Source organism: Meleagris gallopavo, chromosome Z (assembly GCF_905368555.1).
Source record: "Meleagris gallopavo chromosome Z, MGAL_WU_HG_1.1, whole genome shotgun sequence".
Classification (NCBI taxonomy): domain Eukaryota; kingdom Metazoa; phylum Chordata; class Aves; order Galliformes; family Phasianidae; genus Meleagris; species Meleagris gallopavo.
The window spans coordinates 22810410-23098767 of record NC_139435.1 but is presented as its reverse complement, the minus strand read 5'-3'; the positions used below and the strand labels follow the sequence as shown (position 1 = coordinate 23098767).

General features: G+C 38.6%; 3 protein-coding genes and 1 pseudogene across 14 annotated transcripts in view; 1 reads left to right on the top strand and 3 right to left on the bottom strand.

Annotated features, from left to right (window-relative positions):
* Positions 1–66927, bottom strand: part of AP3B1 (adaptor related protein complex 3 subunit beta 1) — a 162327-nt gene extending 95400 nt beyond the window's left edge. The window contains exons 1-7 of one of the 2 annotated variants that reach the window (XM_085212812.1): positions 66698–66927; positions 44469–44544; positions 39745–39819; positions 33191–33286; positions 31468–31628; positions 24731–24797; positions 14586–14768 (exon numbers count right to left, since the gene is read on the bottom strand). In XM_085212812.1, the coding sequence (XP_085068938.1) occupies positions 14586–14768; positions 24731–24797; positions 31468–31628; positions 33191–33286; positions 39745–39819; positions 44469–44544; positions 66698–66828 (789 nt within the window). In that variant the 5' untranslated portion in view covers positions 66829–66927. The remainder of the gene's footprint in view (positions 1–14585; positions 14769–24730; positions 24798–31467; positions 31629–33190; positions 33287–39744; positions 39820–44468; positions 44545–66697) is intronic. The other variant, XM_085212811.1, reaches the window with a different exon arrangement.
* A 30150-nt stretch (positions 66928–97077) lies between these two features.
* On the top strand, positions 97078–137715 carry SCAMP1 (secretory carrier membrane protein 1). 2 transcript variants are annotated; one of them, XM_085214509.1, is made up of 9 exons: positions 97078–97324; positions 111606–111683; positions 118767–118865; positions 119119–119230; positions 122340–122468; positions 127553–127712; positions 129568–129669; positions 133652–133769; positions 135036–137715. In XM_085214509.1, the coding sequence occupies exons 1-9, from the start codon at positions 97268–97270 to the stop codon at positions 135198–135200; spliced, it is 1020 nt and encodes a 339-aa protein (XP_085070635.1). In that variant the 5' UTR covers positions 97078–97267; the 3' UTR covers positions 135201–137715. The 2 variants fall into 2 exon arrangements, with proteins under 2 accessions (XP_085070635.1, XP_085070636.1); XM_085214510.1 differs by lacking the exons at positions 97078–97324; positions 111606–111683 and adding an exon at positions 111707–111725.
* A 1261-nt stretch (positions 137716–138976) lies between these two features.
* LOC104914959 (uncharacterized) lies at positions 138977–143176 on the bottom strand (annotated as a pseudogene).
* Positions 138977–263641, bottom strand: LHFPL2 (LHFPL tetraspan subfamily member 2). Of its 10 annotated transcripts, XM_085214512.1 has the most exons (5): positions 263502–263636; positions 245047–245218; positions 200329–200380; positions 154932–155716; positions 138977–143469 (listed from the first exon to the last, which is right to left on the bottom strand). In XM_085214512.1, the coding sequence occupies exons 4-5, from the start codon at positions 155359–155361 to the stop codon at positions 143213–143215; spliced, it is 687 nt and encodes a 228-aa protein (XP_085070638.1). In that variant the 5' UTR covers positions 155362–155716; positions 200329–200380; positions 245047–245218; positions 263502–263636; the 3' UTR covers positions 138977–143212. The 10 variants fall into 10 exon arrangements, with proteins under 10 accessions (XP_085070638.1, XP_085070637.1, XP_085070640.1 ...); XM_085214511.1 differs by lacking the exon at positions 245047–245218 and having other exon boundaries at positions 263502–263641; XM_085214514.1 differs by lacking the exons at positions 245047–245218; positions 263502–263636 and adding an exon at positions 263065–263358.
* Between the last annotated feature and the right edge of the window lie 24717 nt (positions 263642–288358).

Here is a 288358-nt window from a genome sequence, read left to right as displayed (position 1 = left end):
AAAGAATTTCTTTCTAACTAACCTAAAACTTCTCTCTTTGAGTTAAAAATCATTCTCCCTTGTCTTATCACTATCAGACCATGTAAAAAGATAATCTTGATCTCTCTCCTGCTTATAAGCTCCTTTTAAGTACTGAAAGGTTACAAAGAGGTTTCTTCAGAGCCTTCTCTTTAGGCTGAACAAGCAGAACTACATGAGCCCATATTTGAAAGGAGAGGTGCTCAGCCTTTTGATCACCTTCGTGGCCTTTTGTGGACCTACTCCAACAGCTCTATGTTCTTCTTGTCCTGGGGATCCCAGATCTGGACACAATACTCCAGATGGGGCCTCACAAAGACAGAATACAAGGGGACAATCACCTCCCTTTCTTTGCTGCCCATCCCTCTTTTGATGCAGCCTGGGATACTGTTGGACTTCTGGGCTACAAGTGCACACTTCTGGCTCATGGCAAGCTTTTCAGCCACCAGAGTCCAACTATAATTGTTCTGCCCTGCTTTCTCTCACGTATTTATCAAAGCCTATTTAAAGCATGTGTGTCCAGCCTTTTGGCATGCCCAGGTCGCATTTAGTGAAGAGCAATTGTCTTGGGCCAATGTTTCGGTTGTTACTGAGCTGGGGCTGGTCTGCTAGAAGGGGCAGAGCTGCTCCCACAGTGACATGGGGAAGGGGGTGGGTCCTGGGCCAAATGCAGCCTGTGTGGAGACACCTGTTGCACTATTATCCAACCATACACAGTTATGAAACTCCAGTTGTTTTTTGAGGATTATTTAAGTCACGTATCCAATTGCTCATTTTTAAAAAACCATTACTTTTGAGACAAATCCTTTAAATTCTTGCTGGAGGTAGAAGAGAAATCAAAAGTGAGTAGAGGAATTGCTAGAAATGAAGGTAAAGGCTTACTTATTATCTCTTCAGCAAACTAGGCTAACATAACTTTGAAATTTGTCTTTATGCATTCATCAAGACCATAGGTAGTGAAAAACTCTATAAAAATGAGTGTGGAGAAGAGATAACATAGTTTTCATTTCATTTTATTAAAATTTGAAAGAACACTGAAAATAAATTGTCCTTTACATTTCTTCTCATTTTAATAGGTGATGTCAACAATGCCCTCAATGTTTTGCAGAAGATTTAGCAAGCATTTAGCTGCTAGATTTCTTATGTAAAAGCAACTGAGGTGATTCAGTTCATTTATTTCTCTGGCTATACATCTCTATGATAGACATCTTTCTAAACTAAAAGTTCGAGATGCTTAATCAATAATACTGGTGACTGAATTCCTCCCCTTCTCTACAGGACAAAGCAGTTTCAAAGCAGAATTCCTGATCTCAATGCCTCACACCATACTGAAGAAACCAGGCTTCTTTTAACTGAAGGATAATTCAGTCTTCACTGATTCAGCCATCAGTATCCCTACCTTTCCTGCTAACAGGCACACATATCTGTGCTATTGAACTCAACAGTAATACATAGTTGGAAAGAGTATTTAACTCATTAATCACTGCTGTAAAGAAAGAGCTTGAGCTCTTGCATTTCCAATTTTTGTAAATTATTTGTAAATAATTTTGTAGGTGAGAAAGAGTATTTTTTATGAAAACATTTTTAATTTAAATCCCTTCAGAATGTTTATATCTTATCGCTTTTTTCACATCCTCAGAGGAGTATTAATGTGGTCGTTTCTCATAGTTACTATTTATTGCCACCTCAGAATTCCTATTTTTTCAAATTTGTTGAAATATGAAGTAATTATGTTCCAGACAGAAGATGATGATGCCACATAGGGAAGTAAGTTTAATGAAGTGTAATTCATTAACATAAAGTTGAAGTCTAAATTAGTCAGAATTTGTAATCACACAAGGACCTTATTAAAACAAAGAGAATAATACTGCAAGATTTTCACATTACCATGAAAATGAAAGAAAAGCATTACATAAAGGAGCCATGAGAATGAAAGACAGACACCTGCAGGCTTACTCTGAATACAAACTGCTGTTTCAAATTCTATTAATTATCCCAGACATAGACAGCTCTTACATGCATATATGAAAACATTCAGTCACTAGGAACTCCTTAAGCCTCAATCTGAACTGCTGACTATACTTACTGTCAGAAGGAGAGAATTCATTTTTTTAAAGTCTGCATTTACCTGAATAATAAGATTTTTTAATGTGTTGGTTTTGATCTGACGTGAACAAAGTTTGATTTATAATTTCTGCAGTACCAGACAAACTTCATTTTTTGATAGCACTCCCTACCTGTGTCGTTAAGTAACTTGGGATCTGTATTAAAAAAAACCCTAAAATTGAACTCTACAAAGGAATCCTTCTGGTTTTTATCATTCAAAGGAGAATGATAACAACTAACTGCTCAGCATAAGCACTGGAAGAGTTATAACATAAGGGAAGGGGAACATAATTCAACCAGAATTATAGAATGTCTTGGAAAGGACCTCAAAGATCACCTAATTCCAACCTCCAGCAGGTTCTCGTGGGTCCACTTTGCAAGTTTATCCAGTCTCTCTGAATAGTATGCCTTCCTTCTATCTTACTGACTACACCTCTCGGTGTAATGTCATCAGCAAACTTGCTCAGGGTACATTCAATCTCCAAGTTCAATCAGTGATAAAGATGTTGAAGAATAGTGGTCCCATGAGGGACATCTCTCATGACAGTCTTCCACCTGTGCATAGAACCATGGCAACAACCCTCTGGCTGCAACCATCTGGCCAAATCTTTATCCACTCAACAGTCCAGCTTTCAAATCCATCTCTCTCCAATTCAGAGAAAAAGATATGGTGCAAGTCTATGTCAAAGGCCTTGTACAAGTAGAGGCAGAGTTGCCCTTCCTTGGTCTACCAATGCCATCAACTCCATCATAGAAATCTCCACTTCAGCAATGCTACTGAAATGGTAGGAAAAAATAGTCGGTGGGACTATTCCTCCAATAATACATGTTGTAAGAAGTACACAACAAGAATTGGTGAAGACTGTTATCCCCAGAGGAGCCTTACAGTGCAAGTTCGGAACTTTGCAAAAAAGGAAGAGATGGGACACCTATTTATTTTCATCTGAAGTGGCACAGAGCAAGTAGCTTAATGGTGGAAGTATAACAGAAGCTTCTTTGTACTGCAATATAACAATGAGGAAAAGCCTTGCTCTAAGGCAAAAGCATCCTGCTCAGCATGCTACTGGTGATACTGGTATCTCAGATTACAAAGAGCAATCAGAACAGCATGCCTTTTATACTACATCTGAAGGGTTTTTCCAAGCAGGAAAAAAGGTACCATGGAGAAAACCATTGACAATACTTTAATTGCTGTCAGCACAAAACTGAAAATAAGACTCCTGCCTTTTCAAGATGCTTTAATGAACATCATTCAATCAAAATTGAACTTTTCACAAATAATTTCCTACATTCTTATTTTCCAATCCTCAACATCAATACTGCGCCTGCATTTAGCAGTGGCAAGATGCTTCTTCACACTTCCAAGAAGAAACGCCAGATACTGATAGCACTCAAATTTTACTTCCCCAGAGTTTTCATTTGACCTCAAACTGAAGACCTGCAGTTAGAATTAAATTAATTATATAATTTATTTAAATTTATCTATTATTTTAATTTTAATAATTATTATTTAAAACAGTTGAACTTACTTTAGCAGTCATTTTTAAAGTTTTAATTTATGTAGAGCAGTTCAATCCTCTTCAAAATAGAAGTCAGACATAAAACAGCTTCCTCTTACCACAAAGTCATACTAATTTTAATAGCATGTGGAAGATATGCAATAGTAAGAATACAAATACACATTTGTAAAACAAATGATAGGTATACTCATAGTATACCATATATATTCAGAGTATACTGCCTTAGTTTTCACTGACAATCACTTTTCTCACATCTCTGCAGTTCCTTTATGTGAAGGCAGAGTCTGGATGTATGAAGTTCTTCACCTCATAAGAGAACATCAGATATGCAATCATCTGAGGAATCTGCAAACATACACCTGAGGATCCTGAGGGAACTGTCAGATGCAGCTGTCAAACCACACTCCATCACATTTCAAAACTCATGGAAGTCAAGTGAAGTTCCCAATGGCTAGAGAAAAGAGAAGAGCATTTCCATTTTTTAAGCGGTAATAAGGAGAACCCTAGGTACTACTAAACAGTCAGCCTCTACTAGGAGTCCTGTAAGATTATGGAAGAGATTCTCCTAGAAGTTATGTTGAAGCACATGGGAGACTCAGAGGTGATTACAGACAGACAATGTGGCTTCACATGGGAAGAATCGTGACTGACTTTTCTGGTGGCCTTCCACAATGAAGTGACTGCATTGGAAAGGAAATTGATACCACCCACCTGGAATTCTCTATGGTCTTCGCTATGGTGTCCCACAACATTCTGTCTCAGTATTGGAAAGGTATGAATTTGATAGATGGTAGGCTATTAAAAGAAATGGGAATAGCATAGATGGCAGCAATCAGAGTTACAGTCAATGGATCAATATCCAAATGGAATCCAGTAGTGAGTAGTGATCTTCAAGAAGATTGCTACTGGACCAACACTATTTAGTATCTACGTCAGTGTTGTAGATAGAGGGATTGATTACACCCTCAGTAAGCACAGTCACCAAGTGGTGCAGTTCATATGCCTGTGGGAGTTGCATGCTATCCAGAAGGACCTTGACAAGCTTCAGAATTGGATGCATGAAACTCATGAAGTTCAACAAAGCCAAAAGCAATGTCCTTCAACAGTGGAAAACTAAGGAGAATCTCTAGTTGGATGTGGGGGGAAATACAGTGATGAAGGAGAAAAAAAGGCTGAGGTATTTAATGCCTTCTTTCCCTCAGTCTTTACCAGTAAGATCAATTATTCTCTGGTACCCAGTATACTCCTTGAGCTGGAAGGTAGGGATCGGGAGCAGAAAGAGGCCCTCATAATACGAGAGCAAATGGTTAGCAAACTGCCACAGAACTTAGATGCACACGAGTTTATGGGGCCAGATGGGATACACACAAGGGTACTGACAAAGCCACCTGTCATGCTCACTGCGTCACTTTCCATCGTGTCAGCAGTCCTGGCTATTCTAGAAGATCTCAGCTGATTGGAGGCTAGCAAAATTGACATCCATCCACAAGAAGGGCTGGAGGGAGGACCTGGGAAACTACAGGCCCATCAGTCTGACTTAAAGAGTCTGTTTGTTTCAGTGATATTCACATATCAAAAATTAGTGGCAAATTTATTCTGGTAGTAGAGTCATACTAGAAGAGCAGGTGTTGCTACCATTCAGATTTAGGCCTAACTTACCCCTAGTCTTCTTGTCTCGCATTTTTTTAAACCACAAACTGGAACAAACATATGGATGCACACACAAAAAGCAGAATAATCCAAGATAATTTGAAATTTTGGATAAAGTACTTCTTGTTCCCTATCGTCCTTCAGAGATACGCAATAAACCAAATCAAAAAGCGTGCAGTCTCAGACTCAAGAGACTATAGCATCCTCACTGCAATCACACAGGTCTTCCTCAGAGGAAAAATTAAGCAAAAGCTTGCTTATGTGAAAAGGGAAATAAAAGTTTCTTTTGCAACTTCTCTATATATTTTGAGGAAACCTTGATATAACAATGAAAAGGCCACACAAGGTAGTAGGCAAAGAATTTCCTATGGACAGATGCTCAGAACAAAATTTATTAATATTCTGGAATTCAAGATGGCCCCTAAGTATGTAGACAATATTCATTTCACATTGCTTACACAATTTTACATGATTATTTATCACAGAAATTACCAAAATTAAAGCTAAAAACTTGAATAGATAGCTTGAATAGGACATAGGCTGACAAAGGTTTGGTATATCTGATATTTAAATTGAAAATGATTAGCAGTTAAACATTTAGTTTAATATTTAGTTTTCCATGAAAACATTTCAGTATTTACCACCAATAAGTTAATGATCTAGACAGACATAAGCACAGTTTTAACAACATATTCGCACAAATCACTAGAAAAGACGTATCTTCTCCTATATATAAGTAACAACACACCCTCAATCTGAGTCAAGAAGGTAAGACCACAGCATTGAATGGATTACACAGAAACTCTTTCCAGAGAAAGCCATGAGAAAAGCAGTGGTTACTTTCTTAATATCAGCTGACACAGATGTCCTAAAGAACTTACCTACACAAGTTCTACTCCCTGCTGCAATTTCACAGCGAAATACTTTGGGTAACCACAGCAACACACTTTGCTGCAAAGATAGATGTCATTTTTATCTACAGATTATAATTCTGTGTCAGCAGTAAATGCTTGGTAAAGTAGATCAAATTAGAAAACTCATGTGGTTGAAATCTAACCCTTCCTGTCCCTCCAAGTATTATTCTGACAGATCTATTCCCTTAGAAACACTAGTCCTAACGCAGTAATACAGAGGAAGAAAATGTAAAGAAAGATAATAATGCTTCCTCTATCAGTGAGAGAAGAGACTATTTGCAGTGGTCGTGAAATACAACAACCAGAAAGTTCTGTTTAGAATTCATTTAGAATTCTATTTTCCCATATCTACTTTAAATCATTTTTGGGTTTTGTTATAAATCTATCTCTAAGTTACTCTTCTTTTGTTATGTACTAAAACCGGTATCACAGTCAAATGGCTAACCAGCCCATGTTATATCCCAATTACTTCACCAAGTATCTTTAAATAAATATAAACGGTATCATACATTAACTCCTCTTCATGTAGATCTGTAAGAACCTAGTTAAGGAGTACTCTGATGAAAAGGGAAACAGCTGAATCCAGAATTAGAGATGTACATAGTAAGAATGGAAGAAATAAGCAACATAACATATGCACACCAGCTTCCTGAAATATGCTTCATCTTTCGACTTCATTGGCTAAATCAAGAACAGGTAGATCTGCTAAATCTAGGAGATGGTTTCAATTTGCATCAGGAGAGGACATAGAAGCTGAAAATGAGATTACTACTTTGATTTCCAGGAAGTAAATTCTGTGCTTCAATCTTCTGGTGAAAGGGGAAGAAAAAAATATCAAAAAAGCTACCACCTAATAGAACCACACAGCACAAGCAACTAAGTGAAGTTTCTGTAATGTCTACAAAATACTGAGGTTTGCTTTGTAAGTAATGCTTCCTATTTTATCATAGAATGATCTGAGTTGAAAAGGAGCTCAAAAATAATCCAGTTTCAACCCTCCTGCTAGGGTTGCCAACCACTAGACCAGACTGCCCAGAGCCAATCTAGCCTGGCATTGAATGCCTCCAGGGATGGGGCATCCACAACCTCCTTCTGCAACCTGTTCCAGTGCATCACCACCCTCTGTGTGAAAAACTTCCTCCTAATATCTAACCTAAACCTTCCCTGTCTCAGTTTAAAACCACTCCCCCTTGTCCTATTACTATCCATCCTTGTAAACAGTCATTCACCCTCCTGTTTATTCCTTTCAAATACTAGAAGGCCACAATGAGGTCTTCCCAGAGCCTTCTCTTCTCTAAGCTAAAGAAGCCCAGTTCCCTCAATCTTTCCTCATAGGAGAGGTGCTCCAGCCCTCTGATCATCTTAGTGGCCCTCCTCTGGATCCGCTCCAAGAACTCCTTCCTGTGCTGGGGGCCCCAGGCCTGGACGCAGTACTCCAGACGGGGCCTCACAAGAGCTGAGTAGAGGGGGACAATCACCTCCCTCTCTCCTCTGGCCACCCCTCTTTTAATGCAGCCCAGAACACAGTTGGCCTTCTGGGCTGCAAATGCACACTGCTGGCTCGTGTTCCAGCTTCTCGTCCACCAGGACCCCAAGTCGTTCTCTGCAGGGCTGCTCTCAAGGAGTTCTTCCCCAGCCTGTATAAATATATAGGATTGCTCCAACCCAAGTGCAGTGCCTTGCACTTGGCCTTGTTGAACCTCATTAGTTCCACATGAGCCCACTTCTCCAGCCTGTCCACAACCCTCTGGATTGCTTCCCTTCCCTCCAATGTGTGTTGACCATACCACTCAGCCCGGTGTCATCTGCAAACTTGCTAAGGGTGCACTTGATTCCATCATCTATGTCACTGATAAAGATGCTGAAGAGCACTGGTCCCAAGACCAAGCCTTGGGGGACACCACTTGTGACTGACTTCCACCCAGACATAGAACCATTGATCACAACCCTTTGGCTGCAAACAGTCAACTGTCCATCTTTCAAATCCATACCTCTCCAATTTAGAGAGAAGGATATGGTGAGGGACCACATCAAAAGTTTTACAGAAGTCCAGGTAGATAACATCCGTCACCCTTCCCTTGTCCACCAATGCCAGCACTCCTTCCCTATCAGTGAGAGATGATGTTGAACCACAATGTCAGAGGGAAATGTTGGTAGTGTGGCAGTAGAGGCTGAACCTTCCCACTAGTATTCAGTTACATTTTGTTGCTCTGCCACGAATGGCAATGAGGAGCAGTCTGACAAAATGGTGTCCGACACAGAAGTGCATATGAAGTAAAGACATGTCACCAAAATCCTCCATGTGGAAAAAAATTGCATCAGAGACATTTATCAATGCTTTCTGAGTGTTTATGAAGTCCAGAAAAGTGGATGTTAGCACAGTGATACTGTGGGTGGTGTGTTTTAGCAGGAGCAACAGCAACACAAAAGACAAGCCACATTCTGGATGACCATGTATAGCCATGTACATGCACATGACCATCTACAGAGCTGAATATTGGCTTTAATGCACTGGAAATGGTGGTAGCATAGTTTGCACCAAGTGGGTCACATGGAGCCTACAAAGGAATGGAATGCAACACCATAGCAAGTTTGTCAGGATCTTTTGAGCCAATGCAAAATTGAAGGTGACAATTTCCTGGGCAGCATCATTACTGATAACGAGATGTGGTGTCACCATTAGGAGGCAAAGAGGCAATCCATGGAGAACTGACAAGTGAATTCCCAATAAAAAGTTCAAGACACAGCCCTCAGCTGGTAAGTTGATTTGCATTGCCTTTTGGGATAGGAAAGTGGTGATCCTTCTGGATTTCCAGGAACCTGGACAAACTATTAGTTCTGACTGCAATACTGCAATGCTGCCTATACAGAAGGCTTGAATTTCCAGAGTCATGCCAGAGAAGAAGGCACCTTTCTCTTGCAACACGGTAACACAAGACCCCACACCAGTTTAAAGATAGTGGAGCATGTTACCAATCCTGGTTGGATTGTTCTACCACACCCACTTTACAGTGGGTGCAGATATTTACAAGTGTGGTATGCAGGCTCTTGTTCACTGCATACATAAAAGTGGTTACTGTTGAAAAAGAGTGTTTTGTTGCTAAGAATTTGCTGTACTAAATTGTGTTTCTCCTTGTATCTGTTTCCACAGAAATAAAAAGGAGGCGTTACTTTCAGAGCAACCTACATTTATCTTGATAAATTATTCCTAAACGATTAAATGCTATTCTCAATATTTCTTAAATATGTTTGACCGTCTATGGCTCCTTACTAATCTTCACCTAATAATGATTTACATACAGAATAGTTTTAAAGTACTTTAGCTTGTTTTATTTTTATCATTTTAGCAAGGTAATTCACCTAGCTAAGAGTACATTGTCAACCTGAATATACCTTTCCCTTCTTCTGTTCTCAGCATTACAAGTAGGATTTAGGACTTTTATTATGCTCTCAACAGAACTGATTCAGAATACTCTTTATAGAGTACTACAAAAAGTTAAGGACAGACTGTATTCCTTATATGCTCTGACTGAATCATTATTATTTACACTTACTGTTCCTTAGATGTGCAGCTCAAAATGGAGAATAATAAAAATATTTAGAACAGTGCTAAACACTTAGAGCAGTCTTAATATAGCCATTTCACACTGGATTCCATCATGCATAACGATAACCTTTACAGAATACACTAAGAATTCATAACTGTAATATACTAAGAAAACACTGCAAGAGCAAGAAACATTTTAAAGCATTTAACAAAAAGAGTAGTGGTCACAGAATGTTTGGAAGGAACCTCATCTGGTCCAACACTCTATTGGACAGTCAGCTTGAGAAGATTAGATAGGACTGTAGCTTTTGCATACTGCAAGGGATGTGTTCTGATATTTGATCACTTCCACAATAAAAATGTTTTTTTCTTGTTCAGAGAGATACTATTATACAAGGTAATGATTCACAGTTGAACATATATCATACAATTTTTGTTCTTATACAATATCTGAAAGAATCTGAGAAAGTCAATTCAAGTTAAAAAAACAAAAACAAAAACAAACTAAGTAAATTGAACCATTAGAAAACACTGTCAGCATTCACATTTTGCTTTCAGTGATACCCTCACGTACTCAAGCCTTACGTAAAGTAGAAAACAAAGGAAGTTCTAAAAAAGGGAAGAAAAAGGGAAAGGAGTCTTGACAGGACCTGTTGTCGATACTTTCCCACCATCTCTGTCTTAATCTAAGAAATTCAATATTTGACAACTTCTACCTTAATTACTGTTTGGTGTTTAGTGAAAGTAGTGGAAGTTTGGTGGAAGTTTGGTGTTTAGCTCAGCAAACTACAGAGCAACAGTGAATTTCCCCACTATCACTTGTAATATCCCAAAGCTGCAAAAATCCAATTTTTTAAACCTAGATAACACAAGACAAATAATGCTTATACAGTGCAAGCCAAACAAATTCCACTTAGATGGAAGCTAAATTGTTTCTAAGGTGCACATTTCTGAAAAGTGAAATCCTGGTAGATTCTCACAGAGAAAACAAAGGCACATCTATTTCAAAAAACATTCTCTTACCAAGTAGAGACTTCTGCTCCTAACCATGAAAATTCTACAGTTCTCTCCTTCCCTCAGCAAAGCAATCAGTATTTATGGAAGACTGTGTTCAAACATGTTGGTATCTCAACTGGCATAAACAGCTCTTTGGTCTTTTGAAATTAATATAAAAACTGGAAACAAATATCCAGAATAGGAGAAATTAGTACAAACTGCTAAGGGTAATTAAGTAATAAGATGGCCTTAAACTTAAATTTGTTTGTAGGTGACAAACACTGGTATTTGTCTGTCATACAATAAATGCCGAAATTCTTTAGTTGCACTAGGATATATATTCCCTTTATCTGATGACCATAAAAATTAAATCATATGAAGTTCAATAGGATCGTGGCACAGAAGTCTTGTAACTATAATGCAATCTGCTTCATATATTAAGTGCTATGGAAAACATATTTAATATTGAACATTGTGGAAAGGAAAAATGCAATCTGTTTTTTCCAAGAGTAATCAAAATAGTCTGTACCCCACAAATTAAATGTGAGTTAATTTATTTTAATTTGTTCTCTTATATCAACTCTATTAATCTTCAATGTTGAAAAATTCTCAAAAACCAAAATAATCGAACTTGGGGAAAAGAAGAAGTAAAGCTGAGATTGCATGCTAAGCATACAAATGAATGTTCAAAATAAGCAAAGAGCACAATATTATTCAATATTTTGAATAATCTGAGCTGGAAATCATTTATTTATTTATTTTCTTTCACTCCTTCAGAGCCAGGATATTTTCCATGACTCACAGTTTTGGATATACACATTGAAAGACTTGCTATTTTTCTCCTGGAAGTCTTTATTCTCTAAGGTCATTTTTTTTCAGGCTTCATTCCCATCCCCAACATCCCTATCACTGATGTCAACCTCAGCTTGCGAGTGCTTTGAGTTGAGCAATGCTTTAATAATTCAGTGGATAAATAATCCTAAAATGTAAACTTGAAAACCTGAGACATGATTTTCTTAAGTATTAGTTTATAATTAATTTCATTGATTGAAGATTATGAGTAATCAGAATTCATCTTTCTTTTTTCTTTCAAATCTTAATTGAACATCAGCAAAGCTTACTTCTGAAATCTGCAACTGTCTGAAATAAAACTAACCAGCCCCAAGAGCCCTAAGCTTCAAAGATGATACACTCACTCGGTGGTGGAGAGCTGAAGCAGCCAGTGCCTCCCATCACAATTGCTTCACTACTAAAACAGAGACAGCTGCACAGTTTTAAAATCTCTTCCTGAACTGTCAGACCTCAAGACCATGCATTCATGCAAGCCAACAGCAACTTCATTTTAAGCATCTCCATGTATTACACCCTAAGGCATAATGGTACTATTTACAAACAATTCCAAAAACTTCTGGGAAAAGGGATGGGCAAAAAATTCAAACTGGCATAAAATATATCACTACCCAGAAAATGGCTTAAATCGTCCTCGCTCATCTGTTCTGGGCAGAAACCATCACTCCAGGGTGAGTGACTTGCTCTTTTTACATTTAAGATTTGTTAAAGTTGGAGAACTTTGGAAAAAAATGTTACAGATAAACAATTAACTACTTCAAACCAGCTTTCAAGCATTTCAAGACTTGCAGTAAAGCAGGGACATTCTTCACAGTGTTCATGACCAGAATGAAAATCCTTCAGATAAACAAAAAATATGAATATAAAACTAAGAACTCTTGGTTAATGAGTATTAATGCTATTTAGAGTTTTGCAACAATTTAGAGAATCTAGTTAAAAATAGATTTTTCTCTGTGACTGACAGTTACAAGTATTTTTAGGATAAAGCATAAGAAAACAAAATGTTAAACAATTACTTGCTGAGAATTAGCTCAAATTGAACAAAAGAAGCACAAAAAGGTGAATTTTAGTGAACAAAAATGCAAATATGCATTTTAGCAGTCTTGAATTTATTAATCTGATAGGTTTAATTTCCATTTTCCTGCATCAGCTTTATTTATAAAGTGTCGTGCCCTATAAATGTGCTGTTATTTTCTATAGTCAAGCACCCTCTTAACAAATCTTCTCATTAATATGTAAATTTAAAGTCAATCGGTCTTCTCCCTGACAGCGCCATGAATTCCTAGTGCACTGTATAATCGGCTTTGACTTGGCATCCACTATTTATCATCAAAGATGTCAGTTAGAAAAATTATGTAAAATGTGCTGCAATTGATATGACTGCAATCTACTTTGTCAACACTTAATTGTTCCTCAAATCGTACATTTACATATAAACAGCCTAAATACTGATCCATAATGATGCAAATAAACTAAATTAAAAATCTCTTTTACTGCACAAGATGCCCTGTTATATGATGTGTTCATTTAAGAACTTATTGACAAAGGCATGCTTTCCAGCCAGCCCCAGAAAAAAAATCTGCTAATTTAATTGCTGAGTAGGTAGACAAACTAAATTTTGCACTGAAGCTCATAGAACACGAAACAAAGTATTATTAATAAAACACCAGAGATGAACAATTTTACGTTGACATAGGCGGTATGGTTACATGAACCTTTTAAATTTGTATAATAGAAATCATAGGAGTAACTGTCATCTATCTGGTCTCAATGAAAGAAAGTACATTACAGTCTGAAAGAAGTCTAATACTATCAAAACCTCTAAGCTCAATCAAAGACAAGAGGTCATCTCCTCCTTTTCTTCTTTCATCTCATCAGCAACTAAAATTGGATTAAATTAATCGTGAAACCATACCTGCAGGTAAAGTAAATTACTGATTTTGATTCTTTTAAAAAATTAAAGCTCCAGGGTAAAGAATGCAAGTAGCTTTCTTTCAACAAGCAACAAAGAGAAAGCATTCTGTCTCAAGTACTTTAGGAAAACAAGTTACTCAAGCGTCTCATTATCTAAAAGACTTTCCGTAATTTAAACAATCTTAAGAAAAGATGTGTTCTTATAATTTCATTTTCACCTGAAATGAAATCAAATGATGCAACTTTCTGTAAGTTCCGGACTCACCTTATGTTCACTACAAATAAGTACACCAGACATAATTTTATGTCACTGTACAAAGTTAATCTTCCACTAACGTAAAATATTACACATATCAATGAATATACGCACCTGTAAGTATGAATTAATGTAAAAATTAAATGGTAAAACTTTACAGTGTTAACACTCCAACCATGTACAATAAACACAAGCAGAGTCGTAGAGCAATTTTATACTGCTCTTTGCAGAAGTACTCTTTTTGCATCAATTTCTTGAGCTCTTTTGACGTTGGGAGTGATGGGATTTTTACTTTGAATCTTCCTTTTTCTGAAGATTATATAGGGCATAGTCATATTTATATAATAAAAATGAAAATGTCAGAAAATATTTATCCTATCCACTAAAAAAAAAAAAGCACACAGTCTGAATTTATTATTACATTACTTAAGCTCTGTTTAGTATGCTAAAATATTAAGTATGTATATGCAAAACGAAAGTAGAGTCTGTCCATTTGAGAACAGAATGGCAAACTTTTCTACTGCTGACTCACATAAAATCCACAGCAAAGAACTATCTCACTCAAAACAATGAAAAAACTGGATATACCTGGGGTAAATTACAACAAGTGAGAGCCTACAAAGCAGATTTTCATGGAAGCCTGTGTAGTGAAAGCCTTGAGTCGGTGAAATATCCAAGAGTGAAGGCTTATGCTTTTGATTTCTAATTTTATTAAAATCTCCATTTAAAATGCCTCTTAAAACCTACGTATATGCAAAATTTTAAGAAGTTCAGAATTCAAGCACATAAGATATTTAAAAGATCCACAAACTTACCGTCTTCCATGGGCTTACAAACTGTGTACGTGCATATCGAGTTAGCATGTGGATTATAACAACTTGACCCCATTCTTCTACATCAACCAGCAAGTTACACAGCTTTCGGTAGTTCTTGTGAATCAGATCTATTCTATCTGGACACACTTCCTCAAATGCCATCACAACACTGCCAGCCACCAGCTAGAAAACAAACATAAACCAGAAGGTCAGTATTTCTTTCACAGTTCACCCAGAAGTGAGAATCTGAATTAATACTAGCTATTCTCAGCATTTTAAGATAGGCTGAATTTAGAATTGCTTATTTCAAGGAAAAAAATAACAACCAACAATGACAAAAAAAATTTTAGGCCCACAGAAAGGTATCTTATTTAAAAAAAAAATGGAGTAGTTATATTGGAACAGAGCAAACATTTACCGTTTGTATTACACACATAAATCTTAGCTCTCAGCTCTTTAGACACAGTGCTATGTAAGCATTCTTTTTCTTACAGTTACAGTTTCCAAATAAATTATCAGAAAACTTGCCATTAACTCAAAAATAACAGGACATAACAACAAAGTATACTACAGCAATGTGCTCGACAAGGTCTATTTGGATTCTCTTATCAACACTGGTATGATCAAGCTAAAGATGAGCTGAATAAGTTTTCCATCACTATTGGAATCTACTGGGATCTAAATTTCTCTCTTGATATGACCAAATTAACAGTCATACAAAATTTCTTCTTAGCGTTTCATGACTAAACTGTGTAAAAAAAAAAAAAAAGGCATAAAAATTAGCAATTACAATACAGAGATACATTAACACTCTTCCTCACGGAGTACAAGAATTTCTGCATGTTTTCCATACTTAAAAAAAAAAAAAAACAGTTTTAAAGTTACAGAAATGGATCACTTATTCTATGTTATGACCTTACATATTTCAATCCCATAAGAAATGAATTCTTATATACACACAGAGGTCCAAATAGAAACTATGACTTTAAATACAGCTTATTCAAATATTCTTATAGGATTTTGTTATTTTCTTTTAAAAATAAAGAAAGGAAATCCCTTCTCTGTTTGCTGTTTAATTTTAGGCAGCAGGTTACTTTAACTGCAGGAAAGCCACCAAAGCTGACTAAGCATTATAGAAACATGTCATTGTGTGCACAGAATTATTATTTTTTTTTCTAATGCTTTAATTAAGATTTGTTTTGTGTCAAAGAACATGTTAAGTCAAGTAAGTAAAATGATGAGACTTTATACGAAGCAGCTGATATGTATGCAGTTGGCATGCATGCAGTATAGCCTTCTGGCAGCAAATTAATGTCATATTCTATCTGAGCACTGGGGATCTGCATTTCAACCTCTAAAATTTCCCCAATGACTTAAAGTAAGCAATTAAATAGGAGTGCAGTTTATTGAAATGGTACTTTTTGAGAAATATTAAATACAATGATATTCATATGTTACATTTTTCTCCCTGTATTTGGCTGACATTTGGTTTATTAGTATGTGCCCAACATTACAATTGAAAGAAAACAGCTCAGAATATAGTCTTGCTATTATGCTAAACAAGTTACAGGCTCTGTGGGGATTTTATGAATTACCAATAAGAATAAACGTGAAGTTGCATTTATTGCCTCCAGCTCTACCCACATACTGGTACCTGCTGGTCCCAACACACATACAATTCATTCCAGGGAGTAAAATCTGATTATTTGATAGAGCTAAATAAAAACATTTAACATCTAAAATAGTTTTATAGTTTTGCAGCATCACAGAAAACAGTAAGTTGATGTTGTTTTTCTATTGAGTTCTCTTCTTAGCAACCTGCTGCATTAAGCTCCTTTGTCATTAAAAGACACCAGTTTACATTTAGGTGTGGGACCTGAATGGATATATAGCTCACCAGAACACAGTGGTCAGCTACAGGCAAAAGATAGCGTGATAAAGCACTTTAGTGTGAAAGTGTGATAGCACTTTGAGTCCCCAGAGACTTTTTTTTTGTCACTAATACATAGACTGTTATCATGGATATTCCACACTTTCACACAGTATAGTGTCTCTTGACAGATTTGAAATATAAGAGGGAAAACGAGGGAGGGAAAGAAGGAGACACACACAGATTTATGACTGTAAAAATATTTGCAGCCTAATATTTACACTTCTTAGGTTCACAGGTGAAGGACTGGTGTCTGACTGGAGTTCTAGCACAGTTACCCTGCTCTTTACTGCTTCTAGTGCTGTACTCAAGTCATTCTGTATTTCTCTTCTATTTAAACGTACTTTGAAAGTTGATACAAAATAATTCACTTGTGTTCAGACTTAAAAGATCTAAACAACATGATCACAGGCAGAATAGATACCTAAAGTAGACTCCTAAATCACTTTAAACGGAGCTGTTATACCAAAAGAATAAGCATATATTCATTCCCTCTTTCTTGAATAACAGTGATTGTTCCATTCTCAGTAGTCTACCAAATCTGGAGAACTACAGATCTGTCAGATCCTTTGCAATTCGCAGGCTGGAAGAAAGTTTTAAAATTTATGCTGGGACATAGAGGTGATGCAGAATAATCTGTCTTTTCCTTCTGCAAGAGTGGGAGCAGTGACAGTGAACAGACAACCTGGCGTCATCCCATAAAAACATCACGGTAGTTTAGAAAGCTCCGTTGTTAGAGTAAAGCACAACTGAACACAAAGAAATAGCCAACCACACTGAAATACAGAAATTTAAATTAATTATGTATTTCCATTCATATCAGTAACCCACTCAAGTTTATAGTGAGAATGCTGTCACTTGTGAATGCTTAAAAATGTTAAAAATTTGAATATTCATTATGGGATGCAAGAGGAGCACCAGATGGACAAGAATTTTATTCCTGTAGTGAGCCTCTGGCTTTAGAAGTTAATACAAGAATTGCCATACAACACGTTACTTAACACCCTGCCCCTCTACCCTCATAACTGAATTTTCCTCAATTAAGTTTTTCATTTTAAGTGAAAAAAAAAAAAAAGAAGTGAGAATATAAAATAAATTGAAAATGGATGTTGTAGCTAAAGGATTTATGTGAGAGGATTTCCTAATGCTTTCTTAATATGACACTATTCTAGTTGATACTGTTACCCCAATAGTATGATCCCACTATACATCTAAACACCAGAGGAACAGCTTATAATATCTGTCTATTAAATGCTCAACATTCCATAAAAATATTTAGAATTAAAACAAAATGATCCAATCAGAATATAAAACTGAAAAATATTAGTTTCCAAAAAGCAGTCAGTTAATTTCCATCTCACTGTGTCAATAGCGGCTTTTTGTGTAAGGATAAAATATAAATCACACCAACAAAACCAGCAATGAGCTCATCAAACTCACATGCTGCTTTCCATTTATGTATTTTTTATATTAAAGCAATAAGCGTGCTTCATTTGTCTTCCACTCGTTGCCACATTTTTCTGTGCTGTTGCTATGAACTTCAGCCATTAGCTGTGCTCCAAGGTAAACTACATGAACCATCAACAAAAGTGACACCCAATCTATGGAGTTCATATTTTCTCCAGATTATCTATGCTAGTTGACAAGCTGGTAATGAAAAAAATCACACTAAGCAAATGGTTCCTCTAATAACAATAAATTTTCTATAAAATTATGAAGGGTACAAAATGTTTCCTTGCATCTATTTTGTCATGAATTCTAATTAATGCTGCAAAAACCTGAGAGTGCTGGGTCATCACAAGAAGTACATCCAGGTTTGATTGATAATACAGTGCAAGTTGGCCTATGCTGCCAAGATTCTTCTCTCTTAAATTAATGGCCACCCCACCTGCCCTAATCATACAGCCCAAATGATATTCCCCTTCTTATTTCAATTTTCTGGAGGCACAGAAACTGGAAAAGATCAGTCATTTATCTTCTAATAGTGGGATAATAGATCTATCACAATAAAACATCTGCACAAAGCCAGTAATTTTTTTTCCAAAGGAGCAAAGCTTTTACCAACATTAAATCAATAAGTTAGAAAAACAATGTCTCGGCCACACATTTTGATTTTAAACCAAAACATTAACTTATTAACAGAAGCCTACACTTGAACAGTAGACCTCAGCTTTCTTTTCACCATTATCTCCAACGACATTGCTTTAGTTTAAAAGATCAAGATCCTCATTGCAAAGCCATCACCAATTCCAAGTATCATTTTTTAATGTTAGAGGTTTCACTTGCCAAGAATCTGTGCTTCATCTTGTAACTATGCTGTCTGTAAAAGATATCTCAACAATCACACATATGTTTAAAGACCTTTGATCCCTCAGGCAGAGTAAGAGTACATACTAGGCTGTATGTGTTATATTTAGAAGTAAATTTTCACATGGGAATGGAACAATGAATTTAAAATTTAGAAGTAATTTAATGTGATGAGGATATTCTCATTAAAGGAGAATACAATGTTTAAACTGCATCTGCAAAAAAATATATATATATCCTTTGGGGGGGAAGTGTAAATCTTAACTGGGAATAAATAAATTCCATGCAGTAAATTAATTTACTGTCAGTCTTAACTCAAAACTTTTCTCTAACCTCTGCAGAATTTCTTCACAACAGAAGTTTCTGGAGTACATTACTAGTGCAGGTTTACCAACATATTTTGAAATTTCTCTCCAATATCCTTCATTCTAGAGGAGTTCAAAAATAGTAATGCAGTCAAAACACTAGCCAGTTCCAGAAAAAAAATGCTACAGTAGCAAGAGCTATGATATATAGCATGAAACACGCAGCCACATACTAATCCCATTTGCTGGATGTGGCTGAACAAAATCATTTTTACAATGCAGCACATACATATTTATATTTTTATATAAGTATCATAAGCTTCTCTTGTATCAAAGAGACATTTGTTCAAACCAAAAAAATCAGATCAAAAACAATGGAAAAATTCCAGACATTTTTAAGACACACATCATCCACACAATTACATCCCAGCAGCAGGTCTACACTCTGTCTTCTACTTTAGATGTGCAACTTTGAGATATATTTCTCAGTCCAAACTAAAGTAAACGGCAAGTTTTTTATCTAAAAGTTTTAAACAATGGACATGATTCCCTCTCAATATCAGTATGAGGGTTTAAAATTATTAGGTAGGTTAGGTATCACTCATGCACTTGATTTTGTTTTTTATTACTGCTTACAAAATTCAGTTATAAAATAACCAAGCTACAAACAGAATGTAGTTCTACAACCTTCACAGCATGCCAAAAGCAAACTGAGCAACAAATCCTGCCTCAAACCAGAGCAGGCTTGTTAAGAACCTGAGGAAAAAAATGAGGAAAAATAGAGTGAAATCATATAGAAACCAACGACCTCAGTAAATAAATAAATAAATAAATAAATAAATAAATACATATCCAATTACACATTCACACCTACCCAGCTCTATTAATTTCTGAAAAATTGTCACTTTAGCATAAAAACATATATGGCCTTATCTTCATTTTTACATAAAATCACATCAGCTGCTCAGTTATTCAGCGAAACTAGAAAAATAAAGCAGATATTCATGCTGTTCTACTTGCTTATCAGAATTTGATGTACTTTTTATGTAATGGAAAGGTAAAACAGAAGTTTAAGTTACTGTAATAAGCAGATTTTTAAACATCCGTTTAAAAATTAAATACATTGGTAAACAAAAATCAAAGCTTTGCTGATACAATGTAGTTGTGCTAAACAAGTTACAGGGAATGTGGGGACTTTATCAATTACCAATAAGAATAAACATGAAGTTGTATTTATTGCCTTCAGCTCTACCCACATACTGTTACCTGCTGGTCCCAACATACATACAGTTCATTTCAGAGAGTAAAACCTGATTATTTGATAGAGTTAAATAAAAATATTTAACATCTAAAAACAATACGTTGGTGTTGTTGTTCTACTGAGCTCTCTTCTTAGCAACCTGCTGCATTAAGCTCTTTTGTCATTAAAAAATACTGCCAGTTTACATTTAGGTGTGGAACCTGAATAGATCCAAAGGTCAGCAGAACACAGTGGTCAGCTCCAGGCCAATCACTATCAGCCCAGAGTTGTGCTCAGTAAGCCCAGAAAAGTTGGTGAGGGAGAAGGTAAAAGTAGTGAAGAGTTGTATGTTAGAACTTACTTGTAGCAAAGCAATTTTATCAGAATACAAAACCCTACATAGTGTTTGGCAAAATTCTACACTGTATTTCAGTTAGCACCTTGAGGTTACATTACTGTTGATTTGCACTTGATATTTTTTGCAAGTTAGATTAACAGAGAGTTTGGCTTTTAATTGTATCTTCGTGTTAAGTCATTTAAGGAGTAGTGTGATCTCTCATTTATATCACCAGAAATTTTAATTAAGTGCTGGTCTAAGGTTGGATCTCATGCCATTTTAAGTTTTGCTTACCTCAGCTTATGTAAAAAATTTACTGCTGACTGAGACCTAACAAATGAACACATTTTTTAGAGTCTGATAAAATAGTTCAATTTTACTGTAGTAAAATTCCCATCTAGATAGTGTCTTTCTACTTCAAATGTGAAATGGCTGCAACTAATTTAAATACATTTTGCCTTTTCTATGCAACATAAGCTGCATTAATAATTCACAATAGCATGTTCTCTTTGAAGAAATTTGTTTTACATAAATTTAGAGGCATCTATGTTTAGTAGCTACTCTATCTCATTTTAACATAGACATTATACTGGTAAGTTTTAAAACCACTGTGCAAATTCAAATAGTTAGAGAAAAGAAAATAAATGTGTGTGTTTTTTAATAAGGAGAATTCTCAAGCATCATTCAAACCAAACATTCATCTATTATGCGACATTAAAGTTAAAAATTACAATCCTCTTCCAACTGCATCTAAAACAAATTGAATAACAACAACAAAAATCATATGCATTGATTTATCTCATCTAGACATTAAATGTAGAAGACATGATGCTTATTCTAGGATTATTGGTCCTTAGGTATATAGAAATGCCAAAATTAACCTGACACTTTGATAGAAGCACTGTGACACACTTCCATCAGGGAAAAAAAAAGCCCAAAAATAAACAAACAAAAAATCCACAAAATTCAACAGTTCCCAGTCACTAGGATTCTCCCATCTGGGTAAAAACACTATTTAATGATGTAATATTGTGATCTTGATCTACTAGTATTAGAATAAAACTACCAGGAGATGACAATTAATGTTGATATAAGGAAACAATTTCTGTGCACTTGCATTGCAAGACCCCAAAGATTAGTGTCAAGTAAACTCATGGGCTGAGTTTCACATTACTACTCTCCAAATTTCAGGCAAACTCACTATCAAACAGGCAAGGGAAGCTGCAAAAAAAGCCTGAAAAAAAAAAAGCCATTAATCAGATGAAATTCATATGGCTATAGCAAAATTATCTTTTTCTAAAGCTGTTTCTCAAAGAAGTCTTGTGCAGGCAAATTTAGCAATTTTCTAGGAGCTCTTCTTCTTCTTGCATCGTAAGTATATGAAATCTAGACTCCCTTACAGAACATAAGGAAGACTGTTCAAATTATTTAAGTTTATTTAAGATATTTAAGGCTTTATTAACACTTATAAAGTAACCTACATAAGATTATGTAAGCTACATATATAACTTTAAGAAGCACCACATGGACTGGAATCCATCCACAGCAAGTCTGCTAATAATACTGAACTGGGAAGTGCTGTTGACTCCCTGGAGGGACAGGAGGCTTTTACAAAGGGATCTAGATAGACTGGAGCACTGGTCAATCAGTAGCAGCATGAAATCCAACAAAGGAAAAAGCTGGAGGCTGCACCTGGGACAGAACAATACTGGACACAGGCACAGATGGGAGTATCCAGAGAAGGTATCAAATCTGGTGACAAGGCAGGAAGGCATGTCCTCTAATGAGAAGCTGAGGACACCTGGATTGCCAAGACCAGAGAAGAGGAGGTCAAGAGGACCGCAGCACTCCCTGTAGCTCCCTCAGGAAGACAAGAAGGATGGAAATGGCACAGAGATACCAGGCAAGAATTACACTGAGCATTAGGAAACGTTTCTGTACTGTGAGGGTGGTTGGACACTGAAACAGGCTTTCTAGAGAGGAAGACGATACTCCATGCCCGTTAGTGTTCAAGTGCTTTTTGAAAACAAATTTGGAGTTTTCCTGGGAACATTCAGTGGAACATGACAAGAGATGACTACTTAAATTGGAGCTTTTCTGTGCTAGATTAGTCTTCCGGAAATCAAATCAAGCAGTAAACAGAGATAGACTCCTTTTAAATCAGAACAAACTGTGAAGCAGCTTTGATTTAAAATCCCAGAAGCAGATTTGTTTGGAATTTTTCATACTGCTGCTTGAAAAAAGTAGAACTTCTAAAGCAGAAATGTCAGCCAAAGCTGGATCAGGCCTTGTTAGAGATGAAGTACAATCAGAAGGAGAAAAACACGTCAGCAGTTATGACATTACATCCCCAAAGAAGCTTTCTGAAAAGGCCCAGAAGAACAAAATATAAATTATCGTTCTTAAATTCTGAGGAAAAAATAGCATAGCTGTGACTACTGCTTCAGCTGGTATTCATAAATACAGTGTTTATTTTCAGTGTCACAAAGGCACCAGAATTATGGTATATATTAGGCAGTGATAACCAGCTTCCCCTGTGAACATCTCCAAGAACAGCCACTGAGAAAAAGAGAAAAAAAGTTGGGATTTTCTAACATTTCATTAAAATTCATGTATAAGTGACTACTCGTCAGGTACCTTGTTTCTCACTTTAAGTAATAGTGGCCAGGGAAATCTAAGGATTTTATTTTCTTGCCATCAGCAATAAGAAGAAACAAAGATGGCTTCTCTGTCCCTTATGCCTCCACAGGTACACAAAATCTAATCTCACATTCACAGATTGCATGCACACCAAGAGCATGAACCACAAAAAGAAAATACACTGAGAACCACTGGGGGCAACTCCACAGAAGCACAAACGTCTCTGACAAATGAGTACAGGTCAAGCATGGATGCAGCCAGGAGAACTAACTAACTGATTTACTGCCTGCTGAGCCATTAAGCTCTGACACTCTTCTTCAGCAACCCTTCAGTGGAAGTTGTGAGATGTCTATTAGAGATTGACACCATTTTTGTCCTGGAGATCTGGACTGTGCTAGAACAACATACTGTACATTACATTAGTAATAGGAGACTAACATTACACGCAAACACTAAAAACTGACATCTAAAAACAGAAAAAAAAAAATGACATAGCAATAGTGACTAATAGTACACGAAGAAACTCACTATCTGATACCTAGCAATACTCTCACTTAGTCAAAAAACAATACATTTGCCACAGCAGTTATTTGAAAATGAACAAGAGAAGAGTTTTAATTTACATCCCTGTTTTATATTTGAAGTCTGTCTTTTGACTCCTTGCTCAATTACCTTTCTGACCTAAGACATGTGAAAATTAATTGTAAATTGTGAATTGTCAGAGGACATCAGTTTTACTTACCAAGAAGGAAATAGAAATATTCACAAGGACAAACAAGTGCACAGCAAGTATCATTGTGTAACATTTGCACACACCACAGACTTCAAAAGGTATACTGTGTATTACACAGAAGTTATTCTTATAATATCACAAATTGACATGATCCAGTTAATATCTCATTGAAAAAATACGAAGACACATGTACACTGATTCATATAATTATAAAATTTTCATTTTTTAAGCTAAGGTTTTTTTAAAAAAGCATACACACACACAAAAAAAAAGTAACAATAACCAGTAATAAGAAAATGGATTAAAAATACTTGAAACATAAAAAAGATCACCAGTCTTGTAAAGGGATATTATCATTATCACATTCACAATATAATGCATGGATACACAATGATGCTTCTATTTTGAAGCACATAAAAACATATCAATAAGGCTTCAGGAAAAATCTTCCTCAGGCTGTCATTTAGCTGTATATTTATATGTATGTATGTATGTATGTATGTATGTATGTGATATAACTCTTTAAATATATGCACATACTTATATATATATAGTTAAATATATAAACTTAAATACGTATTTATGCGCATACACACACAAATTCACACACATACAGCATATACATATATATGTAATAGCAATTCATCTCTTACCGTACTTCTATCCTTTAACAGCTTTTCTATCACTTCAATTAACATTTCCTTTTGCTCTGGATCAAGACTAGAAAGAAAAAAAAATTGTTTTACATATTCGGTTAGAAATATCAGAAGTTTAAGAAAGGTTAGATTTGTTGCCATCCAAACGCAGGCTGGGAACCAAAGGTGTTGAAGGATCTGCTTGCAGAAATATCAAATAATTCAAAGAACCAATTTCAAAATACCTTGTCTGTTCAGCATGAAATGTAATCTTCATAATTTTTAGTCCACACTTAAGTAATATAACAAAGATAAAAATCTTATTTTTGCTTATTTTGTCTTGTACTGGTGTCACAAGGAGCTGGCAGAGCACAGAACCAGGACAGTTGACCTTAACTGGCTAAAGAGATATTCCACACTATTAGGTGTGATATAAAAACAATTATAAAAGTGAAGGGAGTTGGTCAGGAGGCAGACACTGCTTAGGGATTGGCTGAGCATTTGGTGGCGGGCTAGTAAATAGTTTTTATCTCAACCTGCATGTTCTGCATTTTTTTTTTTTCTGATTCTCTCCACATCTCAATGGGCAGTGGGGTTGTGAGCAAAACGTTGGGTATGTTAGCTGTCCACTCACTTAAACCACAAGAAATACCAAGAGAAGCCAACATATTAGTTTTGTTGCTCTGTCAAATCCATGTATTTCCAATTTGTAGAGAAAAAGGCTATGGGGTCTGTGTCAAAGACCTTATTGAAGTCCAGAGAGATGACATCAGTGGCTCTTCCCTTGTTCAGTTATGCCAGCATAGAAGGCCGCCAGGTTGGTCAGACAGGAGTCACCCTTGGTAAAGCTATGCTGGCTTGTCCTGTATCACCTCCCTCTCTTCCACATGCTTTGGATGCATGATGACCAACAGGTCAGTAGTTCCCTGGGTTGTCCTTCCTACCCTTCTTAAAAAATGGGATCAACATTGCATTTTTTCCAGTCAATAAGGACTTCACCTCATCACTATGACTTTCCAAATACTATCGAGTGGCTTGGCAACTACATAAGCCAATTCCCTCAGGACTCCAAGATGCATCTCTTTGGGACCCACAGACTTAGGGATGTTTAGGTTCCTCAGGTGGTTGCAAACCTGATCCTCACTTACAGCAGGACGGACACTGCTCTCTCAGTCCCCACCTTCTGATTCATCTGCTCAGTCACCAGTGGTGACAGAAGCAAAAAAGTTGAGTACCTCAGCCTTAACTTTGTCAGTTGCTACCAGCTTGCCTGTACTGCTCGCTAGGGGGCTATGCCTCTAGTTTCCTGACTTCCTACTCCTGGGCAGGGAGAGCTCTTGTGCACTAAAGAAAGTTTCCTTAAAGATCTGCCATCTCTGCTTCATATCCTTGAGGACTGTTTTCCAGGGGATTTTGCTGACCAACTCCCAGAAGATCTGGAATTTGGCTTTCCTAAAATTAAGCATCATAGATTTCCTGCTTTTCTGTCCCATACCCTTCAGGAGCATTTACTGCACCATCCAATGGTCTCTATGGCTGAGACAGCTGAGAGCAGCAATCAGCAATCCTGATTTTACTATTCAGTTCACTTCAGTTGGTGAGCAACAGGTTTGATATTGCATCCTCCTGGTTGGGCTCTCTATTGCTTGGCTCAAGAAGTTATCCTTTATGCATTCCAGGAGGGTCCTGGACTGCTTACAGCTCACTGTGTACTTTTCCAGAATATTCATACCTTTCCTTTGGCATATTCAAAACAACCGTGAAAAATTTGTCAGAGGTACCAATTATTGAAAAACTGACTTCCTTAGCTTTCTTGTGTATCATACTAAAGACACAAGGGGTAGGCAATAACAAAATTTTCATCCCAATTTCCTCTTCATCAGTGACTCACACAGCATGGCACAACTGAAAGCCAAGGCAGAAGAAAATACAAAGAGACTGCAAACTCAAATAGCCATAAAGATGTGGTTTTATAACTTTGAAAACTCATTTTAAAATAGTTAAGTAAAGAAGCATTTGGTCATCATTGTACACTTAAGTTTTAGTAGTGACTTATGAAATGTCCTAAAGCACTGTCCATCCTTTACAAGTACAGATTAAGTATATGTACCCATCTGCATACTACATCACTGAGGTTGTAACAACTAGCAATACTAGGTTAAATGTGTAATAAAACTTTAGAAACCACAATCATTAGCACATGTAAAACAACAGCATTGTTTTAAAAGGAGGGGGGAGGGGGGAGTTTAATGGAATCTCTGCAAAGGACAAAAGTCTTCAGATAAAAGTCCTAAGTCTTTGTAATAGATCATATTTTAAGACTTCTAAGTTAGCATGAGAGAAAGGGAGGAAGAGAAGTAGTTGAGTAACTTAGAATCACAGAATCACAAAATTGCTCAGGTTGGAAAAGACCTAAAGACCTGAAAGATCATCAAGTCCAACCACAACCTAGCCATACTACCCTAACTCTAACAACCCTCTGCTAAATCATGTCCCTGAGCACAAAATCAAACGGTTTTTAAACACATTCAGGGATGGTGACTCAACTACCTGCCTGGGGAGCCTATTCCAGTGCTTAACAACCCTTTCAGTAAAGAAGTGCTTCCTGATATCCAACCTAAACTTACCCTGGGCAACCTGAGGCCATTTGTCCTCATCCTGTCATCTGTCACCAGTGAGAAGAGACCAACCCCGCTCTCGCTCTAAGCATCTTTCAGATATTGGAAGAGAGCAATAAGGTCTCCCCTCAGTCTCCTTTTCCCCAGACTGAACAGCCCCAGCTCCTTCAGTCTCTCCTCCTAGGACATATTCTCCAAGCCCTTCAGCACTCTTGTAGCCCTTCCTTGCTCCTGCTCCAGCACCTCAATGTCCTTTCTGTACTGAGGTGCCCAAAACTGAACACAGTACTCGAGGTGAGGCCTCACCAATGCCGAGCACAGGGGCAGGATGACTTCCCTAGTCCTGCTCACCACACCATTCCTGATACAAGCCAGGATGCCATTGACCTTCTTGGCCACCTGGGCACACTGCTGACTCATATTCAGCCGACTGTCCAACAGTACACCAAGGTCCCTTTCCATCAGGCAGCTTTCCAGCCACTTCTCCCCTGGCCCGTAGGGTTGTCTGGGTTTGTTGTGACCAAATGCAGGACCTGACACTTGGCCCTAATAAAACTTACGCAGCTTACCTTGGCTCATCAATCTAGTCCATCCAGGCCTCTCTATAGTGCCTTTCTACCCTCAGGCAGATCAACACTCCCTCCCAGCTTGGTGTCATCTGCAAACTTACTGAGAGTACATAAACTGTAGACTGATCTTCAAATCAAAGATCCATGGCCTGTGGAATTTTGATTCTCACTGACTACAGAATGATCTCACCAACTCTGAAATGATATGCTTATTAAAAAAATGTCAGAAGACAGTCTTGCTTCCAATGTATGACCTTTTTCACTGCAGAGCTACCAGTTGTGATCCCTGATGACACATCTGCTGAGACACAGACAAGCTAATCTGAAGACAAGCCAACTTTATTGTCTACAGACCAATTAATTAGATGGCCTTCAGTAGTTCTAGGCACTGCTGCTTCTTCATAGAATTCAGAAAGTTGTACTCTCTCCCTTAGCCCTGTGGCAAACCAGTGCTATCAGATACTAAAACTGTAGATTTTGAAAAAGTGACAATAAAAGTTGGCACACTTACTATAAACAGTTTCCAAATCATAGAATCCTCAGAGTTGAAAAGGACCTTTAAAGGTAATCTAATCCAACTCCTCTGCAATAAACAAGGACATTCACAGCTAGATCAGGTTGCTCACAGTCCTGTCCATTCTGGCATTACTTCAGGGATGGGACATCTACAATATCTGTGGGCAACCTGTGCCCAGGTCTCACCACCCTCACTGTAAAGACTTTTTCCTTATATCCAACCTAAATCTACCCTCTTTACATTTGAAACCATTTCCCTTATCCTATTACAACAGACCCTACTAAAGAGTCTGTCCCCTTCTATCCTGTAGCTCTCCTTTACATACTGAAAGACCACTATCAGATTACCTTGGAGCCTTCTCTTTTCCAGGCTGAACAATTTCAGCTCTTTCAGCCTGTACTTGGAGGAGAAATGTTCCATCCCTTGGATCATCTTTATGGCCCTCCTCTGAAAACACTCCAGCAGGTCCATGTCTCCCCTGTACTGAGGACTGCACATCTAGAAGCAGTCACCAGGTGAGGCTTTGCAGAGTAGAGGAGTAGGCTCATATCCCTCGACTTGCTGGTTGCACTTCTGATGCAGCCCAAGATACAGTTGGCTCTCTGGGCTGTGAAGGCACACTGCTAGCTCATGTCTAGCTTCCTATCCACCAGTAACCCCAGGTCTTTTCCAGCAGGCCCAATCATTTAATCCTCCAGCTTGTATTGGTAGAGGAGTTTGCCTCAAACCAGGTGCAAGATGTTGCACTTGGATTTATCGAACCTCACGAGGTTATTCTACGCTCACTGATCAAGCTTGTCCAGGTTCCCCTGGATGGCATCCCATTCCTCAGGCATGTCAACCACGTCCCACAGCTGTCATCTGCAAACTTGTGCACTTGACCCCACTGTCGATGTCACTGATAATAGAATTACAGAATTGCAGGGGTTGGAAGGGATCTCACGAGATCATCGAGTCCAAACCCCCTGCTAACGCAAGTACCCTACAACAGGTCTCACAGGTAGGCATCCAGATGGGTCTTGAACATCTCTATAAAAGAAGACTTTACAACCTGTCTGAGCAATCTGTTCTGGTGCTCTGTCAACCATACCATTAAGCAGTTTTTCCACACGTTAGTATGGAATTTCCTATGTTCAAGTTTTAGGCCATTATCCTTAGCCCTATCACTAAACACTACCTCATCAATTTGCCTCCCAGCTCCCTCTGGATATTTATAAACATTAATCAGAACACCCTTCGGTCTTCTTTTCCCCAGACTGAACAGATCCAGGTTACATCCTCCCAAAGGAGATGCTCCAGGTCTCCAGTCATCTTTGTTGCTCTCAGATGGACTCCTCCTAGGAGATCCCAAGATTTTTTGATCTGGGGATCCCAGAACTGGACACAGTATTCTAAATGTGGCCTCACCGTGGCAGAGAAGAGTGGATAGAACACATCCCTCAACCCACTGGCCACTTTTTTTAAGGCATCCCAGGACATGATTAGCCTTCTTGGCCAGTAGGGCACACTGCTGGCTCATGGCCAATCTGCTATTCACCAGAACCCCAGGTTCTTCTCTGTGGAGCTCTTCTCCATAAGGTCATCCCCTAACCTGTACTCATATATGCATATATTGATGAAAATACTAAAGAGTATCAGCCCCAGCACTGTCCCCTGGGGGACACCACTTATGTCCATTGGCCACGATTCTCTGGATTCAATTCTGCAGCCAGTTCTCCATCCATCTAACAGTTTACTGATCAAATCCATATCTTTCCAATTTGCAGAGAAGGATGTTGTGGGGTACCACCTCAAAGGCTTTACCAGGCACTCAACTGCTAGTTTCTACTCCACAGTAGTAACAGTGAAGCTTATTCTACTGCAGGTAAGGTGGACTGTGCAGCTACCACAGTCTGAAACTTTATAATATACAGGCCCTTTCTGATAACAGAAAGAACATTACTTAAACAGTAGGGACTTAAAAAATCCTTTTGCTACTTTATGTGACAATAGACATGTCTGCACGTTCACAGAGAGGAGGATAAACAGCTGGTGACTGAAACTGGTAACATCCTGACCCAACTACTCCCAAGGCCATCACTGTACTCACTGTAAAAAAGACCCCAGAGAGGGAACCCCTGCCCAGGCTCTTCATAAGGCTGTCATGAAAAAAACCATCAGCCTTATAGCTCAGAAGTTACACTCATCATCTATATTATGAAAGGTATATATATTATTGTCCACAGATGAGTAAGCCATTATCCTCTTCTTTGTAAGAGCTCTTCCTTAAGAAGGATTTCTGAAGAGGAAAGAGGAACATGTGGAAGAAATGGATTTGCATAGATAGAATTTCTATTAGGAAGCATTCTTTTGTCATTTGTATTCCAAACCAAAGTGAATTACTTCAAGATGAAGGATACAGATGCTAAAAACGTATCTTGCATTCTGAGTTCCTACAGTGATTACAGTTTATTAAAAAGCAGAAAATACTGCATCAGCTTCTCTTTTATATATTTTCATATTTATCATGTTACTGTGTCAAGCAAAAAACTATTCAGCATTTTGTCACTACACATACCGTACTTGTATTTGTTATAAATATATCAAAACTCTCTTTAATCAAAACACTTTGAACTTATACAAGAATATACCATAGAAAATAATGGTAAAAAAATATAAAGCTCATCCCCCAGTAAAAAAAAAAAAAAGCATATTAAAATAGAATTTTATTTTCAAATTTTCATGAAGACATTTTAAATACTCAACAGTGATTTAAAAAATTCTCACAGTACTCTGTATCTTTCCAAAGAAGAGCAAACAGTAGATGCACTATTGGTAAATAGTTAAGATTAAGAATATGAAAACCTCTGCTGTAGCAATTAGGGAAAAAAAATTCAAAGGTGTCTAAATTCCAATCAAATCAGCTGAGTGATTGAATCTATGTCTATTTTATACTTCTAAAAAAACAGATCTGATATACATCTGGGACACACACAACATCCAAAAGAGTTTTACTAAATAGAATCCATAATATCTTTAAAATGTTTTTCAGTATTTCTCAGAAGAACTCACCTGTACAGTTTTTGGATTGCATGGGCTGCATTTTTCCTCACATAAGGAGATAAATCAGAAGAGGCTTCTTTAATAGCAAGCATCATAATAGGAACAATAATTGGCACACGGATACTAGATAAAACTCTGAGAGCACTTGCACGGATTAACTGATTAGGATCCTAAAAAACGGGAGAGAAAGGGAAAAATAAGATAAGAAACATACAATTAAATCCTCTGGAGTGTTTACCCTAGTAAGGGCATATTAAGGGGACAAGGAGGAATGGTTTCAAACTAAAAGAAGGGAGATTTAAATTAAATTAAAGGGGGAAATTTTTCACTGAGAGCATGGTGAAGTACTGGAACAGGCTGCCCAGAGAGGCCGTGCACGTCTCACCCCTAGAGGTGTTCAAGGCCAGGGTTGGATGGAGTCCCGGGCAGCCTGATCCAGTGCTTGGGATCATGGTCAGCAACTCTGACTGTAGCATGGCTGGTTGGAAGCAGGTGACCTCTGAGGTCCCTTCCAAAACAAGGTTACAAGATTAAACCGTCCAAATTTATCACACCGTAAGTCAGACCTGCAAATTAAAGCCACACCAACAAGTAAATATGCCAAACTTCATGCAATAAACTTTTAATGAAAAAAAAAATCTGTAGCATCATTTACTTTCCATTACAAAAGACTAGCATTTTATTTAATGATCTGGAATTCGGATATTTTGAAAACAACAGCTCAGTTTTATTACTGAAACATAACTTCTAGGAAATTTAAATATGGTTCATAGCTGTGACATTTCCACTCAAGTTCTTCCTAAGTACTTAGGAAGAGTAACTAAGTTACTCGCTTTTATTCCTAGCTGGGAGATATAACACAAAGCCAGTAAGAAAATTAATATTCTCAAGAATGTGTAAAATCTGAAAGCGAAATGTTTTGAAACCTCCTTCGTTTTCTACCTTTTCTTCTTTCCTTCCAGGATATGTCCTTCTTTATAATGCTAAGGTTAGGTTGGAGACAAAAAAATACTGCAAAGTAGCTGTACTTTGAAGAACAGTTATGAAAACCTACTCCATTAATTATGGGTTTGAATACACAGAATAAATCTAGAATAGCTTTAGTAGAAGAATGCAAGGGAAAAAAACTCAACATCCTCCAATCATAAATTCTGACCAAATTCATTGGTACAGATTTAAGAGACCTTTCTAAACCTCAGAAGTCATACTTTAAGGGCAATTCTGACTTCTGCTCTCTAATCCCATACCATGTTGTGACACAAATCTGATGCAAACCAGTACAAAAAGCTTTTTTCAACATTTTATATTAAAAGAAGCACACGCAACATATTGCATATTGTAATGTAAACACTATCTTATACTTCTCTCTTGTATATACGCATCTTCCACATAAGCTAAAAGAAACAGGGAGCTTCAGTTACAATAAGGTCTTGCTATATACATAAGTTAACTAGGAAAGAAGAAAGACATTCCTCAAGTTGAATGTTGTTTGTGAATATGAGAGCACCAATCAGCTTCCTATCTTTAGAAAAGTAATGGCACTTCATGCAGGTTTAGCTGCTTAACACTTGAAGAAAGTTTGAAGCAGCATAAAAAACCCCTGTCAATGACATATCTGAATCTGATTAAGTATGTTTAAGTTAATTAGAATCAAAGAACCCGATTATACTTAAGATCCTTTTACTTTTGCAGCTCAGAATTCTGCATAAAACACTACTTCGTAGTCACTCACTTTCAAAGCACGCTGAAAAGTACTGATGGACAACAATGCTAAATCTTGCTGTTCTTCTGCATAGCGCATCAGATAAACGTACACAAGCTTTTTTATCTGAAAACAAAAACACAAAGAGCATTATTACAAGGAAGTTTTGGAATTCTACAAAACTAAGCCCTAGATTGCAGTTTCATAAACATTTTATTTTTTGAAGGAAGAGTTAATAGCATCTCTGGAATATCCACATGCTTCTCAGATGTCCTATGACTTAATGTAATCCCTTTAATAGAAATTCCCTGAGATGCTGCAATATTACTTAATTTACAGTAGTCAGATCAGGACTAACAATACAAAGTACTGTTTTATATTACTAACAGGTTTGTAAAGACTTCAATAACATAAGAAGCTACCATATGGCAACTGACCATGTGAGAACTGCTAATACATTCTTAGCGAAAACAGATTGGGTGAAATCATTGGTAACAACAGTTTAAACAGGCACGTTTTACACTAAAATTCAAAATTAATTACTTTACACATTTGAAATAGAATATAACTTCAAGCCGAAAAGTGGTAGTTTACGCAGTTTAACTCTGATTTAAAAAGCACTTCTGACTATGTCTTGGACAAAAGCAAAGGGCATTAGGTCCACCTTTGCATGGCTCAAAACATTCAAAGGATGTGGCCAATATATGTATATTACAAAGACATAACGTTCAAAGAGTAAGAAAACCGCAGTATAACTTTGGGGGAAGCAGATATTCAATTTAATTCACTTTACCCCCTCATAGCCACTGTAAGTCAAGGAAGCAGGGATAATATTTTTTACATTGGACAACTTCAACTGACTCTTGGAGCTTATAATAGAAAACTCCTCAAGACCCTCAACTACAGCTGTGCTATAATTACCATTGCTATCAGAAGATGTATCTTTGCGCCAGTTCTGGCAAAAAACAGAATATTAAATCACAGAAGGTTACACCACACTATATTATTTGCAGTTCTGCTACAGACAAACCGCAATCAACATCGACCACAAGAAGCCTATGCACTGAATGACTGCAGGTGTGCAAAGATAGCCTCCTTTCCCTGAATCCACTCTGTGATTAGAAATGGTAGCCCTTACAGCTTCGTGACTACACTGTTCTTCTATCACTTACCTTCACTCAATGTTAAAACGCTCCTTTCTATGAAACTAATCATAACACGGGTACATTAGCCTTGAGGAATAAAGGCAGATTTGTTTAATTAGTTTATCAATAAAAACACATCAAACTCCATGAGGTATTGACCAAAATTTATTTTTGTTCTATACCACCAATTGCTTATTAGGTCACTTCTTGCATCCTTACAATGCACGCCATGATGCACATAATCAAGTTAAGGTCAGTATGTACTTACAAAAACAAAAATCACAAGGCACTTCTGTAAAACAATAAGATGCCCTTTGCTCCTCTTAAGACAAATGAGTATGTTTTACTACTTCTTCACCTCTACTTTCTTGTACCAGAGCACTCAGCACAGATTTAAAGAAAAATTAAAAAAAAAACAAGCAGCCTTTTCTGGTCAGGAAAAGCGCTCAAGAAAACCTGATATATTTTATGCTACTGCATTGTAGCAATCTGTACAGACAAATTTCTGCCAGGGTTAAACCTGGGGGGAAAAATGAAAAAAATTGTTTCAGAAAACACTGTCAAGATCATAGAATCATTTGAGTTGGACAGGACATTTAAAGGTCATTCAGTCCAACTTCCTTGCAATGAACAGGGACACAGCTATAGCTAGATCAGGTTGCTCAGAGTCCCATTCAATCTGACCAAGCTCATTCCAACTAATTTCTAGGAATTTCAGAGTAAAAACTGAATCACGAAAGGTCATCTGAGACCCTGAAGTGGTTATCTCTGTCTAGTTACAGTGACCTAAATTCGTCAATTTAATTCTTTACAAAGATTAGTCAGATAGCTGTCTTTTCTAAATGCCCTGATCTCTTTTCTGTTTAAGTCTCCTGCCACATAAATGTTTTTCACCAGTAAATAGTGGAACTTTAACCACTGCACAGAGAAAATGTGAATTATATAATTATTTGATTTCAAATATAATAAAATAATCACAAAAACACTAATACAAAAAATGAATAGTAAATAGCATTTATGTGATAAAATGTTATCTTCACACATACAAAGGAGAATAGAGAGGCAGTGCAGTGAGAAGCAGCAGAATAATAACCTGACCTAGATCGGATCCATGACAAGAACCATCAACACTTCCCCAAGCAGCAGAAGAGCATTCAAATTTAGGGCTCCAAAGAAGGGATACCCTCCTCAGCCCCAGGGTCCAGGTGTGAAACTCATCAAGAGTAAACATCTGAGTACCTTTCATTTGGGCTGAATGGTATTGCAGTCTAAGGGTATGGGATACATTATATGAAGAGTATTTTAGGACTTTACAAGACTTACAGGATGTTCTAGGAAAGAACCAAAGGCATGGAAATGAAGGGACTGTAATGTGATTTGGAACAGAGTCAGTAGGTAAAAATAGAGAAATAAGAGGTAAAAAGGACTGGCTGCATGATTGGGCTCAGAGAGAGATGGTGGTGAATGAAGTTGAATCCAGCTGGCAATCTACTTGTGTGCTCCCCAGGGGTCAGTATTGAGGCCAGTTCAGTTTCATATTTTTACTGTGATCTGGATGGGGAATTGAGTGCACTTCCAGTAAGTTTCCACACAACACAAAGTTGAAAGGAAATGTCAATCTGTCTAAGGATAGGAAAGCCCTATGGAGGGATATGGGCAGGCCAAACTGATGGGCAGGCCAGCTGTATGATCTTTAACAAGATAAGTTCCAGGGCCTCCCCTTTGGCCTCAACAACCCCAGGCAACACTACAGACTTGGGACAGAGTGGCTGAAAGAAATGGATCCAGGAGTGTTGGTTGATGTTAAACTGAACACAAGCCAGTAGCATGCCCAGGTGGTCAAAGGCCAACTGCATCCTGGCTTGCATCAGAAATAGTGTTGCCAGCAGGAACAGAGAGGTGACGGTCCCCCTGAGGATGCACTTAGAGTACTACTTTCAATTTTGGGCCCCTCACTACAAGAAAGACATTGAGGCCCTGGAGCATGTTCAGAGAAGGGCAACGAAGCTGTGAAGAGTCTGAAATACAAGACAATAAAAGGAATGGCTGAAGGAACTGGGATTTTACAGTATGAAGAAGAGAAGGCTAAGGAAAGATGTTATGGTTCTCTGCCTCTATAGTAAGCCCCTTTTCCCAGGTAACTGGTGATGAGAGGTAATAGCCCTAAGTCACATGGGATGTTCAGGTAAGATATTAGAAAAAGTTTATTCTGAGAAGGAATGGCAAGGCATTGAAACAGGCTGCCCAGGGAGGTGGTGGAATCACTGTTCCTGGAGGTTTTTAAGAAAAGGCACTGAGAGACGTGATTTAGTGGATATGATAGTGATGGATTGAAGGTTAGACTAGATGATCTTAGTGGTCTTTTTCAACCTCAATGATTTTATGATCTTCTGTGTCCTGCACCTGATCAGCATTCTGTCATATAGTCTTATAAAAGTCCTTTTTAAATTATGTTCTGTGAAGTACATCCAGCTTCATGTTGAATACACAATATATGACAGCAATCAGAACCAGAGCATGGGCCGCTTGATCTTGGGTACCAACAATAAAAAACACGTTGAGTGAGATCTCAGGACACGGGAGCCCCATAGATGACAAGAACAAGTGAGGGCCTGAGTGCCATCACCACAGGTTAGAGGGCCCAGGAGTAACTGGTGAGTGAGTGAAACTAAGTGTCAGCAAGGAGGTGAAGTGCATGGCAAGCAGAGGTAAGAATGCAGGTACAGAAAAGAGACATCCCAGAAAAAGCTGGCAAGAGAGTAGAGAAGAGTTCTATCCAGCTTCCAAAAAAATCAAAGTGGCCTAGAGGTTTTAGGGAGAGAAACATTATTTATGTCTCTCCCTGAAGAGAAAACTATAGGAGACCAGGGCTATCCTGTCCAGGTGCATGTGTTTGTATACACACACACACAGTTGTCCATAGGGCAAAACTACAGGGTGGTAGCTACTGGTGGACATAGGGAGCATGCATGTGCAGAGCATTCTGTAGCAGCCACAGAAGTAGTTCTGCAGACTCAAGGCCCTATGTCTAGCTGCCATTAATTGAAAAGATTGGCACCTATGGGCCAGCAACTGGGGAGACCCAGTTAGATTGATTCACCCCCAAATATGTACAAACCTACTCCCTCAAGAACTTCCTCTTGAACTGCCTCTTGAACTGCCTAGCGGTTGCATTCATACAAGTTCTCAGTCAACTTATGTGGCAGCTGCAGTATGTACCTGTATTGTATATATCTATACACACACACAATATACCTGTATGTGTGTACATATGCACTATTACGAATACACTTTCAGACTCAATACTACTGTACCTTGGAGCCTGAAGCTATGCAGTACTGCCTCTACTGGACTAGCAACTCAAGCTCTAGCCATTAAAAGCACTTTTATCACCTTTGCTAGCATAGACCTCCTTGTCTTCCAGAGCACAGTATTTGGCATTAGCCAAATGTAGGCTTTTGGAAAAAAAGAAAAAAAAGAAAGAAAAAAAGAACTTCTGAAGTAATATTTAAATAACCAAAATTTCTTTAAAAAAAAATTACACTAACTAGAATTTTATTAACCGTCAGTGTAAAATAAGGAAGAAAACAGGTATCTCTGTGACTTGCTATACTGCAGTACTGCGGAGCAACATAGCAGTTTCTGAAGCCATCACAGCAGGAAATCTAGTCAGCAGTGGCACAAGTCATGGAAAAAGCAACTTTTAACTCATAACAGATGTCTGGAATACATATTTCCAGAAAAGAAGGGACGAACTACAGCATGCTTTCTATTAACAGCATTTCAAACCACTTTATTTTCTTAAAATTATTAGATAATTGCTACTACATAGGATGATACCGTTGCATGTTTGCTCCACTTCCCAAAAACAGACCTCACTTGTCACTATGCAGTCTGGAATTGTTAGTTGACACATACAATTTTTATCCAAATTTAATCTGTCAAGTCAACTACAATTTTGGAACCTCTGTACTAGAGCAGACTTGGTATGCATAACACTGGTACTGAGTGTACCTGAATAATATTTTATTTATATAACGCCTGGCAGTACAACTTCTTAGTGCAGATGTTGTTTTAGATCTCCTCAAGCCACATGGAAAGTTTGTGGATATAAACAAGTCTTAGTTGGAGACAAACTCAGTTTTTTAAAATCCTAGATAAAAATTTAAGTGATAATCTTTGTCCAAAATAGGACATTTTCCCTCACATCCTCCCTTCACAGGAAAGCAAGAAAAGACACAAAAGCAAGAAACATTGCGCATTTACCACTTGATTCTGGGGAAAAGTTAGACAGTTAGAGATAAAACTGATAGTAAACAAACAAATCTTTTACTTCTGCTATTGCTTTTATTTATCGAACTCTTGAAAAAGCTATTAAGTCTCCTCATAATTATTTTTTTAATGACATAATTAAGTGTAAGTCAAAGAAATTCATTCCTGTCTCAAGAAATTAACTCCTACCACTGATGACTGTGACCCAATTTCTTCACCAGCTTCTCTTACATGACATTTAATCTTTCTTCAGTCCATCATTTTTCACATAATACCCTTCATAATTATTCATATAAAGCCAATGAATAAAGGCAAGACCTAAAATGCATGTATAGCCTTGCTTTAAAGTCTCCATGTCTGTTAAAGCATACACCAAACAACACAAAGATTTGATGTTAAAATGCACAACAGTAAGTTTCTTCACTCAAGATGGGACCTACTTCCCCCTTTGACAAATTTCCAAGATCTTCTGAGATTTGAAAGCTTCTGTTTTGTAATCTTCTCAGATCACAGACATTCACATAAATAAGAAGAGCATTAAAATAACTCTTCCAAATTAAGTTATCAAAAGACTTTAACAATATTTAAGTGTTGTCGAACAAAATATTATTCTTAACACACTTCATCAGCAACTACTGTCTAATCATAAATTTCTTAAGAGACTTGTGTTAAAGTGATCTTCCTTTGCAATCTTAATGCTTGGATATTTCATTTCTGTAAGTATAGTATAGGACTAGGCTCAGTGAAAGTTTTTTTACTCCACTCTTTCCTCATTGTTAATCTGTATTTGATGTTTTCAAATGCATTGTAACACAAATCACACTACAATTCGAAGAGATTATGTTCTCAGCAGTTAATTGCAACCACATGCTTCCATAAGCTTTCTCTTATCAACCCTTTTGAGTGTTTCATGTGGTTTTGATTATTTTTTATAACGTAAATCATCAATAGTCGTCTCTCTCCTCCCAAAGTCCTCCTTTAATCTATACACAGAACTTTTTCTTTAACGCTATAATTGTAGGGAATTTTTTTTTTAAAATAGCAATTCTAGTAAAAAAAGTGCTAGAAACACTTTACAATTCATGCTGAAGTCTGATACGATTAGATAAAACTTTTGTTTATGCACTGATCTTCTCTAACAATGTTTTTAATAAGCTATAGGAATACCTCAATATTTTTACTGGCAACATTCTTCACAACAGCAGGAAACAGCTCAGAAGCATTTTTTCCCTTCGCAATCATCTGAAAAAAATAATAAAATAATAGCATTATTTATTAGTGTTCTGGTTTTACTTTTTGACCTTTTTTTTTTTTTTTTTTTTTTTAAGGTAAGAGACACTTATTACAGATCTGTAAGGAACATAAAGTCTGAATTAAAACAAACAAACAAAAAAAAACAGCCAACCAACTGGATACTGCAGGATGCCATCCATACAACAGCACCACCACCATGTGCAGGCTGGAATGACAGTAGGGGAGCAAGGGCGCAACCAAGAAGCTGGGCTTTACCCTACTAGGCTGCAAAGCAATTTTAATGTTTTAGAAATTAAAATAAATTCTTCCAAAATTAATGAAATTTTCCTCATCTGAAAAGTGTTACAGAACACCACTTCAGGGGGCTACTATCGAAAAAAGATAAGAGGAAGAAAAAGAAAAAAGATGAATAGAAAGAAGTTCAAAAGAAATTGTAGGACTAAATCCTACTTCATTTCTCAGGAATGACTTTAGTGTACAAGAAGAAAACCAAGAAGAAAAATAAATAAATCGACATTACACTAAAATCAAAGCACAGTTGGTTTCCACAGGAAGTTTAACACAGAAGGCCTTACTAAAGTAAGTACAGAGAACAAAAAAATAACAAAGTAAACACACAGCCTATCAACCTACCAGTATGTGTGGTTGTTTTTAAAGGAAGTGTTTGTATTTGACGTCAGAAAAGTCTAAAACTGGGATGTAGAGTAAACAACGGTTGTTCACTCAGTAAAGAGCACTGCTAACAAAAACCCAGTTCAGTTTCATTCTTCATATATGAATAGCTAAAGGAAAGAGTTCTATTTATCAAAACCAAATACACCAAAAGGAATAAAGTGAAGCACTTCAGCTGGGCAACTCTATCATTGATTAGATCTAATTTCAGCAGCATGTCTGCCAATAATTCATATCCGCACACAAAATTGCAAACCCTGGGACTGCACGATGTGTTACAAATCTTCTAGTTTGGGTATTGCTGCAGACTGACAAGCTCAGAAAAGATCAATTCCAGATACAGGCAAGCTGGGATCCAGTCAGCATACTGGAAAGGATAAGAGTTCAACAAGAAAATCAAGTAAGATTCAGATTGACCAGAGTTGTGCATAACCCAGTAATAATGTGCACTGCAAAGTAACACAAAATAGCATATTAACAATCTTCACATCTTAATGCAGCAGAAGTTATGTTATTCAAAAATGCAGAGAATCCTTAAAGATTTCCCTTATAGGCTGTAACAGTATGACTCTATAAATCACTTCCATTATTTAACTCATCCACTGTAACAGCTCCAGTATACAATGTAAATATGTACTGAAGTTCTTTTAGAAGACTATATTTTGACTCACATAGTCATAATGATTAGCATAAATGGAATATTAAGCTGGAGGAACATGATCATCCTTTCCAAAACTACGGTCTTATCACACCATTTTTGCATCTGTGCACAGATACACAAGTTCCTGCACAGACAGGAACATTCTGAATCAAGAATCTTTACTTTCATCCACAAGTCTGTGCACACTTCTGTCCCTTCAAAATACTGTGCATAATACAGGATGCGCTAAGCTTTTTTTTTCTTTTTTTTTCTTTTTTTTTTTTAAGTGAGGGATGGACATACAGAAATGTCTCTGTGGAAAACCAGACAGATTAATTTGTTTCTGAATTTATTGTCTGTATTGTTCTATTTGTAAAACATTTCCTTCTCCCCAGAAGAGAATTTGCCAACCACTTTAGAAGAGCAATAAGCAGCTAAAAGAGTTGTAAGAAGCGTTCTCCTCGTACTTTTCCGCCACACCTATACAAACACAGGAAGGTCCATCTTGATGAAGTCTACTAAAAGAGTAAGAAAATTACTGGCCTATACAGCCTTTTCTCTTATCTAAAATTAGTGGAAAAAAAACAGTGCTCCCATGAGACCCATTCAACAATGCTCTGACAAATTCCTTTTTCCTCTAGTAATAAGGGCAGAGGATGTCTTTTATCTCTGAAAAACATATCATGCCTGAGAGCTTACTAAATGTAAGCACATAACTCTGAATGCACAAGTGTCTCTTGTGCCCAGCAAGAATATTATTACAGCTACAGGCCTCATACTAATTACACAAGGTCCCAGTCCCGACCTGTAAAGCTCATTGTTCCAACTGGCTACATGAACCAAAGGTTGGTACCAGGTATCAGTCATGAGGCACAGTTTAAACACAAGTTAGCAGTAAATACTTTGAAAGCGTGGAACAGACTGAAAACAGAGAATCTTAACATAAGCAACTCATTGTCAGTCAAGCAATAGCCAACCTTATGAGCTAGAAGACTATTTTTGCTTAAAGAAATGGAGCAGTGGTGAAACAATGAAAAAAAAACAAAAAACAAACATCAAAGACATGAAGGCATCTACTGCCATCCAAGAAAGTAATACTTCTCCAGCACTATGTAGTATATAGAACAAGGACTAAAGCTAAAAATAGGGAACAGTCTAGAAACTTGAGCATCTTACAAGAGGGAATATCCAGAATTCCTCCCTAAGACCATCAAGAACCATAGCTATTGGTTAAATTTCACACTGTCACACTATTATACACTTACTGGTAAAGACAGTGTTTTTAAGAACTGCTTTGAATATGTTGCAGCAGTGAGCACAAATTATCCATCAACAAAGAAAGTAGTGGGAGTGAGTACTGATCTGGTAAATCTTAGTTTTAAAGTTGACCTGATTTAATAGCTTCCAATTGCTTCAAACCCACATGCATTCAGTTGTAAAAGTTTCCAAGTGCAGTTAAACATCTAGCCACCTTTTTGAAAAAGAACATAAAGTAAGCAACTTGCAACTCTCTCCAGCTCTCCTGACCACAGTAATAAACAAAAGAAAGATTTTTACTGAGCAAAGCAGAAGAAATTACATACTGCCCTCCAAAGGGCCATGCTTACTAACACATAATTTATGTCTTTATTAGGACCAGGATCAAGGGTTGCAAAGGGAAAAGCTGAAGACAACCGACTTGAGTAAAATCTCTGTTGTTAGAGGATACCAAAGAAAGGGAGAAGTCACTAGCTCTAGGATCCAAGGAAAGAACAGTAACACAGGATATAGCCAGCAACTACGCACTTCAGTATGTGCTTAGAGAAGATTAAGCCACATAAAAAGTAAGCAAAATGAAAAAAGAGCATCCAAAAGAAATTGAAGGAGCCGTGAGTGAAAGCAACTGCAGAAGTTCCAGAATGAAAGCTAACTGGATACTAGTCAGATTCCCACAGCACATTCTTCTAATACTTTTCAGAAATAAAAAAAATATCTGTTATCAGATTCAAGATGTTTAGCTTACAGAGCTTAAACACACTATGGTGTTAAGCAACATATTATCACCACTGCAGGTATACACAGTTGACTTGAAATACTTGGACAAATAAATAGGTAACAGGCTCAATTAAAAAATATCCTTACATCATCTTAAAGAAATGTAAAAACAAAAGCAAAATATATAGTTTTAAATACACTCCAACAAACCACTGTTACTTCTCACTACTGAATTAAGGCAGTTCCTTCAGAAAAACCTCAATTACCATTTTATATTTTAACATAGGATCATATAATGGTTTGGGTTGGAAGGACCTTTAAGGTCATCTAGTTCCAACCCCCCTGCCATAGGCATGGACACCTCTCTCTAGACCAGGTTGCTCAAAGCCCCATCCAGCCTGGCCATGAATGCTTCCAAGGAGGGAGCATCTGCATCTTTGCTGGGCACCCTCTCAGTAAATAATTTCTGCCTTGTGTCTAGTCTAAATCTATCCTCTTCCAGTTTAAAACCATTTCCCCTCATCCTGTCACTACATGTCCTAATAAGAAGTCCGTCCCCAGCTTTCCTGTAAGCTCCCTTCAGGTACTGGAAGGCTGTTACAAGATCCCTCAAGAGCCTTCTGTTCTCCAGCCTGAAGAGTCCCAGCTCTCTCAGCCTGTTCCCATAAGGGAGGTGCTCTAGCCCTTGGATTATCTTCATGGCTGTCCTCTGGACCCTCTCCAACAACTCCAAGTCTTTCTTGTGGTGGGGGCCAAGAAGTGGACACAGTACTCCAGGTGGGATCTCATGAGAGCAGAGTAGAGGGGCAAATCACCTCCCTCGACTCGCTGGTCACAATTCTCTTTATGTAACCCAGGATACAGTTAGCTTTCTGGGCTGCAAGCACACACTGCCAGCTCATGTTGAATGTTTCATCAACTGACACTCCAAAATCCTTCTCCTCAGGGCTGTTCTCAAGCCATTCTCCATCCAACCTGTATCTGTGCGTGGGATTGCCCTGACCCAGGTGCAGGACCTTGCACTTGACCTTGCTGAACTTCATGAGGTTGGCATAGGCCCTCTCTCAAGCCTGTCCAGGTCCTCCCAGATGCCATCCCTTCCCTCCAGGAAATCAACTGCACCACTCACCTTGCCTCCTCACTGAAAACAATTATTTACAGGAATATTGCCACTGTTGAACACATATTTTAAAATTGCATGACTGTATATATTTTGATAGAAAAGTACAAATTAAAGACTCCACAGCTGCTTTTAAACACTATCCAGAAATTTCAACTTTGTGCAGAATCTGTGAGGTAAAAAGGGTATTCATGTCCAAGAAGAAAAATAAATAAATAAATAATCACATACCCCAACAATCCTTTTCATTGCATCCAGCTTTGCAGAATCTTTACTGCTTTCCAGCATTTGTTTTAGGTCTTCATTTCTAAGACAGAAACACAGAAAAATCTGAATTAGAAATAGTAAAAAAAAAAAAAAAAAAAAAAAAAAAAAGTCAGAATATCAAGTTTATATCCTTGCATCACTTCAGCAGCTTAAGACGAAGTGCTGCTCCCTCCTGCTCGTTTTTAAATTGTATTTGTCGACATTCTGGCCTAGAATAACAAAGTCTTAGTAAAGAATATATCCAACTCCAACAATAAAGCAAGCACACACAACTTTAATGTGCTGTAGCTGAGCCTTGGCAAGGTTGAAGTCTTGAGGCAACAGCGTACTTCATTTTGAACTGACGCTTCTTTCACTCCCCATCAAGCTCCCACACAGCAAAGGCCAGATGCAACAGCCTGAGATTGACTTGTTTATGTTAAAAAACAATATCATCTTAACTCAAATAACTGAGAAACACATTAGCACATTTTAGAATGGCCTAAACTCCAACAAGAATCAAGCACATAACCTTATTTTCATATTTGCCTTTCTGAATTGTGAATTGCCATCCAACCCCTTCAGACAAAAAGCCGCTGACTGGTAGTGTATCTATTCTGCATCCCATAAGATTAAGACAGCCATGTGGTCAGACAATGTCCAAATACTTTTTAGAGCCAAAACAAAATTCCAATGTGAAATTACTAACTTGCAAAGAACATTCTTTCACAGATTCAGCTTCTCATTAGCAATCTCTAATGCAAACCCTAACCCTGGCTTTTTGGATGCAAGGGGATCACAGTTTATTAATGTGGATTAATTGTATTTATAGACTCTGAAAATATATGAAAGATTCTTTGATTGCTTGAGTACTGAAATATATAAACCATGCAGTTGCCCAAGAACAGACACATGCCAAACTTCAAAGAGCTTTGAAAACATTGCAAGCCTACAAACCCTCTATACTGTCCACAGTGAAATGTTTCATGGAAATCCAGAGACAGGACTTCAAAAGTATATATGAAGATTTAAGTATACTCCAGTTTATCAATCATAATTTCAGATAGAGAGAAAATGGAGGTCTAAGTAAGAAAACAGAATTAGATCATAAAATTTTGCCACATTCCTTCATGAAGTGTTCAGTAGGATTTCTCATACTTGCAAGAGACAGTCATTCTAAAGAGATGTTTTTTCTTGTATTCTTGTATCACTGCATCTATTCCCTGCCCACTCATGAGAAATCCATACCACACTCCTGCTTTGGTGCACATAAAAGTTAAAAGTTAAAAAAAATAATAATTATAGTAAACCAAAATAAAAACATAAAAAGCCTCAAGAAATAGATGTATCTACAGGCAACTTTCAAGTGACGTCAGTAACTTTTTTTCAAAAACAAGCATAACTTAAAATACTTAAGCAACTTAACACAAATGGTCTGCTCTAAGTATAGCTTCATTTGACAGGTTAAATATTAAAGCATTCTATTTTCTTGCCCACTTCAGCACAGTTTCCAAAATAACACTTAGAATCCCTCATATTTTATTTGTTGGACACTCTTAGAACAATTTTCTGTTCTCAGTTTTATATATATTACTCAGTTTTCACAGAACTACCGATCAATATTCTATTGCAGCATTTTTATTTTTATTTTTTAATTTGCTTCTCTCCTTTGAATTATACTCCCAAACGGCTTTGTTCTGTAGTTTTCAATACTATTAAAGTCAGCTTATAGTTCCCCTTCTTCATCAGTTCAAACACTAACATATAGTGTGCAATCTCAAATAAATCCATTTGTAAAAATAACACTAAATTTGTGATGTCTCATGTCTTTTTCTAAACCTCTCCTCCGATCTTATCCATATACCTGTAATAAAATAACTTTTCTACTTTTTATCTCTCTCTGCATTACACTTTGGTTTTTGATCTCACTTCATGTGTGTCCATGATCAACTCTGTATCATCACACTTCTAGACACTACGTATGTATGTATGTATGTATGTATGTATGTATGAATGAATACACACACACACATTTTCCCCTCAGATGTGTAGCCCTTTTTTACATAAGAAATCAGTGTTCTTTTAAGGTCACAGAACCACAGAATTGCTCAGGTTGGAAAAGACGTTAAAGATCATCAAGTCCAACCACAACCTAGCCATACTACCCTAACTCTAACAACCCTCCGCTAAATCATGTCCCTGAGCACAAAATCAAACGGTTTTTAAACACATTCAGGGATGGTGACTCAACTACCTGCCTGGGGAGCCTATTCCAGTGCTTAACAACCCTTTCAGTAAAGAAGTGCTTCCTGATATCCAACCTAAACTTACCCTGTGCAACTTAAGGCCATTTGTCCTCATCCTGTCATCTGTCACCAGTGAGAAGAGACCAACCCCGCTCTCGCTCTAAGCACCTTTCAGATATTGGAAGAGAGCAATAAGGTCTCCCCTCAGTCTCCTTTTCCCCAGACTGAACAGCCCCAGCTCCTTCAGTCTCTCCTCCTAGGACATATTCTCCAAGCCCTTCAGCACTCTTGTAGCCCTTCCTTGCTCCTGCTCCAGCACCTCAATGTCCTTTCTGTACTGAGGTGCCCAAAACTGAACACAGTACTCGAGGTGAGGCCTCACCAATGCCAAGCAGGGGCAGGATGACTTCCCTAGTCCTGCTCACCACACCATTCCTGATACAAGCCAGGATGCCATTGACCTTCTTGGCCACCTGGGCACACTGCTGGCTCATACTCAGCCGACTGTCCAACAGTACACCAAGGTCCCTTTCCATCAGGCAGCTTTCCAGCCACTTCTCCCCTGGCCCGTAGGGTTGTCTGGGTTTGTTGTGACCAAATGCAGGACCTGACACTTGGCTCTAATAAAACTTATGCAGTTTACCTTGGCCATCAATCCAGTCTATCCAGGCCCCTCTGTAGTGCCCTACTATCCTCTGACAGAACAACACTCCCTCCCTGTTGATGTCATCTGTGAACTTATTGAAGGTGTATTTAATTCCCTCATCACAATCATTAATAAAGATGTTAAATAGGAGTGGCTGCAGTACCGTGCCATGGGGGACACCACTCGTGACCGGCTACCAACGGGATTTAACTCTACTGACCACAACTCTCTGGGGCCAGCCATCCAGCCAATGTTTCACACAGCACAGTGCATGTCCATGCAAACTGTGGGCAGCCAGTTTCTTAATGATGATGCTGTGGGGGACAGTGTCAAAGGCTTTACTGAAGTCCAGACAGACCACATCAACAGTCTTACCCGCATCCACTAAGCGCGTCACTTTGTCATAGAACAAAGTCAGGTTTGTCAAACAGGATCTAGCATACACAAACCCATGCTGGCTGGGCCTGATCCCCTGGTTGACCTCTAATTAGTCCATGATGGCTCTCGAGATTATCTGTTCCATAACATTCCCTCTCACCAAGGTGAGACTGATAGGTCTGTAGCTACCAGGATCACCTTTCTGGTCCTTTTTGATGATGGTCATCTCATCTGCCAGTCTCCAATCCACCGGGACATCCCTGGTTAGCCCGGACTGCCGAAGAATGATGGACAGTGGCTTGGCAACCTCAACCACCAACTCCCTCAGCACTCTAGGGTGCAATCCATCTGGCCCCATGGACTTGTGAGCATTCAGCTTTTGAAGCATATCCAAAAAAATTTCCTCATGGATTATGTAGGGTCTATTCTGCTTCCCATCCCTATCATCCAGCACAAGAGGGTGTGTGTCCAGGGAACAACTAGTCTTACTACTAAGACTGAGGCAAAGAAGGCAAAGTACCTCAGCTTTATCCTGATCCTTGGTCACTGTGTTCCAACAAGGGATGGAGATTCTCCCTAGCCCTCCTCTTACTATCAATGTATTTATAGAAATACTTACTGATCTCCTTCACCTTAGTGGTCATGTTTAGTTCTAGCTGGGCTTTGGCCTTTCTAATTTTCTCCTTGCACAGCTTCATTGCATATTTGTAATCCTTGTAAGTTATTTCCCCCCTCTTCTAAAGACATAAACTTTCCTTTTGTTCCTGAGTTCCAGCCAAAGGTCTCTGTTCAGCCAGGCTAGTCTCCTTCCCGTCAGCTTGTCTTCCATGACTTGTGCATGGTCAACTCCTGCATCTTCCTTAAAGTACTCCCAGACTTCCCAGGATCCCATGCCCTCCACAACTACGTCCCAGGGGACTCTCTCAACTGTGGTCCAAAAGAGACTCAAGTCAGCCCTCCAGAAGTCCAAGGTGGCAGTTCTGACTCCTCGTCTCGCTTCAATAAGGACTGAAAAAAATCCATCATTTCATGATCACTTTGCCCCGGATGACCTCCAAGCTTTACATCCCCACAAGACCTTCTCTGTTAACAAACAGCAGATCCAGGAGCATGCTTTCTCTTGTCGGTTCCCTCACTATCCGTGTCAAGAAGTTATCTCCAACACATTCTAGGAACCTTTGGGACTAATCACTTTCTGCTCTCTTACATTTCCAGCAGATATCTGCAAAGTTGAAGTCCTCATGAGAACAAGGATTAGAGACCGTGACACCTCACCCATCTGTCTATAAAGTATCTTATCCATCTCTTTACCCAGGTTGGGTGGCCTGCAGCAGACTTCCATGATAATGTCTGTCTTATTGACTACCTTGATTCTAACCTAGAAGCTCCCAACCCTATCATCACCATCATTAATTTTCAGATATTCACGTTTTTTCTTAACACAGAGGGCCATATCACTGCCTTTCCTGCCTTGGTAGCCATTAATCATAGCACTACAGTTGTGAATTATTCCACCACATTTCCATGATGGCAATTACATCAGTTTTCCAAATGCACAAAGGCCTCCAGCTCCTCCTGTTTGTTACCCATGTTGTGTGCATTAGTGTAAATGCACCTCAGCCAGGCCATCTTTAGGGTGGAAGAAGCCCTAATACCCTCTTGACCATCCTCAGGTGTTTCCATAGTAACCAATCTCACACCAACCTGTGCACTTCCCACAAAATGGTGTGTCATCCTTCACCTTCACCAAGATACAAGACTGAGATTTTGCTAGCACATTTCTCTCCCATGAACACAGACATGTTACATTCAGGCTCCTTTCTACTGAACCCAGTTTCATCCCCATTCCCGTTCATACCATAGCTCTGTCAATGAAACCTACCAATTCCCATCATAAAACCCCTTCCTATACCTAAAATATTTTTTTTCTTAAAGTCTCTATAGTATTTGTAATTAACTTTTCAGAAAGTCTAACTTGATTAACTTTTGATAATTCTCTGTATTCCTATTCTTCTTGGCCAGAGATAGCTTTCTCTGCTCCCCTTTCCTGTGCACTTAATTCTCTACCAGTCTAATTGAGAAAATTGCTTCTAGTCCTGCGCTACTGCTTCCAGCTTCCTTCTCCCATCTCAAATGATTGCTCAAAAATTGAGATCAAAATACCAGCAAAGGGTATAATACAGAATAATATAACTAAATTGTGATTTAGTTATAGTGTTTAGTGCTTTTCACATAATTGGGAGGAGGATGTTTCAGTTCTTTGGCATAATCAACAACAACAACAAAAATATTAAGATCTGACCAAATAATCAACAATAACAAAAATATTAAGATCTGACCAAATAATCAAAAAATGTTGAATGAATGAGACTTCAGAGAAAGCATGTAAAATTCAAGCTTAGGTCTATATTTATCTAGCTAAAATATTATCAAAAAAGTTGACCTGAAAAAAAATAGGAATATGTCAACAAAATTTCCAAAGAGAAAGTAGGAAATATGCAGACAAGACTGGACTTTGAAAACCAAGTAGCAGAAATGAAGAAAGTTACTCAGCATAAACAGAAGGTGACAACTCATTGACAGAATTTGGGAATGATAGAAACAGCCAAGTATATAATAATGCTGTTGTGAATAGAGAAGACTAAAAGGTGAAATTCAGAAAACAGGAGAAAAAGTAATTAATGATGAAATGCATTTTTAATTGCTTACAGAAAATATTCTATCGTATTACCAATAAAAACATTTTGAAGAGTTAATAGGAAAGATATATCTCAGAGACATTGAAACAAATATTTGCTTTTCTAAGAGAAAAAGCAGCATAGAGGAAAAAAACTCAAGAAAAATAGAACAATAACTTGTTGGTTAATCCATTTGGAAGTTAATTTCTGGAGTAACTGATGATTTTTTAAAAATCTCTTTAAAAAAAAATTACTTTTCTAGCACAAACAGTAATCCAGGATTAGTAGGCATTAGATACTTACAGAGCAAAATACTGTTCCATGTATTCATAAGGATCTTTAGCAGCAAGCCTTCTTTCCTCAATACTTACATATGGTTTCAGTGTAACTTCAAAGTTTCCCACTTTAAAAGCAGATTTAATAGTGCATGAAACCTCCACTATTTTATCCAGTACTGTAGAATTTTGCTCCATTCTTTAAAGTACAGTATTCAAAAAGAAAAAAAAAAGCCAACTGCACTCAGCTAAACTTGACTGCAGAGACTGAAGACTACTAAAAAAAAAAGTCTTACAGTCTTATTATGTAACAGGATACTCACTCCCTTGCTGTTTTAACTTCTAGAAACAAATATCCTATGTAGATTTCAAAGGTCATTTCCCTCCAAAAACAGCTCTTATCAGAAGCCTCTAACAATGTTTGAAGACAAATGTATTTCAGTCTTTTACAGTATGTTGTATAGAATATCAATATTTCCATCTTCTGAACACTAAGAAGATTTAAGGGAATTTCAATTCTTAAGTAAAATCCCTCAAAAAAACAAGCAAGAAAAAAAATCACAACAAAATAAACATAATCCTCATAATGTTGTTTCTATGCTCATTAGTTACTTTGAGGTGACAGTTCTTCAGTGCACAGCACTAGACAAATAATGTCTTTATCATTTACGTAAACCTGCCAGGAGCTTAGGAAAGTGCAAAGCAACCATTCAACTGCATCACTACTTTTGCCTCTCCCTACTAGAAGTTGGAGGGTGACTGTAGTCTACAGTCACTACACTGCAGGTAACTGAACTTTATTACTTCAGCATCCAAAACTAGATTTAAAGGAGCCAAATGTGATAGTTTATGGATAATACTGAGCTATATTAAGCAGGACAGTATTCATCCCAACAAAAATAGGTACAAAAAAAGAAACTTTCAGAGTAAAGATATGATCTCTAAGTTCATTTTCCTTCCCAACAGTAAGAAGCAGTGAAATGACCTTTCCCTGTCCCCGCAACTTTTTTCTCTTCCTCTCAGGGAGCAGACAAAAACAAGAATCCCTTAAGTCTGACAACCACCATATCCAAGAAAGCACAGAGGTTTCCCTCATCTGTAGTCTGACATCGTAAACTCTATATAATGTCTCCTATTGTCCTAATAAGTTGCATGGTTTGGGGAGCTTCAGTGTGCAACTTTAATCAGAAACATACACATAGAACACATAAACAGGCTATGAAATACAACATTTACAGCATATGAGCAGCCTATGAAATACAACCTTTATAGTACCTAACAAAAAAGGTATAATTTTCTTTTTATTTAGTATCAATATAACAAAGCAGTAATCAACTAGCTTTGTAACAACTCAGTGTATGCCATATTCCTTACTCTTGCTAATGCTCATGTGGTGACAAAAACCACATAAGTTTTTGCCTAAGCTGAAACATGGATTTCAGATTCTGCTGAGCAACATCACCCAACTTTACCATAACAAAAAAAAAAAAAAAAAAAGCAACCCACATCAAAAAGGGTAGACATATCTGTACGTCACTGAGGTATAAACCAGCAATGCCAATGATAAATCTGGACCTCTCCCTCAGCTTTTCTTAAAGGAACCATCAGAAAGTGTTAGGAGCAATAACTACTTAATCTGCAATGAAATGCTAAATCATGATCTCTAGAAAATAATTTGCCTCTTCACCTAATTATCTCCAACAACTGCTGTTAAGAGAACACTTAATCCACACCGTTGACAGATATTTATTATATTTCCTACTCTCATCCAGTAATACCATAACGTAATACCCATAAATCATTATTCACTACATTTCTAACATACCCTGGTACTATAATAAGTAATTCAGTAATTATAAGACTTTCATAATAGAGCAGAAGTTTCATAAATACCAGAACTGCAACTGAAGCCCAAATAGCAATGAAACAATGACTCAACCACTAAGATTTATTTTATCTGCAGCTTAACGAAGTGTTCCAAGATAAAGTTGAAAATCATACGAATGTTACCAGGTTTGAAGCAGAAAATGCATACTGACAGAGCAAGCTATCTCGCCTTGGCACTTCTACAGTAATTAAGTCCTATGGAAGTCTTTGAGGAAGGAAAGGACCTCAGGAGATCATCAAATCCAAATCCCCTGCTAAAGCATAAGCGTCCAGGGGGGGTCTTGGGTATCTCTTTAGAAGTAATCTTCAGAATCCCTCTGGGCAACCTTTTCCAGTGCTCTCAACCTTAACATAAAGAAGTTCTTCTGCATGCTAGTATGAAACCTCCTGCATTTGAGTTTTAGGCCATTCCTCCTTGTTCTACCATTAAACACCATCAAGAAGAGCCTGGCCTCATCCATTTGCCTCCCAGCTCCCTTTGGATATATATAAACATTAATCAGAACACCCTTCAGACTTCTTTTCCCCATGCTGAACAGATCCAGGTTACTCAGCTTTTCCTCCCAAAGGAAATGCTCTAGGTCCCCAGTCATCTTTGTTGCTCTCAGATGGACTCCTCCAGCTTTTTTGAACTGGGGATCCCAGAATTGGACACAGTATTCTAAATGTAGCCTCGCCATGGTGGAGTAAAGGGGATAGATCACCTCGTCGTTGGTGGTGCAGAGTCTGGCTGGAGGCCTGTAACCAGTGGTGTCCCCCAGGGGTCTGTGCTGGGTCCGGTCTTGTTCAACATCTTCATCAATGACCTTGATGAGGGGATAGTGGCCACCCTCAGCAAGTTTGCTGATGATACGAAGTTGGGAGGATTGGCTGACACGCCTGAAGGCTGTGCTGCCATTCAGTGAGACCTGGACAGGCTGGAGAGCTGGGCAGTAAGAAACCAGATGAGGTTCAACAAAAGCAAGTGTAGGGTCTTACACCTAGGGAGGAATAATTGCATGCACCAATACAGGCTGGGGGATGAGCTGCTGGAGAGGAGCTCTGCAGAGAGGGACCTGGCCGTCCTGGTGGACGACAGGTTGGCCATGAGCCAGCAGTGTGCCCTCGTGGCCAAAAAGGCCAATGTCATTCTGGGGTGCATTAAAAAGAACGTGTCCAGCAGGTCGAGGGAGGTGATCCTGCCTCTCTACTCTGCCCTGGTAAGGCCTCATCTGGAGTACTGTGTCCAGTTCTGGGCTCCACAGTACAAAAAAGACAGGGATCTCTTGGAAAGAGTCCAGCGGAGGGCCACAAAGATGGTGAAGGGCCTGGAGCATCTCCCCTATGAAGAAAGGCTAAGTGAACTGGGCTGTTTAGCCTTGAGAAAAGACGACTGAGAGGGGACCTGATCCAGGTTTATAAATATCTGAGGTGTGGCAGCCATAGTGGTGAGGCCAGTCTCTTTTCAGTGGTACGTGGAGACAGGACGAGGGGAAACGGACATCAGCTGCAGCATAGGAAGTTTCGCATGAATGTGCGTAAGAACTTCTTCACGGTGAGGGTGACGGAGCACTGGAACAGGCTGCCCAGGGAGGTTGTGGAGTCTCCTTCTCTGGAGATATTCAAGTCTCGCCTGGACACCTACCTGTGCGACCTGGTGTAGGGAACCTGCTTTGGCAGGGGGGTTGGTCTTGATGATCTCTAGAGGTCCCTTCCAACCCCTACAATTCTGTGATTCTGTGATAACATTATACTGTCATAAGCAGAGGTCTCAACTGAACAACACAACCTCCAACATCCCATCACTATTGAAGATCAACGTCTAAACTACAAGCAATGCTGGAAACCTCAGTGGTGACTACCTCTCCTGCTTTTTACAAAGACTACTTGCTTTTATTTCCTATCTCTTTCCTATTGCCTGTCTTTCCCTCCCCATCTTCCTTAGTGACTAGGATTTCTAATAAACTGGTCTGGCAAACATTTGACCTATTGTGTTTTAATCTTGCTTCCAGGTATACATACATTAAAAAGAACTTTCTCTCCCTCCTATAACTGGATCAAGACAGCACCTCAGGATAGCATTGGCTTTTTGGCCACAAGGGCACACTGCTGGTTCGTGGCCAACCTGTTGTCCACCAGAACACCCAGGTCCTTCCCCACAGTGCTTCTCTCCAGCAGGTCATCCCCTAACCTGAATACTGATGCATGTGGTTATTCCTCTGTAGGTGCAAGGGGGGAGGGGTTGCTGCACACACTGTGTAGCCTCACCTCCAGCACTGGGTAGGGTTTGCGTGCCACAATGTAAGAAGGACATAAAGCTGTTAGAGAGTGTCCAAAGGAGGGCTATAAAGATGGTAAAGAGTCTGGACGGTTAACATGAATGAGGAGCAGCTGATTGTTAAGCCCAGAGCAGAGAAGGCTGAGGAGAGCCTATACTCTCTGGTGACAGTAACAGGACCTGAGGGAATGGCATGGAGCTGCATCAGGGGAGGATCAGGGAGTATTAGGAAATGGTTCTGCTCCAGTCGGTGGTAGACATGGAACAGACTGCCCAAGGCAGTGGGTATTGCCCTGAACTACTGGAGTTCAAGAAATACCTTAACACTCTCTATATCCTTTCCCTTCATAAAAATCAGGGTTCCCCCCCAACCTCCCCGCTTTCAGTCTACAGGCACTGTAAAATCTTTAAAATAAATTTGTTTACTCTAGTCTAGAGTTCATGCAATTGCCTGAATAAGCCTGTATATAACTGACAAGAGAACCACAAATTGATTTCAAAGCCATACAACATGGAAAATAGAAGTGAATACATGCTATGATTTGAGTTTATTCTGCTGTTGATTTAAGTTCTTTTCTCAGTAGGAAATTAAGAAGTCTCTGTTCCACTGTGAGCATTTCATTCTATTGCACAAACTGTTCGAATGACATCTTGTGGTGCTATTCAGTATTGCCACCCTTTCTTATTATAATGTATTTTTAGTTCATAATCCCACCTTAGAATTCAACTATTATTTTAAGGGAGACAAGTCAATTATACTGTGATTTAAAAAGAAATGATGAGAAATCACCTACTTCCTTTTCAGCCTCACCTAACTTTCTTTTCAATCTGAAAAAGAAATACACTCCTCAGAATGTGAATTTTCTGTTTTTAAAATGTACCCTACAGAGATGCAAGGAAAAACAGTATCAGTGTATATCTGAGTGTCACAGAGAAGAACAAGGCAGGCTACAGTTAGATGACCAAGATAATTAACTCATTAAATGACTATTTTGCCAGTAGCTTCTCAAAGCACATGTCATTAGACAGTGTAGGTAGTCTCATCCTTAGTAAGCAAAAATACAGAAAAACATGAAATTAATAAGTTTCCTACTCATTGCTGTCGAGCTACGCTGCTACTTGACCTATGCTTGAGCAAATCAGTGCAGGAACATCCAGAAGATGCTGCTACCACCAACTTCAGTGAACAATCTACACTTCAAAAAAAAAAAAAAAACAACCTACAACATAATAGTTTGAAAGACCTTTTGGAGAGGACTGTGATTTAACTGGAGATCATCTAATGCCTCTGAAGTTGTTGGAGACCCTACCTCCCCACTGGAAAGAAAGGTTACTTCTTGTCATCCCTTCAAACAATCATGCAAGACCACTGCTTATAACTTATTCTGATAGCACCAACACCTTCAAAGCTACAGCAATGTTTCTGCAAGAGAAAAATCTTTTTTGGTGACAGAGACTAGCTTCCTGAAGTCTGAAAATGTGGCACCTGAATTATCACCACCACCTCAGTAACTGTGTCCATTTTTATCCTGCCTTGGAGCAGGCCAGAATTCAGAACTCATAGACACATGTAGATCACTCAGAGACATGAATAGATGTGAAAAGAGTATACGAGAGTGAGAAGCAGTATTTCCAGCATTCCTGAAAACACTAAGGCTTCCTGTAGATACCTGTAAAAAAATTAAAATGGCGTTGTCACTGACAGAATCTACAACAGTGTCAGTATATTCATGGATATATGCCAAATTTCAGAAACACTGCTTAAGAGCATCATAATGTACTGCTCTTCATTTTCTACCAGAACACCAGAAATGTTTAACTAAGGAATTTTAATTTTCTCAAGAAAACTATTATGAAGAAGACTCTAACATAGGCGAGGATAATATTAAGAAAAGCAGAACTTTTTTTTTTGCAAGTGTCAGCCTTGTAACAATGCTACTGAAAAACATTTTTAATGTTATTCACCATGCAGATCATACTGTCTACAGCAAATACGTTACATAAGTTCAGTAAATAGTTAGAAACCACAGTGAAGACCTTAAACTCATGTTTCTGGAAAACAAACAAACAAACAAAAACACCAACAGCAAACAACCTAGGCTTGAAAAAAATAAAAATCAGTCACTACATTACAGAGAATCACAACAAATCAACAGTTCATTGCTTACATTCTCATATGTGCCAAGAGCACAGACATAAGAACATACCCACAGTGTGTCACTTTCCAACAGATCCTACCAATTTCAACTGGGGAAGTGCTCTGCAATACTGTTTCTGTTCATATACTGCATTTTGTTCCTATTGATGTACTGACTATAGGGATCAGATTTTATCTTCTAGAGTTGCCATTTTACCCAAACCATTCCTCTTCACTGGCTTGTGCATCCTGCTGAGGTTGGCATATCACCATATCAGTGGGCACAGTGCCATTATAAAAGATGGGAAAAGAGAGTGGACTTGCCAATGAGCTATTGTATGCATCGATTTCGAGTATTAGGCCTGGACTCTCCTCCAAGAATTTCATAAACAGAAGTCTATACAAGCTTTCCATGACTGGTTGAACAGGATATGCTAAGGTAAAGCTAGACTAGCTGAAGACTCCAAGAACATCTCTGGCACCTGTTGAAAGCAAGTTTTTAGCTTTGATGAATTTGGAGGAGTCTTGTGCACAGGGAATTGGGGAATGAGTACCTTAATGAAATCACCACCTTAGATCAACTCTCTCCAAAACAAGTTTGCAAATCCCAGCATTTAAAAAAAAAAAAAAAAAAAAAAAGTTTACAGCCCTGCTGAGTTTCCATACAAGTAGTTCAACTGAATGCTTAATACAGATCTGCAGGAAAAAAATTCTAACAAATTACACTTGTATTTTGTTTGGCAGGAGTATAGCTTAAAGATACAAATCAGTTAAGTTCAAAATGATTATTACAAATTTTGCCATCTGTTTCAATACTATACTTTTGAGTACCTGCTGATGTTACTCATAAGGTTTACTTGTAATTTTTTACATTGGATTCAGAAAAGCGACAACTAGCTACACTGTTGAATTCACATTGCCTCAAAGAACCTAACATTATTGTATTTTTATATTACAAAGCAATTAATATACATGAAAATCTGCTATGCACCTGGAATTAACAAGGGTAGGCAGTAATAGCATCAACAAAGGTAGGCAGTGTAGCATATGCAACCAATGTGGATTCTGGAAACTAATTCTCTCTCTGTTTTTTTCTTTAAAATCAGTAAGCGGTTGGACTCTTTATCCTTTCACATACAGCAACATTATATACTGTAAGGATAAAAATATCCCGTTAACTGTAGCAATCTGCATCAAACTACACCTGCACGACTGTACAGTACAGTGAATATTGTCTTCCTGGACTTCAGTAAGGCCTTTGATGCTGCCCCCCATAAGATCCTCATAGTAAAACTGTTGAGGTATAGGCTGGGTGAAGAAACAATAAGGTGGATCAGAAATTGGCTGAATGGCTGGACATGGGGGGTAGTGATTAGTTGTATAAAGTATAATTAGTTGTACCTCCAGAGTCAATATTGGGTCCTGATTAACATCTTCATTAACAATCTGAACAATGGGGCAGAGGGCAGTCTCAGTGAATTCAAGGATGACATGAAACTGGAGTGGCAGCTGACGTATATGATGGGTGCCACACAAACAGAAGGAAAGATGCTCTGCAGGTAAGGACCTGGAGGCTTTGGTGGGCACCAAGTTGAATATGAGTCAGCAGCGTGCCCTTGCTGCTAAAAGGGCTAACAGTATTCTTGGCTGTGTTAGGCAAAATATTGCCAGCAGGTCAAGTGAAGCAATCCTTCACACAAGCAAAGAATCACAAAGTAGCTTGGCTTGAAGGAGTTCCAACCCAGTTCCAACAGTATCATGGGCAGGTTACCAACCACCACATCAGACTAGCCAGGGCCTCATCCAACCTGGTCTTGAACACCTTTGCAGATAAGGCACCCACAGCTTCCCTGGGCAGCCCATGCCAGTGTCTCACCACTCTGAGTAAAAAAGTTCCCCCACTTTATATCCCTCTTTCATGAGGAAGGGGAATGGCTTTAAACTATCGCCATCTGCCCATGTAAAAAGTTGGTCCCTGGCCTATTTATAAGCTTCTTTTACATACGAGAAGGCCACAATGAGGTCTTTTGGAGCCTTTTCTTCTCCGAGTTAAACAAGCCCAACTCCTTCAAACTTCCTTCACACGAGAGATGCTTCAGTCCTCTGATCATCTTTGTGGTCTCCTCTGGACTCAACCCAACAAGCTCTATGTCTTTCTTGTGCTGGAGGCCCCAGGCCTGGTGGAGCCACTCAAGGGCAGTTCAGAGGAGGACAGCCACCTTCCTCTCCTTGCTGGCCGCCTCTCTTTGGATGCAGCCCAGAAGATAGCTGGCCTTCCATGTTCCAAACACACACTGCTGGTTCATGTCAAGGTTTTCATCTGCCAAAACCTCTAAATCTGTCTAGATAGGTCTGCTCACAAGGATTTCTCCCAGTCTATACAACTACCTGGGTTGATGTGACCCAACTGCAACACTTGTTGAACTTCATTCGGTTCACATGGGCCCACTTTTCAAGCTTGTCCACGTCCCTCTGAATGGCATCCCTCCCTTCTAGCATATTATCAGATTCATAGCACTGAGCCTTCAGTGGACAATGCTCTCAGTTATGTGGCTGGGTTTCTGTGTGGTCCTATATGGAACCTGGAGTTTGACTCAGTGATCCCTATGGGTCCCTTCCAACACAGGATATTCTATGATTCTAACTGCAGCACTCAGCTTGGTATAGTTTCCAAACTTGCTGAGGATGCAACCTCACCATCTAGGTTATCAATAAATATATTTAAAAGTGTTAGATTCAGAATGGACATCTAAGGGACACCATTCACCTATTTTCTGCGCACACAGAATGCTGTGTTCAGCTCTAGGTCTCCCACTCCAAGAGAGACATGGACATGCTGGAGAGAGTACAAATGGAGGGTCACAAAATGATATAGGGAATAGAACATTTTTCCCATGAGGTCATACAGACAGAGCTGAGGCTGTTCAGCCTGGAGGAAGCTCAGGAAGGATCTCTTCCATGCCTATCAATACCTGAATAGAGGGCACAAAGAAGATGAAGACAGGCTCTTTGAAGTGATGCTCAGTACAGGATGCGAGGCAATGGGCACAAACTACAACGCAGGAGGCTCCCTTTGAATACCAGGCAGCACTTCCGTGCTGTGCAGATGATGGAGCACCTGCAAAGGTCACCTAGAACAGTTGTGGAATCTCCTCAGAAATCTTCAAAAGCTGTCTGGATGTCGTCTTGTGCCCCCTGCCCTGGGAATCTCTGCTTGTAGCAGAAGTTGGATCAGATGATTTCCAAAGGTCCCTTTCAGCTTTTCACAATTCTGTGAAACTATCCATGCTACAGAGATGATTTTGACAGTCTTCTACCTAAACAGTTCTTACTCCATCAACTCCACTAATCTAGACAATAGAGGAAAAGTCTATGGTCCACAAGTCCATATGGTCTATGGTCCACAAGTCCATATGGTCTATGGTCCACAAGTCCATATGGTCTATGGTCCACAAGTCCATATGGTCTATGGTCCACAAGTCCATATGGTCTATGGTCCACAAGTCCATATGGTCTATGGTCCACAAGTCCATATGGTCTATGGTCCACAAGTCCATATGGTCTGTGACTTACTTGATCTCTCAGCTCTTAAAATTTTTCCTGAATACTCCTGTTTAGAGTGTATGTGCCATATCCATTATTCTGGTAATCAACAACCTGATGCATTTTCTTCTTTTTCAGAATTTTGGGGCATATAAATTTCATTTCATGCAGATTAGATTGACTCATCTCAGGTACGGAAAATGTTTTAATTATTCAGTTACTGAGATATTTAAAAGATGAGCACAAAGTCAAAGATGCCATCCTCTGAGTCAGATCTATTTCTTATTTCATAAAATCACAGAATGGCTTGGGTTGGAAGGGATTATAGATTTCCTTGTTTCAACACCAGACACTTAATCAGGCACCAGACCAGGCTGCTAGGGCCCCACACAGCTTGGCCTTGAACACCTCCAATGTTTTATTTGAAATGGACTAATTATCAAAAGTTCAATCTTGTGTTCTTTCAACTTTTTTTTTTTAAGCAATAATTACCTGCCCAATGTCAAGTTATATTTGTCTTTTCAGACAGGATTCGATAGTCTGAATAAAAGCTAGCCCTAACCTCATCTTTGTTGTGAAACTTCTTATTCAAGAACAGTTCCAGTTCAGACAAAACTAGCAAGCAGGAAAACAGTTCCTTATGTATATACTATACTTAATGATAATTATTACAAAAGGGTTTAGAAAATTTCCATCTTTTCTCACTTCCTTTGTCCTAAATATTTACATGGTTACCTGACTGAAGCAGATCTATATTCTATTTTTACAATCTCAGATTTTTTTCATTGCACTGGACATATAGAATGTATTAAATAGCAAGAAATGAGATATTTGCACATTCAATCTGTAGCAACTTCCTTGTGGCATAGTAATCGTCCGTTTCACAGACAGTCCTCATTGATCTCCTCACAATTCCACTTATTACAATGCAAGATTACATGAGAAAAGTTCAAGACCATGAAGGACTTTCAGTACTGAAAACGTCTCATCAAACTACAGTACTGACATGCTGAGAAAATGCCATGCCCATTAAATAAAGATTCTATTTGGAACTGAAAATTTATGAATTAACCATACAATTGATAAAGCTAAAAAAGGAAGCTTTAGCAGGAGAGAAAGAAACATGGGCTCTCAAAACGTTCAGGTAGAAAGTACTTCAGCTGTGTATTTTTACTGAATAAGTTTTAAAAAGTTACTTAGGACAATTAGTTTATATGAGGCTGACCTCAGACATCGGACTTTCAGCAGGCAAGTGTAGATCTCCGGTTCAACAGACAAGGGATGTTCTAGGCCATACATTATATGTCTGTCTCTGTGCTGAGGGTGTATGGGAACTGTTGGATCATGGCCTGAACCTCTGATTGACTACCTGAGGCAAGCACTAAGTCAGCCAGGGGAGCACAGGTGAAGGCAATTCATCTGTGTGATCAGAAGGGGTGGAGCCTGGCTCCACCTCCCCTGGATCCCATTTAAGGGCTGAGTGCCACTGAGGAAGTATCACTTTCTGGAGATTGCTTCTTGTGAGCCTACAACACTGGCGAGTACTTTTCACTTAGCTCTGATTATCTTTTCCAATGTGATAATCTTACTAGCCTAACTTCTCTGTATACTTATTGATCATCCAATACTTTATAACATCTGTATACTTATTGATCTTACACTTGGCAAGCCAGGCATGCCAAATAGACTAGAAAATACATAATCTCTTTTCTTTGGAATATCTATAAACGGGTCAGGGGGAGAACATTACCCCCCCTAGATAAAATGATCCCTGGACAGATTCCAGGATTTCTGGGTTTTCGTTATTATGAGTTGGCAACCATAATTGAAAAATGAGGTCCCCATCATGTTATGGGGAATATTTCCCTGTTCTGTATGGCGGCAGATTTTCAAGGCCTAGATAAAGACATACTAACTCCAAAAGAATGGCAGTTAGCTGCCTCTACAGTGGCATGGTTACTGTTGAATGCTTTAAACCAAGCTGAAATAAGAGCCAATACTTTAGAAAGTGAAAACCAGCTACTGAAAGATTGTACTGAAAAATTAGAACAGCAACTTAGGATACTAAAAGAAAAAAAAACAACTTTGCATCTCCCAATAGGCCAGGTCTATGATATTTCAACAGATAACGACCACATTTCTGAAACAACGGACCTGGTTGAGCAGAGAAATAAAAATCCTAAATCAGATCTAGAGGCTCCCCTTGCAACGGATTCCCTAGAGCTCCATTGTATAATAACCCAAAAAACAAAGAAAATACAAGATAGACCAGTAGGAGTGTCTCTGATCAGTGGCCCTCTGCCCAAACACGTTTACATGTAGCAGCTAGGCCATACACGCCAATGGAATCAATGGACATGGTACAATGATTCCGGCAGAAGTTAAAGGAAAGTCAACTTGGTTACTAAGACTATGGGATTCAGAGGCAGGAGGCGTCATGGTGAATGGGCCGGAAATATCTAAACTGGCCATCATGACGATGCACCCTGCCCTTAGGCAAAGATTATATGGGGCATCCAATATACTAATGAAAACCAATTAGCTAATGGCAGCATGCCATATGGTATGGCCAAACAAGTGCAATATACCATTAAATACATGGAGGACCTTCAAAATCACATTTGTGAACTGGGCATAAGAAAGGCAATATATGAAGACTCATTTGAAAGTCTAGATAAGCTAAGATTTTCAGCAGGTATGAGAGACTTGATCTTACAACAGGCCCCTTACCATCTGTCTGGGACCCTAGCTTCTATACTGAACCCCCAAGTGACCTCAGAATCTGTGGTCTAAAAGGCTGTCGAATCAGTGGCAGACTTGGGGGAGAAATGCACCTGTGGACCAGGCATAATATTCAAGCAGTACAGGAAGCAAAAGTACTCCCAGTAATTAAAACTAAGAAGCCAGTTCTATGATATCCTCAGTTAGGGCCTGTAAGAGTTTCCAGGAAGCAAATGTTTAACGATCTTATCTGGGCTGGGGTCCAATTTGCAATAATTGACCACTAGCCCAATGACGTCCTCCTTCAGCTTTGGAGATAGCAGAAGGATAATAAGAAATTTCAAAATTACCCTAAAAAAAATGAGGGTAAGAGTTATAGATAGAGTACCAACAACAACATGGAACCTAGAGGATTTCATAATCCCTAATTAGAAAAAAGAAACCCCCTAAGGTGTCTTGGGCCATCAGAAACAAAAGATTTGACCATAGCACAGCTCATGGCATGACAAGCAATGTTAGTCCCCATAGGGCCTCCAGAAAGGACCAGAGGCCCTGTGTGGAATTAATGATTTTCTGGTCCTGAAAGAATACCCAAAGAGTTCCAGCACTAGTCGATACAGGGGCAGAAACATCAATAATCCATGGAGATCCAACTAGATTAAATGGTGATAGAGTAATGATTGGAGGTTTTGGGGGACAGACCATTCCAGTCACCCAGACCTGGTGGAAATTGGGGGTTGGGTGTCTCCCACCCTGGGAGTTTAAAGTACCTATTGCCCCAGTCCAAGAATACATCCTGGGCATAGATATTTTTATGGGGTGTGGTGTTCCAGACAAGTATGGAAGAGTTCAGACTCCAACAAAGGTGTATTAGTGTCTGGGTGGTGCAGGCAGTATTGAGAGGCCATGCAAAGCATGAGTCCATTTGAATGCCGAAACCATGTTGGATTACTAATGTAAGACGATATAGATTCCCAGGTGGGCAAGATGAAATATCAAGAACAGTGCAGGAATTAGAAAAAGTATGCATTATGAGACCTGCATATAGCCTGTATAATTCCCCTATATGTCCAGCACAGAAGTCAGATGGAACATGGAGAATGATGGCAGACTATAGAGTTAAATAAGGTCATGCCGCCTGTTCATGCAGCCGTACCCAATATTGCTTCCCTAATGGACATATTGAGTAGAGAGATAAAAACTTACCATTGTTTCCCAGATTTGGCAAATGCATTCTTCAGTATTCCAATTGCTGAAGAATCGCGTGATCAGTTTGTGTTTACATGGGGAGGCAGGCAGTGGACCTTTCAGGTCCTGCCACAGGGGTATGTGCATTTGCCAATGTGCTGTCATAATTTAGTGATTTGGCTAATTGGAGGAAACCTGATAATGTTATTTTGTATCATTATACTGACGATTTCCTGTCGATATCTGACTCATTGGAGGTGGTAGGACAAGCAGCATGTTAACTACCTACCTGCAGGAAGGAGGGTGGGTTATAAATCCTCAAAAGGTAGATGGTCCAGGCTTACCAGTAAAATTCCTGGTGCTAGTTTGGTCAGGAAAGACCAAAGTACTACTTAGTACTGAAATAGATAAGGTTCAAGCATTTCCAGTCCCTACAACACCAAAGCAGCTGCAAGAGTTTTTAGGTATACTGGGTACTGGTGCTCCTTTATACCTTATTTAGCATAGCTGCTGAGGCCATTGTACAGACTTATGAAAAAGGGACATCTATGGGATTGGGGGAGAATGGAACAGGGAACACCCTGGCATTGGGTATATTTGATCCTACACTCTCAGCCGAATTGGACGTTCATCTGAGCTACAAGCATTGTTCTGAGATCTCCATTTCAGCTCCAGATTTTGGATATTTTTTTGCTCTGATTATGGAATATGGGGGATCTGTTTGTTGAATAAACTACTATGTTTTGTTTTGTTTTTTCAAATACTGCACAATGCAGACAACCTGTTTCTCTAACAACAATCTGCACTTGCAGCCCAGTAGTAGAATGTTGGCTTTTTCACACTTTGCAAGTTTCATAATCTCTCTTGAAGTGTTCACTCATCACACCTCCAATGCAGATTAAGAGTTTACCACACAGGCTCAAAATCAAGGATAACTTCTACTTTCAGCTAGAACTTGTTTGTCAGCTACAAAGACAAAAACCTACTTTCTTCCCAAGCCTCTTCTTTAGGGATCTTCTTTCCCATCCTTTAACTACAGAAGCAAGGCTGAAACAATAATTATTAATACACAATACACAAATCACAACCTCCTGAGCTACTCTGACCCTTTCATATTCACAGGAAGCCACACACAGCCTTGAGATGCCAGAGCTGAATCTCCCTAACCACTGGGCAGCTTCTGCTAAAATTACTTTTTTTTTTTTCCCGAACAGAAAAACACTATATTTAACCTGCAAAACAGTGTGAAATCTAGGATGAAGTGAGCTTATACACAGAATTGTGGCCATGAACAATGACCAGGGGTATTATCCTCTGCAGAACAGAGAAATGAGAACAACCATTTAAAAAAAAAATGTACAAGGTGTTTCTACAGAAAGGGACAAAAAGAGAAGGGTGCAAACAATGTAAATCAGACACAGTGTGCAAGTCAGAGGGGCATCCATGGCAGTCCACTTAATGTTTGAACTAGAGTAGAACAAACATTGGGCCAACGAGGAAGACGAGTGCAACAAAGTGATGAGGCCTACCAACGGCAGACCCAAGGAGTGACACATCAGCCACAGGAGCTTTGCCTTGCCATTTACTTAACTGTGGCATAAAAAACACATCAGCCGAGGGTTCTAAGCACAGATGCTCTCTTTGTGCAGAACAATCAAAGTGAAGAACTGATGATTGATTTCCTAATGTGCGCAAGGTTTCAGTTTATGGTCCTTTCTCTTGTTGCTCTAGGAATAGATTTCCAATGTGTTGTAAGGTATCATTCCCACCCGGCAAACCACTTGATTCCTCTGTATGTCCTGTCTGTTCCTCCAACTCACTTCTCCTTCAAGGAGGGAAAGGCTTTCCACCCTTATTTCCTCATTTTGATTTCTGACAGACCTCCTGACTGCTGGTTCCCTCCTACCTTAAGGCAGACCTCTGTGCTTCCAGCTTCCACAAATACTTCCAATGACTTTTTAAAAGAAAAAAAACAACAACCAAAAACACTTTAAGGCAGAACAAAACTTAGCGTGAACACAGTTGGTTATTGAAAACGATGAAGGACTGTACATTTGTCCCTTCCAGACAGCAATCAAACAGAGCCACACACGCACAGCACAGCTTTACAAGGGGTCGGCTGTGGAGACCCGGAAGCGCGGCACGAGGCACCCGGCGCCGCGAAGCGCCGTCCCGCGCCTCCCGCCGCCCCGCCCACGGCCACGCAGACGGTCACGCTTCGCCGCGCTACCCCCGCCTGGCCCGGCCCGGCCCCTTACTTCTTGGTGTCGCTGCTGAAGAGCCCAAAGGCCGCGGGTACTGAAGGGGCCGTGGTGGGCGCCGCCTCCTGCGCCAGCTCGGGCGCCGCCTCCCCGCCCTGCTCGCCGTAGCCGATCCCGTTGCCGGACATGCCGCCGCTCCGACAAACTTACCGGCGCGGCACTTCCACACCCTCCTCCCGGAAGCGGCGGGTGTCGGACCACGTGACGGGGGCGGGGCCGCGCGGCTGGCTCGGTGCTGGCCCTGCCCCCCCCCCGGGGCGCTGCCCAGGCGATGGGAGGAGAGGGCGGTGGCTGAGGCGGGCGGGGCGGAGATCTGTGGCGGGCGGCGGCGCTCGGGGGCAGCCGGGCCGGGGCTGGGCCTGCCGTGCCTCTTGTGCCGTTTAGTGGAAGAAAAGTTAGAAAGTGTAAGAGCAGATCTTGAGCGCCCTGCTTCCCAGCCCGCCGGCGTTCGTCCGGCACCGCCGTTTTCTGCTTATACGTGCAACGTTAGTTCTGTTCCGTTTTGCTTCTGGTAATTCGTACTGCTGAGGAGTCCAGATGTGGAGTCCTCGGTACAGGAGAGAGGTGGGCCCGAAGGATGCGTCCGGAGAAGGGCCACAGAAATGGTCCAACGGACGGAACCCCACTCCTATGGGGACGTGCTGAGAGCTGGGGCTGTTCAGCCCGGAGAAAAGAAGGCTGCGAGAACTGTGAGCAGCCTGTCAGTATCGAAAGGGGGGCTGTCAGAAAGAAGGGGACAGACTCTTTAGCAGGGCCTGTGGTGACAGAAAGAGGGGAAATGGTTTCAAATTAAGGAGGGAGATTAAGGGTGGACATTTGAGAACTTTTATCCAGTGAGGTTGGTGGGCCACTGGAGCAGATTGCCCAGAGGTGATGGATGCCCCATCCCTGAAGACACTCAGGGCCAGGCTGGACAGGCTCTGAGCGGCCCGGTCTAGCTGTACGTGTCCCTGTTCACTGCAGGGGACATGGACTAGACTGCTTTTAAGGGTCCCTTCCAAGTCAAGCTACCCTATGATTCTATTCTCAATTTACCGTTTGCTGGTTCTTGACACTATTGCACGCTGACTTTGCTGCGGGTCTGCACCTAGGTTGCTGAATGTTCAAGAAGTTACTTAAAAGCTGAGTGCAAGACAAAGAGCATGGGAAAAGTGAAAAGGAAACAGCTCAGGATCTGACAGTTCGACAGTGATAGGTGCCATTTCCAGTGTTAACAACACCCACCATGCCCAGAACAGCAATGCAGCTTAGATTCAGCAATTTGCATGCAACTGGCCACAAAATATATATATATATATTTTACAATCCTATTTCCTCCTCCTTTCCCCAGCACTGTTTGAGAAATAATCTGTGCTCATCTGTGCCTTCTGTCTATCTGTCTACTGACATAACTTACATTAGTGGAGTCCAACCTTTTCATCCTGAGAACTGAACTCATTTCCAAAAGGTTACAGTTCACAATCAATACTTTTTATCTTGCAGAGGGAAAAAATAAATGGTTTGTCATAATATTTTCTGAAGCAGATCCTTGAATTTCCTGTCTTTCACCATCTTGTATATACATTTCTGATAGGAAACCAGTCACTGACAGGCACATAAACTTGAGGATATCAGTTATCAATTTACCAATATATTAGTTGCTGTGTTTATTACTTTTGGGGCCTCTGTTGGCTCCCAATCACAAAGCAAATATTTTTTATTGTTACCATCTTAGCTGATGGTTCTTCAAATTTGCCTGTTTTCCTCCTGCCCCTTTCAATCCCTCACAGGAGCTAGTTCTAATTTTCTTTCCTTACAGATAAGAATACCTCATTATAAGTACTGCAAACACTCACAGCACCTATCAACACTCCTCCAGTAACATGACTTGAGAGAGACACCTGTTAGAAAGTCAGGTGAAATCCTAGGTCCTGATTTTCAAAGGATAAAAAAAAAAAAAAAGAGTAGGCTGTGGGAGAATCCTGAGAACATCAGATAAAAATGGACAGTTATTCCTTTCCTAAAAGTTTAAACTACTGCTATGATCTACAGAGAGATCTAAGAACTCATACCAGCAGTCTTTTGAGACCAGGTTTTTCAAATCCTGCATTGATTTCAATATGTAACAATGAGAGCACTTGAACTTCAGTCCTGTAAGTGGTTTTGTATCCGTGTACAAGGGCCCCTGGCTTGCATCTTTTATTTGTGTGTAAGGCATATACAATGTAGGAAGTAGCCAAGTCCATAGTTCCCATGGTAGATCTGTTCTAGTTTATTTTGAGATTGTCTGCCTGTTTTCTGAAGAGAGAATTTTCAAGCTGCTTTGCTTCTTTGTATAAAGCTGTGAAATACACACATTTTTTTCTGGCAATATAAAACACCCTAAGTACAACCAGCTAATTCTTCTCTTATTACAACACATAGCATTTAAAAAGTAATCTTAGAGGAAGGATTAACAGAAAAAAGAAAACAAGAACAGTGGGCGTATAGATTGTTCCAGATAAGTTTGTGGGAATATGAACAAGTGAGAAGGCAAACAAAAGGGCTCCAGACGAGAATGATCATGTAACTATGTTAGGAAATGAAAAACAGACAGTAACAGTTACGCACAGCTCAGCAGGGCCTTGAAACTGACAACAAAAAGCAGATATTGTATGAACATTTATCAAGTACCTTAAAACAGTCGTATCAGGAGGGCTTAGTACAAGTTGTTGCTATCTTCTTTTTGCTTGAAAATACACCACACTCATTCACTGAATAGCCTTTCTCCAGGTTGCATTATCTTCTCAGAATAATTTTGCAGGGTGATGTGTTTGCACACTGAATATATACTCATACAAGATTATTTCAAAATTTCTGGATTACAAAGCACAAAATATCACTGAATCTAAATGCATTTACATTCACTGATTACAGAATTCTGTATTTCAGGTTTTTCCACACCACAAAAAAAAAAAACATCATAGACAATAACCAAAGACTCATTGAATATCCTGATCATAGAATCACAGAATCATGGAACCACAGAATCTTCAGAGTTATAATGGAGCCCAAAAGATCATCTAGTACAACTCAGCTGCAATGAGCAAAGATATTTTACAGTGTATTTTGGAGTGAATTACGTGTCTTCTTTTTTTTTCCAGCTAAGCTGGGTTGCCATATGTTTCCTTGCTGCCCTCTGGTGGATCATATTATGTTACTTGTCATAGTAACAAATTCAGTAGACACATTAGTACAGAAGCTTATTTTAATGGAATTCAAGCTCTCTGTAACAGAAACTTTGCAATGTTAAAAGTTTTTCTCGTATTTTCTATATTGCTGATACACCTAAAATGTGCTGGTGTTGCAGATCCTATACAAATGTGTAACAATTTTGACTTTAAGTTACATTTTAGTAACTTAGTAGTAACTTCAGTAGTAGTGTCAGCTACCAAAGGTAAATTATGATATGATACAAACTTCTGAATATTAAGATTTTTCATTCTGTAATTACTTTGAAATCTGATGTATAATCAGTTAATTTAAAATTGAACAACAGAAACACATCCCCTAACTAGGAATTGCATTGCAATGCACTTTCTGCCTGTGACCCAAACTCATCTGCTAGTATTCCACAGTAGTAGAGAAAAACTCTTACACAAGAGATAAAGCTAGTGGCTCTGAAAAAATTTTTGATTGAATATGGGCTTGAGAATGTAAGAAAAACAAACAACTATACTTTTAGAAGTATTCATTCCTTATGGCTACCATAAAATATATAGGAGCTACTAAAAATGCATTCTTGAAACCAGCAGACCCCAAATTCTCTTTTGTTCCTATTGTTTTTCTATGAACTATAAAATTATACAATATGTGTCATCTGGCTTCATTAATTAATATTCCTTCCAATGCTTACAAAGATTTTGATTAGATGATAAAAAAGCAAAGCAGAAAACAAACAGCACAGATGTTGAGAGTGAAAGCAAACATATTCGAAGGAGAAAATAATTCTTCAAACTTAAGCATAGTTTTTCCAACTTATCTTCTGATTTTCTTAATCTGCAAAAACACAAAAGTCTAGCAAAGTTAGAAGAAAATGTATTTTATTGCTTTAAGTAATGCAGCTCAGATACACCCTAAAAACTTTTACCTGTATAAACAACTTACATGGTAACATATCTGGCTGGATAAGCCTAGGTTGAGGTTAGCTTCAAACTTCATTAGGGTTTTGCCTTTGTTGAAAGATTAAAGCACAGGTTTTTCTTCCTTTTTTTAGTACTTCACAGTTTGTTAGTTAAAATTCTTAAGATAGCAAAATTGTTTGAAGTTTTTTTTAAGCTAGTTTGAAATAAAGTCTTTAAGATACATGCACATAGTTAATGTGTTTATCATAATTTATCTCTCTTTATTGTACTGTCTACTAGCCATAACCTAGAAACGCCACTGAGCTAGGTGCCTTTGTAAATCCATGCTACGAAAGTTGGAAATAGTTAATGAATCCTGACTTTTTAAAAGAAAATCAAGCTGTACTTACTGAGGACTTCATCCTTCACATTCCTGTGTACTTAGACATCCTCTGTGTTTTACTTTCAAACTGTACTAAAATAGCTAACACACATACATGTTTATTTCTGCTTTCCACTATGCTGCAAGTGAATTGTTTGGCAGAAATAAAGTGCCAAATATACATAGAAGAAATGGCAGGAAAATAAAGACTTCTTGGAGTGTGTCTCAATCGTACACTCAACATAGAGAAATATAATCTGCCCTAAACAACTTTTATTCAGGTTGTGAGTTATTTCAGTTTACCACTGAGTGAACAGCAATTACAACACACACAATAACAAAAAGAGAAAAAAATAAAAAAGACACTTGTGAGCCCCTTGCTCACAAGCAAAAGAAGGCTAAATGTAAACATCCTGCGACTTCCCTGTCATGGGGCAAACTATGCATCAGTCCTGGTATAGATTACAGCAGTATAGGAACAGACATTATCTGAGTTGTACAAGCATAGTATACAAATACTTTCAATTTTATGAATAGCTGGAGCACACAGTCCTTTGAACACACTGCCTTCTTACTTCTGCGGCTGTCAGCATGCATACTGTCCCAATGGGGGTGAGTAAAGACAGCCTACAACAAAAGTTTCCTCATCCAAGGAGATATGACTTCTTTTCAAGCATTTTGGTGCAATTTGAGGACACAAACTAATCAGATCCACGATGATGTTATAGAATCTGATTTATAATGTAAATTAAAATATAAATCCTACCCTTAAATAACAGAGAAAAGGCAAAACTTTTTTTTTTTCTTAGTAAGAAGAAGGGGAAAATAAGAAATAAATGCTCAGAAAAATACCATGACTCCCTCAGATGGAAGCAATTATAGAAGACACAATTTTGACACAGGGTGTAATAAAATTTGCGGGAAAAAATGTGGGAGAGTCTTTTACTGGAGGAGTAACAAAGAGGGAAAAGAAAGGCATGGTGCCAAGAAGTGGTTACTCCTCATATTTTCCTAAGGGTGAAACACTTATATTACGGATCCTACTGGATTTTTTTTTTTTTTTTAATATATGATAACTTCTAAATGGTTTCTGGAAGGAACATAATAAGCTAGCTGATAATAAGATCTGTAAGCAATTGCTACACTCAAGTGCACTTGTATATGAAAGCGGTGAAAAGGCCAATAAATTATTTTCCTGGCAGATCAGGAATGAGGAAGTTGAAAGATTTATCTTGGAAATAACGAAATAACACTGGATACACAAAATGTAGTTGCAGACAAGAAAATAAAAGCAGCCTTTTTTTTTTTTTTTTTTTTTTTTTTTTGGTCACAGATTCCCCCTGCAGTTGCAGCGATCGCTCATAACCTTTAACTCCAAAGGCCATGGAAACTTTTCTTCTTGCTGAACAATCTCTCTGGCTTATCTTGGAATGAAATAAAGGTTCACAACTGAAACAGGGATTTTAATAGTTGCCATGGATGCTGCTGGTGCCAACAGTTTTCATTAGTCAAAAACAAGACAAATTCAAAGAAGAGAAGGTTATTACATGTAAAGATAACATCTCTGGCTCAGTAATTTCCTGAGCCAAAGGTTTATTACAGAGAAGCATCATAAAATCTCCTTGTTCTGAACCTCCTCCACAGGATTCTGGCATTAGACAAATTTAAATTTATGTATTTGTGCTAGATTGGAGATTTGCAGGTGCAACTGTTCTTATGAGATACTTTTCAAGTCACCGTTACTATTGCAACTATGTAATTGTGCAGATATCTTGCTCACTTGTAATAACAGTTCAGCAGCTGAAAAAGAGACTTCAAGTGAAGAGCCAACTTTGTAGAAACTGCACAAAAGTACTCTTGTGTGGTGTGGAGCACCAACAGTCCACACACCGTAACTAGGATTTTCAGCACAAGTAATGAAAAGATTTAGCATATACGAAGATTGCTAAATACGAAGTAATGCCTATTTTACAATGTTGGTGCTATAGCAGTAGAAGTTGAACCTTCCCACTAGTATCCCATTACATTTTGTTGCCATGTGACAGATGGCAGCAGAGGGGCATTCTGACAAAATGGCATCTGACATAGAGGGATGAAGCAAACTTGCGTTGAAAGAGTGTTTTGTAGTTGAGAACTGGTTCTACCAAACAGTGTTATTATGCTCTTTGTAACTGTTGTAGTTTAGAAATAGAAATAGTAGTGTAGAAATAGATAGGAGACATTATATGCAGAGCAACCTACATGTATCACGTAATAGTATGATTCACATTTCACTAAAAACTTGAAGTCCAGTAGAACAGAAAATAAACTCACTACATTTCTTCTTCTCAGTTTCTTCTTTTAAGAAACATACCACTCTACCATATCTATAGTTGAAGAATGCTACATATAGGGCAAATCAGGCTACACATCACATGCTCTTCTCAAAATCTGAAGCATGAGAGCAGCTTCGTGCTTTATTTCAGAGAAAAACAGAAACATCCTTTGTTTTCAGTCCTACATATCCCTCTTTGGTCTCATTTGCCACACTGCCTTTGAAGGGAAAGAAAGAGTCTATTCACTCCTAACGGACCACCATGGTAAGTCTTTAAAAATGGTAAATGTTTACAGCTCTACTACCTTCAAAATGTGCTTGAGATGTCATAGCGAAGATGACCTATCTGCTCTGCTCTCAGGAATACCAACTCATATCTTGCTGGTTATATAGTTCTTCAATTGAAACACTTCAGTGATGAAGTACACTACTCCTCAGTACTTCAGCAGAATCGAAACTGCCAATGTGATTTAATAGAAAGTCTTTAGATTAAACTAGAAGATGATTGTGTCGAAGAGGAAAATCCTATTTCACCTTTTTTATCTCTTTGTTCCACAACTGAACTCAAAAGAAAAAAAAAGCTTTAATTACAAAACATAATTGGAAATTATTTACTATATGTGGAGATAAGACTGTTACTCAAAAGAATATCAGCCAAGCAGCTAGCAACTATCAGAGGTCCTAAATACATTTCCTTTCAAAACAAAATAAAGTGTATACAAATTTGACAGTATGTCATGTAAACCTCCTGACACCATTCTCGTCAGAAAATTTTACTTCTGTGTCCTTCGATGTCTGCATTGCTTCCTTCTTTTTATCATTAGTGACTGGTTCATGAAATGCTAGTGAAGGAAGACACTGGATTTTTACTTCATCCTTTTAATGAGTCTTCGTCAGGGAAAGATATCTGTTCATTACTAGTTTGAGTTGCGATCCAGTAATCAAGGCATTTTATGCATATTTTTATAAGAAGAAAATGATGGGATAATCAAAGTCAAATTAATGGCCAGTGTTGAACAAAAGGAACAGCACATAAGGAGTGTTATCTACCCTGAAAAATTTAGAACTGAACATGTGGCGAAGATGAACCTGGCACGATAGTCCGGACACTGGGAGGATGGAAGTGGGATGAGGAATGCAGCTGGGACAACAGGGAATACTACACCTACACAACGCCAGGGTGGTCTACATCTGCTTCTTGTCAGCAAAGCTTTGAGCACTGGGCTTTGCAGAAGATAATATAGAACACTGGACAGCACTACTCCACACACGCACATGTTCACCTCCATGTGCGGGTGGGGAAGCAGGGAAGAAGATGAAAGCACCAAAGATTTCAGCTGCGAAACCAAACAGCATTCTTTCTGCCCTGAAAAAATATTTTGCTGTTTGTTGAACACTGTCCTATTCCTTGAAAACGGAGTCAAGGACCACACAGCAGTTTCCTTCAGCACTATTCACAAGTCCCAGGCCTGGGGCTCTTTAAGGTTGCTTTCTGTAGTCATACATCCTCAGACACCTATTCACCCTTTCTTTTTGTTATGGCTCGTGGCTTTCTTCCTCATACCTGCATTTTACCAGTCTAGTTCCCTAAGTGGTTGACATTCATACAAGATCTACTTATATCTTTTTCAGCAGAAAAGAATTTAAGCAGAATTAGTACCTCTAGAATCTAGAATCAGGCTATTTCCACCCAAGAACTTGCTAATGAATTAAAGTGTCTAAATTCAGGCATGCTCATTTTAAAGGGTAAGCAATTGTAAACACTTGAACAGAGTACATCAGCAAGACACTTTTAAATGGAGGAGAATTTTCAGACTTCCTGAAACAACAAGTTTGAACTGTAAGTTACCTAGGAACTTAATAGTTCAGTTTGCCAGAAGATGTCACTTCTTCATTTCTTCTCTCTTGCTTTAAGCATTCGTAAGTATGGTTCTTAATTTCTCTATACACTTTTACTCAACTTCTCCTATGACAGAGATGAAAAAAAATCATGCTAAACATTAAGAAGGTCTAGAGGAGCTCTCAAATGAATCTGTACTTTTGCCTACTGCTTTCCATTGGAGTCTGGGGACCAGGAGATAACTTTTCATTCTGACCCACTGTGGTTTTGCTTTTGAGACAGCAACACGGAAGTAACATACTAGAATCTCTAGAGCAATACAAGGAAAAGTAGTGTAAAATTTGCATGGAACAGGAAATGGGAAGACAAAAGGGAAATTACCCAGAAAACGTGGCTTTAGAAAGAGTTGAAAGAATACATAACAGAAAAAAAATCAATTATCTGCACAATACATAGGTGAAAGACATTAAATCTGTTCTCTCAAGGATTTGATATTGTTTGTTCTATTCCACCTACATTAAGCAAATTCAAATTCTAAGTCTCCAGATCACAAATAAAACTTTACACTTATCAGATCCTTTTTTTTTTTTCACTCACTTTCAGATTAATGAAGTAAACTTGGTTTCGAAATTGACTTAACATAGCTGCATTAAATAAAAGTAGTTTTAAAACTTCTTTGCGTGAAAAGACTTGTGTCCTGGCCTCGTCTTGCCCACAGTCCCATGGAGGTGTGCAGTACTGGGGCTGGGACTGCCCCAGTGCTCCCGGCTGCTGGGACAGTGGGAGGGCCCTAGCTGACCCCCAGGAGACTTCGCCTTTCCCTCTCTTGCTCTACGCTGGTGTTTATAAATCCATAGGTGGACAAGGACTATTCACAGATAAGTATTTCCTTTGTGGTATAAAGAAAAATATTATTAGCATTTGTCGGTGTTGAAATAACACACACACGTGCACACACACACACACATATATATATATTTATATATTTTATTCTAGAACAGTAAACAAAAATTGGCCTTTTTGGTGGTAGTTCCAGCTGTGGGCACAAGAGGTAGTTGTTTTCACAGGAAACTTTCTGCACGTACTAAATATTATTTAACTTGCTTTTGTGTTCAAGGTAAGCAGTGATGACCAGTTACTTCTTTCTTTTTCTCTGTTATATTTAGAAATATATTTACAAAAAGTTGTAGTAATTGTAAACATATAACATGGAGAAAGCAGACAGCCAAGAGTTAACTTACAATGAACTATAGCAAATAACTTGCCCAGTGCGTCTTAAGGGTTGAGAGGGGATGAAGAGTTCTGAGAATATTGTGTTCTCTAGACAAAAAGATAGATCCTTGTATGCACTTATGAGGCCAGACTACAAACAGCACCATTAATTGTGTTGATGCACATCAATGACATTTATTCAGCCTACACTGAATCTAGTTATTCTCTGTATGAGTTTTCTTAGTTACTTTTTGCACTCTGCAAGTTAAACCATTAGTGATTAGCAGTCCAGAAGATGGACTGTCATGCCCTCAGATCCTGTTAAGTTCTACTTAGCCTATTGTTTACATTACGTGTTCAGCTTTTTTCTTTGTTTTCCAATGAGAAGTCACAGAGAAGAGATACATAAATCTATTACAGTGTTTGGATTATTAACTTCTTAAGAGTTTTTCCATTTGTACACATAATGGAGAAAATGCGAGACATTACCAGTAACTATTTTTCATAGGAGTCCCAGGGTCCTCCCTAACATTCACTGATTAGCAGCTACACAACAGAAAAATTATCAATTGAACACTTTCAAAGGAGAATATGAATGATATTTTTATTAATGCAAATTTGAGGATTATTTTACATGCAAACTTAAGTCAAATTATTATGTTCTGCATCAATTAAAATATTCTCTGTAATTTTCCAACAGTAACGTGAGCATGATTTTTCAAAGGACAGTAGTAAACATCAATATACTGCTTCATAGATGTTATATAGACTCACAATATCCAATGTAAAAAAATGATTTTTTTTATTTCTACAGTCTCAGGAGCAACTGGCAAGGAATCTGAGGTGATAAATACTGAGACCTGGCTTTGCATATATGTTCATTAGTTCACCCATTAACTTTAATATAGTTACTTACATGAGGATTTCTTGCACAAATAAGAATTTTCATAGAAGAAATTATTTTGCCACATGCTATGGACCCAGCTGCCATGGTTTCAATAGCAAGGTTCAGAGCTCAGCTGGCATCCTTGTTGCTGGGTGGTAAGACACTGTGTAGTGTATCACTTGTTTTGTCTATTTCTTTTGTTTTGTTTTGTTTTTGTTAGCTCTAATTCCAACCCATTTTCTATTGAGCTGTCTTTATCCCCATCCATGAGTTTTACTTTTGTTTTTACCTAATTCTCTCCCTGTCCCCATGAGTCGCTGCATGGTACTGAGCTGCCTGCCAGGTTAAACCATAGCAGAAATGTACCAGACAGAAAGGTAAACAAAGCTTGCAGAATCAGTGGAAAATAATAAGATGATGAATTGTGATAACTATTTTAAACTCAACACCTCCTAATGTAGAATAAGGCATATGATATTTAATGCTATGCACTTCCCAGTTTTTTATGTTTTAGAATAGCGACAGGAAAAAAAAGCTAAACACAGGATAACATCTTTGAGGCACCGGTCATCAGTATACCACAGAGCAAAGCTAAGTTTGAAAAATAAAACCAACTTTTAATAAAACAGGAATGTTTTTCAAACTTTCTTTTAAGCTACATTCTTCATATTTTTTTCTGAAATTTAATCCTAAGTGGTGGTTTAAAATTGGACACTTGCAGTGAAAATATAATTTAATAGTGAAGTACCAGTAAGAGTAGTCCTCCAGTGACTATGAAGACAGCTGTGAAAACTTAATAAAACTGTAATTCCTCATATATATTGCTATTTTAGCACCATGTGGACCCAAATGTTTAATTAAAATAATTGCCTGTATGGTTCTGGATCATCTTTTTATTATGAAATGGAGACTTGATATGGCCTTTTACCTACTCCTTACTTTAATTAAGCTGAGCTGTAAATCTTTTTTTTTTTTTTTCCCCCGTTAGTTCAATTTAAGCTCCTCTCTTTCCTCTCCTCCAGAGTAATTATCTCCGGTCAGGGCATCCATTGTTCAACAATCTATGCCTAACTATGCAGAGAGAGCACCGTATATACAATTTAGATTGTTGTACAAGCTAAATCCTGAAAAAAAAAGTGTGTTTTCCAATCTAGCCCTCCCCATAGACCAAATAGAATATGTATAGAATATTGCTATTTCAAATGAAAACTGTTCTGCTACCTTTTACAACACCACATCTTCAAGATACAATGACAAACAACCCCTTGTGTTGACACTTCCTTTATTACTGCTATTAAAATTCAGTGTATTTGAATCTGAATTCATGTCAATTCTACTCACGTCTTGCTCAAGGAGGTTGTGGATGCCCCATCCCGGGAGGCATTCAAGGCCAGGCTGGATGTGGCTCTAGACAGCCTGGTGTGGTGGTTGGTGACCCTGCACACAGCTGGGGGGTTGAAACTAGATGATCATTGTGGTCCTTTTCAACCCAGGCCATACTATGATTCTATGATTCTATGTCTCCTATTTTATGCCAGATTTAGCAATTGTGTATTCCCTGTGCATGTATAACTAAGGATTGGTATAGGATTGCTGTTTGTCAGTTTTTCCAATGTTCTTGAAGAAGTCTGTGTCGACAGCATGGAATAAATGACATAATATCCCTCAAAAATGGATCTGGACATGTAAATCTTTATTTGAATTGTGTATTTTTCTCTGAGATGTTCACAAGTATTGTTATAATAGGATGGTCTACTCCATTAGACACAGAACTGGAAAAATTCTTCATTTTGTTTTATCAGATCCAAGTGGGACGTGCCAAATGCTTTCTATACTGAACCAGTCAGGTTTAATTTCACTGCAGCTTTCACATGAAGAAAGATTATTTTTATGAGGATACTATTACTATATTGATTTTGTCCATTTTGCACAGGTAGGATCAAACTATAGTTAAAATGGGGCTTGTGAAGATTTCAGGACAACAGCTCCAGATGCTAGTGGCATTGAAGTTCTGTGTACTGCTAAGTTTCCAGTAATTTCTTCTAAATTACTGAATACCTCTTTTGGATATTGGTAACTAGATGGAGTTTAGGACGAAGAATCTGAAGTGAAAAGGATCTTCTTTCTCTTTTAACAGTATGAATTAAAAATATCACAAAAAAAAAAAAAGGACTATGAGAGTGTGGAACAAGCTAGCAGAACTACTTTAGCAGCTTTAGCTTGGAGATTAAAACTCATTCAGAAGTTTTGGCTACTAATTTTAAAATTACTCCAAACACGTGACTCAAACAAACACCTGTTCTCTTCACTGTCATAAAGTGTAAAAATCAAATAAATTGTTGTATTTTTCAAGAACTTATATATCCCAAGTGCCACAAAGTTAAATTTGTTTGTCTCTTGCATGCTACCATGTGACTTGCAAACACTGCAATTTCTCAGGTGTGCTGCTTTGAGAGCAAAGTTTAATGTTGCCCTTTTTCAATTCACTGCAGCCAAATTATTTATGCTTGAGTAGAATTTTGTTGCACTTCAAAAATGCAAGTTTAATCCTACAGTCTGAGCGTTCACAATTAATTTCGCAGAATCCCACATAGGTTGCTGTCTAAAAGGACAGTAGGGGAAATTTTCTGCCTTTAAAAATTATGTATTTCTATTTTACAGATTCCATGGCAAATTCTTTCTTTGATTTGCATTTTAATTTAAATTAAAATTACCACAGATACTGTAGAAATTTGCTTTTGTAAATGCATGTAATGACAATGCCTAATCTTTCAGTGAGCAAATAGTAGCTTTGAAAAAACACACTTTTCTATGCACGTTGAAAATCCTGCAAAACAAAAAGTGCTGTATAATTCAGAAATTAAAATCCATGAGTGCCTTTACTGATAATTAAGATAATTTTCATATGTGATTTGAATAGCAAGAAAGCAAAGAAAAGATAGACTTCAATCAACCTGGCTGAGGTTTTGGAAATACGTTATTTAATTTTTTTAATTCCCTCCAGAAAGGTAATCAGTGGACTGAAGTGTGTGCCAAATGATGGCGCTTTTAAGAAAACATTTTCATTAGTTTTGCAGCAAATCAGAGGGACACAAAATAACAAAACATTAAAAAGAAAAGCCATTTCTGAGACAGTAGTAATTTTAGTTTTAGTGGTTATGAAATAGATGTTAGCACCAGTACAAACTGCATAAAACGCTGAAGAGATGGGTCACTCTTAAAATTAAGGCAGATTTTCATATTTCCACTGCTACCACAGAAGATTTCTAGGCTGTTCGACAAAAAGTCTGGCAATCATCATCTATGATTTCTTGTTTGGAAAAATGGCAGAGAAAGCAACAGAATCTATGCACACTAAAATGGAATAAATATGCAAGGAATGAGATTTATTACTTAGACCAAAGAGTTTCATTCTAAAGTAGCTGCTTGCTTAGATATATCATGTCCTAGATCTCGCTATTAACTATAAACATTATCTTAGATGAATAGCTTAAATTGGCAGAATACATTACAGATTTAGTCAAATTAATCCCATCCAAAAAGAAATGTAAAGTTGGACAAAGTTTCAGAGCTGTAAGGCAAATTTCTCCTCATATCTACTCAACCATCTGTCTGAAGGCCTGCCAGAATATGCAAGTCGTTGTGGACTTCATGAATCATGAAAACAAGGGAAGATAAGTAAATTTGTTGGAAAGCATTCTAGTCCCATGAGCAAGTGTTGTGACTTAACCTGTCAGGCAGCTCAGTACCACGCAGCTGTTCACTCACTCCCCAACATTTGGATGTGGGAGAGAGAATCAGGAAAAGTTAAAACTCACAAGCTGAGATGAAGACAGCTTAATAGGGCAGAAAAGGAAGGGAAACAATTAATAACAATGACAACAATAATAATAACAAAAATTGTACATATATATATATATAAAACAAGTGATGCACAATGCAATTGCTCTGATTTTGCCACTGATGATCAGCCAATCACCAAGCAGCAGCTGCCCTCACTTCAGCCAGGCCCTCCAGTTTTATCATTCCACATCACACTGAATGTATGAAATATCCCTGAGTACAATTATAACCATCACCGCCCTTCTCAGCAACACTATCAGCTGCTGTGTGTAATGGATTTAGCCCTGATCCTAGAAAGGAGTTTGCCTGAGTGGGTGACTAATATGTAATAATGAAGATAGCAAAAAAAAATAATTTATTATCTGAGCAATGTGATGGACTATTACTTAATTGCACAAGAAAAAGTTAATTCACTACTAAAGTGTCATTATTTAAATAACGCTTACCTGTTCACCAGGCATCTACTTAAAGTTAAATCACAGCAAGCCTGTAAGACATCTCCATCTAAACAAGACAGACAAGTCAAAATGAGTGATGAGATATTCTGTTTACTAATTTTCAATTTAGCCACTTAGCAGAATTACTATTGGGTGCAGCATCTTTCATTGCTTCACTTATAATTTCATGTTTGGAGCCATCTGATTTGTATTTCTATTGTTTTAAACACATAAGTTATATACAGGAATATTGATTTTTCTTTTCCTTTAAACAGCTACTTAGCTGGAGAAGTTATATGAAAACAAGATGAAATGAAACAACAAAGGTTAGAATTTCATTTGAACTAGAACAACCTTACTGCTGGATGAATATGGGTACATGGGACTCTCACCTTTAAATTCAGTCTGGCATCTTTGCAGCAGCAAACTCTCAAATACAATAAAAGTGTTGCCTGAAAGATAGGAATTTGAAATAGATATTAGAAATGTTCTGTTGCTATTATTGAAATCTCATGGTTTTTAAGGCAAGTTTTTTTTCTAGATCAGAGAAAAGAGCTAGATATTAATAACAGACTGCTGCAATATACCTTTGATTATTAAGAATGTATCAGAGCAATCTCTAATCCATGCAAAGCCCTAAAACCACTAAAGAAATTTAGGGGAAAGACAATTGCACTAGTGCACTCTTCAGATTTCTTCTTGTCTTATTTCTGTAAGGATAATAACGTTTATTTTTTAATAATCTTGAGATTCTTTGTCCACATTCTTCTCTCTTTAGAGCAAGTGCAATGGGATTTTTTTATTATTATTTCAATACATAATAAAATTGTATATAGATTTTATTCTTGGAATTAAATTCAATTTAGACAATTGTTCTTCCATAATCATAGAATGGCCTGGGCTGAAAAGGACCATAATGATCACCTAGTTTCAACCCCTCTGCTATGTGCAAGGTAAATATAAAGTGTTAATTTGTTTTGTTTCTTTGGTTCTCAAGTTACTCTGATGGCATTGTAACTTTAGCTGTATACAGTGTGATGTTTAAACAAGTTGTTATCACTTTTCTTTGTATTCAATATTTTCTTTTAATATTACATTTTGTGAAATAGTTTGAATTGAAGATTCATGCATAACATTACATTGCTTAACATATTTATCCTCTTAAAATATCAGCTCTTCTGGTAATACTATTTTTCAGTTGTATTCAGTAATACTTAGAACATAAGACTACTGACATGGCATGTTTCCTCACTTAATTGCTTTACATTTAGCATTGAAAAAAAAAATGTTTTCTCTACCATAAAGTACAGATAAACAATGTATAATGTTTATTTACCTGTAGGTCACTTCATGGTTTTACATTAGATTTCAGTGTACTTTGTTGCCTATTCTGCCTTTCTTAAACATAGAAAAAATATCTGTGTTGTGGTTTCCCCTTTTCTACCAACCAGATAAAGGTTCAGACTAAGAGCTTGACTTGTTCTGTATTTGTATAAGCACTCTTCCATTATTTCAGTAGTTTTGTCTTGGTGCAGCTTTCATACAAAGGACACGTCAGTTAACCACGCAGAGAGTCCTTCAACTTTAATCACTTATGTTTGGATTATTTTCATTTTCACTTTTCTGGTATCTCTTTATTTTTATTTTGGCTAATTGTAATTTATTTTGGCTAACTGTTGGATCTGAACCTCTGTTTGACCACCTGAGGCAAGCACTGAGTCAGCCACAGCAGAACAGGTGAAGGCAATTCACCTTTGTGACTGGAAGGGGTGGAGCCTGGCTCCACCTCTTCTAGACCCCATTTAAGGGCTGAATGCCACTGAGGAAGGATCTCTCTCTGGTGATTGCTCCTTGTGGAGTTTCTTGTGAGCCTACAACACCAGCGAGCACTTTCTATTTATCTTTGATTATCTTTTCCAATGTTATAATTTTACTAGCCTAAGTTCTCTGTATACTTATTAACCACACAACACTATACAACATCTGTATACTTATTGATCATACACCAATCAATTTCAGAAGTTGTAGCTCTTCTTTTTTTCTGGAGGTCTGTTGCTGAATATATAGCTCACAGTTGCACAGTGGTTGTGCAGTAATAAAGCAGGCTGTTAAAAAGCTAAGCCTAATTACTCCAACTTGCCACTGAAGAAAAAGAGAGTTTTGTTTGCATGGGTTTGACTTCTTAAGCATTCCAAATGTCACAGAATGGCACACAAAAGAATTGAAATTGATGTTTACTCCTCACAGAGGCATGCTCCTGAGAAAAGAGATCCTTTAACCAGTTCCTTTTCCCTTTTTCTCTCATGTTTCCACATGAATTGGCTTTTTTTTTATTATTATATTGAATGCTTTTCTTCTCCCCGGGAAGAATGGAAAAGGCTTTACTACTCTGATAATGAAATAAGTACTCTAGATAATAACTTATGCTTCAAAAATAGTAAGTTAAGTATTAGTTACAACAGTTTAATTTCTCTTCCACAGGACACCACCTGATACAATGGCGAAATTCCTTATCTCTTTGCAGGCTTGGAGCCACCCGTCCGGAAAGCAGCTCTGGAAAAACCTCTGGTGCCCCTGGTGGGCACCAAGTTGAACATCGGTCAACAACATGCCCTCGAGGAAAAGCAGGGTTAACAGTATTCTCAGTTGTATTATGCAAAGTAAGGCCAGGAGGTCAAGGAAAGGACTCCTGCCCCCTCTCTACTCACCACTGATGAGGACAGACCTGAAGTGCTGTGTCCATTTCTGGGTCTCCCACTACGAGAGAGACACAGACAAACTGAATCCAATGGAGGGAGAGTTTTGAAGATGATGAAGAGACTGGAAGTCCTCTCTTGTGAGGAGTGGCTGAGAAAGCTGGAGCTGTTCAAGCTAGAGGGGGCTCAGGAAGGATCTCTTCCACACCTATAAATGTCCAAATGAAGCATGCAAAAAAGATGGAGACATGCTCTTTTCGGTCGTGCTCAGTGCTAGGACAAGAGAAAAAGGGCACAAACTGTGACACAGTGGGCTCCCTCTGAACATCAGGCAGCACTTCTGTGCTGTGCAGATGATGGAGCACTGGCAGAGGTTGCCCAGAGGCTGTGGAGTTTTCTTCAAGGTCCCTACTATTGTGCTCTGGATGTCCCTGCTTGAGTAGGGGTTCAACCAGGTGACCTCATTTCATACCAACATGTAATAGCATACTAATGTGGTTACAATTCTTAAAAACACCTCGTACGCTCTGAAAAACTGAAATTTTACGCATAGCAGTAAATGACTAGAAAAGCGCCCTTCTTTTATATGATGCAAAGTACAGGACTACGTGAAAAGAACCTTGAAGTTGCTATTTTCATCTCTTTATTAACGACTTTCAGGCGAGGGTTTAGTCCAAAACCTTAGAGAAACCTTAGAAGTGAAATTTTGATGTCATCTGCACAACATTTTAGTGAAACTGTTAAGATACTAATTGGTTACGTTCAGAGTAGTTGTAAGTTTATATTAATGGAAATACACTGTACAGAATCATAGAATCAGAGGGGTTGGAAGAGATCTCTGATGATTGCCTAGTCCAACCCCTCTACTAAAGAAGGTTCCCTACAGCAGATTGCACAGAAAAACATCCAGGTGGGTTTTGAATATCTCCAGAGGAGATTCCACAGCCTCTCTTCCAGAGCTCTGTCACTCTCAAGGTGAAGAAGTTTTTTCTCATGTTCATATGGAACTTTCTGGGTTCCAGTTTGTCTCCATCACCTTTTATGTCACCTCTCAGTGCAAAGTCTTTACGCAGGAATTAATATAGTTTAATAGAGTTTGTCAAACGTATTTCTGAAGAGACGACAGGCCTGAAAAGCACATAGCTCGAAGACTGGAAATGTCCATTTAGGTATGAATAAAAGAGGGAGTACAAACAATCCGATCACAAGAAAGAAACAGAAAAATCTCATAATTAAAAGCCACCAATCTGGCTACATCTTTATATACGGCCTTTTAATACAGGTAAAAGTAAATTAGTAAACATACTCACTCTGGTCTCAAAACGAAAAGAAGCTTACTAAGTTTCTTCCATCAAGCAGACATAGCTGACATAGGAATCAGATGAATACTTCTTAGCTACAACAACCTGTAAGCCTTTTTGTTTATGGAACATTTTTTAAGGAAAAAATGTCACCAAAAAATTGTCACTCAGATTTTAAAAAAGATTATAACTGCTGAAGAAAAGGAAAATTGCTTTAGAAACAAGAGAAAGCCTGTTCAAAAATGAACTTTAAATAATGACTTCTTCAATCACTCAGACTAGAAACAATGATATTACATAGGAAAAAAAAAACCTATGGACTTAAGTTCTTCTCATACTTACCACTCATTTTAACTATAAAGCCATTAGGGCAGTTGATAGGTGACAGAAGCTGAGAAATTTATGTGCTTGAAGCAGAAAAGAAGAGTTGATTAAATGCTTATGACTTTATGTTTTTCATAGAATATACATTGTAAAGTTGGAAATCATTATAGGAACTAAAGTTGGCTTTTTTTTTTTTTTCCTTTTTTTTTTTTTTTTTTCCCCCCAGAATTGAGAGTAAAAACTACTTTACTATAAACCACAGATAATTGTAGCTGGAAACAGTAAAAGATGACAAATAATTGCTAAAACATTTAGGTAATAAAATTAGTTGTTTTGGCACTAAGGTTCTGAAGAAGAAAAATAAAATAAAATATGGAATGTCAATTAATTACTATGATGGAAATGGGCGTATATTATTATCATTGAAACAGCCTGAAGATTTTCAGGGCTGTAAGAGAACAGTTGGGTTTCTGTATCTCTATTAACCCACAAAAGAATGCTGAAGAAACCTTTAAAAATAACTGAAAATTCCCTAAATGTTAAATTGCAAACTCAGTGCAAAGTGGAACAGCTGAAACAATCCTGTAGCAGGCGAAATCAGGGCAGTGCTGTCAAATAATTCCTAGAGGAAACACTTCTTCAAAATAAGAAGAGAACTCACTGATCCAGATCCTGCAATGTAAGCGAGCACCAAACCTTTATTCAAAAAATCCTGATCATTATGAAACAATCTCCAGAATGTAAAACATGAAGGGCAGTATGTGGCTCTTTGGGTGGCACGTAATTTGCTTCAATACATTTTATGTGTGTATATATATATATATATATATGAAAAATATAAATATATACGTATGTGTACAGATATGTGCATGCATCTGCGCATACTGTATTTGAATATACAGAAAACAAGGGAGGGGATGAGGGAGATGATTTCACATCAGAATTGGAAAAAAGAAATTGCTTAAGCCTTGAAAGTAGTGTAAGGATTCATTTAAGGCATACAACTCTAGATAATGTATTTATAATAGATTCATTTAAACGATTCATACTACAAATGGTGAGAAGTCCTTGATAAAAAAAGCACTTAAAAAGCAAGCTAGTAAAACTACTTTACAAAATTTCACATGGAAATCTGAAACATGCAGGGCCAGTGGAGATTGTTTTGTAATGTATCACCTCAAGGCTACGGTTTTAAAAATTCCAAGTCAACAAAGTGTGAGTTGTATATGTGATTCAATGGGAAAAGCTTAGATTGAGATCTGCTAATGCAGATCACAAACACCATCTCAAAATTAACCACATAATGCAAGTGCTACCTGTTTCATAGAACATTTTAATCTTTACATGATAGTACTGTTTTCCCAACTATAAAAGAGGAATATAAAATCACACAGGCCACATTTCATATGTGACAGAGAGAGGAGGAGGATTCAAAAACTGATGTACAAACAAATTTTGCAACAGCATTCTGTGAAGGTATGAGTGAGGAAAAACAATCATGGGAATGGATGAGATAGGAAATGACATAGGGAATGATGAAAGCCTTGCTGAGGGTGGACAAGAAAGGGGGCCAGTCCGATTGTCTTGCTAATATACTAACTGCATTTTAGCTTATGTTTCATTGCAAACACTTGGCAAATCCATTGACCAAGCTTATCTTTTCTATGGAACATCCAGGTGAAAATGCATCCCTTTTTAAACATTTCTCAGACTGCTACTAAGTGGATGGAGTACTTATCTCAAATTCCACTTCTCATCTGAATTTAATGCAAGTGTATTTTGCTGATTCCCTTCTCTTAGCGTTTCTACAGTGCTCCAAGAGACATCCTTTCACAAAAACAGGAACAATATTGTTACTTGCTAAGCATTTTTGAATGTTAAGTACATCTAAACAGACAGAACTCAACTTCTTTATTCTGTTGCTACAATTATTGCAAGTTTAAGAAGAGAGATTTTACAGTGTAATCATACTTTTGAATTAAAATCTGTGTTCTTGACTCAAAATTTTTCTTTTTGTGTTCTACATCATGTCTGGGTTCCATATGGTTCAGGTTTTCACTGAATATTCTTCTAATTCATAGCGCATGAAAAAGTAAGGAAATTTCAGTGTTAGTAGTAGTGTTTATCAGGAAATAGAATCTCCCTGGAGCCAAACAATATACTCATCTTACATGTAAAGTTAAAAACAGTAGAATTGCACACTCTCTGAATGCTAGGCTAGCTATATTTGGAAAGCAGAAAAGTGATAACTATGGAACCCTTCAATTACCATTTTCACAAATCCACATTTTATAGCAGGTCTAGACTTTACAATGCCACTATCAAATGTTTAAACATCCTGTGGAATGGCACATTTGTTTGGTGTAATGGAAGAGTATTTCTATAGGAATGGAGCTGCATACCCACTGATGGTGGTGAGAAACTTAATTATTTGCTTTCATTTCTGTGGAGAGAACTAGAAGAAAGAAGAAAAACATACTTACTGAAAAAAAAAAAATGCTAAAGACAAATTTCTAAAGATATGCAGTACTTCACATATTGAAATACTACTTGAACAAAAAATGGAAGTACATCTGATTTCCCCAGAAAATAGAACTACTCCATGTGTGAAGCTGCTTATGAACTAGATCTTTAATTTAAAGTATGCCAGGGCCATCTTCCTCATTCACCGGAAGAAGGCTATTATTTTTGTGAACTCATGTTTATGTAAGGGAGTCTTATTTATACTATCAAATTAATGTTCAACACGCCACCATACTTCTTCCTCGGAGTTGATGTGCCAGGAATTCAGCACTTGCCTCCTTTTTCTTTTGAAGAATATTTCCTCACAGACATTTGACAAACCCCAAATGAGTTTTCTGCTTACATATTTAGGTCTTAATTTCACATTTTTTTTTCCCAGCAGCAGTTTCTGGCTAATGGCTAATGTCTATCAGATCCCTTCCATTTTACAGTGAAAATCAAAAAAAACAAAACAAAACAGGGTCTTTCAGAGAAGAATCAAACAAACAGAACAAAACAAAAGGACATTCTTGTCTAATTTTGCAACTTTATTCAAGGCTGCTTTTGAGCCTAGGGTAAAAACAGTTATGTTTTTTCAAATGAGGGATTTGGGCATGTGACCATAACAAGTAATCTCTTGTCTATGATTTTAAGATTTCTTTGCATGTGATTATATTTACTTGTAATTTGACACTAGGAAATACAAATATTACAAAATACACAATTTTCAGCTTTAAGCCATGTCACGGGGTTATCCTCTGCCCGCCAGGTCCTCCAGGGATGCCGCCCCTCCCTTCCCATCAGGATACTCAAAGTGCCCATAAAAAGGCAGTCAACGGAACCAGAACATTAACTTGTTAACTCCCACTGGTCCACATGACGTTCTGTTCTGATGTGGAATACTGATAACAGAAAAAAATCACAAAACCACAATAAGCCATTAACACTTATACTTGTAAATATAGATACAGACAGGTAATCTTACCAAATCTTTACCAAACTCACTGAGTTCACTCATGTTGCCCTAAGAATTTTACAATTTTTGGAAATGCTGGGATGACAAGGTTATGTTTTAACCTCTCAGCGTCGTAACATTTAAAGCAGGCTTCTGTAAAAAGTGATGTATTTCATTAGCAGGTATTATGATTTTTTGTTAACCATACTACCAACTGAAAACAAAGAAATGCTCCTAAAAAATTAAATTTTGAGCCAATAATGCAATTTTATTTCCCTTTCATTAAATGCTTCGGAAACAAAAAGTTTTTAAAAGACATAGATTTTTTTATATGTTCACAGCATGGCTTTGTTTTTTCATTGATTCATCTATGTTTAGGTAACTGTTCGCATTTTAAAGGTTATAATTACAGCATTTTTTCTATACAACAGAACAAGGTCACAATGAAGTGACAGATCTGGTTGTATTTCTTCCAGGCAGTGCTGCTCTCTTTTCTTTTTTTTTCCCCCAAAATGAATCTGTAAAATGAGTCAGTAGAAAGTGGAATAGATGTTGGAATTGTTTCCCCAGAGATCCATAGTGTTCTAAAGAAAAGATTATTTTCCTCTTGAAACCCTCCACTGAGCTACTGTTACTAGAAATGAGAAAGCAATTACTGTATTTTTTTAAGAGAAAATACCCTTTCTTTCTAATTGATTTTAAATCTGAAGAAATACAAGTTTAGCACATTTATGTTTCTTCTTTTTCAGAGGAAGATTAATCTGCATCCTGAAATCTGTCACTCCCATATCCATAATTTGGCCATTCTGAAAATGATCCTCTCAAAATAACAAGTGGGTTTTTTGTTTGTTTGTTTTAGTTCTGCCAAGATGTTTTTCCTTTTAAGGGTATGATTAATGACCTGCTAAGAATGTCGAAGGGCAAATTCAAAGGAAGGATTTATTTTTTAAAAAGTACTGTTTTTAAATGTGAGTCCTTGTGCAATAGTTATTTCATGCTGTCTTTACCACTGTGTCTGTGAGTAGCCATTGGAAACTTCTAGAGCTCTTTTCTGTGTCAATGCCTTCTGCTTGCTCTTTCCCATTCTCCTTCCCGCATACCTTTCTGTTTCAATGCACGACTAAGAAGCAAAAGATTTTTTAAAAGCCAACCCTTAAAATGATGTGTTTTTGTAAATCCCGAATCCTACATGGTACGCCTAAGAAAACATACTCTTTAGTCTGAAAAGGAGAGAACAACTCTGTATTATATGTGCTGTCAAGGAAAGACTAGCATTTAATTTTTTATTGTTGTATTAGGTTTACAAAAGGAGGGTTGACAGATTTCTGAAAGCTGTTGTTATTATGGATTATTTTTAAAAGCATTGCTATGTAAAAGAGCATATACCAATCTACATGCCTATGACATGATAAGGCTACAGTTCCTTTTTTTTAATCATTGCTCTAGATAAATTCTCAGAAATCAACTTCAATGTGAACCTGAAAACCATTATAAAAAGATACCTGCTCATCTGACTTACAGTTTACTGTCATCTCTGCTTTGAACTTTCTAGCAATCATTCATTCTTCTTCTCTACACAAATCTGACATCAACCAAGAAGAATCACGCTTATCTAAATTAAACCAAAGTATTTCCTGTTTTCTTTCAGTGCTATGTCTTTCTTATTTAACGTTTACATCATACAGATTTAACTCCTTCTGTCAGTTTCACTTCGTGTGTGCTACTGCAGCCCTCAGAGCATCTCCACCACAACATATCTCCCCGTAGCATGCTAATCTGCAAGATTATTCTCACCATCTTGCCTTGGATTTTATCTTGGAATTCTGTTTTTTGTATACCTGAAATGCAGCTTCAGACTGCAGGAGACTGCCTTACATTTCCCTCCAAATTTGTGGTGCCATGTTTGCAGTTGTGTCACATTACTCTGGGGTACAGGCTTGCATCAGTTCAGGCACAAGGGCACTTTTCCAACCACGCTGCTCACTTATCAAGAGCCAACAGTAGAGGTTGTTGGATGGCAAGAAGTTGCACCTGCAGCAGTTCACTACTTGATACTACTTCCCGGCAGGACTGCATATGGATTGGTTTCTGCAGAAGAGCTTATCTTGTGCTTATGCTATCAAAATTTTCCTATGCTGCCAGCCAGAAACAGGTGCCCTTAAAGCACTGCTCCACTGCCAGGACAACATTCAGTACTGCAAAAGCAATATCTCATTTTTGCTTCAGCCTGAATGGCCACTGCAGCAAGAGATGCATGGATCCTTGCCTGATGACAGCTATACACATCCTGATGCAGCTGCATCAAGACTCTCTATGCCAGAAACAAGCTTTCTTCTTCACTGATGGTCCCATACAGGGAGATGGAATGACAGCAGGCTAAACTCCCCCAAGCCCATTCACAACATACACGTAGTTTTGAGCTTTGTGTGAAAATCTGCACTTGCTTGCACCTGCACATAAGGAGAGTCAAACTGTGAGGAATGCCCTGTATGGTATTTTTTTATGCAAATCTTCATATATTTGTTGCTCTTCAAAGCTGCATATAGTTGAACTGAAACCAAAACTTATCATTCCCCACATCTCTTTTTTTCCCCTATTTCTTGCTGAACAGAATTTCTGACATTTGAGGACATTTGAATTTTGAATTACTCACTCCTTGACAACGTATACAGATCACTTTCTAGGTCGTTTTCCAAATCCCAGAACTGCAATTCAATTGCTTTCTAATTGCAGTGTAATTGCTTAATAATTGCAACTTAATAATTGCTCAATGAAGAAAATACAAGGAGTGATTAGAAAGAAATAGAAAACATAATTAAAATGCAGGCAACTATTTATATTCAACAATTTATGTACATTTTCAAATTAGAAGGGATGAGAAACATGCTGAAAAGCTATTAGCATTAATTATTTGGCTGGAAGAGGTCATAGCAGAAGTCCTGCTGCTATTTAGACAATGTCCTCTGAAATCTACTGGTTTAACTCCTAATGAGAACAATCCTACTTTGGGGAAGCATGAGCAATGGGCTACAGTAGACAACCACCAGTGGTATCATACAGCAGAGGTAACACAGCAGCAGTAAGACGCAGGTGAGGCTTAGGTCTGTCCACTGCTGTCCAGGTCTGCTCTCACCTGCCTTGGCTTTCTTACTCCTCATGCACTGGTGCTGGTGCACAAGAGTGCGGCAAAGAGTGCCAGCAACAGTTGGCTTCACTCCACAGCTGCCTAGAGCACTACCAGACAGCATGTGTTTGATTTGCCATATCTTCACTCATGACTGTAGTTTACTATTCATTGTTCCCACACACTGGCTCCTAGTTTTTCAGCCATCCTTTTAAAGGCACCATTTGCTGCAGTGTGTGTCTTCAGCAATGGGCGTCACAACTCTTCACATCGCAATTCTTCACATCACTGATGAATTGCTATTACTTTACCCTCTGCTAGAGACATAAGCATATTTTTCCAGAAGGAGTAACCCTACTCTTGGCCAGTGCCAGTGACTGCTGGACTCTGCAAATGTGCTCATGGCATACAGTCACCCCAGGGCACACACTCACGTCTTCCATGTTGCCTGTGGAAAGCAAGCAGAGAGGTCCCATCTGGGAACAACATTAAGACTTTGTGCTGGGGATAGCTGTGCTGTGCTTGCATATTCCTAAAACACAGGCATGCACTGCCATGGAAGAAGTAAGGGCTCTGCTCCTTGGATGAGGACCAGCAATTTGGTCCATGGGGAAAGAAAATAGGAAAAATTGTTTGCTGCTGACAACAACCCTTTGTACAGTTCCCAAACAGACACAGACGAATCAGACTATGGGGAACAGGAAGAACACACAGACTGATGGCTCCACTGGGAACATCTTTCACATACATGTTGAAGAACATGACATTGAGAAGTGTCATTCCAGGTCAGCAGGAAGGATTCAGTGAGCAAGCCAAGAATGATCCAATCTTGTTATTTTACAGCATGCCCTTGATGCACCCAGACAAAAGTAAAATCAGCCTCTCCAAGTAACTGCTCTTCAGACTATTTTTTTCTTTTAAGTGAAGAAGCTCATGACCTTCAACTGTTATTCTGAAGTACTCATGTGTCATACTTCTCGTTTCTCTTTGTGAAGTTAAAATCCTTTCAACATTTTGTAAGAAAATCTCTGCTGTACAACCTAGAAAAAGAGAAACTTGTGCATTCCCGCAATTTTAAATTCTTCCAAGAGCTGTTAGCAAGTAACTTTCAGTTGAAGTTTTACCTAACAAACTCGATGTCTTCTGTCCAAACTTTCAGCAAGAAGTTAACAGTGGGATCTGCGTATGTTCTAATCACAAGCGGTACCTTGCAGTGAGACTGCAATAGAGTCCTCTTGCTTGTTTCTATACGAGTTCTTTGCAGTCTATCTTACATGCCAGTCATTTTGCCTATACTCTGCAGAAGGTGCTTATGTGGTGTGATAACATTCCTTATACCTGCTTTTTTTCTAACCGTTAAGCTTGCCTACGGTGCTGTACAAACTTCACTGTTCTATGAAGAGAAACACTTTTCTTCAGAGTGGTTATTGGGGCATACTTGTTACAGTTTGGCTTTATATTTCCAAGATCCATCATCTGTAAAAGTGTGATCTACTTCATATGGAGAGAGATATATAATGACAGATTACTTGATTGTCTACTCAGCATGCAGGCATCATAGATTGCAAAAAAAAAAATTGAAAACAAATCTGACTTCAGCATTTCTCCTCACCATCTGAGGTTGACATACAGTGAATCCCACACAAGTGTTAGAAAATTCAGAAAACCAGGAGCTGAAGGAGTACTCTCAGGTCAGATCTTCACAAGATTTCTTAAACACAAGTATACAAGCACAGTATTCACATAAACAGTTCAAGTGTACTCCATGGTGAAATCTGAACTGCTTTTTTTTCCCTGAGAAAAACAGCCAAATCAGATTATGATAATTTTGTTTGCTAAGAAGGAAATTATGTCAGAGTTACTGAAAACTATTGAATGAAACCAATCCCATGAGATTGGGGAATTTTTAGATGTGAGAGAGATTTTTAATCAGAATCATCCATTCCCTACTTTGACTTATTTTTTAATGAATTTACATATGTGTAATCAATGAATATACAAATGTTATAATTAAGAAATATGCAAGAAAGTTAAGCTAAACAGGCTATCACGCTAAAGAAGAATGGATGGAAAGCTTACCCTTGTCCTGGGTTCACCAAGAAGACTCCAAGAGGAACAATCTCGAAAAGACATCCTTCCCCAGTGGTAGTCAGCTCTTAAATGAGCTCTAGGAGAGGTGGTGGAGACAGGCTTCACCCCTCTGATAGCACAGGAAAATTGTCTTTACCTGTGCTCCTAGGGCTGACTCACTGTTCATCCGAGGTGGTCAATCAGAGGTTCAGGCCGTGATTCAGCAGTTCCCATACAACATATCAGTACATTCAAAATCAGACTGATGCATCCATGAATTATACTTATATCAGAATTAAAAAATGTTTATTGCAAGTAAGTAATTCTTACCTAAAACACGCACACTCACAAATTCTACATTTGGAAAACAAGAGTACAGTCATCTTGCAGAACAGGGACATCCTTGTCTAATCATGTATATTTTCTAATTCTGATAGTCCTTCGGAAGACAAAATAATTGAGAAAATCTATTATATAACCCTCTGCACGATATGATAACCATTTATATTGCCCATGTTGTGTATGTGGAGTACTAACTAAGTAATTAGTTGGAAGCAGATATTCATTCACATTTTCTATTAGCTAGCAGTTAGTCGGTATCTCTCTGTCAACACTTCAAGCAGCAAGCAATGATGCACTATCAAAGTTGTATCATTTGACAGATTAAAATAGTTATTATCCTTTCAAAAAATATCCTAGCACAGTTTCATTATTGCCTTGAAAGTCAGATGAAATGACAGATTATTCCCCCTTAAATGTGCACCAACAAATTATTATCAGGGAAACATTGCTATGTCCACAATTTGACACAATTTTCTTTTCAGAAAAGCATTCAGTGATTCATGCATACAAACAATGCATTCATACACATTCAAATGAAAAAAGAACAAATACACTGTTTTCAGTGCATAGAGTTTTTGAATAATCAGCATGTATCATTGAGCTATGATATATTGAGCCGTGGGAAAATATTGGAAAACAACATGATTTAGTTTGCTGTCACAGTAAGTGAGCTATATGGATGACTGTGACTAATACTGTAAAGCAATTTTGTTTGTTGTACAACAGCTGCCTTTGTGTTTTCTGAAGCGTGAACTATTTTACACTTCATAGCACTAAAAAAGTTGAAAGTGCTTTATTCCTCAGAAGCTATGCTTTCATGATTTGTGCCATTTGCATATCATCATACATCTGACAGTCCTTCACAAATAATTGAGAAACTTCTGCATAAATTATAGGAAGCCTTGTGGTAATTATTGCCTTCTTTACTGATGCATGCAAAGTCAATCCTCCTGTACACACAGGACTTTTCTTGACTTGTTGATGAACAACATCATTGCAGCGAATGCCAGTTTCAGGATGGGAGTAACAACAAAAGTAGAGCCACTAAAATATGTAGGTCAATCTAAAAATAATGCCTCCCATTGATTTACAGGGGAAATACAACAGATACAAAGAGCACAACAGCATTGTGTGAGAGAGCACATTCTCTCTACAAAATTTTCTTTTTTAACACAGTCATGACCATTAGGAATGTGTTTTTGGCAGCGATGAACAAGAGGCTGTGTGCTGTGCTGGCAGAAATCTGCAGCAGCAAAGGTGATCTGCTGTCACTGCCACCACTGCTGAAACACACCATCCACTGCTTCACTGCACTCATATTCACTGTTAGGTCTCCATAAATGTTCAGCAAATGTTGATGAATGTCTATGGGTGCCATGTTTTCCTCATGGAAGAATTCAGTGACACAGCTTTGTTTCATACGCACTTCCACGTCAGTTGCCATTTTGTCAGAGTACCCCTCTGCTGCCATCTGTCACACAGCAACAACATGGAATGGGATACTGGTGGGAAAGTTCAGCGTCTACTGCAGTTGCACCAGTGTGTGCCTCTAATGTTGTGGTCCAGCCCTTGTACGTACACGTATAAAGACTGTGTCAGTGGGCATGATGGTGATGGGCTGATGGTTGGACTATCTTTAGTGGTCTCCCCCAACCTTTATGACTCTGTGATTCTATGTGTTAGTGTTCTGAGTCAGCCTTCAACAAACCCTTGATAACAATACCCAAAGTTTGCCTGTGGTTGTTATACGGAGGAAAAAATAACAACTAGCACTGAGAAAGCCAATTTTACTATGCAACAGCCCCTTTCTGACAGACTTCAGGCCTCAGTTTCAAGCCTCTCTTTTTGCATTTTAATGAAAGCTTAAATAATTTCTTTAGAAAGCATGGAGAAGAATTCAGTATTTGTGCCGGTGGACACATCGGAAGAGCTTCTTCGAGGTGCCCTCGGCCGGCCTCCGGCCTCCGACCTCCCCCGCACCGCGCATGGGCTCTCCCAGCCACACAACCTCCCCGTCGCTCCGGGCTGTCCGCTTCCCCCGCTAGCAGCGCCGTCTCGCCCGGCGACGCCATTTCCGGGGCGGCCATCTTGGGAGGCCGGCACTCGGCGGCTGGTAGGTGCGGAGGGGGCGGGCTCGGGCCGGGCCGCAGCAGCAGCTGGTGTCAGGGCGGGGGGCATCCCGCGAGCCGGCGAGTGTGGGGCGTCGCAGGGCGAGAGCCGCCGTCACCGCCACCACCCGCAGATCGCAGCCCCCGCTATGTCGGACTTCGACAGCAACCCCTTCGCCGACCCGGACCTCAACAACCCCTTCAAGGTGAGGCGGGGGGGCGGGGAGGGGAGGGCGGCGTGCTCGGGGCATCCCGCTGCAGGAACCGGCCCCGAGGGCTTCTGCTGGCTCGAGGCCAGCGGCAGTCGGAGACCGCCCCGCGAGCGGGGGGCTCGCCTTCGTGGGGCTGGGCGGCTCGGAGTGTTGTCAGGGAAAGCAGCCGTTCTGGAAGCGCTGGGAACGGGCGTAGCGCTCTCACGAGTTCAGGTTTCTGTGTTTCGTCGTCCATACTGCAGCTGGAATAATGGGAATTGTTTTTTCCAGTTCTCTCCTCCCTCTTAATTTTGTTTTTCACGTAATGTCTGCAGATGCGTTTGTGCGTGTGATACTCTTTCTTTCTGTTCGGCTGACCCACATAATGCCGTGGATTTATCACGTTTTCTCTCCGCCGTCTCCTCCCGGCCCTCATCGGGCTTACCTGCTTTGCTGCATTTTTCTGAAGCGCGCAGAGTGCTGAGGGAGAGGCTGGGTTCTGCCCTGCTTTCTAAAATGCTGCGTTACAGTGTATGCTGAGCTTTCGGTTCTTGCACTCCTGACCTGGCACGCTGCTGGCAATTGTTTCTTTAACCTCTGTTCTGGCTGCGGTGGTCAGGGTGAGCTGACCTCTCCAATGCTTCTCCACCTCATCTACTCTTTATTATTTGAGTCTGGTTGGTCTAATTTTTTTTTTTTTTTTTCCCCTTTTTCCAGCTACTTAGAAAATCTCACCAAACTTCTTCTGTGTCTCATTTTTATATCGTGGGCACTTTATAAAACACGATACTGCATGTTGATGAATTTAAGGTGTCACCTGAAATAATTAAGCCTTTTAGAAACTGATCTGTCACACTTCAACTGTACTCCTGCACATGCAGTTGCTGGAAGTATGTAGTGTTGTCTGGTTCATTCACTGGAGTCTTAGTTCAGTTTTTGTTCTCATAAAATTTAGTATATTTTGTTATTTGGGCTCACCACTATGTTTTTACTTCACTTCGTGCACCATACAATGATGTTTCTAGAGGAGCAGCAGTCCAGGCACAAGGGTTGCTGCCAGCAGTCGTTTGGACTGGCACCAATGGCTGTGAGCTCCGTTCTTTACTTCCTGGCACCAGGAGACAAAAAGATGTTATTGTTCTAGAACACGTCTTCAGCAACAAAAGTAGGTGATTCTTTTCCTGTGCAAAAGCAATATATAGCAAATTTATTGTGTATGGATACCCAAAGCAGAAACAGCTTCCCTTGCATCATTTTATTGGTCCTGTAACTTCATAGAATCACAGAATGGTTTGGGTTGGAAGGGACCTTTATGGTCATCTAGTTCTAACCCTTCTGCTAGGCAAGTACACCTCCCTCTAGACCAGGTTGCTCAAAGTCCCATCCAGCCTGGCATTGAGCACCTGCATCCGCAGCCTCACTGGACAACCTGTTCCAGTGTCTCACCACTCTCACAGCAAATAATTTGTTCTTAATATCTAGTCTAAATCTATCCTCTTCCGATTTAAAGCCATTTTCCCTCATTCTGTTACTGCATACCCTTATAAATAGTACCTCCCCAGTTTTCCTGTAGGCCTCCTAAGGTACTGGAAGGCCACTATAAGGTCTCTCTGGAGCCTTGTCTTTTCCAGGCTGAAGAGAACTTGTCCTATGTAGTGTTTCTGAGACCTCCACTGGGAACCTACCTCAACCATACTCAGTTTGAAGACACTGCTTAAAGTGATGTTTTTTTCTAGTTTCTCTTCATTGTAGTTGTTAGGCAAGATCTGCAGTGTATCACAATAAAAGTACTCCAGAACAACTCTGTAACTTGAAGCTTCTTGTTAAACACAGTTCTCGATTTCTCTCTCTTGCAGAAGTTGTTTTAGGAAAGCTTCATGCTTTTCCGTTCTTGGAGGGCTTTTTTTCCCCGCTTCTTTTAGTTCCTGCTATTTTCTTTCTCATTCAACTGCTGACAGAAAATAATGCTGCTTACCTTTAGTCATATGCTTATTTACTTGAAGGGGTGAAGGCCTCCTCAATATGCCAAACCTTGATTGTCATCTCATTGGCATGACAACTTTGAAGTACATGTGTCTGAATTTCAGTTTACTCTATGTGTTCTATAATATGGGCTATATATTTTATTATATTTTATGCACAGAACCAGAATTTCCAGATAAGCCTTGATGACCTAGATTGTGTTGTCTGAACACTGTATTCAAATTTATTCATACTATTTGTCTATGAGATTACTTACTTCCCTTACGTTGGCAGGCACTTTCTGTGTCTCTGTAAAATCACAAAATAGTGTGACAGAGAAACGAGGGAGGGGCATCACATGAAGAGTCGTTGCCAGGTTTGAAGACAACTCTTGCTTTCTCTGAAGTGTTTAGGTTTTGCTAATTGTCTATGATCTGCTAGTTTCCTGCGACTGCTCTCATGCCTTCTAATGAAAAGATTTCAGTGGAGATTCTTCATTGATACTGAATGGAAAAATGGGAACACAGAAACATCTAGTTTGCTCATGCTCAGCATTTTGGGTAGTTACTTCTTTCAGAAACCTAAAATTTTGTTTCTTATTTAGCATATCCTGGAACTAAATGGATTTAGTCTGAAAATAGAATTTCTCGTATCAAGTATTAGCTTGCTTGGATTGACCATGGCATATTGATATATATATATGTGAACACCTAACATCTCTTTTTAAAAAAGGGTAACACATTAAAAAACAAAAGCCCTCAAACTGAACCAAAGGATATTATGTTTTTGATATCACAGTATTCCTCTACAAGTAGTTGTCCCCTTGATAATACACCAAAATAGGAGATCTTTCATTTAGAAAGACAAGGAGTGATGAAACAAAGATATGAATAATATTCTTGCATTAGAAAGCTTGTGATCACATTAGAATTGTGCAGAAGAAAATGCTGTTGCGTACCATGCAAGTGAAGATATGATAATCTCGCTATAATTTGATATAGCAGCACTGTAAATACATATGCAGTGTAACTTGAAGCATGATAAGTGAAAATGAGCAAATAATGAAAGCTGTACTGTTTCCTTCTCTGTGAAATACTCTTGTCTTGAGTGCATGAACTCAGGTTTGGTAACATTCTCACTGACAAATGGTGGAAGGCCACCTAACCCAGACAGGATGAACAAAGTGGATCCAGTGATAGTACTGTGTTCAGTCTGGAGTCAAGGCCCCGCTGAGACCATGGTAGGAAGTCAAGTTTGGGTCAAGATTAGGTCTCCTAAAAGTAATAGGTCATCTGGTTGGGTCACTTCCCCTGCTGTGCTGTGAGCTCTGAACAGATGCAGGTATTTGATACTAAATTAAGGTAAGACAGAAAAGTAAGATGTATTTGTGTTTAGATATAAGGTAGCCTCCTGGTAAAAACAACTAAGTGATATGGATGGAGATTGAACAGAATACTGCATATCTTGTTCAGTTACAGTCTGGAAGCCTGCAAGCGTAAAAACCTTCAGAATTATATAGTTATGGAAGCAGTTTCTTTGGATTAGGTATCTGTATTGGAACTGTTAGATCACGGCCTGAACCAGTGATTGAGCATCTCGTGAAGGGCTGTAGCCAGCCCTGGGAGCACAGATGGAAGCACTTCACCTGTGTGACTGGAAGGGGTGGAGCCCGGCTCCCTAACCTCGTTTATAACCTCTTGTAGCTGGCAGCTACATGAGAAGCATCTCCACTTGGAGATCCTCTCCTTTGAAGTACGTGATGAACCATGATCCTTGGAAAGGGTTAAGTGATTCTTTATTTACTGCTTGTGATGTTTATTGTTCTTAGGTAATTTAAAGCAGCTATATCTGCTGTTGCCTTTCTCTACATTATCCAAACAATGGTTAACCTCCAGTTATTGCTCCTCGAAGTCTTCCACAGCTCTGTCATGACTACCCTTGTTGTATAGATGTCACAGATTCTCTAAGACATCTAAAAATGGCATTAGATGCCTGAGTTGCTCCCACTGAGGTCACAGGATTAGTTTAGTCACTGAAGCTAAGTATACATTAGAGCTTAACTTCACAACAGAGCTAGTTCCAGTGGTAATTTGGATATTGCAGTTAATCTGACTCATGTGAGCACAAATTAATCTTCTGTCTTGTTTGGAAGGAAGGATGAACTGAAGATCTGATGCTGAAGCACCAGAGAATTGATGACTGGTGCCTTGTGTTGCAGCAGAACTTATCTGTACAGCTTGCACCTTGCTGCTGCTGTCAATGTGAAGCTAAAGTGAAAGAAACTTGCATGAAGAAAAGGAAAACTTAATTGCTTGTGAAGGATCAGGACCCTAATTACATGAAGTGTTGTATGCCTATATGCCTAACTTTGTTTTAATTCTTCTTAGGTAATTAGAAAATGTACCCAATTAACTTGTATTTCTTTAAATTATTAAGGTACATAAACTGCAAATACTTTTCTGATTTGCTTATCTGATGCCTCTCCATATTTTCAAAACCTACAAGTCCCTTCAGTCTCACATAATTCAATGCTGAAAATAGTGTTCAAAGTGCCCTTTAACTGTCCTACATAGTAAGTAGTTTTCAAGAGTGCACTTCCTCAGTGCTGTTAGTGGACCATAAATGAGAACTACTGTGTCTTGTTTAATACTCAATAGTGATTATAGGTGAGTTTTTCCAAATTTTCAGTGTCTGAAAGTATTAGATTTGTATTAATTTCGTGTTATGTAGAGTGACTTCAGTATTACAAAGAGGAATACACTGTACCTTTCATAGCTAAGGAAGGAGTGAGTTTTTAGAACAGTTAAGAGACATGATGCTTGTATTCAGCTTGCATGGGAATGTTTTGATATCAGGAAAGCTGTAGGGATGATCTCTGTGCGCTGCCCCTATAGCACTGCCCCATGTCAGATCAGAGCCAGCTCCAACAGGAACCTGCTGCTGCCAGATCTGAGCCATAAGTCATGCTGGATGTGCTCTGGGAGTGCATGGTTAAACAGCAGCTGAGAGAGCAGGGTGAGGAAACGGGAGAAAAGCAGCCTTGCAGCTACTGCAGTCAGTGCAGGAAGTGCTCCAGGCGTGGAGTAGCAACACTCAGCAGCCCAGGTAAGGCCCATGGAGGAGCAAGCCATTCCCCTGCAGCCCACAGGCACCACGAGGGTTAGATCGAACTGTGCAGCCATGGAGGAGCACATGCTGCAACAATGGATGTGGCCTGGAGGAGGCACAGCTCATGGAGAGTTCATGGAGGGCCAGAGCTGCAGCCCATGGGAAGCAGCCTGCCTTGGGGCAGGAGCAGAGAGACCAGCCATGAAGAAGCAGCAGAGATGAAGCATTATGGGCTGACAACTCCCTTGTTCCTCTTCTCCCGGTGAGAGGAGGAGGTAGAAGAGGATAAATGGGAGGAAGGTGATTTTGTTTGTTTTTAGTTTCTCACTGTTAACAATAGGCAATAAATTACCATCATGAGCAAAACAAAACAGTGTAGGGAGAATGATGTAATTTGGGTGATCTCTCCATCTCAGCCTTTCAACTTTTTTTTTCCCCTCTATATTTTCTCCACTTATTCCTTTGAAAAGCAGTAGTGAGAGAGCAGTGTGGTGGAGTTTAGCTGTCCATCACTGTGAAACCATAACGCTTACTTAGTATTCTCTTGCAAGATGGGGCTGGTGTAGTCTTGAGAACCAATGATATTCTGTCAGGTTTCAGAGATGGAGAATTTGGTTTGCTTAGTAGCTCAGAACCCTTCAGAGATGTGCTTCTATCAGATAACAAGGTCTACAATGGGCACTGCTTGAGAGCCAAGTAAGAGAAAACCAGCTGGATACTTCTGCAGTACTTTGTTTAATAGTGTTTGGTAGTTCTAGGTGAAAATCTTTGAATGTCTGTTGGAGAAGGGGGAGTAAAGAGAGGCACAGGTTACAAGAGAAATGGCTGATCGGTTATGAAGATGATAAAAATTTTGAATGGACTGTTCTGGTGGTTATGCATACTTTCAGTAGGTGCAAAACAAAGGCTATTTCTGCACTTGTCCTTAATTCTTGGTGTTACATTTGGAACCTTTCAGGGCAGTTCTTCCTCACAGTTAGTTGTATTTAATCGTAGATAATGTCTTGCAACAACAACAATATATTTTAAGGATTCCTTTATACTCTTGAACGTAAACAGTTCCTACCATTAATATACAATTAGGACAGTAAAACATACAAATTTTGATTTACTACTTGTGAAATTCCTATAATTCTAATCTGCCTTAAGTTTATAATGACAAAAGGAGAAATAAAGCATGAAGAGCTTCTATTTTTCACTGCATCAAAACATGAATAACTTCTTGAAACTTGTGCACTTGTTGTGGCATGAACAGGAAGAAAGTCTCTATGGAGTTTAGCTGTTTGTTATGCAAAGTTTTTATTGAACAAGTACAAATTAAAATTTCAGAGGCTTGACTGCCAGAATGTGGACAGTATTATGGGACTAAGAAACACATATATATTATTTTCCAAAGGTTGCTTCCCTATTTAAAAGCTCAGAACCAGCAGTTAATGTAGGAGGAGAAAAATGTTGATAGCCACTGCTAGACAAATACACTTTTCTTCCTGTTCTCAAAAAGTAAGCTCTGTCAGTTCTCTCTCCAAGAGTGTTCTTTGGAAGCAAAGTATATCATATAGAGATTTTCATCTGAAAGAGTGATGGCTTTGATTGCTCTAGAGAACTTCTTCCTTCATGAAGAGTGGGGTACATAGTTCTCTTTTTTTATCAAGAAGTCGTAAAACCCTCAGGTCAATGAAGATAGTTACAGGCCTTTTTGTGTGTGTGTGTGTGTGGCATTTTTTGCCTACTTTTCAGAGCTGATCATGTCACCTTAGGAAGTACTTAGCAGAGAGCAGGTGTTGAACAAAACTCAGGAAGCATTCTTAGCAGAATGTATGTAGTCAGTATTATATATGTTTATAATGGATATAGGAAATAATCTGTGATAACCAGTTGAGAGTTTGTATTGAAATAAGTTGATCCTTTTCATGCATTAAAACACAGACTACAAGGTAATCTGGGGGCACAGTCATGAGAGGAAAGACCTAGTAGAGATTGAAAGTTCATATTGAATTACACCCATTGCAATTGATCAGTAGTATACTTAGTCTAAAATGGGGAAGAGTTCTAATTTTTTGGACTGAAATGCTGAAGCTTTCAATGGGTGTGGTAGGTCTAAAAAATCCCAGTTGGCTAGAGTTGATTCAGTAAGACATACTGGTCCTATGATTTCCTCAGAGTGGATTCACCAATCTGGATGTCTGTTCTGGGTCAGGTTTTTTGAAGGCAATATCTTTGCTGAGCACGTTAAGCAGTTTGAATGATAACATTGGGGCTGAATTTCTTTCACTTTCTTCGAACCTCCTTCCAAGTACAAAGGCAAAAGGGAAAATGCGTATCTGGGTGAAAGTAAATATGGGTGAATGCTGAAAAAGTTGCCTCAGTAAAAGATGGATGGTGTCTGTGACTATTAAAGCAGGGAGGAAGAAGTAATTTCTGAGGATCTTGAAGCAAAGGACGAAAACTATATGGTGGTACAAGAAAGGTGAAGCCGCCTTATATCAATCCTATCATTTTTTAGAAATTTTTGTGATGAGAACTGTTTCCTCTGCATGGATTGAAACCAATTTTGTCATTAACAGATCATCCTTTTCCCTTGAACCTTGAAACCCTGAAAATGAAAATCTCTAGAGCTGCACATAGCTGCTTATTATTCCTTAGTTGTATTCAAGTAGCTATGTTACTGATGAATTGTTTTCTTGCCCTGACTTCATCCATGAAAATTAATTAATCCTCTTTAAATGTCCACTTCTGCTTTCCTAGTCCATTGCTTTATCCTTGGTTTTTGTTTTTGTTTTTTTCCAAAGGCTAACCAGGTGTACTTCTGTCAGTTTGCTCAGATATCTTTTTGATATTGTCCTATGAATCTTGTGTATATTGAGGAAGTTAAAAAAGCTGTCACTTCCAAATGCAGCTTCTAGTGTTACCTGTTCTCCCTAACAACATGGTTATTATATTCCTTTGATGTGCTGCTCTCCAGGTAATGTGATCCAAGTCATGAAAGAAATTTAGTTGTCTTATTTACTCCGTCTTGTCAGCTAGTGCTAAAGGTTTACCTTCCTACCCCGTTTTAGAAGTAGTTATCTTTTCCTAATAAATGTGTTTTATGCACTTATGCCTGTTATAGGTTTTTGTAATTCTCTATATGTTACACAATTTTAATTTGAAATTATTGTTTTGAGTTGCCGATGCGTTGTGAAATCTTCATAATCCCTATCCAAGTCAGTGTTTTGAATGTGTTTTTTTGCTCTGTTTCTTGACCTCTGCAATGAGATGTTGTTTTTACTTGCTTGCCTGTCCTTGGAGTCAAAGCGTACTGAACTAAATTAATCATGACATCTGGTGTACTTAACATCACTGTCTCTTATGTTCCATTAAGGGGGGGGGAAAAAGAACAGAAATATACCTTCTCAAATGTATTGTTAGCTTCAATTCTATTTTTCAAACAATTTGAAGTACAGGTGACAGGATGGAAAATTTCTAGTTCTCTACTAAGATGGCCACCTTAAAAGAAATTGAAGTCTCGAATAGCAAAATAAATTTAGCTGGTAACATTTTTCAGAACATTTTCACATTGTGCATTATCCGAGCATCTTAGTCGCAGTAAAACAATGCTGGAGCCTTTCCCAGTGAACAGTAACACAGAGAATCATTACATCTAATATCTAGTTTGAGTCTTTAATTTGTTAATCTGTGGTGTGCTATCAGGGCATCTTAATCATGGTGGAACAATGCTGGAGCCATTCCCAGTGAACAGTAATACAAAGAATCATTACGTCTAGTATCTAGTTTGAGTCTTTTAATTTGTTCATCTGTGATGTATTAATGAAAATTATAGCAGATGACTAGTTTTTGTCTCCTAGGCAACAGAGGTCTCTATTCTCTTCAATTTGATTTTTTAAAAGCTGTAAAAACTTGTGTGGAATGGATTGTTCTACTCCATTTCAGCCACATGCTCTCTTACGGAGCATGGGGGAGGTCAGGCAACCTTCCTTCTCTTTCCCCTTAATTTGTAGATAGGTGGTTTTGTGCACCCTTTTTTAATAAGCCCTTTGTGCTAACTGGACATGTGAGTGTAATTTGTTAAGCTAGCACAAGAGGCATTTTTAACAGTTCTGTAGGTACTCTTGCAAATGTGAACTAAAGATGTATTGTGGTTTTTCCAATTTCCCATTCTTAATGTAAGTATTGGGGTGCTTCTTACCCCTGACTCCTAGTGACACAAATAAAGTAATTCTAATCTTTTCAGGTTGACACTGTGGTTGAGAGACTACAAGAAATAAGTGAAAGTTAAGATGGAAAAGGTTAATTAAGTTGTTTTGGTTTCTTAAAACTCTTGTATTCCAAGCTAATTCAGATCTTGAAAATATCATCTGAAGTGTTTGTATGTGACCAGTGCACAGATCTGAGTGTGGAAAATAACCAGTTCTTAAATTGTTTCTCAGTTGGTGTGGCTGCACTTGGAAGTTTGGGTGAGATAAGGCTTGTGAAAGAAGTGTTAAGTGGAAAGAGGGAACAGTAAGCTGGGTAAGCAAGAAGGGAATTCTTGGCATCTGTTCTGTAAGAAGCAAGGGCTGGGGCTGGCTGGGTGTCTATGGAAAATTGAGTTGTGGCATGGAATCAGCGCAAGGGCAGGGATCATTTTGGGAAGGAGTGCTCCAGGATATGTCCTTCTCAGTCTAAGCATTATGTAGTTGCCCTGTTCAGGGGCTGACGTCTGATATTTAAAAAATATCCCAGACATTTTAAATCTTCTAGGAGTTACCTAGTTTTTAATCACTTAAATTGTGCAGTGTGTTTGAAGTCTCTGGATGCTTGGTGGTTCCAGTCATGCTGTTGCTTTTTGTCTGCGCGTGCATATTATCACTTAGTGGAGCTTATCTTCGGGGCTTTTTTCTGTTCCTCTGTGTTAGCAAGTTATAACAGCTCAAATAATGAATTTAACTTAATTATCCAGGTAGAATACTACATATGGAAAACAAGTTACGTCAGCCTACATTTGCTTGTTTGTTTAGAGTATTATGGTTCTAACCTTTTTAACCAGGAGGATACATGTGCCCTGTACAGATTTGTTAGCTTTCATTTAAATGTCACTTTATTCCAGTGTTGTGTTCGGCAGACATTTGTCATTCATGTTTCTTGTTCATTATTCAAGCCCTGATAAACTGCTAAATTAAATGTTTTCTTACTATGCAGCAGTTGAACATGAGTGTTTCACTTTTTCTCCCCGCATCTAGATGAATAGGCATTCACTCTAGTTTTGAAGTGAGATGTAATGAGTGTAAGGTGAGAAGGTGCATGGTAAGCCTTTGTGTTCTCTGGGTTGTCAGGTCTGATCTTTTCAGAGTATTCTAAGTACTTGAAGTATGAAATGTAGCTCTTGCAGGCATCAATACTTCACTGTACTGTGAATGTTCAGAACAGTCCAGTAGCTGCAGTATCTGGCAGAAGTGCAGCAATTGTTGATTCTAAAAGCAGAATGGGTTTCTGCTAGAAAGACTAGATAGAGTGTTTATGCATACAACTTGTTTCTAGAACTAAGGCGTTTGGTGTAGTGAGCTTGTTTAGTTCAGTGAGCAAGGATTTCCTGTCATTCTTATAAATTAGTGTTAGAATGTCACAATCAGTGTGAAGAGATCTGAGAGTTCTTCCCCCATTCATCTCTGAAATACTTGAAGAAGAAAGGTTTTTTTTTCATCAGACATTCATTGTTTGCATATCTAATTTGTAAATGTAGACAGCCTTTCAAAATTTGATGTGACCACTCCTGGTTTTTTTTGAAATCTGCTTCTGTACAGTGACTGTCTCAAGAGTCTGTGATATTCTAGTTAAAACAGTTATTTGGTTAGTAATGAATGCACTGATGAATCACACGAGTGTTGAAGTGTGCTTTTGAAGCAACTAAATCAAATTGTTGCTTGAGTTTAATAATTTTGTCGTCTTGTTCATGGCTGATGGCCAGCTATCTATAGTTTCATCTGTGTCTACACTTGAGCACTGGAAAAGGCAATGATTTGAGAGCATTTGTTGAAGTAATACTATACTAAAAGCATGAGTGAAAGTCCCGTGGAGAAGGAACTGGGGGTTGTGGTGAATGAGAAGTTTGCTGAGAACCAGCAGTGTACATTTGTAGGTTGGAAGGCCTGCAGTACCCTGGGCTGCATTAAAAAATTGGTGACTGGCAGGGAGATGGAAATGACCGTCCCTTTTGTACTGCGTCCAGGAATGGGGCTTCCAGAACAAGAAGGACATAGAGCTGTTGGAGTGGGTCCAGAAGAGGCCAGGAGGGGCTGGAGCTTGTTTCCTGCAATGGAAGATTGAGGGAGCTATGCTTATTGAGCTTGGAGAAAGAGCGTTGGGGAGACTTCATTGCAGCTTTCTGGTACTTGAAGGGAGCTCATAAATAGGAGAGAGAGAGAGCAACTTTACATGATCTGATAGTGATAGCACAAAGGGAAATAGTTTTAACTAAAAGTAGGGAAATCTACATTTAGGGATATTAAGAGGAGATTTTATTACTCAGGATGGTGAGACACTGGAATGTGTTGTCTAGAGGGACTGTGGATGCCTCATCACAGGAGGTGCTCAAGGCCAGATAGATCTGGTGGTTGGCAGCCCTGCCTGTGACATGGGGGTTGGACCTGGGGTGATCTTTAAGGTCCCTTCCAGACCAAGCCTTTCTGTGATTAGGGCACATTATGCTATTAGGGTTTATACTATTTAAAGGCTAGAATAGTTCTGGTTTCAAGTGAGTTAATTTTTCTCTTAGCAGTCTGTTTGGTGCTGTGTGTTAGATTTGGAACAAAACAGTGCTGGTAACATAGTGGTGTTTCTGATGCTGCTTAACAGCTCTTGCACAGCATCATGGCCTTCTGTTTCTTACTCTTCTCTGCTGAGAGGAGTCTGGGGATGTGGACAAATGGCAGAGAGGGGACACAGCCAGGACAGCTGACTCTGCCTGACAAAAGAGATAGTCCATACCCTGTATTTCATGTTCAGCAATAGCATATGGAAAGGAATCCAAAGTAACCATTACTCAGATACTGGCTAGGTATCCCTCTTGAGGATGAGGATGGCAAGTGATTGCCCTTGCATCATTTGTGTGTTTTTCTTTTTTTTTTCCTCTCCCTGTTCCCTCATTTACTCTCTACCTTGACACTGACAAGTTTCTTTTGCCTGTCTGGTCCCTCCACCATCACAGTGGGGAAGAAGTGAGCAACTGGGTGGGAGCTTAACTGCACGCTTTGGTCAACCCACCTGAGTAAGATAATAGTTTTCAGATGTATAAAACTCTCTACAATCCCATAATTCAAATGTATTGAATTATGATGTTGCCTTATTTGTATTCACTTTAAGCTCTTTCATAAAGATCTTGCACTAGCAAGTAAACTGATGCTCAGGTGTCAAATTTTTCATTTGTCTTTTAATTGAATGTTTCAAATGATTTGTGTTCAAACTTTGACAACAGATGTTCTCTCCTGTATATTCTCACTTGCTTTTGTTGTTCAGCTGCATGGTATTTTGTGCTAGTCCTTTAAAGAAGGGACATGTTACATGAAGTTAGTTACTTTGTTAGTTCATGCAAGACTTCATGAGATTGTACTTGAAACAGTGCATTCATAAGATGAAGACTAAAAATATGGTGAACTTGTTGGGGAGATTGTCACCAGGATTAATTATTAAATTCACTAATTATTGCATAAGTCAAATGCAGGAAAGAGGATTTTAATTGTAACGTAACATTTTTTTAGTCACTTAAAGGTTGACTCATGTTGAGTCACTTTAAAATGTTGCTTTGCAGCTAAATGTATGCTTTAGCCAAAAGTGGTAGCATTCTATATGAACAGAAACAGTAGTTTTTATGTAAATATACACACATTTGATTAAAATATCCAATATAATTTATTTTTGAAGCAATACTTTTCTTGTCTTTTTATAGGTGAAGTTTTAAAATGCCTCTTATTTTAATGTCTGTGACTACATTTAGTGGAAAAAATAGACTGAAGACCATAAAACTAGACTTATTCCTACATTTCAGATAAAGCAGCTACTGTCAACATAAAGTTAGTATTATAGTGGATGCTGCATCTAAGAAGCTAGAATTTATTTTCCAATAGTTCAATAGTTTATATATTTACCTAAGTGTAGAATAAGCCACACTTGAAGTATTTCTTTAGTATTTCATATAAGGGGCTTAAATTTAGTTATCTTAGAAGGAAATATAACTAAAAATGTATAATGTAAAATAGAAAAATATGAGTACTTAATCTTCTTCCCAATCTTAATCAGCTTTAGCTTTTCTGATGTTTAGCTGGACTGAAAATAAGGAAATGTTTATGTGCACATAAAATAAACCAAAGTGCTGTAGATATTTGCTTATACTTGCTATACATATGAAATACTGTAAGTTTATTTTGTGTAAACATAACTGAAACTGATACATAGACTAAGTAGATTTCTTAATTTCAAATTAAAAAACAACCTAGCCCCTTTCATCCACTCTTAGTATCTGAAAATAAAAAAACCTTAGTTTAAACCAGAGAAATTACATATATGGAACAAAGGACCACATGGAGTAAGTACAATTTTTATTTATATGAAAATGAAGTCTGGTTTCTGATAAGTGGGTACTTCTGCAGAACCAAGCCTGCCTATCTCTACTGCAGGAATGTTTAACTCCTGCAGTTAATTTAAAAAGCTAAATATTAAGCTGTGTTCCTCATTGTGCAGTTGTTTGGAGAGGAAAAAAAAAAAAAAGCCCCTTTTTCCTAAACCTACCAGTTCAGGTAGAAGCTGAAGCAAAGGTGCCTTTCTGTTGTGGAGCATTGTTTCCTCAGCATCATTTTTCTTAAGTGCTTTTCCTACTCCTGGAGGTTCTGTAGGGACTTCTAAGTAGGGAAAACCCAAAGTTAAACCAGGCTTTTTCTTCTGTTGTACTCTTTGTTGGTTGTATAGTTGTGGAGACCAACAATCAAAATAGCAGCGTGCAGTTTTGTTCCCTTCTCTGCTGAGAGCATTTTTTCCTTATGAATTAAATGCATGACAGATGGAGTTTGTGTTAATCTAGATTTGGAAGAAGCTCTGAATAGAATGATGTCAGGCTTAGAGGAAGAGGTGGATATTTACAAGTTTTTGTATTTTTTTGTGAAAATAACTTTTTGTTAAACAAAAGCTAAATTTTATGTGATATGATGTGTTTTCTCATTTCTTATATGTGCATTTACAGAATTGTCTTGTGTTCTAGGATCCTTCGGTTACTCAAGTGACAAGAAATGTTCCCCCTGGACTAGATGAGTACAATCCTTTCTCTGATTCGAGAACAGTAAGCATATTTATTTCTTGAGTATGCTGTTGAACATTTTAGGTAAGATTTGTGGGGTATTGCTTTCAGAATTTGAAACAGTTATGTAAAATATGTGAAGAGCTAGCTGGAGATAACGGGAGATCTGTAAGGACATACCGTCTGCAAAGTATTTGAGTTCTAGTTCAGGTAGGATAGAATGGTTTTCTTCAGAATGCCTGATACGATGCCATGTTTTGGTTCTGGGAGAAAAGCAATGTTGATAACATACTAGACACATAATTGTCTGCTAGACAAGGCCATTCTGTCTAGAGCCAAGGCCATTTTCAGCAAAGGGTCCAAGGAGATGGGCGGGAACAGACTTAAGATGACTGACTTAACTGCTATATATGCTAATATATAAATGTCATAATTATTAATCTTTATCTTAGTAAATAGTTTTACCTCAACCCATGAGTTCTACTTCTTTTTTTTTATGGATTCTCTTCCCTTCTCACTGGGGAAGGAGGGAGTGAGCAAAGCAGTGTAGTGCTCAACCAGCTGCTGGGTTAAACTGCAGCAATTTGAAGGGTAGTTGAAGGACACGTTGTGGGCTTGAGTGAGTTTTGATCTCTTGAGGAATGTGGCTTCCTCAAAGGGTCCCAAAACAAAACTTTTTCTTCTGTTCAGTGATGTTTCTGGTAGTCTGTCCTTTGTGCTTTTTTGAATTTTTCAGTTCTTTAAAACATCCGAGTGTGGCATACAAAGAAAGTATCTTTTTCACATAAAACATTGAATTTAACTAATAATCCTCAGACTATGAATAGTTTTACTGTTATAAAAGGAGTAATTTATTCCTGAGAAACACAGCATTGCCTGCAATTTGTGTAGTTTCTACGTTGTCTTCTCTCAATAGATTTGATTCTGTAATGTTTTTAAGTGATTATTTCTGACAGTGAAGATCTTGTGTGAAATCTGTCTAATGTATGGACAATTACTATCTATCAATATAACTTCCAACAATAAAATACTATATTTTTCAAATTCAGGCTTGTATTTCCTGTGGCAGATCTTGGAAGTGCCACTCAGGGATATTGGTATCCCTGTCTTGGCAGCACAGTGGCAAGGTGTCATATAGTATTAGAGTGCTAGACTGAAACCACCTTTTTTTGAGCATGTTTGGTTCATCTCTTAAATGAGATGTAGATACAACATGCAGCAATATTACATAAGCCCAGACTTTTTTTTTCTCCTGACTTGTAGCATCACAGATTTCATCAGTTTTCTTAGCTTGGATATAGCATGCACTTTGAAATATATATATTAAAAATCTGAAAAAATCATTAGAAGAGTGCTCTATTTTTAGAGGCATATATTCAGTAAATTCCTGGATAGCTCCCCCTGTTTTGTCATCCCAGCAGAGAACATAAAACCAGACCAATCAGTTAGTTACAACTGACTTCTTTTGAAAGTTTTTGTCTCACTGATAAATGTAGTACTTCAGGCTTATGGAGAGATGTGCTTAAGGGATGTTCTTTTTAGCATTCATCTCTTGCCAGCCTATTGCCTTCAAGGAAGGTCATATTCATTTGCTTCTTTGCTCATTACAACTTTGACAGTGAAACACTGAAATAAAAATCTATCTAGTAAGTACAGTTTGGGATAGCCATGAAAAGCTTTGGGTTGAATTTCAAGATACAAGTACCTTGTAGTATTTGTCTGTCAAGATGAAAGACTATGGATGGATCTGTGTAGTAAAGTCTCTATAGAAACGGACAACTCAGTTCCCTTGGCCAACTGTTGGTTGTGTAAGATAGGTTATTATCCAGTGATGGCCAGAGGTCAGTGCAGTTCTTGCAATACCAGTCTGAGTAGTTAGTGTTAAGTCCTTACAAAAAGTAATTTCTGGCTATGTTTCTCTCTGCTAACGCCTCCTCAGTCTCATCCACGCTGTCAGTCAGATATTTCTGTTCCGTACCCAAATCCCCGGTAGCACTTGGAAAAACAACCGGTAAACACCATCTCACAGGTTGCAGTGGACCTCTGGAAGTCATTCTTCAACCGTCTAATCAAAATGAGTCAGTATACCACTTTGCTTAGCTTATCTTACCCTGCTGAATTTTGAATGTATCAAAGGATGGAGGTCTTATGTGATACTGCTGTGCAGCGTCTTCCAGTGCTTGACAGTTCTAATAGTGAATAGCTAGCTAGTTACTTGATAACTAGTGTGTGAATCTGGCATTGCTTTCAAAGCTGTCTCAGCGTTTTTAGTACTGGAAATCCTGTGTCTATAAAAGCCAAAATAACACAGGAAAAAAGAATATGCTGTTCTGCTTATTTATTAGTACTGTCCTGTGCACAAAGGAGCAAAATTGGTTCTGACAGATTTTTGGCAATATCAGACATTCACAGGTAGGCCAGTAGTCATATACAGAAGGAAGAGTTGAATGTACGCAACTGGCAAAAGGGCTTTCTGGCTGTGCAGCAGTTGTTCTTCCTCCAGTTGGGAGGAAGATGGTGTCTCATAACACCTCCAGGTGTTATGAGAAGATGGTGTCTCATGAGAATATTTTTACAGTACTTTGCCATTTTACGTAATTTTTCTGTGCAACAACTTGTGAATGCTTTACCACATGAAACTGTGAAGAACTTACTGTAAGCTAATGTTCCAGAAGGGATTTTATTGGGATTGTTTTGGACTTTCAAGATGAAGTTAGCTAAATTCTTAATTGAGCTGATTTTATAAGAGGTGGTAGTTAGAGAAAACCTGTGCTTAATCTGTACCTGGAAAGTAATACAGAATGAGCTTGTGGAATAACCTTCTAATAACTGTGTACAGAACTCTCAGTCTTATTGCTTTGTCTACAAGCTAATCAGCGGTTACTTTGACTTCTCAGAACATTTTGTTTACATGTATGAAGGAACACTCTTGAGTACCCTGTTTACGTTAAGGCTTAATTTCTGTTCTCCCTACTTTTTTGTTTGCCCTGTATGCGCTTTATTGAACTTCTGTTTCTCCACTAATTGCTGAACATTAGAAAAAACATTTGAAGGGAAAATATATTTGTGCTGCTATGAAGTAGATAAGTGATTCCAGGTAATATTGTACTGCAAATAGCAGTTTACCCTTCTCTTCTGTATTGTCTCATTACTGCTGGTGATGGTCCAGTAATGAAAGATCTTCGATGCTAGCAGGACTTCTGTTTCAGGCTATGCAGTCCTCCAGATTAGTAGTATTGTGCTAATGCTTGAGGTCATATTTATGGCTTCTAAGAAACTCTGGAACTTTAAAGCTTTGATTTTTTTCCAGGGCAGCTGGATATTCTGGTTGTTTGATTCTGAGTAGCTGTGGGACTTTTCTTCATTGCTTCTTAGCTTTGATTGGAGGTATAGAAATGAGTTCTTAGTTTAATAGGAAGAGTTAGTGCAACCTGTGTTTTAAATGGTTTCATGTTTACAATACTTTCTCCATTTACCTGCAAAAGATGGGTTTTAATGCCTGTGATGATAACACATAGAGTTAGTCTTTGAAGAATAAACTAGAAAAATACACTAAAGCAATTCTGAGCCTCCTCCATTGCAGGTACATTGGAATAATTAAGTTCATTTCCCTATATGCAAATTATGATAACACGAGTAATTATTATGATACAGTAGTGTACAAAAATGCGCGTGGTTCTTTCTGTTCTTGTTGAAGAAATCCTCTATTAACATAACTAGCTGTAGCTTATGAAGATGTTGGCCAGAATGTGATTTGTGTTGGAATTTTATTCTTAACTTATAGCAGTCTAGAAGATAGAGATATCCAGTGAGAAGTAATTAGTAGAAGCAGATATGTGATTTTTCTTTTTCCTCATCACCTCTGACTCTCTTACAAACTCTTCCTTCATTGTTTTCCTACACTGTGCACTAGCTGCAGCAAGTGATAATAAGTGATGAGTGTTCAATAGCATTACTCTAGCTTGAAGATAAAAGTATAGGAGAGTCAGCATCCATTTAGATGCCACCTGAGAGGAGACAAATCATATTGACTTTTTGCTGATTTTGAATTAAACAGTAAGTGTACAGTAAGTGTGCTCCTGGGGTTAGACAGCATTTGGAAACACAGAGGTTATTTCTAAAGAAAATTTAAAGAGTTTAAACTCTGGCAAGTAAGCATGAAACTCTAAGACAAGCTCTAAGGCAAAATAGTTGCCTTAACTGTTAACAGAATTAATTGAGAAACTTTCTTTCCTAGAAGGAAGAAGCTTCCACCATCTTTAAGGTTATAAGAATACGGATAGAAGTTAATGATGTAGGAAAAAGCTTGATGAATGATTTCTTACAAGTAGGAAATCAAAGGAAGTGTCTTAAACTTGAATACTCAATAAAATAGGCTGCAGAGCAGTAATAAATTGCCAGAATCGAGGTAGTATTTGGCAGAGTATTAAGAAAACTGGAATGGAAAGTTGCTAAAGTGTGAACTGGAATGTACCTCAGTTGGCCTTGCACTAGAGGAAAGAAAAGTGACAGCTGTCATACTTCAGAGAAAGCTTTTCATAGAATTCAAGATGATTCCATTTATTTATTGGCCAGGCAGAGGACAAAAATCTAAGCGTAAGAGGCTTTGGGTTTGTTGTTGTTTTCTTTCTTGCATTCTTATCAGACAGGGACAGTCTGTAAGTACAAACAACTGGGAGAACCCTGTATCTAATGACTGCAGCTTTTAAAAAATTCCCTCTTAACTATTTTTTTGTAACATTTCACTCAGCTGCCTCTATGCTGCAAGGTCTGGGAACCAGCAGCTCAAGAGACTGGAGTGAGTGAACTAGGTGCCAGTAGCTGTGGTTATGCCTCCAGGTAGTGATGTCCGCAGTATTAACTTGCTCTTTCTTCTGAGAGGGGAGGAATGGCACATTGTTGTGCGTATCTGTGTTTTACCATAGTCCTGTCAGTGTTCTGTGGGGATGTTGTTTAAGAAAGTTAGCGCCCTGCGTGGCTAGCTAGTTGGCCATATTAATGTCCTCAGAACGGGTGTGTATTTTTGTGGACCTTGAGTACGTGTTCAGCCTTGCTACAAACCTTTCATCAGCCTAAAACAGAGAGCCCTCAGGATACTGAGGTGGATGCACTGGGCTCTACCAGTAGGAGATTCCCCAGGTGGAGGGAGAGTCTCAGAGGAGTCCACAGTCTGAGACTGTTGGATGTGGTAGCAGTTATCCCTTGTCAGTTTATTTGCACCAAGATTCCAGGCTGCATATCCACAGCTCCAAATTACTATTTCTGTCTCATTTTTTCCATGGAGCACAGGCCTTTACCTCGGTTGCCAACTTTTTTCACAACTGTCCTTATATGCATAGTAAACAGCAAAAAGCTGTATAGGTGATTATAGCTAGCATAGAGTAGAGCCTGTATGTCTTCAGTGAGCATTAAAACCAGTTCCTTTACTTATAAGCATATGTAAGCGCTCCAGTCATTAGCAGCACTGCAGGCTGTTTCGATGATGTATCTTTAAAGGATAAGCATCTTTGAATTCATTGTTCAAATATTTTCTGGTCTACCAATCCAGTTTTAAACAGTATTACAGGTGCCTTTGAAAGGCTGTTGGAATCATTATGGAGACTGTAGGTGGTCCATCGTCTAGCAGACAGCTCCTATCAGTTATGCTTTCAAGGTCTTTAATTACTTCGGCTGCAGAGCTATAATAGTCATACTTCTGGGGGAGGGGGCTTCTTTAGCATTGTGCAGTTGTACAGCACATAATGTATGGAGTTTTTGTTCAGTAGGTTTTTGTGCAGAGTGTTATGTTTAAGTAGAAGATAAAACTCTTGGTAGTTACCTGGTTTTCATAGGATTTCTCGTGCAAAAGACCTTTTTTTGCTGTTGTTGTAGAATGCTCCAACATAAGGAGCAGCGGTATTAACAGTCTTTAACCAAATCTGTTATCCTAAAATGATGAATAATCTTTATAAGGATGAAAAGTTTAAGTCACTGATTATTTCTGAAAGAAAATGAGACCTCTGATATCTCTTTTTGTTAGAAGCTAATGTATAAAGATAGTTGTTTCCAGCATTTCAAAATTATGTTGCAGTATTACATATAGAGGTGGAATTTCCTATCATGCTGATTTCTCTTCAAAGTATTGAAGTGTATTTCAAAAGATGATTAGAAAAAGTGCATACAAAATGTACCAGATTATGATTTCCCACATTAGTGGTACTTAGTTGATTTCTGCTTTTTGTATTTTATTCACACTCCTCACCATATTTTTGTTACTGATTTTAGTCTTACTATTGTCCTGTGTCTTACAAGATCACAGAATAGCAAAGTCTTTTATACTGCAAGCTCTACACAAAGATAGGTGTGAATTGTACTTTTCTCCCCAAGCATATTAAAAAAAAAAAAAATCAACTGAATTTTTTATGAAAATGTAGCTCTACTATGATGTGAACTTGAGGCAATAGTTATTTCCTTGGTTTTGTAGTCATTGGTTAACATGAGAGATGTGAAAGCCAAAGATGTCAAAAAGAAATACAAAGAAAAACAGCTATCTGAGCTTTAATCCTGATCATCCAAAAAAATTTTTGTGAATTTTTTTTTTTAAATGGAAAATGACCAATACTTGAAACACAGGTACCTGAAACTAGGTGCTACACTAAGTGCTACTGGGATAGTTAAACAATGTGTTACGATTCCTGAATTTGAACATTTAATACAGTGGATTGTTTCCAGGTAAGCAGGTAGTTTAGGCCTTTGTTAAGTAGAAAGTTCTGGAAGATGTTACTACAGATGACATAATGTTTGAGCATGAGATCATTGGCAAATCCAACAGCTCTCATAATAACTGTCCTTTCCCATACCCATTTCTGAACAAAATTAGAATTTCATTTACTTTCTAGTAATCACTAAAATTCTTTGTGTTTGTGGAAAGTAGTGCAGTGTAAAAACAACCAAGCAAAACACTGCATCATAGAATATATTTATCTTTTTTGCTAGAGGTAATAAATATTGCAGGCAGCATATCAGATTTTCAGGTTATCAGTAACACTTCCTTTAGAACAATTGTGTTAAATCTTACTGACTTAATAAAAGGATGGTTATTAGAATAGGAGACTGTTTCCCTATAACTGTCTCTTGTATTCTTAGGCTCCTCCAGGAAATGTGAAAATGTCTAATGTACCCAGTACTCAGCCAGCAATAATGAAACCAACAGAAGAACCACCTGCTTACACTCAAATTGCTAAGGTTTGTCTATAAATTTCAGGCACTAGATTTCTTTTAAATATAATTATGTAACATGCTTCTGGAACAGTCTTCTATAAATAAGTATTGTTTTTCTGCTGATTTATGAAAATTAACTGTGCTTTAACATAAACAGTTACTTCATGCAATACGGAGTAACTCATATGCAGAACTGGAAATGCTTAATTATGTGAAGTAGGCTTAGAATATTTATTTTTGTACATAATCAATATCTAATGTTGTCTGTTTTGTTCAGGAGCATGCCTTGGCTCAGGCAGAACTACTAAAGCGTCAAGAAGAATTGGAAAGAAAAGCTGCTGAACTGGATCGCAGAGAAAGGGAAATGCAGAATCTCAACCAGCAGGGGGGTATGCATGAAAATTGTTTTTTAATTGCAGAATTTAATTTTTTCTAAACAACTGTTTTTGCTTTATAGTTACATTGTAAAACAGATCTAAAAAGTTTTTTATAATCTCTTCTGGAAAATTCATCTCCTTTGGAACAGTTCATACAATTCAGTAAAAACTGGCTTGTACAGTGCAAATTTTTACAGCAGTAATATTAAATGTGGCCTTTGTTATATATTAGCCTCAGCTGTCAGTTATTTTTATTCTAATCTCCAAGCAATTCTTTTTAATAGAAGTGGAACGTTTACAGGAGTAACCTCATCTGTAGAATGTCTTTTTTTTCTCCTCTGTATTTATAACTGTAGAACATCTCAGTTTTGTAGCATTTTCTTATCTTCTACTATGTTCTGGGTATAATATTTATGCAAATAGCAGAAAGAATGTATCTAGTATTAATCTTTGATATGAAACTTCAGAATCCATAATCAAGATCTGCATCTCATTTTGCTACAAATTGTAACTGTGCTGCTTAACACTGTCAATTTTCATACGGCAATTTCACAAATGAGAAGATGGATATATTCTCCTAACTGAACATTTAGCTGAGGATGCTATTCCTTTTCAGAAGGAATAAATTTAGACTGAAATTATAAGAATACCCCAAAACACTTTGTGCAAGGATGACTTTTGTGTGGTCTTTTCACTTGCATCTTGATTTCTGTCCATTTTATTTCCACATGATTCTCTGAGGTTTTATTTGTTCCTTTGGAAATAAAATTGTATATCTCTATATGTATAATCACATAGTAATTCAAATTCATTTTCTAGCATGTTGTATACCACTAAGATCATCTTACAAAAAGAGTCACATTCCCTTCATAAAACCATTTTTATTTTCTCTGTACGTACTCTTTTCATTGTCTTCATTAAATCTCTGCCTGTCCTCCAACATAATGATTGTTTGGTTTATTTTTGCATTTCCTTCTCCATATTACCCTTCATATAATTTCAGTAACTTGCATTGTTGGTCTGAATTGATTGCTTTATTCTTTTGTCTTTTGTGACAATGTTATTCTTTTTCATCTCTGTTTCAGGGAATAGAAGTCTAATACCTGATGTGTGTTTCAGAGTATTTTTAAGTAGTATTTATTGTTTTACCTGGTTCAGTTGTTGACGTTGAAGTGCTTAAAGAATGTGTAAGAAACTAGAGGATTACTCATGAAGGCTAAACAGAAATGAGAGCTCCTGAAGCTTTAAGGAGAATGCTGAGTTTTTAGCAAATGCCCAAGTAAAAGATGCTGCAAAGTGTGAATTGTGCATTGTGACTGAGAAAAATACTCTCTTCCTTTTATTTTTCTTTCGTGCTCTGATTCTAACTGCTTTGGAAATGCTGGAGGGGTGTCTTGATTGCAGGATAGAGCATTCTGTAATCATACTGTAGATATATGCAGCCACCATTCTGAATTAAATGCAAATCTCAGACACTCATCCTGTACAGCTGACCTACAGTTCTAAGATCTTAAAGCCTGGTAGGTCTGCTCAACTCCACACCTTTGGTCTTCTCTGTTCACATCTTGTGCAGTACTGCTTGTGAGCTGGCTGAAGTGTGCTGCTTCTTATTCCAGCTTGTTCATTTGGGTATGTCTTAAAAAAATCCATCAGTGTACTTTCATGAAGCTGGTTGGGATATCTTCAGTGACACGCCCACAGTACGAGTGCAGTTATGTTCACAGGTCTTGAGGTGAGGTAGTAATGTTGTATTGAATTAAATAAATCTGAGCTAGATCTTTGCTTATGATTCAGTACTGGAACATGAGTATCTTAAAATAATGATATATAAAATATCAAACCATCTTACTATGCTGTCTTGCCGTCTTAGTTGAAAACTCGTGCTGGGTTGTAAAAGCATATCAAATAGCATTATTAGTAACTTGAATTATTTGATTATATATCTGAGTTTTTCTGTTACTCTTGAAACTGAGAGAAACAATCATATACTGCCAAATAAAGATCGGAATTTTTATCAATATTTTTTATAGAAGAAACTTCATAGTAGTTTTTAAAACAAATGGGCATATTAATTGATTAACTTTTGTATGTTCTCATTATAAATCATCAGCTCTAAAAGCCTAGGTGAATAAACCTCCAATGGAAGAGGCAGACTTTCAGCAGATCCTCACTGTTTAGGAGTTCTGTGGACAGAACTGCCAACTTCATCGTATGTTGAGTGAGGAAAGAATTTATTTCATTGTAGAAGTATGTAAGATTTGCTAGCTTTTCTGCTAGGTGAAACACTAGTGAAGCTGTAGTTGATGAAATTTGCATGCAAAGCATTGTCAGAATTTCAAATAAAGATACATTTAATTTTGTCTTTAACTCCCCTTTTTGAATGTGGTGATTTACATATCTGTTGTATACAGGATTTGAAATGTGGTGAATGTTAGAATTATCTCAGCTGGATCTCTGAATCTGTGTGTGTTTATCCCAATAGATCAGCATGCAGGAATAAAAGGTTGTGTTGTCTTTGAGTCCTGACTGTGTCTGAAAAATTTATATAAAAATGTAATTAGTGCTGTAGGGGCATCTTCTTGTAGTTGAGAGAATTTTAATAGCTGCTTTTCTCAACTTTTATGGGCTTGAAGCAATACTTTGACTATAAACTGTATTGGGAACTAGTTAAAAGTTTTAGAGATAGCCAGATGTTAAAAATGCCAGGATTCTGAGAATTAAGATGGCATTTCTATCTCTGGCCTTTGTATTCAACAAAATGAGTAGGTGAGTATAGCACATCTTGGAGAAACGTGCATTTACAGGATAATAAGCCCTGAAAATTTGTTTTTCTTACCAAAGCTTACAGATTTTTTTTCAGTGTTTCTTTTCTTGGTCCTTTATAGGAACTATCAGGTGCTTGCTTAGGCATTTACATAGATAAAATAGATATAATACAGTCATTTTCTTGATCTGTCTGAATTTCATCGTATCTTATTTCTAAAATTTGTGTTAGGATTGGTAATAAAACTCTTGGGTTTTGGTAACCTTAGCTATCTATAATCTCTTTTTCTAGTATAGAGAGATTGAACTTGTATTATAATGTATTTTTCTGTTTTTTTTTTTTAATTATTATTTGCAGGTAGAAAAAATAACTGGCCACCTCTTCCTGAGAATTTTCCAGTGGGCCCATGTTTCTACCAGGACTTCTCTGTAGACATTCCTGTAGAATTCCAGAAGACTGTAAAAATTATGTACTACTTGTGGATGTGTAAGTATTTTTTTTTTTTTAAAGAAGAAACAAATCGCTAATTCAGACTTGATGATCACGCTTCCTACTTTGGTTTTTGCAACATCTGTGATGATATATTTTTAAAATCCAGAAATCAAATATTTAAATGAAACCTTTTTGTTAATTTTGACTTTAGAAACACTGAATTATTTCATAGAAACTTCCCTGGGGATAAAAGGTTTATCCTAAAGCAGTTTTGCATTATATATTGTATTCTATTTTAAATCTCATTATTATCATAAATCAATATTTGACCATTTGTTACCTTAGAAATAATTTTACTATTTTTAAAATCAATTTGTATATGAAGAAATTGTACATCTCTATATGAATAATACATGGTTCACAATTCATGGTTGGTGTTAGTATACTGTGATTTAAAAAGTGTAATATCCATTTGCTTTAATATGCATACTTACAATTCTGTGTAGTTTTAGTATTTTAGTATAATTTAGTATTATTATTCGTATGTTGCCCTCATTCAGACAGTGTGTTTTGAGGAAATGCTGAATGAACCAAATATATAAATGACATTCTACCCCTTTGCAAGGATCAGGGATCACCAAACACACCAAAGGACACAGTCTCCAAGTAGAGATCCTTCCCTTGTGGTTGCCAGCCCTTAAATGCGGTTAGGGAGGAATGGAGCTATGATTTATGCCTTCCAATCACACAGGTGAATTGCTTCCACCTGTGCTCTCAGGGTTGGCTATGCCCCCCACCAGGTGTGCTCAATCGCTGGTTCAGGCCGTGACCTAACAGTTCCCATACAGCTGTTAGTATGATTGAAGTATGTGTATGAAACTTGTAAAATGAGTAGTGAACATTAAATCAATTCCACCTCATTCAATTCATCAATTCCACACACCTGCTTGCTGTTTTCATTGCTGGGTCATCAATCATTAACATAAGTCCATTGTAGGTAGAACACATGATTAGTCATTCTCAAGAATCAGACAGGCATTTCAGATTTATATCAAAGGAAAGGTTAAGGGCTCAAGAATGTTAAGATGCTAGCTGTGGCCACTTTCAGAATTGGATTTTGAAAGTCCCGTGTTTTTTAAACACAAGTTCAGTTGGTCGGTAAGAATTTGAATATTGTTTTTCTTTTCTCCTTCTTACAATACATAAAGAAAGCAGTAATATAGAATTTCAAAATATATTTGAGTTCTGCACTCATAAGATTACTGATTTTCTTCTTAAGAAACTGTGGTTTTGAATCCTCTTTCTCTTGTCTTTCTTTAGATCTCCTACTCTCTGACTTAAGGATTACTAAGGAGGGAAATGAGCATAGTAAAGAAAGATAGATTATCTATTTGAGTCTAAAAAGAGATCGTTGAATACTTCAGGGCTGACTGCTTTAGGGTTTTAGGGCTGATATCTATGTAGTTTAGCTCATATCTTATTACAATAGCTACATTTCTTGGTGGAGGCAGTCACCACAGCAAACCGACTACTTTCTGCTTGTTACTGTACTTTCTATTCTATCCTCTTTCAGAACTTCCTGGGACTTTTAAGGCCTAGGTATAAATCTGGTACTGACTGCTCTGCACTTTGTAAAGTTGTTTTCCTGTCCTTTTTTTTTTTTTTTTTTTTAGCAGCTGTAAGAACATGTCATTTAGTGTGTTTCTGTGTTGGTTTGGTTAGTGCCAATTTTAATACTTTTTCTTGGCCATTGTGTATCTGAAGAAACTGTTTTTTTCCTGTTTCGGATCTGTGCATACCTTATCTCATGAAAATACAAACCTGCTTGTATCCTTATTCCTGTGAATTCATCCATATTTTCTCTGCTTCTACCAGAAGTCACAGTCATCTGGTTCCTTGATGTGGTTTTTTTCTTTGCACGCATCTTTTTTTTCCTCCTGGAAAGAGCCACCCTTTTTTCTTTTTTCACTGTGTGCTTTTTTTTTTTTTTTTTTTTAATTTTTTTATTTTTTGGACTATAGCGGTTACATGGTAATGGCTTCTGTCAGCTGCTAATGGTGTGTTTCTGTACTCTCTTTTTTGCTACCACTGCTGTTTTGGTGACTTGCAGATGAAATAGCAGTTTTCCTGTCTGTGTGGCAGTGGGCACTAGTTTTTAAATCTGTTTTTAAATGCTGCTAGAAGTGAAATATTTGTCTCTTGATCACTTCCTGACGCCAAACTTTCTTTGGCTCACAAGCCAGTTTTCTAGTTTCACTCCCCACAGCACAATTGCATGTGCAAAAAGAGCAGTGTCAATTTTCAAGGAATTTTTCTTATTTAAAGTTAAAAATTGAAGATCTCTTTAATCTTATGGAAGTCTTCATGGCATTTGGCTTGGTAATTTGTTTGAGCTTTTTCTTCTCCTGTGACAAGATTTTCAAAGCAAATGATTTAAACTACAGATGATGGTGGAAATATACTCTAAGGTGTCAAATTTTATTATATTTTTCTATTTACGGTTCTTTTGTCTCATCCATTCTGCTGTCTGAGGATACAATCAGTAGTGTATTCATCTGCACGGATGTTTTGTTTTGGCATTTCCTGATACCTTCAAGTGTGGGCACTTCATAAGCTCCTTCCAAGTGTGCTCTAGTGTTGCTGTCTTTATCATTAGATGATGTTTCCAAGTATGTAACTTACTTCTCCAGTGCTGATCTTACTTGTGTCATCTACTGTTGTTACAAAAGATGCATGTGTCCCCTTTAGTTACTTATTTATTTTTTTCAAGTGAGCTAGCATAGTTCACTCAACAGTTTTTTGTAGGTCATGTTTTCTAGAGTTCTGATCGTTTTGTTGTTATCTTACATATCTGCTATTTGGTCCACTTCAAATTATTATGGCATTTTTACTACGTAGCATCTAGAATTGGACAGTGTGGATTGGGTCCAGTATTTTAGCTGAAGTCTTAATGTGTTGTGTATAGAAAGAAAAAAAACTTCATACTTCTGATAGTATATGCTCATACTCCTGCACACTATTAACAATTTTTCCTTTTTTTGCAACAGCTTGGTGTTGTCCACTCATGGTTTTGTGGTGGTGGTGGTGTGTGGTGACTGTTTTAGTCATAAGCCCATTCAGGAAGAGCAACACATCCATGAGTTGTGTTGGTTGGCCAGTGGGCTGTGTATTGAGAGACATTCTTTGTTTTCTAAACTTCAGTTTGGGTGAATTTTCAAAATGAAAATTATCTTGTGCTGATCAAAGCCTGTTTTATTCCTATGGCAAATATTTGTCATTTTCAAGGTGCGTGTGCAGATGTCCCCCACTCCTTTCTAGAAAGAGCAGGACAGACAAGGAACAAAAGTCTAAGCTAAATTTTAAGCTGACTTGTGGCTTCAAAATTCTCCGTAGATATCTCATTCCAGTCAAGTCATTCTGTTAAAAGGTGGCAGCCCAGCTGGTTCCTGAGGAAAAAGCGTATTTTTTTGCCATGTAGCCCAGTGAGGACTTTATTGTCACAGTCACCAGATGAGTGCAGAGTTCTGCCAAAGACTGAAGTAATTCCAGCACTCAGAGTTGTCTTTGAAGAGGTAGAATATTTTTAGGACTGTTACACGGAACTTGGAAACACCTGCCTACTCCTGTAGTGTTTGTGTGAAGGCATTAGCTCTCAGAACAAATGCATCTAGTAACAAATGCTTCTAGTAATCAAGGAGATTTTCCTGTTTTCCAGTATTGTCTAGAAAGAAGACGACGACTACCACCTCATAGTTAGTTTTCTCATATTTATGAAAGTATAGTAAGAGTTTGTATCATTTGCTGTGCTTCCTGACGAGTAAACACCAGAATTCTAGCGTGAATTTCTTGGAACAGTGCTAAGATATATAAATGAATTAAGCTCACTTTATTTAAAAGTATGTTTTTCTGGTTTTGGTGACTCTGAAAGAGGGATTTTTCTGAGGAAGTTGTTTTGAGTTCCTTTATTTTTGGAGCAGTGATGTAGGCATTTTGTTTATCCACTTTTTTTTTTCCCAGTAAGTTGATTTAAGGCTTGCTTAAAGTACTAACTGAGAGGGAATGAAGGAAAAAGCCTTGAAGACTTTTTTCAGAATCTTTGCAATCTTACCAGTTCTTCTGTTGAACTTACCTTACAGTAGAATGACTAAAATATTTCTCTGGACTTAAGCAGCTTCTTGCAGCGTTGTTTGCATACGTGTTTACATATGTGTTTGCTGCACGTTTTACAGTGAGCTGGTAGAATCACTCCTGAATCACTGAGTATTGTTGAACAGACACAGAAATTCATTTTTATCTTCTGAGTATCCAGAAAAAAAAATAATTTCCATGCCAGATGCTATGGAAGTGTTTCATAATCAGATACTATGAAAATATTTTCATAATGTAGTATTTCTTACTACTGCTGTGTTTTTTGTTCCAGGAGTAAAGCATTTTTGAAATAACTGTCAGAATGCCAATGCATTTCCTTTAGTTGAAATTTTAATCTGTAACGTGATTTTTGTTTTATGGATCAATGTATTTTCAAACTAGGGTATTTTGCTCTACTACATGTAAGACAGATAGTTTTTGGTAAAAATACATTTGATGTATTTTATATTTAGATTATATGTTGAAAGTTCCTTTTAAATTAGAACATGTCTAATATATATGTCTAATAGAGCATGTTTAATATATTTTGCATCACTTGTAGCATTGTCTTTAAAAATATATGGTAAAACAGTGGACATGTGTTTTAATATTAAGGCTGATACTCTGTATTTATTTACTTGAGTTATTGTAAGAGAAAGTAAACAGCCTAGTAAAAAGTGCATATGTGCATAGTCAATATCTATACTAGAAGAATCACCCATTACTGCTGTAAAAACTTCTTTCTTCATCTTTTTAGTTTTAAGTGTTTTATCTTCACCATATACCTGTTAAGACTTGATTTCTTTCATTCAATGCTTTCACGTGGAAATGTGGGAATGTTAACTTTACCTGAAAGTTACAAAACTATATAAAAATCAGTTGGATTATTGCAGAGAGGATAATGTTTTATTTTCAGCATGTTTAGTTTTTTGTGTGTTACTTTAACAGTTAATCTTTTCATATATAACCATAATTTAATTAAGGCTTTTTTTTTATTTGTGCTTCTGCAGTCCATACAGTGACACTGTTTCTTAATATCTTTGGATGTTTGGCCTGGTTTTATGTTGATGCTACTCGAGGTGTTGATTTTGGATTGAGTATCCTCTGGTTCTTGCTTTTTACACCTTGTTCTTTTGTCTGCTGGTACAGACCACTTTATGGAGCCTTCAGGTAAAAACTTCATCTTGACTCGTAATACATTTCTTAAATATTCTACTTGTAGAAGTGCATTAACATTCCAGAATTTTTGTGATTAGGATGATCCTTTAATCTGACTTGATTAGAAACAAATAGTATGTTTGCCATTAATTTAATTTCTGTATTTGAAATATAAACAGCAGTACTTAGGAATATCATGGAACATCCTTTAAAATATTTACCGTTTCTACCATTGACATAGTAATAACTTCTTTTTATTGGGCTCGTAACAATTTTAAGCAAAATTCTCATTATATTTCTATCCCTTTGTGCCTGAGTAGATTTATAATTAAAGGTTCTTAAATTTTTGGCTTCCTAAATGAAATTAATGAAATTTACACTCCATGTTTTATTGTCTAGTGGCCTGAAATGCCTGAAGTTGTTGTGGACTGAGATTCTTAAGCTTGAGTAAAGCTAGTATTTAATCATCAAGTTCCAATTTTTTTTTTTCCAGCTTTTACTGATCTGCATTTGGTAGGCTTCACAATCTTGAAATGTATCAGTGTTGAAAAACAGAATGGTTGCAAAATTGAACTTTGTTTCAATCAACATGAGAAAATTTGAATTTTCTTGCTCTTAGAATTTTTTTAAAATTGATTTTTATATTGAACTGAATCAGAATGTTGTCAGATTAAATACACTTAAATTTTTAGAGAAAAAATGCAGTTTAGCATAATTTTTGGGCTAAATTACATGTTTCTTTTTGATAACCAGGGAAATGCTGTTGTACCTACGTATCTTTGAAGATTTGTGTAGCTTAAACTACGTTTTCTCCTGTCAACTTGTTTTTTACTAACAAACAGTAATGCCAGAATGCATGATAAATAATAACTGGTTGGGGTTTTTTTTTTTTTTTTTTTGGTTTTGTAGAAACCAGTCTTCTTGAAAGCATTAGAGAAGTGGTAGCTTTAACTAGCTATAGATCTGAGATAGTGTTGATTTATAAATAATTGTTATTCCTGATTTGCTGGAGGAATTCAGTGTCACATTCTCTTCTAGGGTTTTAGATCTAGTAAATCTATAGCATTTCTTAGTTCTTTGGAAGGCAATTACTCGACTTTCATACTTTCATTTTGTGCTGAAGAGCTGAAGGCAGTATTTACTGAACTGAAAGGATTGAATCAATAGTAATGAAAACATTGCCTCCACAAGAAGTGGAGCAAAACCGGATTGCATATTCTGAATTGGTGCCTTAACTAAGTGACTTACTTTATTTGGAACTTCAGGAGCAAGCATGTCGATTTGTCACTAGCTTTGAGATCTTCGTTGAGGCTTTATCTGTTCATTTGGATTTGCATTTTTTTTGGACAGGCTGTTGACACTTTACTCCTTGTCAAGCTGGCATTTTAGAATTTAAACAACAAATATATTTTGTATGTTTTGCTTTTAAACAGCAATTGCTTCAGTACTGTGATCTGCATTATGCTTCCATAATTCCAAATTAGATTTTATTTCCTATTCAAGTAAAAAATTTTTGTACAGCACTGCCAGTACTGTGAATCTCAGAGTTCTGTTCTGCATTCACTGTGGAGGAACTTCTGTGTTTACTTTTAGAGGCCCTGCTTTGTGCTGAACAAAACACAAAGGAATAGCACCTTGCTGTTATTTGCACCTCTTGAAGAGATGCAAGAGGCAAAGATACTGTATTAAAGAGGAAAACTCTTGTAAATAAAAACAAATCACAGAATAACCAGTACTTGAAGTCATCATCGATAATTCAAAATAGTTTTCATCTAGTAAATGCAGGTATTTTTAATAGTATAGTGGTTTGTCAAAAGTCACTTACTTCCTGGCTGCATTACATTCTTTTTTTTTCCCCCTCTTTCAGGAGTGACAGTTCATTCAGGTTCTTTGTGTTCTTCTTTGTGTATATCTGTCAGTTTGCTGTACATGTACTTCAAGCTGCAGGATTTCAAAGATGGGGAAACTGGTGAGTATTCTGTTTTCTGAGTATGACAAACATATTTGATATAGCACTTGCAGTGCTTTGGTTTTTTTTTTTTTTTTAATATATATACATGTTGTTTTCACTAGAATTGTTACAGTTGGCACTCAGAAAACCTTAAGTGAAAGATATCTCAGGAATGTGAGGTACTTCTGTTACTGGGCTGTTCAAAGTTTTGCTGTTTAACATACAGAAATCTGAACTACTTTTATACTTTCTCCTATATTTTAGTGGTATGTGGAGGTGTTACATGATTAGAATAAGGAAAGAAAACACAGAGAAAATTAGGGTAATTTAAAAATAATAGTATGCTGTTTGCTTTTTTTGTTATTGTTGTTAGTTATTTGTTGTTATTTCACGTTTACCACTTGCTAATGAAATTTACTAAAACTTGCAGAACAAGTCATTGTGGTGTTTGGGTGCATATAGTGGTCTATAGAGATTGTGGAGTCTCCTTCTCTGGAGATACTCAAGAGATACTGTAGGATTCACCTACCTGTGCAACTTACTATAGGGTATCTGCTTTCGCAGAGGGTTTGGACTCTTGAGGTCCCTTCCAACCCCTGCAATTCTTTGTGATTCTGTGTGATTTTTGATATTGTTTGAAAAGCTCAAATGTCTAAGACAACTGTGTATTCTGTAGCAGTTAATTTTTCTTTTTGCGGCATGTTAATGCAAGGCTGCTCTGAAATTAATCTCTCCTATTTTGTTATGTTGGCCCACATCAGAGGCTGATGTTGGTGGTACGGCAGTAGAAGTTGAAACTTCCCACCAGTATTCTGTTACATTTTGTTGTTGTGTGACAGATGGCAGCAGAGGGGCAGTCTGGCAAAGTGGCATCTGACACGGAAGTGTGTATGGTGCAAAGGTGTGTCGTTGAATTCCTCTACATGACACTTGCTGAATGTTTATAGAGACCAAATAGTGGATGTGTGCACAGTGAGGAAGTGGCAGTGCATTTCATCAATGGCAACAGTGCCAGCTGGTCACCTCCATTGGGGTGCAGATTTTACAAATGTGGTAAGCAGATCTTGTTCATGACTGGTGAAAGTGCATAGCTAAAGATGGTGACTGTGTTGAAAAATAATGCTTTTTAGCTAAGAATTTGCCCTATCAAATAGTGCTGTACTCCTTGTATCTGCTGTAGTTTCCATGGAAATGAGTAGGAGCTATCACTTTTTGAACCATCTATGTATATAAGCTTTAATTTGAAAGTCCACCGAATCATAGAATCACCAAGGTTGGAAAAGAATTCCAAGGTCATCCAGACCAACCATCCACCTACTATCAATGTTTCTCTACTAAACCATAGTACAACATATAAACTTTTCTTGAACACCTCCAGGGACAATGACTCACCCACTTCCTTGGGCAGCCCATTCTAACTCCTGACCGCCCTTATGGAGAAGTTTTTTCTAACATCCAACCATTCCCTCTAGCCCTATAGCTAGTTAGATGGGAGAAGAGGTCAACCCCTATCTCATCACAATTTCCTTTCTGGTAGTTGTAGAGAGCTATAATGTCTCCCCTGAACCTCCTCTTCTCCAGACTAAACAATCCATGTTCCCTTGGCCGCTCCTTGTAAGACTTGTGTTCCAGATCCCTCACCAGCTTTGTTGCCCTTCTCTGGACATGGTTCAGGACCTTCATTTCTTCCTTGTAGTGAGGGGCCCCATACTAATCACAGTATTCAAGGTGTGGCCTCACCTGTGCTGTGTACAGAGGGATGATAACTTCCTTGCTCCTGCTGGCATCACTGTTTCTGATACAAGCCTGGATGCCATTGGCCTTCTTGGCCACCTGGGCACGCTGCTGGCTCAAGTTCAACCAAGAATCAACCAACATCCCCAGGTTTGTTTCTTCTCCACGGTCTTCTAGCCACTCTGCCCCAGGCCTGTGGCATTGCCTGGGGTTGTTGTGGCCAAAGTGCAGGACTCAGCATTTGTTGAACTTCATCCCATTGGCCTCAGCCTTGAGATCCAGCCTGTCCAGATTCCTTTTCAGGGCTTTCCTATCCCCAAGCAGATTGATACTTCCTCCCAGCTTGGTGTCATCTACAAACTTAACTGAGGGTGCACTCAATGCCCTCATCCAGGTCATCAATAAAGATATTAAACAGGACAGGCCCCAGTACCAACCCCCAGGGGAACATACACTTGTGACCACTTACCAACTGGATTTAATTCCATTCACCACCACTCTCAGAGCCCGACTCTCAAGCTAGCTCTTTACCCAGTGAAGAATGTACTTGTCCAAGCTATGGGCTGCCAGCTTCTCTTGGAGCGTGACTGTGGAGTCAGTGTCTAGGCTTTCTGAAGTCTATGTAGACTATGTCAACAGCCTTTTCCTCACTTTTCCTTATTTATCAGGTGGGTCACTCATAGAAAGAGGTCAGGTTGGTCAAGCAGAACCTGCCTTACATGAACCCATGCTGGCTGCGCCTGATGGCTAGTTTTCCTGTGCCATGCGATCTCACTCAGGATGATCTGTTCCATAACTTTCCTTGTCATTGAGGTCAGGCTGACAGGCCTGTAGTTTCCCAGATACTCCTTATAACCCTTCTTGTAGATGGGCATCACATTGGCAAGCCTTCAGTCCTCTGGAAAACCTCTTTGGTTGACTAAGAATGTTGATAGATGTTGGAAAGCAGCTTGGCAGTAACCACTGCCAGCTCCCTCAGCATCTTCGAGTGTATCCATCTGACCCCATGAACTTCTGATAGTCCAGGTGCACTAGTAGGTCTCTAACTGTTCTTACCTGAATTGTGAGGAGCTCGTAATACTTAAATTTCACATTTAAAAGTTATTGGAAATTGTAGTTACCATACCTGCAAAAAATCCTCAGCAAAACAGAGCTAACTAAAAGCATGATTGCAGTAGCCAGTTGATAGCATGGAATGCTGTGACCGGCAGTGCAGTATCTGGGTAATGACATTTTTCTATATCAGTGATATTTTGCAACTAATCTGCAAAGATTTGTACAGCAGCCAAAACAATATTGCTTTAGAACTGGAGCATAATGAAAAGTCCTGTTTCATTATTTTTTTGCTCTCAAATTTATTGTGTTCCTTTTTCATAGGTACCTTGATTGACATGAGAAAAATAAAGTAATTTTGTAGGGACCACTCTCCTAGTGTGTGGAATATGCTTCTAAGGATCATGCTTTGTAGGATGAGTATAAAAAATAGCCAGATCAGAAGATGCTGTTTACAGTTGAGATTTTGGGGATTTGTGGTAGAGTCCATTTGGGCATAGGGAATCAGAGCAGTATGAAACAGGTAGAGGAAAATTTTAATATTTTGAAGATTTACAGAATTTATGTGCTCTCTTAGTTTCTATCTTGATGTTCTATTTCTCTTAAGGCAGCCTGCTCTTTTGTGGTTTAAAGGTTTGGTATTGTTCTTCACTGTTGATTTTTTTCAGTTAAAAAAAAAAAATAATAATGTTTAAAGTAGAGAATGAGTATTTAATCTGACTTTTCTATTAATTGATTTATTAAAAACATTTCTACTTTAATAAATTATCATATTAACACCAATTGAGAAACTTCACTCTGTGGATATAGCTCAGTAAATCCTCCTACATACAAGATGTATGTATAGCATATTTTTGTGTTGTTTTTAAAGAAATTTTAAGAGTTTTTTAAGGGGGCATTTTCACAAAGTCATGCAGTTTTAAATTAGTCTGAAATGATGGTATGACCAAAGGTAACAAAGATTGATAAGCTACTCTCAGATTTCTTTAATTTCTTGACTTGTACTGAAGTTTTCCTGTTAAAGTAGGAATGCAGCTGTAAAAACTGTCTGTAATACAGAAATGTTCTCATTGGTAATTTTTCTGAATTTCCTTTCAAAAATTTTTGGAGTTGACTAGAACCCGGAGTTTATCTAGCTTCCCTCTGACGTGGATGAATGGTTCCTCTACTGTTCAAGTGAAGTTTAATGTTTTTTTTTTTTTTCTTCCTTCAGTGGATGGATTTCATCTCTTACTGGTCTTAATAAGAGTATTCCTGTTGGCATTATGATGATCATCATAGCTGCACTTTTCACAGCATCAGCTGTTATCTCATTAGTTATGTTTAAAAAGGTAAGTTTTTCTGCTTTCTATGTTTGGCCTGGAATTTGTTTGAGAGTGGCACACTGTCACAGAGTAGGAGTTGATTATGTGATATTCTTGGGAGGTCTGCTTTACATATTAACAACTGTAGTACTAACTACCTTACTCCTATGGTTAATGATTTTCACATACCGAAGCTCTTCTGTCTCTCAGACATTATATCAGAAATTTTAAGCATAGCCTTATGAGATGTCAACCTCTCATTATTTCTTTTCTCCTTAAATACTCAGATACAGGAGAAAGAATCAAGAAAAATGTAGAACAGGGTTGGTTTTTTGTTTGTTTTTTTTTTTTGTCTTTCTGCCACGTGCATCTGCATTCTTTCAGAAAGCCTGCAGACTCAGCATGCTCAGATGTGACATGGTATAGCTTCACAGATGAAAAATTGTCACATTTCTAACCTAGGAAAAAAGTTATAACATCAATTTATCTGCTGTGTGTAGATGGAAATGGCTTTATAATACTATTTAATAACTTTATCAAGTATTTAAAGACTTGAGTGAATAGGAATCTAAAATTGAGATCTGATTTTAATTCAAGTAAATAAAGTTTTCTCAGGATTTTATTTTTGTACTATAAGTAATGCTGTAATGCTGTATTGTTTGAAGAGTTTGTAAGCCATATGGTTATCATCTCTGCTTATTATGCAGACCTTTTAGGCATCATGCTAGCAGATGCATATCTACATTGCTAAGTTATTTTGAACTATACTCAGTAATAGTTTAGCTTAATAGATTCTTATAAGCATGTAAATTAGAGAAACTTTATTCTAAAGATTGATGTAGAAAAAAGCTTTTCAGATTGTTATTGCCACAGTGGCACTACTTCTTTGGCTTTGTTTTCAGCTTCTTCTTTTAACATGTACATTCACTTCCAATGTGTATGCTGAATTGTAGACAAATTGAGACATAAGTTTTTGCAAGCCATGTTCCTGTATAACGCTAAGGGTACAGCCTGTTTTGCATACTTAAATACATTGTTTTAGAAAGTGAGTATTACACAAGCTAGAGACCTTTTGAGAGACCCCTGTGAAAGTGTAAGTAACAGAAATCTGTGTAATCAAACTGTACAGCAGGGCAATCAAAACTTGTAGGACCTTGTGTAGTAGTAGTCTGACTCATTTCCAGATCCTTCTAAACATAAAGTGAGATTTCTCTACTACACAGCTGTCCTTTGCTATTATTCTACCAATGAAATGGAAAGTTCATAACTTTCCCTGCTTTCACACATTCCTAGGTTCATGGTCTCTACCGCACAACTGGTGCTAGTTTTGAGAAAGCACAGCAAGAGTTTGCAACAGGAGTGATGTCCAACAAAACTGTACAAACTGCTGCAGCCAACGCCGCATCGACAGCAGCAACCAGTGCAGCTCAGAATGCATTCAAGGGTAACCGAATGTAGAGGAAATGAAAGAAATTGTTGCGGTTCTCTTTGATTGTGCTTTATTTTCAGGTCATTTATTCTGTTTCCTAAAAGCCTAGAATAAAATTAACACAGCATGTTTGTCTTTTCTTCAGCTGTGCATGGGTAAAATGGGAAATGTTAGTTTTGTTCTATTATAAATTTATTTATTTTGAAACTAAATTCTTTGCCCTTCTTTTAAAAGTTTCTATCTATGATGTAAAGCCCTCTGTATTTTATGGGAGATAAATCATTTCAACAATTGGTCTCATAATGAACAATGGTATATAATGATCAAATAAATATATTAGGAATTTGATAAATTCTTCAAATTTTTTAGGATAAGTCTTTTGATATAAACCTGTGAGTTTGCATGAATGCTGTTGAGTTATCTGATCATACTTAAATTGTGTTTTGGTACAAAATTTACTTGCACCACTTTATAGCATTTGTTTGTGTCTATTTTCATGGAGTATTCTCTTCCTGTGAGAAATGACAATGATGCATAAACATTCTTTGTAACGGAATGTGTAATGCAGTGTACAAGTTAAGAAAATTAGCTGATGGTTACAATCACAGACATAAATGTTATATACTATGTTTTTTATTTCAGTATTTCTTTCTTGAGGTAATAATTTTGCTGGAAAAGAACAGATATTGATGTTTAGAACACTAGTTTCTTGTCTAGCTCTCCTCATTGACCTGCAGTGGTATTTTTGTTTTGGGGATTCTTAGATTTTTTTATTTTTTTTTTAGTGTAGATTTGTGTTTAACAGTGGTACTGAATCTCTAGCCTTGTCAGTCACTCTGTTTACTGCTTGTCCAAAAATATAAATACACAGTATTTAATTTTCTTACAATAATATTGTCTAAGATCAATCTTTTTAAGCAATGGCATTACAGATACTTGAATGCATTTTAACATAACACAGCCATCTCTGTGATTTACGCTTGGAAGTAAGAGCTTCCTGTTTCAGACTGAAAAGTGAAAACTATTCATCTTTCACAAAGTCATTGAGCTGAAGGCCTAAAAGGTTGAACGGTTGCTGTGGAACAGAACAGTCAGTAATAGGCTGTACCATCATAATGTTCTAAAGTTTAATCAGGTCTCTTATTGTAAAGTGATGGATTTGTCCTTTGAAGGTTACTTAGAGTTCCTTGATTTGGCTCATGAGCATAATATTTGAGCATAATAAAGCTTTGTTTTAGAAAATGAAAGCAGAACGTCATCCCATGACCTGTAGTGTAATTTTATTGTGGCTGAAATTTTTTCAGCTCTTAATGTGAATCATTTTTAGCAAGATTGAGCCATAAGTTTCTGAGGCCCCTCCATGCTGACCGATTAAATCTTTCTCATACAGTGTATTTATAACAACATAAAGTTTCTATTTTTTAGTGCTATTAATTTAATTCCTTGATGAGTACTACCATTAGCTATAGTAATTAGTCTTCATTATACTGACTTCTTTAAATCCTTGAATTTGGATAAATGTAGCAGTTTCACCTACACAGAAGTTAAATAATAATAATATACTATCATCTAAATATTCTTTGCATCACAATGTTAAAAGCGATTTAAATGTTCTATCTAATAGGGGCTCTAAAATTTTACAGTAGTGAATAGGTTAGCATTGAACTTAAATTTGTGTAAGATGTTAAAAAAAGCTTTCCAGACAGGTCTTCATTTTCTGCTGAGATCGGGGATTACACTTCTAGCAGCTATACATCAAAGTTGTTCTTCTCAAAATCCTTTAAATTTGACTTGGCATATTATGTTTAGGAGCTGCAATATGGATTATTTTGAATATAAATTTAGGTAGTTATCTTGGATCTCCCTTGGATATGAATCCCAGGGACATAATCATTGCTTTAAGCTGAAGAATGCATAATAAAATTACCTGAATATAATGAGGAAAAGGTATAGATTTAGGTATAAAAACCTGAATTTGGCAGGCATATTTTGCCAAATGTTTAAATGTTCAATGAGAATGTTCAGTGTATGCTGGGTGTCGATTTGTAATGTCCCGGGCTGAATATATAGATCTAAACCTCATAAGCAAAATTTAAGAGGCAGTTACGTGAACTTTTAAACCAGAAATCTGGTTTGCAGTCCAAAAGGAAGGAAGAAGTTTGAGTTTACCTTTGGCAACAGAAGGCTGATGTTGGTTAAAATACTTTTACCCAAAAAAATGAGATTTTAGCCTCTTACTAATTACCAGACTATGGCACCCACTTGTCATTTTGTAGTATTGTGACAAATTGAGTACAGAGTATGAAGTTTAAACACTGGAATGTCAGTAGTCATTGATACGTAATATAGGAGTATTTATCATGGGGATGTTTGTATATTTTGTAAATTACTAACAATGCTCTGTCATCCTGGTGAATGTCATGATTCTCTACAAATACACTCCTTCTGTCCCTCTGTTGCATGTCTGAGCTGTTCAGAAGTTTTGTATATTTATTGTATTAACACGGTGTCACAGAATAAAAAGAAGAAACTTTTTTTCCGGGATTTTTGCTCTGTATAGTTTTGAACAAAATAGTTTTTTCTTTCAGAATTCAGGATGACATACAAGGCGGCTGATCTATGTAAAAATCTCACTTGCTTTTTCTAATTCTGTACATAAATGCTTTAATTATGCTGAAATGGGAAAGTTGCCCACTATTGAAATTATACATTAGGATAATCATAATAGCCAACTCAAATATTATAAGAAACATTCTCAAATACTTGCACAGCCTGCTTCCTTGTGCTATATAATTAGAGAGTTAAAATCTAAATATGTTTTGTCATTACTGAATGAAATTCTGTGGCTATCCAGTGAATCCTGAAACATTATTGAAAGTAAAATGAAGTTGCTGAAAACAGCATTGGTTTGGTACTGCTTGTTTTCCTAATTTCAATTGAGTTGACACGTGTCACTGCTGTGTCTTGGTCTTTTATTCATTGGGCACTGCCGGTCGTTTTTTTCCTATGATGTCACCTGTAACACCAACTCTTTTGTACTGAATGTATTTCTGGGTTTTATTTGAATGGGAAACAAAAAAAAATGAGCATATGTATACCACTGTGATGTCAACAGAGAGAACGGTGCTCAGACATACACCCAGGATTATTTTGGGAGAGGATAGCAGGTAAGAGACTTCGAAGATGCTGGCACATGTGTACATCATTAAGTAGTGAAGGTGTTCATCAGCTTGGCCTGTGTCTTTGTAGCTTAACGATCTCGGATGGCAGTGGCAGCGTTAGAGGAACTGGTTTTGAACTTCACTACACACACCTTACATAAGGGACTGTGTGTAGGCACACACCTACTTTGAAATCCACAGAGGTGTTTAAAGTAGTGATACACTGAGTGCCACCTGTCCCTGGATTTGTTTGGGCTCTAGATTTCCGAAAGTCAAGGAAAATGCTTCAGATCTTTCACCATGAGCTACTTCTTGGAAGCTTAGAAAGTGTCAGAAGCTTAATTAATTAATGTAATCAGACCTCAGCAACGATCAGAGAAAACAGACACCCTGACTCTTCCTTCAACTAGTAAAAGCCTTGCTTCTGGTTCTTCTATAGATTTGCTTAGAGAGCAACATACAACTCTTCATTGTTTGTCAAGTTGCAGGTGAAAAATACACACATTAAAGCAAGTGTAATTTAAAAGTCTGTGACTGAGCAGTTTTTGTTCTAAACTTTGTCTGTACCCCTCCCATTACCCACTTTCTCACGAGAAAGGAGCTGCAGTGCTTTAGTTGCAAAAGAAAAATCATGTCAGACATGCTTTTAATTAGAGAGTCTCTTTAATGCGACTGTACTGTATAATGCATAGGTACAATTTCAAATCACATACTTTTTGATCAGTAATTGTTAGTCAGAAAACTAAAACACTAACAAAATCACTGGGCTGGCTTTTTAAATGCTATTAAAGCTACAATTAAAGAAAACTTGCTCTGGCTAAACATACCTGATATGTTTGAATTAAGATAGTCATACTCCTGTTACAGTTCAGAAACATTTTAATTGAAATTTAGATTCAGAAAAATAACACATTAGGTACATATTTCGTGCTAATAAGTGTACATAGTGGTGACTCAAGAACAGATAAACAGTACCACAAATAAACCATGGCTCAATCTAATCTAGCTGGGTTGCCACAGCTTTTTTTTCTATAGAGTGTGGCTGTGCTGTGTGTGTTGCTGCCAGGCCCTGCTTTTGTTGGGCTCTGTCCTTTCCTTATCATAGGCAACACTGCCCATGGCTTTCAAGGGACACAAGTTTGATACTCTCATGTGGGATAACAATTCAAAACTGAAATGACTGGGCTGAAAAAATCTGAGAATCCAAAGAATTTGGAGTAAAATGGATAAAAAGTGATATAGACAAACAAGAAACAGCTCAGTAGCAATTTTTTTTTTTTTTTGCAATGCCACATTATAAATAAATCACACTGAGAAACCGTGCTGAGCCTTTTCAGCTTTCAGATTGTATACGCTAGAAATAGCTACAGCTTCACATTTCAACTGTCTGTATTATGTAGATTAAATCACCCTAGAAGAGATTTTTGTTAGATCTTTAACTACTGTTAATGATGTATTCATCTTCAGAATCCATAACTGTATTGCATTATTCTATGCTTAGTCTGTCCACACCACCAACACACACCAATTCTTCCCTGGGAAGTCCCTTTTCAAATATCCTGTTCAATAGCAAAAGCAACCAAAAAAAAAAAAACAAAAAAAAACAAAAAAAACAAAAAAAAACAACAAAAAAAAAAAACAAAACCCACCAAAAGACATTCCTGTTATTGCACATCTCACACAAATTTGTGTATATATATATATTTAAATATGCTACAATTAAAAAAAGTCTATGGCACTTTACAGAATATAAGTTTACAAAGTTGATCAAACCACAGATGCTTGAAGAACTCTTCAATACCACAAAAACAAAGTTAAACTGAGCTAACTGGCACACAGGTTTTAAAGAATCCACAGCAAAGTCTTCTAGATCCTATGCAGTGCATGTACATTAAGAAGCAGTTACGCTCTGCAGCCCCCCTCATGAAATTAATTAAATTAGTTTTTATCTGATTTCTTTCTTTTTTTTTCTAAACATCTTTGAAAGCTGCTGTTCAGGTGACAGTCAGGAACAACTTCAAACAGCTGTCAGATTTAATAAAAGCACCCTACATCTGAAAACTTCATCCAGAAAAAAAGCGGCCATACATAACACCTTATCAATTGCCAGAAAAACAGAACCCTGAGAAAGGAAATTCTGATTATTGTTTTTCTGTATTTCTTCCCAGCCCGTCTTCCATCTGTCTGTGTGCTATGTGATGAACGTGGATATTCTTGCAAGTTAGTTGATTATGCCGTTGCAGAGCAGGTTGATAGCATATCAGCAACAAGCAGAAAAGCTGGCTCTTCTTGGTTACAAATGAAAACAAAAGCAAAACATGCCACTGAAAATACTTCCTTAGTATTAAAAACAAAACAAAACAGCCCAATATTAAAAATTTTAAGCATGTTTTAGATCATAGCAGTGTATACTGGGGTTGTTCACTGCTTACTTCTAAGCCTAAGCAGCGTGTGCCCTCCATACCATTTGGAAATACTGACTTTGGTTCTGGCTAATCAGGTGCTCAAGCCAAAGCAGCATTTACTTCAGTAACGTAGTTACAAGAAGTCTTGGCAGTGGCAACATTCACATCGGATTGCTACCCACTTAAGAAAAGTTAAAACTCCAAATCCAACTGATAAAACCTCGGAATTAATTAAATTTTTTAAAATTAATTTTTAGCCAATTTATAGTTAGTCTTCTTCTTACCAGCCCTTCTCTTCCAATTATACTGTTGAGAAAAGCACAGCTGGGCTAATGCCCCAGCCTCCTCTGGTACGCACTCCAGTAGAGGGCTCAAGAGGAACACCAAGGGATCTTTTCTATCACACTGCAGCTGTGCTAAACAAGTAGCATGCATGTTCTTCAGAGTGTGTATGTGTGTATGTGTCCAGGAAAAAATAGGAAACCACAAGTGTGGTCAAGACATGCTGGCTGTGACTTTTTGTCCTCAAATACCACTTTGTTCCGAAAGTTTTTTTTTTAAAATAAATTTTGCTATATGCAGATAATTGGCATAAGTGGTTACACACCGTTTATAAATATTTTAAAGAAAAGTTAACTACCCGTTTTAAAATCTACACTGTGGTGGGCTAGAGAAACAGATGAATGCAAGAAGCTGCTAAATTAAAACAATCCCTTTTTAATATTGGCAGAAGTTGATCCCGGTTTTTGAACAGTGGCTCAGCCATCAGCTCCATATCCGTCCAGCACCTGGCTTGAACACGTGCTGTGTGCTGATGGGCACTGGCAGGGAGCTGAGTCTGCTTCCTCCACAGGTGGGCTGGGCTGAGGCATGGTCTGTGGGCCACAGCAGGCACTGAGGGGTGCTCCAGCACCAGTGCTCAGCCATGCTCAAGGCTAGCCACAGGCTTGTGCTAGTGGCTGCTTTTACAAGTCTTGTGAATCACCCAGAGAGGAGCAGTGTATTGAAATTAGTCTTCTATCTGTACAGTTACGATTGTTAATATCCATAAATAGCTAACAGCACACTTTGATAGACTGACCAGGCTCCAGTGATAGAAAGCAACGTGTGATGTGAAACATGCACCAAGAAATAAGAAGAGGAATTCAATTAAAGTTCATGAGAATTACTTCTCTGATGAATTCTTCCTAGTGCTTCTGTGCCACAGTTGCATCATTCCTTTTTTTTTTTTAAATACCTTTTAAATTTGTTTTTACAAGTAGTTCTAGTAAGTGATGGGACACCACAAGTAATGCAACCGACTGTTTTTAAGAAAGGAATGTCATTTGCGGCAAGGTCTGTTATTTCTGCTGATTTAGTTGGAAAAGGTTCCACGCTACATGTGGTTCAAAAAATTGGAAAAGGTCTTCACAGCCATTAAGAATTTGGCATGACTTCCAGAAAAATGTAAATTTCTTAAGGATGTAGCTGGTTCTGGGACATGAAACCGATCTGCAGACTAGGAATGAAGTTTCACAAAAGGCAAAAGGAAGAATAATACCATTGAAGCCCAGCATTTGATGAACACTTATACAAGAGGCTAAAGCCCAGCTCTAGCTGTTGGCATTCACAAAATAATGCCCAGCTGTGCTCTGGGGAATTATCATCTGCTTGGGATTTGGGGGATTTCAGATAAAGGCAGAGTTGCTGTTTCAACATACAGTAAAATGGTATTTCTAACAGTTGCATCAGATTCAAGTGAAAAACCAGTGTTAACAACAGCATCTCTACTGGGTCAGTGAAAACAAAATAATTAACCTGCTAGACAAGGGTCACACACCTTGTGTTGTAAAGTTTCAAGCAGGAGATGTGGTAGGTATTCAGCCTTAACTGTTGACAGATTTGTGTGAACTGCATCATGTCAGCTTTGATCTCTCCATCGCATACTTACTCTCTGAGAAGGCACTGTACTTTAAGGACGTTCAGTATGAAAAAGCACCTCAAAAATATGGTACCAAGTCAGGTGGTGGTGAAAGATTCACAGGTGAGGGGAGCCCTTGGAAAGAATGCCTAATTAAAATAGGTTGTGTTCTTGGTTGTGTTAAAGAAAAAAAAATGTGCTGGCTTTTATTATTTTAAATCCAATTTTTTTAAAGTGACCAAGGTTGGTAAGGCAATCCAATCAATCAGAATTTGTCAGCTATGTAATAATATCCCCATTATATATATGATTCCTCACATCCCCAATCTGATTAATATACTCCACAGTGTCCTGATAATATAATGAAACTAAAAAATCCCCAAGTGTTTACATTCTCCTTTCTTGGGATCTTTTCTGATCCTCACTGCCCAACAAGGAAGAAAGACCATTTCAGTAGTTCAGGGCTGAAATGCATGGGGCTCAATCACACAAACTGTGGAAACTGGTAAGTGGATCACCTCGAGTCCGTGGATAGCAAATTAATATCCAGGCACTGGTATTTTTTCCCATCGGAATTAAAGGAGGCAGATAAGGTTTTTTCCTTCCTCTATCTCTTCTTGCACTTTGTCACTGGATGTGGCGATTTCAGCTTGCGCCGAGAAGACTGCACAGATGAACGTCAGAATAGTGCCACCAATAGCCGTGTAGAAAGCCCAGCCCAAGGAGCAGTCTCCCAGTTTGTAAGCAGAAGCATAATGTCCACAATAGCTTATTGCTTTCTGGCATCCCCAACCTGCAGGGTAAAGTATCAAGCCTAAGATAAGGAAGAGGCCTGGAAATAAAAAAAGAAAGAAAAGACAGAAGTTTAATAACTCGTAAGTTTCACAGCGAATGAAACACATTCTAACAATTAGAATGGACACTGCTGACTTTGAGTGCCAGAACTGGGAACTGACAGCTCTGTCTCATCCATTCTTCATTTACTATTTGTTCCTTACTGTGTAGAGTTTTATCTCAACCAGGGGCTGTCCTGCAGTTTTTTAATTGTGAAAGGGTTATTTCATATGACCTTGTTCTTAATTTTATTCTCTGTATTCCTCCTGCACTTAACTGCTACATTTACAGAGTTTGCCAAATGTTCAGACATCTCATCTACTGTTTGTACTTAAACTTTTCAAATACTTACAATTGTTTGCATCTACTTAAAATTTGTATTTAGCTAGCCTTTATTCCACTCCGTCATTCATACATATATATTTCTTTTCCCTCTGGATTTTCTGTTTTCTTAACCTGCAAAGAACAGTCTCATATAGAGCACTGCTTATTTGTCCACATTCGGACATAGTAGAAAAATCACTCAGCACATTCAAGAAGCTTCTTTTGCAATGAAGAGATTCTGGAGTCAGCCACAAACAAGCGGATGTAAAAACCCACTACCAGTGCGTAGGTAACACTGGCATCCTCTGAAGAAGGGACGCTGTTACTGATGGCTTTCTCTCTGCTGAGGACCAAAGTTATAGAAGCAGTGAAGAGTTTCACTGAGGAGATGAAAATATCATATTAGAGTCCCTATGCACGTCATGTGCCTTTGTACAAAGGTGAGAGATTTAATCAAAATGCCTATAGTGCTAAAAGCTATAATGCTGTCATATAACCTCTCCTAAAAATCACAATTAGTTAAAAACATAACATCTCCATCCAGCAAGGTGCGTAGATACTTGTCAAGACAGCTCAGAGGCATCTGTATTAGTTTTCTATTATTTTCTTTAAAATTTTACTTAGAAGAGCAGGAGGAGTTATACAAAACAGGTTTTGCTTAAAGGCAACTCATTTATCCAGAAAGTGAACACAGCCTTCCACATCCTGTAAGTTCTACCCAATTTATTTCTCCTGTCCTAAATAAAGCCCTTTATTTAGCCAGGCATGCTGAAGAAGACAGCTGATAACAGTATTATTCTTGAAGCTGGCTGAAAGTTTATTTATGGAACCAGTTCATTCATAAATTTAATTTCAAAATTTTTATTAGGATATCGAATAGAAAAGTCTTATGTTATTCTCTCTACTACATATATTGCCAAGATCGCCTGTTAAGATTTGTTCCCATCTTCAATTCAGTTACAACAGTCTATTCTGCAGTGCACCAGATTTCCTTACCAGCTGTCTGACATCTATAAATGCCAGGTATTTCACAGAAGATTGTCCTTCCTCCAGCATTTTACTAATGGTAACACCACGGGCATGAATGGACTAAATGCCATAATTTAGGGCAGCAAAATCCACTAGTGAAAGATGTCTGTTCTGTCTGAGAGGACTTAGTCACTGTTTACATTTAAGAAGCAATGACAAATTTTGTGCAATGATTCCAGCGCAACTGGCCAAACTACATTAAGCATAAAGTACTGCTTTATCTTGGACAGACCTGGATAAGCTGTGCTTTCATCCTGCTGAGCCCAGCAGCCAGTTTCAGACTAAACACCAGCAGTTCCTCTCCTCTATTCATCACTATCTTCCTGTACAGTATTAACCAGCAGGACTAAACATTGCACTTCTCTAACTGTACATGAGTATGTTCCAGCTGCCATTTTTTTATAACAATCACAAGCCTTTGGTAGTTAAAAATCGTCAGCCCTGAATTAAGAAACTAGGCACGAAATGCCAAAGTAGCTGCTGCTGCCAAGTTAGTTTTTAAAGCCTACCACCCTATCAGTAACAAACCCGGAGGTCTGTGTTTCACTCCAGATGGCTTAGGCACAAGCAGGTCTAAGAAGTCACATCCATCTCTTTTAGCCAAAGCCAGAGTACTAAGCTACTCCTGAAAACTACTGTTGCATGGCATGGACCACCAAGCTGAAAAGCCATTTAGCCACCTCTAAAAGACTGCAGCACCTCTACATATTCATCTCTATTCATTCTCTGCTGAATTAAGACTTTTTTTACCTTTTTTTTTTTTTTCCCCTGAAGAGTAAAGAAAATTCCTGGAGAAATGCTGAATGCAGCCCACAGCTGGATAACTTACAGCTATTTCCTCAACTAAGAAGATGATTTGGAAAAAACTCCAAAACTAAGAGCCATGACCATGGACAGGTTCTCTTTCCCCCCTCTGACCCTTGTACTACCATAATACAAGAAAAAAAATAACGTCTTCACCACTGAGCCTACTTTCTATTCCATCCCAGTGCAGACTCAAGGCTTCTCAGAACATACCTTCTATCTCTATTGCTAATGTTTACCGTCATTCCTAATTTCAGTAGTATCTGGTTCCTACTTGTTAGGAAAGGTTAACAAAGATTGCCTAATTAAGTCAATTCAACACACACACAAGCAGAAATGGCACTCCTTGGGTTTCACGCTAACTAGCTTAACTGGAGAAGCGCACAGTCATCTTGTGCTCAGCCCTAACCTGAGTTAGGGTGATGGAGCTGTGCAGACTTCAGATACGGCTCTTTCCATAGGGATCTCAAGTAAAAAGGTCAAGACTGCCTGCTGCTTCCAAGTCACTACAGAAGAGATGATCACATGCTGCAGTGATTCCTGCTGCTTCAACAAAATGGATGGAAGATCTTCATTATCCAACAGCAGAGAAAACCATGGGCTACAGCAGAAGTCAGCAACCAGCAGCACTTACCTGTCCAACTAGCTCTAACCAGAGGCATCTTCCAGAGACCACAAGAAAAGAACCGCTGTGCTCCTGGGAACACAGATGCAGAGGGAGGGAAGAGAGACCCATGTGGAAAGAACAAGCTCAGATATATCTGATACTAAGGTCAGATGAGGCTGCGATACTCCTTGGAAGGTCTACTTTTAAACAGGTGAAATGGTTAAATGTAATATGAATAGCTCAGCAGTTCTCAGTGTTCTCTCACCTTTAACCTAAGGATTGCTGCTCAACCATTTTAAGAAACGCAAAAAAGCCAGAGGCATGTTTCTGTGGCTAATGCCGTAGCCTTGATCTATGTCTCAAAGACACGCAAGTAGCTGCAGCTGAGCAAAAAACAATTACAGGATAGGATCTGGCCAAACTGGTAGACTTTAAGCACTAAATTTTCATACTAGTGTCCACAGGGCAGAGCCTGGCTGAGCCCCTCGCGTCTCTTTATTTATTTGCCTGTGTCTCCCTTTCTGCAGCTGCTCTCAGTCCCTGGGGTTTCACCTGCCCGCATCTCTCTCATTTTTGTTATTTATTTGCATTACTGCAGCGCTTGGCAGCCCTGCTCATAGTTTCTGTCAATAGCTGGCAAACTCTTCTTACATAACAAATAACACAAAGAACGAGTGAGTTAATCCCGAGCAGCGCACTGGCAATAGTGTTGCATCGTGGTTCTAGTGGGTAGCAACCATGCTCACATCAAGGTGTTGGAACTAGATGATCTTGAAGGTCCATTACAAACCAAGCCATTCTGTGATTCTAGGATTCATAGCCAGACTGCAACAAGACAGGGGACAGAGGAAATGAAGATCAACTGGTTTTCAGTTGCTTATGACAGCACAAAACATGTTTTCGTTTTTTGAAGCATCCAGGGACAGATGGCAGAGGAGGGCACTGGATAGGAGCTCGGCAAGAAGCTTCTCATCAGTGAGCACGGGGCTGTCACAGGAGACATGGGCACACCCTCAGCGTTCATTTATATCCACAGTGCCCAGGGACACGGGAGCAATTCCTAGCACAGTACTCATCTACGTGTAAGAAGCTGTTCTTCTCTGGATTGATTAACTATTAGAGTCTCAGCGTTCTTGAATTTGACTCAGTTACTCTTATGCTTGACACACTAAATATTACCTGTGTATTTAATCTTCATCATGCAGCTTTCTAAGGCATGTAACACTGTAAGTTAAAATTAAAGCACTTAGGCTTCTGTTAGTCATAGAAGTACAAAGCTCACTGTGTGTTGTGTAACTTTATGTCAGCACAATCTAATGAAGCAACAATTATCTCCTGTCGACAGTTTGTCTTAAGATGGATCTGGCAGGAGGACAGTAAATTATAACGATAATGATTTCCTTTTCTTAATAAATCATTTTTTGCTTTTGTCCCAGTGTATTTGAACAGAAGCCAATTGTCAAGAGGAAAATCACAGAACAAAAGTCTGGTGCTTTAGCTGAAGAAAACTGTTCTGCAAATAATCCTCTCAGTTCCTCTCTCCAACGTATAGTAAATGAGTTTTAATTCACAGCCAATCCACCTGTTAATCATGTTGTTTGTTCCCCATGCCAGGAGAGCAAATTAATTTTGAAAGCATGACATGAGACTGTTTTCCACTGTGCTTCTCTACAGCCTTGCAGAGCTCAAGTTTGCTCTGTTGAAGATCTAACCTCCTCCCTCTTTGCACAGCTGCACTGCTATGGATGCACCATTAGTTGCATTTTTCTTCTGTTAGCTGTTGCTTGTAGCATGTTTTTTCTTAGGATTCCTTAAAACAGAGGTCTCAAAGTAGGCTCAGTAATGCAGTCAGATGCTTATGAACAACACAGGAAAACTATTCAAATAACCCTTGGATCCAGACAACTCATTTCATAAAGCTCTGGTATAACTGTCAGCAGAGAACATTTTCACATGTTTCACTGAAGGGAATTTGCTCCCATAACATTTTATCAATCCCAAATTATGTGCTTTCAGAAGAAAGCCTTAAGAAATAAAAAATGTAGACTAAACTTAATTAGGATTATTATCCCGATCCTGATTACAGCTTGCACATCCCATTAAGCACTAGCTCTCAAATGTTTACTCTAAAGCCAAACTTCTCAGAAATATCAGTATGAACATAGCAGATGAGAGGAAAAGTTTCTGAAGACAGCCCAGTAATTACCTTTTTTTAAGAAAACCTTTTTCCACTTGCACCCCCCAGACTTTCCCTTCTGGGGGCTTGGAACTGCTACAAGCAAGTGTTCCCCGTTTTTCATGCTCTATAGCAGTGTTGCTAAGCTAACATCACAGAAAAACAACAGATCAGTCTGCCACTGTGGGCATCTGCATGTCACATCACATGTTGGTCAGCAGGGTCAGAGCTGAGTAAAAGCCTTCTCATTCCATCCTTGGAAAAAACCCTCCAGAAAGGGGCTGTGCAGACGCCTGTTTAGATAAGTGCATGCCATTTAGTTTTGACAGTCTCCTGTGCAGCTGCTGCTGTGCCATATTAAATAACAGCATATACTAACAAAGCCAATTTCCATTGCAAATCTTGAAACTATCTTCTCATTTCCTAGCAAAATAGAAAAATAGCAAAAAAAAAACCAAAAACCAAAAACAAAAACAAAAACAAACAAACAAAAAAAACCCAACATCCCAAAAAAACAAACCAAACCAAATCAACTCTTTTAAAAGGTTGCTGAAGATAAAGGGAATTAAGCAGCTGTGACCCATGAGGTGGCAATGCAATAGGCTCCCGCAGAGCAGCACAACCCAGGAACAGCACTGCAGCAGACAGGAGTGAAAGTGGGAAGATGAGCCTTGCTCCACTCATGCGGTCACCCCCTGGTGGTGAAAAGCAGCAACGTTGCTTTTCTCGCCTTCTGCACAGCCACAGGAAACAAGCGCTCAGGACCAAGGGCGCACAATAGCTTGGCACAACAACCCCGCCTTTGTTACTCACGAGCATATTAGCAAATGTGTCAGTGTGCTAAATGAATACCTGAACAATGTCATGCTTGAAATATGCACACAAATGCATTTCACCAGCTTAAGCTGAGGAAGCTTTTACATACATGTACAACTGTAGCGACAGCCACTGCACACAGTGGCCATGGTGGACAGCCTCCACACTGAACAATCGCAGTTCCCTCAGCCACTCCTCATAAGACTGGCCAGCCCCAGCCAGTCACAGAGTTCCATGTCAGGCAGAGGGGGTGGGAATTCCCCACAGAGGCTGGAACAGAACCACTGCGGTGCAGCAGGCCAGATACCACAGCGTAGCCCAGGCTTGTGGCCTTCCCACATCTTGCCCGCGGCCTTTCACGTTGCATGGCCTCCAACAGCCCTGGCAGCATTCAGTTGAGTGCAGCAGTACATGCACAGCATGCAAAGGGAGAATCTGTGAGCGTAAGAGCCTTGAGGATGGCCCATCTGGAAAGCAAAACAGAAGAATTTGTGATTTCAAGATCTACCTTGATACTGCAGTTGGCATGGGTTCACATACACGAGGGGATCTGGGATCTTGCTCACAGTCCAATTCATTAAACCAATCAAAGATGCATGTTCATAACCAATCAATGTTTCTGACGTCATTATTGATTTTATACATTACTAGGGTGTAAAATAGGGCTAAAAATATCTGGTGGAGGATGTGCATGACGGGAGGTACAGGCGAAAACTATGGATGAGAAGCTATTATCACTATTATATATGTTTTGCTACCCACAGAAAGAGCCAAAAAGAAGCCAGCTTATAAGGCCTCGATGTGGGTTGCTTTGGCAGAATGACAGCATATGGGCGATTCTTGCATGGCGTTTAGGGTTTCTTGGGTTTAGGTTTATTTATTGTGTAATCCTCTGCTCGGTCTTCTCTTTAATGAAGCGTGAGCATACAGACTCCTCTCTTCAGGAGTGGAGGGGGTAGGCTGCATCCCATCAGACTTCACAGAATCACAGAATATCCTGCGCTGTGCCAACCCTACCCATCACACCAATTTGCAGGCCCTGACCACCCTGTAAGGCTACGGCACCTTTCTTTGAAGCAGGCCCTGTTGGTGTTCTCACACACATGCAAGCCCTGCCCAGCTCTGTGCTCAGAGCACCACAGCAGGAGCCAGGCACACTGCTGCGCTTTCTGTGGGGCTGCTGCGTGGCTGCCAGGGTTTGCCTCAAAAGCCAGCGAGGTAGAGGGCGTTTTTAATCTGAGACGGCCTGATGGCAGGCTTGAAGCAGCTAAATGAGTAACCACAATGCAACAGTTGAATTTGGGAGGTTTGTTAGTTTGGAAAGAAAATACCAGATGATGTCAAATTGTCCATCAGCAAAAGAAGCACGGGAAAAGACCCAGCACGTTTCAGTGCTTGCTTTAACTGTTTTCAGTGCTGTCCAATGGGCTGTTGCCAGTGCCCTCCAAAACATGAATCGGTTGTGCAGAATCAGCAGAAAGGGAAAGAAAAACACCTCGTGACCAGGGCTCTGCAAAGGAGCCGAAGCAACAAGCTGCCTTGGCTGAAACAATGAGGTAAAAGGGCCCTGGGACGTTTTCTCATTCCATTACATTTCCTCAGTGCTGATCCTGCAGTGCAAGCCGACCGTCCCCACCCCTCTCTGCCTGCTGAGACTGAGCTGAATTCTTCTTTTTTCTTGTGTTTGAGTAAAAGCACAGACTCTGCACCTAGATATTCTCCTACAGAGTTCGCAGTTCTATGGAAAAGCAGTGTCAGTCTTGGCTCGAAGTCTGAAAGCAAAAATCCATCCTGCAGGAGAGGCAGCCAGTCCTGTTCTGCTGGACAGCAGGGAATGCAGACATCCCCAGCATCTCAGCATCGGTACAAGTACTGCACTGCCACACACACATGCTGCAGGAAAGCATTTCTCAGAGTGCACAAGGTTCTCACACTCAACACCATTTGATGGAAGGTTCATGCTTGCTTGCTAAGAACATCAACTGCTAATTTTTGTTAGTGAGAACCTCAGCACTGACAATCTGCTGAGTGTCTGCTGATCCCTGTGACCATCGTGGTAGCACAGGAGGTAAGCTGACTTCCAAGTCTAACTGAACACTAAAAGCTTCACTTTATTTCTTTAACTGTCCTTTAACTACTTCTTAATACTGTCCCTCAGGCTCAATAGCAGTTCAGCACTGGAACTCATTTTCCTTCCCTGGCATAATTCCTCTTGCTCCAAACCAGCAGTCCCCTTAGCTTGAACTTTCAGCAACCATGTGTGTATTGGATGTCGTGCTGGCAGCTGGCCATATAGGTTACAGGAAGCACTATACCACAGAAGCAGGAGCAGTTCAGACCATCAGGATTTCCATTAGAAATCCCCCCCCACCCCTTTTTCTTTCTCCCCACCCCAAGAATTCAGATTTCTGGCATCAGAAAAGAAAAATTCTAAGATGAATCCAAGAGGAAATATGCTTTTGAAAAATGCATGCTCTGCATTTTAGAAAGACAAACAAGAAGTTCCCTTGCCATTGAAGGCTGAACTGCTCTGGCTTCACTTTCCTCCTGCTCAGGCTCCCAGCCAAGCAGCAGCCTCAGTCACCTGCAGGCAGCAGCATGAGTGTGCGTGGTGCTTCCCCTGAGCGCCAGCTTGGCCTCTTTGACAGAGCAATGCTTCTTAACAACATGCACAAATGCCGAAAGTGCTCCACAGCTACAAGTCATCCTGGCCCTCTTCTAGCCTCTGTACTTCAAATGTTTCATCAACTGTAAAAACAGAATACTTTCCCAAAAAAGATGTTCAAAAAGTCTGCCTGAACTTCTTGCTACTGGGTAGTAATTATCTATTTAATTACATAGCTCCTTTCTTTGCACTGTCTACTGCAGGGAAAATATTCTTTTCCAGATGAAACAATCTGCGAACAATTCTAAAACCAGGACAACTGATTACTACTTCTACAAGTCCAGAGTGAAAGACACTGAAGCCTGACAGCAAGCGGAAAAATGTCATGTCCTATTACAACAAATTATAAGATTTCAAGCAGAAGCTGTATAGTTTTTTATTTCTAATTTTCTGCAATGAAAACAACAGCAAAAGCTCTGTGGACCAGATAACTGCATGGCTCCTACCCAGTATCTAAATGAGGGCTTGTTAAAGGACCATACAAAAAGATGTGGCTTTGTGTCAGTTATTTCATTGCAGGCCTCACCCAGGTCACAATCACTGTTGCTAAACAGAAAAGATATATCCGGTGTCTGTTATTGTCTTTTCATGATGAATTCCAGGAATAAACTAACTTGCTGTATGTTTTTAATTATATCAAATCTCCACAGCAAAGATATAGAGATTTTAAATGAGATTAAGTCTGTGAGATCCTGAGTTCCTGCAGATTACTCTGTGTGGGAGCATCTCATCCTTGAAAATGAATGTTTGACATGCTTAAAAATATTGGGCTGATATATGCCAATAAACAAAATGATTTTGTGCATTCTTTTTCCTAAAAAACAGTAATAGTTCACATTTGAAAGAACGATCTTAAGCTGAAGACAGTCATGCTGATCTGTGTCAAGCTGTTCTCTGGCCAGGGCATTAGTTCACATATCATAATCCTCACACCATTAACCATGCCAACAATTGTCCTGCTAGAAACATGTGTAAGTGTTTTTCAAAATTCAGGAACTGAGAAAGTTGAAATTAACAGCTGTGATAAGTCATATGGAAAATACTTTCAACTAAGTAAGCAGATGCTGTAATGCTACTGGCACAAGAGTAGCAGTGGACCCAAAAAAATTAATCTTGAGAAAATGAGTTGCTAGCCACAAGGCGCCTGGCTGCAAATATCAGCAGTGGTATTTCTCATAGCAACAGCTTCAGCAACGTGACCTTTCAATTACCCAGTTTCATGCTGTCATTTATCTAAACCGTACAAAGGGAAGCGCTTCTTTTCTCAATACAAATTAAAAAAAAAGGACTTAGCTATCTCTTCACATAACAAATGCTTGGTCTACCATATTGTTCAATATCTTCCTTTACCCACACAGCTGGTTTGGTATTAAAACCTAGAACTGTCATATCTGCTCATAAATGGATGTTTTACAGAACAGTTTGCTAAGATACAAGAATCTACTTCCTGCCTACTCTGATGTTAGACTATATCCATCCTGAGATGGCACTGGAACCAGAAGCATGGTTATCTTTTCAACAGACATGAGTCTGATGCGCCAAACATCTACTTACGCTGCCAACCTGTCTTTCACACAAACATAACTTTAAATGTAATCTCTAAAAAAACAGGTTTCGTGGATTATTTCTGAAGTGCAGGGTAAGAAAGCAAGGAGCAACCTTCCACTAGCTCTAATTTGCATTGCAGAGCTGCTTATCTGTCATGCTGGTGCTGATAGTTCTGTGAACCAGGAAGGACAGCTGCAAAACATTTTTTATTTGAAGGATATTCATCTGCTCCCATAATCTGAACAGAAACATCCTGAGCCAATGCAGGGATCTAATTCTGATGCAAACGCACAAGCCTTATTGTGAATGCAACAAAATAACCCATGTGCTTTTATACTGTTTTACAGTGCTTTAATAGCCAGTGTCGACCATGTCCCCAGCTGTGACCTCTGTGATCAGAGGAAGGTGAGCACAGCCCTCATTCAAGTCAGGGAGCACTCAGGACTCCAGTCAAGGCGCAGCCAGCAACAGGGCCACCACTGTCCTGGCAAGGAGCGGTCAAGATGGGCTCCTCCTTCCAGCAAACAAGTCCCAGCTTCTCATTTCTGGTATAACCACATCACTGTATAAATTGAAAACATCTGGTTAAGAGCACCACAGAGATGGAAGGCAGAGGAAGCCTGTGACACTGCCGCCTCCCTCACCAGTCCCTGAGGGCAGCTGGTTGTGGCAGGACCACTCTTCTCCTTTGGACCACCCCATGCACACACTGCAAAGCACAGAACTGGCACACAGAACCAGTCCTAGTGACCGCAGAAAGCCACACGCTGCTCTGCCTAGGGCTTTCCAGCTTCGGTCTGCATTGCAGTTCCTTAATCCCTGCAAACCTACGTTATAAACAGTAACAGGACATATCTAGAGTGGATTCGTCATTTCAGGCAAAGTACAATCAGATCACAAAAAGATAAGCTTGCAGGGCTCTATGACTGCAGCTGGACAACGCAATGGGCTGGCCAAGGAGAGAGTTTACTGTCAGGTATGACTTGTCAAGCACACGCCCTTGAAGAAGGTAGCTTAGCATGAAACCTGGTAAGCAGAGTGTACAGCCGCAGGCCCTGTCCTGGGGTGTTTGCTCTCACTTCTGCCATGGGGCACCTGAACTGCCCTGCGCCTATGGAAAAGTCACCGAAGAAGTGAGAGGGAGATGAACTGCCTTAGCCTGAGGATTGACTTTGCTCTCTGCTGGTAACAAAGGAGATAAGTTTTTGTTACAGAAAGAAATTCACACAGAGAAAAAGCACTGAACAGCAAACAAAAGAAACATTGGTCAGTTCATTTTGGCACACTACATACTGCAATCCTACTGCCAATGTCAATGTATTACATGCTGTGTAGCTATAAATTTCAGCTGTGTTTGAATAAACACCAGCATATAGAATCACTCTGGGTCTGTCTAATGTGATCTCCTTGTAGACACTACAGAATTGCTGTGTTTCTCTAGTTGAACAGCACAAAAGTTAGCATTTTTAGTTGCTCTCAGAGCTCACGTACCTGCAATCCCTTGTAGCAGCCCACAGACATTAAAAATACTTTTCTTCATGATACTCTGCACACACATAGTAAAGACAGACACAAACGCCACAGCGCAGAGGATCAGGATTCCCACAGCTAGGAAAATAGCGGTCGCCTGCCAGAACCCACTGGCAATCTCACTGAAGTTTTCAGCATAAGGGCCACAAAGCGTATCTCGCCTGGAGAGCTGCATGTGAGAGATCCTTGTGCAGCGCCCATAGATGCCCAGGGTCGGGCGGTAGGGTTCCTGCGGCCCTCCCGTTCTGTTGTCCATGTCATCGGTGCTGACCGGTTTGGCTTTGCCAATCAGCCAGTCCGCGCTCATGAAAGCGATGAGCTCCGCAAAAGCCACGACGATGCTCAGGAGAGTCCATAGCATTGACCGACACGTTACAATGACATGACACATATTGGTGTCCACTGCTTGCAAACAGTGCAGCTGGTAGTCTTAAATCCGGGCACGAGGGGGAAAAAAGTTAAGTAACAGCAGAGAAGAAGGACCACGAGTAAATCACTGCTGCAGCTCCGCTTGCTCTTTCAGCTCTCACAGCAGCCAAGTCAAAACTCCTCAGGAGAAAAAGTGAACCGCTACAAGTTTTGCAAGCAGTACAGTCATTCGTCCTCTCCACTCAGTTCCTCCTTTTTTCTCGCGGGGATGCTGAGCTCCAAAGCGCGCTTTTCCCTCTTACTGCTCATACTGGCACATGACGCTCCGAGCCGGCGGGGAAGGCTGTGGGGACTGCCCACTGCTCGACATCGCGCACCTACGGAAGAGAGAAATGACATCAGCAGCAGAAAAAGCCCTCGCGCCTCCGCCTCTGCACAACCCAGCGAGCTGAAACCCTGCCCGCATCCACATCCACACGCCGAAGCTTTCCGTGCGCGCTTGGAAGCCGCTCGCCTCGTCCCGAGGGAGCGACCTGTCCGGCCGCCCGGCGGCACTCACTCATCCGCTGCGTCCGTGCCGCACGGCCGTGCGTCGAGCGCGCTGCCACTGAGGTCTTGGTCGCGGCCCGGTCCCACCCACTCCTCAAGCACGCCCACATCATCTTCCCCTGCTTGAAATCACCACGGCTGCAGGCGGCGGCCCAGCAGAGCGCTTGGACGCTTTGAAGCGGTTTTACAGCCGCCGAGTGGCCGCCTCGCGAGGATCTGGGCAGGGAAGGGTGCACCGGCGGAAGGCAGCGGGCCGTGGGGCTGCCCAGCCGCCGCGGGACACCGACCCGCACTCACAGCCCTCGGCGCTCCCGGGGGCCTCTCCTTCTGCCGCCTGTGAAGGTAGCCGGGGGACATTCCCGGAGCTATACTTCCCTTGGAACGAGAGGCGATCGGAGATTACTACGCTCCTCGCTCATACCCAGAAGCCTTCCTTAAAATAACAGATGCATCAACACACATGCCTCCGCACTTAAACTTAAAATGTATCACTTGGAAAGGGGGGGAGAGCAGGAAATGCACTCATGCTACCCCTCAGCAAACGTAGTGCACCGCTCCCGAGTTCTACTCACAAAAAAGACCAGAAGCAAACAGTGCCTCATCTGCTCACCTTCGCTGAACAGAGATGGGTCAGCAGGTACCAGGAAAAAAAAAAAAAGAAAATCCCACCCTCCTTTGAAGTCTTTTAGCTTTGTCAAGGAGTGATGGAGTTGATGTTTAACTTTTTAGGAGCTTCTGAGCCTAGTGGTTGAATTCCAGTCCCAGTGAATGCAAAAGTAAAAGAAAACAACAAAACACCACAACTTCAAAAACCTCAGAATTCCATACGTCAATTTCTTCTCCTTCCTACTTTAGGATTTATGTCCTATCCACAAGATCTCACCCACATTGCTCTTCTTCCCCACCTCAATCTGAAGGCTCCTTCAGGACTTACAGACGCGTGCACCTAGCCTAGCCTTTTGTGCCCACAACCGAATTTCACCTCCGTCAGTTTGTGGTTACCATGCTGCCTGGCCTGTTTTTCTGAGAGATGCTCTTGCATTCCCTGATTGGTATTGTGCTTAGAACAAAGCCTGCAACTTTCAGCCTCTCTGTTACCACTGGCCAACTAGAGAAAAACATCAGGGAATGACAGCCCAAACCGACAGTGCATGTCTGGCACTCAAACAACTCATTTCATGACTTTACTAAGTAAACTATGAAAATGTACTAAACTAGATGTTAGCAAATGGCAATCCACATTTAGCTGTGCATTTAGCTGTACTGTGACAATCATTCTTTTTCCATTTTTTATTCTGGAAAAGCTGGGGAAAGCATCAAGTTTTCACGCAACCTGACATACCAGTGACTCGAATACACCCTTTGTAATAACAGAGATCTAAAGTGTCAGCCTGCCAAAAAAAAGTTAATTCTCTCAGTATTTCCACTTTAAATAACAACTGGAAAAGCATACATGCTTCTTATGTCAGTGGCATGACTAAAGACAACTTAATAGAAAACACCTTTATTTTTTAAGAGAAGTTCCAAAGAGAATCTGATTTTTTTGTGTAAGCACCACTCCTGTTAAACAACTCATCTTTGTAATTAACTGTATTTTTAACTGTGGTGCAAAGGACCTAACAGTCAAATCACAGCTGGTACACTTCACTCTGTATCTACACAAATTGATAAAATGCAGTTTATTGAACACAGAAGAGAATAAAGTTCACATTTTCTTAGATAGGTGGGAATTCCAAATGAACATTGGAAGCCATAATACATGTCGCTAATAAAAAAAATGGTGAATGCATATTAGAATCATAAGGAAAAGTACACACCACTGAGGTTCTTTTCATTTAAAATGTAACAATACACAGTGGTAACATGTTAAGATACGAGTATCTCCAGGAAAGTCAATGCGTGAGCAGAACTGCCCGGTCAAAAATGATATGAAAATAGTGTCAAATCTTGGGACTTCCCTGGGACATACACTTCCCAGTTTTGCTATATTGTGAAATATCCGTAGCATGTGAAAGTTAATAAACATCTCAGTAATAACAGCTCCTGCTGTCACACTTACCTTTCAAACGAAACCTTCACAACCCAGCTTTTTACATGTAACGACTTTATTCTGGCAGAATAAGCACACAGATAAATTTGTTCCTGTGCTAGTGATAAGCTGAATACGAGTGCTGTTCCCTTCATCTCCTGTTATAGCTCAGAGGACAAAAACACACTAAGGAATATGGTTCAAGGGTCAGAGGAAGGGCAGGAACATTTCTTACTCATTAGATTCAGCAGAGAGAGGTTGCAGATGAAGTACTGGGGATTATTCACAGTTCAGCCATGCTTCTGTAGTTAACATTTTTGTTTCAGCAGATATCACTTTGAATTTCTGAATGAATTTACCCAATTTTCACAAAGCTCCAACAGAACATGTACACTGTACATCAGAGCCTTTCCAGCCACACTGTGCACAATGGAACTCTGCACTTTGTGAAGCTGCCCTCCAGCACACCACTTGCCACAGAAACTCATGCTACAATCTTTCCAGACTGAAAACTAGCTGTTTATTCCACCTCTCAGTTTCCCATCCATTGACAAACTTTTTCCATGACAGAGCTCTATGTTCTTCACAGCATGCCACTCAATATCCACTTCGGAGAGACTGTCAAAATATTTGCCTTGACAGCCTAAATTCAAAATATACATGTTATTATCTCACTCAAACCAACTCTAATTGAGGAGGCAAACTTCCTTCTGCAGGTCCATCTCTTGGCCATTTGCATCTGCTGATTTACTCCTGTGATCATCCATGTGGGTGCTGCAAGAGGTCCCTGGCTGCCCCAGCCCAGCCCAGCCCAGCCCAGCTCCTCAGCCCGGCACTGCAGTTGGACACACTATGGGTTCTTCTGGAGGGGAGAGGAGGTGTTTTAAAATTTAGGTCATTCCAGCCAACAAGTTCCCACTGTGCCTCTCCAAAAATGCTAGGGCAGCAGCAAACCCCGAATATGGCAAAAGGACCCTCAAACATTTTTCACTGCCAAAAACAAAAACAGTAAGAAACCACATCTTCAGCGTCACTTATTGTGTTCCCTTGTAGTCAAATTCTGCACGAAGTGAAGTCTAACGAAGTTAAAAGATATTTGATCCTCACAGCATCCAGAGAGGACAACATGAAAGTGAACTATTATTTTGGTTGCCTTAATCTAACAAAGCAAACTAAGCTTAAAACATCACTAAAATTTTCCTTCTTTTCAGACACAATTTTGACAGCCAGATATTATGCTTCAAGTTACACTTACACATCTCTTGCTAAGAATTTTTAGCCATTGCCTTTTACTACACAGCATTGCTACATTCTAAGTAAATAAGTAACATCTAATTTTCTGAACTAGATGAAGAATCACACTTGTCTCCTTTTTTCTTATGCTGCCAAGACCAAAAGATCAGAAGCTGATCCAAATTATAATATTTAAGTTTTTGATTTTAGAGATGTTGAGCCAGAGAATTTTGCTCTGACATACCACACAGATAGGAAGAAACAGCTGCAAAGTTCAAATTTGAGTCAATCACATACCACTGCTGTTTATTTTAAAAAGTGTCCTACAAGCAAAGCACAAGAGTCCCGCAAGTACCTTCCAGAACTATGTTATGGCCAGGCCTTTATGCTCTCCTTAAGAGTTTGACTGGAGGGGGCTCATACCTAACCCTGCAGCTCAGCTTTCGTCCTTCCCTGGTTCTATCAGCTCAAGAGTGAGAATAAATCATCTTTAGATAAGTGGTTTTTGGCTTGGCTTAAACAAACAGCTGAATGGAAGGCCACACAGACTGCTGAAATGACCCCAGTTTGTAAAATAAATCCAGGCACAATTACAGATTTTATTCTACAGTTTGCCATAGTCCAAAGCACAGCTATGCAGAGGAGCTTCTAAATCTTGTTTACAAAACACAAGCTTGAGCATCTCATAATCAAAAATGTGAAAATCCTAGAAGCTTTGCTTCTGCTTTCTCTGAAGCACTGTTCACTAGAAGTTACAAACACTGTGAGAATGCTTTGAACCACCAGAGTGGAAGTAGCTCCTATTTATGTTGATGCTTGCAAACTCACCATTTAAAACAAATACAACTGAGGCTCACACACCAAGGGTCAGTCACTTCAGACTGAACCTAGCCAGGTCAGTGCAGGCTGCTGCACTAGGCATCTCCTTCCTTTGTGCTCTCATATGCCAGCAGTCAGCTGAAGGCTTGCTCTACCCAGCAAGCAGGGAAAGCTCACAGTGTAAGCATTGCAGATTATTCATTTATGGGTGAGTGATACATGGCAAACAGGTTTGCTACCTCAAGGACTGAAGACAAAGAAGACAATAATCCAGGATTTAGTGGATGAGAGGATAAAGAAAGACAAAGAGGAATAAAGCAGGAGAAAGAACAGTTGTCATGTGAGTCAGCTCCAATGGCACTTGGCCCCTTCGTGGGATGTGTGTTCCTGCAGGAGGAGCTGTCTGGAGGAGCACTTATTTCTCCTATTATATCTCCTATTTCTCAGGAGATACCGCCATGTAAATCAAGTCACTTTGCCAGAGGGCTATCCCCACATACTTACATGTGACCTGCAGGTGTAAGAGGAGATACATTCATCATGTTCTGCTCTCAAAACAGAACATGGATGAGGACTAGTTCTTAAGGAAGAACAAGCTGTCCTAAAAGGTTAGGAGTAAGCTCTCTCTGCAGGCCATGAGGAGATCTGCTGACACTGGTTTGTGCTAAGCAACACACACTCACCACAGGAAACACCTGGGTCATGAAGAGGCAAGGCATTTGGATACTTCAGTTTGTCACTGTTTTGTTTTTTAAATGGAACAGATTTCAGAGTCATTAAAATATTCATTGTCAGATAACAAAATAGGAGCGGGTGGTTTAAAACTGAAATGGTAGCACAAAGTCAGCCATACTTCATACAATGAAGAAAGGATTCCCTCCTCTCTCCATCCACCATTTTATTTTCATCAAATTATTGCCTACAAAAGTAATACTTACGAGGAACAGAACTTTTTGCTTGAAGAAGTGAAAGCAAAGCTTTGATTACTTGTCACTTGTGAATTAAGGAGAGTAGATACTTGCGTATTATAAATATTTAATTATTATAAAACTGCACAGGGCTATTGATGAGTGCATTATTGTGACTGGTTGCTGAAAAATATAACATATTCTGTTCAAAGCCGGATACGTCTATATTGTAAAGGATAGCTGGTGATCAGGGTCTACTACAGGCTACCTGAATAAGAGGAGATTGTTGATGAGGCCCTCCTGCATCAGCTACAAGAAATTTCATGCTCACAGGCTCTCATCCCAATGGAGGATTCCAACTGCCCAGTGAGCTGTAAGTGATCCAGGAGTCTCCTGGAGCCCACTGACAATAACTATCTGGTTCAAGTACTGAATGGAACAACCGGAGGCAAAGCATTGCTGGACCTGGTGCTCATCTGTGCAATCAGAAAAGACTGTTAAAATTATTAAGATTGGAGGCAGCCTGGGCTGCAGAGACCATGCCCTGGTTGAGTTTGTGATCTTGAAGAACATGGGCCTCACAAAGAGTGGAGTCAGGACCCTGAACTTCAAGAGAGCAAACTTCAGATACTTTAAGGAATTGTAGGATGAGATCTCGTGGGAAGAAGTCCTTACAGATAAAGCAGTGGAAGAAAGCTGGCTAGTCTTCAAGGATGCCTTTGTGAGTGCAAGATCTCTCCATCCTTCAGAATAAAACACAAGGCAGGGGAGGAAAGAAACCAGTATGGCTTGGCAAGGATTTGCTGGTCAAAATGAAGGAAGAGGAAGGCAAGTACAGGCAGTGGAAGCAAGGGTGTGTCACCTGGGAAGGGTACAGTAATGCTGTCTCGACTTGCAGAGATAGGATAAGGAAAGACAAGGCACAGTCCAACTAAGTTGCTAAAAACGAGGAGGGATTCTACCTGTACATAGGTCAGAAGAGACAGGACAAAGAGAGCATACTGTCTCTCCTAAACGAGAAAGGAAAACTGGTTACAACAGATATGGATAAGACTGAGTCTTCAAACAGTTCTTTGCCTAAATCTTTAATGGCAGCCAGGATTCTCACATCCCTGAACCTCTAGGTAGAAACAGGGGAGCGAACTTCCCCTTTACTGTGAGGGTGGAGCCAATACCAGCTCATGAGAGTGAATGTGTACAAGTCCATAGGGCTGGATGACATGCATCCCAGGGTCCTATGGGAGCTGGCTGATGTGGCTGCTGAGCAGCTTTTCATCATATTTGAAAAGTCATCATTGTCAGGTGAAGTCACTGGAGACTGGAAGAAGGGAAACATCATTCTCTTTTACAAGAAAGAGAGGAAGGAGGATCTGAGGAACTACAGGTCAGTGAGCCTCATCTCTGTGTATGGGAAGATCATGGAATATATCCTCTCGGATATCATGTTAAGACACATAAGGGACAAGCTAACATGGCTTCACCAAGAGAAGGTCATGCCTAAACAATCTGGTGGCCTTCTATGATGGAGTGACGGCATGGGAGGACAAAGGGAAGACAACTGATACATTTCCCTTTACTTCTACAAGGCCTTTGACATGGTGCCCTATCACATCCTTTTCTCCAAAATGGAAAGAGATGGATTTGAAGGACGGACTGCTTAGAGAATGAGGAATTGGTTGCATGGTTGCAACCAGAGAATTGTGGTTAATGGCTCTATAGCCAGGTGGAAGCCGGTAACAAGCAGTGTCTCCCAGGGTGAGACCAGTACTTGGGACCACTACTCTTTGACATCTTTGACATAAATGATGGGATTGATTAATCAGCAAGTTTGCTGATAACACTAAGTTGAGTAGTGTGATTGATACAGCAGAAGCGAGAGATGCCATCCAGAGGGGCCTTGATGAATTTGAAAGGTAGGCCCTTGTGAACCTAAAGAGGTTCAACACAGCAAAGAACAGGGTTTTGTTTTCAGTCAAGGTAATTCCATATATGTTTGCAAGCTGGGAGAAGGACTCCTTGAAGGTAGCCCTGCTGAGTAGGACTTAGGGCTTCTGGCTGATGAAAAACTTAATATGAGCCAACAGTGTGCACTTGCAGCCCAGCAGGCCAATGGTATCCTGGGGTCCATCAGAAGAGGCGTGGCCATCATGGAGACTGGTGATTATCCCCCTCTCCTCTGCTCTTGTGAGGCCCAATCCAGAGTACTGTGCCCAAGTCTGGGGCCCCCAACACATGAACGATGTGGAGCTTTTAGAGAGGGTCCAGAGGAGGGCCACAGAGATGATCCAAGAGCTGGAGCATCTCTCCTTTGACAATAGGCTGAAGGAACTGGGCCTGTTCAGATGGAAGAGAGAAGGTTGTAGGGAGTCCTCATTGTGGTATTCCAGTATTTTAAGGAAGTTATAAACACACAGAAAATCAACTTTTTACAAGGCTAGAGACAGGACAAGGGGGAATGGTTTTAAACTAAAGGAAGGGAGATTTAGATTAGATGTCAGGGAGACATTTTTTACTGAGAGAGTGGTGAGGCACTGGCACAGGCGCCCAGAGAGGCTGTGGATGCCTCATCCCTGGAAGTGTTTAAGGCCTGGTTGGGGGCCGGGGCAATCTGATATAGCACTTGATCTTGGCAACCCTGCCTGTGGCAGTAGGGCTGGAACTTGATGATCCTTGAGGTCCCTTCCAATCCAAGCCATTCCATGATTATATGTTTCACTGCTAACAGAGAATACAGATTTACAATATTTTGTGTCTTAGTCATGTTGGCATGATGTAATATGCAAAACATAATTAAATTCTTTTGCAAATTAGTTAAAATTCACTGAAGTATCATTATCAATTTCTTATTTCCTTGTATTTCATTTGAATTACGTGCTATTTATTTCAGTTTTCCTGCCAAAGACAGCTAGTAGATGTGAAATCATCTTTAACTGAACTGTTTAATACTCATGTGCCAAAATGTCCAAATTTTATGTATGTCAACAGGTTTAAAAAAAATATATGAAACCCCAACAGTGACTATTGTTTTCCTGATGCAGTGGAAAGTTATTTCATCCCATCTTGCAAACAAGTTCCCTTCTATCATGCTACAGAAAATGTTATCTAATTGCAGGTGAATTTGCATCTTAAATACATCGCTGTAGAAGAAATGAATATGAAAATTATTTCAACTTAAAAAAAAAGCAATTGAAATGCACCATTCTCTTTCTGACCTCATTAAAATCTATGGCAGGACTCCCACTGACTTTTACGGGGCCAATACATCCCTGAAAAATTACTGAAAGAACAAGAACTTCCAAATCTTCAGACCAACTGCAGTGGAGATTTAATCACAGGACTCATTTCCCTCTTTTCTCATCCAGACAAAACTTTGCATGTTGCTCCCACAGTGAGAGGAGATCAAGCTAACTTGGATTTCCAACATCTCTCCTAAACTGCACATTCGCATGCAGGAGATTTGTTCCATTGCTTCATATTTATTTACAAAAGTCTTTAAACCTTTAGCCATTACATTATGTTTTGAAAACTTACTCAAGATCTTCTGTAATTCCAAAATTTATTAAAACTTATGAGGCAAAGAAAAGCTAACGTGTATTATTTCTATTGTTGTATCTCAAGAGAAAATTACACATCACATAAAAAATCATCACTAAGGGAGCAATCTTGGCTACAATCACTGATAGTCTAACTGCTCAGGAATTCACCAACTGGGAGTGGAATCTTGAGTTTCCTTTCTTACTTTCCCACTAGGTCAACGAAGTCTCTATATTGTAAGCATCTCATCTGAAGCAGCCTTTCTTGGTCACCTAAAATATTACATCCATCATGAAGACTCAAACACTGGGGTGTAGGTGTAATCTCTTCTTCTAGCATCTCTTAAGTATAGCTTCTAAAGGACTCTGAGACGAGGATGGAGAAAGAGTGTCTGGGAGGAAAATGAGAAGTCAGAAGGAAAATATCGCTAATATTTGATAGCAAACAAAACCTTGCTATTTTTGTGCTAAGAATTTTTACCTTAAAAGGAAGCCAGGCTTTCACTGTTTAACTAGTTAATAGTTAATAGTTAATAGTACATGAGCTAGAGCATCAGCCCAAAAATACTTGGAATCTGTGCTTGTTGTAAAAAGCAACTCAATCCCACGAGTTCACTGTGACAGATTTGGAAATGCTCTTGAAAATTTATGAATATTTCATTATGATATTTATTATAGAATACAGTGGTTATTGTTTAGTAAGAGACTGGTGAGAAAAACACACAGGAAAGGAAAGAATAACTCTATTATGCCACTTCTCAGAATGCTCTGGAGAACTGCTTACTAAAAAGACAATACTATGACAGGAAAATCCTTGCAAACACAAGAGATCAAAGACACAAAGACTGTTTTAGGAAGGAAAAAACTGAAGGGAAGAGAAGCTGTTTTGGACAAACAAGCTCAAATTAACTCTCAAAAGCATGATGGTGCTGTATTCCCTTCCCTACTGTGGATACTTAGCAAAGTTAGGAATGGTTATGAATCTGCTGCTGGGCAAACACCACGGGATGGGCAACTCTGCTGAGATAAGACCTACAGCTTGAGGATCGCCCAGTAAAACTCGGGTTGTTTCAGTGTGACTCACTGCTTATTCCTGTAAGCAATTATCTGTGTTATTCCCTTCAGAAAACCACCATCACTTTACTTACCAACGAAATCAGGAGCTGGTGCACCTATGATGCACCTGTCACATTTCAAAATGTATGCATTCATTTAATTTTCTCTTCATTCAAACTGAAAACAAAACATCCTCCTAAAAATCAGTATGAACGAGCACCTTAGCAGAGTAAGTTATACAAACTGGAATATGTGCCAGAAACGCCCTTCTTTAGCAAACACTGAATTCTTGTTATGCAGGAGCTGAGAAGAGTCAGTAGTGAAGCAAGGGAACCAAAAGCGTCATGATGAATCAGAGCTGGCATGCAACCATACACACCTTTGTGTGCAGACATCTAAGTATCTGGACATCATATACAATAGTAAGCAACAGTAAACATGAAAAAAGTGTGTAAAGAATGTTTTATCTAGTCTGGGAAAAGGCAAAGTAGTCAGAGAAATACAGATACGATATCTCTGCAAACACCTACTAAAGGTGAGCTATAACTGCTGTTAATAGCTAACTATTTAACCACAGTTGAGAGTGCAGAAAAAAGATGTTTCTAGTATTGTATATATCATAATTAATAATTAAAGGAATGAAATATGCCTTTTAGCTTAAGATGGATTCTCACAGCAAAGGGTTTGGAAAAATCTTGACTAGTAATTCAAATTCTAGACAACCATTTTAAATAAGTAGAAGAATCATCCAATGATTTATTTTAACAAATTGATTCAATTCTAAAGCCAAGATTGGACAAACTTCTGGGAGTTAAGTCATGTACAATTCTAGCTTGCTTCATGCTCTATGAGCAGTTAGACTAGGGAATCATATTAATCTTTTTTCTATCCTCAAAAATGCATACAACTGTAAAGATCAGTAACTAAAAGAAATTTTTTAAAGCTGAAAAAGGCTAGATGTTAAAAAATCTGTATCCTTTTCAACTGTACTTTCTCTGAAAATCATCTCTCTCTGCTGCTGAGGTTTAGATTGGATATCAGGAAAAACTTCTTTACAGAAAGGTTTGTTAAGCACTGGAATAGGCTCCCCAGGGAGGTGGTTGAGTCACCATCCCTGGATGTGTTTAAAAACCATTTGGATGTGGTGCTCAGGGACATGATTTAGTGGAGGGCTGTTAGAGTTAGGGTACTATGGTTAGGTTGTGGTTGGACTTGATGATCTTTAACATCTTTTCCAACCTGAGCAATTCTATGATCCTGTGATTATATGTTCTGAGAACTAAAACTGGAGCTGTGCATGAACATGCACATACATAAGGCAAGACTATGCCTTCTTGTCTTCCAATACATAGAAAAAAAAAATCAAAGGATTGTAGCCAAAGGCATTGTAGCCATTCTTGTTTTCCAGATGACATGTTACTTATTCATATATCCACTGGAAACTGAACCTGAATGTTGATACTGCAAATCCTGAAACTACAGTGGTTTGACATGCTCCTCAATGTAATGGACTGTGCTTTTCTTGTCATCTCTCAAATACAATCCTCAATTATTTGAGGATTCATTTTGAATCTCCTGCCTGGACTTGCTGTATGTGAAGGTACACCTCATTTTCTGCTTATTACGATAAATGATATCAAATGAAAAGATCACGTCTCCAACAGTAACTTTTATTTACCTGATCATTGAGAAATAGCTTTGTAATTACACTGCAGCTTTTCTTCCTACCACATTCACTGCAGAAATAAACAGCTCCCACTGCAACATTACACAGCAGTCTGCTCATCCTGCAGGGAAATACAAATTAATTTGCAAAGAGACACACTTAACTCTACAACTAACCCGAACTTTTCTCTAATTGTACTTGAGCGTAGAATATAACCTCTGTCGTAACACCTATAAAAGATGCTCTGCCCACATGCGTACTTTATAATAAAGAGAATAAGGCTGTCAGATAATAGCAGATATTTGAAAAGGTCTCATAATATATCAGGGAGTGGACTTCAGGACAGACAGCTTTTTTGCACTTTTTTTTTCTTTTTAAAGCTTTTACAGATTAATCCTCTTGAAAGCAAACACAGTTACAAATTAGCATTAACACAGCATCTGATTGTATCACTACCAAAAGGTGTGAAGTCCTAGACTGTGCTTCCCCTTGAGAAATGCAAATAAATTAAAATAAAACCTACATATCTGAAGATCTCCCAACACATGGATAGACATCTGTTTCTTAGATCCCTGCATCTCATCAGCTTTAAGATAATTTGTCTGCTCTGTAAGTTCAAACCCCTTATTGGATTTTTAAGAGATCTTTAAATATATGATCGCTGTTAAATCACCTAGTTACCAGCTCCATATAAACATAGAATTCAGTGCAAAATCAAAAGTTCAAAGTACTTACACAGTACAAGGGGCAGGTCTAGCCACTGTCTACCACATAGCTATCAGTTTCAAAACAATTTGAGTGTATTGCATTTTGTAAACGGATAATGGCAATCAGTTGCTTCTTTAAAACACACAGTTGCAACTGAAATTTTAAATTCCATTTCCTAATAAATACTTGTCCTAGAAAGCCAAGTCACTTCATCAAGGACAAATTTAAGTAGATTTGATAAATCAGCAAGGGCAATTATAAAATGGAGAGAAAATAGGAACACCAAGACATGCTTACTTAAAACGTTTATCAGAATTTTACTCATATCCTTACTTCACTAATTCACAAGGGTCACACAGTAGCAGTATTTTGATACAATCCTCTGTATTTTACTCACAGGTAAGTCAATTCTGCTCTGGAATAAGCTTCCTAGTTTTCCACTTTTGTCTCTTAGAAAACTCATCAAACTTCCCACGTGCACTTTTTAAAACTGATGCTTTGATTTGGATTGTAAAACCACAGTCCTTCAGGTTGATCATTACCTCTACTATTGCTTTCCATTTCTGTCAGACTATGCAGCTCTTCTGTCAGACTTGTCGATTTAGTTATGTCAAGACCTTAGAATTAACTCTTCAGAAAAAGCTAATAAAAAAATCAAAGTCAGCTGGGGTATTAAGTAAATATGATGGGGTTTTTTTGCCGTTGTTGTTTGCTTCTTTTTCAAATGCTTAGTCTATGATCTCTTAGTGCTGAATGATAATGTTACAAGATTGGCCTGAAGTATCAGAGAGGAAAGAAACATGAACTACCTAATTGTGGGGAGGACAAAACCATGCAGGTAGAGAGCCAAAATGTAACACTATCAGCACTGCAGCCAGTTTCCTTCCCCAGCAGGGGTTTGTTTTGCTTTTAATGAAGCATCACTTTATGTACTGCAATGCTTTTCAATGATTACTATCCATTACTGACCTTCAGATCTCCACTAATACAAAAAAAATCTATTTTACAGACTTACCATTTTACATTACATATGTATATATAAAGAGATAGATATATAGATATCTAATCTATATATCTATGCATGCATGTAATGTATGGTATATATTATATACATACCATATATATTACATATATGGTAAATATTATATATTTACATAGTATATATTTATATATTAATATTGTAATATTATGTAATATATGGTATATATATATTATATATACATATACATACACACACACACATATATATATGGCAATATATATAATGGCAATATTCTTCTATAAAATCTTGTATTCTTCCTGCACAAAAGTTGTTTCAGGAGATTTATTTATTTTTCATTTATACAGAGAAAAGAGCAGGAGACACTGACATTCTTGTTTAGCATTAACCAGTAAAAGTGCTTATATAAAAGGCACAGAATTTCCTAGCAGCTGACTTCAACAACCCATCATCTCAAAGCACTAAGAAGAAATACTTGTTATATATTCAGCCATCCATTCAATAAATCAAAATGGAAGCAAAGCAGTTGCATGCACATCAAGTATCCTGCCCATATGCAAGCACTGTTGGATGAATAGTGTCTGCAACACATGCAGTTCATCAAGCTTGGCACCTCTTGCACAGCAGGCTCCTGTGATTCTGAAACTGTAAGTAAGATGTATTAAGCATGTTCAGTGATGTCACCTTTACCAAAGTAAAGGGTTATTTTTGTTTCTTGTTTTTTCTTTTAAATTTTAATTCATTGTCTATAATAAGAGCTGACAGATTCGCTGAGTGTTTTGAATAGGATAAACTCCAGAAATACCCTGGTTGGTTGCATTTAATTTTCAGTTATATTTTCCAGCTACTTTTCTCTCACACTGGGATAGTATTGTCTTTTCCATGTCAAAAGTAAGTAAATAAGCAGGCTGAGCAGAACATTTTGTGTCCTTGCTCCTGGAATCAGGATTTTTTTTTTTGGATATTCTCTGACCTCTCAAGGTGGCAAAGGAGTAAGAGTAGAAGCTGTCCATCTTTTCTGTGAAACAGCACAGCAAGAACAGGACATAAAATCAAACCAGACTGAATTATCATCTGGATAATCATGATCTCATCTGAACTGAAGCTATGAAAATAGCATGACTTTAGATTATATCATCATTGTTGCAAAATCTAGATTCCTCTACAGCTCCCCTAGAAGGAAGATTTTGCTGGAAAGCAGGGATGAGAGACTTTCAGAGCTGGTTCTCCTGTGGATGTGCCCAGGGGCTGACTGGAACATGCACACAGCTGGGTCAGAGCTGCCAAGCAGTGCAGTTGGAGCCTCTGTAGCAAGGTGTCTTCTCCTGAAGTTCTTTGTGCACTGTGTGGGCACTGCATCTGACCTTGTAGGAGAGAGATTCACCTTTGAGTTTCTGCAGCAGTATTTTAAAAGGCTGAGCAGCTCTGTATAGAGCAACTAGAAAACAGAGATTACTTTTTGCCAAAATTTGCAGGCTTATCTTTTCCTATAGATCTTCTGAGAGGCTGAGCAGCAATTGTGCTCCACTGTGTTCAGGTTGCATATCCCTGACTGTAAGCACACTTGAATCTGTTTACTATATGCGTTTTTTCCCCCAAAAAAGGGGGAAAAAAAACCAACTGCAATTCCCTTTTCACTAGAATCAAAATGTTCTATTCTATACCAGTAATGATAAATAAAAAGCAGAAGGAACTTATCTTCACTATTTACTTCAGGGGCAGGTTTTAACTTACAATGATCAGAATAACTGAAAAGCATTTTCAAGAGTTTGAGAAGTCTGTTTATCTATGATGCACCCAACTTGTCTTGTTAACTGCTGGTTAAAATAAGAAGCCACAGGAATTTCTCAGCAAAGCTGTTCTCATCTGCCATACGCTGGAGCCAGATAGCACTTCCAGCACGCGTGCAGCTCCGATTCTCTTTGGTATTCCAGAGGCACTAAATCTTTGAGAGCTTAAAAGCAATGAGGCTGTAATGAAATATGCTGCAAGAACAATAATACCAATATAGCTCCTCTTTCCAAATATGGAAAATATTTTGTGTACTAGGATTTTGTTTTCTTTATGTCATGTCTTGTCGTTTAACAAGGTACTAGGGAAATTACTTTGTTCATAGAAAAAGCAAAAAAAAAAACAACCAGACAGGCTATGTTAAATTAGGCCTGAAATGTAAAACTAACATGCTGGTCACAGTTATACCTGTAAGACAATCCTCTGCCTTGTATTCAAACCAATATTTATGTTTAAGGCTTTTTTTAATTATTATTATTTTTTTACAGGAAACTATAAAGAGAAAACATAAGCAGAAAGTATATAAACTACAAGCAAATGCAAGAAAGAAATAAAGTGAAATACTAAAAATAAATCTGGAGGATTTTAAGTGTTGTCAGGAAGGATAGTAATAGTAAAACATCCAAGTCTTTATGCAAATATGGTTAAAAAAGAAAATAATGCAAAAGGAACCGGTGAGAGGTAAAACACAGTGAGAATGCAATATACTGCAGAGGAAAACTGTGTATCTAAGAGGAGGCCCTACCAGTGTTACTGTAGTCACAGAAAATAAGCGTGGTAAAATAGGAAAGACTGAAATGATAGACATGCAGTTGCATATGAGACTGATACAGGCTAATAGCCTTGCTGCTGAAGGCTGGCTCAAAAAGCCTGTGTTGTTCTCCAAGGAGAGCCCAGCAGAGCAGCTCAACAGCACCCAACACCTCTCAGTAGCACTGGAGGACAATAAGCTCTGCCCGACCTCATGGCAGGTGGCTTGATCCAGGCACCTCTGAGCTCAGGATGCTTCATACCACTTACACTACAAAGTAGAAAAGAATCTGTGGTTTAAAGGTAAAGGTATTAAATAATGACTTAGGAAATGGGATAGGACATCTCACAGGACTCTGCAGAAAAAAAGTAGATAACTAACATATGCAAAGGAACAGTCAGTGACGGTCAAACTTTGAAATTCTTGGAGAATTTGTAAGAAGTGGTTTAATACAGCCAACTGGAATTTATCAACCATTGCCACGACTTTTCAACATGGGCGAATACACTAATGAAACAAACAAAAAAATTACCCCAGCCTCCACTAAGAACAAGGAATAGGGCATCTAAGAACTCTTCTAAGCAATTATCTTCAATTTATAAAGACCATGAGTTTATGGAAATGAGCTTGATTTTTCTATGGTGTGCTAGTTTATAATGACAGGCTAAAATTCAAAGCTTAAGCTATAGGCTTTATTTATTTATTTTTGTAATTGTAGTAAAAGATCAAGAAGAGTCTTGTGACAACCAGGCATAGTTACCCCTTCATGCACCTTAAGTACTTTTGTCTTCTGAAAATACCATTAAGACATGCAGGGAAGAATGCTGCTAAAGACAACTTCACATAAAACTGATACTGACTACAAACCCTTACTAGAGCCCAGACAATTCAGCTTCCTAAGGGGGAGCTACAAATGAAACTGTTATTTATAGGAGAGAGCAGCATTCAAGAGTTCAGCTCTGTTGCTATGACTCCTAGAAGTTTTAAATCACATTGCAGTCATGCCCTTATGAGCAAGTATAACTATTGCTTAGAAGGCAGGATTTGTAAGAAACTTGGTTTTGAAATACTTCAAAAATGATTGTTTATCAGCACAATGATGCATCAAATAAGGATGACTTGTTCATTTTCTCTTCTGCTTTCTGAGACAGAAGAGAAAAAAAGTCAGGCACTACTTTGAATTTTTGCTGGTATTGTACTTAATTACTCATGAACAAGTGATCTATTCATATAACAAATGAGGCATGGAAACAATTAATTAACCAAGAAAACTTCTATTTGCCTTTTTTTCCTCACTCTGTTGGTAGACCTAATTATCTTATTTGCATCCATACTGCATAAACAGGGGATACTGTAACACTTCAACTACTGTGCCTTCCTTAAAGGGACATTTAAAAAGAATTATTTATGTCTACCTTGGGAAAATAAAGTATTAACAAAGAGTACATGCTTAAGTTTGACAACAATATCACATGTACTTTTAATTTAATTCAAAGCCATGGATTGAATTCGACACAATATCTCGAGGAGGCTTTATTCCAGTTCTGATAAATTGTTATGTATGCTGTCAAACAAATGCACTGCAAAAAGAAGACAGAGAGAAAATAGAGAACACCTCCACCCACTTTTTATCCCCAGCCATGAAAGCAAGACACTGAACTCCATTTGACTCCAACAGCAAAACTCAGGCAAGGCTTGCTGGGGTGGAGTGGTGACAGCGAGTGTCCTCTTTGATTTTGAGAAGATTTCCTACAAACATTCTGCAGTAACTTGTAGTAAATAATACTACTTAGCACCCAGTTAAAATAAAACTGTACAGAGACTGTAACACTAATCTTTCAGCTGGTTAAATGTTTTCACATACACTCTGCAATATTAAGATACAAATCTCTTTGGTTAGCGAGACAGAATTAATTTCCCAGAATAAAATAATATGCAACACCAAGGCTGCAGACATATCAGACTTCTCAATTACTGCAATACTTTCCAAACTATAGGTATATTTACATAGATTTTGTTTTCTGAGCAGAAAAATTTCACAGGATATGCTTAGAAATGCTCAGTATCATTTGAGAATTCCAGCTCCATCTCCTACAGTTTATGAGGTCATCATTTCCACTAGGTTCCCCTTGCCATTTGAGCAAAGGAATACAAGCTGCTTTTGAGCATTAACACGAATCTACAAATGTAATCTTAGAAACAAAACAACAAACTGACTCAGTTACTGTGTTTTCACTTAGATTGTCTGGTATTCAGGAAGCTGGGCTGATTAGTAATCATCTGAGAGAGCCCTTGAAATGATGAGTGACCTTTTAAAGTTCAGAAGAATAAACATGTATCATGAAATCATTGGGAAACAGCTTTTCAAAGAAAACAGGTAATGGAGAAACTTAGTTGAGGGTGAGTGTTTCACTTTGTGTCCGTCACATCCTGGCCTTAATGTTTTGAACATGACAAAAAGTTGAGCGTCAGCCCTCTCCAAAAAAGAGGGATGCTTATTTTTATTGTGAAGTGGAAAAGCAGACACTTACAACACAGTGATGCTGCCTGTGTATGCCGTAACACTAGCAGCCTACCTATGTTGAAAAATCCTTGTGCTTTGTTGACATGTTGTCAGCTGAGTTCCCAGTAAGTCCTTTCAGGAAAACTTACTTGGTTGTTTCCATGAAGTTCACTAGCAGCTACCAGAGACCTAATTTCAGTAAGAAAGAGACACAGTAGAAAAGACAATGAAAAAACACATTAAGCTAAAACTTATTGAATAAAAGATAACCCTTACAACATGGCAACGTGATCTTAAATCACGCTGAGAAATTCAAGAGTGTCCTCATAGAAGTCAGTAACTGGACATGTCCATAGGATTATATATGATAAAAGCAAGAGACCTGCTACATATCATGAACTACAAATTAACTGACATCTATAAAATTAAATGAGAAAAAAGAAAAGTGAAGTAATACTATATTGATGAATTTTGGACAGCTTTGTTGTCTCCTCAGCCTGAAATGATACAAGAGAAGGAAACAGTCTTTCACTGTATCTTGAGAATGTCTGTATTTGCTCAAATGTCCGGAAAACAGCAGACGGACAGACAGACATGGAGTACTTCTGGTTAAAGAGAAAAAAGGGGAAGAGATCAGAATGCCCTCTAAGCAGAAAACTGTTCTGTTCTCCTTTTGCAATCAGAATGAGGTGATGAATGGTTTTGTTTTTACTTCTCAGAAGTACTTGAAACATCCAGGAGTCTGGACATAGTGGTAACAGAATACTATTCAGTTACTTTTTGAAAGTACAACATAAAGCAGTATGAAATCAAAAAGAAAACATTCAACAAGGATAAGCTACAGGAAAGATAAATCAAATCTATAAATACAGATGGAAGAATAGCTTGCAAAATTACAGAAGAGAATTCAAGTATAAAATGAGTCATAATTGAGTAGGAGTCAAAAGAATGACAAGATATGGAAGGGGGAAAAAAGGAAACTTAAAACTTCTAATTCAAGGATGTATCAGTACTCACACCATGACACAGAAGGCAACGAGACTGCACTCACATCCAATGCTTATCACTTTATTTCTTTACATGAAAGTTTATTACTTTACATTTCAGCAAAACATGTAAACAATAAAAGAGAGGCCAGAGGACTGCAAAAAAAATGTCCAGAGATTTTTCAGAAGTGAAGTATGAGGGAATATCTCAGGAACATTTCATGTGAAAGAATAGGTACTATTCTTTAATACGGTATTAATTAAAATGTGCAATAGAACCACTGTCCCAGAAATAGTACATAAATATTTGGCAGAGGGATACTTTATCCAACAGACAGTTTTGTTCTCAAATATGAGACTAGCTGATTAGCATACCTGAAACAACAGCACTGCTGAATGAGCTGTAATAAAACAGAAAGAAGAAAAAAAGTCCTGTGTGGGGCTAACTGAAAGATCCCATTCAAAAATATGAATACAGGTTTTCCTCTACCTTTCTGCCAGTTTCAAGTTTCAGCAAGAGCCACAAAAGCAGCTATAGCTGTGGTAAGGTCCCATTGCTGTATGGAACTGCAGTAAGAATTTCAGTGAGCTTTGAAAAGAGCTTTCTTTCACAGTGCAATCAGTCAAACTCGAGATTCATGCCCTTCACACAGCCAGCCTATAAACTACAGGACAATAAATCAGCCAAATCAAAACAGGATGTGCAAGGCAGTTGCTGTGTTTCTTGAACACGTCCTCCGGGATGCAGACGCAAGGCACTCATGGGTATTTGCAATTACTTCCAAACCCAGGTGATGCACATGCTCAGTGCAGTCCACAATTAATTATAAAGTTGAATGCCAAAATACAATCTGCTGCTTTGCTTCCTGATGGCATTAGCAGCATCTGCTTTGTATACCATCACAGCTCAATGACATTCTTCCTAAATTTATAGTTAAGCTAGCACAGAGATTCTCTGTGTTTCACTCAGTAATAGCTGCAAATAACAACCACTTAACTCCCAGAAAAAAAGTTTAACTGACATATTTGGTTGTAGAAAAGTTTCAGTTTGGATATGGGATGAAAGAAAGTTGTTGCATTTCAGTCTAAAAATCCAGCAGAGATTCCCTTTATTCATCAAAATGTAAATTCTGTCTTACTACAGACATTGTTTAATGCCTTTCCCTCTTAAAAGATATTTTCATTTTGGACAATTTTGCCAAAATAGCAGTTTCGGCTGAAACTTTCCATGCCAGATGCCTGCCTGAGGCTGGATCTTCTTACACAAGCTTCAGCCACGCAGTTTGGATGTTTCAGAAAATGAAGCCACATTTTTCAGGATCAGAAGCTTCTGGTGACATTTTCTTCAAGAAGAAAATATATTCCTGTCAAATTTCAAATGCCTGTTAGCTTGATAGAGAAGTAAGATTTGTAGTAGAGTATAAAATCTTTTAATTACATCAGCTGGCATGTGACACTGAGGGGCTCACATCCATCCTGTTTTGGAAGCTGCGAGACTTACCAAAGTTAGTTTAGTAACTTCAGATCTCTACAGACTGCATCACCACTTTGTTCACCGTTCCCTCAAGCCTAAGTCCCGTCCAGAATGCAGAGTCACCATCCCCAGAGGAAAACATGTGGTTTCCATTAGCTGCGCACCACAGCAGACCAGAGCTGGCATGGGAGCTCAAGACAGGGAGCGTTCTCTCCCTTGCCAGCAACTGGGGGATGCTTTGGAAGGAAGCAGTCAAAAAGCCTTATTTTTTAAACACAAAAACAACCCAGCAACAACCCTAACTAAAACAATAACAGACACCACAGCATGGCTGGAGACTGGGTGGGCTGAAGGAATGAAGTGAGCTGGAAGATGATGGGGGACTGGACTCCATTACTAAGAAAAGAGAGGGACTGTCCCAGGGACATACCAACCATCTTACCCAGGGACAGAATCTAGTTGTGTAAATGATAAGAGGTAGAAAAACACTTTAAAGCACGGAGAATTTATTTTGCATGAGTAATCTCAAATCTCACACTTACAGAGTTTTGAAACACTGTATGATAACATTCTTGAAGCTCTTTAGTTTTGCAGCTGCAGCAATACTTAACAATGTCCACATGTACTGTTTTGAATGAAACTGGACACCTTAGCAAGACTGTCTAGCTTGGAGGGCTAAAATTGACCTTTTTCTCCCCAGTTCCTGTCCATTCTACTCTCCTACTTTCCATGACCACTCTGGCCACTGCTAGATTCTTCCATGAGGCAACTGAACCCATCAAAAAGTAACCCAGAAGGAAGAGGAGGAAAGAAAACCCAGGAAAGAGCTGTACATGCATCCTCCAAGTGAGTCACATAGCTTCCAGCGGAGATGAGAACGCCCACAGCTGGAGGCAGGAAGGAGCAGGACCACACAACAGGGAGTGAATAGGGAGGAGAGCAAGACCTCCCCATTCTCTTCAGATAATGGCCTTCAGCGACACAATTTGCAGGATATTTATTACCAGAATTACAGAGTGGCATATCAAAGCTTCAGAAGCAAGGGTAATGGAGTAATTTGGCTTACCTAAAGCCAAGCTATTATCTCTGTTCACAGACAAGCCATTTAAGAAAAATTGCTGAAAGTCCTCCTCTCCCTACAGCTTATGGCCCCTGAAAACAGAAGCTTACTTCTGAAAATCTGACAAAACTACTGATATTTCCATGTTCGCTGTCACAACTCTACTGTGACCCACTAGAATTACTGCTCTTGAGCCGTGCCAAAGTGACTCATAGGCTGGCTGGCATGCAGTATTCTCCTTACAGAGAGCTAATCTCTTCTCTGCTGGTTAAAAACCAGTATCATTTTACTTAGTTTCCCATACATTTCTGCAGTTGTTATACTGTCATCCTGCCCACTTAGAGATTAAAACTGGAAAAATAATCTGTTTTCATTAAAAAAAAAAGTTCTTCCCACTATACCCATGTAGTGGATACTATGAAGTTTTGAACTCTTTTTCCACCATTTTTTTCCTTCTAAACAACAGCGTACCAAGCCCAACCCAACCACAAACTCAGAAAATTCTTGACAAACCATGCAATTAAACGCAAGCCATAAACAGGTCAGCAAACCAGTGCTCAGCTGTAACAGGTATGTTTGGAAGTAACAGTAGTTAGCAGCAGCACCTCTGGTTCTGGATGAAGCAGTTCAGCCTTCGTTTGGCACCCACACGAAGCTGGCATGCAGGTGCACAAGATCTGGTGAACCTCATGTTGGCACATCAAGAGTCTGAGGGTCTCACCAGACTCCAGATAACTGTCAGAACTCCCATGCTGGGCAAGACCTCCCTTGTATTCCAGAGACATCTGAGGAGAAGCATTTCCCTTGCACGAGGGCCTGTTGCAAGAAAGCTAATTATAGACACGAAGTTACTATCTATCTTGGAGCAAACAGACTGACATATACAACAGACTTTTCCTAGTTGTTCCCTACAATTCAGTCCTTACTTCACAGAGGTACGGATCCTGCTGAGGCTTCTCCCCACTCAGGATCCTCTGTCTCTGCATCAGATCTGTTGCATGAAGCCTCTTGGAACAACATAGGGATTGACACAGCATTCTCCAGCTACAGACTAGCACCATTTACCACAGCAGCTAGTAGATCAGAATTCTGTGCTGAGTAGGGAGGAGGGAAATAAACAAAAAATGTATCACACATCAAGCGGTCTGCAGCAAGACAGAAAGAGTCTTGCATCACATTCCTCTTCTCATGCTGCATTCAGGGCCTCTTTGGCCCAAACTCTCTTCCTGACCTCATCTACTATGACTATCCTCCAAGTCCTGACTTAAAGCTCATTTCCTCAAGGGAGATTACCAGTTAGAAATTGTAGCTGCATGAGCACATTTTAGAAAAAAGTAGACTCAGAAATATGCACAAGAGTGTCCAAGCAAGCTTTCAAAGAATGAGCTTCCAGTTGGTTTAGTCATTCAGTTTCAGCAACCCACTTTATTTTAGCCTGTTGTTCTTATCTCCAGGACTCTGATTTTCTTGTAGGGTCCTTTCTGGGGACAGAATATGTTTGAAATCTGAACAACATATACTAAATCCCAACAGGAGATTAATGAGAGGAGGCCTCCATTGGAAGCTCTTCTGGGCTCTTTGAAGGTAAAAAATACTTGTTGCGCATCTCCTTCTAGAACATTAAGTGCTGATTACTTGTTATTATAATTTAAAATATCTTTGTACTTTAAAAAAATTTCCTCTTTCCCTTCAGGAAGAGTTGATACTAACTGAAGTCTTTCAGTTTTCAGATAACAGAAAAGTTATCTGAAAACAGAAAAGTTTTTCTGTCTGAAAAAACAGAAAGTATTTCTCCAAGAAAGATGAAAGAATTTAGATGACACTGGATATACAACTAGAATCCCCACGTTTGCATCACTAGCTGTTCCTGCGGGTGCTGGGGGAAAGATTATGCTTGATTAAATTGCAGATCATGCAAGTTTGTTTATAGACTCGGACATGAAACAGAATAAAAAACTACTGCCCATTAATCTATTGGTTAAATATCTGAAGTCTGCTTCCCAATTATTTTCAACATGAAAACATGGTTTAATATGAACTGAGAAATAAATGAAGTCCAGTGCAAGTATTACAAAGGCAGGTAAAGGCAAAGCAAAATTACTGAAATCTAAAAATCTTAAATGTATATTTCATTGCCTCTTTGTTGTGTTTGTCACATGGTTCCAGTTCACGTAATGATCTATTCAACTTAACTGCCTTTTATTTTCAGCACTAACTACTTTTTAACACATGCATCTTTGTCATGACAAGATTTTGCTAATATAAAAATATTTTTTTTGGATACTTATGAAGTCCTACTGTATTCTAACTCTGACACAGTAGATAGTTCAAAAATGGAAATACTATAAAATAACCCTCAACAGTGTATTCCAAAAAAGAAATTGGAGTTCAGAGAGTGAAGGATATAGAAATCCAGCAAAACACTCCTTAGTCCAGAGCCAATATTTTTTCCCCAAGACTGCATGGCACCTCCAAACAACCAACTGTATTCTAGTCTTCATGGAAATGCAAATGAACTCTACACTGTCAAAACAAGTTTCAGCCCCAAACAAATCAATTCTGAATAGTGACTTAGAAGATATGTAAGAGTTTGCCACTTATTCCATGAAAGGCAGGATTTAACCTGTACAACCCACTTCCCAAAACACTTCCTGCAAGAGACTATCTGAGCTGGATTCAGATTTGATCCTTTTGTTTCAGCATGCCACTGAGATTAAAAAGTCCCTTCTGTTCCTAGAAGAATCCAAACGGTTCAAAACTAAGCACTTCTTTTTAGGAAGCTGTATTCACAGACACTACAAAAGAGGACCAAATTAACTCAAAATGCATCTAAAAGAAAGGCTGCAGCTTTTGTGGCTAACCTGGCCTATAATGAATAACAAAAACACACAAACAATTAAAATTTCAAGCTAGAGCATGAAATATTTCCAGTTATTGGTGTTTTGTATTGTCTCAGTTTCCCTGGCCTTTCAAAATGTCACAAATTGCCTCTGAGCCAGAGATGCTGCCTTTCCTAGCCTCGACTCAGAATGCTTGTTTATGTGAAATACGCTGCTGACTTAGCTTTCACCTCTTGTGTCTCATCAAAAGTTATTCTGCCAGGCAGATTTAGTAAAAGCTTTTACCACTACTTTAGCAGTGGAGATTAAAAAAAAAAAAAAAAAAGAATGCTGAAGTGGGAAAAAAGTGTAACTTCTTTTAACTTCTTTTTTATTCTCATACTTAAAAGCCACATGTGAAGAAGTCCTTTAAAACAAATCCTGTTTCATTCACACCAGTGAAAGACAGAAGTCAGTCCTTCAGGGTCTTTCATAGTGCAATACAGGCTGAGAAACAAACTCACAAGAACAAAATACAGCAAGAAAATGGAAACTACAGAGACTTGTGCAGGGTGAGTTAATTGGCAAGAGTGATCTTGTGTGACAATGCAGGAAGCACTATGAGGTGGAGGAATTAAATTTGATGCAGAATGTCTTGTGTTAATGGGTTAGCATGCTCGAAGAGAGTAAGAGGTATATTTGGGGTATTCTCTCAGTCATTTATCTCATACTCCCTAACAAAGTGCTCAGGCAATAACAGGAGAAGGAGCTTCTCTTTTCAACAGCTTTTCCTGATTTGTTTTTCGTAACATCAACACCATTTCAGGTAACGGTTGGCTGATAAGCCTATGTTTTTGTTTTTTTTTCCTCGCAGCTTACACAATAATCATGTATGTGACTGGTTTTTCTGTCTGTAGCAGTGAACTTGTTTTACAGGATTAAAGACAACGCTGGGCTTCTTAAAAAAAACCAACACAAAACCCGCAATAAGAAAATCTCCAAAAGAATGCTTGTTATGGAGTTTCCCCACAAGTTGAATTTTAATGCCTCCAACATCCACATTCTGAAAAAAGACCATTCACAAAGCTGAAAATGATGCATTATTATTTGACTGCTATCATCAACTAGCACTGACAAATGTTTGAAATGAATTTGAAAAGAAAATTCAATCGAGAGTTACTGCATTGCTTGCATGCTTTCATTAGGACATACTGAGAGAATACATTCTCTCTAACCTCTCAGAGTTAAAAGAAAGTGACTTAGGAAAAGTAATGACTGTAACTTGAATCAGATTTCTGCTCTAGTGTAGTAAGTCCTGGAAAAATTCAGATAACGCACACATTCTTTTTAATACATTTACTATGAAGTGAACACGTCTAAAATGAAATGAAAAAAAAACCCACTTTTTAATGGCCTTTCTAAGCTCAACATTAATTCACTTCTTTGTTAGCAGTAGCCTTAAAAAAAAAAAAACCATTTAGATAAGGGTTTCATCAATTTTTCTGTTCTGCTTAACTGCTATTTTAATCTATACATTTCAATTTTTGTCCTCATCACTTTTTTTTTTTCTTCTTTTTTTCTTTTTCTATTTAGATGGAATATTTGGGAAAGAAAATGAGAGAGACTTCTATTTGCCTCTCCCTTCCTGTCATCCATCTCTCCCCACAAACTGCAGTCTGCAGGCCCTTCATTTACATCTGTCACTGGTACTCTCCTAAAAATAAGGGAAAACCCTAGATTTTCACACTACCTCTTGGCATGTCAAAGGCAATTCCTGACACAAATAGCTGATGCACGAAGCCAGATTTTACTTTTCACTAGGAAGGAAGCAAGATTAATTTAAATGTTCCTTATGGTCTTTTGAAAGTTGTTATAAATTGTATTTAATGCCAAGGATTGAGTTGTGAAGATAGGAAGTATTTTGATATGCTTATCAAAACTTCTAATTGCCTCTCTCAATAGCTTGGTTGAGAACATTGTAATAGATAAACAAAACAGAAGAATGCAGATTCATTTCACAGGTATTTCAAAAACACACTATACAAGTCATCACAAATTGGGGTGTTTTGGGTTTGGTTTACCAGCATTACCATAACATTGACCACTGCACCACAATGGATGCAAGATACACCAACGAGCTAAGCTTTTTTTCCAGTGAATGCTCTTCAATTTATCTACATAGCTCTATATCTTTCTAATATAGCATCAGGAAGAGGCACACTCCCACTGCAAAAACTTCTTTCAAAAAGATCCTATGTTAACCTTCAAAAAACCTGCACTAAACTTTTTCAGTCTTTAGGCAAAATTGTAAATCTTTGTAATTGTGTGCCTTTTCCCCTGAAAGGAAGTTTTATTACTGCTGGCTGATCTGATGTTTTGTAAAACTCATCACATGATTAATCTCAGGCTGAAGTAACAGCAATTTGCTTATCCTACTGGTCACCTTCACAGTTAAGATCCATAACATTTAGCTACGAATAAAAAATGCAAATCTCTCCAGTCGGTCTGGCATTGGAAAAATCAAAGAATGACTGGAGTTGCAAGAGACCTTAAAGATCATCCAGTATCAACCTCCTGCCATGTGCAGGGCTGCCACTCACCAGCTCAGGCTGCCCAGGGACCCATCCATCCTGGCCTTGAGTGCCTCTATGGACACATCCACAACTTCCCTTGGCAGCCTGTGCCAGCACCTCACCATCCTCTGAAAAAAGAGTTTCCTCCCAGTATCTAATGTAAATTTCTCCTCTTTTAGTTTAAAATCAATTTCCCTTGTGATATATCACTATCAGACTGCATAAAAAGTCACTCTGTCTCCTGATCATAAGCTCCCTTTAAGTAGTGGAAGGCTGCAAGGACATCTCCCCCATAGCCTTCTCTTCTCCAAGCTGAACAGGCCTCAGTGGTCCGTCAGCCTTTGTCTTTGTATGTGAGATATTCCAGCCCTCTAAGCATCTTCCTAGCCCTCCTCAGAACAATGGAAAAATTTTCACAAATGAATGATAAGACTAAGAGAAAGTGAGAAAGCATTTTATTTGGAGATGAAAGAAAGCACAGTGAAAATTGGAATTATTCAAATAGATAAAGTAAAGAAACAAAATTTATTAATAACCTGTAAATGACCATGCAGATACGTTGTGTGTACGCGAGACTTAACCTTAAAATACTATTTCTTTTCTTAAAGAGAAGGCTAATCATACTACAGTATCACAAAATAATGCTCTACATAATCATTTTACTTCTACATAAATATTTACATTGTATTAGTGGAAGAGTAACCCATACTCTTCCCTCCCTGGATTTCAGCATCACCACCAAATTACACACGTCATGGCTAACTGGAAACAGCTGCTAAGCCACTTGTATCTCTCTTGCTTTCTAATACCCACTAATAACTCAAAAGGATCATATCTTACATCTGCATCTCTTCTACATCAAAGTTTTAACAGATAGCTTGTAAGTGAAATTGTCATAGAAGCTGGGTCTTGAGGAGAGGTGCAGAAAGCCATTCTGTTGTTACTGCAGATGTTCCCCTCTGTATGTTTACTAATAGCTGCTTGCTGAGTTTTAACATTCCTGAAGCCAAGGTTTCCAGATGTCTCCTCCAAAATGAATACGATTAACTGGAAAGTTTACAGAAGACAACATATAAGTCTCTTTCCTCACATTTTTTCCCCTGCAGCCTCTTATATTCAGAGTGGAATTGTACGTAACATGTATTTGCTGCTGTAATCCAAACATGCACACCAGTATTCTCAAATAAAGACCCCACACCATAAATCACTACTTTCACATACCAGATACAGCCCCTTAAGGTCACTGGAATTGATCAGGCCATGAGGTTGCACTGCCTCCTCCTGATGATTTTGCTTAGTTTGACATAAATGCTCATCACCTCACAGACTTTGTCACCTCAGAGACTATCTATAAGGTTTGATAACACATGATGAGATATAGAGGCTCAATACACTAAAATGTAATGAAAATTCGCCTTCATGTAGGCTTTATCAAGACTTTTTAGCCAGTTTATCCTATGTTGCCTCAAGCAAATGCATCTACTTCATTTTCAAAAGCCTTCTGCATTCAAAAGAAACTAAGATGTATGATTCACACATCCAAGCTTTCAAATAACATACAATGAAACCCTGCCAAGTTTCTTTATCGAATTTATCAAATATTTTCCTCTTTCTCTTCAAGAATGAAAGCAGTCACCCTATTCTTATTAAAATTCAAACAAAACAGATTGTAGTGACAAGGCCAGCCACAGTGACTGCTGTATTTTATTCAAGGGTTCAAACGGCTTCCAGTTAGCAACCCACAACAATGCCTCTGAGTAAGCATACAGGCATTTCTTTTTTCAGAGACGATTTTATGAAGATGTACACAAAACAGGTTCCATGCAGGCAGTGTTTACTGTCTTTCTTGCCTCCTGCCAGAATTTTTTTTCTTCTTTAAACAAAGAACTACTGCTTTTCCTAATGGGATGAACATTTCTAAAGCCGTGGAAATCTAGCTGCAATTAGATAATATAAATCAAAACACAACAATGAAGCACACAGATGACCCATTTTTCTAGCCACCAAAGCAGGAAGCCTTTTGGAAGTATACCTAGTGATTTTTAGCACTAGTATACAATGTTCTTTAATCTATCTGTCAGATAACTATTCTCCTTTCCCACAAAAATAAAATAAAATAAAATAAAAAATAAAAATCCCACAATTCTGCTTTGAAATAAGAAGAGTGAAAAAAAGGCAAAAAACAAAAGGCGATCCTGTTTACAACAACTAAAAGACTCTTTGAAAAAAAAATAATTCCAGCTTTCAACAATAGAGAAGACAAATCATCCGCCATGAGCTAGTATCATGAAAGTTAATCACCTCAAACATGGGTAAGACTTCAAGATCTTGATCTCGCAAGGGCAGGGGCCAGAAATCAGAGCTTTCATCTGAAAGAGAGAGCAGCTTCTTCCCTGCTGGCTGTTTTAGAACAAATGTACATTTTGTTTGCATCTGCAATTACATTCTTGTCACAGTCTCTCACATACACCTATGATAAAACATTGATTTTTGTGAAGTTTCATATTTAAGGATAGTTAATGGAAAATTATTTATCAGCTTGATATCTGCCAGCATCAGCTGGTAAATGACAAGCTGAAACAACTGCAGACTATTCTGGAGAATACTTCAAGCATGTTAGAAAGAGATTTGATGAAAGAACATTTCAAAACAGTTTTTGCACAATATTCTTCTTGAAATAAAGCATCATGGACTTTCTGTTGACCAGCATTCACATTGTTGCTATAGGAATATATCTATCAGCTTTCCACGTCCTCCATGTCAGCACCTCTTTATTTTCCTGCCATTCATGTGCTAAAAATGACCTTAAAATGTGAGCGAGGATAATAGTAAGAGTTATAACATGAGACATAAGACTGTGCAAAGAACTACTATTCTCTTATTACTCACGGGATGGAGAAAGACAACGAATCTCTCTCTCACTTTCAGGAAGAACCTCTCTTAATTTAAAGTTCAAGCTTTACTTGCTTATCTCCATTCCTAGACTGTTAGAGAAAGAAGTTGTTCCTCTTACTACAGTCACAAAAGTTTTTGTTGTTGTTGTTGTTGTTGTTGTTGTTTTTAAATAGGAAAATGAGTTTCTTACTGCTCCTGAGATCCAAAATTGTTAATTGTTTGGGGACTGATTATTATTTGTAGCAAGCATCAGCTTGTAACAGAACAACAAAGAACTGCACGAAGCAACTCTGCACTTCATGAGGTGGCAACTATGAGTAAACAAAACACTGTGCTAGAATATTATTCTGACTACATAATTTATACTTTCTACAACACTGCAAACTCCATGGAGAGAAATGAAGAAAAAAAAAGCCAAAAGAATTTAAACAACAGCGAAAGCTTTTCTCTGAATACCTCTGCAGGAAGGCCTTCCACTCAGCAAAGAAAATGCTGGATCTTACCTTTGATTTAGTACTACTCAGCATGCTACACAGAGCTTCTTAAAATGTCTACGTGATTTAGAATCCCAAGTTATTGTTCTATTTTTATTTTTTTTCTTCAACACCACACTTTTCCCTTAGTCGTTTCTACATTAGAAAAGAAACTGCCAAGGATTGCCAGATTTCACAAGCTCAATTCCTTCTTGGAACAAAGGGGTACAATTCACCTTTTAAAAACAGTGGGCAATTCTGTCCTGCAATAAATATACAGTAGTACTGTATAACATTAATGCTAACATTTGAGAATTAAAATGATGATGACCTCGGTCACTGCACCTTATTTTGCTAAAATTGTAAGGCAGCATGTTAATCAGCACGGCTGCTAATATCCTTATTGTGTAACCATAGGACATCATGTGCAAGTCAGCAAAATGCTCCAGTAGCTGGAAAACTTTCAGTCTAGACCGTTATCAGAAGATGATCAGAATAATAACAATAATATGATCACAAAGACTTGTGCATCCATTTAATTAAAATAATAAGCTCTTTACTAGAATAATTTAATTCATCATACTTGAGCAAACATCAAATCAGCTCTCTTCCATCACTGTTTAAGAATATTTTCCATGGGGGGGGGGAAAAAATCCACAACCCTAATCTACTGTCATAAATTTAGATCGAATGATAAAAGTTTTACTCAACAGCTCTTTTTCTAGACTATACCATGGAGACGTAAGACCATTATGACACAGATTTTAATCTGATTAGCTCTTTTTCTTCTTCCTCAAATAACAGAATTTAAACAAATAAAGTCATGAGCTGTAAAAAACCCAAAACTACTTAAACTAAAAAGCAGGAGAAAAAACAGCAATTCAACAGTCTCTTTCATCTTAGACAGACTTATGTTTGAAACTAAAAAGCTATTGCTTTTGTTCCAAACACAATTAAGGCAAAAACCAGATGTCCAGTTTTTATCTGCTGTTTTCTATCTCTACTCTCTTCTTCTCCAAGCACTTCTAAAACATGAGGCTAAACATTGCTATATTTCTCTGTGCCTATTTTAAGCCTGTGATTTGTACACTCTAGAAGTGAAAAACAAAGCCTCAAATATAATGAGGTGAAAGAAATAAAAATAGTCAATAATGTTCTAGTGAGAGCCTTTTTGCATGCTTTTCCCAATAAAACGTCAAATTCTGTGAAGTTTTAGAATGAAGTTTGTTTCAACACAGACTTCGTTTTTAAGGGTACGGTCACTGCTTGCTGAAACCAATAGGAGTTTTTCACCTACTTTCAGTGAACTCTGGACAAGAGGTGTTCCAGTTTTACTACAGACACAGACATACTCTTCCTTCTTTCTAACTTAATTGTGTGGACACAAACATCATGGGAATAGCTCTTGAAAAAGCTGCAGCTGTTTCTCAACTGAAGCATTAAATCCAGGAGGATCATGTAACAATTCTTTCAGTTGTGCTGAATATTCCAAATCTGAACATAGCCAACTTTTAGAAAATATCTAAACCTGGACGGATTAGGCCACCCTCACTGGAAAATCTGACAAAATACATAACTTCATTTAATTCTAGTTGACTTAGGCACACTGCAAATTGCTGGACTATAACAATAGACAGTGCATCATTGCGCCCTTTGCCAATTGGGAACTGGACAAACATGCACAAAAAGCTAGAATATGTAGTAAGTCTACATATTACTCTCAAGTGGAAAATCACTCATTTCCTCTTCATCTAGGAGTGTTAAGACTCTCTCTTATCTCTCATGGGTAAGAATGGAAATAGTCACAAGAATGCTGAACGCTCAGTTTAATTTATCTATTTTGGAGAGCAAACCTTTTGTTAAATACATGACATTTTATAACATACTACCTTCCAATGAATTAAACTGTAAAGATCTGAGCCACAGTATTTACTGTCTTCTGTTTAATCAATATGAATCAAACTAATATCGTCCCTTAGTGAAGGATGAGATATAATTACTTATATCAATACTTATACTTTCATCACCTGGCACAGAAAACAAAGTTCCATTATCCAAATACCACTGTACAGTTCCTATTGATACAACTTTCCTTTTCATCAACATGTATAATACCACAAAAATATGCTGCTAGGTGAATCTGCAAGCATGATCCTGGATCTGTGCAACAAAAATGTGCAACTATAGCCGATATAAATCAAAACTAAGAAAACTCAAATGATTTCCAGCTCTTGTGATTTTTATCATGAATCATATGCAGTGTTTTGACTGAGTCATACATTTGGGAACCTCAGGGTGGTGCACACAGTTACATCTTACAATTTCATTACTGTTCTGAGAGGCAAAGGAATCTGTCTCTCTGTATGCATGCATCCATACATAGAGCATGCACAGAATACCCGTGGTAACATGCCTGATTACTGTGTATCAAATGCTGTTGCTCAAAAAGTAAGAGATTGTTGCAAAAGTGCTTTTTCTCCGCTAATGATAATTTCATAGTGACCATGAGCTAAGTCCCACATATTTGACTTCCAACACACCTTCTTTGCTATGAGCTTTTAACTAATGAGAAAATTCTCAGATACTCCTTTTAGGAAAAAAAAAAAAAAAAAAAAAAGCAACGAAGGTTTATCTGTTGGAAAGCTTTTGACAGCAACACTATAACATTCCACACAGAAGTGAGCCTGTATAAGTAAAAAACTTAAAGAACATAGATGAAGCTTATTTTTCTGCTTTTTTCCCCTTTATTCATTCAATGACTTTTAGAAATAACAATCAACAATGGACCACTCATGTCTTTCCTGCCCCTGACATCTTCTTCCTGCCATTCTTTTAATTTCCATCTTTCCTTCTCAACATTCTTACTGTTTATGTAAAAATGGTTTGGGTCATAAAATTATGAAAAAAAAATCTCGTAATTTTGTTAAAAGCAGTGGGGAAAAAGCAATGCTCTACCTAGCTAAAATAGCTAAACAAAGTCAACAAACGTTAACAGTAAGAAGACAACACTGACCTGGTCTTTACCATTAAAAACTGTTATTCTGTGCATGATTTCAAGAACTTTGAAATGCTAATCAAGAAGCACATAAGAATCAACATGGCTTAAATTAAAAGCAGGAAGGGGAAGCACACAGGTGCTTTCAATACAAACTTACATTTCAAAATTTTGCGACTCTGAATATCCTCAAAAACTCCAGTAAGTTTTTGAAAAACAACTGCAAACAGAACTGCTTTTCAACATTAACATAAAACTCCATAAATTCTAACCATTGTCTGAAGCAATCACCACAGCTCTTGCAGTGATCAACTAAAAAAACTTATCCTGTCCTCATTTCCAACAGTGAAAGTGTTAAAAGTTATCATTTAACAAGAAATAACAGAAGTCCCCAAAGCAAGCTCTGTCTACAAAGTAGTTTCAAGCAAGCGTGAATTTAAGAACTCCACAAAGCAGAATGCAGTAAGAAAAACACACAACCAACAGTGAGCTCCTAGAGTATGTTGTCATTTGCTAAAATAAGAAAGATTGCATTCTGGCTGCTATTCCTACAAACATCCCCATCTGGCCTCAGCAAACAGGAGAGAAGAGTGATGTAATTCCATGGTACCCGCACCCTCAGAGCCAGACATTCACCACCTAAATGTCAGCAAGCTCTAACACAAGTCTGCTCCAATTACTACTTCACACCAAGGCCTGAAACTGGCTCCCCTTAGCATCTGTTAATCTAATTGATTCCAATGAGCCTGTAACAATTAAATCTTTTGTTGCAGGAAGCAATACAGAAAGGGGATTTTGTATACCCGCAGCTGGGCTGTGAGCTGAACAAACAGACAGCATCCCACTCAGGGTCGATCACTGGAGTCCTGTTGTTAATCCATGAGAATGAGCCCTAAATGAAGCTGATGGCCTCAGCAACTGGGCTGAGCTCAAAGCACTCATCAGCTGCTCTGTCACAACAGTGATCACAGGCAGAAAGTAAAAGCTTCAGAATTTCTCTAGTCAATAAAATTAACAATCCTGGAAGAAAGCTCAAAGATTACAAACATGACAAATACAGGGTGAATCATTCACACCAAAAATAGAATTTTTCTGTGATACATTATGAAAGCTGCAGTTTTAAGTTGGCATGCATTAAGAAAAAACCTGGAATCAAAGTCGTTGTTTAGATTCAAAATATTTTACAAAATGGGAAGTATTGCAACAATTGAGTGAACTCAGCTCTTCCCTCACACAGAATACTTTTGTGTGTTTAAATTAGAAATAATGTTGCTTTTTTCAAAAGAAAAAGTGAAAATACAACAGAGTGATACCCGGCTTGCTACGAGTCTCAGCTCCATAACACTTATGTATGCATCTCTGCACATTCACAGATAACTCTGTTTCAGAAGGAATTCTCACACATGTAAGATACACGCACACGTGTTTGCTGTGAAGGAGCAAAAATACCATCTGTATCATCAGCATCCAGTATAAGGAAACAAACACTTAATTGTAAGTTCTGTTGGTCTCTAAGCCTGAACAACTTACAGACTGAGAAAGCAAGTAAACTCAGCTGTTTTCTTCAAGCGTGTCAGATTCTTCACTCAAGCAGTTGATTTCCTTTCTCAGTCTAGTCTTAGAACAACAACTTCATGAAAGTCTGCAAAATGTTTTGCTCTGTGTATTTTTCTGTGCTTTCTACCTAAGCAGCTAGGGCTAACACTATACTGAGGTGCCACCACAACCCCTAGAGGTTCCTTGGAAACCCCTGTGATAACCTAACAGCTTACATGTCTCACACTTGGATACCCCAGAGTTTATAAGCTCACATCCTAGGGGGTGAGAGGTAGGAGGAAAAACAGATGTTATTTACCTTGTGGGAGTCAGGGAATTAGAACCTTTCAACATTTGTTTCTTTAAGAACTCCCTATCTACTAGATTTTGTTTTGGTTTGGTTTGCTACTCATCTTCTTCATCTGCTCCTCTAATTCCAACCAACCTTTGTAAAATTCCACAGGAATGTTTCTAAGAGTTGGGACTTGGCTATTTTTAAATGAATGAAGAAACTCTTCCCTTTCTAAGGATACAATTGAAGAAGGCCTATATATTTGAAATCTTTCTGCTTTTTCTTTCTTTGTGAACTGTTTCCTCATGGTAGCATATCTCTTCTAGTAGCCATGCAAAAGACCTGCACGTAGAAACAGAATTATGGAGATGACAGGGTGGAACACAGGCAGCCCTTCTCACTGCACCCATAGTAATGACTGGGTTTGCATTCTCACTGTCAGCAGAACCAAGCTGCTCCAGCACAACAAGCTGGGCTGATCTTCTCCCAAGGACTTCCAAGACAAGATGGGGCTTTGAGTAAGGAGCTGGGCTACAGGAGGGAGGGGCACTTCATCTCAAAGAGGATATCTGCATACAGAATACTGAAAACAGTAAGTGTCCTACCTAGTTAGTAGTCTACAGAGTTGGCAAGCCCAAAGAAAATCTGATGGCAGAACTTCAGCAGCACAGTAAAGAAACAGGCTAGATTTCACCTTGAAAAAAACAATCACTGGATGGAGCTTGAGATACAAGCAGTTTTTAAAGGAGAGTGTGTTTTTGACTGTTGGATTCAAGAAACGATGGGTAAACCACTGTGTGTCAGGCCAGAGTGGATTTGCAGAATGGGTATAAAGCTGTTGTGATAGGGGAGCAGGGAAGAGATCATTCTAATATGTCTGTCCTCCTCATATTCAGGTTGTGATGGTGTAACTATTACTGCAGATAGGAAATAAAAACAAAGGGCTTATTAGATGTCATACTCTAATATTAAGGAGATGGAAGAACCAACCATGTTTTACATCACAACCACATTGCTTTTAATAAGCTTTGCAAGTCTCTTATACTACTCCCATTATCTAGTCTAGAAAACATGTACCTCTGAAAGTATTTCAGCAGCTAGTACTATAGCTGAGATGAATACACAGTACACATGCATATGCATCCATACCTAAACTCTAAGTTTCATTTCTGCAGAACTGTCGTTAAGCCCAGATATGATATGGAAGTCAGAGGATAAGAAAACATAACACTGAAAGAGGGCCTGTCTTCTTTTATGTTTAGAGTGATCTGTTTAATCAGCCCTACATGCTACATTAGTATTATAATAAACCAGATATCCAGCGTGCATACCATAGCATTCTACGAAGCACTATAATTACCTATTCAGTAAACTTTATCCAAATTATTCTCATGCCTGCTAGTACTGGACTGAGATAATATTTTTAGATTCCACCTAACTTGAAAATTCTCTGCTGTAAATCTGAATTCTTGTTATACATTACATCAAATCTTAAGGCATTAACACTACACTAAGAGTTCTGACAAGATAAACTGATACAAGCAGACATCAACTTCTAGAGAAAAAAGATTAAAGTATGTTATTAAACAAGAACAAAGTCCAAATTCTGCTCATATCTGTGTCAAACCTGACAATATATAACAATGAAAATAGTTTTGGAATAGAAAAAGCAACATTTCTTAATGCAAAAAGCTTAATGCTGATGTCTCAAGTAGTTCTGTGTCATTTCCTTTCTATACTTCTGCCCCTCCATCCACCCTCCTGTACCTTAACATACAAGGCCTGACATCAGGGAATTAATATTTATCACAAATTCCATTTCACAACTAATCCAAGAAAAAAGTGGCTAAAAAGAAGTTTTGTTAGTTGACTTCCATCCTAAGAGAGAAGTAGTTGATTTCTGAAATTATTTGCTGAAATGCAAATTAAGGCACACGGCTCTCTTGATTCCTTTAATTTGAAGGGAATGTGCAGTGTCTGATGATTTAAAGATGCAAAAATAAATGGGGTCAGGACTTCTCAATTAAGAATCATGGCCTACGGTCAGATCTCTTTTGATTCACTTAGATATCTTATCTATAGATAAGCAGTATCCTCCTCGTATTTTAAAAGCATTATTAAGCTAGCAGTACCTGTAGAGTCCCTTTGGATGCCAGGAGAATGGTCATCAAAATTCAGTAACAAAAAAATTCATTCTGCTAATCAACTATCAGAGGATGGATTGGTGAGAATACCATGGGAGAAAGACTTCAAAAATACTTATTGTTTTAAATAAATACTGTCTCATCATATGTGCACAAAGGAATGTTTTATCATACTCCTAATGGATTTGACAGTTTTAGAAAGGGATATAAAATGTACCCAATTGCCAGAGAAAAATATGCTCCACACAATCTGGAAAACTAGTTGGATTTCAATGGGTGTTTTCAACCTAGCATATAATTTCCTTTTACAGAGAATACTCTGCCTCAAGTTTTCCAATACACGCACACAGAAAGAGAGGGAAGGATTTTTTTCTCATTTAATGAAATCTTGAAATCTTTAGAGACTATAAAGTTTTTCATTTTCCACTGGATTAAATTTTACCCCCAAAGGAGCCCTTATGAAAATATTTATCTTCCTGTATTATTTGTCTAGGACATGGTCTTAAAAGTGATCCAGCTGTGGACAATTGCAAATTTTTACAGCCTTCTACAAGGTAGACAACACTATTATGCTTTTGCATTAAAAAATACGTGATTTTTTTTTAGTTTATATGTGAAAATTACCAAAAACAACAACAACAACAAAACCTATTGGTCTACCTCAAAATTTGATTACAGTAATATCCAAATCAAGACCGTTTATTATGTTCAAAATATTCCATCAGAATACCAGTCTAATACTGTAGAACAGTAAGATAGCAATTTTAAAGACCTCCTTCATGAGCATCTTCAAGTTTTTCAAGAGGTACATGTATCACAAAAAGATATTCACCTTTGGTCTAACAATGCCAGTAGTTAAAGATAGAGAGGCCACAAGGATATGAAAAAACAAGTCCTCTGCAGGACAGAGAAAAAAGTTAAATCAGAGTCAAGATATGAAAAAGAAATTTGGTTCTCCTTAGTCATAAAGCAATTAGCACTATTGATGCAGTCTGCACTGCTCTGCTTTCTACACAAGGTTAAGCCAAATCACATCCATTGTAGAAAATACAGTTCGATGAAAAAAAAAAGTGATTCCTCAAAATTAGTCTTACTCAAGTTACACGGATTTCTTCTAATTCTTTCCCTGACAGTTTAGTCTTATAAGTAACTTCAGAGTTTATGATGGCCTTGCTCCTTAGAAATGATTTGCACATACAGGCTAACACATTTGCTTATCTTCCCAAACATCTATGGAGTGCAACACACAGATCATACGCTTTTGAAATAAGTCAGTGTGTTGTACTACGTCACAGAAAGAAGAGGATGAACAGAAAGGCAAAAAAAAACCAACCAAACAAAAAAAAACAGACCATCTAGTACATCTGAAAATGAGCTACAGATCTTTTTAGTTCTAGCAGCTGCCTGTAATGGAAAAAATGAAAACAGGCTGTTGCCAGAAAAGCAGGCAGTAAGAAATAACAGATGTGAATGTCTCAGCAACATCATTGGTCAGTCCAGCCATACTTGGGAGCTGAGTCTCTGCTGAGCCGCAGTGCTCTCAGGGCTGTACTTGCCTTCCCACCTGCTGACCTGCTCCTCTGCCTTTGCTGAATTCACTCAGTGACCTCAGCTGTGAATGCAATTGTCAGGATATATTCATATTCTTGCCGCTATGTCTGGGCTATGGGTTAAAGCTCCCTGATTAGAGTTAAATGCTACAACTTCCAAAGACATCTGAAGATTTCTCTTCCTCCTTCCCCCCCACCTCTTTTTATTTCACAGAGTTGGTTTAAGCAGCCAGAAAAGACAGGTCCTTCAACACAATATCTTATTACACAAGGTTCACAAAGAAAATAACTTCAAAGAAAGCAATCTTATCTAGTGCATACATTTTTAAGAGAAAGGGCATTGGGTGAAACATGTCCTTCTAAGAGTCAACTTCAATTACAGAAGTCATTTTCAAAGAAGAATGAAGTTGCTTGACAGAGTTTAAAGGGAAAATCATGAGCACAATGTCTCCAGAATACATCACATCGAGAGCAACTTCTGTCAGCTCAATTTGCAAGATTAAGTGGACTCCAATTTAAAAGAAAATTAAGTAAAATAGAAACTATATTTAGGCATCAAAAATACGCCTTGAAAATGCAGTGTGGATCACAAAGATGACTGCTATTTCAGAGAAGCCAATTAAAAGGCAATATTAAAGAAAAAGTACTTCCAATGAAGACTATGTAACATAGCAACTAAATCCAGCAGAAAGTAAGTTGGAGTATCATGTCTTTTATAAGCCATTGTTCTGGAACATTCAAAATCTGATTGTAAAATGCAGCTCGTAACAAGCATACGTTTCCAGGCTATGTCTCATTTGGTGTATTTATTACTTGTTGGTGAAAGAAACAGAATCCCTCTCCCCACCTATGTCCAGCTGCTTATTCCCTTTTTGTCCTTTGTGTTACATCTAGCAGTTTTACAGCCACCGGACAAACCAGCCCAGCACTGTTGTCTGACGTCATTTCCTGCATTTTTTAATTTTTTATTTATTTTTATTTTTACTGTATTTGCTGCTTACCTTAAACTCACCTCGGAGCTGGAGATTGATGCAAGGATAAATGCAAGAGTGGAGAAGGAACAGGCTTAAGTGGTACTGCTCCTCCTGGCATTGGCCATCAGCCTGCAGTTGTCTAAGACCAGACGCAACATTAAACCATGCTCTGAATAGTATTAGTAGCTTAATTCTGACATAATTAATACTCAACTGTCTTCAGGATTCCATGTTTCACATCAAGTCCCTGAGACTTAATATCACAGCACAAGGGAAACTCTGCAAGTGCTGCAATAGCAACTGAAGAAATGGAGAGACATTAAAGCACTGTGAGGCACACTGAGCTGCAGCATCTGGAGCAAGTGCCTTACAGCCTAAAAAGACAAGAAGCATAAGAAACAATTAACTTCCCTAACATCACTTAGCAGGTGGAAATAGAATCCGAGAGTCATGACAGGCATCTCTATCCACTATGCCACACTTTTCCTGCAGCTTTAATTGCTGTTTACTCACTGCATGCTTCATGGTATTTCCTTCCATATCAAGAAGTGCATTAAGTTCCAGAAATAACAAAATTAAAATTGCCACTCTATTTGCTGCTCCAGAAGCAAATTGTCAGTTCAGCCTGCTTTACAGCATCCACAAGTAATCCCAATGCTCTCCCAAAGAAAGAACACCAAACCTTCATATTTTCCTGACTTAGAAACTCATCCTCTCTCCCTTCTGCTGACAAACAAAAGGAAATAAAGTGACAAAGTGTGGTTTGATATTTCTGCTTCTATCACTGGAGGCGGAACACTGTTTTAGGGTTGTATTTTAATATCACCTTAAAGTTCTCAAAAAAGAAGCATACAGAGAAAAATGATATGGAAAAGAAAAAAACAGGCAAACTCACAGAGAAGACGTTGCTTATATAGGAAAAGCAATACAAACTTATAACTTCCTATTTGTTCTGGCTCGTAACAAAACAAAAGTAAAATCAGCAAGACTGGCTACAGCTCCACTTTTGGCTTCTACAGAGAAAACAAAAAAACAAACCCGTTTTTGTATTGTGATGTACATAGCACATAAGTGTATCAATATACATACAAGCTTTAAAACCCCAAAATTCAATTCCTTGTCCCCATCTGTATTCTACTTAGACCTACATAAGATTGACATACAGCGAGCTTCCAATTACATCAAAACTGTTAACAACTTTTCTATTTCAGGCCTAAGATATGACAAGGCTTCATCAGAGACCTAAATACAATTCCTAAAGTTGTGAAAATGCTGTCATGAGGCAGATGAAGGTCAAAACGTACGTGAGATGACAGCTGGAACACTATGAACAAACCATGGCTTTCTTTTCTTTGAGGGCTATCAGCACACAAGGAAAGATCTTCAGAAAGACATTCTACTTGCACACCTTCCTCTTGGTTTCTTCCAGTTGTTTCAAAGGCCAGAAAAAACCCTCATCCTACTAAGCCAACTGTATAGGAGAGTCAAATAAGTAATAGTGCTTTGTGAGTAATCACACTGGCTGGTCAAACTATGTAGTTTTCACAATAATCTTTACATATAACACAATGTCGTTTCCAGGTACAATTTTATTATTTTATTGAAATTGAAGTGAATTTTTTCATAAAAGTAGGTATTTGCTTGTTTTCAGTTGTTCCTCAGACAACTTATAAGAAGCCTTTAAGAAATATTCAGACACTGAAGCCTTTACTCTGCTCAGTAGAACATGTGAAGACACATTATGCATATATTTAGTTACAAAAGTAATAAATGAAAGCAACTTGGCTTTCTTTTTACACACTATATCTGCAGAGACTTAAACTTATTAAAAGTGTGCATAAGCTTCTATACAGACTTCCCATCTAATGATACCAACAGTTGTCCAAGTCTTCAAGATAGCTTCATGTTCTTAATGAATACACCAGTGTTTTTGTTATGCTGCTAAGCACCACAAAGCTTCCTTGTTAACTGGTTCAAGGAACAATGCTATAAAGTCCTATTCATCTGTAAAAGTGTGCAATAAATAATTTTAAATTAATAACAAGTGCCTTTATTTTTAAGACAGAGCTTCTTAAAGAGCATTGAACTTAAAGGATTGAATACCTATATACACTATTACATAAAGCTGTACGAATTGCCTACAGTGCATCGAGGTCATCCACAGTGCCACAGAGTACACAGTCCTCTTCCTCACTGTTCAGTTTTCATCCCCCAGCAACTGCTATGAACAATATCTCACTGATCCATAACATGAGCAAGATTTCTGTCCAACAAAAGTTGGTGCTTCAGCTGTTTCCCCATTCAACAAAATACTTGAAAGTCTCCTTAGTTTCTAAACAAATAGTATTTAAAACATATTCTGATGACTTTTAAGCATATCCTCTGATTCTCTGATGAAGCAGGATCTCATATCAGAGCATCCCACCAAAAAGGCCATGGTATTAATCATAAAGTAGCAAGTATCAGCACTCTGCAGAGGAGGAAATTATTTCAGTTGAAAGTCATGCAATTAAATATGAGTAAAAAAATCAGATTATTTCACATGTGCCATCAAAGTTGTTTACAAGATTACTTTTAATTGCACCTACGTCAACAAGCAGCAGCAGTCACAAGCAAGTTTTAGAGTTACTTCTGAAAGCACTGTGGACATTTTTCTTAAGTCTCCCTTAAACTACAGGCATGCTTAGCTTGACAGAAGGACACTTTTTATTTTGAGAATATCTGGGAGAAGAGGGACTTCTAAACATCGGGTGTATGGTGTTATCAGAAGCCAATTGTGAATAGGCACATATCAGAATTCTCCCCTGTGGGAGAAACTACACTTCCCTGTAGTTTCCGTGTTTTGTGGAATCACACACTACTGGAGTGGTACCTCTTTGGTACCAACTAACTTACACAGAACATGAATAAATACGTCACACAGACAAACGAAGACAAATCCATTTACACCTAGGTATCTCAGTGAGGATGAGAATGTTTGATGAGATTTAATGTAGTTTTAATTTCTTTTTGATTAGTTCTTCATGAACCTGAAGTTTATTGTGGCTTCTAACAAGCCTACACGTACGAGCAAGAACAAGTGCAAAAACTGGTTTTCAATGTGAATGTTCAGGTCTCCCAAGTATTCACGACAAAAAAATCCAAGATAATTGAATACATTTTAAGTAGGCAAGGAGCTGTAATACTTATCTTAACATACTAAATGAACTAATGTAAATATCAGAAAGTGTACCACTTATTTTTGAGGATTCTTGAATGCTCAGGCAAAGACTCTGTAAGTAGGAAAGAACAAATTTCATTCTGACTGAGGAGAAGAAATGAAGCAGATGCAAAGTGCACAGGAACTATCAATTCATTCTATGTGTGCATCAGAGACAACATGAATACAGCTCTTTAGTCCTAAGAGTTATACAGTTAGGACAAGATGGTATGAGAGTAGTCAAAAAGAAAGTATCCCAAATAAACTGACAAACTCAATTACATTGTACTTACTTCTTTCCTTGATTAAATATAGATAAAAAATTAGAAAAGTGATAGTAAATACAGGCTTGCATGAATGATGCTCTGAACTGATAAAATATTTCCAAGTTTGATAGAAACAGCATTTCCAGAAATAAAAAAAAAAAAACACAGCAACTATTCAAACATAACTCTCAGAGGCCATAAAGGCAAAAAGGAAGACAAAGATAAGGCAAGGGTATCTCAACATATTGTATTTTACCTGTTCTAGGACACTAGTAAACAGCATGCACAGCCAAATCTATGGATGCTGCTACCCGCAACTCTGGAATCAAACAAGATTCCATAAAATAGAAGTATTTCGCATATCATGGTTCAGCTATGGAAATCAGAGGAGTAGGAAGATTGCATTATTCCAGACACCTTGGCAAAAAAACACAGTTGCTTTTTGAAAGATCATTTTTTATCATCAAAGAGTAACAGTTGATGTGTTTATCTCTGCATTTATAAGGCTCTCTTTGCCAACCTACCTCTACAGTCAGGGAAGTACAAACAATATATCTACAAGCACATTAATAAAGAAAATTCACTGAAAAAGTACCTGAAATTTTTGAAGTTCTATCTTAGACCCTCTCCATGTTCCTCTCTCAAGTCACCATAGGTACATAGTTGGCGCATAGGATACAACAAATGAACATATCTGTCTTTACAAAAGACACTAGAATTTTCAGAGGGGGAATTAAGAAATACAGACATAAGGCTGAGCATTTAAAGAAAGAAAGAAATCATTCTACAGCAATTTATTAACTCACCTTTAGGCTTCCATGTATTGTAGAATGAAATGTAACTTCATATAGCTTAAGATATGTGCTGCCATCCTTCTGAGAAGGATCAGGCATCACTCATTTAATGCAACAAGTCACAGTGTATGTTACTGCTTTAACATGCATAGGTTAAGCTCCTTTAAATAGTTTGAATAATTCAAGTTCATTGCTTATAATTCAAGTTGGTGGTAGGGAGTAGGTTTCACCTACCCAAAACAGTCATCAACACTATCTTTTGCTCACTTTCTTAAAATTGCTGCTTAAAAAAAATAAAATCAAATACTCTGAATAGAGCTGCTGCATCCTCCAGCCCTCATACAGTAGTCAATCATAGAGTCAGACAGCATGTGGAAATACCAGATAACACCATCTGAATTTCGTTTACTCACCAGTGTCCTATGTTCTTAGCCTTGGTTAACCACTTCAGAAGCCTGGCAATACCTAGGAAAATAATTGATGCAAAATGTAAGAAAGGTACAGAGCCAAAAATATTAAAACAATATTTATTTTTAGTTTCTGGTGGTTGGAATGGCACAACTCTGCTCACAAGAGACTAAAAGCATGCGGGTAACATTTCACTACCAGAACACTTCTGCTTTGCCAGAAATGCAGCATTCTGGTCTTTACTCCAAATCGCCAGGGAACAAAGGAAACAAAAGTTACATGTGAAGAAGTAACACATAAACCACTAAGCATGCTCAACACTGCATCTTTTCTCTTCCTCTATTTTACCAATCTTTGTAGGCCAAGATTTGAAAATAATTTTTAAATTATTTTTATATATAGCAGAATAAAAACCTAAACTATATAGCACATTAAACCCTAGAAATGTATGAAGCACATCTCCAAATCCCTTCCATCAGTCCCTAATTATTTAATGGAACTCAGTAGGTAGTCCTCTAACAAAGGTGGACTAATTCCTTGTACAGAACCTGTGGAATGGCTCTGCTGACATGGAGTTGGGCTAACTATGATCTAGAACTAGCCCTGGGTGGCAGCACAGAAGGTCGGGCATACCTGTGGGCTAAGCCTGAAATATACATCTGAAATACCACATCCAGTTTTGGATACTCAGTATCAAAAAATTTAAAAAGGCAATAAAATAAGGTGACAAAGGTATGGTAAGCTTGATACAGTGGTGCTGAACCAGAGCATTTTCTATAGTGATAACAAATTCTGCATTTTTGTATGTACATCTGAAGAGGCTAAATGAAGATCTCCCTTATCTACAAGAATAAAATGAGCTGGAAGATCAGCAAACTTGTTAAGAGATGCAATTGGCTTTTGAAAAGATGGTTTTACAAGGGAAAAACCCGTGCAGAACTCTTAAAGCTCACTGCTGAGAGCAGAGGAAAGCACCCTGGGAATACTGGAAAGTCAACCAAGACTTAAAATCATGTCAGAATTCCTGGCACATTGAAAAAAAAAGCAGAACTAGGTAGCTGTGATTATTCCAACTTTTCCCTTCCATCACAAAGGCAGCTAACTTATTTATACTGCAGTGTTAGCAGAGGCAAAGAAACAGCATTTCATGAACCAAAGAGGCCAAATTGTTTTCTTTTAGACTCAATTTTAAGTAGTCGAAATCAATAGATTGTTCAGACAACTATAACTGTTTTTTAAGGAAATTTTTTCACATGGAGTCCTGGCTCCCTAAGCAATGCAAGTAGGGGTAAGATCAGATCAGTCTCCATAGAGATGGCTGCAGAGGAGTCTCCTCCACCTTGTCAAAGACACAGCAATGCTTTTCCTCAATAAGATCCAGTAAATACTTCCCTAATCCACACCCTTGTGTCCACCTCCCCCTGAGAAAAAGAAAGAGAAGAAAAAGGAGTAAAGCAAGTACTACATTAGAAATGGAGAAATGCTTCCAGGCAATTCATGGAGAAGGAGTTATCTCTACTGCATACTTTGCAGAGCCACTGATTTAAAGCTTTTTATTTGCAGTCAGTTGTAAAGTGAGAAGCAAATAAGCTGGACATAGTTAAGAGAGCACAGCTATTTTGATAATATCCCTTTGTCACATACCCTGACTTTTCACACAACAGGAACAGGGTATGCTCAGGCTCCCCAGCAAAAATGGAAAAAATAATACAGATATATCCGCTGTATCTTAAAACATCCTTTTCAAGTAGCTTTTTCTTCAGATATACTACTGTGCAATACTTCCATGTATTATACAATAACTAGTATCTCAATCAAAAAAATATTTACTTTCTTGAAGAAAGTTTGTATGGCCAGTTATGACACTATAAATAGAAATAATTCATTCAATGGGTTCTTTGTCTTTTGCTATCAATGCAGAACAGTTTAAAATTAAAAAAAAAACAAAAAAACACTATTTTATAGGCGTCATTAAGGCTAGCTTCAGAAACAACGAAACAAGGAGAAAGAATTTTCTTTAACAATACACTAGTAGCAGGTTAAAAAAACTCTCTAAATTAATTGTGATAATAAACAACAAAGGAAACTAACAACTTAGGGTACACAGCAGCTTTCTGTTTTTTTAACATTCCTTCCCAAGCTAAATATCCTCTTTTTCCACACACAAAAATTTCATTTTCATTCTGCATTTCTCCAGCATACCTACTCCGTTCAATCTAGAAGATCACATACCTACAGACACATAATTCAAAGTAAATTCAAAGCATACTATGGAAAGCAATAAAACTTGTTGGCTATTTCAATGAGGAAAAAAAAAAAAAAAACTCTCTCAATTGTTGTGAACTATGAGAAACATTTCACCCAAATGCACCTGTCCTGAAGTTTACATCTAATAAAACCCAGATGTACTCCTAATACACTGCTGATTCATTTTCTTAATTCCTGTTTTCCCACCACACCACCTTAACCAAGAAAGTAGTACAGTCTAGTTTTACACATCATTAAGATATTTAAACCACATATTACACTTTTATAATCCTATCAATTCCCACAAAACTGAACTGAATAAATACAGCAGTGTTAACAGACCTGCGCCATGAAAGAAAGATTCCTCTTAGCCTGTTACCTAATAGAATAAGCACCTGAGAGATCAGTGAACCAAATTACCCCATTTCTTTAACAAGATGTTCATAACCAATTAAAACAAAGGATACGCAAATTCATTTTTAGCAAAGTTATCCACTAAAGTGAGTTGTTTTTTTGTGTTTATTATGCTTAAGCCTAAAACTTTATTTGAAATAAGTAATATGAAATACCAGCTAAGAGTCTAATTTCACACACACACTGCAATCAATAGGAGCTTAAGCGTTAGCCGCAAGGATAAAACAACATAAATGGTTTACTTTCAAGGTTGTGTTAAAGTACTTAGCAAGTCTACTTTTACAGCATACTTCCTATGTCACATCTCTGTGTCACAGAGAGAGCAAAGGATAAAAGCAAGTCACCCCCACACAGCAGCAGCGTGAGTTACATCACAGCCAACACTTTGGTGTTGCTCCATAAAACCCATCACATCAGAGAGCTCAAGTGTGACCAAATGTCTTCCCTCACAAAGATAGCCAAATACAGTGAGCCGTTTTGCAGCAACCTCTCTAGCAAGAGCCTATTCTCAGAACAAAAAATGTGCTTTGGCCCCATTCTGAAGAAAGCTGTTGTAGGTGGTTTTGGCTCAGCCATCACTGATTGGCTAGACAAGAAGCTACACAGAAAGCTGCAACATCCCACTGCAGTCAGGGTTTCTTTTCTCAGTGCAGTCTACTTCCTCCCTGAGGTTCACATGAAGGAAACTGCTAGAACTGTACAGCCAACAGTTCATTATCCATTGCTGCTCTTACATATCAGTGGTGACAAAGAAAGTACATGTAGAGCCCTGGAATAACTTCTGAAGAAACAACACAGGTGATTTTCTATTCTCTACTTCTTGTAGGGGATAAGGACACTGAAAGAAACATAAGGATCCAATTTATAAACACTTCATGTCTGATGCCACCAGCAAAACTTACGGTTTTCTGATGATGGAATGACCTACACAGCACCAGGCTTGAAGGCATTAGATAAGTTTCACTTCCCTAAAAGGGGGAAGAGAGTCCCTGAGGAAAAACCTGCAAGGTTCACTGGGAGGGTTTTAAATTAAGTTTGAAGGGAGTGGTAATAGCAAGCCTGCCCATGGCAAGGTGTGAGACAGCCTAGCTATGTTAGAAGGACAGGGTACTACTGGGGGGTTCTCAATCTGCTGTCCTGAAACGTTCTGGCAACACTGTAGCACATTTGAAATCTTACGACAATGAGCCAGGAAATACTGAGACAACAGGAGAAAGTAACAGGGAAATTCAAGGGAAATAGTCTGAGGGAATTAAGGAGTTATCCTCCAAGAATGTAATAAGGCTGGTTCCCAGCTGAAGTGCCTATCTACCAACACACGCAGCTTGGGAAATAGCAGGAAGAGTTGGAAGCCACCATCTACTAGAAAAGCATGACATAGTTGCAAACACTGAAATCTGGTGAGATGATTCCCATGACTTGACCTTGGCTATCAATAGCTACCTACTACAGGCCACCTGACCAAGCAAAGCCTGTTGATGAAGCCTTCTTACTCCAGCTACAGGAGGCACGGTAATCACAGGCTCTCATCCTGGGTGGTCTTCAATCACTCTGACATCTGCTGGAAAAATAGCACAGTGAGCTACAGGCAGTCCAGGAGGCTCCTGGAATGCATTGAGGGTAATTTCCTGGGCCAGGTAATAGGCAGCTCCAGCAGGAGGAATGCAGTGCTGGCCCTGTTGCTCACCAATATGAGTGAAGTGACTGGTGATAGAAGGATTGGAAGTTGCCTAGGCTGTAGTGAATATGCAATGTTGGATTTTGTGCTCCTGAGGGATACGGAAAAGATAAAAGGAAAGTCAGGACACCAAATTTTAGAAAAGCCAACTTGCACCTCCTCAGGGAGTGAGTGGACAAAATCCTTTGGGAAAATGTCCAGAAGGGCAAGGAGTAGAACAGAGCAAGCAGAGCTTTAAGAAAGCTTTCCTTAGGGCACAAGAGCTCTCCATCCCCAGGTATGAAGTCAGGAGAGGAAGGCAAGAGACAGGCACGTCCAAACCAAGACCTGTTGGTCAAACTAGAGAGCAAGAAGAAAATGCACAGACAGTGGAAGTAGGGACAGGAACCCTGGAAGGAGTACTGGAATGCTGTTAGCTTGTGCAGGTACAGGACCACAAAGGGCAAGGTCCAACTGGAACTGAACTTGGTAAGGGTTGCAAAGACAAACAAGAAAGGCTGCTAAAGGTACATCCATCAGAAAAGGAAAGTCCAAGAGGATGTACCTACTCCCAGTGAACAATATAGGCAGGCTAGTAATGAGAGGTATTCAACAACTTTTCTGCACTAGCCTTCACTGGTGACTGCTGTACACTCAGCCCTCAAATGGATGGGTCAGAAGGTGGGAACTGCGGGAGGAATGCCTCTCTCACTGTAAGCGAACATCAGGTTTGTGACCATCTGGGAATCTGAACATCCATAAGTCTATGGGTTCCAATGAAGATGCATCCCAGAGTCCTGAAGAAATAGGCCAGAACAGTCACCACGCCACACTCAACGATATCTGAAAAATCATGGCAGTCAGGTGAAATCCTTGGGGACTGGAAAAAAAGGCAATTCCATACCCACTTTTAAGAAGGGTAGAAGGGATGATCCAGGCAACTCCTGACCTCTCAGCCTAATCTCTGTGACAGGGAAGATCATAAAACAGATCCTCCTGGAAGCTATGCTAAGGCACATGGAAGAAGAAGAGGTGACAATGGACAACCAGCATGGCTTCACAAAGGGTAAATCCCACCTGACATACTAAGTGGCTTTCTCTGCCGGCATAACTGCAACAGTGGACAAGGGAAGAGCCATTGATGTCATCTATCTGGACCTCAATCAGGTCTCTGACACAGGCTCTACAACATTTTTTCTCTCTAAATTGGAAAGATATGGATTTGATGAGTAGACTGTTCAGTGGTCAGGGAAGCAGTTGCAAGATCACACTGGTGAATGGCTTATTGTCCAGATGGAGGTCAGGAAAGAATGGTATCTCTCACGAGTCAGTACTGGGACAGATACCCTAATGTCTTCATCAGTTACATAAAGAGTAGGATCAAGTGCACTCAAGCTGTGTAATAAGAGTCAACATGCCCTAGGGATGAGATTGCCATTCAGACAGACATAGATCAGCCTGAGCAATGGGCTCAGGTGAACCTTCTGAGGATCAATAAATCCAAGTGCAAGGTCTCACACCCGGGTCCTGGCAACCCCCACTATGAATACAAGCTGGGGGATGAAAGAGTAGAGCACAGCCCTACCAAAAAAGACTTGGAGGCACTCACAGATGGCAAGCTGGACATGAGCCAGTAATGTGCCCTTGCAGTCCAGAAAGCCAACCAGATCCTGGGCTGCATCAAAAGATGTGTGACCAGTAGGTCACACTGGTATTGCTATACAGGACTGCTATTCTGTACTGGCGAGACCTCACCTGAAGTAGTGTGTCCATATGTGGAATCCTCAGTACAGGAGAGACACTGAACTGCTGCAGTGTGTCCAGAGGAGAGTCACAAAAATGATCCAATCTTTGAAATACATCCCACAAGACAGTCCAGCAGTTACCAGGCACAAGCAGGCACCAGGCCAACCAGTAACAGCTGGGTTAAGAACAAGCAGACCTGCAACACAGCTCTAGCATGGACCATCTGCTGCAGGTGGCTGAAACAGTTTTCTGGGCCCCCAGGCAAAGGTGTGAAAGGGCCTACAGGAGGCTGAGCAGGAATGCTGAGGCCCAGCAGGGCCCTCAGGGGCCCAGGCATTTGTTCACTAATTAAACCTCACACCAGTAGCAAGTTCTTCAGCAATGAACTAAAAAAACTTGGCAGGCTTAGGCTATTCTTCTTACTAAATGTCAACTGGCTTAATAAATAACAACTTCTGATGAGTATTATTAGCATCCAAATTATTGCCTCAGATTACCACACAGTGTGGCCTACAAAATACTAAGTTTACAAATAAAATAGTCTGCTGGCAGAAATGGAACAGAATAACTCCAATCAAGACAGCTCAGCTATCTTCTTGTGGGGGCCTGCCGATAGCAACTGCAAAGTTTCGTTGAAATATCACACCATTTTATTTAATTGGTAGACAGCCTAAGACTGCTGTAGAATGCAGCATAGTTATCCAACAGTGATCCATCTGAACAGAAAGACATTATCTCACATGTGCATATGCACCCTTTAAATCAAAGCTGTGGGGCTTGTTTTCAGTCCAACACCTCTTTCTCATGCCAAAATTATATTCAGAGTATTGTCCTAGTGATGCAAGTTGTGACTATTACAACTAAATGAAAACAACTAGTAAAGTTTCCAAATGGCTTTATAAATTTCCTACATCTTTTGAGTACTCCTGTACCACAATCCAATTAGAAACCTGTTTTATTGCTTCAACTAAAATAACACTTAAGCACTATCTTCCCCTCTCTCCACTCCCACACCCTCCCTCCCCCAAAAAAGCAGGAAAGTTTTAACATTTTACTGCTTGTTCATTTAAGACAAGCAAACATATAACCATGAACTGACTTAGTAAGGCTAGAACAAGATTTCAAGATTTCTGAAAAACAATCTCAAAAAAAAAAAAAAAAAAAACCCTCAATCTCCTTCATGGTGCTAGGAAGACAATACTATTTACCTTAAGCATATATTCCATACTGGACTTGTTTCCATGCTTTCCTCAGTTAACATATTCAATAGTTTATACACATCAAAACAAGTGTATAAAATTAAAGCAACCACAGGTACTACTTATGACAGTCCTTACTAGCCTTCCACCGGAGAAAAGCACTTTTTTAATCATGAAATTCTTCAATGACTAATTTAATGATTTTGCTAAGTAACAAAGAACTTGGACCATTTGGCTTGACCTCAAAGCATAGCTTCTTCTACTGAAATCTGACTGAATGTTACCCAACTAATAAATCTACTATGTACACAGACCTTAAAGCTAATACCACCCTGCTTAGAACACCATCATCTTTATTTTCAACTGTTCTCCAGCTTATATCTCAGACACAATATAAAATGAATAAATAAAGAAGAGATTTGAGCAAGATTCTGTGTGCCTTTGAGTAAAGACTTGTTATGAAAACAAAGATCTTTACTAAAGTTTTGCCTGCCCAGTATTCCAGCTCTGGAGAACATCCTGCCATTTCTGCAGATACCTAAGAACTTCTAAGCCATCTCCATCTAATCTGCTTTTCTAACACAAAGTTAGAAGCCCATGATGAGGTATTTCTTTGATGCTCATCCAAAGAAAGGTAAGTGAGTAACCATTTCTTGGTTAAAAATAAAGTTATTTAAAAAAATAAAAAATAAAGTTAAAAATAATACTCAGTTTGCTGATGGAATAAACAGTCCCAGGTACAGTGGAAAGCGGTTAGAAAGTAAGAAATACAAGAACTTTGTTTTGTTCACCACAAAGAGACCTTTGTCTTTTTAGTTTTTGTCATTTTCGGCTTTCTTTGGACCCAATTTGCTTAAACACTATCTGAAGCTGGTAATATCCCCGTTAAAGGCTGTTAGAACTCACATTTCTTAAGTTCTAATTATTCTTTAAATCCTCAAAAAATATTCAAATTGTTCTTTAAATTCTATTAGTTTTATTTTGTTCTTTAAAATACATTTCTCAATATAATCAAGAACTAACTTCTTGATGAGTTATGAGTTCCTACTGATAAAATGCTATTCATCTAGGTTTCTACCATTTTAACTATCTAAAGAACATAGTCTAAAGTGAAGGATTTTCTCTACCTATATTCATGCACACAAAGAAGACAATAATATAACAGTGTTTAGTCTGTTACCTCATAAAAGATACAGCTGTGAAGCCCATCCCTGTAATCTTAAAATATTCTAAAGGCTTTAAGAATATATTTTTTTAAATTTTCACCGGCCCAATAGACAGTATTAAGTTGCTGAAGATTCTTACAAGATTTTACCTTGAATGCCAGAAGGGCTCTTAGTATCTGTAAGCTAGGGGCATGGGAAAAACCCAAGCTGGATTAGGAACAGACAAGAAAAGTTGTAGTGATAAAGGGAAAGGAGAACTGAGAAGGATGCAATGCAATTTTGCCTTCATTCACCTAAAAAAAAACCAAAAAACAAAAGGTGCTAAAACCAAAACGCAATTATTTCCTACAGTGAGTGACTAAGTGGTAAGAAGAAAGAAGAGGTGAACATTTTTAGCAAGACAAAATAATAACTTGACTATGAATGTCTAAGTTGCATGTTAGCAGATTACTTGATAAGCCCAGATTCTGCAACAGCCTTATAAACAAAAGCGGAGGCAGGAAGCCTAAGAAGTTTTATATCACAGGCTGATGACATGAGGAAAGGAATTTCATACAGTCTGATTGCCTAGAATAGCAAGGGAACTCATAAGACTTCTCATCCAAAAATCTGTACTTTTTTTTTTTTTTTTTTTACAATATTTTAGTATTAATTACCTCTCAGCAACTATGTACTTAATATCTTAAAAACATAACAAAACCCACTGTTAAAAGCAAGACATACATTGCAAATCCATTTAAAATATCCTCAAAGTATTAAACATCAAATATGGAATTTTTAATTTGAACTTTACCAGCTCTGTAAGATTATGGAACTCCGCCTCGTGATTTTAATTCTCAAAGGCAGCTGACAATCGTGTTTACTAAGTCACTGACAAAATTCACAATTTTATTTAAAGAACATGAAATACTTAGTCATTTATATCATTCTAGACCAAGGCTAAAAAACAAAGAATGATGGTATAAAGATGTTTATTTTGAATGTTATTAGCTCTTTTTTCTTCTGTGAGGTGTATAAACAAAGTAATATCCATGAAAAAAAAATATTTTTAAGCAAAACATGGAAAACTTAACGTCAACCAGACCTCTCCAAAAACAAAGAAGAAAAAAAAGAAATTGGTCCCTTCACAGAGCTCAAGCAAAACAGCCTTATAAAATCCATTCAATAGGTTGTTGTTTTTTTTTTAAGGATCTCTCTAGCAGCCAATTTAAGAGACAACACTTTTCTTGAACATTAACAAACATTTCTGAAAGTTTCTTTTCTTAATGTCTCAAAACATTACATTTTGCTATTTTATTAGCAGCTAACATTTTAATTTACACTGGCCATTTCCTCCTTAACAGAAACATAACAATGAATGTGCAAGATGACAAGGATCAGTCAACAAGGCAGTAAGATGGTGGGTTCCCATTTCTACTCCAAGGAAGGCAGAAAAATGCATCACTACTGATCTACGATGGCCTACTCCAGTTTTGGGGGCCAAGAAAATCTACAACTGAATTCACAGCTCTTTCAACCCTTCAACATGATACTACAAGGCTAATTTTAGAATTCCTAAAGGAGTTGAACAACTTTAAATAAATCAGTATCAAATCCTGAAATAAGAGATTTCTTGTCTATTGAATATTGTCTATTCAGTTGAGCTTGTCAAAATCCAAGAAGCAACAAATTTGTTACTACTTCTTTCCCTTTTTATTTGCAGTTTCATGATGGTAAGTTATTTCCAAACTGAAAAAAAAAATCTTCCATGTAAAAAGTTATACATGTTAAGAATAGTTTAAATTCTGTATCAACTGAAAATGAACATTCCTACTTCTAAGTTGCAGTAGGTAGTTTTTTTTCAAGATATGTATGTATGAGTCATAAGATATATCAGACATACACATACATACATACATACACACATACACATACATATACATATATATACAGATGGTCCACAATGTTAGAGGAAGGTGGTATGGCAGTAGAGATTGAACCTTCCTGTCAATATTCCAGTCCATTGTCAATGACCTTTCATACCAACTATAAACACATGAGCAAATTCATCCCAAGAACAAGAATGAGGGAGTTCCTTAAGTCTTACTGGTTGGCCAGTATACTGGTTCAAATCCATAATTCTGTAAAGCTTGAAGCCGTAATTCTGAGTCCCTAAATACTAACTCTCTCTCCCTAGTTACTAGCCTTCCAAAGTATTTCTATGTGCTATGTATCATTTTAAGTGATTTTTCCAGTGCAGAACAAGTTTCAAAACACAACATGAATACATTTTCTTACATAATTGCTTTCTTATGGTATTCCAGCAATTGATTCAAAACCACTTAACAGACAGAACTAGCTGCTTTAAATCATTGCTTTTGAAAGCACACAAATGATATGCAGCTACTTTACTTCCCAATATCCTTTGCTTCATCAAAAGAGTTCTGAAATAAAGGAAGAAAACTATACATATACACACAATATCTCTTTCATATTCAGAAGCATAATATACTCCAGATCAACTCAGGTGGTTCCCAGAGGTTTTGGCTCTTTAGAAAGAACTATATCTAAAGTAGATACTTTTCTTGTTCATTTATTAGCACTCTTTTCAAAGGACTGTTCAGAAACAGAACCCAAAGAAAAATGCAAATTGTCCACTCCATGTTCAACTAACAAAGCACCAATTCAGTTCCCACTTAGCTCCAGTTCATTTTGTGTCCACATGTAAATGATTAAGAGTACATTGTTTGAAACTTAATTCCACATCTGTTCTTCTGTGGGACTTGGAAAACAGATGAATTTTTCTGACAATTGTTTGCAGAGAGGATAATCATAAGCATGTGTAATAGTATCCAAAGCGTAAAGGGAAAACACCAGAATCTAAGAAGATTTTTGCTGAATATTTTTGTTTCTTTACTAAGATTTAAAAAAAAAAGTTCTCAGATGGAAATCATTAATATGCTTGAGAAGCCATTCTCAATTCCCTGTAACTAAAAAAAAGGAAAGAAAAAAGAAGAAAAAAACACAGAACTTTTGTTCCTAATAGTCTTTGTTTCATGTCCCACTAAATTTACCCATGAAGTGATCAGTAAGTTAACTTAAAAAAAACACCCATGTATAAGTGGCAAAAGCTCCAACACAGAAAATAGATGGTTTCTTCATGGAGCTCCCCAGCTGTAAGAGAGAACATTCCAGGCTAACACAGTGTAAGAGTCAGCATCTTGTGAAAAGATCAACGCTTAAGTGAAGGATATGATTTCTTTAGATCTTCATAGAACACTGATAAGCACAGAAGTGTAGATAAGAACTCTTCACTGTATCAGCTAATGGAAGTGCAGACAGCATCAAAGGGCATTGGGGAATTTACATTCAAGGTTCAAGAAAGCACTTCTTCCATGTAAGATGCAGTCAGCTGCTAACTTTCTGATTTGCTTAATAACTGAACAAGTTAATGACAGAAAGGTCTACTAAAAGCTATTAAACACAAATCCTGCCTCCTTTGAATCACTGTACCCTAAAGGAGCAGAGCAGCGGAGACTATGAGAGCTGTCCCCTAGGCCACTGGCTACCGTCATACCTGTACTGGGCTAAACAACCCTTGGCCTACTTTTGTTTAATTAGGGCCTTAGGACATTATCTTGGACCTTGAACAGTATCTATAAGAAGTGCAAAGGTGATGTTAACTGCAGTGATTCAGGAAGAAATACACAGTGAGGGTTGAGCTTGAGGTAACAGCTAGTCGTCTATGAGGCCACGTCAAAGAATGGCTAAAATTTCAGTTCAGTCACAGCAAACTGATGAGTCAGTTAAAGAAACAAATACATCTTCCAACTCCTGCAATTTTATTGTGAACTCCCTGACACTTGGTGATTTTTTAAAACAGCGTATGTCAGAGATACATGATTGGCCCACACTCTGAGAAGTGTTTTCAAACTCTTCTCCACGCTCATTAGGAATAGAAATGGCAATAGAGGCTAAACAAACCAGAAAATCTAAAAAAAAAAACCTACAAAAATTCCCACTGTAAGATTAAGAAAGTATTTATTTTCATTTTTTATATTGTTTTTTTTTTTTCTTTTTTTCTTTGATGATACTGGCAATAGTGGAAACAAAGTTAAAACTCACAGTTCTGACAGGTAGCCATTTCTGAAATACCACATCACCTCAGATGAAACAGATCAAAAACATGTTTGAGAATCAGGTGGGCTTCCTGAAGGAGGAAAGTAAGAAAGGTACAGAAGAAAAAAAAAAGATCAACTAATAGAATGCTTATAATGTGAAAAAGATGCTCTTCAGAGAAGGCAGAAAGTCTGTCTTCTACAGCAAAATAAACTACTCAGTTTTTAAAAAAAACTCTACTAAGCAAAATTATTATCTGACATTAATTAAACAGAACTTTTACTACATATGTGTATGATAACCCACTCCATAAGTCTGAAGATATACAAAGAACATGCTGCAGATGATAATTATGTATTTTCAATTTCATTATGAATCTTAAGAATGCCATAAAGATACAGAGCATGTGACAAAACAGTACCGTGCTTTGAAGGAAATCTTCCTATCAAATCTGTATTAAAGCCATTGAAATACTGAAAGGATAAGCAGTATTGTTTTATCAAGGAATAAAATACTACAAATGCCTTTATTTATACATCAAAATTTGACAGGCTATGCAGGCATGATTATTACACCCATCAATAGCCAATCATGTATCACCCCAACTCTAATACACACAGCTGTAGATATTAGTGACCGAGTCATACTTTTCCATTGGATTTAAGGTTGCAGAAAAAGACAGTGTGAACAAAGAAAACTCCCTCCCACACCTTCAATGCCACCGATGCTGGAACAGCACCAAAGTTTTCCCAACTTTCTTCCCATGCATTATATGCCGTGGAAGACACACGTTTGATTTTTTCAGTTTGAGTATCTTCTGCCAATAGCATTTCCTAAAAACTTCAGCATTCACATGCACTTATATGTACATATTCAAAAAATACTACATCCGCATACTCGTACCCCAAAATTTTGAGCTTATAAATTCACATAGGACTGACTTTTCCTGCGGGGGTGACCAAAACACTAAACAAAATTCAATACACGTAGCAGTCCCACAGGTCCCATCCCTTTGTACCTCTGTAATTGCACCAAAAGCCTGCCTGGAGTCTCTCAAGGCATCTGGAGTTGACACTTCTCCTATTTATCCAGCTAAAGAAAGGTTCCCTCCTTCTCCCCTGCCAATACCATGAAGAATTTAATGCATCAGCAGGGACCTGAAACCTGAAACTCTATGCAGTATTTTCATGAAATGATTCACAGACTTGCACTAACTTTTTTGACTTAAAGCAAAGGGTTTCCATGCAGCAATTTGGAGCTAGATGAATCCACTCATTTCCAGCAGTGGGGGAGGGAGGAAGAACACTATAACATGCCAATTGATTTTAACATAATGAGACAGAAAGGAAATCCCAACTGAGTCTCTTCATGCCTTCTTAAAAAGATCAGAGCACGTATTTAATGCCTTCTATGAAAAAAAAAAAAAGTAGGGAAGAACATAAAGCAACACCAGAAAATTAAGGTGGAAGTAAAACAAAACGAGAACTAAGAAGCATGAAGAGACTGTTTTTCCACTTTAAAAGAAGAAAGCAGCTTGGAACCAAATCTTGCTCTGCATCAACATCTCAACACAGAAAAACAGAAAGAAGTTTCAGCTCAAAGGATTGTCCACGTGCAAAGCTGAACAGATCCCCCTTTTCTAAATAAAAGGTGAAACAGATACTTACGACAAAAGGAAATGCTATCCTATCACATTTGTATGTTTGCATCAGAAAAATGCTCATCTATACTTCTACTTTTATTATCCCACCCAATATAGGTGTCAGCAAAGCAAGTTATTCTGCATTTAGCTATTTGAGAATAGAGTGTTTTGTGACTAATTCTATTGTCTTTTTTAAATTGCATGCTCATGCAAAATGGCATCTTCAGTTTTTTTGAAACTTGAAATGTCATCCATTAACACATCCACCAAATATGGTGAGAGACAGTCATAGGCAGTATAGATACTATATGATCACTGAATGCTCAGGAAGATTTTTCCAGCTTCCTGGAAACAAAGACCAGGCAGCAAAGCACAATTAGTATTGTATATATGGGTACAACATTCCAGTTTCCATGTACGACAAGTCACACAATCACAGAATTGTAGGGTTTGGAAGGGACTCTTAAAATCATCTAGTCCAACACTCCTGCCCTCCACAGGATGTTTTTAACAGTTAAGTCACTATGTATTTAGTAGCTGCCTTCTGAGTTGTTAAAAATACCCCCTCACGCTATCAGCTTTGACAGGGAGAATATACTCATAAATATACTTAGGAAAAATTCCTAATGATTAACTAAAAACCTAACTGCACAAAAAAAAAGAACTGCAGTAATAGATACTCTTAATTTCTGTCATTTCAAGCACTTGTACCACTGCTCTCAGGTGTGAATGTGAACTGGGCAACATGCTCGAGTGTGTCTGCTCAAGTAGGGCTTTGGAGAAGGTGACTTCCAGAGGTTCCTTCTAGACTCAGCCATTCAGGGATGCTGTGAAGTAACCTCTTGTATCAGATTATAAATTACTGTACTTCTATGAAGTGTGTTCTCAAGTTCAACAATACTCCAAAAGCCTCTATTTCTACAACAAGTTATTACTCCTACAGTCTAAACAGTTTGCTTTTACCTAACAAGCTACCATTTTGGAATTTTCAATACAAACAAATCAGTGCTATGAACCATACATGCAATTTGAAGCATTTCCACATTTCAAGAAGCTGTTATAACTTCTTTTTTTCTTCTGTGCATGTTCAGTTTAGCTATCCCATATTAAAATCATGAACTTTGATTTTTATTTTGCATTTATTAACACTGAATACCTCATGAACGCATGGCTACAACAGATCACCTGGCAGAAACAGCCCTCAGGAGCCACATGCCACTGCCACCAGCTTGCTGCAGGGACTACTGAGCTCCTCCACACTCCTCACATAAGCTGGATGGTGACAAACCACCCCTACAGACTGAGAGGCAAGTCACCATTGAAAAAACACATCCTTACCTCATAGAGTCAGATAACATGAAAAGATGAGTCTCTAAGTCACAGTTAGCTGTGCTGCAGAGAATCCACAATCCGTTGGACAGAGTCTACTGTTTTAGCATTTTGACTCTCACTTTGTTTGAAACCAGTTCAGATACTAATCAAGTCAAAGTTTATACACTGTCTTGCTGAGACTTGAATGCAAGACTTCAGTTTCCAAAACCTAACCTGAACAGATGTGTGTTGTAATACTTCAGGTGAAGGAAAGGTCTGAACAACCAAACATTTGAACACCGCATGCTGGTGCATCATCATTCACCAAGGTCACAGCACTGTCAATAAACTGGTTTGAAGTCAGCTTTTCCATTATATTCCTGGAAAACTAATCCATATTTTGATGTATGGTGGAATCTACCTACAATGTTTATTTCATATAAGCTGCCAGAGTCCCATTGTTTCAAACAGATGAGAGACATTTGCCCTTGCTTCACAGGTAGTGACTCAATGCTTCTGAAACCTTCCTTTGAGATAGAATGATAGAACAGCTTGGATTGGAAGGGACCTCAAGGATCATCACGCTCCAACCCCCCTGCCGCCTGCAGGGTCAACACAATATTCACCTGAACTTCTGCAGCCCACCCTTACTGTATCCTGTAACAAAGTGGGTAGCTTTTAACTACTATGTACTAAGATGTGATACAAATAAATTCAGAATCTGCACTCAGAATTAATGTTTTCTTCACCTTTCCCCCCTCATTTTTCAAACATATCCAGATGAAATACAGATTACAAGGCAGCACCATTGCCCTCTTCTTACAGGCACCTGCTCATGGCTGTAGATGTGGACATGGCTGCTTCTCCCACCAAATCAAAGGCAGCCAGTACTGACTAACCGACGCAGCCACCCTGCTGCACAGAAAGATAAATCCTATCTGCAAAAACAGCCTTGTAGAGGACCAATGAAAAACACTTTCTGTGTGGTCTTGGCTAGGACAATGATAGCTGAAAGAGCCTCTGGAAGATGGACGGACTTAGAAATGCACACTCCTCATCTGGGCACTGACTTCTCCAGTAGGGCAGGAGCTGTGTGTGGTTTCTGCAGCATAGATTCCCTTCTTTGGGCTAGAAGCCTGAACTCCCCCAGCAGCAGTTGAGTCCAGACCCTCAGGAAATAAACATCTGGCTCTTGACATCCACACACGAAGGAAAACCTGCTTCTGGGTAGAGAATACACAGATTTGCGATTCTGAACATTCCCAGTCTACATTTGGGTTTTGAGACCTCACATTTAACTCCTGACTAGCTCTTACTCTTTTTTTTTTCTTTTTTCCTTCCCTTCCCTTTCAAGGGGGAATCAAGATTCAGTACTTTTTCCAGGCCTATTTGTAAGGATAAAAGCTCACTAAAATTATCCATTCAGTTTCCAAGTACTTGCTGCCAACCTCAAGACAGATTGTTTAGGATGGCAGCACATACCAAGCTTGGCTCTCAAAGCTTCATGTCTAATGTAACAGCTTCCAGCTAGCAAGAATGAAATTGAGAGGTTGCTGCTGCTATTGAACAAAAGGTTGAATACAAAGAGCATCTTCATCATTAAAATTAGTCTTCATAGTTTTGATGTTCACCATAGTTTTGCAGTAGCAGAACTCTTACTCGTGAATTGATTTTAGTTTCTTTAAAGCTTTAACTTACCTTAGTTAATCTTATTAACTATCTACTACTGAAAAATTAAATGATTAACATTCAAGAACCTTACTACTGTGTGTCTGACTTTTTTAATCACAGGCTTCACCAAAGATTTCATCGCCAGGTTCTCAAAGTTTGAAAAGCAAAGTCTTGCCTACTGAGAACATTTCAAAGTTTTGTTTAAAGATCTACATATTCATACAACTGACTACTAAGACAAAAACAGCTGAAGTGAAAAAATGAACTGCATTGCTTTAAGTGCATGCTCTGTAATCATGGAACATATTCAAACTGAATGCCGCCCTGGGTCTTCACACTCAATGCAGTGGAGACAGGACAAGGAATAAAGCCAAAATGCTTCTCAGCAGCAATCTCGGGGAAACTCGTTAGGCTGCTAGTGATACATTGGACATCATTCTGCCCACATGGAAGAACAACCTTGTTCCAAACTTCTTTTAAACATTAACTTTGGATTGATATTTTTTCCATTTGTAACACAGGTGATCTGAAGTGGAAGTGCTGTGCATTAATACTTAATCAAATTAACAGAAAAGCTAAAGTAGTAAGCAAAAAAAAACAAACAAAACTACAGATAGATGTTACAATTACTCATGAAGATAACAAAGGAGCAGTCATCTTTCTCCAATTCCCAGTTTTGTTAATTTCTATATAAAACAAACAATGCTTTCATCTACATACTAAAACAAAAGCCTTTGTTATAAAACTCAACAGAAAAAGATAATTATCCTTTATAATGTCAGCTGAAAAACAGAAAACCTTTGAGACCTGTGCAGGTAAACTGTGAGGCCAACAATGTGGCCAGAATTCCAATATTTCTACACAAAAGAAACAGAACAAAGGAAACAATAAAATTCCACAGCAACTTTCAATTTCATATTTATGGAGTGATCAAATTTGACTTTAACATCAGCATTAACATAAATATCTGTTGTATTATTATTTAAGGCCTTTGCCCCAATTCAAGAAAGCACAGAATTCCTTCTAGTACTTCAGAATATTGCTGACTACAGCTCTCTTTCCTAATGCAGCTATGCACAGCAAAGAGATTGTCCAATCCCTAGAAGAGGAATGAAAAATAATATATTTTGTCTCTTAGAAATTACATTACTTATTTATAGGCTGTGTAAATTACTAGCTCTTAAAGCAAAACACTAATTCCTAACAGAAAGCATGAAGGACACGCTTCCTTTGCTTAAGTGTTTTGGGTAAGTAATATGTTTACATTGCCCCAAACAGCTTTTAAGTTCAACTATCCTAACTCATTTTACAAAACAAATACATTCCTTTATTGAGTCAAAAGGGCAGCTCTACGTTTTCCTGGTTCCACATGTTAGCTGGATTTCCATTTGATAAATGTACCTTTCTTATTTCTAAGTATTACCAAAAAGCCCCCACTAAATTCACTCATCCAAATGAGTGACAGAAGCTTTATTCACAGACTTGTACATCCAGAAGGCCTATCTGGCTGAACCTTCAGATATGTGCTCATTTCATGGGTTGTGCTGTTTAAACAAACACCAACTATTTTCATTTTCTTCCTTCTTCAACTCATAGATGCACAAGCAATACCACATCCATTGAATCAATCCCAGTCAGCCACTGAAGCAATTTCAAATCTTCTTTCGAAGGACACAAGAAGAGTCTCCAGAGTAGTGATGAGATCTCAATGCTCTTCTCCCTGAACACTGAGATCTTAGTTCCAATGCTGGATCCTATTCCATACTGCACAGAAGGCTGCATACCCTGCAGCATGGTGCCATGACTTCTGGGGGACCATACTGGGTTGCCCTGTGCCAGTGACCTAACAGGCCTGGCACTTCCAGACAGTAGAGATGGGACAATCTTAGCCACCTCTCAGCAAAGACAGAAAAGCACATGGTTGGAGTGCTCGTGCACGAAGAACAACAATTTATCTGTCACGCAGGCAACAAGAGAAATCTCAACACTCCGATAATTCAAGGCTTGGGGTTTGATTGTTTGTTTTTTGGTTGGTTGGTTGTTTTTTTGGTTGTTGTTTTCTTTTGTTTTGCTTTTCTAGCTTCCTTTGGGGAAAGGAAAAAATAAATAAATAAATGAGAGAGTGGCCATTTATCTGCAGGAGATGGCTCCAGTGGGGGCATCCTTACCAACCTGAGGTAAGTAGCTTCTCTGAAGAGGAGTAGGTTTTTTCTCACCCTTAGAGCTTACAGTTTACTCCTCAGGGACATGCTGCTGCTGAAACACACAAGCACAGCCTCATCCAGCATTTTACAACTTTGCTCTCAGCTTTTGGTCTTCTCTCCCCATGCTGGCGGGTACCCATATCTCCCTACTTTCAAAGGACTGTGCCAAGGTCTCTTATCTTTGTTCCCTTTCCCGTGGAAATTAAGATTTCTTGAAATTTTTCCCTTCCACAGAGCAGCTGAGGAAAACTGGCTTTTATTATCTTCTTCCTCAGCTCTGCCTTTGGGAGCTGCAGGATCCAGCAGCCCATCCATTCCGACAGATGGGTTGGATCAGCCACCCCAGCCCCCTCGCAGCATCCTCATGTGGGAATGCAGTTACAGGAGTATGGAGAGCTTACAAACAGCCCAAGTTTACTTAGAGAATCCATAAATTGCACACAGACAAATTCTCCAAATCATTTCAGGCATACTGCATGTATAAGCATTATCGACCAATTTAAAATCTTTTCTAAAATATATTGTTTCAAGATTACAATGAAATTGTAATTGTAAATTACTTTCATCAGGATCCTCTCTTCAAATGGATGTTCAGAAAACAAAGAGTCTGGCTAAAGCCTACAGTTTCTAGAGAATTATTTTTAGCTTTCTTATGCTGAAGGAATTCACTACAGGCTCTCCACCGCATGGATCAACGTTCCCACCAGTCTCTCTGTTACAAATTAATGAAAAGCTGGCTGCTCACTCTCTGCCTAGAGGCATCTATCATGCATCATAAACTTCAGTCACGGGCATACAGATAGCCCAGCTGACGCTCTGAGCTTCACATTCCTTGTAGCAAGATGACCTCCTGAGTATTCTAATACAATTAACTCTCCAGTCCTCTTCCCTCATTGTCAGACTTCTCCAAAAGTACCACATGCACAGAAGAAATGGAGAAGTTCCCTCTTCCTCTTCAAACTACCGCGTGCAGGATGGTCACACATCTTTAACTGTCATACGCCACCACTAAAATGTCAGGTTGAGCTGGAAATAAAGATCAAGAACTAAGTGTTTGTAAAATTGTATCAAAAGCACTCAGTGGTGATCTGTGTATTAGAAGCCCTGCTCTAAACAAGACCTATAAGGCACTTCAGCTGTGTACTTTGGAACAATGCCTAGAAACAAAGAAACCCCCAGATCCAAGGCACTGTTCTTTGACTGATATTTTATGACAGCAAAGAAAATATGAAATTATAATAAGAACTTATATGGCTACAAAAGAAAAAAAACATTATGGTAACAACAAAGATAGTATACATTCAAATTAAAACTGTTAAAAGTTCTAAGTACTGGCTTAATTCAAATGCTCCTGCTGGTGTCAGCAGCATAACTTTTAGCTTTTACCAATTGCTACAGAACAATTCAATTTTCAAGCAATAAAAATATTTAATTACAGTTTTAATACTAATCTAAATTTGATCTACTGGGCTTATAAACCTTACCAGTCAGAATTCTCAGTTTGTAAGGAAAAGAGATATTTTACGATTTAAAGCAGAAAAGCACAAAGGGATTGTAACAGTCTAACTTAAACATGGTGAGTTATTAGTTAATACTACAAGTTCAGTCATTTGCACTGTTTTGAAAGCCATGTTTCATCATTTATGACCACTGGGTTAGAAAGCATTAGTCTACATGCCAAAACTTGTGACCATTTTCAGCTTCTGTAACATGCAGAGGAAACACCCATCAAATATTTCCCCTGAATTTCAAGTTCAGTATTTCATATTTCACAGATACTGACCCTCCCTTTCACCTGCTGACCAAGTCTTTATTCCACTTCCGTGGAATTTTGCTTGTTCCCTTTTAAAATTCTGCATGGCATGTAGCTCCAAATAATACCTAGAAGAGAACAGCATGGTTTAGTACAAACTTGTAACTTCTGGTATAGAGATGTAAACTGCACATGTGTAGTATTCCTCACATAAGATAGCAGATAGCAAGGACAACCCAATCATCCATGCAAACATTATAATTTCTAGAGGTTCCTGACACGATATGTAAGGAAATCAAACAAAAAGAGTCATATTTTGACAACTTTTGGAGGAGTAAAGCCCAAATTTTAATTGAAATTTATAGTGTGTTTGGCTGCTAATGGAAAATTTGCATCTAAAATAAATCCTTACATGGCAAAGAGTTCCTCATCTATGGAAAACTAATTAAAGTAACTCCATGAGCTCTGCTACTAATGATGCTTATTTTTGTCACATTTGTGCCTTGCAGTTTATCAAGACTTCTGACAAAATGCTTTAGAGACTTTTTTGAAACACACTCATTATTCCATGAAATCACTAGATAACAGTTTCCTCCTAATATAGAAATGAGCAACTAAACAGGACTGGGATGTTTTCCCTTGATGGGCCACATGGACCCCGGTCTCACTATCCTCACTGTTGAACCTCTACATCCATCCAACTCACGCAGTGTGCGTTTGCAGCCTGGAAGGCCAACTGTGTTCTGTGTTCTGGACTACATTAAAAAAGGGGTGGCCAGCAGGGAGAGGGAGGTGATTGCCCCCCTTTACTCAGCTCTTATGAGGCCCCATCTGCAGTACTGCGTCCAGGCCTGGGGCCCCCAGTACAGGAAGGATGTGGAGCTCTTGGAGCGGGTCCAGAGGAGGGCCACTAAGATGATCAGAGGGCTGGAGCACCTCTCCTATGAGGAAAGGTTGAGGGAACTGGGCTTCTTTAGCTTGGAGAAGTGAAGGCTCTGGGGAGACCTCATTGTAGCCTTTCAATATCTGAAAGGAGCTTATAAACAGGAAGGGGAACAATTGTTCACAAGGGTGGATAGTGATAGGACAAGGGGGAGTGGTTTTAAACTAAGGGGAGAAAGATACTAGGATATTAGGAGGAAGTTTTCCACTCAGAGGGTGGTGACACACTGGAACAGGATGCCCAAGGAGGTTGTGGATGCCCCATCCCTGGAAGCATTCAAGGCCACGCTGGATGTGGCTCTGGGCAGCCTGGTCTGCTGGTTGGTGACCCTGCACATAGCTGGGGGGTTGAAACTTGATGATCACTGTGGTCCTTTTCAACCCTGGCCAGTCTGTGATTCTATGATATGTTCAGCAGAGCTACTGTGCCCAGCTCTTCGCTCTCCTCACTTCTCACTTTATTCCCCACTCTGAACAGCATTACTATACATTGAAAACCTTCCACAAACCCAGACAACACACTGTCCTTTCCACTTCTGAATGGCAAATTACCCTCAATTCTCTGTGCAGGGCCAAAAAGGCACAGTACAGACAAAAGGGGATTTATGAAACCCAATATGTGATGAAATCAAAGACATATTGTCAGCTGATGGGCAAGAAAGATGTACGCTTAGACTGCCAGGTTTCTTAGAGAGAATCTGCTTGCAGGCTCAACAAATTTGGGCCACAATTCAGGTGAAATTTGTGATCAGACAGATGGATTATTTTCTTTGAAACAAAACTAGGTGCTATTTTACATTTTGAAGTAATTTTATTCCTTTTTAACTGAAATTTTATGTAACATCATCTTGTTTTTCAGCCACAACAATTGTTTATCAGTGTTTCTTAAACACAATAAGATGCTATAATGAGATTGCCCTTGCTATTTTCAAATTTTTATACAAAAATAAAACGAGGATCAAACAAACAAAAAAGCTACTACAAGTGCGCTACAGGTTTCTTTTAGCAACAAAAAGGTGGAAATATCTTCCAAAAAAAAAAAAAAAACCCACACAAAAAGTACACACCATCAGTAACTGTATAAAGCATATAAAGACAACAGTCTACTTGTGGGAATTATCATTTGGAACCACACTTTATTTTCTCATTAATTTATAGAGGACATCTAATAGTTGCAAATAGGCATTAACTGGACTTCATGGAACCTCAATTTATTGAAGAGATCTTAACCAAGTTTTACTAGTAAAAAGGAAAAAAAAATCAGTGTATTTGCTACAGTGGGTGGTGGTGCTTTCACAGTCTTGTGAGATGAACACTTCCACTGGAGCCCTGTTGAACCTTCCAAGACCAAACAGACCTGAAATCTTCAGCAAAAAAGAAAAAAACAAACAAACAAACAAACAAAAAAAAACACCAAGAGAAAGAGCACAGAGGCTGGCAGAATGGCTAATATATGGAAAAATCAACAAGGAACATTTCTCACAGCAAAGACAACAGGGCAGCCAATGAAGTGTTAAATCTGAAACAAGGAAGTGCTTTTTTTCCACTGTATGTAGTATTTAAGTTAGGGAATCACTGCAGCAAAACCCTAGAAACAAAGCATAAGTGGACAAAAAAAAAACCAACCGAAACTAAAAGCTTGAATGACAGATTCTCTACTGTTTATTTAAAACATAAATGCTTGGGTACAACCTTCAGCTAAGGAGGTCCATAAACCACAAATTAAGGGACTCAACCACAGGAAAGAATCACTACATATACTTCATGCATTTCTTACATTTTTCTCCCCAAGCATCTTTATTGATTGCCTTTGGGAAGAGTACTGAGCAAAATGGACACTTGGCCTGACCAGAACATGGCTATTCTTCTGCTCCCATGCAGTACTGGAAAATGTGCCAAATACTAGATGGAGGCACAAGGCACAAAATGTACAGATTGTTATTCCTCTCTCCATTCACAAGCAGCATTAATCACAATTTTTAAAAACAACATGATTTACTCTAAGACAACACATTTGGACAGATTTGTGTCATTACTGTGAGAAACAAAAATTACAAATGAAAAAAATTATTCTACCTTTCTCATATCTGTGATTTTATTCACTGCTGGGAAATTAGCCATGATCCACAGCCAGCTCTCAAACAGCAAAACAAATTAGGTACAATCACATTTAAAATCTGAGGTTGCCTTCTCTGAAGTGGTTAAATATTGTTGTGCTTTTAGAAAGCTTTTCAAGTTCAGTGGAAATCAAGCCTGGACAGGTGGATCACATCTGAGGACTAGCCCAGTGTAGTATATTGATAATACCCAGTGCAAAGTAGGAAAAGTCATCACTTACTTCAAGATTTAAGACAAAAACTGAGTCAGAAATATTACTTTTCTTTCAGTTAATGTAAATTTCTGTTGAGATCTTTAAAGGGGTAGAGTGTTCTTCTTGTTTGGGAGTTACGATGATTTGTGTGTGCGCACATGTGTGGTTTTATTGTTTTGTTCACTTCTTTAAGTGATACGATTCTTCCTGCATCAGGCAAAATTTTCACAACTCTAATACCAACCCTGGTATCTTTTCTACAGAGAAAGATTTCAAACCAAGATTTAATCACATAATGGTGCTTTTGTCATGAAATTGAAGATACGTTTATTTGGGACAGAATTTGCTGCCCTCATTCTATTTACTACTATCCTCAACAGCCATTGGGCTTCAGCCTGTAAAACCAGTGCAACTTAGATGTCTGCAGAAACTCAGATTGCCAGTTAGGTGGCACATGAGAACATGTTTCATGTAGTAAACAAAAATCAAAATCAAAAGCACAAAAAATTTGACAGAACTACTTTAGTTATTAAGAGATGAGGAAAAACAATCTTTACACTTGGTCCAAGTGGCTGAGGATGTCTCTGTCCTCTTTAGACAGAGGTAGCTCTACTCTCGTGATGAATAACTCTCTTTCGATCCTAGTCACAAGCAAGGAACAACCTCATGGCTCTCTGCTGTAACATTTGCTACTTGAACGCTAATTCCTGTGTGGCTGGATCTTGTTGTTTTTTTCTTTGTTTGTTTTCCCCTCGAATTAAATTGCTTCTATATAAGGAGAAATAGCAGGAACTGGAAAAAACTTTGAAGGATCATCTCATCCAACTCCTACTGTGAGATAATGTAAACACAACTAGATCCTCCATGAAAATTTTGGGCATCTCTCATATTTCTAGAGATCTCTGATTTCAACATCTATTCCACAACATTTTTAAGTCATCTATTCAGTGACTAACTACATACACAAGAACATGCAGGAGAATAAACAACATCATAACCACAGAGTATATCAGGCAGCCGGCACCAAAATTTGCATACCTAAATGCTTCTTATTTTCCTATTGTTCACCCAGTCATACTAACTCCCATAGGGGAGAACAGAAAAAAGTAGTACCCTCTACCAAGCTTTTCACTTTTCCTGAGATGCTTCTCACATAACCCTTGATTGTTCTTCATATGAGATTAAAAAGTCACTCCTTCATAATTTTCTTACAGGTCATATTTCCAAAACACTTTATTACAGCTTCTTTCTGAAGACACAGTTCAATATGTTTGTGTCCTTTAAAATCAAATAAAAAGAGAAAGCTAGTAACCCTAAGCTATATACAGTAATGTGTCTGAGACCTCATCAAAGCTAAGCAGAAAATAACAGCTACTGCATTTTCTACATGTGGCATTCCCTGTTCAAGCATCTCAAGCTGTTGTTCAATCATAAACCTCAGGGTGTTTTTTGGTTTTTTTTTTTGGCTGTACTACTTCAGCATTTCATTCTCCTTTCAAAATTTGTTTAAAACATACCAACTTGTGCTCATCTTGCATAAGTTCAACTTAGACTTGGATAGCCTTTGGATGATCTCTCTCCAAATGGTCAAAGTGATGGCTTTTCAGCCAACACTTTACATATGGGAACACCTTTACATTTTCCAGTGGAGGCACAAGATTCTACAAAGTGAATTTGAGCATACTGAACATTATCTTGTTTTTGTTAGTTACCCTTATAAGCAATTGGTGGATTTAGTGCGTTTGTAGACCACAGCTTGAAAATCATTTGTTGCCATCATTCTGAATTCATGTTAATTTTCATCATGCTAATGCAGCATTCCAGCTGGCTGTTTTTCACAAATACATTCTCTGTGTTTTACTAGCTAAGTCACTAATAAAAATACAGAGCACCAAACAGAAAATACACTGCACCTATCTGAAATTCCCTCTTAGATGTTGGAGATCCTTTAACTACACTTGGAGACCTCTTCTCAACCACTTGTGTGTTCAGTTTGTAGTGATTCCATGTAATGCTCCTTAGCCATTTTCTAAGAATGATGTGTGAGATAGCATCAAGAATAGCACATGTAGTCATTGCATGAAAGAAGTTATGAAGTCAAGATATCTCATCCATCTACTAATCTTTTAATCTATGAGGCTAGCAACACTGCCAAGAAAGGAAATTAAAATTGTCTGACACTGTTTGTTCTTTATAAATCTATACTGGCAGTATACCAACTTTATTATCCCAGAGGTGCTTAAAAAGCAACAATTTAAAAATCATGCAAGGATTAAGGTTTCATGGAGCAGCTTACAATTCTCTTCCTCTTGAGGTTTTACTGACTGGTTTACAATTCCCTTCAGCTTCCCCATTAGTTAAATAAATAAATAAATAAATAAATTAGAAAGAAAGAAGTAGGGAGTCCAGTTCTGTATTTGTCCTTCTCCAGCCCTCTACAGAGTCTCCTCCTGCCCACCCAAAGACTCCTTGAAGATTCAGACTAAAGGATCTGTGGCAAGAAGGATAATGTTGAATTTGGCTTAGTAACTCTGAGGTTCTATATGAGCTCAGAAGGCTAAAAGTCTGTGGAAAAAAACAAGATAAGTTAATCAGAGTCTTGAATAGTATATGAGATATCTGGAGAGGACAATAAAGGAGAACAATGAGGAACTGAACTTCATTTAAAGAGTTATTCTTAGTCATCTAAGTAGGAAAAAAACTATTTCTTGCCTGAAGGCAACTGATGGGTCAAATGTACTCCAAATAATAAAATAACATTAGGAGAACAAAAATATTCTAAACTGCTAGCCTTATTGCTTACCTTAAGATGCATGTTGAAGGGCAATAAAACAGACTGTTTAAACAGATGTTTAACAATGCACTTCTGAACAACTGAGTAAACCCCTTTGGCCAGATCTGAGGAGTCAGGGGCCCACTTGGGTATCATCTTCAGCCATTCTGCTAGGAAAAAGCAGGAAGCCAGTGTCTCCACCATTCCGGTCTGAGGCACTCCTTATTGCTACAGCGGGAGGCTATTGTACTAATGGAAATCCCCTGTTAGCTCTCAGTTTCAGTCAGGACTGTCTCTTTCCTGCCAAGTTCTCCCAAAACGTGTCTAAAAAGGCCTGTAGTTAGGAAATTCTCCAAGAGACTGTGAGGCAGCTCACTCTGTCAGGGTCAGGAGACATAAAAGACATTCTGACAGCCTGCCAGGAAACAGAGAAAGCAATAGGAACAGCAAAAAGGTGTTTGGTTGTTTTGTTGTTGGATTTTTTTTGCCCTTTTTCTTTTCTTTGTAACTACCTTGAAGCAAATGGAAATGTCAGGTTAGCTAGAATGCAGGCTGAACATTAGATTCAGCACATGAAAAAGAGATTAGTACTCTAATGTGTTATGATCTAACCAGATAAAATAGCCTGCCAGCGTTGCCAGTAACTATCCTACCATAAATGCACTAATTTAAATATTTGTTACACTAACCTATTTAGTCTTCAAGGCAAATAAGGAAAACATCAAAAGGTACCTCTTTATCTCTTCCCCCTCTAAAACAGGAGAAGAAAAATCAAAGACAAGGAAGTTCTTAACAAGAAGGAAAACCAAGTCAGTAAGTCAGAAAGTATTTTCTCTGTTCATGTAATACACACAGTTTCTGGCATTTATGCATGCTGTTTCAATTCTCCAACAATGATAGTAAGGTTTCAATTCTCCAACAATGATAGTAAGGTTAACAAAGATGTCGTAGCTTCAAACCTACCTGCAGCTCAAAACACAGAACAGTAGAGTCATTCCCTTCACAAATACTCATTCATCAGTAAAATATTTATACTTTACGTTCTTGAAACCTGTAGTTGTGCATCCCTCCTTCACAACTCCAGCTTGTCATGCTCAACGCACCTACAAGACTCAAGCAAGTACAAGGCCCAAAATCTCCTGGATGCCGTCAGTACAGTGGTATGTCTTCATCGGACACTAGAGTGCTGGAGCAGTTGAGACACTTACCCAAAACCCAGTGGTTGAGAACAGAGTTGAGTTCTGCATACTTAGAGAGAACCACAAATACATATATAGACAAAAAAGGATTGTATCAATCTCATCCCTACACCTGACAAATGTCCATGTTTTGTTGTTTAAGTCTTTTTGTTGTTGGCGGTGGTTTTTTTTTAGATAGTAGTAACCATACCTTACTATTCATGAAAAAAATGGCTGAAATCAACCACACCTTTTCCATAACATCTCAGAAACACAAATGACAAAGAATGTGGATCTACAGCAAACATAAATTCAAGTAGTCAAGAATCCTTTCACTAGGATTCAAGAAAAGCTTTACTAAAAAGGACCAAGATTCTAACACCTATATTAGCACTCAGATACATTTTGAATTGGAGAAAATATTTATTAGCAGAAAAATGATTTTCCACAGAACACAGCAGATGAATGAATGAGACTCGACATTCTCTTTCTAGCAGAAGAGCAACAGGGGTAGCAACTTGCTGGTTCAAACTGATCCTCTATTTGGGAGCTTCCACTGCCTCATACAACTCTCTGAGCTATCCTGTACAGAACTAACAGTAACACAGAGACAAGCAGTAACACACCTGTTTAAAGCATATCATCAGGAAAGAGAAGTCAAATATACAACTAAGAAGCTAGCTTTCCAATCAACCATTCACATGACAACAACACATCCTGGAAAGATGGCACATTGACCCACAGCCCACTCCATGTTTTTCTTTTCTACAATACATAGTTCTTCATTAGGTATTTGTTTGTACAGGGCTTAAATAAACACTTTGTTTAAACAGATCCTTCACTCTGGAAGGGTGATTTATAGCTCTCAGTTTAAACAATTACAGTGGTCCATTCTCGAACATTATTGCCTTAGCAATTCACAGACTTACAGAGGAAACATTATAGAAGCAAAAAATTCCAGTGTTTTAACTAAACAAGTGCAAAATGTGTAAGTGTGAACATCCAGTTTCACACTGTAGCAATGATCCCAGTGAATTCAGAAGTATTTTTCCCGTAGATATTCCAAGAACACTGTTATTCCCCTTCCCTTTTTCAATGCTGAGATCATTTAGTTCAAGATAAAAAACACACTTATCTGGGCTGACAGATAGATGAACATTTCAGTAAGACTTTACCAGTGTTTTCATACACGTGCAGTGCATTCAGTAACCAATTAACATATTTATGCTACATATGAAGTAAAGCAAATTCATGTCATTAGAAAACTTATTAATAGAAATACAAGTGTATTTCTGAAATACACACTTTCCCTTTTCAACCTGTTAATAAAGCTAGTCTCTTACATCATTATTTTTATTTAGGATCCAGATTTTCAGTACTGTTTGGCCATCAGAATACTTTAGAATACCACTGTAACTTGTTTTTACCTAAAACAAAAGGAAACTATATACATACGTACGCAGTGGATATGTTACATCCTTACAAAAACAAAGCAAAAGCCAATAGCTCCCCTTCAGAAAAATAACCTATACATCTTCAAAAAGAAAAAAAAATAAATATAGTTTTGATGATTTCCTATACAGACTGGCACCATATGTTTCACTCATTTTTGTTGGTTTTTTTTTTTTTCTATTTGTGTTTTTCTTTCCTCTTGAAGGACTAGAGCAAGCTCTATTGTGCATGAATTCTGAAAGCTCAAGTCAGCCAGAAGTCACAAATCTCTCAGAATAGACACATCCATCTGTCATTTCACAGCAGGAGAACAATAGCAGCTTCAATATAGACACAACAGCTCACACAGTCCTCACACAGCCAGACAGAAAATCTGCCTTAGCAGATAGCTAACTGCCTTTGAAACTCCAGACAGATGTTCCTGTGTAACAACAGGATCAATTTATCCTCTCTCGTTTCTGCATTTTCAAATTCCTCATTTGTTCATAGAAACCAAAAAACAGTTTACTGCTTGCAATCTTTACAGAGCTTTAGGAAAAATCAGATTTCAAAGCACGAAGTACACTATTCTTTAATCTGAATTTTTTCTGCTGTTGGGATCTATCTAAAAGTAGACAATCTGCAAAGATGGACAAACACTGCATGTGTATTGGCAAAAAAAATCTTTTAGAGCTATGCTTGGCAGCATCCAATGATTTTCTCCATAAATCTCCTTAAGAGATGCCATACCACATTGCTTCTGCACTACTCAAAATTAAATTTCAACTTTTAAAAAATTATTTATTAGATGGCATATCTGTAAACGCCCCCCTCCCAAAAAAAAAAGTTCAAGATAGAAAATGAATTATCTGTGAACATCTTGATCTATTCATTAAATGCCAAACATTAGTTTTAATTCAGTTTGGAAAAAGCCACCAATAATCTCATCAGGATGCCTGCAAAACTTCATTTCAGGAAAACACATCTACTTTTTCTCTTGACAGTGAATCTCCTTGAGTTCAATTACAGCAAATTTGAAAAGCCACCTCACCTTCTTCAAAGTTCGCACACTTCTCAGAAGTAAACAGGACAACAGGACAGTGTTCTGAACAACAGGACAGTGACCACGTCATGAGCCTACTGTAAAGTTTGCCTCATTGAGAATATGCCTCTAAAACAAGCTTGACTGCTTAGTACCTAGGGAGACACTGTGAAAATGTATGCCCTGAAGTGACTTCAGAAGTCAGCATTTGCATTTAGAATTAAGTAAACCCAAAACTAATAAAAAAAACACACACACAAGATAATTCTACAGTCTGGAGGCTGGCACATTACCATTTCACAGGTAATAACCTTGCCTGCTTTTGTTCAAAATTGGTATCATCTGCATTTCCTCTTTTCAAGGTCCACAAGAACAAAGAATGGTGAGGGTCCAAGAACATAGAAACAATAAGAAAGCTGGGGAAAGGAGCAGGAAAGAGTAAGACAGAAAAAAAATTATACACTGATAGAAAGCATGCTTTCTGTAACCTTTGAACTTGTTTCAAAAATTTATACAACCCTTTCAATTATCGCTGAGAAATTTTCAGGCACTGGATATAAAGTTCTACTTATCAAAATCATCCCCCTTTTTGAAATTATAAAGCAAACTTGTTTTCTTTTGTCATCCCTAAGATGTAGTTCAACCCCATCTAACTAGCCAGGACAATTAATTATGCATTCACTGTTAGTCTTTTAAAGTCTGCTGGCTAGGGACACCATGTAGGACTTGAATAAAGATTATTCCTAATCCAAGACAAAGTACAGCAGTGCAGGGGAAAAAGAAGCCGAAACTCTTTCAGAGGGGCTTTGTTTTAATCTGGTTTTGGATGTCAGGAGTTGTTTGCTTTCTCATCTGTGCTGAAGACTGGAACTGCCTGAAGCCACAGACAGCACTGACAGAAAAGGAGTCAGAATACGGCTGGGAAAGTCAAAAGGTAACAAACAGTGAATCCAGTTCCTCATGATAACCCACGAATCAAAAGTTAAGGCTGTCACAAAAGAAAATTAAAACAGAATGCCTGCTTGTTACTGATCTCTGAGTCTGTTGATATGGTTGGTCACTTTCCTTGTACTTTATGGCTTTTCATAACATATTACAGGTACACTATATCATCCACTGAAAGGTGATTTCCTAAAACGTAGGTTATTTTAAGCATAATTCAATTTATCCCTCTTTCTGCAAGGCAGATTATGTTCTACCTAGTAACAAATTCAAAGAAGTCAGTTTCTGCTGTTTAGACAGTAACTAAACAGAGTCCATGCAAACACACCCCTTTAAGAAAATGAAGTTTGGGGTAAACATTAGTTTCCCTTTTTTCCTTACACAAATGTCCACATATAGAACGGCACCCAGGCCTTCAGGAAGCTAATACAGAATCAGTCTTCAGGTGCAGACACATAGCACATGGCAACATCCTCCTCTTCTGTCTGTTCTTCTTCTGTTTTTCTGCCTCTCCTATGCTTCTTCACCAAGTAGATATACTGATTAGATATACTGATAATATTTGCAATACACTGGGAAGCAAAACTGAAAAAGGTAAGTGCACAATGATGAACTAGCATTTGAATAAGGATCAAGTTGACTGTCAAGTTGTACAGACAACTGTACAACTGACCAGACTCTCTGGACAGAAAGTTCTTAAGGACATACTGTTGACATTAAAATGAAGAATTTTTCAGTTAATATAGGAGAGTGAATGGGTAAAACAGCTATAAAGAATGGCTTTATGATTTATAAACATTTATTTTTCCTAGGAAAGTCCTCAAATTCAAATAAAATCTCCCAGCAGAGATGTACTAGATCTGTAGACACAGTGAGATAGTTTAATAGCGTTGGGAAAAATGAAGCCACAATTTATCTTCAGGGCTGAAGTGAAATCTCTGCCTAGAGGAAACTTTTAATGGTGGGATCCTTGAAAAGAATACTTTCCTTGCATATGTTAATATCATCAGTATATCATCATACTTTTACCCAGAAGTCTCATAAAAAGTCATTAGTTTCACACATTTAATGCAATATTTACCTGCTGGACTTTACATAAGCCAGTATACCACTTGCTGACATTCTTCTGGAGACTAGTTCACCAGCATGTCACATCATCCAAACACTCCACATGAACCCAAATGGAAGCCTGCTTCCACTGACTCCCTCTGTCAATGTGCTTTGGTAAAGCTTCAGTGCTTTGTTTTAAAAAAAAATAAATAAATACAAAAATAAGGGAAAAGAGTTCTCCAGCCTAAGAGGTACAGATGTATTTGGGATACCCTTGTAGTACTACTTTCTTTTGCGTTACAGAAGACCAGCGAAAAGATAGTAAAATTTCTAAGAAGTAAAACAAACAAACTTTCCTGAAAACAACAAGGAAACAACAAGGAAAAAAACAACAAAACAAAGTTCCCACTGCAGCACCTCGCACACATCATTTGTGGTTACTAGGCCACAAACCCACCAGCAGCCCTCATGGCACACCATGTACCATGGTGTGTGTACCATGTAGCCGCTCTGCCTGCTGGTCTGCCATCCCTCACAGTGAGCATGGCCAGCTGGCAGAGACTGCAAGCTCCAGTTCACCTTATATCAGGGGATTGTTCACACAGAAGAGCCATAGTTTTCACCACAAGTACCAGCACACTTAGCAGCTCATACCTGCTGTGCACACAGGAAGGCACAGCATAACACCTCAGTGAATACCTCTATTCCAGCTGGTAAATGGAGGGGACCTTCAAACAAAGTTGACTGGAAAGGCCACTTCCTACAGATGTTCTTCTCACCAATAGCCACAGACAGATGTGGGCAAAGAAAAGAGATACCTGTAGTCACTGAACCAGTAGCTCAGTCACCAAGTGCACAAGACACCACATATTCTGGTGGGCTTCAGGATGAGCTATGCTTTGCTTCTGTGCTATCACCCATCTCTTGCAGCAGATAACAGTGTCTACTGTTTTTCTAGGGTGTTGCCTTCTCCCTGGAAAGGCTCACCTTCACACAGTCATCGCCACATCATGTTACTCCTCAGGGTACTGTACACATAGCACAGCACTGTGGCGCTCCTTTTTGCACAAAGCACTACTTAAGATTTCCAAGAACAGACCAGTGCATTTTCCCCTTTCCAAAACTAATATTACTGCTACAGTAATCCTGGAAAAAGTGATACCCAGGGGAGAATCAAACGGTAATGGCAGAAGTTGTGAAAACAAAATGGCTTCCTTCCATCTGCAAAGCATAACCGCTGGGGACGGCAAAGGGGGAATGCTTTGAAGAGAAATCTCTGCATTAAGAATTTATTTGGAAGTGTCAGACAGACAGTGTCCTGCTGTGCTTGTCCCCAATTATCTGGAAGAAGAAATAAGATGGGGAGCAGATTGCAAAGCTTTGATCTCAAGCGGAACAAGGATGGTTTCACGATTTCAGTTATGTCGTGGCTGTTAAGAGGCAGCCAAGACTGAGATCTGTTCCTAAAGCTTCTCATACATCTTACAGTCTCCCATGTCCACTGACCTCCTTTGATCAGAGTGATGAGCAGCCTCTTTTGCGCCCAAAAGAAAAGCATCTGGTAGAAGAGGGCTGGCTTGCAAATAGCCACTATGCTGCAGTTTCAGGAGCAGCCGAATCAGTTTTGAGGGTCCCTGCTATCCCAAAGCCTCCCTCCCCTCCGCAAAGCCTCCCCTTTCTCCTCCTCTCCCACACCTGGCTACTCAGCCTAAGCTCTTCCCTTCCCTAAAGCCAGCACTTAAAATACTTTTCTAGTAAGACAATACACTTAAAAGTCTGGATAGGCTTTTCACTCAGAGCTGGGAGAAGTAAAGAGGCAATACCTTCTCCTTGTGAGCAGCATTCTCTCCAGGTGGGTGTTGGGGATCAGGATATGAGGCTGATTTTCAGAACTGTTCAGTTCAAGTACCATTGGAAAAGGTTGTTTCATCTACAGGATTTTAAAACGCTTCTAACTTGCCTTTATAGTTTTTGTATAATTTGACAGGAGTCAAGCACATGCACTGTTTTTTGGTTTTTTTTTCAGATGACTCCTGCTATTTCTGCTTCCTATCAAGACTGCAATAGTGAACAAATACTTGTTTTTTGGTAATGTTTCATGCTAAGGCTTTTTTCAGTCACAGCAGAACAGAAGCAGAAACTCCTTCGGTAGGAGACTTACCTAAAAATGTTACGAAGTTGCTTGTTTCTTTTAATCAACTGAGGAATACAACAGCAGAGCATAAACAAAACCATTCATTCCTTCTTACCGGGTAACACAAACACAATTTTGTTTGTAGCACAGTATTTCATTAAAATAAAACAAATGCAAGCTAAAGTGATATCCTAGCATCACATGTCCTAAATACTTTTCCATAGACACATTTACAGTATGTTGTGTGCTAACCAGCAGATGAATATATTACATGTGTCCATAAAATTAACCCATTTCAGAGACAAATGCATGTTTCACAGTTTTGTTGGAAAACATGGCACTTTCACATAACACTATACTAATGGCTGCCACTTATCTTCTTTCATTTGAGAAAATAAGTTGAAAAACTATGGTAATAACAGCTAGTGATTTACCATCCAATTTGTTTTGGAATATGCAAAGCTGCATCCCTCATTTCCACTGTGCAAGCACACAGGATCTCCTAGAATACCACGTGTATTTTATATAGCAGTTTAGAATTAAAAACTTAACTACAGAACAAGAATTTAAGTAGCCTAAAACTTATCTACCAGATAACTAATTCGCTTAATCAGATCTGAACCCATATTAGATTACTTGAAATATGCCATAAGTGATAACATACTTCTATAGTGAAAAGCAGTGTAAATTTTAAATCAGGAGGGATAAGATTAAAAAACAACAAAAAAGAAAACAAAAAACATCCCATTTACCAGTGTCTTGAAGATTTGCAGATACTGTTCAATAGTAAAATGATCCCCTCACTATTACCTGCCTCATACTATCTGAATACTCCTTAAAGGAGACAGTCAAAACAATGTTACGCTAAACTATGCACAAGCTTCAGAACAGGAAAGGATATCTTCTTAAGCTACACTCTCGCCTGATAAGAAAAATCAACAGCTGTCCATTCTGGAAAACAGACCTTTATCCTACTAGCATGATCACAAGTTAAACTATGACACTGGAGGAACCTCCAGGCCCAAACTAGATAAAGAAATTTTTCTTCAGATAAGGTCTCATTTGCATTCTTCTTTGCAAACGAACTGGCAAGCCCTTCTTTTGAGAGGGTGGAGATTTTATTAACAACAACCAAAAAAAGATAACCAAACAACAAACTACCAAGTACTCAAGCAAAGCACCTAGTTATCAGAAATTTACCATAAGTTGGCAATATAAATAATTCTTGTTGTAGATGAAACAATGACACAGAGATTCCAGTAATTCTAGGAGCAGTAAAAATGTATTAGGTCATTCTGCAGAGAAAAACAGGCATACAGCAAAACAGTAAAAGCAGGATCACATCATTCAGTCTAGCAGCACCAACATACCATGAGAGCTCACCAACAAGCAGCTGACTGGCACTCTTTATCACTTCAAAAATAGGTTTGCCAACATGTGCTTGTACTGAATCCCACTGAAACCTGAGGTACGCTTTAGTTAACAGCATCACAGGCTGTCCTTCAGTTAAGTTTATTCAAGATGACTGCATCACAAAAAGGGGAAAAAAAATCAAAAGGCCATCCTATGTGTTCTTCAGTAGCTCCACTGCTTTGCCCCTAGTCAACCACAGCAAGACCTACCTTCCTAGCAATATTTCTCCTTTTTTTTTTTTTTTTGAAGAAATTACCAGTCCTTTTCTCACAGAAAATACTCCTTTTCCCCATAAGATGCTACATAAATCTAATCTTTTTCTTTCTAGCTCTCCTTCATCATATCAATCTCATATTGCAGGTGTTGAAAAGATCTGACTGGACTTGTACTTATAATTATGCCTCACATGACTAGTATGCTACTTGCACACTAAACACAGTGAAACTCAGTTCTCATTTAATGCAGGACAAATCCAAACAGCTTCAAAGATGGTCCAGATTTTAAACATGTCCACAATATGTGAGCTCCATACTTGTGCCTGGGAATATCACGGAACACAAGCTAGCAATGTGCACCTGCAGCCTGAGAGGCCAACAGTATAATGGGCTCCAACAAAAGAGGGGCAGCCAGAAGGAAGAAGGAAGTGATTGTCCCCTTCTGCTCTGCCCATATGAAGCCCTATCTGTAGTGCCACATCCAGGCCTGGAGGCCCCAACACAAACAGGCACTGTGCTGTTGGAGTAGATCCAGGAGGAGCCATTAAGACGATCAAAGTGCTGGAGCACCTCTCCTACAATGAAAGATTGAGGGAGTTGGGATTTTTCAGTCTGCAGAAGAGAAGAGGCTGCAGGGAGACATTATCATAGCCTTCTCTTTCTTTAAAAAGAGTTACTAACAGGAGGTAGATCAGCATTTTACACAGGTAAATAGTAACAAGAGAAGGAGAAATGGTTTTAAACTAAAAGAAAGGGGATGTAGATTAGATGTTACAGGCAAATTTTTTGCTCAGAAGGTAACAAGGCCGTGGCACAGGCTGCCCAGGGAAATTACGGATGCTCCATCCCCTGGAAATGTTCAAGATCGGGTTGCATAGGACTCAGTGGAGCCTGACATTTTGGATGGCAGCCCTGCCCACAGCAGGGGGTTGTAACTGAATGGTCTTTGAGGTCTCTTCCAATCCAAGCCACACTATGATTCTGTGAACTCAGACAGTAAATGTTAGCCCGTTACAGCAAATGTAATCTTTAAACAGTCAAGCTCTAACAACTCCCAGTATACACTCCAGAGGGTCAGATAAAAACTACTGCCTCTTAACTGGCAAAATATTTAATCAGTCTGAATACTCACTTAAAGAAATGTAGATCCCTTGGTTCCATGTGTTTAAACATTAACATTTTCAGTTCGAAGAAAGAATAAGACAGTTAAATATATATATACACATGTATACACACACACACTTAAGGCTACCTGCAGTCCATTTTCTTTGATGTGGAAAAACACACAGTAGACACCAACAAATGGAAATATTTACATATGATGAAACTTTCTTAAGCCTACTTAATTATCAACTAAGAATCTGATGTCTGAATGCTGTTTCTCATTTTATGATCCAAGCCAACTTTCTCAATTAAAGCCTTTACAACTTGTAGAACAACAAAAAATCCCTGAAAAATGTACCCAGTGAAACAGTTTAACTCAATTGCTGATAAACCTCCCCATCTCAAACAGCTATGATCGCAGCCTTTTTTCATATTTCTTTAGGACAGAACTATGAATTTTAGAGAACAAAGCTGACTTTTAAAAACCCATCTGTGAAAATCCATTTGAAAATACTAACATATATTAGCATATCCCAAGTAAACACTCTTAAATAAGCACTAAAAGCATAAGACATTCTACAGAATATACAGATTTTAGCTCTAATCCTAGTATGTTTAAGAAAACCAAGATTACTTCCCTTTGATCTATGATAAAAACCAGTCAGGGATAGTGAGGAGTACATCTTCCACTGTCTGCCCTCTGTACGCTACTTTTTCTGGGGCCAGTGATTTTCAGCTCCTTAGAAAATATCCAAGCCTTAAATACTCAGAAATGATCTACAGTGAGAAACAAAAGATACATCATATCACATACTTCCAGAACATATTAACAAATACAGCATAACTTTTTTTTTTTTTTTTAATTTTTATTTTTATTTTCTGGTGTATTTTAAGTGAAATTTTCAGCCATAGCTGGTAATTATGAATGTCAAGTTAACATTAAATTGCTTATATTGACACTTCATAGAATGAATCATAGAATGGCCTCGGTTGAAAAGGACCACAATGATTGCCTAGTTTCAACTCCCCTGCTGTGTGTAGGGTCACCAACCACCAGACCAGGCTGCCCAGAGCCACATCCAGCCTGGCCTTGAATGCCTCCAGGGATGGGGCATCCACAACCTCCTTGGGCAACCTGTTCCAGTGCGTCATCATCCTCTGTGTGAAAATCTTCCTCCTAATATTTAACCTGAACCTCCCCTGTCTTAGTTTAAAACCATTCCCCCTTATCCTATCACTATCCACCCTCGTAAATAGACGTACTCCCCCACCCCCCTTCCTGTTTATAAGCTCCTTTCAAATATTAAATGAGGTCTCTCCGGAGCCTTCTCTTCTCCAAACCCAGTTCCCTCAATCTTTCTTCATCGAAGTGCTCCAGCCTTCTGATCATTTAAGTGACAAAAATATCACATAAAAGTCTAACAAGACAATGTATCTGCCTGCACCACCAGAACAGATATGTCAAGAATCAGTTCTTTACAGGGTTTTAAAGTTTCTGTCACCAAGGTGAAGACAGAGCCACTCCGCATCTGCAGAACTGCACCAGAACCCAACACCTGCCTCCACTATTAATAGCAGATAATAATCCATAATGTCACTTCAATCATGAGATGGATAAAGTGGTACTTTATGTTCTCCAGGATCCTTATGGGTTTTATACATTAATATATACTAATAGAAATTAAACATGTGGTTAATACTTAGGTTGCTCCACTAGTAATGCCTCCTATTTTATGATTCTGACCCATGACATCAAAGGTGGATATTGGTGCATTGGTGGTAGAGGTTGAACCTCCCCTAAAACACTTTCTCCTATCTTGTGTTCCTGACTATACAGCTCTTAGCTTAAGTAGTTCAACCTCAGGGTTCGGCCTCTACTCCCTCTCTCCCCAATAATTATGTATCCTCATTTAATTCAGAGGCAGTTATTGGATGTGAATTCCCCACCCCACTGGGGAACATAAATACAGGTCACCCATTTTCCATGCAAGCTCCCCAGCTAGCCGCCAAAGGTAGCTGACAGCACCATCTCTTCAACTGCAACAGCTGATGGACTGCAGTGCAGAGCACACCTCCATACTCTCCAGAGAGGATCTTGCATGGATAGCAATGGCCATTACCTTTGAGACAGGCATCTCCACTCCAACTTCCCTCCACTCTCAGGAGGGAACAGACGCACAATTTATTCTGTGGTCTAACTGCAAACCACACCATTCCCTTTGACATTTCTGATTTTTCCTGACTACAAACATTGCAGGCCCAGGTAACATGAATCTGGTGCCTAATTTTTCAGCTATACATGAGATACATACATGGAATTTCCTTAAAATTGTATCATTTTCTTGACTTAATATATTGTTACATCAATTTCTGGAAGAATTTTAAAGCAAGCTAGTCTGAAAACAAATTTAAGAAAGAAAAATGAGTCTAGAGAGAGAAAGATTCAGTTTCCTTTTCCACATACAATTTTAATTATCATCCTGAAGGCAGATCAGTTAATTGCCAGGAACAACTGATTAATCATTATTTTTCTTTTTAGGTAGAAGTCTTTACATACTCAGACTGAAAATCCTACATGAAATAAAAACAGACCTCGTTTAGTATTTATTTTACAACATAACTGTTTTCAAGCTATTGTTTCTGCAACGTAATGATAACTCTACATTACTTAGGTACATACTTTCATTGTCTTTCAACATCTGAAATCAGTTACACTACCTAATAAAGTATTGTATTATGTTTTTCAAGCTAAGCATACAGATGTGTCTCTAGGTCTAAATAAATATGAAGGTTTTATTTCACAGAATAACAGGATTTTCTTCAAGGCACTACAGTAGAAATATGATTTGTTTCTATTTTTCTATACTTAAGGGGATGTTAAACAAAGCTAATTTGGCAGGGAGAAACAGCAAAGAAAAGAACTGCGACTTTTTTTTTTTTTAAACATAGGTTGTTCCAAAAGTAATGGCTCCTATTGATTTCTATGGAAACTACAACAGATAGAAAGAGCACAATAACACTATTTGGTAAAGCACTTACTCAGCTACAAAACGTTCATTTTTAACACAAGTCACACCCGTTAGCTATGCATTTTTGCCAGCAATAACAAAAGTCTGCATGCTGCACTGGTAAAAATCTGCACCAGTGGAAGTGACTACCCTCACTGTTTACCACTGCTGAAACGCATCACTCAGCCTCACTGTGCTCACATCCACTGTTTGGTCTCCATAAACATTCAGTAAGTGTCGATGAATGTCAATGAGCGTCATTTTTTCCACATGGAGGAATTCAATGACACATCTTTGCTTCATATGCACTTACATGCTAGACCCTATTTTGTCAGACTGCCCCTCTGCTGCCATCTGTCATAGGGCAACCAAATTATAATTAATTATATATTTTGACTGTATTATATTTATTTATATTATACTTATATAAAATAAAATTTTATATACACATATACTTAATACATATTTTATATATTCTTTTGGTGAAACAATAGTACTCATGCTGAAAAGATCTGAGTACCAAACAGAGCAGTCTGCAAATGAAAGCATGCAAAAACCAGAACCTGTAGTGGGCGCACAACAAAATGACAATGACAAAGTTCTTGAAAAGTATCTTGCTTTCTGGACTGAAGAAGTGATGTATTTCACCTGGGAAGAATACTGTTCTGTTGGGGTTTTTTTTAGATCAAATGCACATGTTGGTATTTGAAATTGGAAATAAGACATGGCAGGCATAAATAAAGCAGTCCCCAGCTGCCACAGTTCATTATTAAAAAAGTAATATAACTAGAGAAATTATTTGGATTTACAGATGTTCCCCATTAAATGGAGGTCTTTTGGAATGTGTTATTTCATACAAGTGAAAACCATGTTCAGGCTTGTGAGGGGAAGAAACTCCAACCAGCCCACAGGCTGCTTCCGGGGCGAGCACTGATGGTCCAGCACTGGTAAAACATGGCACCAGGCACCTGTATGTAGGTGACTGCACTGCAAAATGAGCTACTCAAAATCTCACCAGCATGGAAAGAACACCCAGAGACAGACAGGTTACCCTGGCTGACATGACATCAGTCCAAAATCTGCTCCTCAGAAGCCTGCATTTTGTCCAATGGACCCTGTGAAATAAACACAGCTACAAAGAAACCTAATGTGATCTTCTGAACAGCACATGAAACAGATTTCTACCTTTGGAGCCAGAAGGGCACCTATACACCCCTAGGGATCACATTAGTCTTTCCTGGGCACATTGTTCATGTTCAGCTCACTGTCTTGTGATCCTCCACTCTCATTTCATAGAATCATAGAATGGCTTGGGTGAGAAGGGACCTCAGAGACCCTAACAGTTCCAACCCCCTGCCATGGGCAGGATTGCCGCTCACCAGATTAAGCTGCCCAGAGCCCCATCCAACCTGGCCTTGAACTCCTAGGGGGATGGGGCACCCACAAAATCTCTGGGCAGCCTGTACCAGTACCTCACCTGTTCTCTTTTTTCCTATCTCTGTAACTTTGGCTTCAGAATCAGCTTGCCAACCCACTCACATCACTGTCCCTTTCTGTTATTTGTCACACCACATCATTCTTTTCCCTGTCATCAGTGATTTTGAAATTCACATGGAAAGCTTTTTCTACGCTGCAACTCAGATAGAATTAATTCAGAAATGTCTTGATGGCCCCCTTGCCCAGGAAGCAAGGCTGCCTGACCACAGGGTCCCTTCAGGCCTCATCAGCTCCACTCCTGTGACTCTTTAAAGATTGACAGGGATAACGCAATGCTTTGGTTCAGGTCACCAATAAGATCAGTGAAGAGCCCATAAATTATCTGAAAACCCAGCTGAACACTGACAACTCCATATTTACAGTTACATTAAACATCAGTTATTTAGCCAGGCCAAAGCTCATTCTTTGACTTTGCTCTGTTCTACTCTGTGAACAAAAATGGGTGTTAAAAGGTTAAATACTTGACCTTCATTTATTACATTCTTATCTATCACTTGAACTTGTCGCTTTGTGTAAAAACATTACTAAGTTAATTCAAACAGACAAACTTTCCACAATCCCATACTAGTTGGTTTTAGTTCAACACACTCCTCTTAGCACCTCTTAATTCAGTCCCATCATGGTCATCACAACATCCTGCCTCAAGGCTGATTTTCTTGGCACTTCCACAAAGCTCACCCAGCACCTTTCCCTGGAGGAGACAGAGTGTGCTTTTCACATAGTACCCTGTTCTGAGAACTTAACAGTGCTGCTGTGACAGTCTAAGCAGATGGCCAGGTTGAAGTTTCTGGCAGAGGGAGAGGGTCCAGTGACCATTTCTGGTGCTTCCCCACTCACCAACATCAATGTGCTCTCACCTTCACAGGCAGCAACAATCTCACTGTGGCTGGCAGCATGGTCCACCCAAACTATGAATCCAGCTGTCTTCTCAACCTCTCCTCCCCAGCAGCCCATTAAAAAACAAAACAAAAAAAAAACAAAAAAAAAAACAACAAAAACCACACAGATCCAGCCCCAGTCTGTGTTGTACAACATTAAGTCATCCCATGTAATCTAATAAAATAAAGACATAACACTGATGTAATCTTCTCCTCTCTTAAACCACTCCAGAAGTAAACCAGAAATTGGAGATATAGGGGGTGAGGATAGGGATGCAAATAGCAAAAACACAGCAGGGAACTTGCTGTTCAGCTTTTCCAAGTTTTCTGCATGCGCTTCTTTGTCCCTGAGGATTTTAAAGGATACTGTCTAATGGATGATGTTACTGGACTGAAATCTGTTTTTTCTTATAAACCTGTGAAAAGAGCTACACTGTCTCTTCCAAATTCTGCACAATACTAATAAAAACCTCACTGTTTTTTCACTCTCATTTGCAGTTATACCACTTCTATTGACTAATACACCAACTGTAAAGCTGCAGTTTGCTTTGTTCCTGATACAGTAAACTCAATTTCGTATTTCTTAACCCAGGGATCAGGACAATCACACCTCTGGGGCATTCTTAGTTTAAACAAGATTTGCAGCTGGTTCCCCTTTGTATAGGTAGTGATCTAAAATATATATAGTTCTGGTATAGTTCTGGTTCCTTTTTTTCCCCCAACAGTTGGAATGCAATTGTGTACCCTGTACAGAGCACTTACATACACAATGCAGTGACAAATTACCAACAGTCAGTGCCCAAAGATTTAAGCCACCTGTGAGGTGAAATATGACAAGATTAAGTTCTGAGAACATTGATTATTATCCAACTCCAAATACAAAAGATTAATGTAGGGAGGGAAAAAAAACAAACACTACCAAAAAAGCCAGTTATTCTTGTATAGCAGGAGCTTAATATAGCTATATGGGTGCATCTTACGTGGTCATGTAGAACCTAGTAGATGGCACTGGATGGCACATTATGAGTTTCGTGTTATGATGGGCAAAGAGACACTGCAAATATCTGAAAACTTTAAATCAGTTACATAGCTGCATTCAACAGCTGGGGACCAGAGTTAAGGATCCAGAGGCTCTCCAGCAATTTTGTGCTCTAAAATAATTCGCAAAAAGAAGTGTGTGGACATTCCTCTGAGTTCTATGGCAATTGGAAATAGGCATGGCATGGTTAATGCTGAAAAAGAGTTCTGACAATGACTACACCAGCAATGCTGGTTTGTTTTTTTAATTAACATTCCAATTTACATTTTGGATTTCTGTACACATGGAAGTGATTTATTTTCAAATGTATGATCATAAGTACTTGTATAACATACAGTCTAGGTGACCAGAAAACAAACATTCAATTAATTTCCCCTTACTGTGCATAATACCCACATACCTTAAGCCAGATCTTCACCTGTACTGCAACACCACCATTGCCAAATGGGTATTCTATTTCAGTGCTATTAAGAAAAGTTATTTTCTTTCTGTTCAGATCAAAAGCTCATATAAACTTAAAATACAAATATTCCCTAGCTAAAGACTGTCCACAGCTATTTCTAGATTTACTAAAATTTTTGTCATTTTCTGCAATAATTTGATGCTGATATTTTCCCATGCAGTTAGAAAACAGTTACAGAAAGGAATGGAAGATTACCTCTCTCTGTGCTGGTCAGCTTCTGAGACAACTTGAGGAAGATTCCAAGCTTTTGTTAACATGAACTCAAGAGTGTAATGGCCTTAAAAAGAAATGCTCCACTTAATATTGATGTGTAAGCACTCCCTCCTGCAATTAAGCCAGTGGACATCTAAACACAGCAGTCTTCCACCTTTCCAGTGGGATGGAGGCAAGAATTGGGAGGAAAAAAAAAAAAAAAAGTGGAACTCAGAGATAAAAAACAAACAACAAAAACCAAGTGATGCACAGCACAATTGCTCACCACCCAATGACCAACACCCAGCCAGACCCTGAGCAGCATCTGCCCCCAGTCAATTCCCCTGAGTTTTATAGTTTTTTCATATCACATCATATTTCACATCACACCAGGAATATCCCTTTGGCCAATTTAGGTCAGCTGCCCTGGTTCTGTCTTCTCCCAACTCCTTCTGCCCAACAGAGCCCTCATTACCAGGATACCATAAGGAGCTGAGAAACTGAAATGTCCTTGGTTCTGTGCAGCACTGCTGAGCAACAGCTAAAACATTGGTGTGTTATCAACATTGTTTTTCTCGTAAGAGCTCCTAAAGCATAGCATCATACAACACCATGAAGAAAATCAACTCTGTCCCACCTGAAACCAGGACACTCCTGAACAGAAAGAGAAGTAGATAAAATGCTGAAGACATTATTATTATTATATAATTTTCATAGAAAGTCTCATCATCATACCAAAACCTTCATGCCAGCACCAGCCATCTAATCAGGAGTTGGTATACATTATACAACTACTTCTGGCTTCCTGCCTTCCTCCAGCTAGCAAAACTGAAGGGAAGGTAACTCGGGCACCAGTTTTTCACTTGCATTCCCACAATGTTATAGTCTTCTTGCATCATTCATGCCCACATAAAAGAGCAATAGTGGATAGTTTATACTCTTGACAAGCTGTGGCACACTCTTGGCCACGTCATGGATCTTGGTTTTCAGAAGGCAACAAACCTTTCAAGACTCCCTGTAAGGCTGGCAGAGGGGAGCCTCAATGCCTTTTAACAACGTCACCCACTACAAGCATATGGCATTTCTTTTCATATCTACTGCAGGCTGCCAGTATGGTTTCTTCTTGCAGATCCTGGTCATAGCTATTGTGAGTGTCTATAGCTGTGAGAGCTTCCTACCTGTTTTTAGTAGTGAAGCAGAAGGGTGGGGACTGAAGTGGAGCCCTGCTTTTGTGAGTCACTGGAGACCAGGTGCCTCCTACTAAGTATTGTCTTCTGCTGGAATATGGTTTGAACAATCTCTGCCTGATATTACGAAGCTTTTTTAACTTATTCTTGCAGCTCAGCCTCTTGTCATAGAAGGTCATCCATTTATGTGCATCTTGTGTGAGTACTTACCTCATCACCAGAAGAAGGCTCAGGACACCAAGGTTCATCAATTGCTGATGAATGAAAGTCTCCTATCTTACCAGTTCCATCTCGGTGGATGCATCAGACATCTCTGGGGATTTCCCTGAAGGAATGCAAGTGCCCATCTCCATACTGGCAGAGATTAAGAGCACTTTTCCTGAACCTGAAAGCAAGGTGCAGCACCCTGCATGCATTAACTGCTATAACAGCTCAAGTTCATTTAAAAACAAAACAAAAGGCAAAACTGTTCTCTTAGAAAAGAGATAGAGAACAGACAGTCCGGTCAGTCTAGGTCAACGTAAGACATTGAACAGAGCATCCCATTTAATTTTAACATATCTGACTAATATAATCTTTGCTATTTGACAGGAAACAGTTTCAGAGAAAAATGATTTCAATACACAGAGTAACACTGACACATAACCTATGTTTTCTTCATTTCAACCAAATACCACCTTGTCTCCTTGACCTCATTTCATCATTTAACAAAGCCATTAAAAGAAGTTTTATTTTGCTCAAAAGTAATCCCACTTGATCAGTTTGATACCTTTTTCTTAATGTCTTTGATTTTATCATCATCTTTTCATAATAGGAACCTCAAAGAGCTTGCAATTCAAATAAATGAAAATGTATTCCAGAAAAGAGAGGTAAATTACAAAACAGGGAAGAGATGTGTTTTCTTTTTCTTCTTTCCTAGTCCATAGACTAATTTCACATATAATAATTGGAACTGATTTTTTTTCACCATCTGAAGCTCAGATCTCAAATATTCTCAACATTTCTTAGCATTCTCACTCATTCTTATTATCAGTTTTTAGGGTTCTCAGTCGCACTTACTTTTCAGTTTAAACTGCATAGTAGCTAAATAACATTTTTCAAGATACATCTTGATGTAATGGTTTTCCTGCTGTTATTTTTAATTTGGGAAGCTGGATCTTGAACAAGGAATGATACTACAATGTCTATATCTGCTAGTATTTTCTTAACAGATTTCTGTCCTGCAAAATTATATATTAGTACTGCACAAGAATCAACTCTGAATTTCAAAAAAAATATGATTATTTAAGAAATCATCTCAATTATGGCCAAATAATCCTTTTGTTACACACCTAATCAAACAAAATTAGGATTTTATCTCTATACATTAGACCAGAAATACATTCCCGATAGCTATATAGCAAGTAATCAGATTTTTTCTAATATAAATAGTATAAAAATTCAAACACTTTGCCACTTGCTTTTATATTTTTCAGACAGCATATGTGTTTAAAAATTGAACAGCCTCCATACTAAAATAGCTTTCTACCATGTTTCAGAATAAAGAAATGCATAGGTGGTGAATCTATCAGCTGAGCTAAGCAAGATCATCAGTACACAGACAAGTAAGTGAAAGGGAGGCAGAAACTCATTTAGCCATATAAAAACAAACATACAAACAAAAAGAAAAAACATGTAATCATTAGAGAAAATTGTTTATCTTCTGCTTGTGAACTGATACAATAAAGAACAGATACAGCCACAGTGTGGACCGCATCCAGGAAATCTGTGAGGTCTGCTGGACCACACACTCTACTGAAAGTCGCACATCGTAATCATGAAGCAATCAGCTCACTCCTGGCAATGCTCTAAACACTGAAATATAGCTAAAAAACAGAGACATTCACCAAACTGTTTCTGCCACTTCATGAACTGCTCCCCTGGCCAGACAGAACTCCATATATTCCAAGGGCAATTCAGGATGCAAGAATAGCTACCAGCCTCTGCTCAGACCTTAACCCACAGAAATAAATCTGAGTTTGCATAGTGTTTTCTTTTGACTGCTTCATTTATTTTCTAAAAACTTCAACATGCAAGAGCCTTCAGAACTGTGTTGACTCTCTGAGATGTAGTCAGCAACCACAGAAGTGGGTGCAGATCAACTCATTTCAGCCTACAAATTAAGAAGCAACTATACATCTATGCAAAAGGGAAGAGACAACCCAGTACTTCCCAGTTATGTTAAATCGGAGGAGGAGATGAAGGTTTCCATTCAGTGATTGTTTTCCCTCTAACTGTTGACAGGTAAGGAACACTACTGCAGTAAAGCAGCCCTTATAAATAATGATGCATACACTATCTTCAAAGCAAAGCAGATGCAATAGGAGCCATTCAAAAACTGGGCTCTCAGCACAGCCATGTTGCTGGGGGAGGGACCAACTGCTGAATCATCTACTCCAGACACTCTAAGAGCATGCAAACTTCACAGAAAAAAAAAACCAACGAACTTCTGTTGCACAGACAGGTTTAGGCTGTCTATAAATATCCATTTAGAGCAATTTTCCGCTTGAAATCTTCATCTCAGTCACACATTAAAAAAAAGTTAATAAAAATTAAGATTCTAGGCTTAAAATATGGATTTGCCTCTACATACTAAGAACAACACTGAAGTGCAATTTACATTCCTTTCATTCTTCATAAATGAAGATTACTAAAGCACTCCTCAACTATTAATGGAGTAACAGGACATGCATGTAATGATAAAAAAAAAAATAATTGAAACTAACTAAATTCAGAGCTACTATTATGTATAATTTGTCCAGTATCAATTATCACTTACATGGGATCAAGCACTCCCTGAGTGGGTTTGCAGATGACACCAAGTTTTGTGGTGCAGCAACAGCCAGAATGCTACTATAAAGCTGAGAAGCTTTATGAAATCACCAGTTGTGAACAGCAGAATACAAATGAATGTCCACCGGTAGGAGGACAGTGAATTTTTAAACAGGACAGTAGTTTACCACAAGAGCAGCAGATAGAGTACCTAGTACATGGCAACGAAATAAACACAGATAAGGAGACACACATGTGCTTTCCACAGGCAGATTTCAGATTCAGCCCTTGTGTTCAACTTCTCACCCTCCCTCAGACCTTCTATCTCTTCCTCTCTTCATGAGGACATTGCAACGCTGTTGTAGACAGTTGCTGTGCGTACTTGTTACTGCTTGAAGTAGTGGTTTTAGCTGCTCTTATCAATTACCATTCCTTTAAAAAAACAACAACAACAACAACAAAACACCACAAAACAAACAACCATACCACCATACCTCCTTCTCTGAATAAGGAGATACAAAATGGAGTTTCGAGCTTCTGAGACTCTGCAGGAAACCATGGGATATAAACACTATAAAAAAAACACTGCTTTTTAAAAAAGAAATGGGAAATAAGCTTTGTATTTTTTAAGAATTTGACTGGGAAGGGGCACCTATTGGTCTCTGCCACACCACAAAAAGTAAGCATTAGATAATTTTTTCCCCCTAGATTGCAAACTGGTTAACCATGTTACACAATGGGACCGTAATTGCCCCTTCTTCATTATCAGACCAACGTCTGCCTGAAATGAGTCATAATGTCTGAAGAATTCAGAGATACTGTGGAGTATACTATGTGTTTGCAAGACAGACAGGATCTTCTCAAATACTTACAAATATCTAAAGGACAGCAGTCAAATGAGACCTGTAACCAGCAGTGTCCCCCAGGGGTCTGTGCTGGGTCTTGTTCAACATCTTCATCAATGACCTTGATGAGGGGATAGTGGCCACCCTCAGCAAGTTTGCTGATGATACGAAGTTGGGAGGATTGGCTGACACGCCTGAAGGCTGTGCTGCCATTCAGCGAGACCTGGACAGGCTGGAGAGCTGGGCAGTAAGAAACCAGATGAGGTTCAACAAAAGCAAGTGTAGGGTCTTACACCTAGGGAGGAATAATTGCATTCACCAATACAGGCTGGGGGATGAGCTGCTGGAGAGGAGCTCTGCAGAGAGGGACCTGGGTGTCCTGGTGGACGACAGGTTGGCCATGAGCCAGCAGTGTGCCCTCGTGGCCAAAAAGGCCAATGGCATTCTGGGGTGCATTACAAAGAGCGTGTCCAGCAGGTCGAGGGAGGTGATCCTCCCCCTCTACTCTGCCCTGGTAAGGCCTCATCTGGAGTACTGTGTCCAGTTCTGGGCTCCCCAGTACAAAAAAGACAGGGATCTCTTGGAAAGAGTCCAGCGGAGGGCCACAAAGATGGTGAAGGGCCTGGAGCATCTCCCCTATGAAGAAAGGCTAAGTGAACTGGGTCTGTTTAGCCTTGAGAAAAGAAGACTGAGAGGGGACCTGATCCAGGTTTATAAATATCTGAGGTGTGGCGGCCATAGCGGTGAGGCCAGTCTCTTTTCAGTGGTACGTGGAAACAGGACGAGGGGAAACGGACACAAGCTGCAGCATAGGAAGTTTCGCATGAATGTGCGTAAGAACTTCTTCACGGTGAGGGTGACAGAGCACTGGAACAGGCTGCCCAGGGAGGTGGTGGAGTCTCCTTCTCTGGAGATATTCAAGTCTCGCCTGGACGCCTACCTGTGCGACCTGGTGTAGGGAACCTGCTTTGGCAGGGGGGTTGGTCTCGATGATCTCTAGAGGTCCCTTCCAACCCCTACAATTCTGTGATTCTGTGAAATGAATGAGGCCAGGCTTCTTTTGGTGGTGCCCAGTGACAGAACAAGGGGCAACAGGCACAAACTGGAACATAGGAAGTTTCATACAAACATGAGGAAAAACTTTACTTTGAGTGTGACAGAGCAATGAAACAAGCTGTCCAGAGAGATTCTGAAGTCTCCTTCTCTGGAGATACTCAAAATCCATGTGGATGCTTTCATGTGCAATCTACTGCAGGGAACCTGTTTTAGAAAGAGGTTGGACCAGATGATCTCCAGAGGTCTCTTCCAACCCCTAAGATTTTGTGAATCTGTAACAATGAATGACTTCTTCACCCAGACAGACACAAGTTTGAACTTTCACACTATCATGTGCAGAATGTGCAGAAAATACAAGTGAGTATTAACAGCACTGATTTTTATCTATCTTTGTTCAGTCATTATGGTAAAGTAGATTGGGAAGGGAGATGTTCATTTTCCCAGTTATCCAGCTAGCTTTTCAAATATCCTCAGTGCAAAATGTTTTTTAAAGCAGTAAACTAATATATTCTGTGTAGTTATAGGAATGGAATGTAAATGGAAAGTAAATCAATAAACATCAGATCGATGCCTGCCTATGTAGATTATCCCTTAACGAGAACTCTGTGGCCATAGGCAAAGATTCAGAATGAAAGAATTTCAAATTGGTTATTATTTTTTTGTTTCATGTTAGAACTTGTTGAGCAAGTTGTTGATATCTTTTAGACTCATATAGTAAAGAACAAAATTCCCTGACATCCAATATCTTTCGATTAATATTATCGCCACAGTCTAAATTTTAACTGTGATTATGATCGGAGAAGAGGATAGTAGTAAGATTTTTTAGGAGTGCATTTAAATAATTATTTCCCTTTCAAACTTAACCTCTGAAAATAATTTTTAACAATTTTTTCCCCCAGAATAACATCTAGTCACATAAAGACTTGGTGGAAGTATCATTACTGTATATACTACGTAAGAGGTCAGTGATCAGTTAATAGATTGACTGGTAGCTAGGATAGAAGGCCAGTTCCCCTTGCTTTCTCAGCATAACTCAATAGTAAAAGATTAAATGAAAGACAAACAAACAAACAAAAACAATCAAGAAGATTTCTTTAGAGTGTTTTCACAATCAAATCTAACACATGAGCCCTTGAGGTGTATTCTCCAATTCTCTGACAAAGAACTTTGTTTTACTGAAGAGCATTTCAGCTACAACACAGGCTTCAGGCAACTAAAGAGTAGCTTCACATTATCTGACACACTACTCAGAAGCATAATAGGTTAATGCCATGGCTAAGCCTTCACCTGTCCATGTAGGAGAAGTGTTTTAGTGGAACAGAAAAGCTGGACCACTTTCCAGTCTAAACAGAAGATTTACCTTCCTCTATCAATTCAGGAACACACAGCTGTGATACTGCTGACTGTGACTAACTCTGCTTGGCACAGCTTTAATAAACCTTCAGAGAGCAGAACTGTATTTGCTGTGTGCAAATATATAATCAGTTCAAATATTTACAGGTACTAGAAGATGACATTTGAAGATCAGAAGACTTCTGGGGTTTTCAACAGTTTATTCTTAAGGTAGTCATAAAATAGTCCTGAATTAGCATTCACTCAACATGCAAAGATCAAAGGGACTACTATATACAAGCACCCCAACAATAACAAAACAGCACTCACAGTTATTTACAACAAACTTCAATAGCCTCACCTACACAAACCCAAACGTTCTTCTCAGACCTCTGCACACTCCTGCTTTCCCCACCTCCAAAGCCACATACTTCAACCTAGCTCATAACAGATTGTAAAGTGAATGGAGCACTTGATAAAAACATACTTTAGTGGCAGATGTGGAAGCAGACTATAAATGCAATGAAGGAACATCCTACTACCTACCGTACGACCTTTGCCTCTGTAGCCTGGTCCCTACTTCAGTAACATGAGATAATGGGGAATCTAGCTGCTGCTAACACAGAGTGCATAGAATGGGCTAATACTAGCTACAAATTAAAAAAAAACCTCTATGGCAGCTCAGTCACTGAGCAAGTTGTCCACATCCAGGCAAAGACGCTTTCCCCCACATCTCAGACTACAAAGAAAAGGAGCATGAAATATTTTAAGAGTTCAAAAATATAGGAAAAAATTAGGTAGTCATACATGAAGACACCTACAGATACAATCAGGAGCAGAAAGCGTTGGCAATTTAACTTTCATAGTCACTTTAGACAAGTCAGCAATGCCCTGTTAAACCTATCAACACGTGACAAAAAAGCTAAGAATGCATATGCAACATATGGCTCCATGTTCATTAATACCAAATTACTCGTCTTGTACGTCATCAGTGGGTACAATCGCCATGCAATAAAGACCCCAGAGCAGGTGAAAACACAATCACATTTCTGTCCAGTTTGCCAGAGCAAAGAACACTGCCTTCGTGAGGACTTCACAACAGTGCAAGTGGACAAACAATACCTGACCTAGCATTACTGGTTCTAGGTAGACAAACAGTGTCTGACACAGTAGAAAACCTGTTTATGCTAACATAAGCTTAGTAAAATTCAGGCTGAAAGGGTATGTTTATGGTGGAACTTTGCACCGTGTGACTATGCATATTTGATCTGACTGTGAATGCCTCAAAGATACACCACTGAATACACACTCCAAATTAACCCATTACATCAGTATCTGTAGAAAAGTAAGTAGCTCAGCATCCTTCTTCCTGTACCTCTGTCTCATTCAGAGATACAAGAACTTTCAACCTTTAACTCCACAGGCAATCTCACATATTTTGTGTGCATGTCAGCGTTTAATAAAATTTCACACAATTGTTGGAGAAAATAAATCAGAAAAACCGAGCTAGGATTACAGACATAGCTGCTTAGATTCCCCAAAGAAGACAACATATATTATCTCATCTGGCATTTTAGTAAGGCGGAAATGAAACATAATTTGTAGTTAACACCAACTGGCAGAAGAAAGACGAGTTCATGGTAATGTCTGTGTTTTGTTAAAAAATGTACTTCTGTCTTAAATTATAAAGAAAATGAATAGGAGGCTTTTAGTACAAAAAATATAAGATTTGCAGATGCTACCCTGAGTTGCTAGCTCAGAGAAAAATGCGTCTCAAGTTTATGCGAGTTAAAAAGACAAATCTAAAATTACGGCAGGTCAAATCTTCTACCAAGTACCTCTGTCTCCAAGGGCAGCCAAAAGCAGATGTCTGGGGAAGAGGATAAGAATAGTGTAAGCATTTAGTCATGCTTTCCCCAAATAATCTCCAGTCTCCAACAATTTGCCGTTCAGCATCTTTCAAAGTCAGAGGTCATGCTTACATATTCAATAATGCTCTACAGACCTTTTCTTCCATTCATTTTGTCCAGTCTCCCTTTGAATTGCTATAAATTTTCGGAATCCACCATACCACATCCTGTAGAGTTACACAATTTAATGACGTGTGAGTGAAAAAATATTTATCTTTTTTTGCTATTCTGAATCCAACACCTTCTAGTTTCATTGACATGCCCATTAGCTCTCTTACTGGGAGAGACAACAACCTCTATCACTCCTGGCATCCCACGCATGATTTTATAAAACTATTATTGCATCCCGAGGTGTCTATTTTCCTCATCAACTTAACTGTTCTTTGAATGGAAAATATTATACATTTGCAGTTGTCCTTGTAAGACTTAACTGGGTGTTTTCCAGTTCTAATGGAACCTTTCTGAGATGGTGGTTCATAAATGCATGTAAGCACTGAAGATGTAAGTACCCTCAGGATACAAATGGCAGATGTGTGTCCCATTCCTTTAAGAAAGAATCCCAATAACCTAGATTCCTAACATTCCACTTGATTTTTTAACTGTGACATAGTCATGGAAACATTTATTGTCCAAGATCTCATATCTAAGAGATAAGCCAGCTCAGAGCCTATCATTTTACAACCGTAGTAGGTCTGGTCTCCTTGTCCCAGCATTTCCATCAGTTTTTCTTCAACACTCAGTTACATATACTGGTTTTTTGCCTAGCTTCTCGGTCTGAAAAATACTTCTGCAGGTGTTTGTTACCAGGAATTACACAGCAGCAAATGCATACTACAAGTTATTATTTCTTCTGAATCGTGTATGAATAAATGAAGGGCACTGGCAGTCAAACAAATCCATGTGCATCTCTACTGGTAACCTTCCTCTCTTGTAATAAGAAGCCATTTATGTCCACTGCTAGATTTTTGCTTTCTTGCCCATGCAAGAAGCTTTGCTTTTTTCTCACCATAGCAAACTGTTTTCCTTAGGAGCTTTTCTGAATTCTTAGAAACATAAAAATCATCCCTATCTCCATTATCTATACGCTTCCAGGTTTATAAGCCACTACTGCCCCTTGAAAAACTCATGTTCTCTCTGCCCCACTATCTCATGTTTCCACTAAGTCTATCCTTGGTACACCCACATGTTGCAGACCACAGTCTGCAAACCACTGGCCTGTGGTCCCTCTCCTGGATTCCCTGTGAAGATGTCACACATTCACCATGTCTAACCCTCCACTGCCAAAGTGTTTCAAATAAAACATCACTGCATATTTAACAGTTACTTCAGTTCTGAACCAGTTCTTCAGCACCTCCCAACAACAGTTCAAAATTGACCTTCTAACAAGTCTTCCATGACAAGGAATTCCATTGCAAAAATCTCTATTCATTTCTCCTACTGCAAACAGAAAAGCAAAACATCAACTTAACCTTTCTATTATGGCCTTACCTTATTCCCTGATAACCCATTGGCCATACAGACCCTCTGGAGAAATTCCCACTCATCAACTTATTCCTCAGACTCTTTATTAAACTGCCTTCTTACAGTCATTAAGTTTTGCCAGAGTTTGTCACTACTCTGCTCCTCTTTCAGACACAAATGTATTTTCAGAACTAAAGCCAATACTCCCGCAAATGCATTTTTCAATGAGCACTGATTATGCAGTGACCTTAGTACTCACATTACAAAAACAGCTAAGGATGTAGGGCATTCGTTTCTTATGAGAAGTATTATCTCTGCCACCTGTAAGCTAACTGAAAGACTTGAGAAAGGAGGTTCTCTCTGAGCATTAACATCTGCACAAACTGCTTTTCTCAACCAACAGGATCATATGAGGTCCAGTGAATTTTTCATTCCCCAGATTTTTCAATACATACGGCTAAAACACTTGCACTACTACGAAATATCTTTTAATGGAAGGACATGTCCTTTCATTAAAAGGATCACTACATTTACGAAAAAGAGAGAGACAGTTAGAAATGTCTTCCTTTCTTTAAGTAAAGGCTCCCAAAAAATGTCTACACTGTACAGATGCTGAAAAAGTAACCTACTGCATTAGCAGAAGACGACAGGTTGGCCATGAGCCAGCAGTGTGCCCTCGTGGCCAAAAAGGCCAATGGCATTCTGGGGTGCATTACAAAGAGCGTGTCCAGCAGGTCAAGGGAGGTGATCCGCCCCCTCTACTCTGCCCTGGTAAGGCCTCATCTGGAGTACTGTGTCCAGTTCTGGGCTCCCCAGTACAAAAAAGACAGGGATCTCTTGGAAAGAGTCCAGCGGAGGGCCACAAAGATGGTGAAGGGCCTGGAGCATCTCCCCTATGAAGAAAGGCTAAGTGAACTGGGTCTGTTTAGCCTTGAGAAAAGAAGACTGAGAGGGGACCTGATCCAGGTTTATAAATATCTGAGGTGTGGCGGCCATAGCGGTGAGGCCAGTCTCTTTTCAGTGGTACGTGGAGACAGGACGAGGGGAAACGGACATCAGCTGCAGCATAGGAAGTTTCACACGAATGTGCGTAAGAACTTCTTTACGGTGAGGGTGACAGAGCACTGGAACAGGCTGCCCAGGGAGGTGGTGGAGTCTCCTTCTCTGGAGATATTCAAGTCTCGCCTGGACGCCTACCTGTGCGACCTGGTGTAGGGAACCTGCTTTGGCAGGGGGGTTGGTCTCGATGATCTCTAGAGGTCCCTTCCAACCCCTACAATTCTGTGATTCTGTGATTCTGTGAAGATAGTAAGTTTGTTAGAGGAAGAGAAGTTGAGAAGTTGAGAATTCAAACCTGACAAACTTGAGGAATGACCTGAGAAACTATTGTCATCTTTGATAAGAATATGTGCAAAATGCTACAGGCAGGCAGAAACAATAAGCAGTAAAGCAAAGAGTGAGAAGGATATCTTATAACCCTTGTGCTCAGACAAGGATCTGCCTGAACATGAAAAAGTTACAGTGCTGCAAGACAAGCACTGTATTAGCAAGTACGAAGAGGATCCTTTTCCGTTTTACTCAACAATATTAATAAATACTCAAGGTTAACAGAGTCCTAATTTGAACAGAAAACTTCAAAATAGATGTGAGATGATGAAAGATAACTCAAAAAAAGAAACAAGAATAACTGAAGTTATTCTTCAGAAAAAAGCACTTCTGAGGTGAAATAACTGAGCTTGAAGAAACAATAGGCTACAGTAGGTAAGAAGTAAACCTTGTAAAATACACTCTAAGAAGAAAAAACAACTGTTTTCTCTGTCCAATAGAGATGCAGGATGGTGTGAAATTACAATAAGAAATGCATGAATTTGATAACATGTAAAGAAAGTTTCTCACTGCAAGTTGATATAAGGGAGACTGCTGGGATAACAAGTCACATAAGAGATTTAGATGATCATAACTGGATGCAGATGAATGGACTGGATGAATTCATAAGGTCTCTTCCCGTCCTGTTTTTTTAGGATCATTTCATATAATCACAGTACATCCCAAGCTGGAAGGGACCCACAAGGACTGAGTCCAAGCCCTGGCTCCACACAAGACTATCCAAAATTCAAACCATATGTCTGAGAGTGTCATCAAAATGCTCCTTAAATTCCAGTAGCTTAAGGCAGTGCCCACTACCCTGTGCAGCCCGTTCCATGCCCACCGCCCTCTGGTTCAGACCCTGTCCCCAGCCCCCAGCTGCCCCTCCCCTGGCACAGCTCCATGCCGTTCCCTCGGGCCCTGCCGCTGTCACACAGAGCAGAGCTCAGCGCTGCCCTCTGCTCCCTGTGAGGAGCTGCAGCTGCCATGAGGGCTGTCCTCAGCTCCTCTGCTCTGCGCTGAGCACACCCAGGGACCTCAGCCTCTCCTCACAAATTCTGCCCTCTAAACTCTATCTAGACCTTGTCTAATAGGTTTATGTCCTTATATTGTGGCACCACAAACTGCACCCAGTACTCGAAGTGAGACTGCACCACGGCAGTGTAGAGTGGGTTTCTCTCTCCCCTCATGCCGTAGACAACAGGTTTGAAGTAGCCTGTTCATACACAAAATATTATCTAGATCTCTCCCTGACCATATCCAGGAAGCTTTAAAAAGAAAGGAAGTCCAGGAGCAGCTAAGAGCTGCATGATTACACCAAAAGTGATAACTCTTCTTCTCTAACAGTCTCCTCAAACGCAGATTGGAAGCAGAGGCATACTCTGCCCAGTATAGCACGTGTAGACATGTGCAACATCCTGAAAGAAACTGTCTTGTCTATTTACTGTGCAGCATGTAGAACACGCAACAGAAAAACTACATAAATTCTGCCAACACAGGCTGGTCAAACATCAGCGATTCAGAATATTCTTAAGGTGCTGTTTTAGTCTGAATTCTCACTCTTTCACATTAACATGTACCTTCTTGCACTAAGCAGATATCAAGATATCAAGACAGGCTGGATATTTCTGTTCTCCAAATCTGTCTGCGATGAAAAGCAAACTCTAATTCAAGCTGTCAGGGCTGTCATGGAATGTGGTCTGGGTCACTTTGGCATAAAGACTGGTTGAAGGTAATTGCACTGATTTTATGCAGCCATGATCACAACTAATGTCTGAATAAACAGGCACAACACAAACCTCATGCATATTTCTGCAAACTGGCTACCTCTACTCAATTATATAGCATCTCAACAGGGCAATCAGCTGGGAAGTCTGTGGAAAATCTTGCACTCCGGCTTCACGTATTATGCCTATTAGTAGCTAAAGAAAACCTAAAACAGAGAGAAAAATGAGAACTTAGTTAACTCTTGAAAGATAAACCACGTCAGAATAGCACTGGATTTTTCTCATGAAAAATCAATGCACAGATAAAGAAAGTAGGCAGGAGACAACATTACTTGAAACTTTCTCTTAGGCATAGAACTACATTGTCATTATCACGCTAAACTTGGACCATCAGTTGATGTTGAATTTGTAGGTTAAAATAATTTTATAAAAGCATAGAAACAAATCCTCAAATATTATGAATTTTAATACTAACATGCAACCTGTCTGTGCAGGACATATCAAAGGAATACGCACATGCTAAAAGACCGTAACAAGAGCACACAGCCATTAAAATTGAGCTTCTCTCAAAGTTGTTTGGCAGCATATAAAACTGGTGCATCCAGCACCAACACCAACTTTAGCGACGTGGTCCATTTTTGAGAAAGAAGATTCAGGGCAAACTCTGGGGGAAAAAAAAAAAAAAAAAAAAAAAAAAAGCTGTTTACAATGACCCTGATGTACACTGCAATTCACTGACCTATGTAAACTTACTTGGCCTACAGATACTGTCCTGGCGAATACTGTTATAAAATCTGTAAACACAGATGGCGCCAAAAGGCACCCTATCTGCAACCTCAGCAGATCAAATACAGCGCTTGAATTTATCCTCCAATATCACAGGTGATTCTTTCCAAACCTGTTTAAGGGATTATGACTGGAATCCCAACTAACGCCGCAGCAACCCAAATCCCAGCTACTTCGAGAATTCACAGCACTTGAATGAAGCTCCTTGAAAATCTATATGGCTTTTAACAAACCATTGCAACATTTCAGTCCTGATGACGTTCAAGTTGTAATAGCAAAAACTAAGCTAGACAGATGCTTTGGCAAAATTGCTTCATTAGCCCTTTCGTAGCACTACAAGCTGTTTAGAGGTGAAAATGAAAAGATGTGAAGATCAGCTAATGTACAGTTTTTCCATGTGTTGGCCAGCTACACCTTACAGTTGTCTCGGTTGGTTGCAACGCCACACGCTTTTTCTAAGGCAGCTTTTTTTCCCTTTCTACAGTATTTCAGTTTCTTAGTTTATCATTTAGTTTTCATGCTCTCACCAGGGAGCCTAAAGCCTTAAAAAAATAAATAAATCTAACCAACAATATTTCAATCAATGTAAATAAGTGCTGTTTCTAGGCAAAAATATTGCTGCAGCACTCTCATCGTGCAGGTATGTTTAAACAATCTGAATTCTCCCTTGAAGAATCCACCACCTAACTTGGCCACAGAGCCCCAAAATGCAAAAGTCAGTATGATTATGAGGGCCTGGAGACAAGGAAAACTAGAGAAATGAATCTTTAGCAACAGAGTGATCTGTTTATTATGTTTTACATGTGATTGTGTAAACCACATAGCTGTCTCTAGTTATTTTCTACTGTGATTTATAGTGCTCGGTCATGGAAAAGGTAATTGTCCTTACTATACTATTTCCCAAGTTCAGAATTTCAGATTTGTTCAGATAAATTGGTTGGGTTTTTTTTTTTTTTTTTGGTCATTTACTTGACTTTTGTGGCAAATTTATTTCTTAATTACTTCTTCACTGTGGGGTTGTTTTCTTTGGAATTAACTTTCACAAGACTCTCTTTTAGAAAAATACATCTAGGAAAACCAATTATCCTATTCTCTGTTAAAATGCTTATCTGTGATCTTTGTCTGACCTTCTAGAGTCTAAACAGTGACAAAAAAAAAGGTAATTAAGAAAAAGATCTCAAATCAGCAGAAAAATTACATTCAACAGCATAATATGAAAATGACCAAAATTATTTGCTTTAATTAGAAGATTGTTTAAAAATAAAATACCAGGACTGCTCTTTACATAGCTTTCAGAGTGCATGACCACACCTCCCCAGCAAGGTAAGAAGACAAGTAATAATGATTTTTTTTCTTTGCTTTGCCAAAGCCCTACATTCAGTTTAATTCCAGTTCATCTGTAGTTACCATGCTAATTGTGGAATAACATATCATTTTAGCTCCACGTTTGCAGAGAAGACTTTAGGCACGGTGACCTGGGAGAATCCTATCAATTCTTGTGAAAACTGGAAAACCAGAAAGTGGAAAGGGGCCAATCAAAGCTTACCAGACTTGTCAGCTATAATCACATCAGCAAATGCCTTGACACCAGCAAAAGGGCTCTGAGAGCAGGCAGTGCCTTCCAGTCACTCACCACCTCTGTCCCCTCTCCCACGTGCGTTATAAACATTGACAACCCAATGATAGGATCTTCAACAGAAGGAAAAATTGGAAACTGCTCTAGGTTAAGGGAGGCTGGGAAGGACAGGGACACAGAAGAGCTCCCTGCATTGCCAGCTGGCAGCTCAGCAGCTGAGCCTTGCTCCCTGCCCACAGGCTGGGTGGAGAGGATGGGCAGCCCAGAAGAACACTATGTGCTAGCATACAGCCCTCTAATGGGGCTGGTCTTACATGAAGGGTTTTCTTCCTCTTTCTACAGCCCTGGAATGAGTTGACTTGATGGCAATGAGGAAGGGAATTTCACAGACTTATTGTTTCTCCTATGGACAACTAGGTGCCTGCTGCATTTAGGGATGAACTGAGCAGCTGCGTCCCCAGTTGTGACCACCACTTTGCTTCTACTGGAAGCCAGCCAGTATCCAGGTACAGCTCGTGTAATATAAGAGGAACTTCTGGAAATAAAAAACTTGGAGAACAGTAGTTGTATTCTTCACATCACTCAGAATAATCACTCGTCCTCCTTTCCACTTCAAGATTTTTTTTTATTATTATTTTAAAGTGTCTGCTCTGCAGTACACAAAACAAAACCAGGCCCCAACTCCGGGGGAGCTACCAGACCCCATGCAGCTCAACCAGTCTCTGCCACAGCCTGGCTGCCTGCAGCACAGCACCCACAGTCCCTGCTGGCCAGAGCACTACCATGAGCACTGTGAGGCAGGCTGCAGCACCACAGTCACAGCAATCCTGACCCAGACATAACAACACAGCACAATCAGGAGAGAGCAAGCTCCTGAGCAAGCAAGGTGATGCACAGGCAAGCTCTCCTGTTAAGTAGGAAGAAAAGGAGTATGTTTCTGTACAGAAATCTGGCATGCAGCCCCAAAAAATTAAGTTCTTAAACGACCCAATACTGTTACTCGCCTAACATGCAGGTACATCATCACTCCAGCATTTCCCTGAATGCTTTATAAAAGCAGGTGATTAACTACAAAAAGATAAACTGGGTAATTTCCTAATCACTTATTAAAAGCACACTATCACCCAGACAGAGAAAACTTGAAAAGAAAGCAATGATGTGAGTGAATGGTGTTTGCTGCCATCATACACAATGGAAATGGAGTTATAGTGCCACAAAACTGTGCCTGAGAAGAAACCTGTTCATCAGGGATGGATGGTCTGTCTGTACTTTGCTTTAATAAGAGGCAAAGAAGGAAAATACTCAATAAGATGCCATAGTTTACCTACGATTACACTTTTGTAGCGTGTTTTATTCAGAAGAATATTGACTTGAATTCCACCAGTGCTTTCTAACAAACCACGCTTTGTGCACAGCAGATATTCAGGCCCCCATGAGGCTTCAATGACCAAAAAGACAAGAGGGCTCTCCGCAGGTGTGCACTCACATGGCCAGAACCCAGAGCAGGACTGGGACGGAGATGGCGTTTTCATTAAGTAATCTCTAATTGCGCCTAGGGATATTTTCCTAACAATCCCGTACCTTTTAATTAACACACATAACGTTTCCTTCCAGATGAGGTCAGCCTCATCTTTCGTTACTTCTCACATCCCGTCTCCCATTGGGACCGGCGCTCCCGCCGACGGCTGGCAGCACCCGGTCCTCCAGTACGATACCAGAGCTCGTGCACTTGGCACAGCTCTTGGCTGATTGCCCTGGGACCGCACCAGCGTGCTCACGCCTTCCACATGATGGAATCACTCCAACAGACCTCTTACCGACGCGCGCGCCGTGCCCGGCTTTCCCTTTCCAAAAGGCTCCCAAGAAACAAAACCCTTCTCTGACCCTTCAAAAACAGAGGGTAGAAAGATGCGGGGAAGCAAGAGCACGTTCGGAGGAGCGCTGAGCGGCCGCGACGAACCTCACCTTTCCCCGCGGCGAGGCTGGGGCTGCTATCGGCCGGCACCTCGTGCGAGATGGGTGCGGGAGCGGGGAAGCAGCGCGCTCCCCTTTGGCCGCCGCTCCCCCTCGCCGCATCCCGCCCCGCACGGAGCCAGGGGACCTCGCGATCTCAGAACCCTCCCGCCCCGGCCGAGGCGCCCCGAGTCCCGAGGAAGAGCTTCCGCCGCCCCCTCGCGGGAATGGAGAGGACGGGGCGAGCAGGCGCCCTCTGGCCCCACTGCTCGGAGCGATGCGGGCACCGGCTGGCTTCCGCCACGTCCCGTCCCGTCCCATCCCGTCCCATGGCTGCCGCCCAGCCAGCGCTCGGGCAATGAATGGAGCGCTCCCAGCGCTCCGCTCTCTCTCTTCCTCCTGTTCCCTCCCTCCCTCTCTCTCGCATAACTTTTGCGCCGCCGCCTCACCTCCTGCGAGCAGTGCCCGCTCCCCGGCGCCTCCTGCGCGCTGTGGCTCCGCTCCCGCCGCCGCCTCCGGCCCGCGCCCCGCCGGGCTCACCCTGCCCCGTTCCCGCCGCCACCATGCACCGAGGGAGGAGGAATGGGAACCCGGCAAGAGCCGACCGACCCGGCCGCCTCCAGCCGGAGGGAGGGAGTGCGGCGAGGGGAGGGCCGCGGCGCCTCTGCCCTGCCCACGACAGCCGCCTCCCCGCCCAGGGCTGCGGGATGGGACTCGACGCGGGGCGGCGCTGCGGGCGGTCCGGGGTGCGGAGGGTTGGCGGACGGTCCGCGGAGGGTCCGCGGGGCGCCTCGCGTCTGTCCCGGAGCGGCCGCCGAAGGGGAGAGGCGCTGGGAGCGGTCATCGGACGGCAGCGGACGCCGAAGTCTTGAGGGAGTGAGACTGACTGGCGTTCGCCTATACTGCCAGAGGGGCAGCGCCGGACCCCCATCAACCGCCCGCGGCTCTTCGTTACAGTAGCTGTATGTTACATCAGCTATATCGTACAATAGTTCTACGATAGCCGTAGGTTACAACAGCCGAGCAGCACAACAGCTGTACAGTACAATAGCCGTACAGTACAATAGCTGCTCTAACAGAAACAGCCATTACTCTCAAAACGGCTCTGCTCGACCTTGTCTTAGAGGACGCATTACAACGTGGGAATGCTGGACTCCTGCTTCCACACGTTTCTCCTTGTCTGGACCGTCTGGGGGAAAAAAAAAAAAAAAAAAAAAAAAAAAAAAGCAGTTAATTATTATACAGTTCCCACTGCAAGAAAGCACCTCAAATTGTCTGCAAGGCATCTACCTTCATTTGTTTGTCTGTTCTCCTGGAATCTTTTCGCCCTCAGAACTGATAATTTCCCATCAGTCTCCCTGTGAAATCCCCCATTCGTATTCTACCATTTCCAAGGAAGCACTCAAAGGTACCAGCTTTTCAAAAATTTCATAATTTGTAAAGTGTTGCAAGACTCCTGGTTCTGAGTACACTTGTGTCCAGGAGCAGTGATTCATGAACATCTGCAGAGAGAATCTTCTCAGGCTGGGGCATGTCCCCACAAGCCCGTGCTGCTCCTGCTCTTGTGCCTGTATGCATATACTGATTGCTGCGAGCGCATGACAGGTGTCCAACCTCATCCAGCTTCTCCCAAAAGAAAGCCTCACTTGCGAGAATGGAGCTGGCATTTGTAATAGATAGGCCAGCCACTAAATGGGTAAATAAAATAAATCACTCTGGGTATCTCAGGGACACAAATGAGCTGCTGCACCAATGTAAAATTTGATTTGCTGTGGCTCATGACTTTAAGAAAAGCAAGCTTTTTCTCTGCAGCTGTCAGAGCCCTTCTAGGAGCACTGTGAGCCACGCTGGGGAGCTGAATTCCTCCTTCCTGCAGCATGCCGACCTAGGCATGATCCTGACAGCAACCAGGGTTCCCAGGGCTTCTGCAGGAGGTAAAAAGCTGGGCCCCTGCTCCTCGGAACAGCAAAACCTAATGAATATTTTCACAAGTATGTAGAGTTAGGAGGAAGAAACAAGCATGGATAAGCAAGAAGTATGCTCATGTAGAGGAAACATTAAAACATTTACAGGTAAGAAGATAGAACATGTTTTTGAACTTTCTCATGTTTATCTTCCAAACTTGTAGCCTTACACTACTTTTACCCTTTCTTTATGGATGAGTCATCAACTGCAACACTCTAACATGCTTTTAATAAAACTATATTGTTTTATATTGTTGTTCCTATTAAAGGCTCCGAAGATTCACTTTTAACAAAATAAGGGAGTCTTTGTAAAGCTGAACTCCCTGTGACCTCCAGTAGCTGCTTTAACATACAATAAGAGACAACTCAATAGGCCCGTCCAAAAATAAACATCTGTTTAAAGAATATTTTTACCCTAGAGACTTGAAGCAAACAGAGCAGTAGCAATGTTACTTGATAATGCAAAATAAATGTAATAGATGCACTAATTTGCAAAAGCTCCAAGACATTTTGCACTCCAAGGTCTGAGTGCACTTTGAGCTGCTTTTTTGAAGGGATGCCTCTACCACTTTCAAGCTGGAGCACTCTCCCAAAAAGGTAGATGCCCCATGGCTTTCCAAAAGGACATGTTGGAACGATGAGAACCTATCCGTAACATGAACTGGGAGGATAAAAGAAGCACTGCAAATGTTCTTGATCAGGTCTCCTTCATTTCTGATCCTCTATTAACTCCTAAAAAGATACAGTGCCTATTAATTTAATACAGATTACCTATACAGTACTGAAATCATCATTTAGTCCCTATTATATTCATTTATGAAGTTCCCTGGGTTTACCTGCCATGTACAGATGGGATAAGGAGGGCTGTTGTGATGGTTGTGGCAGTGGGCCCAGTGCTGGCAGCAACCTGTTTCTCCTTCTCTATTGCCTTTAGAATAGAATTGAGTGTTTGAAGAGGAGAGGCAAGAGAGACTCCACTGACCAGGCCTCAGAGAAGGCAGAGTGCAGGCAGTGTCCCCTCTAGGCTAAATGGAGAGAGCTCTCCTGTCAGGGGCTGCCAGAGCAGTCCACAAAGGCCCACCAGGCCTGAAACCTCACAACTCTGCAGCTGGAGTAATGGAGTCTGAAAGCACAAACACTAACGCAAGCAGCCCCTTGCAGCATCCTGAGGCGGGGAGGGGGAGGACAGGAGCAGAGGAAGCATCCAAACATGTTATTTAACATGGCACCTAAGTAGTAAAGAAGCTCTGCAATCAGCTAGCACCTGCCTTGGATAAATAAATTACTAACAAAATCATAGAATCACACCCTAGGTTGGAAGGAACCCACAAGGACCATTGAGTCCAGTTCCTATCTCCACACAAGACTACCCAAATTTCAAACCCTATGTCTGAGAGTGGTGTCCAAATGCTGCTTGATCTCTGGCAGCTTGGGGCCATGACCATGGCATTCCAGTACAAGTGGAGACACTCAATATTCAGAAAATGGTAATTTATAGAAAGGGCAGCCATGGCTCTGAACATTTTAATTTGTGTTGTCAGACTGTCCAGCGCAAACTGCATGCTGTCTGGTCACCAGAACTGACAGCCACACTTAGATTACCACACTGTCTTGGACAGAGAAATTTTGCAGCCAGCACGGCGTTTGGCTGCAGAGCTGAGCAAGTCTGGGGTTCAGAAAAGCTGCCACACACAGTTAGGTTTCCTGGGGAGGTGAGGAGCAGCACTCTGACATCACTGTGGGGCCATTCTATCACATTTATGCATCCCACCAGGTCTGGGGCTCAGACAGATCTCAGGACAGCATTCTGTTTCAATTTGAAGAGATTATTTATTGGAAGTGGTGTGAGGAACTTGTTAATTCCTTCTACTGAAGTACTAGGGTTTTAACGCTAACTATTAACAATGTTGCCTTTGATGTGCAGATCTAAACATTTCTATCTTGATTATCTGAAATGCAACAGTACAAACAAATTATTCATCTCCAGAACTTTGCACATATGCATTACGCAAACAGGAAACCAAGATGTCAAACAAGCACACTCTGGATTAACTAATATATTGGATGGAAAAGATGATATAATGTTTTTTCCTCTCACTCATAGATCTTCCCAAGTATTAACTTCACAGGCATGCATTTGTTTAGACAGTTTTCCTCCCTAAACACTGGTTTACTGACAACCCCAGATAGCAATACCTGACATCATTCTGACTGATCTATTTAAATTCTCCACAGACTATTAGAATGAATTATTATTTCTCCCTGAAATTTCCTGAAGTTCACCTGAACAAATATAGCCTTGGATGAGGCCCAAAAACGTTTTCTGAAGGTTATAAGAATAGAATATATTCAGGACAGACAAAACAGGATAGCAGAAAGTACGACCAATGAGGCTGCTACATCCAAACAGCCAGGAAATAGCACATAGGTTGGAAAGCAGACGAACACTCTTTGGCTCAGAATGAAACTCTAACTTAGCTCTGTGAACAGACCCTGGAAACTATTAAAAATACTGGAGAAGATACAAAAATGTCTATATGGTGCCTACAAAAAGCTACAAATGAACAAAGGGAATATCATGTCTATATACTGCAATTAGAAGTAGTTATACTAAATTGCAAATCAATCCTAACGTTACAAGCTTCAGGTGTATGTATGTTACAAATGTACCCTGGTTTTATTTACTTACCTGTAGGTTTGGTTTGGTTTAGTTTTCGTTTGTCTGTGGTATTTGTTCATTTGCTTGTTTCCAGCTTCCAGCAGCTGGAGTTCTAAAACCATATCACTACAGGAGAGTGGAATAAATTGTAACATTCTACTGAAATAAGTTGTCTGAGTTTAGATACATACAGCAAATAATTTTGTCAGAGGAGCATAACAATCAATGCTTGGAAGAACAATGTCAAACTAGTCCTGAGATATCTCATGTGTTGTGGTGAGAACTGAAGAGACAAAAGCTGAAGAGATAAAAAGTTGAAGAGACAAAAAAAAAATGGTGGGAAATACACAGAAGAAATGACCCAACTCTATTACAGCTGAGAAATCAGAAGAAATACAGTGAGGGCATGGACGTTACTCTACTGTGGTTTGTTTATACTTTGACCCCTAAAGAAAAGTAGGACGTAAAACATTCACTTGTTATCTTTCTCATGTAACACTTACTTTTGTTTACAGCCCCAGAAATCTTGTTTCCTGGAAGCATTTAGTTTTGACATCATTCTTCTAGAGTCAACTAGCATATGGTGTTACAGAAAATAATCTCATCACTCTGCTCTGCTCAGTAACTAGTGAGAGTAGAGCCAAAAAAAAAAAAAAAAAAAAAAAAAAAAGTCACTTGAAGAATCTGAGACTGAGAAACCCATCTGTTAAAACTTGTTTTACCATAGCTTGCAGGAATCTTGGTCAGGATCAGAATTACACTGTATTACAAATATTACAGAGGGAAATTATGGCCCGCTGGCCAGAAATATCTTTATTGCATTCTAAGCAAATCAGACAAGAAAGCCAATGCCAAATACAGACAAACAGAAAGACACTGAGAACTAAATAACAATAACAACTACTGATCATCATTTTCTTGCAAAACTGTTGTTTAAAAAACAATAATTGTGGAGGGGCTGACTGTATCATCACAGATTGTTTGTAATGCAATGGACATTTTGGTAGAGATGAGAAGAGCCTGTGGTTAAGCTGGAAAGGACATTCAAAATCAGCACCTTATGTTGAAGTCAATTAAAAAAGGGTGCAGCATCCTGAGTCGGTAATAGCAGTATCATATGGAATCCATCTATCAAGTGACAGAGACATGGAATTTTTAGTTCACACACAAAATAAAATCAAGAGTTTTAGCCATGGACAGATAGAAAATTATCTGAAAGATATTACAGAGAATCAGTGTGCAACATTTAGCCTATCTGCATGCGAGGACTGAGGAAAAGATCCATGTTGAGTGGCAGAAAGCACGGAGATGTTGTGTGCAGTGAGAGAGAAAATTAGAGGAAGGCTATGAAGGAAAGTCTGGAGCTGTCTTCAACTGTATGATCTTGATGGCTTACCTCAGACATATCCTGAGAGATTATGTGAGATTTTTGTCTCTACAAAGAAAGAAGTCTGGGGCAACTCTGTACACCCTCACATTAAGAAAGTTTATTTAATTGCACGGACAGTATTTTGATTCCAGGAACAAGTAAAAGGAAAGAAAGGCCAGAGCTGCTTAGAGATTCCCTGGGAGAGTGATTAGGATATTCTTACAGACATGCAGAGCATGCAAGGCACTGCTGTGCACTGATTAAAATAAAAAGAAATTGGAGAGCAAGGTCAGTTAAAATTGAGTATCTTGAAGACTGAGGCAGCCAAAAAGAAGGAAACATCAGAAGAAATGAAGGCCTTTGGTGGGTGAAAAGAGATATCTTTGGCCCTGGTTGGGTATTCTGGTCTCACATTCCAACACTGAACCAAGCTCAGAGTTTTGGGAACTAATTTGGGACTCAGACAGTTTTTTACAAGCAAGAATCCACCACTGTTTCTTAAGGGGGCTGTAATTGATTGCAGATACACTCACTGAAGGGATTCAGATTTATCCCTATGTCTAATCTGTATTTTTGAAACACATATTATTGCAAGAAGTATGAGCAAAACCGTCTAGCCAAATAAGTGCTGCCTGACATAACTGCAGTAACAGCTGCTTTATCTCCTTAGCCATAATTTGGGGCTTTAGGTCAAAGAATATTTTTAAGAACACTTTGAGGCACTAATTCATGGGAATTTAAATTATCAGTATTTTTCTACTGAACAAACTGCAGCATCCATTAGGCATAAATAATTAAAAAGGCTGAGTTTTAAATATGACATTCATCTATTAAAATTCCCACATTAATACCCAGTGATGCTAATCTATTTTTCTTCTAATGTCTTAAATTCGCTTTTCATGTCCTAAGGAACACTAAAAGAAAACATACAAAGTCAAATAGACTTATTAATCTTGAGCAAGATACTATGCATAATTATTTGAAATTACCCTCTCAACTCGTATGTCCAGTTGAAAAAAGCAACTTCGATATGTTCTTCAACTACTAAATTATTTATCACAAATGAGGCATTTTCTAGGACTTTTTCCAAAATATTCTACAGTTCTACTGGCTGTGTTACAAATTATGAAAGGATACAGTCTAGTGCTATTTGTAATTACGTATCTCAAAATTATTTAATATTTTTCACTTATCACTGGTAACATCACTGGAAATACAAAAATCTCAAAGATTATAACACTGTCAAGTTTTTCAAAGTAACTTACAATTTCAAGAAATTGCATAAGAATTGGATGGAAAAGTCATCCAGACTAGCTAAGAAAATTCAACAAAAGAAGCCTCCTGCTGCACAACTCCAGCTTGAGAATAACTGAAACTTCTTTTTTTTTTTTTTTTAAATAAAAATGGATTTCAGTGAGCAGCCCTGCCTACAGAAGGACTCAGCCATGAGTCCCCCAGTAAGCCTTTCAATGCTACACTCAAATGGAGTGTCAGTGAGACCCAGACCTGTGCAAACCCAGTTATAGAGACTGACTACTCTCACAAGCAGTTTGTGCTCCTTCCAAACTAATCTCCAGCCCCACATTCGCAGACAAACAGTGCCTGGGACCTCAGGATTATACAGACTGACCATAGCATTGCCAGAATGGAAAGGCAGAAAAAAGATGCTTATTTCTTTCTGTTGGATTCCCTTTCTTTGTTTTGTTTGTACTCTACCCCAATTTCCACACCTCACAGTCTAATAACACTGTTCTCACAGAAGACATAGCTCTTTGAAAGAGCAGATAATAGCAGAACAAGGGGAAATGGTTTTAAGTTGAAGGAGGGAAGATTTAGGTTGGATGTCAGGGGGAAGTTCTTTACAGAGAGAGTGGTGAGGTGTTGGAACAGGCTGCCCAGAGAGGTTGTGGATGCCCCATCCATCTCTGGAGGTGTTCAGGGCCAGAGTGGATGGGGCCCTGGGCAACCTGGTCTAGTGCTAGATATGGAGTTGGTGGCCCTGCATGTGGCAGGGGGGTTGGAGATTCATGATCCTTGAGATCCCTTCCAACCTGGGCCATTGTGTGATTCTGTGATAATGATGTTTTCCGGCCTAGAAGTCTGAATGTGTATTTCATCCTCAGCTTCTTTACTTGTCAACTATCTGTAATGCAGTACCTGATGATGCTTCTGTAATCTTTTCCCTTGCTTGTCTCAAATGGCTCTAGTTTTACTCTATTTCATTTCTTGCTCTAGACACAACTGTACTGAAACCCTCGTTTCATCCAAATATTAATAATACGAAATGATTACATCCGTCTCCTAACTGAAACTACATAGTAGGCTCTATCTATTAGCTCCTTATTTATTCTGTCTTGAATCACACTTTCATCTTGATCTTTCTTTTTTTTTTTTTCCCCCAGAAAAATTTTCTTTATGTTTTGAATCTTACTGTCAGTAAAGTTAAATTAGTAAGCACGCATTCTAGCGCTTTTGCCAAGACTTTTTTGTTTTGGTTAAGCCAGAACTCTGAAAATAAACAGAAAAAAAAAAAAAAAAAAAAAGTATGCAGAAAGGGCTGTTCTGTGTTTAAATTTGAGTTTCCTGAGAGAAAAAAAAAAAAAGTGTTTTTCCACACGCTCAGACTTTGCTGTAAATTGTAATACTAATCTAATTGTAGAAAATACTCAGGATTTTTAAAATGAACTTTCTGAGGATATACCATCCAAACCATATTCACTGAAATGAAGAGAATGTACCTCATTTTTCCAGAAAGCAGTTAGTATTGAATGTATAACTAAAAGAAAATAACATTGAGACAGTTTCTGTTCTTAAGCACCTGCAACAAACATAAGGTATTAATTGAAAGTTAAACTGTTACAGGTTAGAGCAACTTTCTCGAGGGAAAGGATGGCAATACTATTAACTCATTCCTCTTACTGTATGGGGCTAGATCACGTTCATGTTCATGGCCTCACTCAAGTAATAATCTGCCATGCCACACTAAAGAGATTCATATGTCCTGTGCAGGCTGGGGGCAAATGACAGCATATCTCAGCACATCATCATTTTGGGACAATATTTCAAAGTAGAGGATCAAGTCTACATGACTTGGGAGAAACTGATCTTGCTAGAAGAAACAATTTGTAAACTAATTAGGAGAATGTCTTTTAAACTTGCATTCTATTTTTGCTATGGTCTGTTTTTTTACTCCTGCACTGACCCATGCCAGCAGGCTTTTTTTTCTGTCAATCTTTGGTAACAGTCATGAGGATATAGAAATTTCATTGAAACTGTGCAAACCACAGACTATTACCTAATAGCTCCCTTTGGATATGGCCATTCTGACTTTTAACAGAGATCATAAGAGAAGATGTACAAAGAGGATTGCATATTGCATATGATAATTCATAATACAGAATCTTCTGAAACAAGCAAATTTCATTGGCCAGTGTAGCACAAAATGCTAAGGACAGTAAGCAAAACATTAGACCACTTTGTAAATAGCACATACTGAATAAACTTGAAAAAGTGAACAACTATTTGCTTAAAAAATATCAAAAAACTTACCAATTATATATTATTTTGAAGAAAACATTTAACCATAGAAGTTGTTCACAGAGCTTAAAGATGTTTAGGAAAAAAAGAATGTTGTGTATCACAATTATAATTGTTTGGTACTTGAAATTAATGACAAAGTGATGGAATTCCCTTGTGGATAATATTGTAAAGCAAAGCTAGTGCAAAAACTCCGTATTTTAACATCAGACATTAAAGTGTTAATTGAGTTTCACATAGAGCGTAGCACTACATGAAGCTCCTTTGAAAGTATTGTTCCTTTCCATTAAAAAATTCCATTACTATTAAGGAACACTGTAACTGTTTCTGCTTAATAGTAGCCTGCATTTGTTAGTAAGCCACAAAATGTTCATTAGTCTTTCATTTTTAAATTCCACCTAATTGAGGTTACTGTTCTTTAGCAATGAAGTGTTGTGCTGACCAGAATGCTGGCTATAACAAACTTCCAAAACAATTTTAATGACTAATAAAGCCCTGATGAAGTAACCTGATAATTAGGATTTATGACCTTTCCCTGTACAGAGAATTGCCTTTCTTCAGTTATTCACTGAAAGCTGAATCCATCACTTTGTTTGATATAGTATCTCTCCATAAAATTTATAGAATGTGAAAATCAGCCCCAATATAAATAACTGAGACCTAAATAGCTAGACTAGACTTTTCTGGTCTAGACACTGAGGATTCTGGATACTGGCTGCTAAACTTTTCAAGAGATCCAGCCCTGTGCTAAAGTACATACTTTGCACTACATTTGTCTTTCTTTTAATAAGACAACTGACATTTTCATAACAATTTATTTCATCTTATCCATTACTTACTTTTGAGGCACATATCCGTCCGTGTATGTTAGCATGGGAGATCTGTTGGGAACTTTTGCTCAGGATTCTCATTACTATGTTATAAAATCACAACTTTTGTATCTTTGTCTCTGAAATGTGTTGATCACTGTCTTAGAAAAAGATTTCTTGAAATGATCTGGATAGTAAATAGTACTGCACCATGTCTCTACAAGTGGTTTAAATTTGTCTTATAGGCCATTAGTGTGAATTTGTGAATGTTCAGAAGCAGTGAAGTTTTCTGATGAGTTAATGGAAATCTTTATGAAATAATCAAATAATCACATTGCAATCTTGTAGTCAATTCTGACTGCTGGACACATTTCAACAATACATAACCTCATTAAAGACATTCAATTAAAGATTTCTAGGCTCTCACCCTTACAAGCACTAAAGCAGTCTTCTCAAAGATCCTCACATGTGCTGCTAAGAGAGTGCTGGCTAGTCACACTTCATCTTTAATTATTTTGTGCGCAATCAGAAAAGTTTAAATTGCATTGTTATGTTTTCCATCCCTTTAGGAATTAAATCAGCTTTTCAAGAAGTGATGGATGATCCACATTAAAGCACAAATGAAAACTCTTAGCTAGAGATAACATTAATGAAATACTATGCTGATTAATGCTAAGAATTCATGCTTCCTTTGTTTGAACAGATAAGATGGAATCAAAGAAAGCGACTCAGGAACCCAGCTTTTAGCTGCAGATGGCACTGATCTTGCAAGGACACAGCAATTGTTGAGAATAATATGGAAAGAAGAAATAAGAAGTGAAAATGTAAATACCGATGTAAAAAACTGATTAAAAGTAAATATTGCTAACGATGATAATTACAGGGCTTATAGGCTTAAAAGGAAATGGAAAGGAAGAAATTAATTACAGAGAAAAAAAGACACATATTGACCAAGAGTGGGTTGCAAAGCCATTACAGCATGTTTTTCCTTCAGCCAACCAGAACACCCCTGAAGAGCTATAGTGAGTGAAGAAAATTCTGATATGCAATACCACATTAGCCAAATTAATAGAAAGAGCAGTTTCATCATATAATGATTTTACTTAGCTATTACCTACACTTAATGGCTTGGCATAGTAGCCAAATTCAATACTTAAACAGTACATCAGCTGTAGATCACAAAATAGTATTCTGCAGGTCACTGCACAATAATAAATCTGTTAACTATCTCACTGAAATCTTTAGGATACACAATTTTATTATGTAAGCTAGCTTTAACAAAACTGCAAATTTCAGTAAGTTCTGTTTTTCTATTTGTTACTTGGTTTCTGTGCAAAATCAGAGTAAATGAGAGAAAAGTACTCACAGCAGGAAAAGGCCTGCAGGGATGGTTGTATATGGAAGTGGCTGGCACTTCACTTTCTAGCGTGAGAACTACTGTCAATTTGCAGTCACTGAATGACAGGTAAGCAGAAGTCATACCTTAACTTCAAAACTAATTCAGTTTATAATCTTTCCTGGGAGTTGCGTTTGGCTACAAATCATTGGGGTGACACTGGGAGAAATTCCTAAAGAAGAATGATAGAGTGAACGGGGGCAAAAAACAGAGCTCTTTGTTCTCAGAGAGGGGAGCATTGATCTTGGCAGGGAATTCACAGCGTAGCAGTGACGCACTCGGTAAGAATGGCCATTCTGAGCACTCCACGAAGAAAAGAGATGATAGCACAAGGTCATTAAGAAAAACTTCCATACAGCAGTTTCAGATCATGCACTACACAGAAAAAATTAGGATTAAAGCCACCATTAATACACAGCCCCTGGCTTCGGAACAGCAAACAAAGAAAACCAGTCTCTCATGGCAAAGTGCACATGGTTTTGCAATGATGCAACACTGGCAAAATTAACAAAACTCTACACTACTTCTTTGGTACAGCACAAGCTTTCATTATGCTCTTTGCTTACTGTGTATATGCCAGTCTTGTGGATTAGTATTTTTGGAATAGTTGCCATTTATAACAAATTAGATTTTTGTGGTTTTAACTATCTGATTTCAATTGAGACATCTGGCTCAGAGGCAAATAATGATCTTTCCAGAACTGATTGTAGGCCAAGCGGACTCCAGATATAGCATATGCAGTAAATCAAACAGGGATCCTATTTTTCTCATCTTTCAAATTAACTGAAAGTCCATAAGGGACCTGACCTTCATTAGTTTTATTCCAACTAAAATAAATAAAGCTCTCCCTCTTTTCTAAAAAACCAGCACGATTTATTTCTTGACAGTCTGTTCCGTCAGAGTACAGATCCAGTGAATAAATATTTTGCAACTCAAAGATCCAACAGGTTTTTTGAATGGCAGCTACCTTCCATATTTGTTATATAAATGTATACGTAAATACAGAGTGGTAGATAAGAATATTTCTCTGTTCTTGGGGAAACCTTGTTAAAATAACCCTAAAATGGATGCTCCATTCCTCAATTCAAACCAGTGGCAATCATGGATTAAGGCAGAGATCCAATAACTGAATAAATACGATTTTTTTTTCATTTACACAGTGAACATATCAGCAGTAATGTCATTTACCCACTCATGGCATCCTACCCTCCTCTCCACCACCCTCCCCCCCCAAATAAAATAAAATAAAATAAAATAAAATAAAATAAAATAAAATAAAGACTTTACAATGGAATTGCTCTGCTTTTAAAAACTGTAAAATAGAAACTAGCAAACATGTTAAAGTGTTCAGCTAGAACAGTTGTAAGCAATTCAATTAGTAAATCAAAGACTTGGGGTCACTTCGTTGTATAGTAAGTGGTACCACACTCAGCATCCTTATATTGCTTTATTTTTATCTTAAATGTTCAGAGTAATCAAATGAAAGTTGTCTTTGTTACCCTATTAGTACATCCATTAAAATTCAGCTTCATTGAATTTTATAGTTTTTTAGATGTATTTTTTAATATTATATAATTATATTTTTTATATATTATATATGTATTTTTTTCCTCTATTAATTTAACTGTATAATTAGGATTTCCTGCTGGCACTTCCTTTTAGTTTTTCAGATTATATTCCTTCTTTGTTTAAATGCAGCATGCTTTATATCTCTAGCATCTTCCAGAGCAGTAACAACAACAACAAAAAAACTTACAAAAAATGAAACACCACCACCAGAGATGGTGAAGAATGCACAAATGAATGACCCTTAGACAAATAAGTCAATAGAGAAAGTTGATATAATCCACTCCCAACATCAATAGCACGTTCTGCCAACTCAGCTGAAACTGACAGTATCATCACATTTGAGATAGGGGTGCAATTACGGCTGGAAGATTCCCATAGCCCTGCCAGATTCCTCGAGGGGATTAGCACTTGTCTGACTGCAGAACACAACAAAGACATTGTTAAAATATCAGTGCCCCAATCAGGAGGCATTTGGAGACTTTGAAGTTTAAAAAAATAAAACAACACTGTGGGAAAAAGAAGTAGCTACAATAGCTAAATGCAGTTCTGTTCACCTGATTTTGTTTGATGATCTGCAGTTCGACTAGTGGTATATTCTTAACAACTTCTCAGTAAGAAATTAAATTTAGAAATTACTTTTTTACTTCATCAAATACTTGATAACTATCGATAGCTATTTGAAAGTATCATAAAATCAAATAATCAAAGCATGTTTTAGGTTGGAATGGACGTTAAAGCTCCATCTAGTTCCAATCCCCTACTGCTGCGGGGCTGCCAGCCACCAGCTCAGGCTGCCCTCTGAGTAAAGAATTTCCCCCTAAAATACATCAGCTTCGTGTGCTTTCTCTACAAGAAAAAAATTGACAAAATATAAAGAATGTTAACTATGAGTTTCAGACTCATAATTATAGAGACAGAGGCTGAGACTACACTTTCCTACACTACTGCCGGTTTCCCTACCTTCCAGCTGGTGTCAGAAGATAGTGCTGAAAGTCTAAGGAGGTGGATCTCTTAAGAACAGGGTGTAGTAAATACATTCTCCACTAAATCTCTCTCTGCTCTGTAGGTAGTGAATAAATTTCAGCTATAAAACATTCACTGTTAAGAATGACAATGAACGATACTCACATAATTTCCAATAAGCACAATCTCATTGTGTTGGAATTCACAGTTGAAGCCTCCTTATTGTAAACAAACAGAAATGTGCAGACTTTTATTCTGTTAATATACATGAATGGTTTCTACATGATGTTATGGTATAGATCTGAGCTAAACGTGTACACCAGAAACATCAATGATAGGGATGTACTCCACCTCAAGGTGAAAGGTTTCACCAAATCCTTGCTATGATTTCCCAAGAAAACTGAGCTAGCTGCAGCAGTGGATCTCTCAGATACTAGTTTGAAGAAACATTTCAAACTTCATATCTCTTCAAAAGCATCTCTAACAGGTTAGCCACAGAAGTGAGTAAGGATGCACAAAGGCAGCACGCATAGGTAATGGGAAGCATACATACTGAAAGCAAAAGAACAACAACCAGAGATTTCCTAACACCACTCTCCTTAATATATTTCTTCTTACCACAAACAGGTCTTACAGAAATTTACTCAGTTCCAACTGAGTCTGCAGCTCATATTACACTTGATAAGTCTTTCACTGCAAACAATATGATTTTTTTTCAGTTAGCAGTGATGTTTTCTGATGAAATCACGGGTTGTATTTTCACCAGGATGAATTTGAACAAATCCTACATGAGACCACACAGCCAAATGAACTGGATAACTTCCTTAGTCCAGAGTCCACAGACTTGGTAACAGCCTTTATGAAAAATAAATCCGTCACTTACAACATCACAAAAAGACAAATAAGCAGAAATGGCAGCAGCTTGGAAACCTGCAAGGGAATGTGTTTGCTCTGTACAGTAAATTAAAACCATGTTTAACAACCAGTGTAGCCAGTGGTCATGGGATGAGCTGGGACAGAAGTACGTTAGGACAGACAAAATGTGCTCACAAAAAAACTGTCAGTTTTCAGATGTGTATCTGGCTTTAACTGTCACATCACTGACTGAGAAATAATGAGCTTGTCAGAAAGAAATTATAGCCTGACTATTGTTCAGTTACTCTGACCATAAAAAGATCCAATTGTTACTGCTACATAAATACGCAAAAGTATGCTGTCACCACTTGCTTGCAGGAGATCAGAAATTAAAAATTGAGAAAAGGGACAAATATCTTGACAACATTTGCATAAGACATCTTATTGGTATAAGCCAGAGTAGCTCAGTTGGCCACAGCAGTGCTGTATATCAGCTTTCTAACATGAAGATCTTGGCTCTTCTTCGATTCCCACTATTGTTCTGAAGTTTGGAACAGGGTTGAAATCAGAGAAACTTTCCAGCATGAATTCTCAGTGAAATGTGCATAACTAAACAGTATGGCAAGAGCGGGAACTGACAAGAAAAAGGACAAGTTTTGAAGATTTCAGTTTGTATATGTCAGCAGATCATGAAAGGTGCACGAGTATTTGCAAATGCTGCATTATTTGAAAATCTATTCTGCCATTAATTTTTTTGTTCTACCGCCTTTGAGAGAAAAGGAATTAAGAGTGTCAAATTACAAAGCAGAATTCTTACTGCTGACCAAAAACATTGGATTTCCTTGTTCAGACCCTACGGGAAAGAACAGTAGCTGCTGTTAAGGGTTTTTGAAACTTGATTTCTGAGTAGTAACATAAAGCTAAATACAGGCCCACTTTAAAACTATAGAAATCTAACTGATTTACTAGACACTGTGTCTATACAGGCTTTATTATAGGTCTACCGGAAGAAAATTGTATCTAAAACATATTTTCCTTTGTAGGCTTTATAAGGAGAGGAAATGGAGATTAAAATATTTTCAGAGGAAATTGAGACTGTAATATTTTCAAGACAGTAAGTTCTATTAATGACTGCTTCAAATGCCAGCAGAACTGTTTTGAAACTAAAGTTCCATGAATAAATCTGTTTGTTGTCTTCCTCTGGAGTTGTAACTAGCAAAAATTTATTTAAATGTAAACACACACACAAAAATAACCCTAAAACAAAAACAAGAGTAGAACGTTTTTAATACATATTCACACAATAATTTCAGGTTATTAACTGAGAGAGTAAGTAAGTTTCTCTTCTTCCAGCATGGACATGGCATGGCATGGCAGATTAGTGTCCAAAATAAGCATATCATTCCAGAACAAGCAGACATTTGCCAGTGAACAAGACACAAAGAATGAATGGAGAACATGATTCCAGTTTACAGTATGAACTGGAATCTTTAATTCAGCTCACTGAAAATAAACTATGGATAAAAACATCACTTACATATAAAAAGAGGCCATTACTTTATTTGGACATGCCATCAAACAAATGTTATTAAATCTCATTAAGTAAACGTTTGGCTAGTGGCTGCTTTTGTGTAGTCAGCTTCTGCTATCAGCTACTGATGCTTAGAAATAGTTTCAACAGGAATGAGAAAGGCTGTTAAACAATGTTAGTGTAGCAAGGTCTTATCACCAGGACTGCTTCTAAAGAAACAAATGCTGATGCTCTCAGTAATTTCATTGTTTATTTAGAAACAGAGATCCAAAGTGTGAAACTTAGAAGTACACCAAGCTTAGGAAAAGGAGAAGCAAAGCTTGTTTTGTTTGGATTTGCATTTTGGATCAGATTGCTCCATATTTTGAGTTTCAAGCTAAACATAAAATGCAAAATTCTCTGAATAATATAAATATCCTCAATAATATTTGTCGGTTAATAATTAGACTTCCTTCCTAGCACCACATTCAGTCTTCAATGCCAAAAAGTGAAACAAGATGGATTCTTGCAATTTTACTCCTTACTATAAATAGAATTAAAATTCTTATTGAAAATCTTTGATTTGTAGGAAAATTCATTTTCTAGATACAGAAAAATAATTAAAGATTACATTAAGCCATGTATTTACTATACCATTGGCTTATTTTCTTTATTTTAAAGTAAATAGAGAAAAAGGCTGGGTTCTAAGAAGTTTTCCACATAAAGCAATGTCCTTTAGATCCCCATGCATTGTAAGCAGAAGTAACTACAAAAAATCCTGCTATCATTAGCAAGCTATTGTAACTAATTAAGCAGAATCTCAGACACCTTATACTTGTTGCCTCAAAGAGACAATTTCTCAACTGCTCATTTCTGTAAATGTTTCTTCACAGAGGTCTATTTTCTAAGGCAGATAAAAGTAGAAATGCAACTGTTCCACTCTATTCCCTCCTACATTTTTCAAAATTCAGTCACTGTATTTTTGTAAGTCTTCTTTGAATTAGAAATATGCCTATTTTTCACTGAGCCAAAAGTTGTACCGTTTCACCTGTTCGCTTTTAATTTTTTTTTAAGGTGCAATTTATGGGAAAATTATCAGTAAACCTTTAATCAGACTTCTTCACTGCATTCGGCATGGGGCTTTAGCTAGAGGCAGAATAATTAATGTTAATGTATATGTTGCACTTGTCCATTTGTTTAATATATCAGAATCATGTTCTCTTCATTGTAAAGGCAAAAACAGAACCAAAAGGCAAGTCAAATACTTGGTTTCTACAACACATCATTACTGGAGTGGAAGTGTGTGACTACAGTAGACTAACAGCCACCTTCAGACTACTTAAGACAGTACTTTATCAGTTAAGCATTACTTAAAAATTGGAATAGTCAAAAGCAAAGCAAAGGGGACAGGAACTAGAGTGAAAATTCAGTACATCAATAGGGCCACCTACACGGCAACAGTGCTTATGTTTCTTGGGATGGCAGTCACTATTTTCACAACCTTTTAAGAAGGTTCCCATAACCACTACTACACAGGGAGAGTGAAAAAAACCGTGATCCTCCAGAAAGTCTGCTTTCATGGATAAACCCACAGATAAACCCACACTGGTGAGTAATTTCAAGAAACAGTTTGGAGTCACAGAATCACTGTAACTGGAATCCATAGAAAGAAAAAAAGAAGGAAAAAAAAATTTTCTGCACATCAAACTAGGCAGAGTCAAGCTGAGACTGAAATGAAGTGCTGCTAGAGGTGAAGACAAGCTCTAACTTAATGCTCTCAATGCTCATTTTTACATTTTTCAGAGACATATTGAACTGATTTTGCTAGTGAAGCAGGATAAATGTAAGGCTAATGTAAAGTCTCAGATATCCCTAAACAAGTGAATAAAAATGGCAACTCCTATGTCATGTGAGTGCTGTGAGAATGCACACAATGAAGAAAGTATCCAGCACTGCCTGTCAGCTTTCAAGTGATCACCACCAAGTGACGTTCCAAGCAGAAATTTAGATCCCATGAAATAATTAAGGTAGGCCACAGATGTCTTGATTGAAGTTTTCTATTCATTACTGTAGGCTTTATGCCCAAAACTGCTCAACAGAGTTCTTTATTTTTATCTCTGTCTTCAGTGACAGAATCTGGCAGCAAAGAACTGTGGCTTTGGTGTAGTTCCTTGTTGTGGCTTTAAAGACTCCTCCAAATAAGCATAGCATTCCTTAGATCCAAATCTAGTTATTCTGACCATACTTTTTCTAACTATAGTCCAGCAGGAAAAATATAACTGCCTGGGTTGCTTTTGAGTTTAGCTAGAATTAGGGGATAAACATCCGGTAGCTGCTTTGATGATGGCAACTGATATTCACTTTTTAGAAACTTGGCAGCAGATACATCACCAGCCTTTCCAATCTCTTTCCACTCCACCCCAGAAAAATAACCCTCTCAGGAGGGAACACTAACGCAACAAGAACTTAATGCATCATCCTCTTTGCCTCAGCTAACCATGGTATGTAATTATCACAAGGTCCGTCACTGAGCACATCCATGGTTGGATGACTGACTCACTCCACTTGCCTTGTGCCAAGATGTTTTTACTACTCATTGTAGCCATTCTGCTCTCTGTAAATGAGCTCATGTGCATGTCGTACAGCTCCAGAACAAACCTGAGAACACTGGAGTCAGACTACTCAAAGCAGCTTTGGTCCTCAGGTAATTTTCCATACTATACATTTAACCAGAATCTCCCCAGGCAATAACCAAATCTGAAACTTAAAGATCTGAAGCTTAAAAATCTCTCCCAAATTTAGAATTGGTGGTTGGCGTTTTTTTTTCTTCTCTTAGGAAAAACACTACTTTCCTATTACAAAGCTCAGCTAATTTATAGCTGAGATACACAAAACCTAGGGGTGCAGTTAGGGTGGGGCTGCAATGGGCTGCCAAGGGAAAGGCTCTACTGTACTGTACTGTACTGCACTGTGTTGTAGAAAGGATTCTCTAGGCTCATCTTATGGCTATAGTCAGGATTAGGGATACAGTTGTCATAGCTCCAAGAGTGTTAAGAGGATTTATTGATGCTGAGCATCCTCATCTGGGAACTTTCAGCCTCTAACGTTAGGGCCAAGAGCCCCATTCCTGCTCAGCACTGGGCCTTCAGTTCTTCCCTGAGCTGTCTTTAGGCCCTGTGTTGTAGACTTGTTTCCAGACCTAACTCCGTATTCCCTGAGCTGGATTTCCAGAGTGGACCCTGGAGATCGTCCCTGATTGGTACTTTCAATAGGCCCTGTTACTAGCCTAGCAAGGGACTGAGCCTTATCCTGAAGACTCTACAAGTCCAGCTGTGTGGGTAATGCCCCAGGGAGTTCTAGGATGAGAAGGCAGACAATGTCAAGGGATCCTGGTGAGGTGGCAGCTGCTGAGGGTAGCTGAAGGCTTATCTCCTTTTCACAATGCTTGCTTGAGAAGCTTTTTCCTTTGGCCATGACTTGGGGTCTTGAGCTGAGGCTTAGCCCATGGCTAAAGTTAAGGTTAACCTTCAAGTTTCGACAGCAGCAAATCTTAGGGTTAGGAGCAAGTTAAAAATGTAGTTGCCCATTTATGTTGGGTGGAATGGTGCTGACAGATGGGGTAAAGTCAAAAAAGAATTATTTTTTGGCATCTTTGCTATCTCAACTACAACGTAAGTCTTAGGTTAAGAATCACATGAAGTTTTAGAGCTAGAACTAGCATTAGTGTCATGGTAGAGAGACAAAGTACGGGGTCTACTGAGGTTGTGTCTGCAATAGTGATGTCAAAAGGGCAGGCTTCAGAAAGAAGTGTCTTAGGGCTCTTTCACAAGATAAGAATGCTGATCAAAGGCTCAGCCCACCTCTCCCTCATGTCAGAGTTATGGTTAGTGCTATCAGACCTCAGGGTACAGTTGGAGAAATGTCTGCAAGTGGGCTGCCAAATGGAAAAGAATTATCTCTTGCCAGTTACAATCTGGAAACGGCTTGGTCTTCCTAGAGTAACCACAACCCATGGATAGAATTTGGATCACCACATATTGCATGACATCATATATTTTTCTTTGTCAAGTTTTCATTATTTAGACTGTTTTTCTTATTTCTCATCCAGGTTTCCTAGGCCCTGGTTTGCAAGCATGACTACACACATAGAATACATGTTCTGGGTGCATGACTCTATCACACATCCTGTAATAGCTCTGTCACTGTCATTCCCTCCACCAGGACTCTGGTCCGCAATAGGGTGGCACAGGTATAATAGGATTCTCCATGTAATCTCAAGCTCATTCATAATTCTAAAGAAAACATGCAAGAGCTTTGGAAATCCCTATTAGTGTTACTACTGTTAAACCACTGTGACACAAGAGACAAACTTCCAGAGGCCAATAGGAACAGCCTCTGGATCTTCAAATCCATCCAGACCACAGGGATTTAAATTCTGGGTTCTACTGTTCAGAGATTATAAAAAGGATTAAAGTTTTATTCAAGCCTCCAAGAATCAACTTTAGGAAAACTGAACAGATTATTTTTAGGCTGAATTTAAGGCCTTGGACTTAAGGACTGGCCCAAATTTTGCTTACAAAATCACTATCTCCTTCTTTGTGTACATCCTTCTGCAAATAAGCAATGCAGAATGTACATCCTTCTTAAACATGGTTACTTTTGCAAAGCTTAAATAATTTTTACAATATACAAATGGACACTTTCAAATTCAAAATCCTTGGTGTTTGCTACATTAAGAATGAATTTTAAATTAGGAAGAATGCAATTAAATTTCCTTTAGAGTTCAAAATGCATTTTTGAACATCATATGAGTCTCCACAAACATATTAAGGATTCTGTGCTTCCCAATTTGAAATAAGTGTTGAGTATGTGGCTCTTTTCTGATGTCAACCTGAATGTGTCAACCAGCTGTTTGTCTTTTTTACTGACTCAGTTCAGTTAAAATATTTTACGCAGGACCACCCATGTAAAATAATTAGGAATTTAAATATACAATGAATTGTTGGAGAAAATAATGAATTCTTAGACGACAAAATATATAATCTCTTTGTAAGGAAAAAAGGGAAATAGAGACTGAATTTAATATTTAAAGAAGACAGTAATAGGCCACAGTCTCCTGGCAGATGAACTCCTAGCAGCAAGGTACTAAAATGCACATTGCAGTACACAGATAAAAGAAAACATATAAAAGCTCTACTTACCTCTGAAATTAATATTTGTTGTTTCTTTAGACAAGGAGCTGACATAGATGGGAGACTCAAATACGCAAATTACTTGAGCTTTTTCAAGTTATCTCATGTTTCTTTCATTTCCATAAAAATGGGCTTCACAGTAATAAAAACAGAATCTGTTTTAAAAACATTGTTGACCGAAGTTTCCACTCTTGTGGGTAAGCCAGCACTGAAAATCATGCAGTGTAATTGCAGGATGCTGAATGACATACAGGAATGCAGGGCAGAAGTTCTACTCTCCTTCCACCCCCAAGTCCAGTCCCTTTTATAGTGACAGCCACATCATGTAATTGCTTTACAGACTAAAAGGTTATATGTGGATACTGACTGAGAACCTTTCCAGTCTTATGTAACTCTGAGTGCAGACAGTGCTAAATGCACTAAAAAACCCAACCAACTCTTTCAAAAGTGACAGTAATATAAATGCATTGGATCTACTTGCCTTGCCTTGGCTTATAAACAAGGGAATGGTTGTCAATTTCTCCATCTGAAATTTGGTAGAAAGAATAAATTAACCACATGTTTTGAATGAATAAGGAATAGAGGACTAAGCAGATAGAATCTCTAATTTGGATTATTTATCTCAAAAAGCCATTTGAAGGCCAAGCTGCATCAGTAATGCATAAAGTAAAGAAGCAGTAACTCCCAAAGTTGCTGTATTGTTTCCCATATTCCCATATTCCTAATCTCGTATTTCATATTTTACTAAATATGTATTATAGAAAATTAGATAATGAAAGTTACAATTGCAGTATTAACATCTAAGTTATAAACGGGGATAAATAATGGAATTGGTGTAAAATAAATATATCACTACAGTGAGGAAAGGGAAGTGCAATAAAACATTTTTAGAGCCATAAGATGGAAGCTTTGTCAAGCAGCCATGACTTAGGTTTTGTTGGTAATGTTTTCCATTCCTTGCTGTGGACAGCAAATAAGAAAGTTTGAATCTCAGTTATCACAAACAATCTTCAAAAGCTCAAAAATTAAATGCTGCTGTGTGTGTGTGAAGCATTTAAATGGGTTTTAGAAAACGGGAGGAGATATGGTCACATGCCAGTTTGGAGACCACATCTTCATAAAATAATTATTTTTTAATATATTTTAAAGATACTGATTAATATGAAAGTTGGTAAATGTGGTATATAAGAGATTCTGTCATAGCATACGTATTTTACTAGTGCAAATTTAATTACCTGAAAGTAGGCTATAAACAAACAGAAATGTTTCCTCAGCATGTAGTTAAGCTGTGGAAATGTGGAAGAGGACTGCATGAATACCAACAGTTTACAAGGATTTTAGGAAAAGCTGAATAACCTCATAAAAAGTAAAATATCATTGAAGACAACTAAATGCAAGAAAGTTAAATCTCTGGGGCTGTGAGCCATACTTTAAACTCAGAGACAATTTGGAGAAGTGAACACATATGCTTGCCCTGTTTATACTCTCGTGTAACCATTTGCTGTCAGCCAAGGATGGGTGAATGGAAAAGGACACTGAACCTTGGTTTGACACAGGATTCCAGATACTATCCAATCAAACCTCAGGGAATATAGTTTCCCCAGCGTAGAATAATTATTTTCTCCTTAACTAGTTTTCCTCTTTCCCCAGTTTCAAGGTTGAGGAGAAACAAAGACAGATACTGAGACATTGGAGTGTATCCAAACAAGGGCAGCAAAGCTGTGAAGGATTTGGAGCACAAGTCTTATGGGGAGCAACTGAGGGAACTGGGATTGTCTGGAGAGGAAGAAGCTCAGGGAAGACCTTATTACTGTCTACAACTCTTTGAAAGGAGGCTGTGGCAAGTTGGCAGTCAGCCTCTTCTCCCAGGCAGTGACAGGACAAGAGGTAATGGTCTCAAGTTGCATCAGGAGAGGTTCAAGTTGGATACAAGGAAAAAATTCTTCTCAGAAAGAGTGGTGAGACATTGGAATATGCTGCTGAGGTAGGTGGTGAAGTCACCATCCCTGGAAATCATCAAGAAAAGTGGAGATGTGACACTCAGGACATGGTTTACTAGGCATGGTGGGGATGGGCTGATGGTTGGACGAAGTGATCTTAGAGGTCTTTTCCAACCTTCTATGATTCTACATAGTATAGAAAAGATACTGACATAAATGAGTAAAAGTGACAAGGACATAAGACTGGGGAAAAAAGCTGTACTGATAAACAGCCTTTGAAGAGCTTTGGCTTCATTTCTGCTTTTAGGTGCAAAAGGTGCGAAAGATTTAAGACAATGTGACATTCTGTTTATTTTCACATACATCGGAGTTTTCCTAAATTTTACCTTTTCACTGGCTTATCTTTTTATTTAAAAAATGTGCAAATTCTGTTAATTCTCATCCTTTGTGAATATGTTTGCCAATAATTAGCATGCTTCCTGAGGGAAAATGGCAAAAATGTCTGCAAAACTTACTGGACTTTATCCTAGACCCTGAAAATAGGCCATTAGATCCCTACTTTCTTGATAGGGTGACAACTGAAGCTTTGCAGCTTGAGAACTTGGCTAGGGACAGTGAGAAGAAATACTAGAACTCTGGCCAGACTCCAGAGACTTGATACATTAAGACAGCTGGTAGGTTGATTTCGCATCAATTTGACTGAGAAATGTTGGTTGGTCTGGTTTCTTCATGGCTCAGAGCCCACTTCAAGATGAAAACAGTGTCTTCTACAATGATAAAGAAGTAAAATTTGAGTAGGGTTACTCATCATAATGGCAGGAAGTAAGATTAAGGCTTTTTTAATTGTAGAATGATTGAATAATGCATGCTGAAAGGCCCTTTGTAAATCATCCATTTTTCCCCCACAAAAGTAGGCCCAACTCCAAGTTAGACCCAACATCAGAGTTAGATAACATTGTCCATGGTCTCCTTAAACCCAAGTTTGAACATATCTGAAGATGGGGATACCAATGCCTCATAGTTCCAATATTTGACTACCTTCTCAGTGTGATTTTTTTTTCTTGAATTAGAATTCTCTGTGAGCCTTTTATCTTTGTGCATCTCCGATGGGAGTTTCCATATCCTTCATCTTCTTATTAGTTAAAGATAGAAGTCTCCCCTTTCCTTCTTCTTCAGTCTAAGGTAACCCATTCCTTTAACCCCTCCTTATTTGTTCTTCTCCAAACGATCATATTGTTCTCCTCCAAATGATCATATTCCTGGTCCTTAAGTATGGCATTATATCCCATGCAAACTCAAAACACTCTGCTGAGCAGAGAAGAATAAACACTTCTCTTCATGTACTGGGTACATTCATGCCCATATATACAAACAAGTGATTGGTTTTCTTTACCAAGAATGTGGCAACTCCTCTTCAGTTTATTGTCCAGTAGAACACCCAGGTTCTTTTCCACAGAAACGCTTTCTGCCTACTTAGAGCCAAGCAAAACTGCATGGAGTTATTCCACCTCAAGTGCTATACTTTCTAACTTTTTTGGTTCAG

Coding starts and splice junctions, on each gene's coding strand:
- SCAMP1 (XM_085214509.1), top strand. CDS start 97,268: ATGTCGGACTTCGACAGCAACCCCTTCGCCGACCCGGACCTCAACAAC. Junction 97,325..111,605: donor ACCTCAACAACCCCTTCAAG/GTGAGGCGGGGG, acceptor CTTGTGTTCTAG/GATCCTTCGGTTACTCAAGT. Junction 127,713..129,567: donor CCACTTTATGGAGCCTTCAG/GTAAAAACTTCA, acceptor CCCCTCTTTCAG/GAGTGACAGTTCATTCAGGT.
- LHFPL2 (XM_085214511.1), bottom strand. CDS start 155,361: ATGTGTCATGTCATTGTAACGTGTCGGTCAATGCTATGGACTCTCCTG. Junction 143,470..154,931: donor GCTGCTACAAGGGATTGCAG/GTACGTGAGCTC, acceptor TTTTATTTCCAG/GCCTCTTCCTTATCTTAGGC.